This window comes from Mastigoproctus giganteus, chromosome 1, assembly GCF_048544385.1.
Source record: "Mastigoproctus giganteus isolate SK-2022 chromosome 1, ASM4854438v1, whole genome shotgun sequence".
NCBI lineage: Eukaryota > Metazoa > Arthropoda > Arachnida > Uropygi > Thelyphonidae > Mastigoproctus > Mastigoproctus giganteus.
Window position 1 is genome coordinate 231,481,359 of NC_143575.1, and position 288,358 is coordinate 231,769,716.

General features: G+C 37.1%; 3 protein-coding genes across 4 annotated transcripts; 1 reads left to right on the forward strand and 2 right to left on the reverse strand.

Moving 5' to 3' along the window:
* Window positions 1-35,483: 35,483 nt before the first annotated feature.
* LOC150091595 (cotranscriptional regulator ARB2A homolog) lies at window positions 35,484-185,407 on the reverse strand. Of its 2 annotated transcripts, none has more exons than XM_090384792.1 (11): window positions 185,287-185,407; window positions 173,485-173,548; window positions 165,836-165,940; window positions 159,914-160,014; window positions 157,757-157,822; window positions 149,910-150,037; window positions 140,167-140,305; window positions 134,543-134,662; window positions 123,319-123,435; window positions 45,454-45,544; window positions 35,484-36,032 (listed from the first exon to the last, which is right to left on the reverse strand). In XM_090384792.1, the coding sequence occupies exons 2-11, from the start codon at window positions 173,513-173,515 to the stop codon at window positions 35,896-35,898; spliced, it is 1,035 nt and encodes a 344-aa protein (XP_090240918.1). In that variant the 5' UTR covers window positions 173,516-173,548; window positions 185,287-185,407; the 3' UTR covers window positions 35,484-35,895. The 2 variants fall into 2 exon arrangements, with proteins under 2 accessions (XP_090240918.1, XP_090240928.1); XM_090384802.1 differs by lacking the exon at window positions 185,287-185,407 and adding an exon at window positions 185,184-185,281.
* Window positions 185,408-208,218: 22,811 nt separating this feature from the next.
* Window positions 208,219-261,607, reverse strand: Rchy1 (Ring finger and CHY zinc finger domain containing 1). Its single transcript, XM_090376251.1, has 11 exons — window positions 260,206-261,607; window positions 259,820-259,934; window positions 259,471-259,530; window positions 248,860-248,915; window positions 241,456-241,600; window positions 230,065-230,646; window positions 227,320-227,431; window positions 222,512-222,644; window positions 221,384-221,498; window positions 217,117-217,226; window positions 208,219-208,507 (listed from the first exon to the last, which is right to left on the reverse strand). The coding sequence occupies exons 1-11, from the start codon at window positions 261,486-261,488 to the stop codon at window positions 208,432-208,434; spliced, it is 2,787 nt and encodes a 928-aa protein (XP_090232377.1). The 5' UTR covers window positions 261,489-261,607; the 3' UTR covers window positions 208,219-208,431.
* Window positions 261,608-275,441: 13,834 nt separating this feature from the next.
* On the forward strand, window positions 275,442-276,143 carry LOC150091597 (tubulin polyglutamylase complex subunit 1-like). The gene has a single exon (XM_090369070.1). It carries the CDS (start codon window positions 275,442-275,444, stop codon window positions 276,141-276,143), a length of 702 nt encoding a protein of 233 aa, XP_090225196.1.
* Window positions 276,144-288,358: the final 12,215 nt, after the last annotated feature.

The following is a 288,358-nucleotide window of genomic DNA, read 5'->3' on the forward strand; positions in this document are numbered from 1 at the left end:
AGCAAATGGTCCAATTGTTGCAGGCGTGATTATTTGCAAATATTTTCCATCATGCTTTGGGTGCACCGATGGATACACTTCGACGTGTTTGTCATTTTTTAAGACCCACTAGTCCCCCACCTCTCCCCTTGACACAGGGGTGTCCTGTACTTTGTTACGTCGGAATCCCAATGTGCCCCTCAAACTGCCATAGCCGGCTGACTGCCTTGTCACTTGCGCCTTCCAGGCACCGGCTCTTAACAAATCGCCCACAGCCCCCAGGCAATCCTAACACACACGTAATCGTCTGCCTACAGAGAGAGAGAGAGAGAGAGAGAGGAACGAGTAAAAAGCTCGAACGGGCAAGGCGCCCCCGGCCAATGCTCGCACTAGCGATAAGCACAGCTGATAGGTCATCCATCTCGTCCAACGCGCACGCGGGTCCTGTGCATCGCCGTTCGCTTATACCAACGTCACGGGCAGCCCCGACAGCAGCCACAAGGGGTCGCTGGTGAGGAGAAGGAGATGGCAAAGCACGCCGCTTGATAAGTCGTGATTTATTGACAGACTGGGATGAATCAGACCACACTCATAATTGCCATGCCACTTGCTCCCAGCTAGCACGGAGGGAGGGGACATTATCTGACATCTCGAGTCCTCCTCATCCAAGGGAGAGGGTTGACAGAAGCAATGTACGATGACGTATATGAAAACGAAGGACAATGTTCTCTAGACATTTGCGAAGGAACTAAGCTGTCTTACAACGATGTCCAAGTCAGGCAACTAAAACAGATCGGAGAAGAGTTTGGGGAGGGAAGGGATACGACATCTACAAGGTCCACCGAGGGATTATTTAAAGATTTTCTAAATCAGGTACAAGCATCAAGGATTTTGTGCTGGGATTGGTGAATTAGAGTGGACAGTAGTTGACCAAACAGCTATTTTGAATGAATACCAACTGGCGTCATTCTTGCTAGTAGGACAATAAGGATTAATGATACCCCAAACATGCAAATGAACAAATCAAGATATAACTTTCAATCACGCCATCTGGTGAATAAAATTTTCAGGAAAAAATATTCCATCCGAAATAGCCGGCACAGTTCACTGATGATCCACCTGTCGTAGAGAAAATGTCGTTGCATTTCGGAACGTTGGCTGTCAGTCTTATTTCCCGTCTCGCCTGTGACAGGGATATTGCGTCGCGCGTGTCCGTAGATGTGGCCTGACCCTGATTTGCATGTTATTACAGTGGTGCGTGCCTAACCAGTTGAGGTGGCGTTCATAACCATCAACAACGGCTGTACCGTTGCGGTCTCGCGGGGTTGCCGGAAAATTTGGTGTCGACTATCGTTAAGGTGCGGTTATTGACAGCAGGTATACACTTGGTCACGTGCTTTGGTGTCAGTCAATCCTATAGAACATGACAGGGACAGAATAAAAATACGTGGTATAATCTAGTTAAATGCTTATCCCTATAAACCAGCACTTCATCATCAGCTGAATTACGTTAAATATATATATATATATATATATATATATATACAGGGTGTTCCAAAATAAAGTTCAAAACGGGAATTGTTGTTATTTTTTAATTTAAAAATTCGTATTTTATTTTTCAATCGCGTCTCCACTGCAGTTTAAGCACCTCCAATCTGTGCATCAGGTTTTCTATACCCTGCGTTCAAAAAAACTAATTTTACGGGTGGAAAAGGCCTGAGTTCAAATCCCCTCAATAACAACCAGGAACTTTTATGGACCCTTTTCACAACGTGGCCGAGTTAGTCAGTGTCATGATTTTATCTCATGAAACTCGCGTTTTTCATCCAACAAACCGCCGAAAAATAAAAGCGATCGCAGACACAGTATACTCACACCTCATATCCTCAGTTACTTTGGCTCTATCTGATAGGAATTAACAGGCTGTCACAATATTCCAGTAATATGTCTATACATCACAAGATGCCTCACACTAATCCTTCTTTACACTTCAAACATCTGTTCCACGTCAACAGCATGCCTTAAGAAACATTATATGGTATTGAATATTGGATTCCGAGATGACTAAATCAGTTGGTGGATTGGGGGAGCCGTTTAATCCTTTACTCTCTCCCAATCAATGCCATATGGACAAGACTCATTGTTCTTGGGAAAAAAAAGTCACTGTGGAGAAATTATTAACCAAACGGATGGATGGATGCCTTAGACCTAAATGGAATTCTTACAAGTTCCCAGAACCAGTCACAGAGATATCCAGCATCTTAAATCCACCTTCCCCCCTAAAGATCACATTCCCCAATCTTGTCTGTCGATGTCATGTTCCCAAGAAACATCATAAAATACCGAGTTCACCACTAGCGGTTCCAAATGATAGAGGCATAGCTGATGTTTGGTAGAACAGTTGCTTTATAGAGGACCCTTCATATGTGTAACCATTAAAGGAAAGTATTCCGCTGAATGAATCCAATAGTTTTCTGATAATGAAGATATGGTTGCTGAGGAGTTACTTAAGAAGATAAATCCTAAAGTCTCTGTGTGTATGGCTTGATTGGTCTTTTAAATAGGTGAAAGTACAATATGGCCAGGATGATCGAGAGTATTACGTGTTGCAGAAGTTGAGAAAGAGATAGTAGGACAGAGATCTAGTCTTTCCTAGAGCTGAAATTGGTTGGATGATTTTGAAGTGATTGAACAGAGTTTGGTATCGTCAACAGAATATTACAACAACTTGAAGTGAGGATCCTCAAAGTATATGTTGAAGGTAATTGAAGAAACAGGAAACAAGATCAATTGGGGATGGCACTACTTGGAAAATATAAAATTTGAACGAGCATTGTTGACGATAACATGTCGCCTCTGAAGAAGATAGTTATGGACCAAAAGAAGATGAGGAGCACGAATTCCATAAGTTTTCATATTCAGATTAGAAATTTGTGTACATTTTGTTAGTTGATTTCCCGTAAAGGTGGATAAAAGTTTATGGAGTTTTTTCGCACCATGGTTAAGTTATTCAGTTTCAGAGGAAGGTTAGTACTAGTACCAGAATTGCTTAACGAAGCAATGAATCAGATTTTTTCTATTTGCCTGCATTACCCAGAGGGACACTGACATCTTTCTCCCCACTTCCATATCATAGACAGGACACCACATGCTTTCCTAGCCCACCTTTTTACACCGAATGGTATATTTCGTGTCTGAGTAGATCAGAACCCTCTCTTTTTCATTGTCCTCGTGGGTAGCATAGTTGGTAGAATCGCCATCTCCCTACACCGGGTGGAAAAGACCTGAGTTTGAGTCCCATCGATGACGTGAGGAATTTTTATGGGCCTTTTTCACAAGGTGCTTGAGTTAGTCGATCTCAGGCGAGGGTAGCGTGGTTTTTTCTCCCGGAAACTCGATTTTTTTGTCCAGCAAACAGAAAATCGACCACAGAACAGACACAATTTACAGACAGTACACACGGAGCAATATGGCCTTAGTTGCTGATGCTCCAAAAACCTTACTCCAATAACAACAACGTCTTTTTCTTCTTGAACCAATTTTATCTTCCTTTCCAACTTATAAGTAACTCTATGATAACTTTACATTTAGAAGCATTAAATTTCACTTATCATTTTCATTTATCATTTTGTACTCCCGATTTTAATCGTTTTAAAGCAACAAGACCTGATTGTGGTCATTAAACACCCTTCCCACCTTTAAATCATCCGCAAACTTTGACAACTTCCCGTGAATTCCTTCATCAATGTCATTAAGGAAGATAAGAAGCAGAAGTGACCCCAACTGTGACCCCCTGAGGGACTCCACTTGCTACACTGATCCACTCTGAGGTAAGTCCATTTATAGCTATCCACTGTCCCCTATCTTTTAGTCAGTCCTTGATCCAACGAAGGATCTGGCAATTAAATCCCAATTTTCGCCAGTTTATATAATATACTTTCAAGGTGAAATATCCTTACAAAGGACATTTTACCTATTCAACTCGTCTTGCTGATTCTGCTGAGTTTTCACGATTTTTTCATTTCTGTCAAATAAGGAACTTATTTGATTCACTTTCTTCTGTTTTTCAGACTCGTTAAAAATGCATAAAACGTCTACTGGCTTCACCATGTCCGTCTGTCAGGCTGCATGTAATATTCAATAAACATCAATAATTTTTATATGACTTCAATTTACAGTCGGGAAAAAAAGTGCAGCTTATGGACATGAAGCATTATCACGATCCAAAATTCTTCACTGGTTTGGGCAGTTCTGTGAAGGGCGGGAAGACGTTCAGGATGATGCGCGGAGTGGTTCACATCCCAGTCTCGTAATTACTCGACCATGGAATGATAGCAGACCAGTTTTACATCAGCAAGGATGCCGTGCGTTCGATTGTCGTCAAAGGTTTAAAAAAAACGAAAGCGTGCTCGCACTCTGTACCACATGCATTGAAGGCGTTGCAGAAGGAGAAACGAGTTGCTGCATGTCGAGATGGCAGACAGTGATTCAGACTTTTTTTTAAAAAATTCATAACTGGTGATCAATCTTGGTGCTTTGCATATGAACCCGAAACAAAAAAAGAGAATAAGCTGCATGGGTTGGAGAAAATTTGCTGATACCCAAGAAACTCCAGTTACAAAGGTCTCAAACCAAAACGATGTTGGTGATATTTTTTGATTGGCAAGGCAAAAATTGGCAAAAATTTGTACCAGAAGGACAGACTGTTGAAAAAATTCGGTGTGTTAGGCCAGATGCGGCCGAGTCAGGTGAGTGGTTCTTGCTTCACGACAAATTGTTGTGAAGCAAGAACATACAAAGAACCGGCCAAAAAATGGACAAAAAGCATCCATCCGAATGACGGTTGTTTGCCATTGCACCTTCACACGACCATCGTGAAGAAGTTTCTTGCGCGGAAGGGCGTTACAGTGCTTCACCATCTCGTTTTCACCCGATTTGGCACCTCATTATCTTCTGTTCCCCGAAGTGAAATCTAATCTTAAGGAGGCACCATTTTGACAGCGTAGAAGAGATCCAAACCACCGTGACGAGGGAGTTAACAAGGTTCCACAAGATCAGTGCCACAGAGCCATCCAGAAGCTGTATGACCGTGCAAAGAGATGTATCTGGTTAAGCAGGATGTACTCTGAAGATTAAATGGTAATAAATTTTTTATCTTGCGAGTTTGAATTTTTATGAACGTAGTCCTAAAACTTTTCAGAAGACCTTGTACAGGTATAGGATTTTCGATTAGTCACTCCGAAATTTGATTTGTAGAAGTGGACTGGGGATTGATAACCGAACGAGCCTGAAACGTAAAGCAATGCGTACATTTACCTAACTTGTTGTGTTCATAAACAAGAAGAACTCCTTGTCTCCATTCTTTCCTCTCTTTTCTAATGATTTTTCGTGCTTTGTTTTCGCTTGTCATCACCATTTGCACCACTACACGTTTAGGCATTGACTCCACTAGATGCCCGTAGAAATCTGCAGTCATGCTGCTTGCAAGATTTCCCAGTGTTCGAATGACGGTTGTTTGTCCACATGCTTCACTTCACGTTCCAAAACATCTCACAGGTGTTCAATAGGATAGAGATCAAGGCGAAATTGAAAGCCAGTCAAGATGGGTGATATCTTCACTATGTTCCTCGAACCACTCGTGCACAGTGCAGATACGATGACACGGTGCATTATCGTATTGGAAGATCCCGTTTCTATCCGAAAAAAATGCAACGTGGCAGGGTGCACATGGTCTCCTAAGAGCTACCAGTAGACCTCACCAGTGAAACGTTGGTCCATACGTATAAGGAATCCTAGTTCTTGCAAGCAAAACATGACCCATATTAAGCAACCACCGCTACCTGCCTGGACAGTGGACCCCTGCACAACGGATCCACAGACTCGTGTTACTTGCACTACACACGAAGGCTTCCTTCGGAGTGTTGCACCAGATATTTGGACTCAATCAACCAACACACTTGTTTCCATTCCTCCAGAGTCCAGCCAGCGTGTCGTTGACACCACAGCATCCGCTGTCGACAATGATCAGCAGTGAGGAGAGGGTGTCTCTTGGATCGTCTGTTGTGGAACCCCATACATCTGAGTGTGTGGCGCATTGTCGTTTGGGATATTGTTCTTTCATTCCCCATATTGTATTGCGATATTAACTGTTGTACAGTGACCTGCCGTTGAGCCCGTATAACGCGCTGCACCCTTCACTCACCTTGAGTAATCCTTTACAGTTCTGTCGGCGGGAGACAGCTTGACCAAGATTAAGGTGTACAAAGGTTGGTTTTAGGATGGATGGTTTTATCTGGGAAACTCTGGTTTGTTCTCCAAAAATGAGAAATACCAAACAAGACTCTTCCCTTAAATTCAACACGGACAGTATATACACACAGCTATTTCTAGATGTATTCAAAGTTTTAGACTCCTACCATGGTCTCTTTTTACAGAAACTGGATAAGAGACCATATTTCCTTGGCTATTTTTCTTCTTGTTTATTAAAGAGAAGACAAATTCTTCTTCTTCTGAGTTGAGTGAATGAGGAAAGATGGACAAAATCAGGCACCATGCAGTCATCCAATGTTTGGTAAAAAAGAAACTACTCCCAAAGCAATTTATGAGGACATGTTTATAGCATTGGGGAGGATGTCCTTTCCTATTCCGTGGTTAAGAAGTGGGTAGCAGAATTTAAATGAGGAGAGTGAGCTTGGAAGATCTGCAACGTTCATTACTCCAGAAGCTGTTGACAGTGTGCATAATCTGGTGAAAAGTGATCGTCGAATGGCAGATCGGTACATTGCCAACGTCTTGGGCATCTCATCTGAACGTGTGTACAACATAATAGCAGAGGTTCTCGCTATGAACAAGGTGTCAGCACGATGGATGCCAAAGTTTTTGACAGAAGACCTAAAAACACACAAGAGTTGTCAAGTCAAGTGAACAACTGCATCATTTCAAGCATATCAAGCAAATTTTCTTGCAAGGGGTTTGACCATAAATGAGACATGGGGCGCAATATAGCCGAAGCAGTTTTTGTGCCACAAAACTACAAACAACAACAACAATGAGATATGGGTCTATCACTTTCAGCCAAGGGCAAAGGAGTAGTCCAAATATTGGAATAAAGTTCTTCTGCCCCTCCAGAGAAAGCCAAGTTTATTCTTTCTGCTGGCAAGGTGATGGCATCGGTTTTTTTGGGATGCTGATGGAGTGTTGCTATTGGATTACCTTCAAAAAAGCCCGAGAGTCACGGGGCATATTACGCAGAACTTGAGGCGTTTGCGTGAAAACATGAAAGGCAAAACGCCAAGGAAAACTAAGCAGTCTTGTTCCACCAGAACAACACGCCTACTCACAAGTCTGTCATTGCTATAGCTGCACTGCATGAGTGTGGCTTTGAAATCTTGGACCATCCTCCATATTCATCAGATATAGCACCAATAGACTTTTACCTATTTCCTAATTTTAAAAAAATACCTGGCTGGCATCCATTTCCCACCGACAGTGACATCACTGCTGCAGTGAATGCATTTTTGAAGACCCAAGAGTAACTTTCTTAGAACAACAGAGGCCTCTTTCTCCAAACAGGACTCTATTGAAAAGTAACATGTTACAAGACTCCTGAAATAAACCTCTTATACTGAGGACATGAACTTTTCAAACGACTCTCGTATACACCTACAACCATAAGTAAGAAATAATTTTTCAGTTTGGTCTGTTGGTTTTTTCGTAACAGCAAATTACAAGTGATTTACCTAAGTATTTGATCCCTGTGGTACTCCTCTCATATCCGGATAGGACAGGAGTACCACAGGGATCAATTTGGGTTCCATATTATTCTGTATTCATAAATGACTTTTGCAACTTGCAATTGAATGAGAATAAATTCCTTCATTGGTGTTACATAAACTACACAGAGTTAACATATATTAAAATTCAAAAGTTATTAATGAAATATGCAAATTAGCTCATGTGTATATGGGCAGTCAATGAGATTATACGAGTGGACCTATTTAAGATTGTGATTGTCCCTGCTAACATTATGGCTGCCCAGATCAGCTCAATTTCATTCAATTAATGTAAATTAATTTTTTTTAAACATATAAAATTAATATGGTCGATTATGTCCAATCAAAATGCTTAATCTCATTCAGTAGTGACGTCACAACTGAATGGTCCCAAAACTGATTTCTATACAAACCGTTGTTCATCTCTCTATATTCTCGAGACAAATGTCCTACACTCAAATAATCCAACCAAATTGTCTCTTAGGAATAAATGAGAAAAATAAAAAACAATGACGTGTTTTCTAATCATTCTATCCATAACAAACGCCGCTTGTCCAGTGACCAATCTCACGCAATTTTTTCCAGTGGAGAGATGGTTGGTTGTGATCAGTTACCATGGATACGGTTGTTATGCAAATGAGAAGTCAAAGTGTTGCTTCTACTTCCTTATTCGTAAGTCAGTTAGTAGCCAAAGGGAAGGGGGTGGGAGAGAAGATTACGGAGGTCATCTAGATGTAACTTTTCGCTTCGCAGTCATTGTACAAATTTCCGCAATCCAAAAGGCGCCATGAAGTCACCTCTTCATTCCTTGCATCCTCACATTCCAATTACCGGCGATCCGAAGTGGGCCAGGTGATGTGCTGAAAGATAAGGGACGTACTCATTTGTTATCCCCGGTGAATAAACGGCCTGCCTGGGGTCATCTTTTTAATGACAGTCCACGATGACCTCACATTCGAGATTTGCTGCCTGAGCAAGAGGAAAAGCCTTCTACACACGGTATGTGGGTGGACGTGTCATCGCAAGGCTCTTATGAACCCCCAGGCAATTAACTGTAGTGCCGCCGAGTGCAGGGTACAGTCTAGTGCTGATGTCACTGGCAGGAACGACAATGAGGTAAATCTGAGAGAGAGAGAGAGAGAGAAAAAAATGAGGGAGAGAGGAAAAATAAAGGGGTTCATTAAGGAAACTTACGGGCTCGATCTTACATGGTAATGTATGCTATGTGAGGAGTACAGTCATACACAAAAAAAAAATCTTAATAATTTGCTATTCAGATCTCCCTCTAGATGGCGCTCAATCCCAGCTTCCGTTATAGGTCAAATAATAGCAGTTTCTTTTTTCAGCTTTTAATCTACATTGCTATTTCCCTCCATTACGATTTCTCTTCTCATCTTTCGGTGTTCATCCTTTCTTACTATTTAATAATTTGCTATTCAGATCTCCCTCTAGATGGCGCTCAATGCCAGCTTCCGTTATACGTCAGATAATAGAAGTTTCTTTTTTTCAGCTTTTAATCTACATTGCTATTTCCCTCCATTATGATTTCTCTTCTCATCTTTCGGTGTTCATCCTTTCTTACTATTTAATAATTTGCTATTCAGATTCGCCTCTAGATGGCGCTCAATGTCAGCTTCCGTTATAAGTCAGATAATAGCAGTTTCTTTTTCCAGCTTTTAATCTACATTGCCATTTCCCTCCATTTAAATGTTCCATTATTTACCTCTTCTGATCTTTCAGTGTTCATCCTTTCTTAGTATTTAATAATTTGCTATTCAGATCTCCCTCTAGATGGCGCTCAATGCCAGCTTCCGTTATACGTCAGATAATAGGAGTTTCTTTTTTCAGCTTTTAATCTACATTACTATTTCCCTCCATTTAAATGCTCCATTATTTCCCTCTTCTTATCTTTCGGTGTTCATCCTTTCTTACTATTTAATAATTTGCTATTCAGATCTTCCTCTAGATGGCGCTCAATGTCAGAGACTGTTATACGTCACACAATCGCAGTATTTTTGAGCTTTTAATCTTACATGGATTTTTTTCCTCTCCATTACGATTTCTCTATCGGTCTTCATCTCTTCTTACTATTTCGTCTGTCACTTCATTTCTCTTTTCCGTTTTTTTTATCCACTCGGAGAATCTATGCGCAGTCCTTTGTTCAAGCCCGTCCCTTAGTTGACAGTCGATATATAAAAGCCTCGCATACAGCAATCCTCCAGTGTAGTAGCGCACAGAATACGTGAACAATAAATTCTCACAATAAAGCTGGGCCGAGACCTAAATGCGTTGTGTTCCCCATAACGGGAACTATCATATTACCTCCGTTGTGGAGAGGTAGAAGCAACCCACCCCCCCATCTTGTTCCCTTTTCTACTTGGCTATCAAGGGACCAAACGAATAGGGTACAACGGAAGAGGGCCACAGAACGTGTAACAAGAGAATGTTTGCCGCTGTGATCAGACCCCCCTCCCCACCCTTTCCCCCTAGTTTAAAACCCCTGGCGTTCCTTTCAACCTCCTAAAAAAAAAGAGACCGATCGTATTTCTGCTCCTTTTCAAAGACTTGAGGCTTTCCACAAAGCACGTCTATTTTCTTGCCCCCCCCATCCATTCCTCACCCCCCTTCCATCCGAAATAGCATTGAGTGCTACTTCGCGGAGTTATAAAAACCACTCGATTTGCTACTACACGGCCCTCTTCCAACCCTTGACCGCAACAATATACGGCAGCTTCTTCGAATCAGCGTTAGCGACAATGCCAGCGGACGCGTTTTTACGGATGTCTAGCTCACCTTAATGTTCCCCGCTATCGCCCAAGATAACCGCCACCCTCTACGTGGTCCATTTTTCGTATAATATAAATTTGGGCAATAATTTGGAGAAAGGTTCCACGTGCTCGTTACCACTCCGCATCGTGAAAATGTTACAACTGCGATACATCCGCGGACTATCGTAGCGTCCGTAGTAAAATTGTATCGAGGCTGGTTTGTGTGATAAAACAACCCTTAAAAGATATCCAGATTTTAATTAAGATGCGTTTAAAGCGTGATGCTGAAGAATATATTGCTTCCTTCAGTTCATTTGCATATTATTTGAATTAAAAAAAAAAAAGATGAACATGCGCAGAATCAGAATAAGTGTTGTCTGCTGCTTGTTGGATCATTGCAGTGAACTAAATATTCATTATTACCACAGAATGTAAATAATACGCATATACTTAAGGGTTTTAGGTGCAAAATCAAGGGGGTTAGCTTCCCATTCCAAACTTGTGCTGCTTTCGTAATGTCGCTTGGTGACGGTGGTGCCATCTACATTTCATTGTTGGCAGACAGCAGATATTAATTTTTGGTGATGTTCAAATAATAGTTCTAAATTCTCGAATTGGAAACTATTAAAGACTGGAATTCCAATATATGGAAACAAAAGAAAGGTTAAATATATTTTTGTCAAAAGTTATGGATCATGGAAACATTAGATAATAGTAACTTACTGGTTGTGAATAAATTTTAAAAAGAAAATTGATCAACCAGAAAGGAAGGAATTCTGGTCTGTCCGATTCCAGGAGTGGCTCTTAATATTTGAGTATACAGGGTGTACGTAAAATAACTTCTCAAGATGTATTTAAATTTTATAAACAGACGATTATTTTTACTTCAAGGGAATAATAATAAAAACAAATGTAAAATATGTTTAGGGCGAAAAATATCCTATAACTTTAATTCAAATGTTAAATATAGCAGCCTTGGAAAGTTTGGTTTTGTAAACGTGGTCTTTCACAAACCGCCATCTTTGCATTAGCAACCCCCCCCCCCTTTATGTATGGACTGGTCTTTGACGCTGGTGAAGGCTCAAAGTCGGAACGGTTGATTTTAAGATTGTAGTTCGCACACGTGGTGATCAGTTTTTCAGTGTATGCGAAGAAGAACGGGTGGGCGTCGAGACTTTCCGATTTCAAACGTGGAACGATTGTGGGGGCAAGACGTACAGGTGCCAGTATCTCGACAACAGTTTACATGGTTAAATGCTCCCGTCCTGTGGTGTTACGAGTTGACCATGACTGCTTCACCAGCGGTCAAAGCGGACAAATACATATCCTCATTTGGTTGGTTGGTTGATTTAGAGATTTTTTAGGCGCATCGGCAACTATGGCCATAGTGCGCCATCCTCATTTGGAGAAAGCAACATGAGGCCATAGCACTTGATGCACTGTTGGTGTTTGGTAGGCTAGAGGCAACACCTGGAACGTTAGTTCATCTCCACCTCGTTTCACTTTTAACAAACAGGATTCTGTAGAAATGGCCAGAAATGAACTGGCTGTTTGGCTACCCATTCTGGGTAGACAAACAGCCAGTTCATTTATGATCAGACGGCCCCATCTCCGCGTTGAAAAGTTGGGAATTGCATTCTGCAGAGTTACTCGAAATTCATTGTATGAGGGACAAGAGTACAACACGTGCTGCCAATCTTCCACACAGCCGCAATGACAGAGTTCCTTAAGAGACAAGCGAAATTTAAACAGTTTCTTATTTAATGATCCATGTCTTGATAACAAATAGGAGGTTTAATGCAAAACCAACTCGGTGTATAACGCGATGGTAAGACCACATTTGGAATATTGCATTTAGGTCCAGAGACCGCATCTAAAAAAAAAAAAAAATTAAAGCGTGTGTACGCACTAAAGATGTTTTATGTGAAAAATCCTTGGCTTGAAAGAGGTTAGCGAAATCCATTGGTAGAATAGCATGACGTCACAATCATACTTCCTGCAGTAGTAACTGCAAGAGGTATGATTGTGACATCGAGACTACATCGGCACAATCATAAGGAAGCATGATTGTGGCGTCACCACCATTAAAGTATGATAGTGGCGCCATCATTAAAATATGACTAATAGAAATGCTACAATTATTATTTCTTTGTCCGTCCGTCCGTCTGCATGTAATAACTCTTCCCAGTGGATGGATTTTAAGGAAACTTTCGCTCTGTAAGAAAGATTTGTGGACCCTTGCTGTTTCATTAAAATCCCACCAATAGAATTCCAGCAATTATTATTTTTCTTTTTATTTTTTTTGGAATATATATCACGTGGGCTATCCATACACTGTAGCTGAAGCATTGGATATTATGCTCGCTGACATGCGCAGAAACGAAATTTTCTTTGTTCGTGCATAAATAGTACTTTTTGCTGTAAATCGTAATTATTAACGTTTTTTAACGCGCCTGAAATGAAATGCTCTGCGCACATTAAATATCTTCTTTTGTAATGAACTTATATTTTGCAGAAGGTGCAAACCTCAAATGCTAAACCACTGGGAAAATTCCCATAAGAGTAGCAGGTAGTTCGTGAGTGAGATGCAAACCAGAGGACACAAATAAAAAAAGCCAGAGCAGAAGCCTGTCCAACCTTTGTAGGGCTTGACATAAATTTGGTGCTAGGAAACTAAGGCCATGAAGAACAAAAATATCATGTCTGTAAATTGCGCGTATTTATTTTCAGTTTGCGTTTCGCGAGATGAAAACGTTACACCCGTCAAGACAGAATTCGAACCCAGGCTTTGTACTCACAGTGTAAACTGTGAATGTGTTTTGGTGGGTAGCACACATAATCACCGTCCTCCCCACACTAGGTGGAAAAGACCCGAGTTTGAATCCCCTTCAATGATGCGAGGAATTTTTATGGGTCTTTTCAGTTAGTCGGTCTCAGGCAAGAGTGGCATGGTTTTTCTCCGGCAATATGGCCTAAGCTGCTGATGCGCCTAAATCCTACAACAGCCAACCAATAATGAATGTAGCCATTGTTCCAGCCAAGAGGTTTTATAACGCTGGAAAGTATTTTTCAGATCAAGCATAAATTATGAAAGCCAAATAAGATCATCCGGAAGGATTCAGTGTTAACTTATCTTCATTCTTCTTAACTTTGTATATTGCACTCAATGACCAAAATATTTTAAACCTTTACTCAATATCTGGTACGGCTACCTTTTGCCCAAATCATAGCCTGTACACGCCGTGGCATGAATTCCATTAGGTGTCTCACGGAATGTAGCTCCAGATTGGACCATTCTTCCATCAGGATATTTGTAAGCTGCTGTACTGTGATCAGTAGAGGACTGCGAAGTCGAACTGCTCTCTTCAACATATTTCGGACATTCTCAATTGGATCCACATCTGGAGAATTAGGCCATCTTCTTCGAACTATTCAGATACAATTTTTACAGGGTGGATAGTTGCGTTGTCGTCAAGAAACAATCCATCACAATCCGTAAAAATGAAGCACCGCAAAGTGAAGTTAGTCTGATACGAGAATGTTATTCATTGGAGGTAACAAGACCATCTAACGATATGAGCGGACTTGGTCCATGTCAATAGACCATACCCCATATCACGATATTACCTCCAGCTGCTTAAATGGACAGGAGACAGTCTGAATGCATGGCTTCATGAGGTTCACACTTTCACCCTACCATTGGGGAAAAAAGGTGTAAATCGAGACTAGTCAGGCCACACGATCTTTTACCACTGTTCCACAGTCTCGTCTTGGCGTTGGCAACAACAACACTCCAGTTGAATCTTTCGATTTTTTACACAAAGAAGTTGTTTTCGTATAGGCACACGGCTACTAAATCCAAGATTCTTTAACTCCAGCCGCATAGTTCAGTTGGAAATGGATCTTTTTTTTTTTTTTTTGCTAAATTGAATTTTTCAATAATTGGCTGCACACTGGACTTTCTATACTGAAGCACAATTCGATTTAAATTCCTGCGGCCTCGGTTTTTCTTTTTAGAGCTGCATTCTCCTTTCTTCTTCCACTCATTGTATACGTTTGAGATGGCAGATTTCGACAAACCAGTGATTTTTTTCAATTGGGGTTCCTGCTAAACGTGTTCTAACAATAACACCTTTATAAAAATCGGCAAGATTACCAATCTCCTCTCCATGACTGGATCGACTAAAAATCCCCAAGATGGCATACAGTATTTATCTGACACCAACAAATTGTGTTCAACGCTAATTGCAAAATCTAATTTTTTTTTGGCCAGTGACTGTGGTATAATAGTATTAACTGCCCTTGAAATTAAACTTCAAGATCATATTAATGAAATCCTTCCTCAACTTGGATTTCATTTCTCATGAAAAGAGAACTGTAAGTTCCACGGCTTAGAATGGACAGGAGCACTGTCCATTCTAAGGTAGATGAACAGCAATAGGTTCCCGATTGCTGCTCATCAACGTATCAGCAACGTCATAAACACACACAGGATATTCCAAAGAGTTTGATGACAATAAAAAATGAAGACCCAATAAAAGTATCTTGGGTAAATTCCACATCAGAATTATCCATGGATTTGTTTGAATAAGATTATTTAAGGGTAAAGTGATTCAACTATTTGATTTTCGATCTATCCACTCTTTCACTAATCCTATCGATATCAACTCAATGTTGTTCATCTTGAGTTACAGGTAGAGATTTATAAGAAACTCTTCCAACTACTGGTTGCACCACACTTCGACTGATAATCACCCATAGAGGCGCGCACAAATATTGATTTTGGAGTTTAACGTCTGCCATATCTTTAAAGGTCTGTGAACCCGTGAGTGTAATAAATTGTCCGGTCCCCTGTATACGTTCGTTAAATAGAACACGAGGAAGAGTTTATTTATGACGTGCCTATTTTAAAAGTTCGAAGACGCGGTCAAATGACCCGTGAAACCGTGCGGTTCATCCCGAGATCGTTGCCGAAACAAACACAATACCAAGAGTGACATATTGCTCATTATGAGGTGGCGGTTTCTGACAGGTCTAACAACGCATTCCTTCCCCAATGGCTCCTCTTTAGCATTCACGTGCCGCAGTTCCACCTAATCATACACTCCCGAGAGGTGCCATTTATCTCTGCAAGCTAAACGAATTAGAGCGGGACAGTTATTTCAAAGAGATACAATTTACCTAAAAGACTTCCTCTTAGCAGCAAATGCTAATGTTGCATTGAACGTCTTAAAGGAAAAGTAGAGCGAGCTCTGCACTCGGCGCTTACGTTGTGTTTGGGGTATAAATCACCGCTGTCATGGTGACCCACCCGCTAATACCTACACCGCCTTTTTGATACCGAACATTAGCTTTGGGGAGCATCAACAGCTTTGAACAAAAACACACGACCGCCTTCATTTGGAATGGAATGTGTTGGAGCATCGTCAACAGCGACTGACAAATGTTGGTTGACGGATTCGCTTCGCATCGTAATGTCTACACATCGATTTTGCTTCGCATACACCCTAATACAAGGATGAATATATACTCCTTACCAAAAGTATTTGGATACTACGTTTGGGAAAAATACCAGTTCCATCCAGATGGTTGCTTGTCTGGCTACACCAGTGGTGTTCGATTGGATTCGTTCTGGACTGGCAAGTTGTTAGACTTTGTTTACCTCAAACCAGTTTATACTGATTGCTGAATGTGATGACGCATTATCGTTCTGGAACATGAGGGCTCGTTTATATAGAAACTATCAATATGTTGGCACCATCTGAGATGTCGGAGTACAACTCGCCAATGATGGTTCCTGGCTCCATCAACCAACGTTCGAGGCATAAGCACGAAAAGTAACACCACACCACAACATGACTCCTATCAGCGCCAAACTTTACAGATGACACCTTCCAATTTTAATTTTCCACATGCACTTAATTCTTTGATCATAACATTGCATAACACTCAACAGGACCTGGTTCCACTGTTTCGTGGTCTAAGAATGTTGTTGTTGAAGCAGGGCTTTAAGGAGTATCAGCGACTAAAGCCATATTGCTCAGTGTATGTTGTCTGTAAATTACGAGTGTTCTGTGGTCGATTTTCTGCTTGCTGGACCAAAAACCAGAGTTTCCAGGAGAAAAAAACCATCCTACTCTCCTTGGACCAACTAACTCAACCACGTTGTGAAAAAGGCCCATAAAAATTCTTCCAGTCATCGATGGAATCGAACTCAGGTCTACAGGTGTGGGATGGACGATAATCCCACTGTGCTACCCACGAGGGTCCTTAGAATGATGTACTAGCCACCATGGGTACTTAGCATATTGGTGATATCTCTGCTATTTCGACAAATACTGAAACCTGTTCCTGCCTTGCCTCGTTCACTACACTGGGAAGGTGTCCTAATACTTTTGGTAAAGTAGTGTTTATATATATATATTGGATAAGTGCATATATACTCTAGTTAACAAGTATTTTTATTGAGTAATATTAATCAGTTATTACAATATATTTAAGAAAACATGAATGGAAAAAGGTGTCGCTACAATAAGATCCCGATTGTCTAGATGCGCCCTCTATTGTCACTAAGTAAAAGTATAATGAAGCAGGAAAAAACTTTGTTACGCCACACTTACATTAGTGTATATAAGTGTGCGGAGGGGGGCGGATGATAATCACACGCGGGGGTGGTCGATTTTCCTACTTCCTTGTGTCGTCTAACTGAACAATGGGGTGTTTACACAGCTGAAGTAATTAACTACTATTTCGAATCGCCCACGCTATTCTAACAGTATGCAAATGTCACATAATAACGGAGATACCGGATATGAATAATGGGGATTTCCTGGACTATCGCGCGGGCAAGTGATAATTGGCATAACAACTTGGCGTGGCATCAAGAAAGATCAACTCATTTTCTTCCTTACAACTCCTCCTCCGTATTCCATCTGTTGCTAACTGCTTCACGTCTTCTGTACGATGTTTCTCTCGGAACAGAGAAAACTGTAGAGTGACGCAATCAGTCTGTATGATCGAAAGTAAGAATGAATTAGAAACCAGTTTTGAACGAAAGAAAACTTGGGCGAATGTGAGAAAGTTCTAATTGCAAATGAGTAATTGTGAAAAACGTTCTGCAAGTTACTTGAGACAAGGTCAGGGCTATTCTGAAAAAAAAGAAAAAGACCTGCCCCGATATCACTAAAATGCACATCTCGTTAGTTTCATTATTGAGGCTACAGAACGTTTCAAATAGCGTCAAGAAAGACCCTCCAAGGGGGCCTCCGCTAAGTTAAATATGCCACTGCACATAATATTACAACTGCGTTGCAAGCACCCGTAGAAATCTTTGTAAAAAGTTCTATAATGCAAACATTGTATACAATCTAAAGAGTTTTAAAATCACATAAATTGCTTTTATATTCATTCACTTTCTTTTTATTTGTAGAAACAAAAAAGAGAAGGGAACGCACATAAAAATCAGCGCACTTAATGATCGTTGAAGGCCCAACATGCTGCTTGGTAAATCGTATTAAATTTTATAATAGCGCATAGAACAGAAAGAGAGATAGAGTCAAGGTGAAGAGTCACAACTGGCTTCATTAGACACCTGTGCAATTCCCATCGTTTAAAAAACTGGGAATTTCTACCGAATATTTGAGACAAATGGGGTGCTCGCTTAGTCCACACAAAAGAAGGGGAGGGAAGGAAAAAGAAAGAAAGAAAAAAGATTGTACACAAAAAAAAATCCATAACGTAAGCATTCCATAGATTTTTTAATCAATCTGAAAAGGATAGGCAGAAAAAGAAAAAATCTGTTGATTATTACTTAGTCAATTTCAACAATTATAAAACAAACAAAATTCTATTAATATTGCGTATTTAATTTAAACAATAAAAAACAAACAATTAAAATGTTGATTATTGCTTAGTCAATTTCAACAATAAAAAACAATTAAAATTCTGTTAATTTTGCGTAGTCAATTTCAACAATAAAAAAAACAATTAAAATTCTGTTGATTATTGCTTAGTCAATTTCAACAATAAAAACAATTAAAATTCTGTTAATTTTGCGTAGTCAATTTCAACAATAAAAAAACAAACAATTAAAATTCTGTTGATTATTGCCTAGTCAATTTCAACAATAAAAAACAAACAATTAAACAATCTCTTGAATTGTACCTTTCAAAAATTGAAATAAACAGTGGACAACCAGACGAATATTAACAATACAGCTAGGTGACGTCACTGCTACTGTTATTCGACGTCTGACCACAAGACACGCATGAAATCTACATGGTTTTTTCGTTGTTCCCACGTGGCACGCGGTGCAGAAGCTGTGAAGAATATAATTATGAAACATTCACGCCCATTTCGCAAACAGCAACAAAAGAACAAGCGTATTGAAATAGAACAAAAAAAAAAAAAAAAGAAAGAAAGAAAATGCATTTCAAAGCAACAGAAAACGAATGCACACCATGAAACGACACTAATTTAAGGGAGCTTGTTTTATACTTCCTGATGAATCAGTATTTTAATGTTTTTGTTTACAACTTCCATAAACAGAGTCCTACTTTAGGGTTAGTGACAGAATTAATTAAAGCACCGAAAAATCCTCATTGTGAACGCGCCTGGAACCTTAAGGCAAACGGGAAAAAAGGTAATAGCAGCAGAAAGAGTACTGGCTTTAATATTAACCACTTTTTTCTTTTTTTTCTGTTACTCTAAACTGCTTATTCGGGCGTAGGTGTCTGGTTCAATTACGTGCGTAGTGATCATTGTGGCGTGCCTGTGTAATCAGTCACCGGCGTTCTGCCCGACACAAGGAGAGGGCGATCCCCTACCCAACCACGACATCACCTACACCTCTGATTTGATGGATCGCCACAGCTTGCAAAGTCGCATGCAAATCAGATGGCAACAACTGGAACTGCTCGTGCTTGTAGAACTTACTTCTTACGACAGCAAGCTGATGAGGAGGTGGAGGAGAGGGTAGTAATGGGGGTGGCCAATGGTGGGACGGAAATAATCGTACAGTTGGAATGCGCGCATGGCAAACAATGGAACTTAATCGGGCAAGCTAAATGCCCAACCACGATTTTAATGAATTGCAAACCAAAGCACAACGTGCCCCGAATATTTACACATAGTAACCCCCGTCTGTCTCCCCCCCCCCTCGGTCATACATATAGATGCCCTCTTTCTTCCCTTCAGCACAGCCCAGCAAAAGTAATAAACGCGTTGGTGTCACTGAAATAAGGGGGAAGATGATTGTGGGTGCCACCTGTTCCCCAGCGAAGTGCAACATGGGAGTGTATGAAGCTCCATACAACTTGCCCTAGTCGTTTTTCAATTATAAATACTATATGAAAGGTCTAATATTACCATATTTCAGACGATGGGCAAAACATACACTCGCATCCAAAAGTTAAGTTATAATCACAAAATCTGAAGGTTCTTTCTTTCTCTGATAGAGAGAAAGATTAAGGCGCTCTTTTTTAACTGATAATAAAAGTCCAAAATTGGACGCCATTTCAAACACCCACACTTCTAGTCGTCCCTTGAAACCGGAGCTCGTTATAGCGATAAAGGATCCATTCACAGCCTGCTAACTCATATTGATACAGGTTAGTTCGACGGGTCACTGAAAATTATAAGAAAATGCCATTACGAATAACACCGCAGTTCAAACGACCTATGAACTCGGCGGCAAGTCACAAAATTGCCTTTCTCGTAAACAGACGAATTAGAAGAGGAGACAGGAAGGTAAAATAACCCAAGACTCATTAATTATGGCCCGATGCAGGTAAACAGGGCAGTCTATTGAGGGCTCTTGTCTCCTCCTCCCATGACGTCAGTGCAGCGGACATAGCGGGATTCTAAGCTGCCAACCAATCATTAAACCCCTTCACTGGAACGTAGCCACACAGGCGAGTAGGAGACAGAAAACTGGACATTGGAAACATTCAGGTAATATATACGAACCATAGGACCTAACCATTATTGAAAATATTCACCAAAATGTAGATTCTCACTGCAGTTAGTACACTGTATATTCAATTTCAACATTAAAAGTTCCTCTGATTGTTTCTAGGCAAGAAAGAAAGAAAAAGAGAGGAAAAAAACCCCATTCTTACAAAGATAGAAAAAATATTAGACAGCGCACTTTTAAATAGCAGAAGAATCTTCTAAAGAATGCATTAAAAATAAATCTATTGAAATGTAATTGTCGAAAGATGATTGTTTAACGTCAATTGGTACTTAGAAGAATAATTCCGCGAAGTAATTGTTGACTCAAATCCAATGTTCGGATAATTAATTGTTGGAAAGTAATTGTTGACAGAACTAATTGTTCGCGTGAATTCATCGTTAAAAGAATTGTTGAGAGCTAATTCTTGGGGGAATTGTTTACATAAATCAAATTTGAAAGAACTCACTCTCACGAAGCAAATCTAGAAACTCATTATTGAAACTAGCAAGCGATTTTAATAGGTAAAACGTTGAAAGCATATTAAGGGCCGGAGAAATTTTAATGGCGCTTAAAGTACCGTTACAAAACTGCCCAATATATGCACATCATTAACCAGTAATAACACTCGTGTATATTTTATCACTATTTTGCTCTCTTTCTTTCTCTCTCTCCCCTCCCACCAACCTCTCGCCTTTTCTTTGGCAAATTATGTTTTTTTTTCTGAGTTCGAAAACATCTGATCAATTATTAAGTCAATAAATTGGGCAGACGATAATATAGCGTCAGACGCGTTGTCAGCTTTTATTGTAAAACAGTAGCAAATTGCAGGGCCGGCCACGAGCGCATTTAACAGTTCTGTCGAACAGGGGCCCGCGCTCAAATAGTCTAAATAATAATATCATCCCCGTCTTTTCCGCATTTCTGTCAACGATTTTATGTTATAATCACTTTCAATAATATCTGTATTGTTTTTATCTTCTGGAGGTAAGAAAATAACAAACAGGGCCCCGAAAATTTTGGGGCTGGCCCTATTATAAATTGTAAAATGTTAATAAAACTTAAATATTACACATTAAAATACAAACAGAAATTACGTTTCGAAATAGACCAAAAGATGAAGTAAACAATGAAACCAATATGAGTGACGTCAACACTTTTGGCATTCTGAAAACGACAATGAAGTCAATAAATTGGGCAGACGATAATACAAATAGTGTCAGACGACAAATCCTTTTAACTACGTTCTTCACAAAAAAAAGGAATCTTAAAAGTACGATTAAAATTTAAGGGTTAAGGGAAAAAAAAAAAAAAATTTTTTTTTTCATAAATATTCAAAAAGCTTTCTTAAGTTAATTCCCGATACAATTTTAGTATACATTTGTCATCGCAAGTACGTAGATCAGAAAAGGAGGGGATGATGGAGAGGGAGGGGAGAGATGGGTAAAGCAAATTCCCAATTATTTTAAATGTTTCACAAGGGAAGAAAAAAAAAAAAATTGCAATTAATTTTCTGGGACCACAGGGGACCACCAACAAAACTTTCTTCAAGTCGTTTAGATTAAGAATGTAGCGTTGTATCATAAATTACTCTCCATTTGACTGCCGTGTAGTGCAGGTAGGATAGAGATAATAGCTCTGAGTAGATTCGTTTAACAGAAAAATCCAAGGAAAAAGTCTCATTGATTCAAGCCATTCCAACAACCTAAAAAAAAAAAATGCACCGTTAATTTACTCGAGCTTGGCGTACCGTTTATCTAACTCCACTTTTTTTTTTCTTCACTTTTTTTTTCTAAATAAATATCAATGTTATCACGCGTTTCATTTAGCTTCCTTTTAAATTAACTCCCGACCACCCGGGTCAGAGGTCATGATTTCGAAGGAAAATTAATTTCCCGTCTCAAGACGTACAGGAGTTAGAGGAGGGGGGTGAGAGGGGGCGATGGTTCTTCCGTCAGCAGAAGGAACTGAGATAGCCATCAGCAATTTAGTGAGTTTTTCTCTAAGCCACGTTTTACACAAGTCATTAATAAGCTCCATCTCTCGAGTAGCTTATGAATGTTAAGTAGGAGAGCCCCAAAATTAATCTGCTTAACCTTGAGCACGGGGCATTTCATTTGTTTAGCTCTTTATGAAGGTAAATTATTCGTCTGCTGCACTCAGGTGGGTAAAAGTGGCCATCCAGTGGAGTTAGCTCCGTCTCCTGACGCCCTGTGTTAGGCTGTAAATTCTCCTAACGATCAACACAAAGCTGGCCGCCTTGTTTTCCACATCCGAATTAAACAAACATTAACACGCGGACTGCGGATCAACGTACACCCGCGGACCAAGTAATTTCCGCTTTTATTGTCTGCAAGATATCAAGACTTATCTTTCACTTTTGGTCGCTACCGGACTGTCCAACTTCTTCAACGTGTAACGAGGAATTTTTCCCATTCTGTTTCCTGTTCGTTTACTTTTCTAGGAGATAGTGAAGCAAACTGGCATCGAATTTGTATAACAAGGAGAGAAGGCGCGTAATTGTACAACTTCCGGTAGGTTAGAGAACACCTTACGTTCTATGTAATATTTTCGGCTGCTTTCATCGGTGTGGAGTATTTATCCAACGTAGGAAAAGACGTAATCATCGAATAATCGGAAAGAATAAAAAAATGTAATCATTCCCTTAAAGCGTACTGTCAACAATTATGAAAAGAACATAAAAATAGTCCGAGAAAAATTCAATGTTTGTTGCAAGTTTAAATTTTATAATTGTTTTTAATGACGTAACAATCAAGTAGTGTTATGTCACTCAGTATGTAAACGATGTATATTTTATTGTGATTTTATGCTAGCTGAGATTAGTAAATAAATTATTAAATTTATTCTCATTTAACGCATTTTCGCTTTACGCGGTACTTTTTTTAGGAAGTTTGGGCCATGTTCCATAGCGCAAGAAACGTGGTTCAGACACTTTTTTTTTTTTTTAATGATTCTAAACTCGCTTTGGGCGTTCGGTACGAGATTGCGAAGGTTGGCTATGGTACATGCACAGTTATGACCCCTCGCCGTGAAGATGGACAATGGGCAGGCTTTCCAAGTGTCCAAAAACAACTCAACAATAACAAACACAACATTACACAGAGTATAGAATTCTGTATCATCACAATGTTCCATGGCGGGGTTGAACTGAAGTTCTGGAGCCGCCGTATATAAGATATACATGCTAGCAGTCTTACTCATGTTACAGTCTTCAGCTGGCAGATCGAGACTTGGTACGCAGAATGCCTGGAGAACACCATACACTGCGATGTGTCCATAATGAAAATCGGAGAAGACAAAATCATGGAGGGGTGTTACTTCTCCTAGTTCGGACTTGAGCTGTTAGTTGTAGTGTCAAAAATTATCAATGCCGAGTCGTACACTGAACTCTTGGACAACACCGTGGCGACCACACTCTGGTAGTTCAATGGATGGGCCTCCATGATCCAGCAAGATAATGCCCCATCCAATACAGAAGCTAGCCTTCCTTGCCAGCACAGAGTCAACACCCGAATCCGATCGGACACTCCTGGGCTGAAATGGAACGCCGGAAAAGAGGACTGCCCATACAACCCCCTTCTACAGTCGAATTATTGTTGCACTAAATAAAAAATGGACAAATTCTTTCTCCCTGCCACAATGAATTGGTCGAGTGTCTCACAAAGGATTGATGTTGTCATTGGGATTGAAGGAGGTGGACCTTATTAATTTGCTTATTAGTGTTTTTCCAAAGTGGTGGCTTCGTAATACTTTTGGTAGGGTAATGTATATATTTTTATGCACTTTCAAGCCTGCAGACTCAGATGCTTAATCCTGTTCCTCTACAATTGCCTCCTTCTTTCCCTCCCCCCGGTACATCATTTTCCTAGTGGGAAATCCGGCCCTTGATCCCAGATACCTCCTTCTCTTTACACAGAAACCATGACAAATTTGTTCCATATTTTCCCCAAGGTTTACTGGTCTATTTTTGAACGCGTAGCTTAAGAATTGCCTATGAATAAAGACAATAGAGATAATTCATTGATTTTTCCAGGACAAGTTTAACAGGTGTTCTATTTAGCGGGGGTAACCAATATTCACTTAAAAGAAAGAAAGATAACATGTCGAGAAGACAAGTTCGGCAAAAGGAGTTCATGTAGCGACCTGAAAGTTCTTTATCCTCTCAGCGAAGAGTTTTACACGGTTGCCGCCTGATGACCCATAACAGCCACAATGCTAGGGGTTTGTCTGGGGTTACACGAAAAATCAGTTTTTTTTTGTTCTGCAAGGAACAAGAGTGAAAAAAAGAGAGTTACTATTGGAAGATGTGGCCACCCAGATGCAGTCCGTCACCTGATTCGTAAACTATCATCAGTCAAAAGTTGGTCTACCCATCCAACGTGCTATTTTCCGTGCCCCTTAAGGTCATGATGAAAATTATGGGGATATTCGGAATTTGCGCCGAAGTAACTAAGGCTATGAGGGATCCGTGTATCGTTTATGTAAAGTGATGTATTCTGTGAGAAATCTACTTTTCCCACATGGTATCCAACAACAGCAATCCACTGAGCTAGATAAGAAAGGTGACCGCTTCAAGTCCCAGCTCTCGTCTACGACAGAATTAAGGAGGAAGGATCTTTGTGAACCTGAAATCAGAAATTGATTTTGCATGAAGTCTACAGGAACAATGAACAAATCTTAAAAGAGAAAGTTTTGTTGGTTTCAGAAATACAATTCAGAACTTCTTGGTGCAAGAAGAATCCGAATTTTAAAATGTTGTTGAAAACATGCTGGGTCAATTGGTTTTTTTTTTTTTTTTTTGATTTGGTAGTTGTTGGCGCATCGGCTTCTGTGGCCATATTGCACCTCCCAAGGTTTTTGCAGTACTTTGATCCAAGCCCGAGGCGGGAATCGAACCCGCGACCTTTGGGTTGCCGGGCAGGTACTTTACCCACTCGGCTCGGGTCAATTGGATTACTTTCCCGACTATCATGGTTGACACTCCTCAAGAAGAAGGAATTTTATTAGGACATCAAGACAATGGAAAGAAAGAAAGGAGGAGTGTCAAAAGTGATGACTGATTATTACTGGTCACTGAGTAGTGAAACTTCCAGCGAAGCACATGAAAACAAAACCAAAATATATCAATGTAAATTGCATATGAAATTATTCAACATAAAATAGAAAGAGCGATACTATCGCTTTTTTCAATTCTTCCAGACATTTCTTAATATAAAGTAGTCCAGTTAGTTTGTTAGTTAGGATGCAGGTGAAATTTTCAAAATATTTTCTCCCGGAAACTCTTAAGTTTTCCATTTAGAAAAAAAAAAAAAAAAACAACCAATTAATTATTTATAATACAAATAATTTTCACCCATATACCATACTAAGCGTTAGGAAAATCAAATTACTTTTTTTTTGTACAGAAGGGGTAAAAAGAAAAAGAAAAAAAAAATCGTTGATCAGTGCAAAGCAATTCAAGTCGCGTGTCAGAATGTGACTTTCACAGAGCACCTATTCTGAGAGCCCTTACCTGGACATTAGCTACGAATACAGTAAGAGTTGATGAAAGCTTTCTCCTCCTCCGCCCCCATGTGGCTTTTAATGACAGCTGTGAGTAATGATCTGTGCGCGCGCACATACAATACCTGGGCAACTAGGCACGTGAACATGGGGGGAAAAGGGGGTTGATTTGTTTCCCGTCGCAGAAATAATTAAGTAAACAGATGATGGGAAGGTTTGTGCAACGCACTACTTCAACTATGACAACATTAATCTTGTCCCTGTTTGATAGCAGCGTTATATACAGTAATCCCATAGGTCCAACGCTGGGATAATCTCCAGCAGCTAGTGGTTGGCACGGAACCACGTGATCACGATCTCATTCCGGTAGCCAGTTAAACTGTTTTTATATTCAAGACGGCAAACAGCACCCCTCTGGTAGCAACTAATGTGTTTCATCAGCCACTGTATTTATTGCTGGGTAATATTAGCACGAGCACTCCGGCTCTCTCTTTCAAATTCTCATGAGATTGGCGAATCTTGTTGAGCTTTACTTGTGATACATCAGACATTCCCCAAGATAAAAAGGGTGGTGCACGTTGAGTCCTTTACTATGGTTATTAGTATCAGGTATATTCAACAAGTTTGGGCTTCCGTTGATAAATTCGCGTGCATATTGTAATTCTAACATGAACCCTATCCATACATCCTACCACACTTGGATATTATCTATACACTGCCCTCGTGGGTAGCAAGCACACTTGGTAGAATCGCCACCATTCTTAGGCCGGGTGTAACAGACCTTGAGTTGAATCCCGTCAATAACGCGAGGAAATTTTAAAGTTATTCTTTTTTTTTTTTTAACCCCAATTGTGGCTGAGTTAGTCATTCTCAGCCGAAGGCAATAGGGTTTTTTCGCCCGGCAAATTGACCACAGAACAAGTTGCTAATGTGCCTAAAAATCCTACAACCAACCAACCTAAGCATACAGTATCCACACGGGAACCGGATTACAGTAATGCGTTTTCTTCCAAATGAAAAAACATTCCCATACATATGACAGTAAGGCCGGTTGATTAGCTTGCGACTACAGCCATGAACAGAACTTTGTACATGACGCGTGTTCTAAAGGTTGGTTTGCTTGTTATTGCTTCTTCAACAAACTCACTGAAGAGCGAGAAATCTCACCGACGACACTCGAATCCAGGACAAAGTTCTTTCATGGAGAAAATAATCAAACTATTATTTTTAAGGAAAGAAGACAGTGCACGTAAACAAATGCACATGGGTACTCAAAGAAGAACGATGGCTGCTAATCAAATTGAGCCAATCTCACTCATAATTCCTCACGCGTTGAAGTGCTTGTGTTAATCTTTCATTTAAACCTAGCCAATACTTGTCACCCGTCACGCAATATTGTTTGTTTAGAACTACTGTCTCCGTTCCGTGAATATATATATAATTGTGTATTTTTATACCATATAGGCTTCAAAACCGGATTCCAGTTCGAAGTCTAGAACGTGTCCAAGCTGCTATTGAAGTGGTCTCTTTCGCCAGAACAAGAGTTCTGGCAAAACACCACGTGATCTCTTGTTCTAAGATTAGAATTTTTTTCGTAACAAAGTTTTTCTGGAAAATTTTGTGGGTTCAAAACAAAGAAGTTTAATCAAATGAACCTAAGTTTGAAGCTCTCTTAGATCAAGCGCATTTCAGTTCTTACGGTCGACGTGAGGAAAAAAAGAAAGAAAATGGAAACATATGGTCTTTCGTACAAAAAATACAAACTTTTGAACCTTGTTATTGCTTCTTCTTGTTATTGCTTCTTCAACAAACAGTTCTTTCTGTTGTGAAATATACAGAAGTTCTTTCTGTTGTGAAATATACAGTTCTTTCTGTTGTGAAATGTACAACGTTTACACTATACAGTTCTTTATGTTGTGAAATGTACAACGTTTACACTATACAGTTCTTTATGTTGTGAAATCTACAACGTTTACAATATACAGTTCTTTATGTTGTGAAATGTACAACGTTTACAATATACAGTTCTTTATGTTGTGAAATGTACAACGTTTATAATATACAGTTCTTTATGTTGTGAAATGTACAACGTTTACAATATACAGTTCTTTATGTTGTGAAATGTACGTTTACAATATAGTTCTTTCTGTTGTGAAATCTAGAACGTTTACAATATACAGTTCTTTATGTTGTGAAATGTACGTTTACAATATACAGTTCTTTCTGTTGTGAAATGTACGTTTACAACAGGCAACAGATTGTGTTTGCGCGTTAAGTGCAAGGGGGTGTCAAACATGCAGCGCGTGCAGGATTTTGAAAATGCGTATAAAATTAAAGTTCATATTTAATGTTATATAATTATAATACATTTGTGAAAAAGTGTATTTAAAAGAGAAACTGTCATGTTAGGGCCACCAGAGAGCGAACTCATCCACGCATGCGTAATATGTCCATAAATTGGCTGTGGCCAATTTTCCTGTTTTGCTGGACGAAAAAGCCGAGTTTTCGGAGGAAAAAAGTCTTGTTATCCAAGCCTAAGACCAGCAAAAGTCAATAAAAGTTCTTCCCGTCATAACGGATTCGAACCCGGACACGGAGGACGGTGATTACAACCACAGTATTACCGCTAAGACTGTGAACATTTTATTGGAGCAGGTCTAAATTTTCCAACAATTTTTGAAATAAAATAAAACTAACTATATATTTTTTCTTTATCTTATCGAGTCCGCCATAGTTGCAACAGTACGAATTCGGTCCGATGCCGAAGTGAAAGCAGATACTAAAGAATGAGAATATGCAGGAAATTTTTGGATAATTTCAGAAATATGTTGCTAACACGAACCACAACATCGGGTGCTGTTTCTATGGTAAGCAAATTCAATACCATAAAAAAAAAAAAAAAAAAAAGCATAGTCGTATTTCTAGGTCATGGAAAGGTCACAAGTGGGCCAGACAAGTAGTCCGGAGGTAGCAGACAAGAAATCAGTAATCTAGTTAACTAGCAGTAGGTTAAGGGTTGTTTTCACAGATGTCTCATAAATCTCACGTCATCCTAACCACCTTCTTGAGACACCATTCTCCATTTCTTAACAGTATGAGGTACCGTTTATCTTCTTAGACTCTCAACCCTCCCAGCAGTCACGTCTCGCTGGGTAACGTGCGCTTACGGCCCACTTCCCTTCAGTCTCGTCTTTTGTTCAGCAAATTTTCAAAATTTTCTGTGCCCCGAAGGTGCATAAATCAGGGCCAGGGTGGTCATATGACGACCGGGCGTGCGCATAAGAAAATGAGAGAGGACATGCACCAATCTCGAGAGACTCCACCGTGGGCAGGCCAAGTGTATTATTCGAATCCGTGAGTATGCCGTCATAGCAGAAGCCCCATTCTCTTTCACTCTCTCCCCCCTCTTTTATCTCCCCTCCCAAATGTTGGTGCTGACCTTTAACGACCCCGTTTTTTTGTCCGATAAAAGAGACCAGAGTTCTCGACTGGGAAAGACAAAAGCGGAGAACCCTGCTGTTTCTATGGGAAAACTAATATTGATCGTTTATCACAGGAACTTGGAGGCAAGCAGCAATCGACAGACGGACGTGAAAATGAATGAGCTGGTAGTGAAGGTAGCCGGCGCAAAGGCCTGGGACGGTGAGGCTCGCCGCCCCGTTAGCGATGAAATGCAAATAAGAAACGCGCTTAACAAGAAGGTGCACCGACTCATAAATCAATGAGGCTTTATTGGCAGTAGAAGGACGCGCGTGCATGCACTCCACCTTCCTGTCTAGAAAACTGATTCTCTGCCTCTTTAAATCATTGCTCCGTCGTTTCCCCAGCAACGATATGTTGTTACCCTGCCCTCCCGTCATCCGTCACAGTCAATATCGGAGATGATACATTGATTATCTACTGGGTGATAACGCGATACGATCTATGTGAATTCTGTTGCTTCATTGATTGCGAATATCGAATTGGATTGGGGAACTTTAGTTTTCCGATTCGTTCTCTCTCTTTCTCTCTCTCCCTAGAAGTGTGCTTTGTTACTGTTAAGTCATCACTTAATGAACCGTGTGGATGCAGAACTACAAAATGTAGGAAGGTGGGTGGAAAATCTCCCGAGTGGTGCGATTTCCCTGTATCGTTTAACGTTAGGGGAAAATCACAAATTTCGTTAAGTAAATGAGTGAAAAATTGAACCAAAATTAGATGTAAAAGGGAGTTGAACAAACCTGATAATTCGAGACAGTAAGACAATTACGGGGACATGCGTTATAAATTGGAAAGAGGTGGTGATGGTATAGATCTGTTTTATATTTCTTTTTATGTTTGCAATGTTTACGAAATTATATCGAGTGAAAAACGAATAAAAATCCAAGTCCAGCATTGGTATATTCAAGAGTAAGATGCATATGACATTACGGTTTTGTTTTCTCGTTAACATCGATGTTATTGGAAATTAAAATGGCTTCCCTACCGTCCAGCTGAAGATAACTTTATCTGAAGATGGATATCAAAATCTTTTAAAAATTTGTATCTCTTGGCAATTGACAAAAGCGTTTCAATCATTGGGGTCTGCAAGGTAGCATAATGGTTAAAGTCACCTTCCTCCCGACACTGAGTGGAAAAAGCCCGGGTTTGAATCCCGTCAATGGCGCGACGAATTTTTATGGCCTTTTTTTCATTCGTGGCCCAGTTAGTCGGTCTCGGGTATGGACAGCATGATTTTTTATCCAGCAAGACAGACAAATTAACCAAAGAAAAGTTTAGACCAAAGTTCCTATGAAATACTTTCGTAGGAACTTTGGTCTAAACTTTTTTAATATTAACTAATTTGGTTCTAAACTTTTTTCAAAAATATTAGTTCAGGCGTTTTTATATTTGAAAATTGATTTGTTTTATGTTTCGAAGAGGTCTATAATTTTTAAAGTATTTCTGCATTTAAATTATTCTTCGACAACAGATGTATATTAGTCCTTTCCTATGCCTTCCAAACCTAGTTTTCTGTTAATAAATCCAGTGACCTTTGTGGTTATAATCGCTATCCTTCCACATCTTGTAAAAAAAGTATTGGATTCGAATCCTGCCACGATGAGTGCCTTGGCTGAATTAGTCGACATCGAAAGAAGGGTACACGGATTTCTTCCTGATACTCTGGTTTTTCATCCAGAAAAACACGTAAACTAACCATAGGACACACGAAATTTACAGGCACAATACACCGACAAGACAGCCTTAGCTGCATTTTCGCAAAAATAAGAAAAAAAAAAGTAAACACATGGCAAGTAACATCTTTTCAGGTTGTATATTTTGAATCTTAATGGCTAAATAGGAAACTTAAGTTACCAGCTATGCAGACACCATGTTGGTTTCAAATTTGGGCTTTACTCCAATACAAGAAACGCAACCCATTTTTTTTTTTTTTTTTTTTTTTAATTGATGCTGCTCTGAATTACACAGCTTTATGATTGATTACAACCTCTGATGCCTAACTGTGATACCAAAACAGGCAACAAGGAATGGCATGGTTACATTATCAAAGCCTTCCATATACACAAAATAGCATCAATAAGAGCAATGGTATCCATGGCTGTAGATTGATTTCGGTACCTTCTATTAAGGGACTACTGTATACGCTTACCACTTTCTTTACAGTTTACTGCGCAATATAATAAATGTCAACAGGTAAACTTTTGAATGAAAAAGCAGAAATAATTGAATTAAAAAGTACACAGCGGTTCTTAATGCAGATTTTATTATAATACACACAGTGGCGGATTAAGGATACTTGGGGCTCCTAGGCAAATTATATTTGCCCCCCCCCCCAAAAATAATAATAATAAAAAAAAAGAATAAAAAATAAATAAAAGTTAGGTGGCAAATAAATGAAATTTTGTACTTTTTAATTTTTTGCTTAAATTAATCAAGATTTTTATGATGTTTACTGAAAACATTAATCTATTTTAGAACACTATAGGAAAATGTCTTGGCTTGGGAGCTCCTCAAAGCCTGGGGCCCCTAAGCACGTGCCTCATTGCCTTAATGGGTAATCAGCCACTGAATACACAACTACGAGGGATGACAAAGATGGTTGTAAAAAAGGAGAATCCACTTCTACGGCGAATATATGATTAAGCACGAATTTTTCAAGGCAATTTTCAAATAATTTATAATTTGTAATAATTTGCTTTATTAAAAATCTAGAAAACCTCTGAAAAAGGATTTGATACGTTGCATTGAGCTTGGTAAATTAACAATTTTCCGAAGGCCAGTTCCATTACTTATCTGTACTCAAGAAAAGCACTGGTTGTTCTACAACTCCCAGCGACCCTTTTGGTCACACAGGGTTGCCCAAAACACACGCGCAAACGACTTAATGGTAATTGCTATGACTGGCGAAACAATAGGCACTTCTATAAAATCATTACACGCCCCCAAATCGGAACTCGACCCTAACAAAAATAAAGGCAACGATTTTAAACTTACACATATGACCTTTGGCTCTGAGAAACACAAAGCTTGCCAGAGCACACAACAACTGATAGTCTCAGAAGTGAACTTGGTGTCATGTTTAATGAAGATCGATGGTTTGCAAACCGTACCGCACACCATCACTTCTGAGGATGTAGGTGAGAAGAAACGTGCACTTTTAAACACTCACCTGTTCGCTACAAAGAAGCCGCCATGTAATTTTGGTGGCTCGCTGCGTGCTGCAATGCCAGCGACTGACCCGGGACTGCAGGAGGCCGGTCAATGGCGAGCTCTCTCGGTCATATGTATGGAAAAACCACAGTTGGAAGATAGCACGAAATACGTCAATTTGTGTCCATTGAATGGTTTTGTACAATGGAAACTGTACTGCACGACCTGGGAGAGTGATCAAGTCGTGAAGGAATGAGAGAGAGAGAGAGAGAGAGAGAGAGAGAGAGAGAGCACGTTCTGGGAAGGTCCAACAACTATGTAAAGTTAACACACACATCAAATGCCTCCTGCCTCCTGCCTCATCCTCAATTAGGTACTTACTTTTGTGGTGTACATTATAATCTATACTATTAAATTTCCCTAACCATTAACTCCAGAGTTTCAAAAGCAGGTAGGTGAGTGGTAAGTAGAGTTGCACACGCCACGTGTTTTCAAAAAGGCCTGAGTTCAAATCTCCCCTCACCGGAAGACTTTAATTTTTTTTTTTAACCATGATCCCCGAAAATTAGGGTTTTCCATCCCACAAACTAGTTGTCGTGGTGTGTGTGTGTGTGTGTGCATGTGTGTGTTAAGCGCCAAAGCAACTAAGGCTAGTTGCCATCAGTATGTTGTGTCCAGTTGTGTTTATTCTTCGGTAAGTTTGTCGGATAAAAAATCTGAGTTTCAGGGGATAAAACTGCACTTCTCGCTTGACTAAGTCAGCCATATTGCGAAAAATGCCATAAAAATAACTCGCGTCATTGACAGGACTGGAATCAGGCCTTTAATCTGGTGTGAGAGGACGGTAATTACAGCCACTGTGCTACCGTGAAGGCAAGTAGGCCAAACTGACCATAGGGGCCTCGGCTGCCTGGTCCCTTGCGGTTTAACCCACCCACACACTTTTGATATTTTTTGATGCAATTCTTCTTCTTCAAAGAAAACATTGAATTATATTATATTTGTAGAAGACCAACAATAAGAGATTATCGACGGCCATCTCTTATTATCCGTCGCTTGCATTGTGCACCATTTCACTCATGGACACAGACCAGCCCTAGCCCAGGACGTTCTAGTCTAGTCGTTGCGTTGCCCTTTCCTACTGATTTTTCTGCCTTCATCCATATATAGTGACCAACTCACAGCAGCTTCGAGTGCAAATTGCATTATTCGAACACATTCCTGCCTCATGGCAACCTAAAATAAAATTGCATTATCACAGTCAAAACTAAATTTCAGTTTTACTGAAACATACTGAAAGGTACAAAACCTTTGACCCAGCACTCTCAATTTACTAAAACTTTAATTATAGGATACGTTTCGGATTCTTTATGGAACCCATCTTCGGGCTAAGATTGCCACATTATATTTTACTTAGAATCATCAGCCTTCCCAGATTTGACCAGAAGAAGGGCTTCACTGAGAACCCGAAACGTCACCTATAAACTTTTAATAGAGCAGTGAGTAAAGGAATTTGTATAATTCCAGCATATTTCAATAAAACTAAAATTTGTTACCAGCATGTGGGTTAACTATTTTCCTAACTTAAAATACTTTGAATTTCTCATGCAATGTCCTTAAATCATTTCCCTAGTTTGTGAGGGGTACAGAACTTCAAACATTTTCTGAACAGGTGACAGGGTGGTGTATATATATTGAGTGGCCCCTTTATTAAATCATTTTCATAAAATGGAGCGCGCCTTAAGTAACAGCATCACGTGTTCGTACCATGCTACAGGAAGCAGGCAGATACCCAAGGATATGTATATATCCTTACGTATCTGCCCATTCTTTCAATCTGGTGCAAGAATGGGCAAGGCTTTAAGGACTTTGAACGTGGCATGATAGTCGGCGCCAGACACGCCGGGATATCTCACGTACGACTGTCTCTTGGGTGAATCGAGATTGTTCCAACAGCTAATAGGAAAGGCTAAGAGTCAGTCAAATAACAACCCAATACAACGGTAGTAACTAAATAGACATTTCAGAATGCGTATTTTGTCATACTTTATCATGGGCGGGGGAGGGGATTATCGCAGCCGACAATCGAACTCCACTGCTGTCAGCAATAAAAACAAGGACGGTTACAGCAGGCTCAGGACACCAACACTGGACAAAGTCGCCTGATGTGGCGAATTCCGGTTGCTGCTGTTTCACGTTGGCGGGAGAGCCAAATTATGGGAAAAACAGCATGAGTCCATAGAACCATCGTGCCAGGTGCCAGCGTTGGAGCAATATTTGGATGCCACAGATTATTTGGAAACTATTTCGAACAAGACGCATCTCTTTCCGGTTGCAGTTTATTATCTACTTATGGGTTCTCCTTGCGTCATATAACAAGGCCAGAACTGGTTCCGGGGAAATTAGAGTGAATTCAGCCTAAAAGTTTTTGGGCTAACACTGAACACGTGTGCAGTGTTAGTGTTCCTGTTACCAGATCTCATCTCAATGCAATTGAGCAACTGTGGGAAGAGGTGGAACAAGCCCTTCGGAATAAAGATCTGCAACCACCCAATTTGCAACAACTGCGGGAAGCAATTACGTCACCACGAATTAGCATCATACGACGAACACAAGGCTGTTGAGGACTAAAGAATGGAGCCGCCGCCAGGTAAGTGCACCTAATAAAAGGGCCACTCTGTGTACGCTGCGGTGGGATGGATACTAAGTCAACAACAGCTTATATGTTTTTTTTTTTTTTTTTTTTGTTGTTGTTGTACAGCTGTATGATGTGATGTAAACAGACCTACATAAAATGGACATAGAAGTCAATAACAAAGTGGATAAACATTTATTTCAAGTAAAAAGTAGTCAGCACATACACATAGTGTATGCTAGTTCAATTAACTACGAAACTTCGCATTAAGAAATAAAACATAAAACATTAAGAAATGGAAAGTTCAGTCTCTAAGGCATAATTTTAGGAAAGTATTACATGCGTGGCAATATTCTGTATAAAAATAAAGCTCACTTGTATCAATTTGCAACTACGGATGTTGCATAGAAAACAACAATAACAAAAAAAAAAAAAAATGCCTTCTTGAACTGATGAACAGATGGAATTAACGCGTTAATCAACAGAACTATCTACAACGCGATAAGGAATGACAATCCCAACTCCAGTTTAAAAAAATCAAGTCTTGATATGTGCACACCTCCACCTATCACAACCAATTGTGCATTTTTACTAACTGAATGGCTCAGTGGCTTGTAAAAGAAGTTCAAGCAATCATAGTCAAAGGTCATCCATCGTCCCTCCTCTATATCCAAGTACTCCAGTTCCAGCAGTAAGCACTTGTCTGTACTTGTAATCCAGGTACTCAAAGATGGATGCGAAACTGGACCACGATGTCATTTCGTGCCTCTGGTGCCCTACATAAAAGAAAAGTAATACTTTTACAATAAAAATAAGACTTGCAGATATATTTAGTTGCCCAAACCTTTCGATTTGGGAAAAAAAAATCTTTGAAATTAACAGATATATCAAGCATTTATTAATAAATCTTTCATTCAAACAGTGATTATTGTCAAAATTCAATGAGCATAACTGGACCCAATAAGCAAAAAAAGTATGACCATTAATAAGGCAAAAACCAATTCAGCTATATACGGTTCAAGGTTCTTACGAACCATTAACCAACATGAAGTTAAGGAAACACTAGAACAAAGTGACCTGCCATTAATGTTAACGATTCATATCAACATCATGTCCCTCATACAAATGGATCCTGAGTGTCTTAAGAAACAACGTCTAGAGGCAGTGTTAACAGCTCGGAAAAGGAATCATCAAAGCAACAAACAGGAACGCGGTTATGTTCACGTGCTAAGTGACGCAACAATCAATGTACTGTCAAAGCTCGCAACACGACTTGCAACAAAAGAAGAGGCGGATGGTGTCGGAAATCCAATACCGCCTAGCATGCTGGCGTCTCGTAAGGACACGCCAGGCAACGTAATGGTGAGACGAGAAGGGGTGGGGGATGGAGATGAGGGGGGAAGGGAGGGAATGCCGAAGAGTACAAGCTGGGACGCGGTCATTCAGTCGAGTGTCTCCATTTCAAAGGTAAGCCAGCTGTAAGTGTAAAGTTATACAATCCGCCTGATTACAGAGCAGCTGCTGACTTAAGGTGTTGGAAACGCTGCTCCAGTTGATGGAATGCCGAAAGAGAAGACGGCATGCTTCGGTAACGACAACCTCCCAATAAAGCAGCAGAAAGAGAGCATTAAGAGATGAAACGAAAATAAATACTTATTTATAAGACACAAAGATTAAGGCGTCACCCACTGTTTAAATAGTACTCCACCCCTCCTGACTTTTAGTACCAATACTTTATGTCACCGTCCACAAATGTAACTAGCGGCGATAAATTCAGTTCAATGGAGAAAAATAAACCTGGTACATTGACCCGACTATGTATTTTAATGTTATTAAACAAGCCACAACAGATACATAAAATAAGTGTGAATCAATACATGAGTCCGAAATGCATCGGGCAGACAAAAATGCACTTCACAAAGACAAGGACGCATCAGCCGAAACGTTTTACGCAACTTCGTCTTCATACATTACTGCAAATAAGTCTTTTACTAACGTAGAATGTTTTTTTCCATTGCGAGATAGAATAGAATGAAAACATGGGTTGATATTCTGCACTCTTTCACGTAATTCAGCATTGACTCAAACGGTTCTAAATGCAACCCGACATGACGACAAGGTGTCCTACAATCCTACCAGCAAGCCCCGACAGTGTTCTGTTTTGCCTGCAACTCCCGGCACGTGATGCGCCGAACAAGTCGTAGCTAGGCCAGCAAGTCTGCAAGTGCGCGGATCAACCACGGTCGACTGAATCCCGGTTTTACGCCTCATAAACCCGGGCTCGGTACGGCGCGCTCTCCACAGACACATTGATCTGGCCTGGGTAAACCAATAACGACGAAGGCAAGCAGGCTAGTAAGCTTGCGCATGATTTATGGCGGCCACCTCACGAGACCGATGTCTGAAAAACAGTCGGGCGTTAGTCTCTAAATCTTCGACAGTCGCCGTTTGGACAGAAAGGGGTGGCGAGTGGCTGCCCTAAGCTATCTTCCTACCCTCCCTTCTCCTTTTATCGGTTGTCTCTTCGGAAGCTGAACAGCTACAAATATTAAAGAGAGATTTAGTTTCGATGTTAGATGTAACTTAAGCAAGAAGTAACCACAGTTTCCTGTACTCCAACATATGGATCTCTTCTCCTGCTTATTCCCCTCCTCAATGACCTGGTGTTCCTTTAAAATAACGTACGTCCGGACACAATTTATGGCCCGCATTTTTACACCACGATAAAAACCAATCTACTACACCAAAAGAATGGTGTTTGCCAACTGGCACTGCGCCAAAAATACCAAAACGAAAGAACCCGGGTGACAAGACACATAATGACAGGTCTGGACAGCAGTACAAGAAGAAAAAAGGCCATTTGACATGGGCACGCATTCATATTCGGACTCATTTAAGTAATAACAGCACGTAATGTAGTGGAATTACTACCCAGAGAAGCCTTTTACAGATTAGAACTTGATAAAGGTAGCATAATTTTCATTTTATCCGCAAAAAAAAAAAAAAAAAAAAAAAAGTCAATTTTAAAGAACCTGTTGAAATAAATCTCCTACAATCAGTTTAGCAGTTTCTATTTATTTAACCATGCAAAAAATATTTATTTAAAATGAGAACGTGTAGGCATATTAACCTAATCATAAAAAGTTAGAGAAAATAAGTTTGGTTTTTTTTTAAGTTTTTGCACGAAGATGGTGCAGAGCAACCCTGAAAAACGTGATGGAAGTGACCCTCACTGAAGAATGCAAACGATGCTTCAAACCCAGAGTGTAATCATAAGACTTTTTTTTTTTACAACGATAGAGATCAAACCACCTTTATACAATCACCGGCGAACGGTTCTAACACTTACAGATGGTTGAGTACTTTTACTCTCAACCATTTTCTCAGCTGGGATCGCCATAAATTACGTATACATAACAAACGATTCTGATTTGAGTGGAAGTGTTTCCTACATTTGTTTGCAATGGATAAACACCTTAAAATAAATAAATAAAGCGTGGAAATTTCTTGCTATATGAAAGTTATTCCACGGGTTGTCTCCATAATACAATACCATCGTTGCAAAATATGCTTTTTAGTAGGTATTTTGAGATACCGATGTGTCAAACACCTAGAATTTATTCATTCATGTTATCTCCATCCCACAGCTTAACCAATTAGGGTCATACAATGAAATTAAAATTTAATAAAAAAAACTGACATTTATTAAATAAAAATAATCTTTTTGGTGTGGCGTGCAATTATAATCCCAAACTGGCTACGTCTACCCATATACATCGTAGTGGGTGTTGCAAAACCCACCGAAACTGACCTTTCCATATGAAGATCAAGGAAGAAGATTAAAGTGGTACACTACGCCAAAGGAGGAGGTTACGTTATCTATTAAAGTGGAGAAAGCATTCTTTGGTATGAATATCTACACCCATCGACGTTGTCACTGTCTGTCTTTCTGGTCTATTTGCGAACTACCGCTTTGTCACTTTGTAAAGTACTTAACGCCTAGCATAAAGCTCACAGGGACAGCGTGTTGCAGGAAAAAGAAAAAGAAGCAGACAAAAAAAAAAAAAAAAAAAAAAAGAAAAAGAAAAGTCCACGGATCGTCTCAGATTAGTGAGCTAGGTACCGCAGACAGAAATGGTGAGAGAAACCGCAAACCTCCGACTCTTGAAGGCAGCCCCATTCGCGAAATGGAATTAGATAAATAGTGAGTGAGTGAACTGTATATGAGAGACAAGGTTCAGCGATAAGCCTGCTAATGGGCATGTCAAACTCCGGTATAAAACATTCACGTGCCAGCCGACTTGCACGGAAAGAATCACCTCTGATGGCCGAAGGGAATACCTTCTCTTTCTCCGGAATCCTTCCAGTCATTAGAGCCGTTCAGGCTTTAGGCGGAGTCCCTGACTCTCTTTCATCGCTAATCACATTACGTGAGTGATGCAGCGGGGAGTCTCTCGGAAGAGAGGCGGAGGAGCAAAGAGAAAGACGGCAACACCGCCGTCAGTCGTACGGCTCCGTTAATGCAAGGTTACAAGAGGTCGCCGAATGCTCCGACTTCACCACTGCAACTCTTATAGTGTTCCGATATCGTAGGTAATGCAGTGGGTGTGCGCGTCACTGATGGAGACAGTGGACAGAATCATCGCAATGGAATGAGAAAGTAGCGCTCAAATATGTAAAATACTTTGCTGTGTGCACTGCACATGACGAAAAGTATAATGTACAATATATTATTAGACTTCAGACAGAGAGAATTAGTGATGAACAGTCTGCACACCTATAACAGAAAATTCAAAGGTGCAAAGGTAACTGTCGGAGAAAACTTGCACATAAAATCGAATAAATGGATGTTAGAAAAGAAAGGATGGACCAGACGTCTCTCTTCTAATTCTGGGGGTAAGGAGAAAAGTAACGTCCCCAAAACATCGTTGGCTTCATTTAATTCATCCGCATAATGAAATCAGGTGTTTTGGAATTTCCTCCAAGATGGCGGCCCAGATGCAGCATTTCATACAAATGAAATCTTATTAAAATTCCGATTTAAAGTTCTATGGCCAAAGTTTTCTATAATAAATAGTTCTCTGTAAAATAATAATAGAAATTAATATATTTAATTCGTACGCTCATTAGTCAAAACATTAGAAACCTTGCAATTGGCATCAACAGACAATTAAATGTACGATATGCAAATTTAATTTGTTGCATGGTGTGATCATAAGTTCCTTTTTGTGTCAAATAAATATTGTACGCTGTTCTGGAAATTTTTAGTCGATCCGGTCATGGAGAAGACTTCAGAAAGATGTTACTGTTGGAGCACGTTTAGTAGGAGCCATGACTGAGAAAACGAAGGAAACCACTGGTGTGCCGAAAGCAACTATTGCAAAAGAATATAATGTGTGTAAAGACGACGAAATGCGGTAGAAAGTTGGTACTCCTAGAACGAAACCGCAGGAATTTAAAGCGAATTGTGTTTCAGAATAGAAGATGAATCCAGTGAGTAGCAAATGACTGAAAAATTCAATTTAGGCAAAAAAAGATCCATTTAAACTATGCAGTGAGAATTGAAGAATCTGGGAGTCGTGTTCCTGTACAAAAGCCACTTCTTTCTGTAAAAAAATCGAAAGATTCGAGTGGGGTGGTGACGCCAACGCCAAGACTGGAATGTGGAATAATGGAAAAGATCATGTGGTCTAAGTCTCGATTTACACCCTTTTACACCAATGGTAGGGTGAAGGTTTGGCATGAACCTCATGAAGATGGGCATCCAGATTGTCTCATGTCCATCACTACAGCGAATGGAGGTAGTATTATGGTATGGTAAGGTATGAGGGAATGTTTTGTTGACACGGACTGAGTCTGCTCATACCATTAGAATGTTGTGTTACCTTCAATTTATATCATTCTGTCGTATCGGACCAACTTCGTCCCCAATTGCGATGGATCCTCTCAAGACAACAACGAAGCTATCCACCGTGCAAAAATTGTATAGATTTTTTTTTTTTTTTTTTTTAGTTCAGGGAACATTCCCAAGATTTTTGACTTCTACCTTGGCCACCTAATTCTCGAGATATGAATCCAACTGAGAACGTCTGGGATATGTCGGAAAGGGCAGTTCGGCTCGAAATTCTCTACCGACCACACTACAGCAGCTGACAAATATCCTAATGGAAGAATGGCCAACTCTGGAACTATATACTCACTCAGACACATGGTGGAAGCCATGCCACGAAGTGCACGGGTGTAATTTGGGCAAAAGATAGTCCTATTAGATATTGAATAAAGGCTTCTAATGTTTTGGCTAGTGAGTGTATTACCTGACATTACATAAATATACTGATAAAATAAATTTATATTTCTACCAAACCACATAACACATACAATATAAAATTATTTATGATTCAAAACAGGGTTTCCTTATCCTAACAGAAATATAAGAGTTACTTACATTAAAATTTTTATATTTACAAAGAATTTCAACTCTGAAATAAGAACAGCAAAAAAAAAAAACTAATCATCAACCAACATTAACTTTTTAATATTGATGTCATGGACTGATGTTTATATACCAACCAGTCTATGAAGATTGTGAAGAGAATATGATTGAAATAAATAATCGCAATTGCTGGCAAACAAATGAAAACACGTGAGTATATCATGGAAGACGAGAAGGAAGAAACACAAATACAAGAGAACTACAGAGTTAAAAGACATAAAATTAAATGAAAACAAAAGTACTTCCCAAGGGCACCAAGCAATGGAATTAGAAATGCAGAAAAAAAGGGGGAAGAGGAGGATTTTCATGGTTTAAAATTCGCTAAAAAGGGGTAATCGATTTAACGATTTTTAACCTCATAAACACTGATATCCCTAATTCTTCAATAAACCGTCATGACACTACATATAAAAAAAAAAAAAAAAAAAACATGACCAAGGCAAAAGGAATTCAATACATCCGTTAATACAGCTTTGAAAAAGAGTTCGGAAAACAGTAAGCTAATACGAAGTTGAGCCAAATGAAAACGAGATTTTGACTCTAAATTTAAATTATGCACTGGCTCCTGCATACGCGGTAGTAGAGCCTATATGATGTTCACAGTGACGAGTGCGTCAAAATTGGCACAATGCAGTTTCTTAGAGTGGAGGGAGTTGCTCCAACGTAAGGGGAAAAAAAAAAAAAAAAAAAAGAAACCCTGGAGAATGGATGACCCTCGTCAGTAACAAGTTCATACAGTTATCAAGGAGAAAAAGTTGTCTTGGCCGACATCAACATCGGGGAAGATCGAGGTACGATAGATCATGGTGTGGCGAGAGATCTAAATATTGAAAATTTTTCCACTGATGTAAAGTGATGACTAGGTGCCACATCACTTTCCCAATATCCACTTCTGGGAGTTGTTCAACAACTGTTTAACTGCGAAGAATTCTGTGAATATTCCCGTTCAGATATTGAAGGGAAATATTCCCGCAGCAGGAATACTCCAGCAGCTATTCTTGTAAAAAGTGTGCATATTGGGTCCACCGTCCTCAGTAAATATCTCCTGGGGTTGTGGTTACAAATTTGAGTTCTCTACTACTGGACCATACATATTTCGCCAAATGAAGTTGAGGGTTCCATGAGAATTTCAACTGCCCGAGAGTGCTGGGGATATCAGTGTGCAATATAATAAACGAAAATTTAACGTCATCTCAGAGGAGAAATTATAAAATCTGTTATCCTTCACTTGATCTAAAACAACAACATTTTATCAATAGTCAGACCATCAGACTCTTCGGGCCTTCCCACGGCGGCGGACCTGGAGGTATTTAGTTTCGCCACTACGTCATCTACCAACGCAATCACGTGTTGGTAGATGATGTAAAGCTACCAATTAACTGGCTAACCATCATCCCAAACGTGTAGTTAAATGGAAGGTGGAAAGGAGGAGGTTTTTTAAAAATATTTTTTATTTATTTTTTACCGAATGAACGGTATGGCCAATTTTGTTCTTCTGGACCTCAAAAACAATTTATAACAAAGGCGCTGCTCAGAAGGTACACGGGTTATACTCTAATGAAAATGGTAGTTTCATGGGCACTTTTATAAACACTACAGAAAACAGCGTGAAATGGTTCAAATAAAAATAAAAATCTAAGATAAGCTAATACAAACAAACTCTATACTCAGGATCAGCCGACGAAAAACTTTTTTGTTTTTTTTCAGCCAGCATCTACAGGTGAGATGCTGCCTGACAATCCTAGAACTGAAAGGAGAGTATGAAAAATAAGAGAATTCCGTCTTCCATCCCTAAAACAGCTGCCACTGAATTTAAGAAAACATGCTCGTTTCACTTATGTGAAATTTATCCTGCCTACAACAGCGGACCACGTTATTGCTTGTAACTTGGTCCGACCCAATGAGGATATTCAAACGCCATCTTGAATAATAATTTCCAGTAATATATAATTAGTCTCAGTAGCCTGCATGTTTGACAGCCGTATGTGCCACATGTACTGAATCTTCACTGAACGAAACCAACAAGTAGCAGGTTAAATCCATCGGAAAGTGGAGGAATTCTTATAGAAACTGTAGTCAACTGATCTCAGGCAGATGGAGCAGAGTTTTCCCGGAGTTATTGGAGGCATTTCAGCTGTACCGTATACAAATAGTTGAAGCGTCAAGACAACTAACCAATCAATGTGATTCGACAAGATTCAACAGTGAACTACAGACTGGCCACGAGTTATTAAATGTTAACATTTATCCTTTAATATCTCTTTCGCCAGGGTACATCATGCGCAATACGACTTCGGACTGATCATCTAACAGACAGCTAATTTTGTTTTACAAAAAAAAAAAAAAAAAATCAACAACGCTGCTATCTGCCCGTTTAGCGTTAATGGATTAAAATTACTACTTCTATTGGTACTTATAAAACGCTAGTGCGAATTTATTCATGGAGGGAGGCCATCAGGTGCATAACAAGATGGTGGTCCATCAAGATGTTTATACAAAAGTTGAGACCCAGTAGGCCAACAGGACTCAGAGCAGCAACTTCATCATTCGCACGGTCTCACGCCTTCGTTCACCTTGGATCGGATGATATGCGAATAGGGTGGACCTCCAAATGTCCACGTATGCAAGCGGCAATGGGTTTCGGCAAATTCTTGATGAACCTCACGTCTACACTTGACACGTAAATAGCTACGGCAAGTGTCAAGCTGTGCCGTCTCTGACAACACGTGTCGCCTCTATCGGCAGACGAAATCCACTTCGTGCATGCCCTTAGGTCAGCTGTACCGAGTATAACTTGTCACTTACCAGAACATAGCAGAGGCACGCGGACGGAATTTAATACGGCTAAGCCTCGCGTTCCGTGTGAGTGGACTTCGAGTGCTGCTACTTCACTAAACTGGCCATTACGCTCGAATGCAGGCGAACGACGGGAGGGTGGTCGCGCAGCATCCGGCGAACTAGTTTCGTGGAAGTGAGGAGGTGAAATACAGGGAATCGAACAAACACTCCTCCTACGGACTCGGCGGGCTTCCCTTCTTGAGTTTTATGGCGTAGTTAACGCTGTCCACCTCCCCAAAAACCACAGAGAGCACGCACTTCATAAACACCGCGACTCAACACCACTTCGCTTTACGATGGTCGCAGGCGTTGTCTTCTGCTCCCCCCAACTCCCCTCAAATGTGTGAAACAAGGGAGTCTTGCATTCTTTTCCAAAGGTACCGAGACTAGCAGCAACTCTGCACCTCTACAAAAGGCTGGTAAACATTTATCTGTAGGCCAAAGTTTACAGCGACGAACATTGGAAACAATGAATCTGTTTCAATAATCAAGAAGAGAACTGTGGAAAGATTTGAATTGATACTACAATCAAGCTGATAGATGACTTAATCATTTTTATTTTAAAATCAAAGATGTCTAAAGATTTATTGCAATCTATACTGGAATTACCAAGCTTGTGTTGGTAGATATCCCAATTTCAATAGGAGGAGGAGAATTCACTGGAACAACGAGTGTATCACTGAAGTCAACACCAATCCGAGTTCTTCTATTTGGACAAAATGTCACACTTACTGGCAGCATGTCACATCGTTCTATGTTGCATTTTGGAGTTTGTCTTTCTAAACTGTTACGCGGAAAGCCAATTCTGTTATTATAACTTATATATCCTGCATTTACTAAAATAGTTTTAAAACTAAAAAACTCACCCGCAGAAACACAATGAATTTCTTGGGATTCTCCATCAGATGTCAGTGAAGTGTCCAAGGGCAGTTGGCTAGACACCCAGTTGCGAGAGACCTACACAAAATAGACAGAAAACTGGTTATACTGTATTTTTATTTCGTACAGTTGGGAATGGAAGCCCATACCCACGTATTGGATACAATGTGGGATTAATGGAAATAACAGGTTCGATACATTGATTTACATTATCATTTACGGCAACATTACGCAAATATCTTTTAAGACAACATCATGGACTTTTTTTTAGTTGGTTACAAATAAATACGTTTTCTCCCTACCGGAGCGGGTGAGAAAGAAAGAAAGAGGAAGGTGTCAAAGGCATTGGTCAGAATATAACAAAACTACTTCTCGAAAAGCTTGAACCGGCAATTATTTATTAAACATTAGAGCCTCATTCGTAAGAGTATTGGTAGTTCCCCCTCCCCCATTTAAAGCACTGCTTCGACAACATAAAAATCGTTTTGACGCCTGTCTGCTGAACAAATATCTCTCTCTAAAATAAACAAAAGCTTCTTTATCTTCTATGCTACTAGAGATGCATTCCATGGCCCCCCTATTTGGCCCTCTGCTCTTTATTATAATTACTCGTATATGATCTGAAAGTATTGCCAGCTAACCACATTAAAGAGTAAACTGATGGAAGGTCTTTACGCCTCATGGGATGTTCCACAGGCTTTCTTCTCTTCATCCATGTATATTAACAATCTGGTTAATCTCATCACATTATCTTATGACAATAGCATGAAACTGTTACTTAAATTCTGTTTTCCACAGATTATATAAAATTGGACCTAAAATAAACCTAGAAACCTAAAATTGGTACTTACTGGCTAATATCAAGGAACAACTTTATTAATAATTCCAAATGTCGAGTCATTACTTTTGCACATGGGAATAAGCGGAAAATATTTATTAAATATATTTCAAATAATTGGATAATGCAGGAAATATCCAATCATGCTGATTTTTTCTGAAATCTTATCACACCATTTATACCTCATATTAAAAAAAATACTGGATCTTCAATCCTTTGACAAGCACGCTACCTAACGAAGTAATTCGGCAACCTGGATTCACACTTCAGATTAATTCTGACAGTTATCACTTTATGGAGATCAGAGATGCTGTATAACCTAATAAAATATTCGAAGATAATATTTTATGATTATTTAGTCAGCAAAAAATCATGTGACTGCATTAAATTTTACTATCGCTTCAACTGATAGCATAATTTTAATTCTGGCAAGAATCCTCGCCAGAACTCTCACCAATCCTTCAATTCTGAAACAATGTCCATAATCATGTCTCAACAAATTTTGGTTCATCTAAACTATCCAATCCTTTCGCGGAGATCTACGAATATTAGTCAAACAGGCCAGTAAAATTATGGGCATGATTATGGACTGTGTTGTATGTGGTTATGCATGATTATGTATGGGTATTCAGAGAATCAAAAAAAAAAAAAAAAAAAACATCTAAATGTTTCAGAACCATCCTAAAAATCAAAATCCCCCCTAAAAGCTAAATCATATTCACTCCAAGGAATTCACTTTTTTTATTTTATTTGAAAAGAAATCGGACGAACTTCAGACTTGTGGCGCATGCGCACAACAAATTACAACAAGAATTAAAAAAAAAAAAAAAAATCATAACGATACTGTTAACCCATATTGAAGGCGTAGGAGGGGTGTATATGCATCTGCATGGACAGCGTGCTGGTAGCGATATCCACACACCGCGCGTTAGATTCTACACGACGCCATGCAATAAATACGAGTTCTACTGCCAACGACCACTGCTGTAGTTAACAACTCCCCTGATCCAACTTTTTATAGAAAGCATTAAAAAAACTGTCTTTTATATTTACTTCAATTGTAAAAGATATTTATATGCTCCTAAATTAGAGTTTTTTTTTTTTTCTGTGGGGGGGGGGTGTACAAGTAGACAATTCTATCACGTGTTCGAACCAGCACGACACCATAAATAAGTATGACAAGAATTTATAACCAATTCCTTATCACGTTACTAAAGCATGTCTCTCAATCACCGACTAGTGAGATAAGACTCAAAGGCAAACTTGAACATCCACATCGAGAACTCGATTATCCGGATATTTTAAATAATTAGTCAGTAAATTAATTTTTTTTTTTTTTGACTGAAATTTCTACAAATCGAAATTTGTTTATTATCAGAGACACACACAAAGGTATAAATAAAACACATACTTTTCCAACTTATGAGATAATTTCGGTGATTTGGCACGTAGATAAACTCACTCTCAGCATTGCTAACGAACTTTATTTCTTGCAATTAATAACAGTAATAATTCCTGATTTATAACAAAAAGAAAAGAAAAGGAAAAAAAAAAAAAAAAAAAAGATTAAAAAGAAACGATTTTTATGCGCAAACCGGGAACATTTCGTTTCTGCGCATCCGCCACATTGTTCATTCATTCATTCTCCAACTAGCGCATGCAAACAAACATAATATAATATCCAGTATACAAAAAGCCAATTTGATATTATGAAAAAATAAATAATAATTATCGGATTTCTATTGGTTCGATTTTATTGATATTTGGAATGGCTCTTTAAAAACCATAAAAAATCCGTCCACTGGGAGTCTAGTTGTTACTTGCGTACTGACGGACGGGCGAAAACAGATAAACATTTATCCACTTCTTATGGATGAATTTTAATAAAATTTTATATTTGAGCTTTTCAGAAAGATTTGTCGAACAATTACAAATTTCATTAAAATCAAACCAATATAAATCCGGAAATTATTATTTTTTCGTTCGTCCACCTGCATGTAAAACTCGACCCAATAAATGGATTTTAATAAAAATCGAACCAATATCAATTCGCCCATTATCATTATTATTTTCATACATATCACAATAGGCTATCCATAAACCATATATTGTACTTGAACCACTAGATATTATGTCTGTTGCTATGCTGGTTGGAGGAATTAATGGGCAAGTGGCGGATGCGCAGAAACGAAATATTCTCGGTTAGCGAATGAAAGTCGTTGCTTTTCGCTCTTTTCCTTTTTTTTTTTTTTTTATAAATAATTACTTTTTGCTAATGCACCTGAATGTAACGCACTGCGTATAACTAACTTTAATATCACTGAGCACACTGTCGATATTATATGCTCACCGATACTGAATGCACTCCATATACGAGTATTTTGGTGGTGCTGAATCTTATTCAAATGCTTTCAATAATATTGAATTTTTGCTCTTGTTGCTTCGTTCTCTTTAATGAAAGCAACTCAGGATTAAGAATGAAGCAAGGCTATTTCTCTTCGGCAAAAATAAATAAATAAAAATAATCCCGTTTCTCCCTGCGTCACGTACCGCCATTTATCTAGTACTGCCAGAGGGAAAGGGGGTACGATGTGTGAAAAGATATGAACTGAAGCCTTCGGCACATGCATCAATCTCCTAAAATGTGCACACCAAAGATCTTTGGTCTGATCAACTGGCCTGGTTACGACTCGATCACACACGTACAGATGCCGGAATTTTATGCGACCACAAACTAATCAGAAGATTAACCAAAATGAATTAAAAACCACGGAAACTGCTCATTTTGGAGGTTTAAGTAGAGCAATTTGATTCATTTAACAGAGAACTTTTTCTCAATGACTTTTCTCATCAAACATGACATCCGCACTATTAACTGACACCTCGAATACCGTTCATAGTTGTAGAAACAAGATAAATCTGAAGAGATTCAGTTAAAAATATTTTAAATATTTCTCCTCCATCTGCCTTGAGTGTTTCATTGTCTTGTTAGCTTCAGTCCACTGTGAAATTGTATACGAAGTCAAACAGAGAGGCATAAGGATGCTCTGATACATACGATCAGATGTCACCAGTTTCCTCGACACAAACATATATATATTCCCTCTCCAGCCCACAGCATCCAACTCTAACGGCTGCTATTCCTTGTAAGGGGATGCTGGAAGAAATGACCACGTGGTTTTCCTGTCACCAACAGGAAGCGAACCCAATCAACGGCAGATTTACAGTGGCAGGCTCAGGAAACTAGCCACAACAAAAGGCCTTGTTGACGCAGCATCCTTTGGCGAGCTCGCAACGGGTAGGCTCGTTTTCACGCACTGAACTTTCTCCCTACTGACTTTGCGGTTCGTACTTGATAGGTCTAATTTTCGTCGTTTGGCCGCCCGTCTTCAGAAAGACGTCGTTTTGGCCAACCCTACTCCTGTGAAACAGCGCACTTTCCTCCCTGCGTGTGATCAGTTTTCTCGCTCAGCAGGGAAAAACCAAGACAACCCCCCACCCCCCAAAAAAGTATCCATCATTGTTCGCCTAACTCTCGTTGCCCACCGTACACCAGCAGCGATAGTCGATGAACTCTGTGCAGTAGAATGAACTGGGTAATTTAAGACGCACACAAATCACCGTATCCTATAACGTTCACTCTAAGAAATTAATACTTGTACCCTGCATTCCAGTATGGGTTGCCACCACTGTTAAATGGGTGGAAACAATTCAAAAAAAAAAAAAAAAAAAAAAACGAAGACATTTTACCACTGCAAACGTAATCCGAGAAAAGCGTAGTACTGTACTTTAAAAATTACTGTGAAAACTTATCCACTAGCTACACAACATTGGTTCCAACACAATGTTCCATCCTTTATATGGATCAATTGTAGCTCCACTGGATAGTTATATTCGTAAATTTGATTACCTCCAACAGGCAGATATACAGCAATCAATGTCTCTTATTCGTTTTTAATTCTTTTTGACTTGAATATTAATTGCACTGTAAATATTCCCACGTCTTGTAAGAATACAGAGTTTATATTTTGGTATTGGGAAGGGGAGAAAGCAGCCGGTATTCATTTGGAACTGATTGAGTTTAATGAAAATGACCCAGACGGCTCCAAGTAACTAATTCAAAATTAGCTTGGTGACGAAGTTCAGATGAACAGTCATCAGTTCTCACGTATTTTTTTTTTTTTTTTTCCTTACTGAAGGGAAGGGAAGAAGAGATTCTGAAACTCAGTGACAAATAGAAAAGAAAAATTTGCCAGATAACCATTCTATTTTATTGCCGCAAATAACAAAAGAATGGATCCGTTGCAACTGGTATTCCTCAGCTATGTGATTTTGAATTTAATAATGTGCTGTAATGGCATTTATACATCAATTTGTCTGCACTTTTACCTCTCAGGACATTTCAGATGAATATAACTGTCTCCTCAGATGACCTTTGGCATTTATTTATAGATAACACCTAAGTGGGTGATTAAAGTTCCACGATTGGTCTAAACACTCAAAATGTTATTCTGATGATAACTTTTCAATCTTTACCTTTTTTTTTTTTTATCAGCAAGTCGGATTTCATTTCAAAACAGTGCTGTTTTGAAATGAAATCCAAAATAAGTATTTTCTTTTGTTCTATACAAATGTTATCAACGGCTGCATAAAATAATCCTACATTTCATCCTGGGCGGGGGAAGAAAGAGAAGGAAAAAAAAAAGAAGAGAGACAAAAATCGTTGGTGATCTTGTTTCCATATCCGAATATTTAAACTTTGCTCCCAAGTTCGAAGCTATTACTTCACCAAGACAACCTTTGTGTCAACAAACATCGCAACCACTCGCCATAACTGCGTTGATGGACAATGGCATCTTCTGCTTTGCTGTTACAGCGGCAGAGAAGAGGGAGAAGATGAGAAGGGGAGAGGGGGGAGCGGCTGGGGGGAAGGAAAAAGAGGCTATCTAATTTGCTCGTGTGGACGGCCACGGAAAGGGCTATGAAGGTTAGTGTCATGAGTGATTTATAACCACTTGTGAAACTAATGCCCGCGTGCTGGATGCCCCTGCTCCCATGCCTAACATCGTTGATTGGCGCTTTATCTCGCAGAACTTGAGGTCAAAGGGCAGTTGGCGGCTGATGTGGCTGGAGAGTTATGTGTGCCCTTTGTACTATTGTAGATGACGTGGGGAACGAGAGTGGTAACTGAAAACTAATGAACCTTCGTTGTCTTCGACGTCTGCAAAGTAACGAGGAATATATGGTCATCGGAACTATCTTTTTATCGTGAATATGAATGACTAGTACACATTTCGGAGAGAACATAATGGTAAACACATCTGCAACACTGAAAACGTTGCTATTTATATTTAAGATACTTTTTTTCCTTATAACTCATGTTTAATGCATAGTTTGACAGTCAAAAGACTGTCAACTATGAACATTTTTTACCACTATGAATATTTTTATCACTTTTGAGTATGCAGGGTTTGTTTTTAAGTCACGTAGGCATATGCGATTAACCACTAATCAGTATTTATCGTACTATCCGAAGCTGGCAGCAGCCTGGTGCTACCGAATATAGAAATGACATTTGCGTAACGTACAACAACGGTTGACATGTTATTTACCATTGCAAAATAGGAACTTTTAAGCTCTGCATTGGAACTGAGATCTCCCGTGTGACCTTTTAATGTTCAAGTGATGTAACGTGCCAATGGAGAATACAGATACCTGCACCTATAAACAGACCTCAGACTAAATAAGTTTAGTAAAGGTCATACACAAATTAACCTACCCATATGTTTCACCGCAGCCCTTATAATCCTGTAGATCTTTACCGTTTCGTGAGTGGTATTTCACAATATGCACCATTAATATGAAATAAAGGCAGACAATAAATGTTTCGCATAATTTAAATGACATGTGCCATTTAAGTCTGTTTATCCAAGTTTTCGGCTTAGCACTGCAAAGGTATTAGTATATGACGGATTATTTTTCTCTCTCTCTTTTTTTTTTTTTTTTTTTAATGCCGCAAGAATTTGAGCAGTCACGTATCATCACGGGCCTGTGTCCTGATAAAAAGTTTTTCTTTATTGACCCTAAAGAGGCCACTTTTCCTCTTTTTCTTCTCATTGAAACTCATTTCAGGAAATAACATAATCTTCAGAGAGAGAGAATGAAAAGAAGTTATGTGAAAATGACAAAAGCATGAATTATAACCATAGCCGAGTGGTCACGTACGAGAGTGCATAAGTACAGGTGCTTTGAGTGACCGGAGCTCAAGCTCGTGGCTGCTAAATACGGTGCTGTTTCTCGTATTCTCTGTATATTGTGGTCTACTCACTCCGTGTGGTCGTCCCGGAGTATAAACAGAAATTTTATTTTATTATAATACACGATACACACACACGTGTATAAAATAGGCCACTCTATAGTGATATTTATCACGTATACCTGTAAAAGTGTGTATTCTTTGGACTATTTTTCAGCTTAAAGAACAATTCACATATTTTTCAGGCTGAAAAACAGAATAATTCACGGGCACACCTTAAATCGGCTAAATACAGTTCCGATTTAAGACAACTTTAAGAATTCCTCAGTGTCTGACGGAAATAAAAGAACAAGAAACACAAAATATACAATTACTAGACTGCTTTATGTTTAAATAAAAGATATGCTACGATGATTATTTTCTAAGTTTCTGGCCTAACACAGGAGTTATCTAACGTTGAATTTACATTATTTTTCGATGGAGCCTCATTGTAACTCAATGGGCTTGTTCCAGCGATGCCCCAAGTTTTGTAGTCTCTTTCTTGAAGGACCTGAAACAAGAAATGTCCACTGCTATCACCTCATTATCCAGCTGAAATTTAATTTCAAGAATTTGTAGAAATCAGATGGAGCTAGATCTGAAGAATATCGTGGGTGGAGCAAAGTCTTAGCCGGCCTGATGAATTATAGCCATGGAAAAAGTCGATGTATGAATAGGTGCATTTGTATCCTGGTGAAACTAAACACCTATAGTCAGATTTCCTGGCCTCTTTGACTTGACTGCATATCGTAATTTAGTTACTAAGTTAGCACAGCATTGTCCGTTTATTGTTTATCCCTTTGTAAAGGCGGAGACCCATAGTACAGAAACCTTTGTCATACCTAATTCATTTGACACCCATTCAAATGAGATATCAGTAGCCTCTACTATTTCTCCAACAGATATCACCAAGTCATGAACTTGTTTTCTAGAGTGGTTACTGTTGATGGACGCCCACTGTGCTATTCATCTTTGATGTTTATTCTGCTACGTTCAAATTCAGCTACCCAATTTTTTAAGGGGAAAGATAAGAATAGTCATTTTCAATTAGTGCTCATTTTTTATTCTTTTAGGACTCAATTTTACTATACCTACAGGAACCTCTACTTATGGCGTTTATTGCAATCAGCAGTTCGGTTTATGTTATCGTTTTTTTTTTTTTTTTTTTTCCTTTCTTTCTTCTCTTATCTCGGTTTACGCATGTGCAGTGGAAGTGATTATATAACATCGCGATTTATTCTGGAACTCTAACTCGTTGCATGTCTAGTTACTGCTGTTGCTTCGTACAGTTATCAAAATCGTTATTCTGTGGTAAAAAAAAGAATACTGTGTGCATACTCCTACCAATGTGACTGCGTTGCAGCAGAGCATTAACCATTTTATAATTCTTGATTTTAATATTTTCTTTATTTGTTTTTAATGGTTTGTATGGATCTCTAGGAAAGTGGCAGTTTCGTTTTTTATTGATGGCATTCTCGAAAATATTACGGACAGTAAGAGTGTGTTCGTCCCCAAGTAAAAACAGAAAATTTATTTATTTAAAGTATTTTATATTGCTTGATTTTTAATGTTTTTTTTTGCGTGCGTTGATAACAGTGTATTATGAGTGTTTTGCTGGCTGAAAAACTCTACATCTGCTGTATATGATCGGCTACCTACAGCTTAGAATGAACAGATATTAAGAAATTCTCCAGTTAACGATGGGAATCGAATCCAGACGTCTCCAAACTAGGCTGTCAGCAGGGACTATAATAGGAAGACCAGATTAAAATAGACACTATAATAGGAAGACCAGATTAAAAAAAAAAAAAAAAAATTAAAAAGGAGACACAGCTGTCACATCGGCAATGCGATGCATAAGATTGCGCATGCGCACGCATAGCAAAACACGTGACTACCACGTTATTTTCGAACTGCGGTGTCTATCGCTGATGGCTCTGCGTTGCAATGACTAAACTGTCCTCCACCCCTGCGAAATGCACGGGCGGGCTCCACGTGCACTTTAATAATCATGGCAAATAAACTACAGACCTCTTGATCCTTCTGGGGTGGGGATGACCAGCAGTGGCAGAAAGGTTCTGCCACTGCGGGTCTATGATATGTTCGCCACTGATGAGGACGTCTATTGAGGACAGACTCTCAATCAGTGGATCAGAAACGTTATCCATATAATTCATCTTAAAATCTGTAACCGAATGTTACAGATATAAAAGATTATAAGTGTCTTTGTTACAACTACTAACGATTATTCCACGTTGTACAGTGAACTTGACCAAAGTCTAATAAAGCAGAAAAAGTGCCATTTATGAAATGCGTTGTAACATAAATTTTTTATGTAACTGCTAATAAAATGACACTGATAGCAAAAACAGGGCTAACTGACATGGTCTAAAAGATATTTTAATTTCCCTAAATTTAAGGAAATTTCGAGTGGCTCAACAAATATTTTTAAAAGGCTCAAATATAAAATTTCATGAAAATCCGTTTATCCCAAGTCGGGTTTTTACTTGTGGACGGACGGACAGGGAGAAGACAATAGGCGCATATGCATATACAGTATATATGAGAATATGCCTAAAAAGCATTATTAATTAAATTTATTTATTACTTAAGAATTTTATTGGTAAAACCATTAAATTAAGTTATAAGAATGTTATACTTGAAATGGAACATAACTATCAGGGACTCTTGTAGGCGGGGTTAAAGATATTGATGAAGGCAGAATAGGCGAGGCCTGATGTCAGTTTGTTGATAATAAAAAAGTTGGCAAACGTTATTAACGTTATTAACCAAGGTATGCTGCTTCAACGAGATTTTGATAAATATTTCATTTTTATAAAATGGCCAGATGTCTGCATGATAACTTTATACAAGCATTTAAGGCTTTTGAAAGGCTTTAGTAAATTAAATATTAGAAATCTATTTTATTTTTTCAAGTTGCATAAATATATGCGAATATGGTCATATAAATATAAGAAAATTCTCTTTTACCCAAGGAGCTATTAACTAGAGGAATAAACTATCAAACTATCATCTAATCTTGCAAAATTGAAGAGCTCAGGAAGAGTTGGACAAATGCCTGGATGTCGTCAAAATTTCCAGACTTGAATCTCGCTGAGCATGTATGAGATGCTCTAAGGGGCTAAATTTCGATTTGCCAACAATTCAACCCTTCCCCACTTTTAGGAGGTAGTTGAAAATATTCTTCGTTACATATTTTCAACTACATTCTTACATTCTGGATCTTGTTCTCTAAGACGTTCTCAACAACAGACCTGAAAATAATCCATGCCTGTTTTTCTCTTTTAGTCATGGTTCCCTCAAAATCTCGGTCCCTCATCAGTTTACGAATTTGAGGTCCAGCAAAATTACCTTGTTTTAGCTTCTTTTGGGTAATCAATAAAAAGTCTCGACTGTGAAGGATTGTAACTAATGCCTAAATAGTCCATTAAGTCATTTATATTACTGCAAAAAAAAAAAAAAAAAAAAAAACCATAGAATCATCCTCAGAAAAGTAGGGGACTAGTTCTCTGTGTCCGTACGATGAGAAAAACGTCCCATGTGCTAGAATATTTTTTGACTTAAGTCTAGAACCAAGGAGTTCTGCAAATTGCTTTGGTAAATTTAAATCTTTTACCAGTCATTGAGTTCATGCTGTGAAAACAGTTGAGCGCTGGACTCAATGTCTCCAGGCATGTAGACTTTAGCTTCATCTTCAGAAGCTTCACTTTCAGCACCCTCTGCTGTTACATTCTCCAGTACAAGTGGAGGGCATGGAATCGGCAGGTTATCTCCCCGTGGGACTGGTCTAATAGCAGATTGAATATTAGGATACACAATGCCCTTACTCTTTGCACTGTATCCCTAAACATTAATTAAGCAAAAGTAACAGTCATTACAGTGGTTTGTTGGCTCCCGCCAAATCATGGGAATTGCAAATTGCATAGCCTCCTTTTTCATTTTTCCACAATCTTAATGCTTCAAAACAGGTTTGAGGTTCAAAACAATGGGCCCCATAACTTTATATGGGGCCCATTGTTTATCTTTGTCACCGAGTTTTACTCCAAAATAAACACAATACACATTTTTTTTTACAAATTCTGTAATATCTTGTCTTTGCTTGGGGACTACATAACTTCGGATTGTTCAAACACTTGCGTGAAGACATTTTGCTCACTTTTCAGCATAAGTTTGACACGATAACCTCAAAAATAAACTTAGCTCACCAGGTCAAGAAAAAATGACCGAAGGCAGCGTTGCCAATGTGTGAAAATTTAGTTTACAAATTCCCAGCATTTACTCCTAACTTAATACATTCAATAATACAACTCATGACATCAACTTAAGTGATCTGTGATAAAACAGTACATGATGGAAAAAACGAATAACATTTCTGAAATCAGCATAAAAAAGCTGAGTTAAAGATAGCTATTAGTTTATAAACATCGAAAACCACGGAGAGTGGTGTAATAGTACGAATTTTTTCTGTTAGGTGATGACAAACAATACTTGCGTGGTAGTTTTTGGCCAGTCTTATGGATTAATGACGTTTGTGAAATTGTTTAGTGGATATGTGTACAAATTACAAACTGTTTTGAAGAAGAGACTCCAAAAGTGCAAACTTTCAGGTCGTGCTTTATCAAAGGTCCAACTATCTGTCCAGTAGTTTCTGAAAAAGAGGCAATCACAACAGCACTCACCGAACGCTGATCCTTGAGATTTTCTGTTCCTGGAAACGAAATTAAAGATTACAGAAAAAATATATATAATGTTTTGCAGTTTATCAAAAATCGCAAGAGATACTTGACGCTATTATGAAAAAAGAATTTCAGACCTGCTTCCAAGGATGGCAGAATTTCTGGACTTGGCATATTAAGTCCCAGTACCTGGAAAGGAACATGACGCAATATTAGGTAAGTTAAACGAATCTTTGTTTTTAGGCACGTTAGCATAGAGTGGTGGTCAAAAAAAATTGCATCAAATGCACAATGACCGGATTTCTATGAAATTTGACGATATATCATGTTTTGTAACAGCATTAGCAAGCTCTCTTAGATGATGCCACGTGCCATACATGATTGCATCACCCTAGTGGTAGTATAAATACAGTGCATATGCCACGAGCCCAGATTTGTGCTATTGCAATGACTAAGTTTTCCCAGTTAACACCACATAGGAAAAGTACTGCTGCTGCTGCATTGAATGCAGAGAGACATTCTACGCATGAAATAGCTAAGAGGATCCACTGTAATCAGTCAACAGTGGCACGTTTATTACAAAAATTATCAGAAACTGGCAGTGTAAACAGAAATAAAGGAAGTGGACGTTCAGATATCTTCTGCAGCACACGACAAATTTCTGGTCTGTCTGTGTGTCCGAAACAAAAGATTCTCATCTCAAAACAGAATGGGAGGCGGAGGAGGATAGAGGAGTAATGGCAAACTACCGCTACAGTACGTAGACGCCTTTTCTCATCGGGATTAGTAGCACGTTGCTCAAGGGAGAAAAAAAAACTCTTTTCATGCAAAAAAATGAAAGCCCTACGTCTAAAGTGGTCAAAAGAGCATGCTAATTGTTATCTGAGGATCAGTGGAAATGTGTTATTTTCTCTGATGAATCAAAATTCAACTTGAGTGGTTGTGACGGCCAGCAGACTGTTAGGCGAAAAGTTTCATCCTGACTATATCATCTCCACAATGAAATATTCTGCATCTCAAATAATATGGGGTTGTATTTCACACAGAGAAGTTGTCCGTCTTGAACTTGTGAAGGGTACAATGAATTCTGAGGTGTACAATGACATTCTTGAGACAAAATTACTTCCCATAATTAGAGATCACTATGGGGATGTTGCCAATTGCATTTTTCAAAACGACTAGAGCCAAACAGTGGCTCTATGACAAAACCGTAAGTACTACTCCATAAAATTAGCAAAAGTTTTAAATTTATGAGATGTCGCACTCTTTCTTAAATAAATGTAATTTATTTCGCTGTCTTTATTGTTTGGTGCAAAAATAGTCGAAGGAAAAATTAATTCGCACAATAACATGGCCTGGGAACAGTTCAGATCCCAATCCAATTGAAAATTGTTGGAACAAAATGGTTTCAGTAATGCAAAATCCAAAAACACTTAGAGCTGGAAGACACATAAATCCGTGTTTGGTACCATTGATTTCCCAGGAATACATTCAAAACCTTATCCAGTGGATGCGACGACGATGTGGGGCAGTAATCAAAGCAAGGTGTGGGCCACCGAAATATTAGTGTGCATTTTGTTGTGTTTTTTGGTTATATAGCTGCCAGTCGTCCTAGCAGAGAAGAGTAATGAAAAAAAAAAAAAAAAAATCATTGCTTTCATGGAATTTTTTTTATTACATGAACCATAAGTAACATGCTGTTATTTTGGAGAAAAGCACTTATTTCATTGTATCATACCCATAAGGTATGAAAGTAAAATTTTCTGCAATTAATAGTTTCATATGTGTATTGTTATTACTTATTTTCTTTCAGCTATTTCTAAAAGATAAGCTGCCTGTATAAGGACAAAAACCCTAAAAATTGAGGTGATGCAATTTATTTTAGCACTACTATATATGCGTAATGCGCCTATTGTCTTCACCATGTCCGTCCGACCGCATGTAATAACTGGACTCCTAATGAATGGATTTTCATAAAATTTATATTTGGTTTTTTTTAGGAAAAATTTGTAACATGAAATTTGCACAAAAGTATAATATGAACTAAAAGTCAAGACAACCTAAAGGGTAATAAAACAATTCATTCACATTTATGTGAGTACAAATACGACGCACGGAACAAGTTACTAAACTGGCTGCAATGTTTTAAAGATTGCACCACTAAAGGAATACATGGTTGTTAAAGAAATTGTTCAACGCTGGCTGATCTAATAAATGTATTTGAGTTAAGAGTACAGAGTGGTCACTTGTTCAATTATTCCCAGAACCCCCGATGCAAAAGCGTGAATTAACATCGTCTTCAAACCCGCAGAGCAGTAACGCGCATCCGTGTGCCCATAGCACCTCTCTTCTGAATATAATGCTGAGATTATACATTTTAAAACAGGCATGAAATACGATTATGCCGATTTTCAAAGGATTATTTTTAAGCAATACAATCTGAAAATAAGAGCAGGAATTAATTAAATAACTAATTACACCAATATTAACAGCCTCGTATTAAATAATCAATCACAAGTGATGGGTTACTAACAACAGCTGTGTGCTTTATTACAAATTTAAATTTATTATATCATGCCAGTCGTTGCTGAACACAATCATTTTTTAAACTTAAACAATATCCCTTCGTTTCGACAATTTTTTTAGGTTAACTGAATGTTAAAAACGATCAGTTAGTGTGATATGCAGAATCAGGATTATTTTCATTAGATGATACTGTTGTTGTTGTTGTTATTTGGTTTTTAGGAGCATTAGCAACTAAGGCTATATTGCTCCGGGGATATGCGGTGGTTGACCTTTCCGCATCCTCCGTATTTGGTGGTCACGGGCTCGAACCCCGGTCTAATCAAGAAGCGTGTGCTACGCACTGCTGCTCCTGCCCACCTGGCTACGGAGGCGCCATTAGATGATACGTGCTTCTCATTTCCACAATTGGCTTTAGAGAGTGGGCCAAAAGCAATAGCGTCCAGACTTACAAGGTAAGTCCTGAAATTTCAGCAGGATGAAAATCCTTACTTCAACAGAGTTAAGAATAACCTCACTACACTCCAATTCCGTTTATGCCAAATATCATCAACGTGCAGTATAAGAGGTAGACGTCGAGCAGCTACAGGCAAGGCTTTTGTTCTATATTTACCTTCAGAGTACAAGCGGAAAGACCCTGAAGTACTCAATGTTGAACATTACTGCTGATAAGCTTGGATCCTGTAGTGTTTTGCTGAATTATTTAAAGAAACAAATCAGAGGACTGCGCATTTCATGTTTTGATGAAATATCCTCAACAACTGCTGTAGATTGAGTTGTATGAAGAAACTCAGTATTGGATTGAGCAATTTTGATAAGTGTTTTTCTTTCAGTGCTTGTAAAACACCAATCATGGAAATAAGTAAAAAGCTTACTATTATTATATCACTAATATTATAATAAACTCTATAATATTTCGTATATTTTAAATGTAAATGACAATGAAAACCAAAATTGCCAACTAAAGTGGTTGTGATTTTGGCTCATAGGCAGTGTCACAACTGTAAACAAGTGATGGGTTGTTATTATTATTATTTTTTTCCAGTTCTACCTCAACCTTAAAGAACTGTTTTAAAAGCATTGTCAGCTTTAGAAGCAACTAGGCTGACTGTTGTATCGATGGTATGTAATTACGAACCTACTAACCAAAGACGATTTTGCGATCTTCAAGGGGCAGAAGAAAAATCACACCTTTTCAGTGATGGGAGAGAAAAAAAAAAAAAAAAAAACCCGCCTTATATGAGGTATAGCATTTGTTGAAGAGTGTGTGAGAATCAAAAAGGCATGACACTAAATTTTCTGGTGATTGAAGGAAAATTCAGTGTTTAATAAGTTTTTTGTTTTTTTTCCCCACTGTTTGTAAAATCGGGCTACCATTATTATATAATAGTGAAAAAAAAAAAAAAAAAAACCTTGATTCTGCAGAATACCATATGTTATTTCTTTTCGTAATGATTGACACGATATATTTAACCACAACGTTGGGGGGGGGGGGGGTGAACACCCAACTCTGCAAAGTACTGCTTTTGTTATTTTCTTTTAGATTACGTTGAAATCAGTACAATCGCCACTTGACCCTGTTGCGAAATAAGCACTTTTCTATCCATACTTAAAATATAACTCGGCTCTAAAATTTAGTAGTAAACTGTAAATTTTCGAACTGGGGAAGTAAAACTGTCTAACCAACTTATCACTCGGCTATCAAAGTTGTTAAAAAAAAAATATTCCTAAATCTTATATTAAAATTTCGTTAATATGTCGTCTTTTATAGTGCTATTTTTCTTGTATAGTAATAATATTTTTTTTTGTGAATTTCATAGTTTCATTCAAAAAACTCCGAGAAAAGTTTTCCAATGTCGAAGGTTGTTTCTCCTCTCTCACACTGGTGGCTCCACTTTCTATACGATTTAAGGCTTAACCGGAATTATGTTGCTTTTGAGAGTTTTAGTCGAATCAGTAACTTAGGCCATATTGCACCATATATATATATATATATATATATATATATATATATATATATATATATATATATATGTCTGTAAATTGCGTTCTGTTCTGCGGTTGAGTTGCTGTTTGCTGAACGAAAAACCCAAGTTTCCGGGAGAAAAATCCATGCTAGCCTCGCCTGAGACGGACTAACTCTGGATTGAGTAAGCTGAATGTTAAATGGTATTCTACACACACACATGAGCTAATAAAATTAACTCATGTGTGTAGTCTTCCACTTGCTAAGCAAGTGAAAGACTTCTTTAAGCTTATTTTCTTGCATTATTTGCCATTACTACTACTAACTCAGCCACGTTCTGAAAAAGATCTATAAAAATTCCAAATTCCTAGCGTCATTGATGGGATTCGAACTTAGGTCTTTCCCACCCGGTGTGGGGAGGACGATGATTATACAACCTGGGCTACTCAGGAGAAGAACCAGCAATAACATTATCATCTATGGCAGTGTTTACTGCGTGCTTATGAGATAGTTAACATCTTTCCTCTTAAGTAGTCTCCTCACCCGCTGTGTTATCGTGAATGACCACTTTCACTCAAAATTAGGTTCATCTTCAACTCTCTCTCTCTCTCTCTCTCTCTCTCTCTCTCTCTCTCTCTCTCTCTTTACGTAAACTTCTTTTTCAGTGCGATTGTTAAGCGTAATCCCAACACAATGAATCTTGGTTTCACTTTCGGCCAGTTAAAATTTAACGTTCACTTATTGCTCATCAATTTTCGCAATCGACTGGCTGTGACATGCACAAAAGATAACAGTCCAATGACGAGAACGAACTAGTTAAAACTTGTTTGGCAGTTGGGAAACAAATCTGCAAAGCAGATTTGTTTTTAATACAATCTTTGCTAATTGATTTTAATACAAAAAAAAAAGAAAAAAAGAAAAGTGTTCGTGCGAAACCAAATGCTGTCACTTGTTTTTGAATTCTGCATATGGTAAATCTAATTTTTTTGGAATAGATCAGAAGAATCATCGGGAGCATGAATCTATTTCCTTCCACTATCTAGGAACTGAAGGACACAATACGATCTGCATTAATAAACCGGAGGAGCATGGAAAACTTTAGAGTGGTATTCTAATAAACTGTTTGCTGTGTTACAAATATAAAAATATTTGCAAAAAATTAATACACAAACTATAACAAATATACAGTTAAGTATCCAGACGAATAGGAGTGAGATCTAAACATTCTCTTTTCTAGTTTTTTTTTTTTTACTCCTCACATATAGCTGAAATCTTCAATAATGTATTAACAGCTCACAGGATTTATTAAAAGTTACACAGTAAAGTAATAAATTCTCTGTTTATACTCCAGTACGACCACAGGAGATCACAAGTTAAAGATACGAGAACATCACCGTATTTAATAGTCATGCGGGCTTGAAACTCGAATTAAAAGCACGTGTACTTCTGTTCGTGTTTGCTCACTCGGCTACAGCAACTTTCAATATATGATCATTTCGATTCAGTTCTTTCCGTACTTAAAAGGTCTCCTATATGTGGTTTTTGCTCCTTAACATATATAAAGATATAAAGTTAACATAGAAGATTCAAATTAAAAGAGGGAAATACATGACGCACTGCTTTATACAGCTTCATCAAAAAGATAAATATTTGGAATGTTATTAGTTATTTAATGATTATATAATTTCTGCATTTAACATGGTATGGACATGTAAAACGGATGCAAGAATTCAAGGTTATGCTGGAATGGATACCTCCAGACAAAAAAGGAGAAGAGGAAGACTTAGGAGGACATGGATGGATGGAGTACGGGAGTGCATGACAGCCCGAGGTTTAACTGACCAAGACACCTTGAACCGCACTTCATGGTGGGAAAAAATTCCCACCAAAAAATAACTTGTAGGCTGAGGTTTGTTTGTTTGTTCGTTTGTTTCGGGATTTATTAGGCGCATCGGCGACTATGGCCATAGTGCGCCAGTAGGCTGAGGAAACCCATTGTAAATGGAAACACTCCTCTTAAAGAAGGAGGTATAATTTCTGCAGTTAAGGAAAACAAAACACCTCTTGGTAATATGTTTTTATCGTTTTGAAACATATTTTGGATGAAAACTAGTCCAAAGAACTATTTATCTTCACAGAACCTAGAAATTAAAAAAAAATGGCAGGGAGGGGAGGAGTCTTTGGATGCCGACCATCCATCGGAACCCCCAACCCCTTTGAGAGAAAGCGAAAGCCATGCAAAGTTTGGTTGTATATGCTCTAATGAGAATCTAGTAGACCACGAACAAACAAAATTTGTTCACTTTAAGCAATATTTAATTTAATAAATTTATTTAATTAATTAAATAATTAATTTAATAAATAAGTAATATTTAATATTGAATTCCATTTATTATTATTATTCAAACGAAACTTCATAATTAGAAAACTTCAAACGAAACTTCATAATTAGAAAACTTCAAACTTCATTTTCATAATTTCATGCTTTCCTTTAAAAGTTAAATTTATGTAATTTATAAAATAACGCTGCCGAAACTCAAGATTAACGTGAAATTTTTCAGTCTTTGAGTTCTCAATTCTCCTATTTTGGTACTGTTTTAGAGCCTTTTTTTCTTTTGTATCGGAAAAATTGGGGCTCCAGTGGTCGGGCTAGACCACCACCACGAGCCGGTTGGACTGCGCGTTGTGGTTGCTTCCGCGATACTCTGGTGTTATTGTGGTTCTAGGGACTGTACGTGGAGACTGACTGAGGTATTCCCCGTTTACTGTTAATTGCTGTATTTTTGGGACTGTTCAGGTTTGAGGAAAAGTTGATTTCTTCATTATAACTACAACTCGTTTCATACTTCTACTCATTTTGAATCTTCATGGTGGACCTATAAGTGTCAACTGGATCCCTGGAGATAATCACAACCTTATATTGGGACTTTATAGTCAGATACCGTCATGGTATTGCATTGTGATATGGACATTACACTGAGAAGGAAAGGAATTGACCCTCTACGAGAGAATTTAAGATAATTGTACATCAACATCGTTCAGTGGTACAGTATTTTAATTAGGTTGCGGGGTTGCCAGGAAAGCTGGCTGGGGCTGCATAGCACAATAAATAAAATAATAATATTGTTCCGTTTCATTATTATTATTTTTTTTTCTCGCACTGCCAGAACTTCAAGTTTTGATTCAGTTTTAAAAAGCTGTTCAGCTTAAAATATAAAATAAATAAAATAAATTTTCTGTTTATACACCGGGACGACAACGGTCAGAGGAGTTACTAACTAAAATTACCATTTAGTTATCTTGAACATGAACAAAGTAATTTTATATCCAGTTCATAATCTGGTAAAAAAAAACCCAGATAAATCAAAAACACCCAGTAAATAATCTGTGTATTAATTGGATAAGAAAACTGAAAGAAACATAAATACAAAACATACTAATAATGTTTTAGGGCAGAAAGCCTCAAACTATGTAAAATTCAAATTATGGCATTTGTTAGTGTATTTGCACCATTATTACATAGCCGAATTTTTCAGACAAACTGAACTTTGTAGATTGGCATCATATTGTGAAATTCTCCACTACGAATTGCCCTCCTTATATTTCAATTAAGTAACGCTTCTCCATTAGAGAAGACTAACAAATAAGTAATAGTAGTCTTCTCTAATTGAGAAGCGTTACTTATTTGAAGTAATAAGGAGGGCAACTCGTTGTGAAAGATGATGCCAATGTACCACTTTCGGCTTGACCAAAAAATTCAACCATGTGGCAATGATGCAGATGCACTAACTAATGTCAGAATACGAAAATACTAATATAAAAGGCATTGAATATTCTATAAACTTGTTCTAGTTATCTAAAATGTATAGAGTTCAACTTAAATAATAATAAAAAAATGTAGTTTTTCTCTCTCTCTCTTTCTGTCTACTTTTGCCAATTGCTTTACTTTGACCGATAGTAAATTATGAGCTTCTTTAAAAGTAATAATTTACACATCTTTCAAGGAATAATTTTATGAGAATTCAGCTGAAAGAGGCCAGAAAGGTTGAAAGGAAATGTGATATTACATCGCCAGAAAGCAGATTTAGGGAAGCGCAAGTCTTCAGAACAACTGCATCCAATTCCACAAGGGTACAATAATAATAATGCTGAAATCAAAAGTGTGCAATTTCTTTGAATTCCACGATGTCGTAAACCTTTCAGGTAGTAAACGTGACGAAGGAATACATAGATCATCAAGTAGAACCTCAGATTGAACTGACGCTTATGGGTGGTAGGGGAAGGATAGAAAGGTTTAATTGTGAGAGCTAACCATCCTATTTCACCACTCATTTGATTAACTGTCCACTGTTATATGTAAAATACAATTATTTAAATCTGCACCATAAAATGTGACCGAAAAAGAGGCACTTAATAAAATTAAACGCATGTCCACGAAAATGAAAATGTTAACCCTAAGGGTGGGAAAACTGTAACCAAATACGGCAGTTTTGTTTAATAATTTTCAAATTTTAGAAAAGATTTTTATATGTGGAATTCTGGAAGTATATTAACTGAGTTAGAATTACTAGTGTTTACTTGTTAAATAACTGCACTGTTTTCTAAGGCAACGATCGCAAATATAGAAATTCTTAAAAAATGGAAACCAAAACACCAAAAAAATTATAATTGCAAAAAAATTTAAATTGTTCTTTGATCTTTTTTTTTTTTTCTTATCTTAATCTATTATACATCATCAAAGTCATTCTGGAATACATATTTTTCGAAAAGTCCCAGCTAGGAGCCGAGTTTATGATATTAACCACAATTTAATTTAATGAAATACGAAATTAAGTAACTGATCTGACTGAATTAATTGATGAATTAACTGATGTAAATCGGGATTTATAGGAACTACGCTGCCAGTTGAATAGTAAGATAATGGATAGCACAATTTCATATGCGTTTTTATTACTCAGTCATACGTGATCAAATTCAGATCACGTATACTCCAGATGTTTCGTACTCTCTACTGCGATAACGCTATCGGGTTATATTATTAGCAGGCTAGTTTGGTTAATCCCAATACTACCGAATTACTCATATTATTTCAGATATGAGTAGAAGGTTGGTTCGATTCTAATGGTGAAGAATATGTACATTTGATGGAGTAACCACGTACTGTACTTTAATCATATAGAGATACAGAGGCTTCCATAGGATGAACACACGCAATAATAATAATGATTATTATTTTTCTATATTATAATAGCGGACATATATAAATAACACAAGTTAAAAGAATGAGAAACTACTGGTGTGAATTCGTTCGAAATGAAACCACTCGAAATTCACCTACATAGGGAAAATATGCGACTGATTTAAACTCTTCATAATCTGGAGGGTGCTAAAGTTATGGTTCATATTACAGACAAATTTGATTAATTCAAGAAATTGTATCGGGATCTCCCCCCCCCCCTTCCCTGGCGCCAAAAAAAAAAAAAAAAAAAAAAAGGATTCAAACACAATGTACCTTCTTTACAGTGGAAGGAACTTCCACCACTTTTTCTTTTGGTGTTAAAAAAATGACTTTTGATCTTGTGTCAACGACTGCTTTCGTAAATTAAATTTATACACAGTCTCTCTCTCAAGAAACACGTTGAAAACAGAAAAATCAAGACTCACGTATTCAAGTGAAAAAGCATGAAATATTACCTAGTGTATTATGTAGGGGCGAGGAACCATTAAGTTCTGAAGAATTAGCTGGTTATGCATTGAATATCAAAGACAACACTCCACAAACTCTAAATTGTTAGTCGTTCACCCTAATGAGTGGACTCCAGTGCCAGTGGAGAATGTTAAAAATTTCGGGTGGGGGGATGGTGTACAGAAACCACCTGCTAATAATTTGGTAAAAAGACAGCGTGAGTCTTGAAGTGAACTTAGGTGGCTTCACAAAACCACGCTGATACAAGCAATCAGCCTGTATCAGCATGGAGAATTCTACCGAGATCAGGCACAATTTTCATCAGCAGAATGGGCTCAATTAGGTTTGTGTTGAGGCAATTAAGACCATGAGGAATTAACGTATTTTTTTTGTGAACGGCTTGCACGCTATGGCTGTTTTGTGCGATGAAATATCAACCTCCGAAGCCGACTAACTTGGCCATAGTAAAAAAAACAAGGAAAAAAAAAAAAAAAAAAAAAAAACACATAAAAGTCTTCCCCATCTCATAAGAAAGTATTTCTCAAATACAGTGATGAAATCGAACCCTGGCTTTTTTCATGGTGTGTGTGTGTGTGTGTGTGTGTGTGTGTGTGTGTGTGTGTGTGTGTGTGTGTGTGTGTGAGAGAGAGATACCTTGCAGGGATTTTCGTGCAGCACCGCAATCCCTGCAAGAGCTCTGGAAAACCTAACACCGCTGCTCTCAGTTAAAGGGCAGAGTAGCAAAGGAAAGCCATACGGAATCAAATCTGCCCCCCCCCCATTTTCTTCCTGTTTTTTTAAGGTTAAAAATGCTTCTTCCCTCACGAATAGTGTTACTACCTCTGTCACACTATGCAGAAAAGGCTTGGGCAGATTCCAGTCCGCTGAAATTCAGAAGGAACGTTTGGTCGCATTTTCCATGCAGTGGTGGAGTTAGCCAGTCTTGACGGTGTTATATATATATATATATATATATTTTTTTTTTTTTTTTCACCTCTCTAGAAACCTCAAAAATTTTTCATTCAGAAAATTAGACAAACCAACCATCCTGCCGTTTCAATGGTCTTAGTTGTCTTGGCAAAAAATCTAAACAATACAAACCAAAAGTACATTTCTAAAATACTAAACACTTCGGTTTATATTTTGACACATTATCTGATCTTTCATATACGTATATGGGAAAGCGTTTATTTTTTTTTAATACTGAATTTTACCCTCCCAGAACTAAATCTTGGCAGCAGACTTCGGCAAGTTTTATACACTTTTGTATTAACTCTGTGAACTACTTGAGGAGGTCGTGCGCATGCTATCTGCTACCACTTTATTACCAGTCTAGTCACAACAGGAAAATCGAGAAATGCAGCAACTCCCTCTTTCGTTTGTTTCACGGATTACTTGGTAAATGGGTAAATACAATTCAGTTATCACTGCCACATTTATAGAATTGCTATTCATTCGACAATCGTTTCGACGGTAATGATACTATCAGACAAGTCAAATTTCGATTAAAGCAAAGAACTGTGCCAAGGATAGACTGTCTCCGTCTGGTCACGAATTAACAAAACGTCCAAGCTGATGGTAAAATTGTTTCCGCTTTCGACTATTACTGTCGATCACGGTTATACAATTAACAACTTATGTGGTAAGATTAGACACGAGGATATTCCAAATGGTTATTAAATTATTTTAATTTTCTTGAAGGAAGTTCCCACGAATATATTGCAATTGTGTTTTTCAATACCGTGCTGCTGTTGAGATATAGATCCTTGGCCCTGATTCATTAGTTAAGCATGACAGTGCCTGGTTCTAGTGTCCTTTAGCCATTTGCATAAATTTTACAATTCCTGATGGGTAAGCTCTTGCAAGATACAGATAAAGAAATGAGTAATTTATCATGCTGACTATTCATTTGCTGATCTAAACACTTAACTGATTGTAATTGTTATTATCTAATATAACAAAGCTATATTTCTTTTTTTCCGTTCTTCCGAACCCTTTTCTCTCTTATCAGTATCACTTTGTCAAAAATGAAATACAGGGTGGACAAGAAATACTTGACCCATTTTAGCTCATGTAAGACACTTAAGAATAAAAGTTGTGTCCGCTTAATGCGGATTACTTTCTTAAAAGTCCATACGTCAAGCGGATGTCGTTGGCAGGAAAGAACTGCATGCAAAGATAATTCTGATATTGCATATTTACACTTCAGTACGGCTTTTGATACCGACTCACATGAACATATAAATCAGAACAAAATACCACTGGTAACAAAGCATTAAGATGAATAAAAGGTTGGTTAAATCAGTATTTCCTAACCTGTGGTCCGTGTAACGTATGAAAGTGGTCCGCTGGACTTGCCAATAAAACAGCTTTCTTTTGTAGGCAATAATCCCATTCAACAGAAACAGGAGATGCAGATACACCAATAACAACTTAACGTAAATACATATGTTAAATCGAGTACTTATCACTGCATTTAAAAAATAGCTAATATATTTACATAGTATGGCAGTTTCACCATTCTAAAGGACTATTACTATGAGTGGAGAAGGATCTCGAGTGGAATTCCAAAGGTTCCAGTACTAGTTCCCTTGTCGTTTCTTATATTTGTTAATGACATTGAAGAAGGCATAACAGATTTAATGCCAAAGTTTGCTGATGATATAAAGATTTAGAGTGTAGTAAACGATTGTAACCAAGATATGCTACTTCAACATTATCTAGATAAATCATGGAAATATTAGAAAATGTAAGGTTCTACATTCACTACTGGCCATATAGTGTCAAGAAGCCACAGGCTTTTTCTGCACCAGCCAAAAACAAACAAACAAAAAAGTAGATAAGAAAATAAGATAAGGAGCTTAATGACTTTTTTCAAATGATGTCTCCATACTTGGACACAATATTCCAAATGCGGCCTTACAATTGCCTTCTACCAAGGGATTATGACCTTCCTATCTCTACAGGATATTGTTCGATAAATCATCGATAGGACACCATGGACTTTCCTGGCCGCCTGTTTACACTCTCAGAAAACTTCATATCTGCCCGTATCCTAACTCCCAGTTCCCTTTCTTCCTCTACTACTGTATTTTCAATTCGACCCCACCAAGTCGTAAGTTATTTTGGGGTCGCTATTTGGGCAATAATCTCTTAGATTATTACTTTGAATAGTAACAAACTTGAGGCACTTGGCATTGAAAAACACTAAGGAACTACTGTGAAGGCCGACATGAAACTCTCTAAACGGTGTGTATCTATGATGTATAGGAATTTTGATAGTATGGAAAAGGAGGTAAATTTCATTGTGTGAAATTAAATTTACTTCCTGGTTATGCCATCATCAATACCGTACACATGTACAGGTTTTTTTCTTTTCAATAACAATGCAGATTTGTAGGAAAAGGTGAGGCAAAGGGTAACAAGTTTAGTTTTTGATATACAGAAGCATTCCTATTGCAAAGAATTTAAGCTTTTAAGAGAATCGAGTAAAACAATGAGTGTATTTTTTTTATTATTATTTCGCAGGCGATATAAACCAGAGGACATGCAACAGAGGCAAAACTACCATACTGCCTGAACACCGTAGGGGAGAGGGGTTTAAGGGTTTTTTGGTTTTTTTTTAGGAGCATTAGCAACTAAGGCCATATTGCTCCGGGATATGCGGTGGTCATTCCCTGACCTTTCCGCATCCTTCGTATTTGGTGGTGACGGGCTCGAACCCCGGTCTAATCAAGAAGCGTGTGCTACGCACTGCTGCTGCTCCTTCCCACCTGGTTACGGAGGCGTCTAGGGGAGAGGGGATATTCTGGGGAGTTAAGAGGACATATACTTAATATAGTTTGTAGACTGATATAAGAAAGTTTTCTTTTTCTTTTACCCAAAGGGTTAGAACAAATTTTGTGTAATTCAATCCAATGTTGGAAGAAATCTTGTGTAATTCAAGAGCGTATGTAAATGAAGATATTGGATGGAAGTTTTTTTTTTTTTTTGCTTTTTTTAAGCATCAGTGTGTTGTGTCTCTAACCTGCGTTTACTCTATGGTTGGTTTATTTATGAAAAAAAAAATAATAATAATAATAAACTAGAGAAAATGCAATATACGTAAAGCGGACGTTGCAGCCCTTCCCACACGTCTGAAAAAAGTTCAAGTTCCTCCCGTCTTGAAGGGATTCGAACCGGGACCTTTTCCACGTGACTTGGAAGGACTAAGATTGTAACCACTGTGCTACTGCTATGATATAAACAATACAAAAGTAATGAGAGAAGGGGAAAAAAAAGTGAGATCAACTAAAGAAAATCTAGCGTACGTATCCACATATCTACGTTAAGAGGACGCCGCAGTCCGTCCCTAAACCGACTAATTCAGACATGGTGTTAAAAAATCCTCATAAGATGAGATTCGAAGCTAGGTCTTTTCTCTATATGGTGTGGAAAGACAGTAATCACAGCCACTGTGTTAATTGCAAGGGTGATCCAGAAGCGTTTGCATGAGGCTATTCTGAGTAGCTCGTGTTGTTCAACAAGAAAACTGTTCCAGGTATTGAACATAAAGAAGATATCCTTTCAGACCAGGTTAAAGGGTGAGCTACATGTTTCCTTACAAAATTCAGGTGGGTCACTAGAGAAGGAAAAAACCGACTTGTTTATTAATGAATCTGAGGGAAAAAATAGCAAAAAATAAATAATAAACTGAAACTGAGTGATTTTTTTTAAATTTTATTATTATTTTATTTTTTATTTAATTAATTAACTTTTTTTAAGGGAGAGAGGAAAAACAACAGATCTACTACGACAAAATACTAGTACGTATAAAACATCTTTTTTTTTTTTTGAAAGATAAATTGACACTTTTCACCTGATATTACCTCGACTTAAGTGTTGTAAACTTAACACGCTTTACTGTTACATGTGAATAAATAAAAAATCTGCCAATTTAAAAAAGAATGCTTGGAAGTCAGGGACCAAATGGCAATAAAAGGCACCTTATAATGACAGGCAAGCGTAAATCTGTAAATAATTCAAAACGATAAATGTAAACCAACTTGACACAACGAACTTACCGTACCACACTATAACCATTTCGTCACCTCCCCACGCCCATTCCGAAACGCCCTCGACATTGGGTTGGAGCCGCCAGCCAGAGAAGCAGAACAACCAGGAGATGCAGTCCGACAATGCGAGAGAGCGAGGGAAAATGGTGACGTAATTCCCCTTGACGATACGTTGAGGGTGTGATGGGGAGAGCATCCGGCCCAACTGCCTGTCCCCATAGTTGGCCCAACCCTGATGACCTTAGTCTGCACGCAGAAAGGGAAGACGTCAATAGCTCGGTCGACCCTTTCACAACATGCCACTCCTTTACGGCAGCTCTCACTGCCCCTAAAAGTTTCCGCCCTTTCAGTGTGCCGTAAATTATTTTACGGATGTTGATGATGGTAGCTATGGCAGGGAGACCTTCCGTGTTCTAACGAAACTGTTACACTCGACCAATAGCAAAATGAACGGTGAAGCATTCGTGGATGTTACTTAACAAGCATTCCATTTATAAGAGGCCAAGTTTCTGCTAACTAATTCTGGGAAGATGATTTCATTTCCAACAGCATGAATAGATCAACAAATGTATCCCCATTTTTTTAATTATCACTTAAAGTTAGCATTATAAAATAGTGTGAAAATAGCAGCCTTTATTTTCTATTTTCCCTCTGATTTATCACAGAAAACATAACTATGTTCAGGGTTAAAATAATCAAATTTATGAACAAAAATGTTTACACAACCCCTTCCAGTTCCAGGTGGGGGGGGGGGGAAGTCATCACCACCACCACCAAAAAAATAGAAATACTGTAACTCAAATTTTGTTCAGAAGACGCACAGTCAGTGTCGTATCATCACGAGGTTTCAGCCCTACTGCGACATTCATTTTTATTATATTTTATGTAATTTAAATTTTCTGTTTATACTCCGGAGTGATCACATGGTAGAGAGAGAGAGAATAAAAGAAACAGTACTGTATTTAGCAGTCACGGGCTTGAACCTCGGTCACTCAAGGCACTTGTACTTATGCACCCTCGCACTGACCACTCTGCTACGAAGGAATTTTTCTTTTTTCTGGCCCCCTCACCTCAGTTTAGTCCTCTGGTGCGGCTGCACCACAGGATGATCGAAACACTCAATTCAAGTTTTATATTGCGCGTTGAATCTGTACCATTTTTCCTCAAGCTAAAACTGCCTCGGGGAATAAAAGCAACTTTTTTTTAAGGCGGTTTGGAATTCATTTATTACCTACAGTAATTCTAATAAAAAGCGTGTAAACAGTAATTTTAAAGTTTTTATTAAATAAAATACAGTATAGTAGTATGTGCCAAGTGTGCATTAACGTAGAATGACCTAAATTAATAAATTTATAATTTTAACCTCTCTCAGATCATTTCATAAAATCGGCCTGTGCTTGAAAAAAAAAAAAAAAAAAAAAAGCACAGGCCGATAAATTTGCAATTTGTATTAAGCTGTTGTTGCTTAGCAACTACTGAGCTGTTGTATTACACGTAAAGCGTTCGTTTCTTTCTTTCTTTCTAATGAACGCCACAAACACGAAATGTATTAGAACTATGCATGGGTTGTAACTTGAAAATACAGAAGATACTCGTTGAATTTCTGTAGATTGTAATTTTCGGAAATACATGAGAAGGCAGGTTGTTCCAGAAAACAGAAGTACAAGAGATAAATTATGAAGAGGGAAAGTTGGTTCTGTTTCGGAGTTTGAGAGTGAATGGATGATGACTGGTTGCGAAACTTGTTTGGAAGAGAGTGGGAGAATTACAGATGCCGATTTAGATGAGCAGTTTCCATAGAAATATCAACAGAAAAGGCATGCAGCAGAAACTAAATATCTGTCTGTTATACTTCGCAGAATTTTTTTTCAAAAGATTAAAACGGTCACTACTACATCTACTACAAATTTGAGCAGATACATAATTAATCTTGGTATCCGAATGTCAGAGTTTCTATTTTCCAGTAAGAGAATACAATACTGTAAGCCAGCTATCAGCAACCATTTTTCTTTGTTAGTACCATCTATCCATTACAACTATTAAAATCTGCAGGCATCCCAGTCGAATCAGATATGGTTAAGGAAATACGTACTGTATTCCAATTTAAGGCTATTTTGGCATTAAAGAATACAGAAATAAGCAAGTCAATATATTAATAAAGTAGCACTGTCTTTTTTTTTTTTTTTCTTATTTGTAAGTTAATTAATTTATAAATTATTATTATACACTGAGTAGCCATTTTATTATGTAGACCTACACATTTCCTGAAATGGAGCACTCCTTCAGTATCACGTAGTTCGTTTGTACCGTGCGATATAAAGCAGGTAGGCAGATACGTAATGTGTGGAATTCAGTGTAAGAATGGGCATGACAAAAGATTACAGTGACTTTTAACGTGGCATGGTAGTTGGAGCCGGACACGCCGATATGAGTCTCTGAAAAACGGCAACTCTGCTTGGGTTTCCATGTATGACTATGTCTCAGCTGTATCGAGATTGGTCCAACAGCAATCCTGTGGTCGGAAACAGTTCGCTGATGCGAGAGGCTGACAAGGTTTGTGCAGGGTAACAGGCTATAGTCAGTCAAGTAACAACCAGAACAACAGTGGTAGCCATTTCAGAACGAACAGTTAGTCTTACCGTGGCACGGATGGATATAGCAGCGATGACCGAACTGAATTCCACACCTGTCAGCAAAAAACAAGAAATTAAGATTACATTGGACTGAGGAACACAAGTACTGAACAGTGGCCCCCATCATGCAGGACCCATCCTGCCAGGTGTCAACAATGCAGGCTGGTGGCAGAAATTTAATGGTGTGTGTCTGTGCAGAGGGAAGTTTCGTGATACACAATGGACGTCTTGATAACGGCAGAACAAAATTTGGATGCCACAGGTTATCTAGAAATTCTTTCCAACCAGGCGCATCTCTTCGTGGCTGCAGTGTATCACCTGCAAGTGGGTTATTCCTTGCGCCATGTCACAAGGCCAGAACTGTACAGAACTGGTTCCAGGACCATGAGTGAATTCGGTCTACTATGGTGGTCTTTCCAGTCACCAGATCTCAATCCAACTGACACCTACGGGATAAGGTAGAAAGAGCACTTTCGAGTAGAGAACAATAACCACCCAATTTGCAGAAAATGTGGAAGCAACTGAGTCAACATAGACCAGAATCCACATGGCCCGCTTTCGATGCCTTGTTGAGCGCATGCCACGAAGAATTTAGGCTGCTCTAAAGGCTAGAAGAGAATGTACTCGCTATCAGGTAGTGTACCTAAATAAAGTAGCCCACAGTGAAAAACATAAAAATCTTATTTGACAAAACATTACAAACTATTACTTCAATATATTTAAACATATATTAAAAATGAGGTGGTAATAAATAATAGAAAGCATAATAGCACTGAAATGCATCAGAAAATCTTCCAGTATGACTAGGGATGCTGATGCTTGTTGTAGACCATGCAATTGGTTTTATACAGCCGGTACACTAAGAGTAATCATTTCCGATCACCTAATATGCTACTCACCCGAAGCAATAAACTTTTAATTTTTCAGAAAAAGAGTTTAAAAATAAAATATTTATTTCTGCTTAACATATGCTGGGAGGGGGAAGAATAGCAGGTGAGGTAATTGCTGCCTCAGCAGTGGGGGTAGTAATTACCTCATCTGCTACTTGATAGCGAATGGCTTCAGCCTAAGGATTTCTCAATTAAAACTTTTCAAGGTAAACTTTCTGCTTGAGTAAAATTAATACTGTACGAATATCTGTAATCAAGTTACAAAGGAGGTTAGGCAAGCGAAGGCAGGTTACGAGAAATCTTTGGTAAAGGATGCAAAGAAAAACAGCAAAGACTTCTTTACTTATGTAAACACTAGAAAGAAGGGGATGAATCAAATTGGTCCGCTTAATATCGATGGTTCAACCGTTGATGATCCTGCTCAGGTTGCTGACAAACTGAATGAGTATTTGCATTTACTTTTCGCACATGAGGAATTCTATAAAAGGGGAGGATGCCAGAAGTCTATCAAACTCTAAAAGGGAACTAAATGATTTTGTAATAACTGAGAGGAAAGTGGAAGAAAAATTGAAGTTAAACATAAGAAAGGCACCTGCTGGGCGGGGGGGGGATCTACCAATTATATTAAGGGAGGCAGCAACGGAAATAATATGCAAATCCTTAGCCATAATTATGAGAACATCCTTGAATTTATGGGAGGTCCCCGCGGACTGGAGATGTGCGAATATATCCCCAATTCACAAAGGGAGCCAAGAGTAATCACAGACTTGTTAGTTTAACTTCTTTCCGGGGAAAATAATGGAATCACTGGTTAAAGCAGTAACGCAGTTCTATTTAGACAAGACTGCAATTATATACTACAGCCACAGCATGGATTTGATTGGATACTGTGGTCACAAAGGAACAGGATGCAAAAAATAATTTTTATATCATATATTGGATTTCAGGACAGCTTTTGATACTGTTGCACATAAAAAAGACTGCTGTACAAATTAGAGCAGTGTGACATGAATGGCAAGCTGCTGCGGATAAAGGGATAGTTGAGTGGGAGAAGACAGTGGTAAAGAGTGACAAAAAAACTGCATCACCTTAAAAAAAAGTAACATTTGTAGTGAAACATAAGATATTGTTTGATTACAGTCATTTTGTTTGTCGCAAAGCAAAGGTATTGCGTCAGATAACGCTTCTATTGCATCAGACAGCAATTGCAAGGTATTGCATAAATACGGCGTTGGAAGGGTATACACGCTTTCTTATAATAATCTAATAACTGTGGTTATTAGATTATTATAAGAAATTTATTTTTGTGTATAGGCAACAAAACTTTCTCCGCTACCTCTTCATGTTCAGGGGCCACAAACTATTCAAACGTCCCTCGTAAAGAAGAGCGGGTTTTCCTACCCAGCATTCGAGATTCAAAGTTTTGTTGCCTGCCTACACATAAATAAAAATTTCTACTTAGACACCAAAACTGAGGGCGCCTCCGTAGCCAGGTGGGAAGGAGCAGCAGTGCGTAGCACACGCTTCTTGATTACACCGGGGTTCGAGCCCGTCACCACCAAATACGGAGGATGTGGAAAGGTCAAGGGAATGACCACCGCATATCCCCGAGCAATATGGCCTTAGTTGCTAATGCTCCTAAAAACCAAATAACAAACATCCAAAACTAAAAACATTGTAATGTTGTCTTATCCTGGTAACAAAATAGCTGTTGACTACAATTATTAATTTGATTATATGAATAGTATTAATCAAAATCTCAATTAGTAAAATTAATCCTATTTTTTGCAATAAAATTTATATCATCTCTCTTGCCAAGCTGGCTGTCCTGGGTTGCAGTAAATTTGTCTATATGATTCAGCTCCCAAGTAATCTGCTGGATAAAATCCATTAAATATCTAACACTGTCAAGTGTTAGATATTTAATGGATTTCAGCAAAAGTCGCAACAGTTTGAATGCCTGTATTTTTGATGTATTGGGCTGGTACTGTGAGTTTGTCGTTATTAAGCAGTAAGATATGGAAGTTTTTTTTATTGGTTAGTGATGCACCTTAACAGAAAATTCTGTAAAGCAAGTTGGCGTACCCTACTCAGCAGCGTGCTTTTGGTGCGAAACGTTTTTATCAAACTAGCGGAGTTTGAAGTGAGATTTAGTACAGAAAAGGTTTGGAAAAATTTCAGGCCAGTAAAGCTTGAACAGCCTGGTTCTGTAGCAGACAAAAGTGCGTTGCTGGTAGAAAGAAGAGAGTGTAGATATCTGAAAATATTGCAATACAGAAAGTGATAATTCTTATCCCAAACTGCAGATGCAACAACTCCACTTACCAAATCCATTTACCCTTTGGCAGTTAAGTCAATAAGCAGAATATGCTTGTATAAGGAGTGAAGAAGCCCATGCAACTCATGTTTTTTTCATAAGTTGGAATCGTCGGATGTCTGCAGAACATGGTTAATGCAGAATGCTGAGACTCTATAAAGACAATTTTGTTCCAACTGTTCGAGGCAAAGAAGTGAACACATAAGAAACATTTTCCAACAAATGAGAAAAGATTGCACACCACAAATCCATTCATTTCTGAAGGAAAATATCAGTGATAGAGTCATCTCTAATCCATATCCTGGACGATACGGGTTGGATGGTCTTGGTCACGGTATTATTCTCCGGATCTGAATCTTTGTAGTTATGATCTGAAGGACCTTTAGAAGAATTGAAAGGTTAAATCACAGCCGAATTGGATGGCATCTCTGAAGAAACACTGGCTATAGTTAAGGTACAATTAAATCGACGTTTGCCAATTATCTTGGATGCATAGAAATCACATACTAAATATACTTTTGCCTGAATAATAAACTCGCGTAATATGTTTTCAATCGTGCCAAACTCACAAAATGCTGGAGTAATACATAAAGAAATATAAACATTGAAAACTGTTGCATCTTTTCTTGATGTTCTGTATCTTTTAAATAACCTTAAACCTTTTCAATAAAAGATTACAGTATCTTTTAAATACCCTTAAACCTACCACTGAATTAATGATGATCAATGTGGATTCCACAATTGTCAATCTATAGAGATGCTGTAGATTCCATGCGACCTTTTCATATAAATGAACTTAAAAGTAAAAGTAACTTAAAATTTCGGGTGCGCTGCACCCTCTCAGTGAAGAGTGTGCAACGCACCCGAAGCACGGATTGAAATGGATCCCAAATCCAAACAATCCTGTCAAGGGCGATTGGGTAGGCCAAATATTAATTATTGCACCCGGCACCCTAAAACAGAACCAGCCCTGTTTGAGATGTTGCAAAAAAAAAAAAAAAAGTGTCACATTAAATACGTATAAAGTTTTCTTTTAACCATTTTATTTACATCGAATCAATAAAGCATTTAAAATGAATCAAGCAACTAGTGTGCACACAGTGTCAGGGCGAGAATTAAAAATTATGACCTTGAAGACAATAGCACCATCAGCGTCCAATCAAAATACTGTATACAACTGCAGCAATAAACACGAGATTACAGTACAAAAACGTCAAAAAAAAAAAAAAAAAAATTTAAAATGAAAGCAGGGGCGGCTCGTCCATAGACACTGTAGCACCCCCAGCTATTTAAATCTAGATATAGAGTGAACGGAGTTTTTTGAAATTTTGTGAAGAACAATGCAACACACTGAATATTTTTATTAACAGTGCCCGCATATAGTATGAGCACCCTCTACTTCCAGTAATCATTTCAATAATAAACGAATAAAAACACGAGAGCGTTTCCAACTTTGAAGTTTAATTAACCGTACGCCTCACTGTGCGCCAGGCAGTGACACATTTTGCATTCCAGTGAACATCTGGTAGTTGGTTGCCATTGGCAACTTGCCAATATACATTTTTTACAGGTGAAACGAATCAAAGTCACTGTAAAGTGCGCAGTGCAGATTTCATCGTTGACCATGATGGGTGTGTAGCCACAATGTTGCTGTCTTTTTTGTTATTCGCCCGAATTCCTATTAAGTAACTAAATAATATCAGTGTTAAGTCAATACTTAACATTCAACGGTGTAATTATGTGATTACAGCTTAATTGCAACTTGAACTTGGTAAGTTGAAGTTATATTATGAGGTGATGTGTATGTCTACGTGTATTTCATTATTTCTACGACACACCATTTTGTGAAATTTGATTGATCATGGCCTCCATGCTTCCCCACGAAGTAAATCGCGTGACAGCAAATAAACTTCATCAACTTAGTTTTTCACAATTATCTCTCCAAGAAAAAATGCAATTAAAAAAGGTCACATCAAAGATTCAAATTTCTCAGTGGGGAATAAGTAATAATAAGAAATATATTCGCAGTTTTAAAACTGAATAGTACCAAAGGAAAAGTTGGCTTTGTGGTTGTTTTTTTTTTTTTTTTTTTTTGATTTGGTAGTTGTTGGCACATCGGCTTCTGGGGCCATATTGCACCTCCCAAGGTTTTTTGCAGTACTTTGATCCAAGCCCGAGGCGGGAATCGAACCCGCGACCTTTGGGTTGCCGGGCAGGTACTTTACCCACTCGGCTAGCCCGGTCGGCTTTGTGGTTGTGAAGTTACAAATGCATTGTTTTGTTTTGTTTTACATGTTTACTGTTCGGAGGTGATGACCTCCGAACAGTAAACATGGACAAAAAGTGGGACAGTAACGTGGACAAAAAGTGGCTTTACAAATATAAACAGAATGAAATATCTAAAATAAAGATAATCCCTGTTGTTTCATAACAGAATGAAAGAAAAAACTAAAACATGAGAATTCGAAGAAACATATTGATAATGTGATTTCACTATCGCTTTTAGGAAGCGTAAATATTAAAGAACAGCTTAGTGAGGCCTACAGACATCTAAAATGATAGACTGCATTAAATTTTGTGGGCAGTTTGAAATTCCTTTACGTTGACATGACGAAAAGCGATTCTAAAAATCCAGTATTCAGAGGATTAATAAATTTCACCTGTTCATTAGATTCCAATTTAAAGAACCATTTAGAAAGTAATGCAGCATTTAAAGGCATTTCAAAAAATATCAGAATAATAATCTTGACTGTTTGCTGCAAATATGCCGGGATGAAATAAAGAGAGAAATTAAAAAGCTTCATTCTTAGCCGTCATGGCTGATGACACAACAGATGTTTTTCAGAACATATACAAATGGTAATTGTTCTGAGATATGAATTGAATGGAGACATTTTTGAGGTTTTTTTTCAATCCGGAAAACCAAACGGCAGACGGAATATCGATATCGAAGTGAATTCTAGATCAGTTAGACATAATCCTCGAAGGAAATACTCAAAAAACTGGTTGCTCAGACATTTGATGGCGCAAGTGTGATGAAAGGAAAGAAAGGGGGAGTTCAGGCTAAAATAAAAGAAGGGTACAAAAATGCACATTTTATTCACTGCTATGCACACCAACTGAATCTGATGATGAGAAATGCAGCAAGTAGTACCCGAGATTCAAGAATATTCTTTTCGAACCTCATGTGGATACCAACATTTTTCTCAAGATCACCACAGCGTCTCTCTGTTCTCAGAAAGCATATGGACAGCCGTGTTTTTTTTTTTTTTTTGTTTTTTTTTTGGTTAATTGTTGGCGCATCGGCTTCTGTGGCCATAATGCACCTCCCAAAGTTTTTGCATTTTACTCTGATCCAAGCCCGAGGCAGGATTCGAACCCGCGACCTTTGGGTTGGATCGCCAATATGGCCATCTTACCGTGCGGACGTGTTTTAGTCAACTCCGTAATTTTTGATTTTAAATGTGTTTTAAGTGTTATTTAACCCAAGAAAAGTATGCCCACAGGATTATAAAGAACAGAGGATCACGCTGATGAGAAATTTTTGTCATTTACTTGGGAACATCGTCTGGTTGAAGCGTTATTTATCTGTATCCTTTGTTGCCAGACCGCATGGTCACCATTTGGCTGCCGATATAACCCGGCAGCCACGTCTCAACCTGACACCTTGACTAGGGAGGTGCTATAGCGACTGTAACTTTGGACAGTGACTGGGTCCCAACCTTTCAACAAACTAAGTGATTTTATGAAGAAAGCTATGGAATATCGTGTATCCCCCCCCGCCATAAACTTTCCATGGTAAGGCGCGAACTATCTTCTCGACCACACTACTGTATTTTGAATGCCACCATTGTGCTCGCCGCCCCCTAGAAATCCCCTAGAGAAGTAGTTCCACTCTTCTAGGAGTATTTTTGCATTCGGCTGTTGTCCCCCCTCCAAAGTGAAGTGGGGGATAGACCATATCTTTGAAAACTGTTTGTGCAGCAACAGATAAACCTAACTTGTGGTAGGTAACAACTGCCATCTCTTTTAAAAGAACTACCAGAATATACTGAAGCATTCCCGATTATCCGAACTCTCCCGATTATTCGGAATACGTAACAATGGAAGGGAGACACGAAAAAATTAAGGACTCCCGGATGCAGACACAAAGCGACGAACTGGCCATAATAGATCAACCAGACGAGATGGAGGAGGCCCGTTCCGGAGCCACCTTAAGCAAGAGGAAAAACCGAAAGGAAGTGGACCCTAAATTCGAAAGGGAGACCCGCTCGCAGGCCGAAACAAGGGAACAACCTGAACCAACAGCATCACAAAGAGATGCAAACAATGAAAGACAGCAGGAGCCAAACCTGCACCATGCACTGCTGGAGGGCTCAGTCTATGAACAATCCCTCAGCCTGAAAACGGCCCTAGAGAATATTTTTAAAGAAAACCCAAATAGAATATCTACGGGTCTGAGGTCCCAAATAGTAACCATATTTTACAAAATGGAGACAATCCTCAATGACACATACCTAGAAAGCCAAAAACATACCTAGAAAGACCCCCCCCCTTTACCCTGGATGAACTCGGGGAGGCTGCACGTCGAATCAGAAACAAGAGATGCCTAGGCCTTGATCTCAATTGAGCCCGAAATATTGAAGAAAACAGTGGAATTTTAGCCACAATTACTCCTCACATTATACAATAGATGCTTAGAAACTGGCCTATTCCCAACTACATGGAAAATAGCTAACCTAAAATGAATACTAAAAAATCCAACAAAGAATCAAGAAAACCCCGAGGCCTATCGACCGACCGCACTGCTCCCAGTGGCCAGCAAGCTGTTTGAAAGATTGCTCCATAAAAGAAAAACAAATCACTATGAAACAGCAGGCCGCCAATCCACAAACCAGTAAGGTTCAGAGCGGGGACCTCAACTGTGGAATCTGCTCCAGATAGTGCAGGACTGCAGACAAAAGTACTTGCTGCTCATCTCCGTTGATTTTGCTGGGGTGTTTGACTCACTTTCGTGGCCAAGCGTCCTGGCGAGGCTGAGGGAGGCCCGAGTGCCGATAAACTTGTATAAAGTCATCGAAAGTTATCTAACCCAAAGAAGAGTGGAGATAAACGTGCATACCAGAAACTTACGAGAGAGGTGCACAGAGGATGTCCACAGGGGTTGGTTCTGGGGCCACTCCTGTGGAACATGGTCCTCGATGAGTACCTGGAAATAGACCTGGGACCCATGAGATTGCTGTTGTTGTTGTTTGGTTTTTAGGAGCATTAGCAACTAAGGTCATATTGCTCCAGGATATGCGGTGGTCATTCCTTAACCTTTCCGCAACCTCCGTATTTGGTGGTGACGGGCTCGAACCCCGGTCTAATCAAGAAGCGTGTGCTACGCACTGCTGCTCCTTCCCACCTGGCTAAGGAGGCGCCGCCCCATGAGAGGCATGCATTCGCAGATGACCTTACCTTGACAGTGGAGGCGGACTCCAGGGCCCAACTAGAGGCATTGGCAAACCGGGCACTACAGCAGCTACAACAATGGGCTTCCAAAAACCAATTAAGAATTTCACCAGAAAAGCCCTCATCAATCCTCCTCAAATGGAAACTACAATTGTGGTGGCCCCCGCAAATAAAAATTGAAAATGTCACCATAAAATTCGCGAGCGAGCTAAAGTACTTAGGCGTAATCCTGCATAATAACTTGTCTTTCCAGCAGCACCTGCTGAAATACATCCGGAGAAAAATCAGGGGCTACTCTGGGATCACAAAGGACTGGAGTCTCAAAAAGAGAACCCTGTCAATATACAGTACTACAAAACAACTTTCCTACCTGCAGTCACCCATGCAGCAGCGGTATGGTTTCCCAAAGCGGCACTGGTTGAGAACAGAACATTTGAAATAATCCAAAGAACCATATTACTCACAACAACGCCAGCTTGCAGCACAGTAAGCACCCCAGCACTGCAGATGCTTGCCGGAATGCTCCCCATGGATCTCGAGGTTATCCAGGCAGTGTTGCTGTTCCTGCTGTCCAGGGGAGTGGCTGCCACCCGCCAGGGCTACCACGTAATTTTGGTTTAAGTTACTTAAACTTATTATTTTTTAATTTATATGTTTATTTCATTATAAAAAGGCGTACAGTATCTTTTAAATTTGTGGTGATCTATAATTGATGTTTACTTAGTACCTCTATATAAAGAATAAAATTATTATATACCGTATATATATAATTTGTATTATGAAATGTAATTTTTATAATTATATTATTGTAATAAATATCATATAACATATATATTTTTTAATATTATATATATATATATATACACACATACGGATATATACAGAGAGAGAATCGGATCTAACAGGCAGAAAATTGAGTAGGGGTGCCATTATTAAAAAGAGGTTGAAAACCACTGGCCTAAAGAATGAAAAAGTCAGGTTACAGACCCACCTCCTAAACCTTTGGCAGAGAAGGTGGTCTCAGACCACCAAGGGAGAAGTGACAAAAAAATTCCTACCGGACATCTGCAAGATATATCCAAAGCAACCGGTGTGGTACTTCCCAGGGTACCACATGACAACGCTGTTAACAGGACATGGCCCCTACAATGAAAAGCTTTTCGGGCTGGGTCTCATCGATGATCCCAGCTGTACATGCGGGGAGAGCGAAAGCTGGAGCCACATAACTTATGAATGTCCACAATATGAGAACCTCAGAGGGATTCTCATAACAAGAATCAGATACCTTCCGAAGCAATTGGAGTCCCACTTCCTGGACTCAAAGGAAGAATACAGGGCGCTCTCCCTCTTCGTGCAGGATCTATTCGCCAGGAGGAAAATGCTAATTGCAATCTACAGCAATCAACAGAGACTGACAAGAAACGCTACCAGATGAAACAGAAAATCGAAATTCGCGGGACACCAGACTCGACCAAATGGAACGCTGACAACTGGACGGGAATTACTCCATGAGTAACATTGAAAACACAGAAGAGACAAAAAAGCAGCATAACTGCCAACAGACTAACGGCGACTTGAAGAGAGCACCCTAGGCCCCTTCACCTTTTATTCCCACATCCTTGGGGGGAGGGGAACGACCTTCATTCCCTCCCCTTCTCACCACCCTACATCTTCTACTCTGGCGCATGGGCATGCCTCACTGAAAACTGGGGCTACCTACCCTATTGGTCCCATATTTCTGTCTCCCCCACCTTTATCTTTACGCTAACGAAAGCCCCACAGAACAAAAATTAACGTGCCAAAAATCCTTTGAGCCCATAATTCAGCATAACAACCTTAGCAATCATACCCCCACACCAACGCATATGTAATTGTACATGTGTATATACAGTATATGTGTGTGTGCATCGTCACTAACCTAACCTAACGGATTTTTTATTTATTTATTTATTATTATATATTTTTTTAATATATTTTTTTTAGGTCCTAGCCGCCGAAATCTCAGGAAAGTAAGCGGCAGGACCTGCCAGAGTAAAACAGTCTACTAAGTTCCTGGTCTGCCTCCACGGGGCATATGTGGGGCAATGCTGGGCCTCAGCAGGGGTCTAGCGGCTAAATGACCAGATGAACAACGGTACACGACACTACACGTGAACAAGTCCCTCACACTTTTAAATCTCTGGCATTTCCCAGCGAACTGGTTCACCCACAATGAAAGCAACACGGAGATGGGGAAAACCCCTGGTGCCGTATGACAATAACACACTACACTGTACCTTTGAGTTGCCAGGCAGGCACTTTACCCACCTGACAGCCGTGTTGCCCGACCTTTCCCCCACAAGATGGAACTTCAATATACGCACTGAACAGCGTTTATGAAAATTTTTAATCTTTAAAAAAGGTGCATGGAGGTACTACAAGCAACAGAAAATGCAGATAAGACGATTTCAGAAGCAACTGGAATTTTGTACAGCTTGAGTAATGAAAAATTCGAGTTCTGGTTAGAACTTTTCCATCAGATAATGCCTCACATGGAAGTTATAATCAAATGCAATCTCGAGAAATTGAGGCAGTGAAAACACACGAATATATAGGAAACTTTAAGAATGCCATTCTAAAAATCAGGAATTCAATGTACTGTGAAAATCCTGCAAAAATACTCATGATTGAAGCGAAGGGGTTTGTTTTGTTTGTTTTTGTTATTTGTAGCATTAGCAACTAAGGCCATATTGCTCTGTGGATATGCGGTGGTCATTCCCTGACCTTTCCGCATCCTCCGTATTTGGTGGGAACGGGCTCGAACCCCGGTCTAATCAAGAAGCGTGTGCTACGACACTGCTGCTCCTGCCCACCTGGCTACGGAGGCGCCCTTGAAGCGAAGGAAATATGCGACTATATGTGTTGACATAGGTGAGAGATATTCTTTTACAAAGCAATTAAATCCTGCTAAATTGTTTAACAAGGAGAACTATTTTTCGTACGAAAATGCCCATGGAAGAGGTACTGAGGTATATCCCATGATTGAAAGAAAAGAACTTCTTACAAATTAAAAGTTTTCTATAGCAGACTGAAGTTCTTGGGGAACTTACAAAACTCATAAAAGTTCTTTTGACCATTCCGATGACTACTTCAGAACCCGAACGCTGCCATTTGACATTAAAAAGAATAAAAACATTTTTAAGGAGCATATGATTCAGTAAAGGCTAAATGCTCAAGCAATGCTTTCAACAGAGAAAAGTTTGATCAACAGTGCACCAAACTTGAATGAAAAAGTTATTAATCTATTTTCAACAAATAAAAACTGAAGAATTGATTTTGTTTTTAAATAAAAGTTCAAGTCTGTTAATGGTAAATGTCTAGTTAATGTAACTTTAAGACGCAGCACCCCCAAACATCAGAGTCACGAGCCGCCACTGGAAAGTAGTGCATTACATTTCAGTAACGTTCGATTATTTTTCGTAAATTGACTGCATTTTTCTTTTTGTGATTCACAGAAGTGAAAAATAAATAGTTTTTATTTTTTTTAAAAACCCATCTTGTAGTAGTAGGGTTTTAGGAGCATCAGCGACTAAGGCCATATTGCTCCGTATATACTGTCTGTAAATTGCGCGCATTCTGTGGTCGATTTTCTGTTTGCTGGACGAAAAATCTGAGTTTCCGGGAGAAAAAACAATGCTATCCTCGCTTGAGGCCGATTACTCAGCCACGTTGTGAAAAAGGCCCACAAAAATTCCTCACGTCATCGACGTGACTCGAACTCAGGTCTTTTCTACCCAGTGTGAAGAGAAAAGCAATTCTACCAACTGTGCTCTCCAAAGAGGGCTACAGTGCATGGGTTGTAAGGTAAAAAAAGACTGAACACCTCTTTTGAGGTTAAATGTAAATTCCTGTAGATCATAATTTTCAGAAAATACACGTAAAGGTTGTTCCAGAAAACAGAGGTTGGAGGAATGTGAGGAAGAAAAGTTGGTTCTGTAAAACTGAAGTTTAACAGTAAATGGTTGGTGACTGGTTGCGGAAAGTGTTCGGGACTGGTTTGGAAAAGAGTGGGGAAATTACAGATGGCAATTCAGAAGAACAGTGCCTATGGAAGAATCTACAGAAAAGACTTACAGCAGAAAAAGAACATCTAAGAGACAAAGTAGAGAGAGGGCATTAATTAACCTGACTGCTCTCTTTTGAATGGAATGTAGAAGCCTAAGAGAGGTTTTGGGGGTACCATCCCAGATGTGGGAACAATTTTCTATAGTAGGGCAGATTTAAGATTTTAGTGAGTAGTTATTTAGGGCTATGCAAAGGTACTTGGGGGACTCGGATGCAAGGGGGGGGGTTAAGGGACCTTGTTTATTATGTTGAGACTTTGATGGCTCCCTCAACTGGGGTCCCCTAGATCGGGGAGCGTGGTGTGACCCATATTGGATGCATCCCCGATTTGCACAGCCCTGTTTAGATGACAAGTAACACCAAGAGCAAAAGAGAAAACTTTTTTTTTTTTTTTAGATTCAGAGGAAACAATATTTGTGATGTGCTCATGTCAAGAGAGATATGTGACCTTGTACAGAAATATGAGTGTCAAGATTTTTTTTTGCGAGAAATAAGATAGTACTGAATTTTCAGGGGGGATGAATCAACTAAGTTATCTTTGTCCCATTGGAGAATGGAACGAAGATAATTTGTTGTCCGATGGGACAACATTTAAGGAATTTTTGGTAGATATTTGACAAGTTGAAGCTATTTGTGTAGGGCGAGGCTTCTCAAACTGGAATGCAATGTCCTTTCATCAGTAAAACAATAGATAGGATTTCCAGTCAGTGGAAGGTCATTAATATACAAGAGGAAAAGAGTGCGAGAAAGAACTAGACCATGGGGAAAACCAATATTTGTGAGAAGTTAGAAGAGAAAAAATTGTAAAAAAAAAAAAAAAAGTCACCAATCCATAAGATGGGATATAATTATCTTCTTATCAATTAATTACTAAGATTATAACTTTATATAGAAAAACTAAATAATAACTGCGGATTTCTATTTGTTCGATTTTAATGAAATGTGGGATGGCTCAATAAATCTTTCTAAAGGAACTAAATAAAAATTTCATGAAAACTCATCCACAGGGGCTCAGTACTTGCAGACAGACAGCCATTGTGAAAACAGGCACTTATGCATACAATATATACAGGGTGTTTCAAAAGTGATGGTCAATAATTTAAAGGTGAAATGTGCAGACTATAATATGCAAAAAAAGCCTAGTAAACATGGGTACTTAAGTGAATCGTTTTCAAGATACTGCACATTTCTTTTTGGGATCCACCACTGACAAGGCAAACTGTACAGAGTTGGGATCCACCGCTAACTTGTTTGTTTAGGTTAGGTTGTGCTCATTCTTTCTATTTCCCCTCTCTCAATGATCTGAGATGTAGCAGGAATACTAGTACTTGTCAAAGGATAGTCAACATGGAAAGAGGTTACAGCAAAGAAGAGTATGAGGACATGCACTTCACGTATGGTAAAGCCAATGGCAGTGCACTCGAGGCTGCATGTTTGTACCAAGAAGCATTTCCCCACCAAAGGCAACCCAACAGGCGCACATTCATCAGGGTACATCAACACCTTAGAAAGGGTGTTAGAAAGAACATCATGTAACGTGTAACATCTTTAAAATCCTGTGGTGTTGAAACCAAAAATTAAAAATGTATTATCTTATGTTTAATAAAACCACCCTTAGCAAAGAATTCACAGCTTTTTGCTAAACTAGTTCTCACATAGTTAGTGCCGGATCTTAACAGAAAATGTGCATTATCTCGAAAACGATTCATTTGCGGCCCGATGTTCCTTGGGACTTTTTTGCTTATTTTAGTTTGTACTTTTCACCTTTAAATTATTGACCATCATTTTTGATACACCCTGTATATATAAACTCCTGGCCAAAAGTATTGCAAGTTGCTATATACATAATAAAATTTCAGAATATTTCAGAAAAATGTAATTTTTGGTTAAAACATATTTTTCCAATTTAATTTTCAATTTTATCATATTACGCCATCAACATCAGCTTTACTTTTGAGCTATATAAATAGCAGGTTAGTCATCAGTGACAGTTAAGTGTTAATGATACAGGTGTTGCAATAATTCCTGTTCAAATGGCCCAGAAAAGTAAAGCTGTTATAATGATGCACAATGAGGGCATTACTAAAGCTAGAATAGCTAACCAATGCCAGTGTTCAGAAGCAGGGCCGGCCCAAGGTATATTGGTGCCCCGGGTAGGGAGACATTGCTGTGCCCCTTCCAGAGAGAAAAAATTTAAGAAAGTATTTTTATTGATTTAATATTTTTACTAGAGAAAAGTTAAAAAGACAAATGTAAACACAAAAAAACGACAACCAAACAGAATATTTATGTTTTAATTGTCATATTAAAATATTAACAATAAAAATTTTACAAGAGTCAATTTTTTATAAGGACATTTATCAAAATACTGGCAGCGGGTTGCAGTTACGCTTGCCCTCAACTTATATAATAATAATAGTTTCTTTAATTAAATTTCATCTGCTTATGTGAAAGAAATGGGATGCACATAGGATTGTAGCCTGGAAGAAGGCAATAAAAGCGCCCCTTTCAAGGGAGTTGCCATTGTTTCGCAAACTCAGTCCATCTCTGAGGGCTGTGAGAGAAAATTTTCAGTTAGTCTGGTATTCAAGTTCTCTATCCATTTTTGCTAAAATCTTTGAAATGTGGAGGAGGGCCTTTGCATTGGATGCATGCCATGTGGCTGATGCATTTGACTGTTTATTGAGCTATAGAGAAAGAAAGGGACAGAGAAAGGAGCCTCATATTTTCCCCCCTTCCACAAAGCATATGCACCCTCTCAAACCTTCGACACTCCATGTCATGCACCCAGTCAGTGCCCCGGGTGACTGCCCTGTCTGACCATAGTTCGGGCCGGCCCTGTTCAGAAGCTACCATTTCCAGACTGTTGAAACGATTTAGGGAAGAAAGAACTATAGAAAGGAAGGATAGAAGTGGCCATCCTAGGATTTCTTCTATTCGGGAGGACGGAATTCTAAAAAGGTTATGTCACAAGAATCATTTTGCTACCTCAACAGCACTTTCACAAGTGACTGTTTGTCGAAAACTGGTTTCAATGGGATATAAAGCCTGTAGACCCAAAAAAAAAAAGCCCTCTTTTTGTCTAAAGTTATTATGAAAAAACAATTATAATTTTGCCTGTTATTCTACTACAGCATCTAAAGAATACTTTCCTTTGGCTTCAATTGTGCCCAGTAAATGTGAACATGAGGACATTATACGAGGGACATTTGAAAAGTTTGTGGCCCAAGTATGAAGGGTTTATTTGAGGAGTCCGGTAACATGTTACTTTTCAACACTGTCTCCTTTGGAGTCAATACACTTTTTCCACCAACGCTGCAATGCACATTCCAGCTCCAAAGAAAGCTTTCTCTTGGGCCTCCAGGAATGAGTCTATTGCAGCAATGACATCACAGTCATTGAGAAAATGGATGCCAGCCAGGAATTTTTTCGAATTTGGAAATAGGTGAAAGTCCAATGATGATAAATCTGTTGAATATGGAGATTGTACAAAATTTCAAACTACACACTTGTACAGTGCAGCTATGGCAGAACAAGACTCCTTTTCTGAGTTTTCCTCAGTTTTTGTCTTTGACGTTTTCATGCAAATGCCTCACAAGAACTGGGTAATATGCCTCTGTGACTGTCTAGTCTTTCTGAAAGTAACATAGCAACACTCCATTAGCATCCCAAAAACTGATGTTATATTGCCAATAGAAGGAATTGGCAGAAACTTTGCAAAGAAATTTGCTGGATCTGCTTGAAAATTATGCAATTGTTCATGTGACTTGACAACTCTTGTGTGTTTTTTGATTGCTGTCAACTTTGATTGCTGACACCTTTTCCATAATGAGAACCTCTGTTATGTAGTACACATGTTCAGATGAGATGCCCAAGATGCCGGCAATCAACCAAACTGCCACTCACTGATCACTCATCGGCAGACAGATCAGGCATACATTTAAAAAACTTCTGGGGGGGGGAGAGAGAGAGAGAGAGAGAGAGAGAGAGAGAGAGAGAGAGAGAGAGAGAGAGAGAGATGTACACTGCAGGTCATCCACAGCATGGATCATCTTCCAGGCTCTCCCTCCCTTGTTTAAATTCTGCTAACCACTTCTTAACCATGGAATAGGAAGGGACATCTTCTCTCAATGCTGTAACCATATCCTCATGAATTGTCTTTGGCATTGGTCCATTTTTTCCCCAAATACTGGATGACAGCACGGTGACTGATTTTGTCCATCTTTCCTCATTCCCACAACTTTGACAACTTTATTAACCTGTAATTAAAAAAAAAAAGAAAAAAAAGTCATTACTGAAACTACACGAAAATTGGTGGGTATCTATCTGGATTGTTATGCATTAAGTACATGAATTTTTAACGCTGTACCACTACCCCTTCATATTCAGGTCATGAACTTTTCAAAATGCCTCTCATATATATATATATATATATAATTGTATCAGAAAGCAGCCTCTTATCTCTTACAACTTTATAATTTTAGCATTCCATAGAAGGAACCACAGGTTCCAACACATCTGGAATTTATAATTTACAGTTAAATTAAGAATTAAATAAAATATGATAATTCAATGCAGTGTAGCTGGGCGTCTACCTTAATTATTATTCCTGCATTACATAATAATGTCCTTCAACTTCACATTTGGAACTCTCCTTTAAATTCATTAAACCACCCACATTCAGACACCTGAGAGTTTATTCCAACAATCAATTAGCAGGTTTGAGGTATAAATAACCTCATTGAGGGATATAATCTACAATAACCAAGCCAGTTTCACAGTCCAAATTTTAATTTTTGTAAAATCATGTAGAGGTTGTTCTATGTACAAAGATCAATTTTGTAAATAGTCACACTATGACTGCTGACTAATTTTTGTGTATTAAATCCAGGTTGCGTGAAATTTTTAAATTAAACTTATCACGTTAATAAGCAAAACTAGGATGCTTTAAAAATGGGATAATTTTTAAATAATTCCTCGGGGCAAAATAAAACAAGAGACTCAAGTATCCAATCATATGCTAGGAGATGCATTCAACAGGCTGCTTTGGTTAAGAGAAGGTAGTTTTACTAGGGGGTTCAGTTATACAGGAACTCAGGAATATATTCTGCAATAAAGATTGGAATATGACTAATCATTTGTCAGGTCTCAAGGGAATTAATGTGGTTTAGTTGTACATGTGGACATTTAATAATGACTGAAAAAAATGCCATGAGTTGGAGCAAAATGTAATCATGGCTTTTTTTTATGCTTACCCCAAATGTAAAAGGTACTTTAACCTATATTTTAGTATCACATATAGGCTGAAAAGACAGGGATGACTGTCAAAACTACCTGAATAGATAATTTTAAGAAAATATATATGAAGAAAAATCTTATTCCAAATACATTAAAATATTAAAAAAAATTATAACAATATTTGTAAAAATTTGATCGATAAATGAGGAAAGGAAAAGTTTATATGATAAACCTGAAGATTAAATGTGAATGTATGTTGAATGATGCATATGCTTCTAATTTTGCTTTTTAATTAGTGTATCATTTGTTTGAATTAAATTAGGTGCAGACCTAACTATGGCTATGAGTATATAATAACAATAAATTGTGGGTAATCTGTGGTCCTGTATGTTTTTTTTTTTTAGGATGAAAATCCATTTTCCTGCAGGAAATTTGGTTTTGCAATGATGAGGGATCTTTGAGATGGGATTTAAAGCCAGGTTTTTTCCTCCAAACAAGATGGAAGAATGTCACTGATAGTCACAAAGACAATCACATAGCATAAAATCTACATTAATATTGTGAGAACTTTGACACTGACATTGATAGAGAATGAAAAGGACCTGGGGTTAATTGCACGGGCAGATATGAAGTTTTCTGAGCAGTGCAGACAGTCTGCAAGAGTAGCTCATGGTGTCTTGTCAATGATATTCAGGAATATTTCTAGCAGGGATAAGGAGGTGACTATCCCCTTGTATAAGGCAATGGTCAGGCCACACCTTGAGTACTGTATACAGGTCTAGAGGCCTAATTTCAAGAAGGATGTAGAGCTGCTGGAACGAGTACAGAGAAGGGCAACAAGATTAGTGAATGGAACAAAGGGTTGTTCTTAGGAAGAAAGGCTTAAGTTTTGCAGTTTACAGTGTCTGGAGACTAGGCACCTGTGAGGTGATCTGACTTGAGGTGTACAAAGACTTGAATGGTTTGAGCATACTCAATGCTGATGGGAGTCTTCCTTTTGCTCAGAATAATCACCTGAGAGAGCATACATTCAAATTGAGGAAAAACAGTTGTAGAATAGATGTGCGGAAGTTTCCCTTTAGCCAGCGAGTAGTTGGTTGGTGGAACAGACTTCCATCTTTTGTTGTGGAAGTTGATAGCCTAAATAAATTTAAGGCTGAGCTGGACGGGTATTTGGAACGAACGGAGGGGTGAAATGGGATCGGTTTTTTTTTTGGCTGATACTGCATAAGCTTGCTTTCTTGCATCATATGCCTCTACTAATGCTAATGACTATAAATTGTGGGTAATCTGTGGTCCTGTATGTTTTTTTTTTTTTTTTTAGGATGAAAATCCATTTCCTGCAGGAAATTTGGTTTTGCAATGATGGGGGAAGCCAGGTTTTTTCCTTCAAACAAGATGGAAGAATGTCACTGATAGTCACAAAGACAATCACATAGCATAAAATCTACATTAATACTGTGAGAACTGTTTTTTCACCCTTATGGATTACCTAGTCCCTTGAGGTTGTCTGTGACAACCTCAAGGGACAAGGACTGGGAGTCTAAATCGCTGATGGAACTGATATTAGGGTGACATTCAAGTCAAGTGGACCCAATTTTGGTGAAATCCGGACAGTCTGTAATAGCCAAATCCTCTGCTTGCACCTTCACAATGATGGGACTGTTAGTGCATGCACAAGCACATTGTGGAAACAACGTAAGCAGGGGGTCGAGGTGTGGCGCCCACACCACATGGAGGAATACCACCCCTCTGTGTTACCAGTCAATACTAGGTGGTAGATGACTCTCATCAACCGGTGCAATACCACCACTTTTACTTATTGGAGGCTTGAAGTGGTGGAACTCGTGTTTAATCTCCAGAGCTAAGTTCTGGTCAACCCATCCCCACCTCTTCCATCATGCAGTATGACTGATGACTTTTCAGGTTATGATGAACATCATGGCGAGATCCAGTCTTCCTTACATTTCGAAGGTACAGCCCTAAAACGGTGTTTGTAGGCAAGCCACTAGTTAGTACACTGGACCGAACTTATTGGTAACGCTTTAGGAAGCTTACGAATCAACTAGTGTATAATCTTGCTACTCTACTCTGCCAGATAGTGACTGGAGGGAGTCCGAATAGTGTGTATGCAGGGGGCATTGTCAAGGCCACGTTATGTCAAGGATCTCGGTATATTCTTACCACGTGTATGCCATATCCAAAAATTTCATTATTTCATACAGCATGTCCCCCCCAATTTTCTCTTACTATTGAATACACCATGAATTGTCAAACTAATAGAGTAAGCGTATCTGAAAAAAGATCTAAGCCTCCCAAACACTTCCTGGTTCATTTCACAAATATACGTGGTCTCAATTCTAATCTCAATGGCATCCATTTCCACTTGCAGTCTGCCAAACCCCATGTACTTTTTTGACAGAATCTCAGTTATCGGTTGATTCAACTACTGCCCATCTCAGTTGCCCAAATTATTCGCTGTATGATTCCTTTCGCCTCAAAGGTGGTACTTGTGCATATGTCTGTTCCGATATTCCCTGTCAGAGACTTGGTAATTTGGAATCTCCTCTTTTCGATCTTCTCTGGCTTAAAATCATCCTACCTCATTGTGTCAAATTCATCTGTTGTCTCTACCGTTCTCCCAATTCCACTAATCACTTGGAGCTCTTTGACTTCCTCTCTTTGCAACTTGACTTTCTCTAATCCAACTTTTCTAACAGTGAGGTAATTTTCCTTGGTGATTTTAATATTCACAACTCCAGCTGGCTTCCATTTTCTAGTCACACCGACCCAGCTGATCGAGATGCTGAGGCTTTTGCAATTACTAATGACCTTGCACAGATTGTTCATTTACCTACAAGGATACCGGACAATCCTTACCAGACAGCAAACACGCCTTATCTTTTTTTTCACAAACAACCCTTCTAAGCACACGATCGAATTGAGTGGTCCTTTAGGCAACTCAGATCACAACTTTGTGATTGTCTCTTCTCTGATGGAGCCATTATCTCATGGCTATTCCCAACCTCGTATTGTTTGGCATTTCAAGAATGCAAAATGGGATGACCTGCGAGATTTCTTTTCTTCTTTTCCTTGGTTAGATTACTGTTTCAAAACTTCTGATGTCAACGTTTGCTCAGATCATGTCAGTGAAATTATTCTTGCAGGAATGGAATCCTTTATTCCACACTCCACTTTAAAATCTCTTCCTTTATCTAAATTTTGATTTTCCAATAAATGTGCTAAGGCTGTTCAAGAGAAGAACGATGCATATCGTAATTGGTTCCAATTCTTCAGTTTTATTTTCTGCCTACACCAAAGCTTGCAACAACTGTAAAGCAGTTATTAATCAGTCCAAACTAGATTTTGAACAGGCTAAGAGTAGAAAACTTGCTTCTTGCCCTAATGGTAGCCGAGCATTCTGGTCTCTAGCGAAAGCTACTGGCCACAACTTTTGCCCATCTCTGCTCCCACCTCTGTCAAAACCAGATGGTTCTGTTGTCACTTCAGCCAAGGATAAAGCTGACCTACTAGCATCTCAATTTCCTTCCAAATCATGTATTAATGATCTTGGTAAAACACCTCCCATCATTCCCAACACGCTCCATTCAATGCCTCCTGTGGTCTTCCGTCAAAAGGATGTCAGAAGGATTTTGACGAATCTTGATGCAAAGAAAGCTCCAGGTCCTGATGGTATTTCTTCACTTGTTCTCAAAACCTGTGCTCTTGAACTTACTCCTGTTCTTTGCCACCTTTTTTCACTTTCTTATTCCAAAGGTGTTTTTCTTTCTGCTTGGAAATTTGCTCATATCCAGCCAGTTCCTAAAAAGGGTGACAAATCCCTCCCATCTGGTTATCGTCCTATTGCAATTACTTCTACTCTTTTTAAAGTAATGGAGAAATCAATTAACTGCCAACTCTTAAAACTACCTAGACACCTTCCGTCTGATCAATGATCAACAGTATGGATTCCGGCAGTGTCGATCCACTGGTGATATTCTGGCTTATGTTACTCATTTATGGACAAATTCAAATGAAAAGTCAGGGAAACACAAGCAGTTGCTCTTGACATCTCAAAGGCTTTTGATCGTGTTTGGCGTAAAGGTTTTCTAAACAATCTTCCATCTTATGGTTTGCCTGCCAACTGTTTTTTGTAATTGGTTATCCAGTTTTCTCTCTGATCGCTCACTGAGGTGGTAGATGGCTCTCTGTCTTCTAGCTTTTCCACTAATGCTCGTATCCCCCAAGGTTCAGTTCTTTCCCCCACTTTTTTCCTCTTGTATATTAATGACTTTCTTCCATTGACTGGAAATCTTATCCATAGTTTTGCCGATAATAGCACATTGCATTCCACTTTCCATTTTGAGAAACCTTGCCCTGCTTAATCAGCTTCAACTTCTCAAATATACGCTACCAATTCCTTAAATGCCGATCTCCAGGTAATTCTCCAGTGGGGCAAAGACAACTTAGTTGATTTCAATCGTTCCAAAACTCAGTCTTGTCTTATATTCTGCAAAAAGGATTCTTCTGCTCCTATGCTTATCTTTGGTAACACTCCGATTTCTAGGCAAAATGATATATCTCTTTTGGGGATTACTCTGACTTCTAATCTCTCTTGGCACAAGCACATTACAAATATTGCTGCTTCTGCATCTAAAAAAACTTGGTTTTCTCTTTCGTTCTCTGTGCTACTTTTCTTCCAAACAGCTGTTCACTCTGTACAAATCGCAAATCTGCCCTACCATGGAATATTGTTCCCACATCTGGGGCAGTGCCCCCAAAACCTGTCTCAGGCTTCTAGATTCCATTCAGAAGAGGGCAGTTAGGTTAATTAATGACTCCTCTCTAACAGAGTCTCTCCACTCACTGTTTCATAGACTACTATTTCTGTTGTATGCCTTTTCTATAGATACTTCCATGGGCACTGTTCTTCTGAATTGGCTTCTATAATTCACGTTCTCTCTTTCAAAACATTCCAAACGCATGCCGCCACCAACCAACATCCATTTACTGTCCAACTTCAAACTCACAGAACCAACTTTTCATTTTCCTCATTTATTCATTGAACTGCCTTTTTCTGGAACAACCTTCCTTCATACGTATTTCCTGAAAATTACAGTCTACAGAAGTTCAAATCAACAAATATCTTCTTTCATCTTCTCAACCTCCAACCCAAGCATGATACTAAGTACTATAGGTTCTAATACCTCTCGTGTTTGGGGTTTTTATTAAAAAAAAAAAACAAACCTAAGTAACATTTTTTAAATTTACATTCATGTTATTTAAATCTGTACCTTCTCCAGATCACAGGACAGAAAAATAACAATTATAGTCACTATATTAGTCCCAAAGACAATTATAGCATAAAATTTACATTAATACTATTAGAATTATTTTTAGTCCTTTATGAAGTACCTACATAAATTTACATCGTGTACAACTAATAGTACACACAATTTTAATAGCTGGCAGCACAAAAATAGCTATGTAGAATAGCCATATAACTATGGCAAAGTGGAAGATTTTTTTATTTTGATTAAAAAAAAAAAAAATCCAAAATTCTTTAGAATTCAGATCTAGATATTACTGCATTAAAAATAATAATAACCACAAGTTTTTTCACAATTGTTTTCAAAAATTGTAAAAAAATAAAAATATTTGTAAAAATTTGATTGATCCAAACAAGAATGAGATTTCACTCTAACCAAATCAAAAGAAGAACAAATAAATATTCAAAAAGCATTGTGACTACAAATTTTTCATTGTTTAAAGAAAATAAAGCATTCAAAACCTACATTGGTATTACAGGTGACCCCCGCTTAACGCTGATCATTCGTTCCGGAAAAACAGAGCGCTAAGTGAATCCGCGCTAAGCGAGCGCCGCTTTCCCATAAGGTAACATATGTATTTATGACCTGCGGTCAGTGCCATAGGATATTTCCTAATGAATAATAAACAGTAATGAAAAGATGCACAAATGTTGGTCAAAATATTTAATATTCAAATATTTGCACATATAAAATATTCTGCATTGCATATGTATAATTATGTGGTAACTAATTGCGTATCAAAAGTAAATTTAAAATTCCAATTAAAATAATGAATTTAATTTAATTGATGAATTTAATCATGAAAAATGTGTGGATTTTGAGTTGAACTTTGGCCCTCTTCCAAATAAACTAAAAGGGGTATTAATTTTAATCCCCCGCAGCGTTAAAACCAACAATAAATTCAACCGATCCTTCACCGCTTTGAAACCTGGCATGTTTTTTCTTCTTTCAATATGAAACTTCTTTTAGGCATTCGTTTCCACAAAAGTCCTGCTTCATCTATGTTAAAAACTTATTGAGAATTATAACACATAATACCCCTCTTCAATAATTTTAACAAAAGTTCATTTTTGAAAGTTTCGGCTCCTTGATCTGCACTTGCAGCTTCTCCCTGGATTTTAAATCTATTCAACCAGCCCTTACCAGTTTTAAATGGTTCCACATTTTTTTTTTTTTTTTTTTTTTTAGGCGAGTTTTCTTCAGATCATCATATTGGCTAATCTCTTTCTCTCTCTTTTTAATATTTAACTTTATTCTGCATTGGAATATTATCTTCAATAAAATTAAAGTCTTTCCATTTCAATCCTAATAGCCGGCCTAGTCCTAGTTGCTTGCAGTGGAACAGCTACCTTTCCCGCTGCAAAAATTAATTCTTTATTTTTTTATAATTGTTCTTACAGTTAAAGTTGCAAGTCCTAAATTATGGCACACATCCGTTTGTCATTGACCAGAATCGATTCGCTTCAAAACGTCTAATTTACTTTTCAAATTCAGTCTTTTTCTTACATTTATAGTCTTCGTACTGCGCCCAGACGTTGTTGCTTTTTCATTCCTGTCGGTCATTATTAGCTCTTCGAAAATGTAACCGCGTTGGTTGAATTAATTATGATACAATGTTCAAGTAAACTTTCTGTTACGCAAGATGTCTAATACTCTACTGAGTGATGACTAGACCGGATAAATGCATATAACGCAAATACATTACAAGCAATATACTTGATCATTTTTTAAAATGTTGATCGCGGAACTACGTTACAAGTCACTGTACTGAAACTAAATTAGCGTGCGAGAAAATTTTACTGAGCGTGGGAAAATTTCTCAAGTCGGCGTGGGAAACGTTTTAATACTGTTTTGCTATTCATTTTCAAGCTATCGACTCCATCAAATAAAACGATTTCGTTAATATGTCAAAAATGAAATCTGTAAAAGAGCGTTATAGTGATCTGTGACAGCGTTATAATCAGATACGGGTTATAATATAAGAACAGCGTTATAGCGAATCAGCGTAAAGCGAACCGCGTTATAACGGGGGTCTGCTGTATTATGTTTATTATCAAATTGGAAATATGTACATAATGGAATCACATGTTTTGTGGTATTTCCTTACCACTTTTTCAGTGACAGCTGTCTTTGCAATATGCAACTTCACTGAAGAACTGGTAAGAAAATACAATGAAATATTTGAAACCAATTAATACCAATGTATGTTTCGAGTGCTTTATTGTCTTCAAACAGTTTACCTATGCATCATGCCACTCAGGGAACACCTTAAAAGTTTTCGTTTTTATTTTTAAAAATTCCATGAAAAAATTCTCTCCACAGGGGTTAACTATTTATATTTTAATATTATTTTTTTATATTAAAAAAAAAAAAAGCACTAGTACGTTGTTGTAGTGATTATAAGAGTGCAAATGTTTAAGATATTTAAATGCTTCATTTAATAAGGTGCCAAAACTTCCTGGCAGCCAATAATTTTATCAGATATAATAATAAAAAAAAAAGAATCAAGATGATTTTTATAGGAATATCTTCCCTCCCTCCCAAAAAAAAAGAAGAAAAAAAAAAAAAAAATTCTACTGGGTTGTCAAATTTTGGTTGATTTTAATACCAGTGCATGTAGTAGCAAATATTATTACCAAGATACTATTAATACGTGAATAATAAAAAATATACATACATATATATATATATACATACACAGAGAATTCTGGACTGATATGTTTAATTAATATATTATTACTACAGTCTAGCTGAGAGTTGTTATAATCAACTTTCCTAATGGTGAGGAGTCTCAAATGTCACCTGACTGTGATCAGTGTTAGTGTGTTTGAAATAAATGCATAAAAAAAAATCAGCCGTGTGATTTTTGATTTTTTATGGAGAAACTGTTCTAATTCTAATGCAATCAGTGGTGTTTATTGAAAGTTGAAACCACAGTAAAGGAATACTGTGAAACTATTCTAGGAGATTACGAAGGCAGATTACGAGAAATCTTTGGAAAGGGATGAATCAGCTTGGACCACTTAACACAGATGGGTTGACTATTGATGATCATCCTCATAGAAGAAATAAGGAGAAACTGGTTGAAATTAACTGATGACATCCATTCAATCTCTCTCTCTCTCTCTCTCTCTCTCTCTCTCTCTCTCTCTCTCTCTTATGAGAAAAAAATGCAAAAATGATTTTTCACAAATAATACATACCAAATGAGTCATAATGCACAAAAGGTAAGTACAAAATTAAAATGTTCAAAACATATATATCAAGGGATATATATTTTCAGCAGTATTGTAATAAATAACTTTGTTCTCCTTGGAATAACCTGTTCACTTAAGCAGTTGTACTTTCAAAATCATATGATGCGATTGGCATACAAATATCAGCATAACACAGCTAAAAACATTCCATCAGAACTCAACTTCTCAAGCAACAACAAAATAAATCACTCTTCACTTAGTTGATAAATGCTATTGCAGCAAAGGAATCTTGGGGTCAACAGTTCACCTGCATGATAACAGGAGGATCAACTTACTTCCACCTTGGACTCTCCAGATAGCAGAGTAGGAAAGCTGATCATGTTGCATCCTAATCAAATGTGGCACATGGCTTCCTTTTCTTCAGCCTTCTAAGGCAGTAGCACAGTACAAACAAACTACAGATTCTCTGCATCAGCAGTGAGCACTTTATAGAAGAGTGATGAAAGATATACAGAAACATTTTTATGGGAAGTGAAATGTGTTTAATACTGACAGGGAATAATTTATCTTTTAACTGCCTGTGGTGACATTTTGGCATTGATTATGATAACACACATGCCATCTGCAAATAAGTAGAACCATCCACTCTTGAAATTAACCTTATGCATAGTGTAAACAAGTGAAATAGTCTAGTAATGCTTAAAAAAATTAAAAACAGAGCTAGGTGTCCTCCAAACAGCTACAATAACAAATACTGTATATACAACTAACAGTAATATCTATTTTATCAAAAAAAAGCAGGCCAATGATCTGGATGTTCTGTCAATTCTGTGCTAAAGTAACTCTAGTCTTAACATTACAACATTTACCTATACTAATTGATAAATGCATGCTCCTTTTGAACAGAAAAATAAAGCTGTAGGCAATGAATATCTCAGGATTGCTATTACATAACTGACCACCACCACCTAGACATTCCTACAGAACTTTAGATCATATCGGAAGGAATCACTAATGAAATAAACAATATACTCTATGTTTTAAATTAACACTATTTGAAATGCAGTAGATACTGTTTAATTCATCTACCCATTTCTTTTAAAATTGAATACAGAAATAACATAACTGGGACAAATGTTATCCCTATATTCAACTTTAAATACAGGAATATTATAAATGGGAAAAATGTGTTTTTTTTTTATCCTAGTGGTCTGCATCATAACAAAAAACTTTTTATTAATTCAATAGAACAGGTGGAATTTATTTATAAATAATATAATTTTTTAAAATATTTAAAAAAATTAAATATTTTGCAGTTGACTAAAAAATTATTTACAAAACTTATGGTATATATGAAAATGTCTTCTTATGAAGAACCATTTTCACATAAAATATTTTAAATAATTTTAAAATTCACTGTAAACATTTAATTTTTTTTAAATATTTAAAAATTATATTTATTATGAATATTATATTAAGAATAAGAATTCAACTTACATGATCAATTGATGAAGAAGACCACTGGATGAAATAAAGTGATAATTGCACTGTGACAGCAGTGGATTGCCACATTACAACTTCACTTCCAAAACACAGAATAATAAAAGTGCAAAATTGAAACCAAATATAAATGCAAATACTACAGATTGCTTGTTGTGCCTTTAGCCTAGCAGATATCTATTGTTATCCTCACAAGTGTGCTAAGATTAGCATGAATTGATAGGTTTTCTGCAATCAGCCGTGTGATTTTTGATTTTTTATGGAGAAACTGTTCTAATTCTAATGCAATCAGTGGTGTTTATTGAAAGTTGAAAACCACAGTAAAGGAATACTGTGAAACTATTCTAGAAGATTACGAAGGCAGATTATGAGAAATCTTTGGAAAGGGATGAATCAGATTGGACCACTTTAGCATTAGCATTAGTAGAGGCATTTGATGCAAGAAAGCAAGCTTATGCAGCATCAGCCAAAAAAAAAAAAAAAAAAACCACTTCCACTTCACCCCTCTGTTCGTTCAAAATACCTGTCCAGCTGAGCCTTAAACTTATTTAGGCTATCAACCTCCACCACAAGGGATGGAAGTCTGTTGCACCAACCAACCACCCGCTGGCTAAAGGCAAATTTCCGCACGTCTATCCTACATCTGTCTTTCCTCAATTTGAATTTATGCCCTCTCAGGTGATTATTCTGAGCTAGAGGAAGAATCCCATCAGCATTGAGCATGCTTAAACCATTCAAGGCTTTATACACCTCTATCAGATCACCTCGCTGGTGCCTAGTCTCCAGACACTGTAATTTGCAAAACTTAAGCCTTTCTTCGTAAGAGCACCCCTTTGTTCCATTCACTAATCTTGTTGCCCTTCTCTGTACTCGTTCCAGCAGCTCTACATCCTTCTTGAAATGAGGCCTCCAGACCTGTATACAGTACTCTAGGTGTGGCCTGACCATCGCCTTATACAATGGAATAATCACCTCCTTATCCCTGCTGGAAAAATTCCTGTATATCATTGACAATACTCCATGAGCTACTCTTGCAGCCCGTCTGCACTGCTCAGAGAACTTCATATCTGCCTGCACAACCACCCCCAAGTCCCTTTCATTCTCTACCACTGTCAGTGTTGTACCATAGAGTTGATACGTTGCTCTGGGGTTGCTGTTTCCCATGTGTAGTACTTTACATTTGTCAATGTTAAACTTCATTTGCCACCTCTCAGCCCATCTGCTCAACCTTTCCAGATCCTGTTGCAGAAGCATAGTGTCAGTAGTGTCCTTGACAACCCTGCCAACCTTTGTATCGTCTGCAAACTTGGACATTAATCCCGATATACCATCATCAATATCATTTATAAATACAGAAAACAATAATGGACCCAACACTGAGCCCTGAGGGACTCCACTAATAACATCAGTCCACGATGAGCAGTGTCCATTGATTACCACTCTCTGTCTTCTCCCCCTCAACCACCCCTTTATCCATAGCAGCAATTTGCCTCCAATGTCACACTGCTCCAATTTGTGTAGCAGTCTTCCATGTGCAACAGTATCAAAAGCCTTTCTAAGATCCAAGTATATAATATCAAAGTTATTCCCTGCATCCAGTTCTTTTGTGACTGCATCATAGTATCCAATCAAGTTGGTCAGGCAAGACTTCCCCTTAACAAAACCATGCTGTGTCTGAGCTATAACTGAAGTCTTGTCTAAATGATCCTGCAGTGCGTCTTTAACCAGTGCCTCCATTAATTTTCCTGGAACAGAAGTCAAGCTCACAGGTCTATAATTACTTGTGTCAGCCTTTGATCCTCCTTTGTGAATTGGGGTCACATTTGCACATTTCCAGTCTATGGGTACCTCCCCTGAGTCCAAGGAAGCTCTCATAATTATGGCTAAGGGTTTGCTTACTTCCTTTGCTGCCTCCTTTAATATAACTGGATAGATCCCATCCACCCCGGGTGCCTTTCTTGTGTTTATCTTCAACAGTTTCTCCTCCACTTTACTCCCAGTTATTTCAAGATTCTGTAACTTACTGCTAGAGTTGAATACACCTCTGGCATTCCCCTCGCTGAATAACTCCTCATGTGTGAATGTCGATGCAAAATATTCATTTAGTCTGTTAGCCACTTAACATAGATTGGTTGACTATTCATGATCATCCTCAGGTAGCTGATAAACTGAATGAGTATTTTGCATCTACATTCACACAGGAGTTATTCAATGAGGGAAGTGCCAGATGTTTATCAAACTCTAACAGGGAGCTAAGTGATTTTGCAATAACTGAGAGCATAGTGGAGGGGAAATTGTTGAAGTTAAACATAAAAAAGGCACCTGGGGTGGATGGAATCTATCCAGTTATATTAAAGGAAGCAGCAAAGGAAGTAAGAAAACCCTTAGCCATAATTACGAGAGCTTCCTTGGACTCAGGGAAGGTCCCCACGGACTGGAGGTGTGCAAATGTATCACCAATTCACAAAGGAGGTTCAAAAGGTGACACAAGTAACTATAGATCTGTTAGTTTAACTTGTGTGTGTTCTGGCAAAAATAATGGAATCACTGGTTAAAGAAGCATTGCAGGATCATCCAGACAAGACTGCAGTAATAGTTAAGACATAGCATGGGTTTGTTAAAGGGAGGTCTTGTCTGACCAATTTGATTGGATACTATGATGTGGTCACAAAGGAACTGAATGCCAAAAATAATTTTGATATCATATACTTAGATTTCAGGAAAGCTTTTGATAATGTTGTACATGGAAGACTGCTATACAAATTGGAGAGGTATGGCATTAAGGATAAGCTGCTGCAATGGATAAATGGATGGTTGAGTGGGAGATGACAGAGAGTGGTAATGAATGGCCACTGCTCTTTGTGGTCAAATGTTATTAGTGGAGTTCCCCAGTGTTCGGTGTTGAGCCCATAGTTGTTTTTGTATTCATCAATGATATTGATGAAGGTATATCAGGATTAATGTCCAAGTTTGCAGATGATACAAAGGTTGGTAGGGTTGTCAATGACAGTAAAGACAGTATGCTACTCCAACTGGATCTAGATAAGTTGGGCAAATGGGCTGAGAAGTGGCAACTGAAGTTTAACATTGACAAATGCAAAGTACTGCATATGGGTAGCTATAACCCAAGAGAAACGTGCCAACTGTGTGGTACTACACTCAGGGAAATGGAAAAAGACCTGGGGGTAGTTGTGCAATCAAATATGAAGTTCGCTGAGCAGTGCAGATGGGCTGCCAGGGTAAGTCATGGAGTCTTGTCAATATTTATATAGGAATTTTGCTGGCAGGGACGGAAGTGATTATCACGTTGTACAATGCAATGGTCAGGCCACACCTAGAGTATTATGTACAGGTCTAGAGGCCTCATTTTAGGAAGGATGTAGAGTTGCTAAAATGAGTACAAATAAGGGCAACAGGATTGGTGAGGGGAACAAAGGGGTGCTCTTAAGGGTGCTCTCAAGAAAGGCTTAAGTTCTGCAATTTGCAGTGCTTGGAGAGTAGGCACCTGCGAGGTGATCCGATTGAGGTATATAAGGCCTTGAATGGGTTGAGCAAGCTGAATGTTGATGGGATTCTTCCTCTTGCTCAGATTAAGAACTTGAGGGGGCATAGATTCAAATTGAGGAAAGACAATTGTAGAATAGATGTGCAGAAATTTGCCTTTAGCCATCAGGTAGTTGATTGGTGAGACAGACTTTCGTCTTTTGTTGTGGAAGTTGATAGCCTAAATAAATTTAAGGCTGAGCTGGACAGGCATTTGGAATGAATGGAGGGATGAAAATGGAAGAGTTTTTTTTTTTTTTTTTGGCTGATGCTGCATAAGCTTGCTTTCTTGCATCATATGCCTCTACTAATGCTAATACTAAACTTCACTGAAAGGTGTGAATAACATATTTTTTTAAAGTTTATATTTCTAATAGTAAAAGAGTTAAATAGTTAAAATAAAAAGTTGCTAAATTGACATGGGCAAGCTGCACATATATATACAGAATTTTAATTCTATTTTAAGAATTAAAATAGAATTAAACAATTAGTCTTATAATTCTTTGGAAAATATTGTGAAAATCAGAGCTCTGATTATTTATCAGTTCCCATTATATATGCTAAATGCACTGATCTGAAGAGTAAAGAAGCAACCACCACAAGGTACTAGTTGGCAACCAGTTGAAAAAATGGCAACAAGCTGCTGGCTGATTTCACAGGAAGGAATTGGTTAAAAATAAAATGATTGCAAGTATTCATACAGTGTGCATATGCATATTTTTGCTTAGTTAGTTCTTACTGTTAATTTAAGAAAATAAAAATTCTTCTTACGTTTTAAGTTTGTATAATGCAATTTAAACAAAAAAATGGGAATGAAGGATGAATTGTGAGTATGAGAAGTAAGTGGAGAAGTAATTTACTTTCTCAGAAATGGAAAAATTTAGAAACTCACTATCCAAATATTAAAAATATGCTTATTGTCAGATCAAAATTTCTTTATTTAATGCAGAAACCAACATACATCAGTACAAAGTAGACCCCCCCCCCCCCAAATACAATGCAAACTATTACACATCTTGGCACTGATCAAAAAAAGGTGGTTGATGTCAATTGAGTAATACTCCTCCATGCTGTTCTGTGGTTTCAGCTGGTTGAGGCATGGCTAAGTAGCTGTTCCACAATATCCTCCCAGATATGCTCAACAGGAGATAAATCAGGAGGACCTAGCAAGCCAGGGAAGCAAAACTGGCTTATAATGTTATAAGACAGTTTCTCTTGACATTGAAGAGAAACTGTCTTATAACATTAAAAGTAAGGGACTAAGCACTGTCTTGTTGGAATAAAGGGTTATGTAAATTTTGGATAAGTAGCAAAAGAACTAAGTATAGTTTCAATATAAATAGTGATCTGTCAGATTATTTCAAGCAACACCCAGCAGTGAATCCTAAGAGATGGCATTACATATCATTTCCTATGCCTCTGTTGAATACAGGCTGGTGGGCTTGATGATTCAGTGAAAAAGAATGCATATGCAGTGATACTCTTTCAACAAAGTATCACTGCACATGGATTCTTTTTTCACTGAATAATGCATGTCATTCTTCAGTCCAGCTTCATCTAGATGAGAAGCCACTGTACATGAGATGTGATGAAGTGGAGATGATAAAATGAAAAAAAGTGAATAAAATTTTACTCCTGCCAGTCAACTATTAGTTTGCTTCTTGAACTGAAAATCTCAGAGATGAATTAGCATCATCTCTAATTATTCTTAGAGAAGCAAATTATCAGCTACAGCCCAGTGAATTGTCTAGTAGCTGTAGAAGTATTCTACTATCAGCTGATACCAACGTTGAACAAATGTTCTAAGATGTCATCAAATATGAACAGTTATTTACTAGGTAGATGAATTACTTAGCTAGCACAGTAGATACTAGCTAGACTGTTGACCATCCAGCTATGTAACTCTTCATGTATTTTTTTTTTTTTTTTTAATGAAAAACCCAAATACAAAAGGTATTAGAACGTATAGTACTTATTATTATGTCTAAATTGTGGAGTTGAGAAGACAGAAGATACTTGCTGATAACAGACTTGAATTTCTGCAGCTTGTAATTTTCAGGAAACATGTGAAGGAAACCAGAAATCAGAGGCAGAAGAGATAAGTGAGGAAGAGGAAAAGTTAGTTCTGTGAGTTAGGGGTTGACAGTGAATGGATACTGACTGGTTGCAGCATGCATTTGCACTGGTTTGGAAGAGAGAGGGAGATTAGAGATGACAATTCAGAAGAACACTGCCCAAGGAAGTATCTGTAGAAAGGCATGCAACAGAAACTAAACATCTGTGAGACAGACAGTGGAGAGACTTTGTAAGAGATGAGCCATTAATTAATGTGACTGCCATCTTTTGAATGGAATGTAGAAGCTACTGGGGGAACACCACTCCAGATATTAGCATTAGCATTAGTACAGGCATTTGATGCAAGAAAGCAAGCTTATGCAGCATCAGCCAAAAAAAAAAAAAAAACCCACTTCACCCCTCTGTTCGTTCAAAATACCTGTCCAGCTGAGCCTTAAACTTATTTAGGCTATCAACCTCCACCACAAGGGATGGAAGTCTGTTCCACCAACCAACCACCCGCTGGCTAAAGGCAAATTTCCGCACGTCTATCCTACATCTGTCTTTCCTCAATTTGAATTTATGCCCTCTCAGGTGATTTTTCTGAGCTAGAGGAAGAATCCCATCAGCATTGAGCATGCTTAAACCATTCAAGGCTTTATACACCTCTATCAGATCACCTCGCTGGTGCCTAGTCTCCAGACACTGTAATTTGCAAAACTTAAGCCTTTCTTCGTAAGAGCACCCCTTTGTTCCATTCACTAATCTTGTTGCCCTTCTCTGTACTCGTTCCAGCAGCTCTACATCCTTCTTGAATTGAGGCCTCCAGACCTGTATACAGTACTCTAGGTGGGCCTGACCATTGCCTTATACAATGGAATAATCACCTCCTTATCCCTGCTGGAAAAATTCCTGTATATCATTGACAATACTCCATGAGCAACTCTTGCAGCCCGTCTGCACTGCTCAGAGAACTTCATATCTGCCTGCAGAACCACCCCCAAGTCCCTTTCATTCTCTACCACTGTCAGTGTAGTACCACAGAGTTGATACGTTGCTCTGGGGTTGCTGTTTCCCATGTGTAGTACTTTACATTTGTCAATGTTAAACTTCATTTGCCACCTCTCAGCCCATCTGCTCAACCTTTCCAGATCCTGTTGCAGCAGCATAGTGTCAGTAGTGTCCTTGACAACCCTGCCAACCTTTGTATCGTCTGCAAACTTGGACATTAAGCTTGATATACCATCATCAATATCATTTATAAATACAGAAAACAATAATGGACCCAACACTGAGCCCTGAGGGACTCCACTAATAACATTAGTCCACGATGAGCAGTGTCCATTGATTACCACTCTCTCTCTTCTCCCCTTCAACCACCCCTTTATCCATAGCAGCAATTTGCCTCCAATGTCACACTGCTCCAATTTGTGTAGCAGTCTTCCATGTGCAACAGTATCAAAAGCCTTTCTAAGATCCAAGTATATAATATCAAAGTTATTCCCTGCATCCAGTTCTTTTGTGACTGCATCATAGTATCCAATCAAGTTGGTCAGGCAAGACTTCCCCTTAACAAAACCATGCTGTGTCTGAGCTATAACTGAAGTCTTGTCTAAATGATCCTGCAGTGCTTCTTTAACCAGTGCCTCCATTAATTTTCCTGGAACAGAAGTTAAGCTCACAGGTCTATAATTACTTGTGTCAGCCTTTGATCCTCCTTTGTGAATTGGGGTCACATTTGCACATTTCCAGTCTATGGGTACCTCCCCTGAGTCCAAGGAAGCTCTCATAATTATGGCTAAGGGTTTGCTTACTTCCTTTGCTGCCTCCTTTAATATAACTGGATAGATCCCATCCACCCCGGGTGCCTTTATTGTGTTTATCTTCAACAGTTTCTCCTCCACTTTACTCCCAGTTATTTCAAGATTCTGTAGCTTACTGCTAGAGTTGAATACACCTCTGGCATTCCCCTTGCTGAATAACTCCTCATGTGTGAATGTCGATGCAAAATATTCATTTAGTTTGTTAGTACCTGAGCAGGATCATCAACAGTTGACCCATCAATATCAAGTGGACCAATCTGATTCATCCCCTTCCTTCTAGAGTTTACATAAGTAAAGAACTCTTTGCTGTTTTTCTTTGCATCCCTTGGGAAGGATTTCTCGTAATTTGCCTTCGCCTGCCTAACCTCCTTTGTAACTTGGTTGCATATCAACTTGTATCTATCATAGGCTTCTGTGTCATCTGTTAATTTGTAAGTATCCCATGCATTTTTCTTCTCTGCCATATGCCTCATTAGTTCATCTGACATCCATTTTGGCCTAAACCTTGAACAATATTTCTTAGTTGGTATGTAAAGCCTAGTAGCTTCCAAGATAAGTTCTTTGAATGCTTTCCATTTTGAATTTGCTGTTGGTAACATCATCAGTTGGTCCCACTGTATAGAATTTAAATACTGTCTCAGTCCATCGTAGTCGCCTTTACGGAAGCAATAACCCTTCCCTTTACCCCTAATGGTAGTTACCTCTTTGAGTAAATCCCACTTCAGCACACTGTGATCACTGCCACCTAGTGGTTCATTTATCTGCAGATTCTTAATGCATGAAGAATCACTGCTGATAATCAAATCAAGAGTATTACTCCCTCTAGTTGCCTCCCGAACATGCTGATGTAGAAAACAATCATCCAATAAATCCACAAAAGCCCTGCTAGTGTGTGAGTAACCAGCCCCCAAATTCCAGTCAATATCTGGGAAATTAAAATCCCCCATAATAAGACTCTCTGATTTACTGGCCCACTCTATTTCCCTGTACAGTTTCTTATTATACTCATCAGAGTCATTAGGCCTATAGCACACTCCTACTCTCAATTTTGATCTCCCAATGCTTATGTCACACCAAACTGACTCAACACTGCACTGTCCAGCGATGTCGACTGGCTTCACTTCCTTGGTTTTTATGTGTTTCTTAACTAATAGCATAACCCCTCCCCCCTTCCTATCCTGTCTATCCTTTCTGTAGACGTACTCCCCAAATTGCAGTTCTGCATCCTTTATATCTGTGTGACACCACGTCTTTGATATCCCAACAATATCTGCCTTTGATGTTTTGAGCAATACCTCAAATTCATCAAATTTATTTACTAAACTCCTAGCATTGGTGTACACGCAAGTATACCTGCACCTGTTTCTATTCTTAGCTACCCTAACACAACCCATGTGTTTACTTGTACGTGCCGCAATGGCTCCCAGCAGTCTCTGAAATACCATGCATCTTGTTTTTCAGGCTTCTGCTCATTCTAATAGAAGCAGTGCAAGAATCTCTTTCACCTCTGCCACAAAGACCAATAGATTGACAGTGGCTACTGTCAATCTATTGGTCTTTGTCTCCCCCCAAGCTAGCAGTTTTCCAACCCACCTAACACTGCCTCGATAGCATCAGCAAATATTCTTGCACCCTTTCTATTTAAGTGTATCCCATCCCTGTAGAAGCAATCTCTCCTGTTAACAAGTACAGTCCAGGCTGAAAAAAATTCTACCCCTTGAGCCTTGCACAATCTTTCCAGGGCCGAATTGATCGACAAGGCTTTCAGCATATACTCCCTCCTATCGTGTCTGGGCAGAATTGCAGACACTTTCAAATTCAACCCTAATTCTCGGCTTTTGTTCAACAGTGACCTGTACTTGTTAAGTAATTCTGCCGGTCTCCTACTCTTAATATTATTAGTGCCAACGTGTACAACTATATCACCTTTTGTGCCCTTAAAAGATGATATTCGCTCTACAACGTCATCAACCTTTGCCCCTGGCAGACATACCAGAAATGGGGCTCTGGTGGTTCGGTCGGCGGTGCCCACTGCAGCTAATGATCGCCTAATGATATGGGAACAATATTCTGTGGAAGGAGTTTAGCAAGAGCAAAAAAAAGAAAACCCAGTTTTTTGGATGCAGAAGAAGCAATATTTGTAATGCACTGCCAAGAGAAATTAGAAGTTAAGAGTAATTCCTAGTAGAGGTATGTGATCTTGTCTAGAAATGTGAGTGTCATCAAAGATGAGCAAAGGAGCAGTAGACTTTTGATGTGAAAACATCTATGGCCGCACATACTACATTTTTGGACTGGAGCAAAACCAATTGGTAACAAAATTTTCTTACGGAAATGACGTCACTTCCTTCACAGTCACTAATGTTGATTCAGTAGAGTAAGTAGCAGGTAGTAATATTATGCAAGAATGAAAGCTTCAAAGCCACCAAAGAAGCCTCTTGTGTTAACAAAAAACAAGTTCAAAAACATTGAGAATGGAAAAAAAAAATGCAGAGTTTAATGAAATCTGCTTCTCAAGATTTTGATCAACATCAACCTTCTAAGCAGCGTAAGTAAGCAGTGGGTGTGAGCATAAAATGTTACATTGTTCATAACTTCGGTTCTAGCTGTTAGATTTTAATAGCTGTTCAATTAAACCGTTTAAAACTTTAAACAGTTTTGAATTAGGAGTGCAACAATAAAACAATCACTTCAACAATCACTTCTTGCAGTAGTTTTTGGTTATGACATCATACTATTCTGCAAATCGATTTTGCTAACTACTGAATTATAAAAATATCAAATCTAATTTCAATTAACAACCTATAAAGGTATTTCTAAAATGGCTAAAACTCCAGCTGAGCGAAATCGAGAGAATTATGCAAGAATAAAAGCTAAGCTTCAAAGGCACCAAAGAAGCCTCCCATGTCGACAAAAGAAGGAGTTCAAAAACAAAGAGAACGAAAAAAAATGCAGTTAGTAACCAAGCGGCTCAAATGTTCCTGTAAATGTTAATTCAATGGTCAATCATTTGCCTCAGAGTACAGATGATGATTGCTGCATTCATTTTCATATCAAACATAAGAAAATTCACGAATAGAGTTATTTAATGGGCTTGATTTGTAAACAAGATGTAAGAGTTTGGTTAAAGTGATATTGAGATTGACGACTGAAATACTATTGAGATTGACGAAGCATTCTTCGATGAAGACATGGAACACGATGATGCTCCTACACGTGATGAAATGAGTGAAGCTATACCTACTGAAGAAAGTTTAGTTGCTCACCAACAAACTCTTTTGTGGGGCGATGAGAAATATTTACGAATAGCTCCTGGTGAACGCAATACTCCACAAAGTTTACTTTTTGATGAACATACTGAAGAATTTTCCTTTTCTAGCATTTACCTTGGTCAGTAACAAGAGTTCACAAGTAATTTAAAAGTTACACCGTTTATGATGGCATCAAGTGAACTTCATCACCATTCAGATCAGCGTGGAGTAACACCTTATTATCTTCTTTATATGGCCATGAAAATAATGAGACTAAGAACTCAGGATTCATTAACAGTTGCTTTTAAACGTGTCAGAAAGGACACTAAGCTCACCAAAGAACAAATCCAATCTCGAGAATATGTCAATAAATGTATTGAAAACAATTTAGCATTTCTGAAGTTGATTCCTAATTCAACTTATTACTGGACAGAATGTAAAAGAGGTCTTATCATGAAAGGGCCTGGCGTACTGGGGTCCATGGTTAAGAAAAATACAGTATAATCCAGTGAATGTATTTAATAACACAATAAATACAATAAGATACCTTAGAAGCTTTCGAGGCTGTTGAATCTCTTTATCAACTAATAGATTGAAATTTGAATTTATTCAAATTTCAATAATTTGAATAAGTTTGTTAGTTGATAAAGAGACTCGACAGCCTCGAAAGCTTCTAAGGTATCTTATTGTATTTATTGTGTTATTAAATACATTCACCGGATTATAATGTATTTTTCGTAAAAGAGGTCTGTTTGCGAGATCAGACAATTGGATAAACCTACGTTCTTCTTAACTTTGAGTGCAAACAAAATCGGTTGGCCTAAATTGCTAAAAATTTTATACAAATTAAAACACAACGGTTTGGATATCCCTGATGAGCAAGCAGCTCTTCATTTTATGAAAAAGGCAACATTAGTTAATGAAGATGTCGTAAAATGTGCAATTTATTTTAATAAACTTGTGGATCATATTTTAACTTTACTACAGTCTAAGCAGTTCACAGTCCATTTTGACAATATTACATCAGCTATTTTAAATGGATCGAATTTCAACATTGTAGCAGTCCACATGCTCACATTCTTTTGTGACTTATTAATGCCCCTAAAGAATCTATGGGAAACGGTATGAATGCAATAATAGCTATGATAAATGAGCTTGTCTGTTTCTACAGCAAAAGCCTCTGGTAATATCAAATTTAAATTTCAATCACAATCTCAAGTGTATGTATCATATTTTAGTTATCAAACCCATTGTAAGTAAATTACCTATTGAACATGTATTGCAACCTCAAATTGATGAAACTATCGAGAGGAAAAAAAAAAAGCTTTAAAATGTTAAACATGTTCGGATTCTTTTCATTCCTAAAACCCTTTAATCTTGTCCAAGCAAAGGATGTTTTTACATAAAATAAAACACCATTCGTGCGCACAGGATACACATGGTGCTTTTTTTTTTTTTTGCAAGAAATAAGGTGGGCTAAATTTTGGAGGGATTAAAGTTAATTATATTTTCCTTGTCTCACTGAAAAATTACCTGGAGAGCAGCATTTAAGGAACTGGAATTTGGCATTTAAGGATTTGGTGGAGGATATTTGAGCAGATGAACCATTTGTGCAGGATAAGGTATCTCAAATTGGAAGGTGGAAGGAATGTAGTATGCTATCATAAGCAAAACTATAGAGAGGATTTCCATTCAGCGGAAGAAGACCATTAACATACAAAAAGAAAGGAGTGAGCAAAAGAACTAAACCCTGGAACACATCAGCATCAGTGGAGAAGTTCGAAGACAAAGAGCCATCAACTATTACTTACAGTGGGCAGTCAGAGAGAAAACTGGATAGCCAATTGCAAAAAAAAAAAAAAAAAAGAGTCAGAAACCCATAAGATGGGAGTTTTTCAGAAGGCCTTTATGCCAAACACAATCAAAAGCCTTAGAAATGTCAAAAGCAACTGCATGGCACTAAATCTGTACAAAGATGAGTAACAAAAGCCAGTATACCGCCAACTGATCAACACTGACAAAATCCATATTGGCAATCATTGATCAGATGGAAGGTCGAGATAGTTTAAAAGTTGGCAGTTGATGGATTTCTCTATTACTTTGGAAAGAGTAGAGGTAAGAACATGCAATAGGGCATTAATAACTCACTCTTTTTGGGGACTGGCTGGACATGAACAAATTTCCAAGCAGAAAGAAAAAAAACACTGGTGGAGTAAGGAAGTGTAAAAAGGTAATACAGAATAGGAGCAAGCTTGGGAGCACAGGTTTTGAGAACATGTGGGGCAATGCCATCAGGACCTGGAGATTTACTTTCTTGGCATCAAAATTGTTTGGAATTCTTCCAACATCCTTCTGTAAGGAAGTCACAGGAGGCAAAAGTGGAGTGTACTATACAGTGAGGTTTACCAAAATCATCAATAATAGAGTTAGAAGAAAAGTAGGGTGTTAGTAAGTTGGCTTTATCTTTAGCTGAGGATGCAATAGAAACATCAGGTTTTATAGAAGTAGGAGACCAGAAGTTGCACGATAATAGCTTTGGCAAGAGAATAGAATGGTCACCAACCATTTGGACAAGAAGCAAGTTTTCTAATAATAGCCTGTTCAAGATAAAGTTTAGATTGATTAATAACTCTTTTACAACTATTGTGAACCTCAGTGTAGGCAGAAAACGAAGCTGGAGATTTGCATGCAAGCCATTAGTGATATATACTTGGAAGGCTGAGACCATGCATATTTGTGAAATGAATGAGAATTTTTGAGAGATTTAGATCTTTTCACAGATAAGTTTGCTCTAATAGTTTGACTATTCACAATGCATTTATTAGATAAAGTAACAGTAGAAAGGGGACATATTGTATGAATTAATGAAATTTTGGAAATGGCATACACATAGCAAGAATATATCCAGCTCTTTGACATAACATGGCCTTAACATTTCCCTCCCTCCATACACACTATTTGGACTCCCTCCACTCACTAGCCAGCAGAGTAGAGGCAGCAAGATAATCTGAATGCCTCCTAGACAGTTACCAACAGGTTCAGTTCAGTGGACTATCTAGTGGCTGACCTGTAAAAACTGTTTTACAGTTCTACTATCAAAATATGTAAGAAATACTAGGTGCCATCATTATGCCCATCATAACCTCAAAAAACACCACTCATACTGCACAAAGAAAGAGATGGGAATTGCCTGAGCTTTGCTGTAAAGATTAAACATGGGACTTGCACATGATGGTTACTAACAGGATGACATCATGTCTTCAAAAAGATCAAGCTAAAAAATCACATTTAACATCCTGATCCCTTTAATTTAAATTTGAAGACAATGTTTCAAATTTCCACTCTGTTCAATGGGAAACTGAACATCCTTTAGTTACAGATAAATAATAATTTGCTGACAAACTGTATGGGTTTGTAATCATTCCTACATAAAGTAAATGTAAATAATAAAGATTTAACTTTCTCACAGCAGTAAATACAATATGTCATATGCCATACTTGCACAGCTGCTTAAGTTACTTCAGATCAACACCACCTATAGTTTCATATGTTCTTGTTTGCACTCTCTCTCTCTCTCTCTCTCTCTCTCTCTCTCTCTCTCTCTCTCTCTCTCTCTCGCTCTCTCTGACTATTTCTTACTGTCTCACATGCACACAAGAGGTTAATTTTCCTTTGAAGGGTACAATTATTTGCCTTTCCTATCAAGGCAAAAATAAAGAATACTACAAGATTTTAAATTTGGTATATTACATTTAACATTTGGTATATTACACAGTCACCAAGTTAAATCCTATACATAAAAATCAAATCCCCTACAGTCATAAGTATTCAAAATATTTAACTGAAAAAACTGATTATTTTTAAAAAAAGAAAAACAAATTACGACGTATAACAAACATTTGATGCAATAAATTGTGCCGAACACAAAAGCATAAAATACTGAAGATATTTTTCATAAAAATGGGACAAAAGGGAAAAATAGAATTCAGTGTCAGTGAGGAAATTTTATTTCAATGAATTTCAGTAAGTTCATTTATCTTAAAGGCTGAATGAGATTTTTAAACATATTCTAAAGATTTCAAAAGCACTAGGTTTGATGACAGACCTTAAAGCTCAAGTCCAATTAATCCCTTTTCGGAAAATATGGTTCATAACAAAAGTTAATGCATTTGTTAAGTAAAGTTAGTTAATATGTGATGTGCATTACATTTCAAGAGCATTAGCAAATAGTACTAGTTCATGGTTTATAACAAAAAAAAAAAAAAAAATGAGCAAAATGCACTGACTTTTTTGCACAAACTGAATTTTGTTGGAATGCATCCATCACATTGCCCATTCATTCCTCCAACCAACACACAGCAACAAAATATGCAGAGCTTTAGCAATAACATACAGTGTATGGATAGCCTGTGCATGAAAAAAATAAATACTGGATATCTATTGGCCCGATTTTAATGAAATTTAGGAACAATTTATTTTTTGACAAATCATTCTAACAGAGAAAAATACAGGATAAATTTCACAAAAATCCATCCACTGGGTTGGTTTTTGGTTTTTTTTTTTTTTTTTTTGGAGCATTAGCAACTAAGGCCATATTGCTCCGGGATATGCGGTGGTCATTCCCTGACCTTTCCGCATCCTCCGTATTTGGTGGTGACGGACTCGAACCCCGGTCTAATCAAGAAGCGTGTGCTAAGCACTGCTGCTCCTTCCCACCTGGCTACGGAGGCGCCAATCATCCACTGGGAGTAGAGTTATTATATGCACATGGCCAAACAAAGAAACAATAATTGCCAGATTTCTATTGGTCTGATTCCAATGAAATTTGGAAAGGCACAATACATCAGTCTAAAACAGCAAAAGATAAAATTTTGTGAAAATCCAGCCACCAGGGGTAGAGTTATTGTGATGTGTGAATAGATAGGCAGACAGACAAAAGAAATAATAGTCACCAGATTTCTATTTATGTGATTTTAACAAAATCCAGGATGGCGCAACAAAAATTTCTAAAAGGCCCAAATTTCAAAAACATCCACCTTAACAAGTAAAAAAACAAATAAAAATAAAACTCACAATAGCCAAATTAGAAAATTTTGGCTGCTGTATGAGGAGGGAAAAAAAAACCATAAAAATTCTTCCTATCTCAACAGGATTTGAACCCAATTTGAAATCTGAACCCTTTTGCACATGATTTGAAGACTGTGATAATATCAAAACCATTGTGCAAACCACATATTTGTAGAAGATGACCTCTTATTATTAATCACCCATGTGCAATGCTCTCACAAACACCCCAAGCTGTGTGTGTGTGTGTGTGTGTGTGTGTGTGTGTGTGTGTGTGTGTGTGTGTGTGTGTGTGTGTGTGTGTGTGTGTGTGTGTGTGTGTGTGCACTCAGTGATCACTGAATTATGACCATCCCATTGGTAATGAACTATGCTGCATAGCTCACAGCATAAAAAGCCGAATAGCTTTACACACAAGAAGTGGTAATGGTAATTTGCATCTGGTTGTGCACTAGGACCTCCACAGTGCATATGGACCAACGTTTCACTGGTGAGGTTTATCAGCAGCTCTTAGGAGACCATGTGCACCCCACCACATTGCATTTTTTCCTCGGGAAAAAAACACAATTTTCCAAGATGATAATATGTGCCATGTCATCAGACCCACACTGTGCACAAGTGGTTCGAGGAACACAATGAAGATATCACCCATCTTGATTGGCCTCCACATTCGCCTGATCTCAATCCAATTGAACACCTGGGGATGATTTGGAACAGAAAGTGAGGCATATGGACATGCAACTGTCATCTATTCTGACACTGTGGAAAGCCTTGCAGGCAGCATGGCTGCAGATCCCTATGGATGTCTTCAGACATATAGCGGAGTTAATGCGTAGGCAAATAGCAGCTGTTATCCACGTGAACAGTGGCCCAACATGGTATTAAGTAGGTGGTCTTAATTCAGTGGTTACTCAGTGCGTGTGTGTAAAAGAATAAAATATATAAAAATATTCTTTTCTAAAACATTTGTATCATTATTTTTATATATGCTTCTGAATTTATAATTTTTTAAATTATACTTTGATTTACAGTTGATTTTGGTTATTTGGGACGCATCAGGACTAGTGCATTTTGGCCCTATTAAGCAGCCGCCCCAATTATGCAACATTTCACGTAAATAGTTAAAAATACAATGAACGCTTTACGATTGATTCTCTGTACAATCAAATCATGCTATGATGGACTTACCATAGTAAAGTACCGTTCACTATATGACATTAGAAGACTAAATGCACAAGGCATAGTTTCTTATGGGTTTAGGTAATTAATATCAGTGTAGATATACCATAGTTTACCCATAAATTTGAACTACGTATGTAGTGTAAAGGAATTGTTTTAATTGAATCTCATATTGTGGGTGCCTTCACAACGAGAGACTATATGATATGTAGTAAGCGCCGGTCACTGCAATCATGTTTGTGAATCGAATTTTAATTCTATTAAACAGCGATTCTAATAAGCTAATTCTAATATGGGAGGAATATTATCCACAGGCTATAAAAGTAAAGATATATTAAGTGCAAATTTACACTTTATTACTTTACCAATTAAAAAATTAAATGATACGTGAAAATCGGAAGAATATTTTCCACAGGTTAGCAAAATAAAAATAAATTTACGCTATATGCATAGCTTAATTAATATGTACTGTAATATGTACATATTAACTAGTTGATATTTCTGTTCACTGACATTTGGAGGAGAGGTTAAAATTTAAAACAGTAAAAAAGATAAGCAATCAATAACAAAGAACACAGCCCGCACAAATTGCAACTAACACGATATGCACAAGTGAGGATGGAGTAACAAACAAGTTACGAAGCTTAAAAAATAAGAACGAAGAGAAGATTCTGAAAATTTATTTATGTTTTTTATACAATTGAAGATTTCATGGAAGGGAAAACATTTCACCATAATAATGGTTATCAGAATTCCGGCTGTCAGTATTATCGCAAATTCAATAAGATCAAGTTTACTATCCATTTATAATAGATTGCACTAACAGAAAAGTCCAATAAACTGGAAACTGCTAATTGTTTTATGGCTGTGACCTCCAGAAATCCGACCGGACCATGTGGTATGGTTGGAGACAATCGTAGAGTAATCTCGAGTAATCTCTGCAGTCTCCTGCCCCAATTAAGTGGAGAGAACCCTGGCTATTTTCTCGATTAGGTTCTGTTCTTTAAGATTTGGCCCAAATAAACGGCTGCCCCAATTAACCAGTGGCCCAAATAATCGGAATCCACTGTATTTCATTTCCTTACTCCTTTTTTTATAATTTTGTCTTCGCTCTTCTATTCATCATTACTTTTATCTCTCTACAAGCTAATACCTATAACTTGTAATAAGAGTTCCTGAAAAAGAGCTAATAGTTCTAGTCAATTTGCTAGCTGAAGTAGCTAGCGAGCAGAGATCCTACTCTACAACTGAAAGTTTATGGGGACAATTGCCACTGTGCATGTGGATATTTATTAGAGTTTATAGAGACTGTCTCAGAAAAAAATTACTTTTTTTTAAAGGACAATCCTTATAAGTGCTACATCTGCTTTCTTGAAGAAAGCAAAAATAAATGAAGCCTTTCATTTTTAAAATCTGCAGGTGGCCAACATATGTAGGAGGTGCTGTATGTGTGCAATTCAGTGAAAGAATGGGCAAGATGAAAGATTTAAGTGACTTTGAATGTGGTATGATAGTTGGAGACAGATGCATAGGTATGAGTATCTCAGAGACTCTATACCCAAGACAAATGTACAACCATTTGTCTTGGGTATAGAGTCTGGTCCAATAACCAAATAACATCCAATCAATGGTGACCTTGTCAGAAACAAATTATTAATGCGAGAGCCAATGGAGGTTGACAAGACTTGTGTAGGATAACAGAAAGACTACTGAAATTAAAACATCACAGAGGGAGAGACTCAGATCCATTGATAAAGAAATGAGGCTTGCATTGTCAACAATTCTGCCACACATCAGCTGTCCGTGTTCAGCAAAGCAGGCACAAGTATCACATTGAAGGTATGCATAGTTATTTGGCTTAATACCAATAGAATTTTTATTATTATTATTTTATTTTTTTCGGTGTTGCTTTTGTACAGTGATTTAGGGTTCATAAAATGTTAATATATGCAGGAGCCAATTTCCATTGGATTGTAGGAACAATAATAATTGATTCTATTGTGACTTATAGCATATTCGTATTAACATTGCCATAAACTATGCTTTTTTGGGGGATTAAGATTTTGATGTGCCGTGTTGTGTCATGGATAACTTAAGGTGTGCCACAAAGAGAAAAAAGTTGCAGAACACTGGTCTAGTTGATGAGGTTTAGAAGCAGGCCAATAGTATGGGATTGTTTCAGCTGAATCATTGGTAGTAAAACACCTAAAATCATTTAAGCCCATGATCTACTTGGAGATTTCAACTACGTACTACCTACTTTGTGGCAGTATTTAAGGAAAAAGGCTCTACATCAGCATGGTAGTGCTCCATGTCATACAGTAAAGGTAATATGGGACTGATACATGGACAATGATGTGGAAAAGTTGAACTGGCTAGCTTGGAACATAATCCTACTGAATGCCTGTGGAATAAATTCAAATAGCCTTCTTCCCAACTCTGACAGCTAATTTGTGGGAGGAATGGATACAAATTCAAGCCAATGCTAACAAAGATTAAGAGGTCACACAGACAAAAGGTGGCCCTACTATATATATTTTTTTAATTGAAAGGCTTTTTTTTTTTTTTTTCAACAACTCATGTACATCTGAATACTTCTGATCATATAGTGTATTTATATAGAAATAACTTATTTTATAATCAGATAATTTTATTGATAAAGTACTACTCTTTGTTTATAACATTTGCTAAAACATATGAGGACCTCTACATAAAGAAATTTACTGAGAAGACAGCCTCTAAAGACATTATTTTTTGCTGTCTTTAATATTTACCTGTCAGCAACTGGCAATTTAAGTGATTATTCTGTACTTATAGTTATAAGTCACTAGTTAGTTCTTAAAAAATACAGGTGGATCATGGGGTAGGGATCCTTTGTAGATCACAGGCTGGGAATTGCAGGACCTAAGGTATTAACTTTGGTCACATGACTGCTTAATTTTTTTTTTTTGTTGATTACTTGGTTTGTATATAAAAGTATTATATATACAGTATTCAGAAATGGCTCCAACTCTTAATTCATAGTTTTGATAAATTTTCCTTCTTTCTCAATCTTAGAGACAATGTTTAAATCAAAAGGATACAAGAGTTGGAGGAAGGGGAAAGTCTAATGGGTACTAATAGGGCTCTCAACTTCTTTCCTTAAATATTCAGCTAACATATTGAGACAGAGATAGAAACATATATAAATTTAGGCATACACAAACAAAACTTACTTTTTGCAGCCAATGAACTAAAGATGATGGTACCATCTGATGACGAAGACTATGTACAGAATCCGTAAGAGCTATTGCAAAGATCTGATCTTGAAATGCTCTTTGGAAATAATTAGCCTACAATGAAAAGAGCAAACATTTTTATTTATCTCATTTAACATTCCAAATGAAATCAAGATCAAAGTACTGTAAAAACCTTGGGAGGTGCAATATGGCCACAGAAGCCGATGCGCCAACAACTACCAAATCAAAAAAAAAAAAAAAAAAAAATGAAATCAAACATATCTCACCATCAAATAAGTAATTCCAGAAATACTAATAAAAGTAGTCCCACAGACCCAAAAATACTTTCATGGAAGAAATGGAATGATAAAAAAATAATAATAAACAAATTATACACATATAGCAGGGAAAAAAGCATTAACCCTTTGCCAGGCACATTAAAAGTATGACATTAGCAAACACATTGGTGGACTCTTTCCACTATTGTCATGGAATAAAGGCATGAAATAATTGAAAATTGTTCACTTTTTGAAGCTATCTTTATTTTTAATCTATTAGGAACACAATTATGAAAATTTGATTTTTTTTATATTGAATTTGATTTTTTTTTATATTGAAAATGTATATTATTAATTAAATTTTTAAAATACTCCTCTGACAGGCTTTACCTTCCCTATCGGCGAGTGAAACTTGAAAGAAACAAAAATTGAAAAATCCGCACACCTCAGTGACTGGAGAAGTAAACAAACTAATGCCAGTGAGCATCTCTTTTTACTTGCTTCACATTAAAGATTATGCTGGTCTTTAATTGGATGCTACTGACATTACTAATTTTAAATTCCTGCTTTAGATGATTATATGCAAGAACTAGCCTCACAAAGCCTAATGATTTTAAGACCCCAAGGCCTTTTATTATTTTTTATGGCCAAACTTCTATAACAAAAGAATTAATGTTACTGACTGAAAGCCAAGCCAATAATGAAGGAATACTAAAATTCACACTGATATCACTGATAGATATTTTTATTTTTAAATTTAAGTCACTTTGGTAGACATTCACTACCAACATTCTTGGCAAAAGATTGAAATCAGATAATGTCTAATAAAATAAAATTAGAGGCCACTGAAGAAGACTGGACACAGTTCCAAGACCATGAAATTTCAAATGATAAACTATGTGTAGGAATGTACGTGAATCCAAAATAACAAAAACAGACATAAGAAAATTCTCAAGGAAAAGAAAAAGTAGGTATCATGGATAAAATAATTTTTATTTTATCCACGATAAAATAAAAATTAAGGAGAATAAAAATAAAATAAAATTAAGGAGAATATAAAAAGTCCATTAATTAAGCAATAAAAACCACCAAAATAAATAAATTTAGCCAAATACAATGATATATAAACCATGAAATATTGATACAAGCTGACAACCTAAACTGAAATATCACAATGAAATCTAACAATAAAAATGAACGAGTTAGTTAATGTATTGCAGTGTGTTATATTTCAGGCACATTGTTTTTTTTTTATTAAATTAATTTTTTTGTTCCATTTCTGTGATTAATAGAAATGAAAAGTAAACATAATTACTCCTTATCAAATAATTACTTTATAGAACACTTAATAAAACTCTATAGGTTTATATTCTCTAAATATATAGCAATTCATTTAGTTTAATTACAACTGTATAATATTTACATATTTCTCTCTCTCTTTTTTTTTTTTTCTCCTTAAGTCTCATATCTTTCTGTATATATCAGAGTTTCTCAATCTGTGCATCGCAACACCCTGGGGAGGTGCCATAATTTACCAGGGGCATTGCAGACGATGTAATAGTTTATGTAAGATTTCCATGGCAAATATTAAAAATGTATTAAGAATGATTTTTTTTTTACACTATTAGATATCTACTACTATTTGATCTGTATTATTAATGTAAATAATTATAGAAAATATTTGGAGTATTTTTGAAGAAGAGAATGCACTGTTCCCTGACCATATTCATGGGATCCGGTTACTACGAGCGATTGGTTGGGTATTTGTGCACATTATTTGACCTTGCATGAGTCTGAATGAGGTGACACCATAAATCTGCTCATGTTAACCACATGTTCAGAGTACAATCAGTCATTTGGTCTAAATGCATGTGTATTTCGAATCACATAACAACGTCAACATTTTACATACGGTGAGTTACTTATATTAGACTGGTGTTGCGCATATGTTAAAAGTAACTAAATTAAAAAAAAACAAATAAACCATAGTGTTACGTCGCATCATTGTTTGTGTTTTTCAATTTATTATTTTTTTTTATAACTGACCATGGCAAAAGAATTTTTCAATATGAATAAAAAAAAAAGCAAGCACAAACATCACATTAATGTTTTTTAAGAATAAAATAATATCCCGATTATTAGTTCATGTATTAATAATTATTGTATTAACATATTAAAAATAAGAAATTGCACAATTATGGATGTTTTACTTCAAGGGAGGCGTCAGGAAAATTTTACAGGTCAAGGGAGGCAAGGGTTCAGGAAGTTTGAGAACTTCTGGTACATATGCATTTCTTCAAACATCACATTCATGAGTCTTGAATAACAATACACACACAAAGTGTGTGCCGCCGCTGACTCTCTAAAGCTAACAATTTGTCTGATTTTAATGAAATCTGGAATGGCTTGACAAATATTTTTAAAAGACCCAATACATCAGAGGCAGCAAAAAGCATTTTCCTCTTCATGACGCTTGAGATATAAACTTAAGTGAAAATAACAATTAAAAAAAAAATAATAATAATAAAAATAAATTGCCAGCAGCATGACAAGACAGAAGAGCGAAAATTGTGAAATTATACATAACAATCAAACCAACAGGGAGGGAAGAGAATAAAATTATTGCAGCCAAAACTCTCAAAGATAATTTAGAAAGTGTAAATACAAAGATAATAAAATATAATCAATTAAATTTTGAATAGCCAATTAAATGAAATTTAATGGCGCCCCTCTGACGAGCACCCCTCTGAGGTCCAAATTTATGTGAAATATCACGAGCAGAGATGTGAACAACTACAATAAAATAAAATAGACTGACCATTATGCCCCATCTCAACAGAGGACCACAAGGCCAATAATGGTCAGGGAATCGCTCCATTTCGATCGCTAGACAAATTGCCGCAAAGGCGAATTGATCAAAAGATCAATCCGCCAATGCAGAGGATTTGAATAGCGGTGGTCCTGATGCAGCAAAAATTAAAAATAGGACAGATACAAGCAATCAAATGCAAAGCCACACCACTGACAAAAGTAATCTTAACCAGATTATATAGGCAAAACATGAACTATGGATGGCAGCACAGGTGCAGCGTTAGCAAATCAGCCCACTACTGTCATGTGATATACTTATATTTGAATAATGTTTGAAATAATTGAAAACTGAATCTTACATAAAAAAGGGGTAAGGCATACATCAGAGGCAGAAAAAAAGCATTTTTCTCTACATGATGCTTGAAATATAAACTTAAGTGAGAATAATAATTTAAAAAAAAAATAAAATAATAAAAATAAATTGCCAGCAGCATGGCAAGACAGAAGAGCGAAAATTGTGAAATTATACGTAACGATCAAACCAACAGAGAGGGAAGAGAATAAAATTATTGCAGCCGAGAGTTTTGACTGGCAATTTATTTTTATTATTTTTTTAAATTATTATTCTCACTTAAGTTTATATATACATATATATATGTGTGTGTGTGTGTGTGACTGCATCTAAAAATTAAAGGATGGATTGTCAGTCACTGATAATATTCTCAGAAAGCTGCCATAAACATAACTGACAAGCAGTATTTCCAAAAACAATCAAACAAGCACGTAAATAACTTGTGACTGGTTGCAGCTTTTATACTGCCCAAATAATAAAAAAAAGGAAAAACACCACATCTGAAACCAAACCAAGAACTCACTGCAACATAAGAATGAAAAGAACATTACTAATCTTATCTTATCTATTCTTATATCTTATCTTAGTCTCTCTCACTCAGCTCAATAAAAGCTAAGTAAAGCAGTATGCACTGAAAACATTTTTTCAGTTTATACTGTTTTAAAAGTTGTAGCCATTCAAACAAGTTACTTATGTGCACATTTGACTGGTTTCCATAACTCTTTGTCAGTTATGTTTATGGCTGCTTTCTGAGGAAAACATATCCATGGTTGATAATCCTTCATTTCATTTTTTCTAATGAATTGCATCATGATATTTCACACTGTTTAAGCATAAGTAAAATAATTTGGGATCCCTATAAAATTGTATCTGACTAAATTTATTAATTCTAGAAGTTTTTATTAAATAATTCAGCTTTTCAATAGTGTCCTTAATTTTCCACATTATTATTTAATCCACAGTACTTACTTTTTCTATGTCTGCTTTCATTACTTTGGTTTCCTATGGCCAGTCTCTTCAGTGGCTTCTAAATTCAATTTTATTATACTTTATTTGATTTTAATGGCCTTTGCCTCATTGTATTTTTAAATTTGAAATTTTTGACATTTCAAAGTATGTATTTTTTCATCTAGTTTTAGTAATTTTATTATTTGCTCACTGTATATTAATATTATATTACCTGGCGACATTAGTCTCTGAAGATTGGCACATACTGTGTCTCCTTATATGCACTTTTTTGCTGCAGTTTAGTTTTTATGGACTAATCTTATCTTAGTCTCTCTCTCTCTCTCTCTCTCTCTCTCTCTCTCACACACACACACACACACACACACACACACACACACACACACACACACACACACACACACACACACACACACACAATTTATGGGAAAAGAAGAATAGTTGGACAGAAATGATTAAGATTGTTGAATAAATACCACACCAGTTTGCGCATCTGCAGATGTCACTTGAGTGTTATGTAGATATCAAATAATTTGACAGGAAAGTGCACTTTTATTCTAAAAGTGTAATTTCATAAAAAAGCAGTCCTAAGGACATTAATCAGATAGGACAGTCCGGTAGCATCACAGTTAGTGCATCCAGTAGCATTAGTATACACTATTTTTTGTCTACCATTTATGCTAATACAGGAAAGATACAGTAGGTTACAGGGAAACAAAAACCTCTATTTCCCTTGTGAAGCTATAGTTCAGGAGATGAAAAGAAAGTGGTGTAATCCTCTGTAACAATTAGTAGACAGATATCAGATGTGAAAGGGAAGAAAGAGTCTGTTAACTGGGCCAAGTTTAACTAGATTTTCTGGGGGTCTTCATTCCTATCCCAATAGCCAGACTATGGATCCATGTATGTTGTTTTGGATATATGATTTAAATTTAATTTTAAATATAAATTTACCTTAAATTAATTCTAATTTTTAATTTTAATTAATGAATACCTGGATAAAACTAAATGGTTTGGTAATACAGCTAGAATAACTTCCAGTTAATGGCAATCTATTGCAATCACTCAATTTTCAGAAAGTTCAAGTTTGTAAACATGCCATAAAAGTTAAAAGATAGTTTATATGGATAGCAGACCCCTCCATTCCCCTTGGAAACCTAATATTCAAGAGGTGAAAAAGTAGTTGATAGTAGAAAGAAACTGGAGGTGAAGAGGCAATGGTATAATATTAAATAACTCGAGCAATCTGGCATATCAGTCCTGTCTCAATAGCTGGACCATGGATAGCAGTAAGTGTAATGTCTTGGAAATAACTGGTATACTGACAAAAAGATGAAAATTATTGAAATCACAAAATTACTAAATTATCATACTTACACAGCTAAAATCACTAAACTATATATGCAGCAAATTACTAGCTATCTTTTCAAAAAGCTATAACTGGCAGTTGCCCATGGAGGCACATAATATTTTGATTATCAAACTTTATAGATAATACCAATTGCATTGCCTAAAGAACTGCATGGCTTAAGATTTTTGCAACGAAACAGGATTTTTCAAGTAATTTAAGATTTAAGCAATTTCTCTAGAAAGAATGGCTGTAGTTTCGATACAATGTAGGTATTAAAAATAAGCTGAAATATAAAACTAGAATAATTTACTGAAACAAAAAAAATTATTACATCGATGGGTTGCATTTCTTTTTCAACACATTGTATTATCTGCTCAGCAACCAAAATATGCACATGCCTGCATGCATGCACACATACACTTTTTACACACTGCAGCCTTCCACTCTTAACATCTTCCTTGTTAATTTTATTGGGTCACATTTTATTTCATGTATGACCTCAGCCAAGTCTTTTTTTTTTTTTTTTTTTTTGATTTGGTAGTTGTTGGCGCATCGGCTTCTGTGGCCATATTGCACCTCCCAAGGTTTTTGCAGTACTTTTGATCCAAGCCCGAGGCGGGAATCGAACCCGCGACCTTTGGGTTGCTGGGCAGGTACTTAACCCACTCGGCTAGCCCGGTCGGCAGCCAAGTCTTCTAGCTATGGCTGCAATCAAATTTGTTTTTCTCCCAAACTCAAAAACTTGGTTTTCTCTTTCGCTCTCAGCATTACTTTTCTTCCAAACAGCTGTTCACTCTGTACAAATTGCAAATCTGCCCACCATGGAATATTGTTCCCACATCTGGGAACAATATTCCATGGTGCCCCCAAAACCTCTCTCAGGCTTCTAGATTCCATTCAGAAGAGGGCAGTTAGGTTAATTAATGACTCCTCTCTAACAGAGTCTCTCCACTCACTGTCTTATAGACGTACTATTTCTGCTGCATGCCTTTTCTACAGATACTTCCATGGGCATTGTTCTTCTGAATTGGTTTCTATAATTCCCACTCTCTGTTGTAAAACAGTCCGAACACGTGCCGCCACCAGCCAACATCCATTTACTGTCCAACTTCAAACTCACAGAACCAACTTTTCATCTTCCTCGTTTATTCATTCAACTGCTGTTTTCTGGAACAACCTTCCTTCGTATATCTTTCCTGAAAATTACAGTCTACAGAAGTTCAAGTCTAATGTCAACAAATATCTTCTTTCGTCTTCTCAACCTCCAACCCAAGCACAGTACTAAGTACTATAGGTTCTAATACCTCTCGTGTTTGGGGTGTTCATAAAAAAAAAAAAAAAAAAAAAAAGAATATAATAACTTTTCTGACCAAATATTTTGCACCTTATTTCTAATTAAGACCTTTTCTAAAATATTTAACTACAGTAGATAAAAATGAAAGTATGTGTTTTTGCAGAATTTAAAATCTTTAAACAAGGCAATGGTCATAATGCTTGCAGCTGAACAAACTTTGCTTTGCAACAATTTGTCCTTATACTGCACTATTTTCAAACAGATGGCTTCAATGAAAGGTTGGATCGCCATTTGTTTAAAAGAAAAGATACTGCTATACAAGCTGTTTCTTGGCTAACTGATTCCTCATCAGATAGCAGACTGTCTCTAGTAACAATGCTTGGACAAAACAGTTGTAAAGAAGTTGTTCAATGTGAGTTTTCATGTGTATATGAAGTCAAAGTTATAATACAGCTAATGCTATATGGCTTCAGAGAAATTATAATTCAAAGCAGCTTATATTGTGCTGGGCTATAAAAACACAAGAGAGAAAATTTCTTAAAATTTCTCTAAGACCATATAGCCTTAGCTGTATTATAGAGTAGAACCTGGATAAGAAGTTTTTCAAGGGACAGGAGGTTTAGAACTTATGCGGGAAAACTTCTTAGAAGGGAAAATGACCTAAGGGTATGAAATATTAACTACACAAATAAAAATGAAAAGATACACACGTAAGTTAAAGATGATTTTTAAGTACTATTTCAGAATTTATAAATATTTTACTCTGCCTATGGAAACATTTTTAAACTGAGGATTTCTAATTGCTTAACATTCTGTTCATCAAACTCATTACCAAGTTCCTTTGGAGTTTCAACATACCTTAAAAGGTCACAATTACAATAAGGCACAGCAACAATCTACTAAGTAATTCAGAACTGTTCCCAACCATCAGAACTTAACACTTAACGTGGTCTACGTATCCAATTTGGATATCAATGAAAACAACTGCAATATGTCACTTCCATTATATCAAAATGTTTCCACTCAAAATGGTTTAGCACTGAAAGCCTCACACTATGAAAAATTCACTATTCACTAATCGAACAAGTTAGTGCCAGGCATCATTTTAGTTCATAGTAAACCCCGGAAAAAGGTAAAATGGCATCGTTTTTGTTAAATCTCATATTGTGAATGCCTTCACGAGTTGCCCTTATATTGAACTACCTCAAATAAGCAATGCTTCAACAATGGATTCTCGAACAGGCAACACTTTGCCAATGGATTCTCGGCAGATACCATCACCCCACAACTCCTGGGTGATGGTATTCGCCGAGAATAAGTAACAGTTATCTTCTCCATTAGCGAAAAAGCGTTGTTTATTGGAGGTAGTGGAATATCAGGGCAACTCATTGTGAAGGCATTCACAATATGAGATGTAAAAAACAATGCCATTTTACCTACTTCGGTGGTTTACTACGAATTAAAATCATGCTTGGCACTAACTTGTTCGATTATCAAATGTTTATATTGTTTAATATTTTTTAATATTAAAAATAATTTCTATATTTAAAAAATGTATTAAGTGGGAGAACGTCATTATAATAATACACTGTGTATTCTTTATCACGAACTTTTTATGCAGGAAACTTCTTATGCGGAAAAATAATACATTACAACATACAGAGTTGAAATTGGGACTTAAAAAATCAAACCTAGTACAAGGGAAAACTTCTTATGCGGGAATTTCTTATCCAGGTTCTACTGTATATCTGAAACAATGCCTTCTTGTATTGCACGGCAGTTCACATCAAACACCTTCTTTATAACTGTTTTGTCTGGGTATGTCATTAGAAACCACCTATTATTTGATAAGGGACCAATTAGTACAGTCAGTCACAACAATGTCTCATCTTTTAGTATTATTAGTATTAGCAAAGGAAGTAAGAAAGCATGCTTACAAAACATCAGCCAAAAAAATAAAATAAAACTACCAACCTCATCTGTATATTCCCTTCTACTAATTTATCTAATTCTTCCTTAAATTTATTCAAACAACCTACTTCCATAACACCAGGTGGCCGAAAGCAATTTTTCATACATCTATCACTAAGCTTTCATTTTTCAGTTTATATTCCCATATATTTGAGCTATTAAGCTCTTATTGCTATTTACATTATTGTTCCCGTATATGTGTTGTCCGAGACAGTAAACTAAATGCCATCAGCATTTAGTTTATTCGATCTATTTAAAGCCTTAAACATTTCAATCAGATCTCCTCATAGGTGCCTAGTTTCCAAGCAATGCAATTTGCAGAGCTGAAGTTTTTCGTGATAAGAGCATCCTTCTGTGTCCTTGAATAATCTGGTTGCTCTTCTCTGTGCCCATTCCAAAAGATCCACATCCTTCTTAAAATAATGATTTCAGACATGTATGTAGTACTCAAGGTGTGGCCTAACCATTGCCTTATACAATGGAATAATCAACCTGCTGAAAAAATTTGAATATAATTTACAGAACCTCAATGAACTGTCCTTGCAGCTTGTCTTCACTGCTCAGAAAACTTCACATTCAACTATATATAATTATCCTTAGATCTCTGTTTTTCTCCAACACCCAGTGTAGTACCATGTAATTGGTATGCTATTCTGAGATTACTGCTGCCCACATGCATTTACCAATGTTAAATGCCAATTGCCACTTCTCAGCCCATCTGTCTAATTTTTCTAGGTCTTACTGCAGTAATATGCCTTGATATCTGTCAATAACCACCCCGTCAACCTTTGTATCATTTGCAGACTTGGACAATAAGCTTGGTATGCCTTCATCAATATCATTAATAAATATTGAAAATAGTAAGGGACCCAAGCACTGAACCGTGAAAGACTCTGCTAATAACATTAGTCTAAGAAGAGTACTGCACATATATAGCTACACGCTCAGTGCCAAAAGCTTTACTAAAATACTAAGTATATGATGTAAAAATTATTTTTTGCATTCAGTTCCTTTGTTACTATATCACATTATCTGACCAGATTGGTCAGACAAGATCTCCATGCTGTGATTTCTGTACAACTCCATTCCAGATGATCCTGTAAAACTTCTTTAACCACTCACTTCATTCTTCCTTGGAAGAGAATTTGAGTTTAGAGGTCTGTAATTATTCACTTTGCTTGCCCTTTGATTCCCCTTTGTGAATAGGAGAGACATTTACACATCTCCAATTAAGGAGACTTCCCTTGAATCCAAAAATGCTCTCATAAATATGGCCAAAGATTTGCTTATCTCTTTTTCTGATTCTTTCAATATAATTGGATCAATTCAGTCAGCTTCAGATGCCTTATTTACTCTTAGCTTCAACAATTTCTCTTGCACTTTCTTTTTAGTAATCATTTTAGTTTCCAGTTATGATGATTTGATATACTTCTGATATTCCCATCCCTAAAAGCTTCTTTGCATGTAATGTAGATGAAAAATATTTATTTAATTTGTCAGCAACCTGAACAGGATCATCATTGGTTGTGCTGTTCATATCTAGTGAGCCAATGAAGTTCATCTCTTACCTTCTAATGTTAACATAAGCAAAGAATTCTCATAATCTGCCTTAATTTTCCCTAAATCCCTTAGTAACTTGATTGCAGGCTAGTTTATACTTACTATAGGCTTCTGATAACTTAATGATCCCATACATTTTGATTCTCTGCTACTGGTCTTGGCAGTTCATCTCACATTCATTTAGGTCAAAATCTCGAATAATATCTCTTGATTGGTATAAAAATCATAGTAGCTTCTATGATTATTTCCCTGAATGTTTCCCATTTAGAATATGTAGCTGTTTATATCATCAGTTGGTTCAGCTGAACAAATGGTGATTAAACAAAAAAAAAGCAATTTTAATCAAATGGCCAATTAACCTTCCAGTGAGGCCATCTGTCTGAAATTAGTGCAATACTAGGGCAACTTGTTGAAAAGGAAAGTTTGTTATGCTGTGAACATTAAAACCATTTCATTTTCTAAGCAGTTTAAATCCTGCTATCCACAAAAAGATAGAAAAGAACAGGTAGAGCTACAAACTCATAAATTTTCTAAGGCCATAAAGTATTGGCTATATTATAACATTAAGCTATTCACTCATCTTTTTAAAAAGCATTTAGAAATTTCTAAATATGAGAAAGCATCCAGGAAACACTTACCAAATTAATAGTAACAACTCCTCCATAGCTATGGGCAATTATTGCAATATGTTTAGCTGCTGCTTTTTGGACAAAATTTTCCCACACATATATTGCATGTTTTTCAGGATTTTCACTACCCTGGAAAATATATTTACTATGTAATTGATGGCACAATATAATTACATATTTTTTTGTTTTTTTTTTATTATTACAGTAAATAATTCAATAGTGGATAGGTACTAGAATTTTTAAGGGTTGTATTATTGAAATCAGCTTAAAGGCAATGCAGATCTTAACACATTTATAAACTGTATGTGCTTTCTAGAAGTCAATATTTCTGCTTTACAAGATAAAAAAAACAAAAAAAAACCTGCAAGTTCACAATGAAAAAGTTCAATGAATAATTCCATATTATTGAATACTTTAATGCTACATGAAATTCCCAGAAAGAGTTCTTCCTATCATTGTGGGATTTGAACCCAGACTGTTTTGCTCATCAAGCAAAGCCATCAACAACAGAGTCATTGAGGCCATATGTAATAAGTTAATTATAAAATTGGACTCTATATGGTAATTTTACCATAAGTTCTTCCAAAAATCTGCTTTAAACATAACATAAGGCAGAACAGTAGAAACGTATGTACAACATGAGCTGAAAATTAGATTTTCTTATTTATTAGTTTCTGAATACCAAACCATACAAACAAAATACTTAGTGTTTTTTATATTTTTTCTGAAAACTCAGCAAAATATATATTATTTTCAGGAATTCTTTCTGGAAATATTTTCATGCCTATATTACCTATATTTTCCATAATTTTTATGTACAGTGGTACCTCGGGTCATGAACTTAATTCGTTCTTTGACTCCATTCACGAACCGAAACAATTTTTCCCATTGAAATTAATGCAAATCCAATTAATCCATTTGCCTGTCCCAGAAACATTGTTTTTTGACTTTTTTATGGATTTATGTGTGGCAAAAATATATAATATATATATAAAATATACAGTATAACTTTACCTTTGTGGTTGATAGTTGCTGGCACAGGTAGATGGCAGAGGAGGAGGAGGAGGAGGAGGAAGACTACTCCTTCAAAGGAGAGTCCCATTCCATAATAACGTCAGGCATTTCTGGTGTTTTTTTCTCTTGTTTGTATCCTGGGAAATGGTTCGATTGCTGGCTCGGTGGCTGGTGTTTTCACAAGATAATGATCCAGAGACATTTGTCTTTTTCTTTGTTGGATAATTTTCTGAAAATGGGACATCACATTGTCATTTAAAGTGTCCACTACTCTGCTGGTCACAGTTTTGTTAGGGTGATGCTTCTCAATGAAAACCTGCACTTCACTCCACTTGCTACAAATTTCTTTGATCTCAGCACTTGAAACATGTACCATCTCTTCCTCCTCCTCTCCTGAGTGCTCCTCCTGCATAACTTTCATCTGTTCACGTTGCAACTCAACAGGTTCTTCTGTGTTGGGTTCTTGTCTGTGGTCCTCGACCAGCTCCACCACATCCTCCTCGTTGACCTTCAAGCCCAAACTCTTGCCAATGGTCACAATCTCGTTTACTAGAGTTACATCTGTCTCCTCCAAGGAGTTACATCTGTGTCTCTATCAGGCACACAACCTGGCCAAAGTCTCCTCCAGGCAGATTGAAACGTGCGGTTAGAGACATTGTTCCATGCCTTGTCAATGAGGTTTAGGCAGTGGAGGATATGGAAGTGATCCTTCCAAAAATCACGCAGGGTCAAATCCGTGTCATTGGTTACCTGGAAACACCTGGAAAAAAGAGCCTTTGTATATAACTTCTTGAAGTTGGAAATTACTTGCTGGTCCATGGGCTGGATGAGAGGAGTGGTGTTAGGAGGCAGAAATCTGACTTTTATGAATTCGTATTCAACATCAAGGTCTTCTTCCGTACTTGGAGGATGGGCAGGAGTGTTGTCCATAACCAGCAGACACTTAATGGGCAAATTATTTTCCTCAAGGTATTTCTTGACAGTTGGGTAAAAACTTCAGTCAACCACTCCATAAAAAGTAATCTTGTTACCCAAGCCTTGCTATTCGCTCTCCACAATACCGGAAGTTTACTCTTTAGCACTTTATTGCGTTTAAAAGTGTGCAGATTTTCAGAGTGGTAAACTAAAAGAGGCTTAATCTTACAATCTCCACTTGCATTAGCACACAATAAAAGTGTAAGCCTGTCCTTCATTGGTTTGTGGCCAGGCAGTGACTTTTCCTCTTGGGTTATGTAGGTCCTTCTTGGCATTTTTTTCCAAAAAAAGTTCCATTTCATCACAATTAAAAACTTGATGTGGTACGTAACCTTCAGAGTTGATAAAGTTTGCAAATTCCTCCACATAGGCATCTGCTGCTTTTTTGTCCGAACTTGCTGCCTCTCCAAGCCTAACAACACTATGAATTCCAGTTCGTTGATGAAACTTCTCGAACCAGCCTCTACTTGCTTTAAATTCATCAATGCTAGCATCACTTGTATTCGGCGTTTTCGCCACTAAATCACCGTGCAAAAGTAACGCCTTCTCGCACATTAGGGCCTCGCTAACACTATCTCCAGCAAGCTGCTTTTCATTAATCCAAACTAACAATTTTTCTACTTCTTCTAACACTTGAGACGTTTGCTTCGTTAACATAATCACTCCTTTAGCCACATCAGCCGTCTTTAGCAAATCTTTGTTCTTTAAGATAGTACAGATCATAGATTTAGCCATGTCATACTGCTTGGCAAGATCAGAAACACAAACACCATTCCCATGTTTAGTTATTATTTCCTTCGTTTCTACTGTAATACACTTAGGCTTCTTTACACCACTGTCACTAACACTTTTCACTTTCTTGGGAGCCATAATGAGGGTTAATTTAATGAAAAAAGCAAAAAAAAATTGTATCAAGAACAACACAACGACAAACAATGTTCACAGCGTGCAAACCTGAGTACAACTGATGCTGTTTGCGAGCCGAAAACATGGCGCCAAAACCATGTTTGTGCGTTGGTGCGCCGAGGCATTGTTTGTGGGTCGAGTCAAAATTTGTTCGGAAATTGTGTTCGTGGGCCGATTTGTTCGTGACCCGAGGTACCACTGTACTAATATTTCACTAATCATCTAGATGAGCAGAGATTTCATCGAAAGGCAAATGAGGAATGAAATTATAAATGCCATGCTTATTCAGAATCCAATATCACAAAGCCCTACACGGTAGTGTATAAAGAAAGTTAGCAATAAAAATAAAGATTATTTCAGAAATTAATTTACAAAATTACTGAAAAATTACTAGAAATTATATCAAATATCTTATATATATTATATCAAAGATCCTACACTATGAAATTAAAATTCAAACCAAGAAACCAGCTTGGCTATCATAGATTATGACCCTTGCCAAGATTATTGTTATCTCAAACCATCTAAAACACATTATTTAAATAAGGAATGGGCAATATATGTTCCATGGCTAGCCTGTGGACCCTTTTCACAGGGTCCACAGCAATCTACAAAAATGTTGGTGTTCGGTCAATATTTCTCATTCTGGAATAAAATTTTAACCAACTGTGACTCAAGCAGTTGAAATCTATTTTTTGATTGTTTTTCTGTAGAAGCTGTTTTCCAAATGAAATATGTAAAATCAAAAACAAAATAAAGGCTCACAGACCTAAAAAAATAACTTACAAAATAGCCACATCAAGCATTTTGTGAAACACTGACACTCTCGTGAAAAATTTTGAAGTTCTAAAAATCACATTAATATATTTTATTTCTTCCATTATTATGTAGCAATTTCATATTTATATTCCACTTGTGTTAACTATCTGTTTCATTAATATTCTTAATAAATAGTTTAAATGATTACCATTGTTATTTTAAAAAAAAATCCATGTAAATGATATATAGATGAAAATATAATAAAATATACACTAACCTAACAAAACAGTGCAAACAAGATGTATAGAAGAACAAGCAGAGATATTCCAAACAAGCAGAATGAGTTGTGGCAAGAAGCTTATAGTTTCGAAGAGACTTAATTGTAAGATGTTATATAATTACCACTGCATGCAACAACAGTCACATATTTGAATCTCACAAAGTTAACCACAGCTGATCCCTGAACCAATTTTTGATCCCTGAAGAAAGCAGTGAAAATGAACAAAGCAAAGTCCATGGAAAAATCTTACACTGAAGATCCAGATGACCACGGCAGTATTTCTAAGTGCTCACAGGGATGCTGCATGGCATGGGTTTTCATGGCAGAGCTGCTGCTCATAAGTCCAACATGCCACATCTTAGATGCTCTCCAGATTAATCTGCATCAATGAATGGTCTGCAGGCAGTGTGAATTTATCTTTGAACAGTACAGTAGCCCCCAGTCCAATGTCCAATCCACATGCTCAGCCTTCTTTGGATAAACAAATATCCTCATCTTCTCGCACACAAGCCATACTCATCATGCAGCTGTTATGTATAGCAGTGGGAGATACATGCTTTTCTATAGCTTTGGCAAGCTACCAAAGTTTCAAGATGGGCCTCTGTAGCTTGTGGTCTACCAAGTGTTGCACATAAACAAGTATCAGCTATCTGGATTCACAATGAACTGGCTTAACATTTCCTGTAACCATTTAAAGATTTACAACAGTACAGAGTGGAATTGTTACTTAACTTGGCAGTAGCTGCACCCAATTGTTATAAACAGACATGAGGAACTTGACAGATGCCCAATTTTTTTCTGTTTCTGGAAAAAGTTTTTTAAATTTTTCTTGCTGTACACTAATATTTCTTCTTTTTTAATGGATTGAAGTACATGTTGTAGTACTTTTTAAAGTTTTAATAAAAAATTTTAATATTTAAAATACTATATTTCTAACATGATTTTTAAAAGAATAAAAATTATTAATATGTAGAAAAGAAAAAAAATTAACTCATGCAATATGAACACAAAACTAAGTCACTTCCATTTCAGTTCAGCCTTCAAGAGGGTGAAAGATTTAAATTTCACCCTTTAAGAGGGTGAAATTTAAATCTTGATTTGCATACATATTAACGTGCTTTTTTCAAGCAAATAAATGTATTAACAGATTAATAATAATCACAACAAAAAATGCATTTTGTGCAACAATTAAACATAAAAACAAAAAACTGCTTTCCATAGCAGATCCTTCTGCCCACGTAAGCTGATGTGTCAATTTAAAACTATATGTCAGCCACATGTTTATGGGATGCTAAAAGTAAAAATGGCATGTTAACTAAGAAAATGTTTTCTTTAGAAAGTGAGAGCATTACTAGTAGGTAACCTTGACCTAGAATAGCAAATGTTTGACACAAAACTGGAGTAGAACGTGTGAGGTTCTGCATGATTAGAGCACAAAATGTTATAAAAATGTTCTGACAGAATTTGTCAGATTCTTTGCATTTTTAATTCCATGTAAACAATAATTTTTCACATCAAAAATATGTTAAAAATACAAGTTTGATTATATTTAGGAAGGTTTGAAAAAAATTCTGATTTTAAATTATTAAAAATCACTTTAACCAGTGGTAGTCATGTAGGTCCTGCACACCTACCACTGGTTTAAACTGAAATATGTAATTTTATAAGAAAAAGATTTAAAGCAAGATATAATACTCACTCTTATAAATTTCTTTACACCATTTTCTTCCCTAGCATTATCATTAGTATTTAGAACTATTACTCCATATCCTAATCCCTGGGCTCTCTTGATGAAAGGTAGTTGTGTTCCACTATTCAGGCAATCATTGATGATAAGCCTAGAGAAAAAGGCATTTAAAGCCTTGAAACTTTTCTTAAAAGTGTTTTTAGGTTTTTAAACATAAAAGCATTGCATTCTTTTAAATTAATAAATACTGCTATTAATGGCTATCATATAACAAGGGGAAAAAAATACAATAACATAATGGTTGAATCATTTCCTGAAAGAGACTTTCAAGATTTTGTGGAAAAACATTAGCATGATAGGCTTTTGACATTTTTGTGTGCCAGCCATGGTTGGCTGGCACATAAAAATGTCAAAAAAACTCTACTGCAATAAAATGAAATATGATTAGGTGTTTATTAAAATTAAATTAAAAAGTTTAAAAATTTATAAAAAACACATTAAACATACTAAAATAGAAGGTTTTATCGACAGTAATAACATATCCATCTATCAAATATTCAAGTGATATGGTTAAGGTTTTCTTAAGAAAACAGTCAAGATTAACTGATACCAATTTCTCTTTCTCTTCCCTTCTTTAATTAAACAAACAAAAAAAAATTAACCCAGAATATAAACTACATTATTTGTACAGGAAATATATACTTGTCTGTTTACATAAAAAATTAACTTCTACACAGGAGACAACTTACACAAGAATTTGTGCCTACACAGAAAACACAACAGTACTTAATTTAAACTATAAAATGCAAATGAGGCAAGTGTTTGGCTAATGTTATTCTCTGACAACTGATAATTAAAATAGGTATATATAATAGTATATATATATATATATAAATAAAATAGATTGATAGGTATATAATTATTCACTGTGTTATAACCCACCACAAAAAAGAAAAGTACACCAAATAAAGAGAAATGGCTTATTTTATTTGAAAGAGCAGTTCAAAAAGTTTTCATATAAATATATATACATCAGCAATTTTTGTATTCTTAAAGATCCAGAAACAATATTCAATTTCACAAACTGTTGTCCAGCATCAGTTGTGTGTTAAAAAATGCACAATAATGGAGTTCATTCACACTTTTAACTTTAGTGCAAAACTCTTGCTCCTAAATGGCATGTTAACTAGGAAAATGTTTTCTTTAAAAAGTTAAGAGCATTACTAGTAGGTAACCTTGACCTAGCAGAACCTGTGAGGTTCTGTATGACTATAGAGCACTCCCAGAAGAACAAAATCCAGAGGAGTTATACTATGAGAAGGGGGGGGGGGGGGTGAGATTCCACCTCATCCAATCCACTAGCCTGGAAATGTGTTATCTATGAATTCGCTAACCATCAAGTTCTAATGTAGAAACAAGAGTTCAAAAACAAGAGTACGAGAGTAGCCTGTGCGGATGTACATTTTTGCCGCTCCTGGAACAGAGAAGTTTTTTCTGATTTATTTTCTGTTTTATTAGCTTAAATTGGCATATTAACTTATTTTCTAGAGTAGCTTTATATTCCTATTTACGATACTTAGATTAAAGTAACTTAGATAGAGATTTTGTAGGTATTACTTAGTATCGGAAAGGGTATCAAATCCACGTGTTTACCGTTCGTAAATTGCCGCCATTGTTACGTGATACAAAATATCTCGAAATAGATAGCATAAGCTTAATATAATATAGTATAATACTTAATATTGTCAATTAATCAGATAATTAATCTTGTTGAACTTCATTGTCAATTAAATTGTACTTTTAACTATACATATAACGACTTGGGTTACATAACATAAATAATTAGTAAAAAATAAATAATTAATACCTAACTTGATACGAAAGTTATATAAAGGGATTTCGTAGATAACACTCGATACTGAAACATAAATATAGCGTTATAACTGTGTTGGGATATAAATTTAGGGTTTTAATTTTGTACTGAAATTGAAATTTTATTGAAATTAAATCGAAATCATGACTCAGACCAGAGCAGCAAAGCAAAAGGCTCAAGCTAATGGGAGTGCTGTGGCTCAGGGGAGGACTGAGGAGGACAGTTGCCCTCTGAATCACAGCCTATTAAAATGCACTACTTGCTTGATGTTTATGGAGCAGTCAGGTACGGGACATGATACTGCCATGGGGGATGTCTTTGTGTGTGCGCGATGCAAAGAATGTAAGGAAATCAGGCGACAACTCAGCGTTGTTATGGCCCTATATGAGAGCTTGAAGGACAGGGTGGATGCCCTCGAAGGATTAAAAGTGAGGGGCCCATCAAGCTCTCAGCTGCCCACACCAATGCCAGAGCTTGCACTTGGTCATCACGCAACACAGCGGCAGCCCCCAAGGCAGAATGCGCTGGTCCCAAAGGAACTAGTAGTTGTTGGTGGCTCTATTGCCAGGGAAACGGGAAACATGCTTTGTAAAAAGGATAGGTGGTACAGGACCAGGGTATGTCTGCCAGGGGCAAAGGTTGATGAATTTGTAGAGCAGATATCATCTTTTAAGGGCACAAAAGGTGATATAGTTAAACACATTGGCACAAATGATATTAAGAGTAGGAGACCGGTAGAATTACTTAACAAGTACAAGTCACTGTTGAAAAAAAGCGCCGTGAATCAGGGTTGAATTTGAAAGTGTCTGCAATTCTGCCCAGACACGATAGGAGGGAGTATATGATGAGAGCCCTGTCAATCAATTCGGCCCTGGAAGGATTGTGCAAGGCTCAAGGGATAGAATTTTTTTCAGCCTGGTCTGTACTTGTTAACAGGAGAGACTGCTTCTACAGGGATGGGATACACTTAAATAGAAAGGGTGCACGAATGTTTGCTGATGCTATCGAGGAAGTGTTAGGTGGGTCGAAAAACTGCTAGATTGGGGGGATACGAGGACTAATAGATTAACAGTAGCCACTGGCAGAGGTGAAAGTGATTCTTGCACTGCTTCTATTGGAATGAGCTGCAGCCTGGAAAATAAGACGCAGGATATTTCAGACTGCTGGGAATCATTGGGGTACAAATAAACACATGGGTTGTGTTAGGGTAGCTAAGAATAGAAACAGGTGCATGTATACTTGCGTGTACACCAATGCTGGGAGTTTAGTAAATAAATTTGATGAATTTGAGGTATTGCTCAAAACGTCAAAGGCAGATATTGTGGGGATTTCAGAGACGTGGTGTCACACAGATATAAGGAATGCAGAACTGGAATTTGGGGAGTACAATGTCTACAGAAAGGATAGACAGGATAGGAAGGGAGGAGGGGTTATGCTATTAGTTAAGAAATACATAAAATCCAAGGAAGTGAAGCCAGTCGACATTGCTGGACAGTGCAGTGTTGAGTCAGTTTGGTGTGACATAAGCATTGGGAGATCAAAATTGAGAGTAGGATTGTGCTATAGGCCTAATGACTCTATGAGTATAATAAGAAACTGTACAGGGAAAAGGGCCAGTAAATCAGAGAGTCTTATAATAGGGGATTTTAATTTCCCAGATATTGACTGGAATTTGGGGCTGGTCACTCACACACTAGCAGGGCTTTTGTGGATTTATTGTGTTTTCTACATCAGCATGTTCGGGAGGCAACTAGAGGGAGTAATACTCTTGATTTGATTATCAGTAGTGATTCTTCATGCATTAAGAATCTGCAGGTAAATGAACCACTAGGTGGCAGTGATCACAGTGTGCTGAAGTGGGATTTACTCAAAGAGGTAACTACCATTAGGGGTAAAGGGAAGGGTTATTGCTTCCGTAAAGGCAACTACGATGGACTGAGACAGTATTTAAATTCTATACAGTGGGACCAACTGATGATGTTACCAACAGCAAATTCAAAATGGGAAGCATTCAAAGAACTTATCTTGGAAGCTACTAGGCTTTACATACCAACTAAGAAATATTGTTCAAGGTTTAGGCCAAAATGTATGTCAGATGAACTAATGAGGCATATGGCAGAGAAGAAAAATGCATGGGATACTTACAAATTAACACATGACACAGAAGCCTATGATAGATACAAGTTGATATGCAACCAAGTTACAAAGGAGGTTAGGCAGGCGAAGGCAGATTACGAGAAATCTTTGGCAAGGGATGCAAAGAAAAACAGCAAAGAATTCTTTACTTATGTAAACTCTAGAAGAAAGGGGATGAATCAGATTGGTCCACTTGATATCGATGGGTCAACTGTTAATGATCCTGCTCAGGTAGCTAACAAACTAAATGAATATTTTGCATCGACATTCACACATGAGGAGTTATTCAGTGAGGGGAATGCCAGAGGTGTATTCAACTCTGGCAGTAAGCTAGAGAATCTTGTAATAACTGAGAGTAAAGTGGAGGAGAAATTGTTGCAGATAAATACAAGAAAGGCACCTGGGGTGGATGGGATCTATCCAGTTATATTAAAGGAGGCAGCAAAGGAAGTAAGCAAACCCTTAGCCATAATTATGAGAGCTTCCTTGGATTCAGGGGAAGTACCCATGCACTGGAGATGTGACTCCAATTCACAAAGGAGGATCAAAGGGCAACACAAGTAATTATAGACCTGTTAGTTTAACTTCTGTTCCCGAAAAATTAATGGAGGCACTGGTTAAAGAAGCACTGCAGGATCATCTAGACAAGACTTCAGTTATAGCTCAGACACAGCATGGTTTTGTTAAGGGGAAGTCTTGCCTGACCAATTTGATTGGATACTATGATGCAGTCACAAAAGAACTGGATGCAGGGAATAACTTTGATATTATATACTTGGATCTTAGAAAGGCTTTTGATACTGTTGCACATGGAAGACTGCTGCACAAATTGGAGCAGTGTGGCATTGGAGGCAAATTGCTGCTATGGATAAAGGGGTGGTTGAGGGGGAGAAGACAGAGTGGCAATCAATGGACACTGCTCATCGTGGACTAATGTTATTAGTAGAGTCCCTCAGGGTTCAGTATTGGGTCCATTATTGTTTTCTGTATTTATAAATGATATTGATGATGGTATATCAAGCTTAATGTCCAAGTTTGCTGACGATACGAAGGTTGGCAGGGTTGTCAAGGACACTGCTGACACTATGCTACTGCAATAGGATCTGGAAAGGTTGAGCAGATGGGCTGAGAGGTGGCAAATGAAGTTTAACATTGACAAATGTAAAGTACTACACATGGGAAACAGCAACCCCAGAGCAACGTATCAACTCTGTGGTACTACACTGACAGTGGTAGAGAATGAAAGGGACTTGGGGGTGGTTGTGCAGGCAGATATGAAGTTCTCTGAGCAGTGCAGATGGGCTGCAAGAGTAGCTCATGGTGTATTGTCGATGATATATAGGAATTTTTCTAGCAGGGATAAGGAGGTGATTATTCCCTTGTATAAGGCAATGGTCAGGCCACACCTAGAGTACTGTATACAGGTCTGGAGGCCTCATTTTAAGAAGGATGTAGAGATGCTGGAACGAGTACAGAGAAGGGCAACAAGATTATTGAATGGAACAAAAGGGTGCTCTTACGAAGAAAGGCTTAAGTTTTGCAAATTACAGTGTCTGAGGACTAGGCACCAGCGAGGTGATCTGACAGAGGTGTATAAAGCCTTGAATAGTTTGAGCATGCTCAATGCTGATGGGATTCTTCCTCTTGCTCAGAATAATCACCTGAGAGGGCATAAATTCAAATTGAGGAAAGACAGAGGTAGGATAGACGTGAGGAAATTTGCCTTTTGCCAGCGGGTGGTTGGTTGGTGGAACAGACTTCCATCCCTTGTCGTGGAAGTTGATAGCCTAAATAAGTTTAAGGCTCAGCTGGACAGGTATTTCGAACGAACAGAGGTGTGAAGTGGAAGTGGTTATTTTTTATTTAATTATTATTTTTAAAAAAAAATTTTTTTTTTTGGCTGATGCTGCATAAGCTTGCTTTCTTGCATCAAATGCCTCTACTAATGCTAATGCTAGAGGAGCACCATCCAAATAGCCACTATCATTTTCAGTCTACCCAAGCAAGTTAATGGCAAAAGCCTTTCAACATGATTGATTGTTTGGTTTCAGAACTTGAACAATCTGAATTTTATATGCATATGGCTTAAAACAAGTGTGGAGAATCTACTATGACTAATTGAGCCAAATGAAGTTCTCTGCTGTCATGACCAATCAACTTCCTAAAAGATGCATGAACTCTATCGATTGTAACAGTCTCAACAGGTCTGCCTGGCTCTTTTTAGAGTAGAACACAATCAGTTATTTCTTGAAATTGTTTTTACCATTAGTGAACAGGCTGTCGTCTTCTCTTGGATGACTGTACAGAGAAATACAGTGGGCCAGTAAATCAGAGTGTCTTATAATATTGACTGAAATTTGTGGGTTGGTAACTTGCACATTAGCAAGACTTTTGTGGATTTATTGGATGCCTGATTTCCACAGCAGCATTTTAGAGAGGCAACCAGAGGGAATAATATGCTTGATCTGATTATCAGAAGTGATTATTCATGCATTAAGAATCTGCAGATAAAGGAACCACTAGGTACCAGTGATCAGCATATTGATGTAGAATTTACTTAAAGAAAAGTTTTTGCTTTTGTAAAGGTGACTACAGTGGTCTCAGTTTTTAAATTCTATATAGTGGGACCAACTGATGATGTTACCATCAGCGAATTCTAAATGGAGAGCATTCAAGGAATTAATCATGGAAGCTACTAGCCTTTTCAAATCAACTAAGAAATACTGCTTAAAGTTTAGGCCTAAATGGATGTCAGACCCTTAGCAAACCCTCAGCCATAATTATGAGAGCATCCTCAGATTCAAGGGAGATCCCCGCTGACTGGAGATGTGCAAATTTATCTCCATTACACAAAAGGGATCAAAAAGAAGTCTAATTACTCGTAACACGAGTAATTACAGACCTGATAGTTTAACTTCTGTCCCAGAGAAAATAATGGAGTTGCAGTTAAAGAAGCATTGCACGATTATCTAGATAAGACTGCAGTTATACTTCAGACACAGCATAGGTTTGTTATGGGGAAATCTTGTCTGACCAATCTGACTGAATACTAAGTTGTGGTCACAAAGGAACGAGATGCTAAAACTAATTTTGATATCATATACTTGGATTTCAGGAAATATTTTGATACTGTTGCACATAAAAGACTGCTGTACAAATTGGAGCAGTGTGGCATTAAGGGCAAGTTTCTGCTATGGATAAAGGGAAGGTAGAGTGGGAGAAGACAAAGATGGACAATTAATGAAAACTACACCTCGTGGACTAATGTTATTAGTGGATTGTCCCAGAATTTGGTGTTGGGTCCATTGTTATTTTATATATTTCTCAATGATATTGGTGAAGACATATCAGGCTACAATGTCCAAGTTTGTAGATGATACAAAGGATGGCAGGGTGGTTAATGATAGGAATTATAGTATGCTCCCGTAACAGAATCGAGCCAGGCAGATGGGCTCAGAAATGGCAATTAAAGTTTAACATTGACAAATGCAAAGTACTGCATACTGGTAGCAGTAACACCAGAGTAATGTACCAATTATGTGGTACTATACTCAGGGTAGTGAAAAATAAAAAAGATCTGGGGTAATTGAGCAGCCAGATATGAAGTTCTCTGACCAGTGCAGACAGGCTGCAAGGACATCTCATGTAGTTTTTCAATGATATACAGGAATTTTGCTAGCAGGGATAAGGAGGTGATTATACCATTGTATAAGGCAATGGTCAGGCCACATCTTGAGTACTGCATACACGTTCAGAGGCCTCATTTTAGGAAGGATGTAGAGCTGCTGGAACAAGTACAGAATAGAGAAATGAGTGTGGTCAGGGGAACAAAGGGGTGCTCTTACCAAGAAAGGCTACAGTTCTACAAACTGCAGTGTCTGGAGACTAGGCACCTGCGAGGTGATCGCACTGAGGTGTTTAAGGCTATAAATGGTTTGAGCAAGCTCAGTGCAAATGCGATTCTTCCTCTTGTTCAGATTATGCACATGAGGGGACATAAATTTAAGTTGAGGAAGGATGATTGCAGAATACATGTGCAAAAGTTTGCCTGTAGCTAGCGACTGCTGGTTGACTGCTGGAACAAACATCCATCTGGAATGGATGGGTGAAATGGAAAATGTGTTTTTTTTTGGCTGATGCTGATAAGCTGACTTTCTTGCATCATATGTCACTACTAGTGCTACCCTCGGTGGAGGGGCATCTGATTGAGGTGTATAAAGAGTGGGGCGGACGAATTACCGAATAATAGAATTTTCACAAAAACTAGGAAGCACAAATACTGGGGGAAACTAAAATTCTGAGCCTCAGAAAGTTTATATCTGGCCAACACGTTTTGAGCACCAATGGAATAAGCTAATTTCCCAGATGGCTGAGGCTGGCAATCTGCTAAGTTTTAAGGAGAAACTGGATCTGCATTTTATGGCAGCGGGAAAAGTATTATAAGAATGCAGGCTGTATAGAGGTGTTTGTTTTTTTTTTTTTTTTTTTTTGCTGATGCAATAAAAGCCTAGCTGCCTTGCAACTTTTGGCCATTGTTAATATCAATACTAAAGCATACACGAAGAGGCAAAGACTTCTAACCATTAGTGCAATGTAGCAAATTCTTTAAAGGCTCTTGCCACTTGCAACTAAATTCAAATAAGCTTTTGTATTTACTTCTTCCACTTACTCTCCTCTCCCCACCCTCTTCCATCGGCATTCAGTTGGTGGAGGGCAATAAATGGAAGAATTGCCTTTCCACTTCATTCCAATTAATAAATTGCCAGCTTGGTTAAAATATGCTAAACACTAAATTTTCCTTATTGTTACTTTCTCTCTCTCTCTCTCTCTCTCTCTCTCTCTCTCTCTCTCTCTCTCTCTCTCTCTCTCTCTCCCTCCCTCCCTCCCTCCCTCTCTGTGTTTTTGCATTTTTGGTTTAGTGGTCATATCCTCCACAGGTCACACAATAAAGACCTAGTGTCACATGTGGCCAATGGTTGCTTAACTTGATTTACACTTAAAAACCCAAGATTCTATTAAATATAATTCTTAGTAATTTAACAGAATCACGGAGAACTACAAATTAACAGTTATTTATTCTAAGGCTTTTTTAAATTTTATCCTACAAATGTAGAACAAAAATTTTCTTTTAGAAACACACATAAAAAATGCATATACAGACAGCAAACAGTAAATAACCAAGCAACTAAAAAATAACTGCATCCAAATAAGTGTAAATTATAAAATTTACAAAATTTCTAAAATAAATTATAAAATTGATGGGTGTCATTATCCACTTGGCATCTCTTGTATTGTGAAAATAAGTCACAACTGAGATTTCAGCTCTTACACCTTTTTGAGTACTTATCCACTGAGAATAACTAACAACAGACTTCTCTATTGGGGGACAATTTTTTAATTAATTGCTCATGTAATGAGATGGCTAAATGGAAATTATTATATCCTTAAAAATTTAAACATTATTAATTAATGTGCGGCTTAATTTTAAATTCAACAATATATTCAAAACACAGGGTCAGGCAAATCCACTTTCCCACAAAACTATTTATGCCGGTTATTTGGATATATTAGAATAGATGCAAAGTCCCTGACTACAATACTAAGATATCACAACAATTTGGTTATAGGATTTTTATAAATAACAATTAAGCTTACAGTTCTTTTACATATATAAAGCCATCTTCCTAACAACTATGTGATATAATTATAAGATACTGCATTATTATGAATACTGCATAATCCTCACCTACGTGCCCACTGACCAGCTCGGACAACTCCACTTCCATGTATGAGCAACAATAGCCTATCATGATTAGTAAGGGCATCTTCACTGAGGAAAATAAATGTCTGGGGTTCTGTTGGAGTGGCATCCACCTAGACAGTACAGTAACTATAATATTCTTTCTCCTAGAATATATAGATCTAAACTAAACTACATATCACAAAATACATATTAGTTACTTTGCAGTTTAATGGTCTGATATTCACCTCCAGTCAAGCAAAATTTTAACGTTATAACAGCTCTTGATTTTAATAATTTATTTTCTTGATCAAGGGTAACAAATTATTTTTTTCTGCAATTAAAAATAAAAAAATTGGGACTCTAGAGGATCAATTATCTTATTTTGGTGATTATGTACAAATTAGTGCAATGGCCTAATTTCTCTACATAGCCAACTACTTGAGTAGTTACAAATTGTCATCTTTTAAGTATATTATAATTTTTATTGCAATTAAAAAGAAAAAAACTGGGACAGTATATATCATCAGTATGGGCATCTTCAATCCAGAAGTAGATCAAAAGTATAACTTAAGTTGTGGGATATCCCCAAAAATCTGGGTGCTTATAGCAGTCATTTTTTTTTTAATCACCCCATTTTTATTTTTTAGAAAAATTCATTTATCATACACCCACAGAACTCATTCTGAAGGCAGGGTTTTCTTGACATAAATTAACAAATATAAACAGTTCCTGTGGTTTTTTTTATTATATACTCACTCTTTTTTGGAAGTGTAGAGCAAGAGATTCAAGTTTCTGTAACCAATGGTCACCGTCTATCATATGAACTGTACATCATAACAAGAACAAAGCAAGTCAATTGAAAAATCCAGTAGTTGTAAGCTGAGCACAGACAAATAACTGTATTGCTTTTAGCATTTGGCTTTGTCAGTTTCTTGTCACTAAATTATGACATAACAGCATCAAGGAAAAGTGTTATGCTTGGAAAGAAATTTTTTTTTTTTTAAATGCCATTTTACTTTTGATTGTATTTCTTTCATTGTGATATAGCAAGTCAAGAACTTCACTGAGGTAAGATTATTATTTCTACATGAGAAAAGGCTGTGAAATATGCAGAGTTACAGTAGTATCACATGCATGCCCTGAAGAGGTAATTCCATTAATTCAATGAAAATTAATAAGTAGCAGGTACTCTCAAGAATTATTCAAATATTAAAATAAAGAGCTAATATCCAGAATTACGTATGTACCATTTTTTTTTTTTTTCGAGTTTGAGAAAAATAAAAAAGCTTGAAACTATGGAACAAGCATAGGTAAAAATAATCTACTTTAAATTCATACCATGTTTAATATAAAGTATGTGGTATTTAACACAAAAATTACGTATGTACCATTCTTTTTTTTTTTCGAGTTTGAGAAAAATAAAAAAGCTTGAAACTATGGAACAAGCATAGGTAAAAATAATCTACTTTAAATTCATACCATGTTTAATATAAAGTATGTGGTATTTAACACAAAAATTTCAAAATAAATAAGAAATCAAAGATGACCCTAACTTACTTAGATTTTTTTTTTTTAATAACATAATACTTACTGAACAAAATACTGAAAAACTATATTGAAAATTTTTCTCATGGCCAATTAAATGTTAAACAAGTTAGTTAATATATGCAGCGTATTACACCACATTAGCAAATAGTAATAATTGATGACTGAGAGAGAGAGAGAGAGAGAGAGAGAGAGAGAGAGTTCATGCATAAAATTACTTTTGTGTGTGAAGTGAGAACATTTTGTTTCTGCTCTGCATATCTATTGTATTTACCATTTAGGGTCATCTGCAATAAATGCAGTGCTTCAGCTACAATATACAGTATGTGGATAGTCTATGTGATATGTATAAAAAAATAAAATAATAATAATAGCTGCCCAATTTCTATTGGTCTGATTTTAATGAAATTTGGAAAGTCAAGGGTAAATGACATATGTGCTCATTACAGTAACACTAATTAGACTTCTGATGGTCATGGATTACTCGCGGAGCAGAAGGCACAATATGTCATTAATCACACTTACTGCAGCTAGCAAAGAATATTTACAAACTTTGGGCTGTCCAATGCAGTTCCACGTTCATATCATTTATCAAGGCAATAAAATTGCCAAACTGAAATGCTGTTTCCAGAATAGAAAAAAAAAAAAAGACAGTACTGTAGCAAATTCATAATACAAGATTCAATTTGTGGTACGCAATGTAGTCGGTCGGAGAAAGTTTTAGCCAAAGCCCAGGGAAATCCATACATGAGCTTAGCATACTAAGGTCAATAGTGTGTAACATGGTTAGTTACCATCTGAGAACGGAACCATATAAGTCACAGACTGTACAAAAGTCACTGATTGACAACAAAACCAAGAGGATGAAATTTTGTTCGTAAATTTCTTCTTGAGTAGTTTTTCGATTATACTGCCACCTACTGTACCACTTACATTTTCCAACTGCTGATTTAAAACTTGAAGATATCCTCTATCACTTGGAACTAGTTTTAGATTTGTGTTATTTGTATTAATTACCCTAATTATGCAATAACGTTCAAGTTTTGTAGAGAAGGTTTATAGACACTCTGTACATTTGATAAAAATGTTATGTGAAGCTTCACATTACTTTCATAACTGCTATAGTAACAGTGGTGCCCAACTTTTTGACTGAAGGACAGACAATTTTTCCATGTCATCATGTACCACTTTCACTCAGTAGTGAGAAATGGTCATTTAGATAGTTACATATGAAGTTAGTTTGTTTGTGCAGATTTTCCTTTGGAATACTCTTCAAAATTTTCTTAGTTGCTACATTGATTGTATGCTAATTTTTTTAAGAAATTAAATTTTTCGCTGTTTGCGGTAGAGCTGTACACAGAAATTTAAAATGGAAGGAATTTTTGCACATTAAAGGGGAGAGTATTTATTAATATCCCTCTATACATTAAAAAAGTTTTCCTCCTGGTGATATTTATTAAAAGCCAATGGGAGAAGAGGTCAGGGCAATGACATCACTTATTCGAGCTATAACTGCCTCCATAACGTCCACTAATCTCATGCACGTGGTTCACTGTCTAATGCATCATTTGATGTTCCATTGTAATGTTAGCTGATGAAGGGACCCGACATAGTTTGTATATTTGTAATATTTTAGTATTTTGTAAATATTTTAAATATTTGTATAGTTTGTAAATATTTCAGTCCTGCCCTTTCGAATGCAATAATATTGCTCCTGCATTTCATAGGTTATTTCCTGATTAGATATCGATCAGTGCGTTTTGAGAGGTGTGTCTTATACAAGTCTTCACATGGGAAGAAGCTCCTAAGATCGTTCAGCAAGCATTGGAGACGATCAACCACACCACGAGAGACGTTTTCGATACTGACACTCCGTTCACAGGCAAGCTTTTTATATTGGGTGGAGATTTCAGGCAGGTGTTACCTGTGGTAAAAAAGGGAGGGAGGAGGCAAATATATGAAAGTTGTTTAAAGAACAGTTATTTATGGCTGTGTTTAGAAGCACAAACTGACCATAAACACGAGAAGCAGATTAGGATGAGGTTTCACGAGATGGCTGCTGGACATAGGCAAGAACAGGATCAAGGAATTGGTGATCACTGATGATTTTATTTGTGAAGACGTCATATAGACTTTATATCCATGCAGTCTCATTACAGAAGAGATCGGTAAACAGGCCATCCTTGCTTCTAGGAACAGACATGTGAGAAGACTCAACAATAAAGTGATCATAAGTCTTCCTGGTGAGGCCATACAATGTCTTTCAATCGACGAGGTGCTCTGTCTCGGTGGAGAAGAATCTGGAGACAACGAAAACGTTTCTCTGCAATATCCTCTGGAATATGTCAATGGTCTGACCCCTTCTGGACTTCCACCTCACAATCTACAGTTGAAAGAGGGCTGTGTGGTGATGCTCATCTGGAATCTCTGCACATCAGATAGGCTGTGTAACAGAACCTACTTAATCGTAAGGCAGATACAACAAACGATTCTCCATTGCGAGATCCTCATCAGTGACAAGAAAGGAGACATTGTTCATATTCCTAGGATCACCTTAGACACAAGAGGGGACACGGATATGCCTTTCATTCTGAAGAGACTCCAGTTATCAGGTGGAGTTGAACTGACATTCAGGTGACGTTCTATCGAGATCCACAAGCAAGGCTGGTATACACATACAATGGGTCAACAAAGGACCTAAACGTATAAAGAACATTGTATTTGAAGATGCATTATGAATTGAGATAAGATCTGTTTTGTAAAAATAACAACTCTCTTAGCTCTCAAGTTTTCTTCCTTAAATCCCTTGATTCCAACTTCCTTGAACTAAAGTGATGCATACAGAGTAAAAGATCTCGGCCTAAGGCCATGCAAAAGAAGTGAGTGCGGGGAATGGCAAGCGAAGTGAGCAGGGGGCATAGTCCCCTAGTCCTACATTAAAAAATTTTGTGAGCAAAAAATTATCAACATGAACTAAAATTAATAGTCTAATTATCCTAATGATAATGGAATTCTCTAAACAAAGCATTTATATTCATTTTTACTGAAAGTTAACGTGTTTATTAAAAGTTGCATTATTTATAAAAGCTAATTAATTGAAACACATGTACAACAATAATCAATTTAAAAAAACCTGAGTGAGCAACCAGTTACAGTGAATTTAATTTTTCTGAATCACTGAAACTTGCTGTGCTGATTGATCTCTGCAAAGTGAACAGAACACCTCTCCATAGCAGCCACTTTCTTCTGACTGCTTTAGAGAGGTTTCACTGTAATTTAAAATAATCAATCCTTTTATATATGAATTGTTTTGAAATTTTGTAGACATTGCCATCTCTTATCTGTGGTTACAGCTAATAGTAGACATGATTTTAATAGATGGCATCATGAAAAGTTTCCAAAAGCCAAAATTCTCTGGAATTCACATCAAGTTGACAGAATCAAACTAATACAGGTAGTCGTCGACTCACGACCTATGCGCTTTACGACTGCTACTGCATCTCGCACCGCGTTTCAGTCTGAACTGCGCATACATACAAGATTGTTGCTAGGAAGAATGCTATACGCACGTCAACCCCCTCTCTTAATGCAGCGCTCTCAGATTTTTCTACTACACTCACACGCCCTATCCGTGTGGTCCCCGTAGCCCCAAAGCCTAATGGGAACGGTTGTGCACATAGCATCAGCCCACTGCCCAGTAACGTGTGTTTGGCGTGAATAAGCTAGTCTTAATCCGTTTAGTCAGCTTTGCCATCACAGTCAAACAAAACATCTTACCGATGTATGTATGTCATGACTCATGCGTCTCGATCTCTGTTTGCATACCTATTACATTCACTATTTTTGGTTCAGTTGTATTTGTGTTACAATTAGTATTTTTTTAAAACCCCTAAACATGTCAACCAAGAGGAACGTGCCTTTGTCTACTCCTAGACCTGTCAAGAAAGAAAGAAAGAAAGGCCATTGATTTAGACACAAAATTAAAAGTGATCAAGGAGCATGAAGAAGGTGAACGCGATCGCACGTGATTTTAAGTTATCTCATTCTACAGTGTCGACGATTTTGAAAGACAAAGAAAGGATTCGTGAAGTTGTTAAAGGTTCGGCACCCATGCAAGCAACAGTGATAACGAAACAACGTACAGGGCCCATCCATGAAATGGAAAAAATATTGTTTCTTTGGATGGAAGATCAGATACAGAAGCGAACACCCTTAAGCCTTCTTACAGTGCAGTCGAAGGCTAGAAGTCTCTTTCAGATGCTGAAGAAACATGCCGAAAAAGATTACACTCAAACATTTGTAGCAAGTACAGGATGGTTCAAAAGATTCAAAAGAAGATTTAACCTTCATAGGGTTCGAGTCACTGGAGAATCAGCAAGTGCAGATGTGGAAGGAGCTCAAGAATTTGTAAAAAGTCTGGATGAAATAATTACGGAAGGAGGGTATCAACCAGAGCAGCTTTTCAACGTGGATGAGACTGGATTGTTGTCGAAAAGGATGCCAGAATGCACTTACATTCACCAAGAAGCCAAAAGCATGCCTGGTTTTAAAGCACTTAAAGATAGGCTGACTTTGCTCCTTGGCAGGAACATTGCAGGTTCCTGCGATGTTCAGTTTGCGATGCATCGCAAACTGAAGCCTTTTTTAATTTATCATTCTGAAAATCCCCGTGCATTCAAGAATGTAAACAAGCACACTCTGCCTGTAAACTTCCATTCAAACCGAAAAGCCTGGATGACTCAAACATTGTTTGAAGACTGGTTTCTAAATTGTTTTGTACCTCAAGTTCGTGAATATTGCTTCGAGAAAGAAATTCCTTTAAAAATTGTATTAATCTTAGATAATGCACCTGGCCATCCACCTCACCTAGACCACCTCCATCCAGATGTAAAAGTTGTTTATTTGTCGCCAAATACAACTCCACTCATTCAGCCTATGGACCAAGGGGCAACTGCCACATTTAAGGCACCTATCTTCAAACCACTTTTGCCCAAGCTATAGCCGCAACAGACGCCGACCCAGAACTATCTTTGCGAGAGTTTTGGAAACAGTACGATATTTATAAATGCATCAAAAATATTGCGGCCGCGTGGGAGGCTGTGACAAAGAAATGCATGAATGGAATCTGGAAAAACTGTGTCCAGCGTTTTGTTAATACTATTGATGAATTCGATAGTGAACATGAACTTGAAATGGTTATGGAAAATATTGTAACAATGGCAAATGGACTTTCTTTAGAGATTGAAGTGGAAGATGTTGAGGAGCTGCTAGAGCAAGAATCCGGAGAACTTACCACTTTGGAAGAAGAAAGAATGGCTGAAGAAGAAAGGATGGAAGAAGAGAAAAATGAAGATGAAGAACCAGAAAGAAAATTCACCACTAGAGGGTTATCTGAAGGTTTTTCTCTACTAAATAAACTTCTTACACATTTTGAAGAAATGGACCCAAACATTGAACGATTTGCAGGGATTGAATGAATGGTACAAGATGCTTTTCGGCCATACCGTGAAATTTACGAGCAAAAAAGGAAACAAACAATTCAGACAAAAATCAACATGTTTATGAAAAAACAACTCCCACTACATCAGGTGGCGGCACTGATGAACCGCAGCCAAGCACGAGTGGTCAGTAAAATATTTCTTATCTATTTTCTACATATGTTTTGTTTAGTTCTTTAAGATAAAATATTTTTTAGGTTTTATACAGTATTTGATATCTTTTTCATAATATTTTTTATTTTTGTAAATAGTAAACCAATTGTGTTGTACACAGTGTCTGATTTACCTAAACTGGTCCGCCTTATGTCCAGATCGCTTTACGACCAGTTGGTCAGAACCTAACGTGGTCACAAGTCGACGACTATCTGTACATAAATATTGAGGATATTACTGCTTCAAAAACAATAAATAAAATAATCATGTTTTTTAATGATTTTTAATAAAAATTTTTAAAAATTTTGGTCTAATTTTTGACAATAATTATATTTTATGAAGGGTAACCAAATCAAAATATGAAAAAATTAATATTCAAAAGTATTTAGGTACAAAGTTTATTTTCACAAATCTTCAAAATTTCATAATGAAATTAACTCTACAGTCCACCCCGAACAAACACTCACTAAAGTGTGCATGCATGCACGGACACACACACACACACACACACACAGAGAAAACTGACTCATGAAAGGATTAAAATTAACTGTGTACATATGTAAGCAATACACTATCAAATCAAAGGACTTATTTAAATGATTCCTATGATATAATATTAATAAACGTAACACAGGAGAGAAAAAAATAACTTACTGGAATAAAAACCTTCTTCAGTTTCCCTTCAGAAACAACCAAATCGTAGACATAGTCTGTAATTAACTAAACAAAATAATATGTCAGCAAATAATAGAGAAATGCATGGTATCTCAAATGTAGGCAAAAATATATTAGCTTCTTATTACTGTTTTAAAGTGTGGAGTGGGCTTATATTTAACTTCAAGAGGATAATAATAATAATAACTATTTAATAAACTGTAATCACTCATAATAAACCCCACCACAAGGTGAAATGTTGGATAGTTTTGGCAGTCTTTTTAATCAGTTCTTCAGTGGTACTAGGTTTCAGATCTATATACAACCATGCAAAATGTATCAATTTTTTGTTATTTGTTTTTTTTTTTTAGGAGCATTAGCAACTAAGGCCATATTGTTCTGGGATATGCGGTGGTCATCCCCTGACCTTTCTGCATCCTCCGTATTTAGTGGTGACGGGCTCAAATCCCGGTCTAATCAAGAAGCGTGTTGCTCCTTCTGCTGCTCCTTCCCACCTGGCTACAGAAGCGCCTACTGAATGTTGTGTATAGCTGCCATTAAAGATGAAACTGATAACATTCCTCTTGCCACATGGCTAACCCAGAGTATAAGCAAAAATTTTATAAGTAGATATAGCTGAACTGTTTCCGATTTTTACTTTTTTGTGTCTGTAAGTTACAGGTATTCTATCACAGTAAAAAACAAAAATACCAAAAATAAAAATCATGCAAATTGTGGGTGAGACAAACTAATTCAGCCATCACAAAAAAATTTCATAAAAGTTTCACTTAAGATGGGATTCAACCAAAGATCTTTTCTGCACTGCATGGAAGGACAGTGATTATAACCAAACAAAAACAAGGTCCAGAGAAAGTGGCAAAAAATTCTTCAGATCTACAGAATATAATTCAAATCTACAGAATATAATTCAAAAACCTGATCTTTCTCACTCATGCTTTGTTCAATAAATAGATAATGTGGTGGGTTGTTCATTAGTTTTACAGTGCAAGTGATAATTTTTATTATCACTGACAGTGTGTATATGCAATTATAAAAATAAAATGTAAATTTAATATATATTTTTAAATTTATCCTTTTGAATGGTTACTTTTATTACAGAAATACATTTTTAAAAATATATAAAGTGGAAATTAGTTTTTATCTATTTTTTCTCCACTTACTGCTAATTACACTGTTTTAAAAATTATTGCTCACAAAAAATGAATAAAATCAATAGAAACCATTCATATTTTGGGCTAAAACAATTTTTGCAACTACTCAGGTATGCTTAAATGATCTCTGATTCTCACCAGAGGGGTGGATGGTACTGTTAGCCAAATGTAATTGACTAATTGCCTTTTTTTGCAGTATGCCTGAAAGTCACACTTCACTAGATGCTTCATTTTTTGGTAGGAGAATTTCAAAAATCACTGGGGCATTTACAACCACCTCAAGCAACCACCTGATAGCTAATAAAATAAAGAAATTTTAATTTTGATAACTGGAATAAGTTGCCTCCATAGGTGATTAAGGCTGACAGACTGGGAGATTCAAAGGTCAACTGGATAGGTATCAAGATGAAGGAGTCAAATAGGTGGTTTGTTTTGTTTTATTTTACTATTTATTTATTTTTGGCTAGTGCACCAATAGCCTCTGGCTTCTTTGCATAATATAACTAATACTAAACGTTTTATCTTTAGTAACCTCATAAGTCATAGCCAAGAGGTTATTTTCATTCTCAGCTGACATGACACTATTCAAACTGGTGTAATTGAAGACCGACAATTCATTTCTTTCAAACTACATTTTAGCATCAGAGCTCATTTACATTTCCAGAATTTTTTAATGCAAATTCAGTAATGTTCTTTTTGATCAAAGTTTCAGTAGAAAAGAAAATATTTATGGTTTTTCCAATGTTAGGTACACTAACATAGCGAAATACCATGTGTTGCTATCTCTACATTTTAATCTTTCCATTATTTTATGGAAAGTGTTTATCCCTTAGGATTATTACCTTTAGTTTCATGGGTCTTCTAAGAGTTTTAAAATCAAATTTGGAGAGACAAGTTTTAATGGCAATATAAGTGTGAAATTCTATAGTGAATGAAACAGTTAATGCATTTCTAGACCACTATTTATAAATAAAGATCTTGTTACCTCTCCTAAAGCTTCATATTTTCTTTGGTTATAATCATGGTCATCTCTTCTCACCTGGTACTGATATGGTGTTCCATCTTCAAGATTTCTCAGTTGTCCAACTGAAAAGAATATAGGTAAACCCTACTATTTCACAATTTCAATTTCATATAGCACTAAGTAACAGTTAAATGTCAGATAATGAAAAATAAGAAAAGCAATATTGTACAAATAAAACTTCAACTTGTGGATCATTTATCATTACAGGTGCAAAGTCCCTAAACTGGCACCTTGTGACTTGACAACTCTTCATTTTTGGGATTTTTCTAGTTTTAAAACAATAAATCAGTCTAATGAGGCAAGAATTATCAAAAAAGTTCATATTAGCTTGACAAAAAAAGTATAAAATATGGTACAAAAATATAAATAAATGCACAGTTAAAATATTTTAACTATGCTTTTCTCTATTGTTACTATTGCAATTAAAGAGACTGTACTGTTACCAACAAAAAAAAAAAAAAAAAAAAAAAATCAGTTTTCCTTAAGGGCAGCCATGCTTTCAGTGAGTTAGAACTATTTTTTCTTTAGTAAAGAATCAGGGGGTTTTAACCTCACCTGCCCTAATTCATATGCCATAATCTCAGAAGCACTAATGGTCACTTGCCATAATGGTGACCTGCCCCAATCATGTCCCAATGGTAGGTGTGTTACAGTCAGTTGCCTTAAGCAGATATGTAATTGCATATCTGCAATCCCTTTCACTCTAATGACCCTTTACAGGAGGTAGATGACCAAGTGAGGTAATGCCCCCTGGTGTGTTTCCATCTGTGTTTGTCGACCTAAGAATTCGTTCAAATAGTAGCCAAACACCAGCATGACGCTGTTTGTCATTTGTGACAGACTTCATATAATCTTTGTAGGGATGGGGATGAGGTCCTTGCTCTTTACAGTGGGGATAATACCTACTTCCAATATAGTTAGGGAAGGACACGTGGTTGTTTTCCATTAAGGTTATTATTATATTAATACTGCTCATATACCACGCGAAATTAATAATATAGTTTATTAGGCTGTCCACCTAAATTACTATATATTAAGGTAACATTTCTGGCATTTTACCAATACCTATCATCAGATCATGCTTCTGGTTCAGGTGGACTGGAGGGAGCTGTATCTAGTCTATTTTATTTTCCTGATTTTTCATTATTTCTTCTGTTGTATTGGTATAATATTGGTAATTAGTAAAATTGGTAATGTTGATCTTTTGTTCATCTGGTCACTTAGCCCCTAGAAGCCCAGGGAACACCACCAGCCTGCACACCAACCCTGATGTCTGAACGTTATGAGAACAAAAATGGTGGAACAAATGAAGGAGAAAATCTTTACATGGCCAGAAGCAATGGTTACAACAGTTTATAGAGAAATATTAAACAAGCACTAGATTCTGATCTAGTGCTTTGTTTAATATCAATGCTTCATAAAGCTTCTGCTAAATATCATCCTTGTCTTCCAGATTCATTATCAGAATTGACATCCTGGATGAATATAAGAAATTGGAAGATAAGGAATTTTTGCTATTTGAAGATGGTATGAAAGAAAAGATTCTTGGTTTCGAAATTGCACAGTTCCGTCACATTTTCTGCAATTCTTCGTGCCATGCATAAAGGCCAAATGTTTCCATTTCTTTATATTCTTTTTCCAGATAAGTCAAAATCAACTTATAATCACATGTTCTAATTAATTCAACAGAAAGATTGCAAATCAGGACAACATTTCAACCAAGAAAATTCCATGTTGATTACGAAAGTGCTGTCATCAGATCCATAGAAGAAACATTTTCTGATGCTGATATTAAGGGCTTTTTATTTCATTTCAGTCAAGTAATTTCATTTCAGTCAAGGCAGAAAGTACAACATTTAGGATTACAATTGGCATATATCAAGGAACAAATTGTCAGGAAGTTAGTGAAGTCAATGGTGGAATTCCCATTTGTTATAAAATACTTTGAAACAAATTGGTTTGGATCCATTGCTTGCCTTCTGCATCATCGCAGAATCATCATGTTAATTTTGGTCTTCTGACAATAAATCATGTGGAAGGCATTATGCCTTAAATAAATCTGTGAAGATTTATTTAAGGTATACTCCTAGTATACTTTAAAAGTATACTAGGATTAGTAAATGTTGGAAATCTTCCACCTCGTAAAAACCGTAAATACAAGGGCATTAATAAGAAATGAATGAAGTTAACAGTAGACAGACAAAACGAACATCGATTTACACACTTTTGTGCAAGCAATTGGTTATTTTGTTCCACTAAATGATTAGTATAATTTAAACTTTAATAATTTGTATTTGTATTTTGCCATTTGTTATAAAATAATCATCATTTTGGTTTTAATCAAATATTATCACCAAGATGGTGATAATATTTGATTAAAAACAACACTAGTAACTTTAGCATGTCTCATGGATGATGGTGTTGTTTCTAAAGTGAACATAGCCCAAACTCTCTCACTGTCACTGGATAATACTAGTGTCCTCATAAACACCCAAGTAAGTTGTCTTTACAACTTCTTCTGATGATTGCAAACATTTTCCTCGCAGCACTTTCTTTAACTTTGGAAATAAAAAAAATAAATAAATAATAATAATAAAAAAAATCGCAAAGTGCAGGGTTGCAGTGCAGATGAGGAACACATCTGACATTAATACTGACTAAGTATTAGTATTAGTAACGGCCGCATGGTGCAAGAAAGCCTATGGCTTATGCTGCACCAGCCAAAAAAAAAAAATCCGAACAAAACAATGATAAAAACAAAAAATAAATAAATAAAATAAATAACTAAATAATAAATAAATAAAATAACTAAATCTAGTTATTTATTTTATTTAATTATAACTAAATCTAACTAAATCAACTAAATAACTAAAGTACTCAATGACAGTATGAGTAATGTGAAGTCTTGCATCGTCATAATGCAGCATCCATCCACCTGCATGCAGTTGTAGTCGCCTGCAACAAATGTGATCCTGCAAAGTGTGCAGTGCAGTTCTGCAGTGAGATCCCAAAACATTCATATGATGTGGAAAAACATGCTGGTAAACCATTCCTTGAACATCAAAAAAGATATGACTGTAACCTTTCCTACAGAAGCCAGAACTTTTGCTTGCTGATGTGAAAACATCTATGGCAGCACTGGAGTAAAACTGATTGGTAATGAAATTTTATTACGAAAATGACACAATTCAATTGCTAAAGAAATTTTCTTACAAAAATGATATCACTTCCTTGGCATTTAGATTTTAAATGACATCACTTCCTAAATGGTGCTAACTCAGTAATGTTGATTCTGTAGAATAAGTAGCGGGTGTGAGAATAAAACATTGCATCGTTCATACTAAGAGATGGAAATGATGTCATTTCCTAAATGATGCTAATTCAGTCACTAACGCTGATTCGGTCGAACTGAAATGCTGAAGAAGCCTCTTGTGTCGAAAAGTAACTAGTTCAAAAACATAGAAAATGAAAACAATGCAGACTTTAATAAAATCTGCTTCTCAAGATTTTGATCAACATCAACCTTCTAATTAGCGTAAGTTTCAATTAAACCATTTAAAAATTTAAAGAGTTGATTCAAGAATGCAACAATAAAACAATCACTTGAACAAACAACAATCACTTCTTGCAGTAGTTTTCATTTATGACATCATACTAGTCTACAGATGGATCACTAACTATTGAATTGTGAAAATACCATATCTAATTTCAGTTCACAACCTATAAGAGTATTTTGTAGATGGTTAAAACTCCAGCTGAGCAAAATCGAGAGACATATGCAAGAATAGAAGCTTCAAAGCCACCAAAGAAGCCTCTCATGTCGACAAAAGAATGTGTTCAAAAACATAGAATGAAAAAAAAAAAAAAATGCAGTTTAATAAAATCTTATTAATAAAGCAAATTTTAATAAACTCTGAAAAATATATTTGGAGGCCATTACTTCTAGAATTTCCAACTGCAGACATAATTACTTGAAGGCTTGTAATACTTGTCAAGCATCTCTCAAAAATTCCATTCCAATATTTTCGAAGAGCAACAGTTTCAGATGTTTTCACATAAAATATCTTTCGTGCGTACAGGGCACACACAGGCTTTTTTTGTTGTTGGCAATGACGTAAGCTTCCAAACAGAGCTTTATCGCTTATTCTCTGGGTCAAAATGATGAATCCATGTCCCATTCGCCGTTATCAGAACTTTACCATCTTCAGTAACCATCCGTTGCAGCTCCTGACAAACTTCCATGCAAACTTGCTGTTGCTCAGGTGTGAGCAGTCTTGGAACCCAGAATGCACAAAAACATATCATATGCAAATGGTTATGGAGAATACCATGTGTGCTTCCTACTGATATATGATGATCTTCTCTCATGATTACAGAAGCAGTGTTTATGGTTTCTGTAGTGACAGCAGAGGTTGGGACTCCAGGACAGCTGACTTTTGTGATTGAATCATATCCTTCTTTAAACATTCTAAATCACCCACAAGCTGTGCTATATGGAAGCATAAATTCACCACAGGCCTCTAACATTTCATACGTTTCAGTTGACGTTTTCTTGAGACAGAAACAAAATTTAAGAGCAGCATACTGTTCCTTGCATATTACGTCCGTTGTTACATAGGAAAAACTGAACAAGCATAAACTTAACTGACCGCTAAGGTCACACCATGCACACAAGTGAATTGCACAGTTGCTATGTGATGCAGCTTGGTTCGGTCTTAAATTCTGCAGCTCAGCCAGAAATAACAAACAATAAAGTTGTTCATGAAAAATTATGACCATTCTTTATTGAACAGACCTCGTATCTTGTAAAATCTGACCATGTGTGGCCACCCTAGAGAAAAAAAAGAGAGAGTAATAACAGTATAAGTGCTATGCACTGTTAAAAGAAAAACAGGGACTTGGTTAAAACTTGCAGTTAAAAAGCTTGCTTTTATTGAACAAGAAAAATGATGAGTTTTTTTTAACATGTCAGGTGTTAAAGGTATAAATTTGTTAAGGGAATTATTAGGAGCAATGGAGATTAATGGAAAATGTAGAGTTATTAAAGACAGCTGAACTTGTTTAATGGACCGAGAAATGTTGCAGGTTGTTGTTTGGTTTTTAGGAGCATTAGCAACTAAGGCCATATTGCTCCGGGATATGCGGTGGTCATTCCCTGACCTTTCCGCATTCTCCGTATTTGGTGGTGACGGGCTCGAACCCAAATGTTGCAGGGTATTATGACAATAGTATTATAACAGGAGTTGGAAGGTTTATATATCTTTCTGTCTTCGTGTATTCTAGCTTGAGACAGTGTGAAATAACTCCCTTTTTACACTGAAGAGCCTACAAAGAGCTATATCATTATCACAATTCTTTGTTGACAGAGGCTGCTTCCATGTACAGAATGCTTTCTGCATAAACTTCAATATTTCATTTTCACTGATCTGACCAAAAAACTTTGGCATGCAATGATGTTTTGATAACTTTGGAGGATACATTTGCAGAAAAGATTGAGTCACTGAGACTTACAGCCAGACCATGAGGCACTATCATCAAGACTTCCCAGAAGAAAAATGTTAATTGTATGGGCAAAATCATTTGATTGAGATATTTGAGTACAGCTCTATCAAAAAAATAAAGATCTATCACAATGCAGTGTGGAGAAACTTAAGCACCCATGCAATGATGTGGGGGGGGGGGACTGGTGTACCACACAATGCAATGTGCAAGTACATAAATTTACTATAGTAAGAAAATCATGCTTATTGAATCCACTTCTATGTTTAATTTCCAACTAAAGAATCTTTATCAGATATTTTAGTATAACTTTCAATAATTCTTAAAAATAATATACATAATTTGAATTAGCAAGCAATGATACAAACTAAGCTCGCAACTTACAATCATTAAATCTGTAGCCAAATCCCTCTAGTGTCTTAGGAAATTCATACTCATCTTCATCTTCCATATCCTTAAAATTATTGGATGAATCCCTCAATCTGCTGCCTGATGCAAAAGAAAAAGAACATTAACCAGCAAGAGAAAACAGTATTATTGAAATTTAGTAAAGCAAAATTTAAACCTTACAACATTTACAGGATATAAAAAAAGTATATGCTACAATAGCAGAACTTTATGAACTTTTAACATAAAACAGTTCTTTTTTCAATAAAGTAACTGGATGGACAGATGGCGCGCGCGCGCACACACACACACACACACACACACACACACACACACACACACTTCCATGGGTCACAAGTTAACTAATTAACAGTTGATAATATAGTCCAAGACTGTCAAACCCAGACGTGTTCATAGGCTAACATTAGTGTACATGCAGCACACGGGAGTAGCATTACTGAAAGAAATACAGTATATTAAAATATTTCCACATATTTCTCTTTGCACAAAAATATGATTTTTAGACCAGGAACATTTATGAGAGCTTCTATCATTTATCAATTTTATTTAAATTTTATATTAATGTATCACCTGTAAGTATTACCACTTACCATTAATTATCTTCATACAGGTTTAGCATTGTCAACCTGTAAAAGTTGCAACTTGGGAGCTGTATAATAAACATTTCAGGACTGTATATGCAACCCTCCAGTTTGACATGCCCGATATAAACAATTTTATAAGTTTTTTACATTTCATTGTCTGTTAACTACACTTATTTGCAAAAAAGTACATGTATTAACGATAATGTGTGCTGCACACTTGGAAGTTATTTAATACATAAAGGGTACTTCATATGCTCAATAATACAGTTATTGTCACTGCTCAAGATAGCCTCCTTCTTTACTGCCATAATTATGTTAACTTCTGAATGACTTTCCCAAAGAAGCTTTGTAGTTGTTGGTAGATCCACAAATTCAGTTTTGATGACTTACTCATTATTTTTAAACTTTTTCATCACCTAAGACCTCTTTTAATGGGCAAGTGATATTATATAGTTCAGAGCATGGGGATGGAGTGAGAAAGTAAAGGTATTAACTGGGTCCAACAAGAGGTAGTTAAGACTACCTCTTGTGGAACCAAATGATATATATTTCCAGATGACATATTTCTGGGGCTGGATATGGAAGCACATCATCCAACATAGCATCAGCCACATGACCCTCCAGACTGAAGTAGCTCTAGGGCATCAACTTGCTTCTTCAGTGACTCAATCATGCCTGATAGTATTCAAAGATCAATCATGCCTGATTGAGCTTTGAATTTAATTTGTCATCCTTCAGCATCTTGCACAAAGAAATCCCTCTCTCAGCTAGGAAAATTTTGGCATACATATGACAATGAGTATAAACAAAAAGGCCAAAATTCACAGGATACTTGCTGCTGGCAATTCCACCATTAGATAAAACATTGTTTGGCATGATACCATTCACTTTTCTAGATTAATCCATAATTTCTTCTAATTAAAATTTAAAATTACAAATTATCTTACTATGAATTCAGCAGCTATTTATTTATCACACTTTAGAGGCACTAAACTGACTATTATAGTTTGCTAAACTACAATTTACTAGTCTCAAATTACAAAGTTCTTGCCAAAATATCAATAAAAACAGCTATATGAATATTAAGCTGTAGCTTTCTAAACACTAAATACAAAAATAAGCTGGCCTATGTGACTACAACAATTTAGAATATTTATTAACTATAATTTATTACATTAATAAGTACAAAAAAAAAAACTCAAAAATTATTTCAAAACTAATCTGTTTATGAAGAGGTTCAAATTCGCAGCTACATAATATAGCCTCATTCCCAGAAATTTCTTATGATGTAATTAATTTGAAATATAGTAGAACCCGGTTAAGAAGTTTTCCAAGGGACTACAGGTTTAGAACTTCTTACTTGTGAAAATTACCTAAGGGTATGAAATATTAACTACACAAATAAAAATGAAAAGATTCAGATACATAAGTTAAAGATCATTTTTAAGTACTATTTCAGAATTTATAAATATTTTACTCTGCCTATTGGAAACATTAAACTGAGAATTTCAAATTTCTTAACATTCTGTTCATTAAACTCATTACCAAATACTCATACCTTAGAATGTAACTCACACCTCTCTAGCCAATGGCTGTCCCGGGGAGTGTTTCCTCAACAGAGAAATAAATTTATAATAATAATAATACAGTAAACCCTCGATAATCCGGAGTAACTGGGAGGAGAGGTAATAGGAGAGGTAAGATCCGGATTAAGCAATATGGATTAATGAAGCAAAAGATAAAAAAACTTAGAACACAAATAAATAGAAAATTTAATGATATAGGTAGTGCTGATGAAAATACAGCCACTCCCCGACTTACATAGGGTTGTGTTCCGCGGAGCTCTACATAAGTCAGAATTTCCCTAAATGCTTATGCAGCACTCACAAATGTGCAGGAAAAATTACAAAAGTTTACAAAATTACAAAAATTTTAAAATCATAAAATTACAAAAAGAGAGAGGAGACAGGCATAATGACAGCATGTTTTACCTTTCAAGCATCGTTGCCAGAATTAACTCTCCAGCTGATAAGCATGCCACTGCAGAAGTTGAGGGCTGTGGAGATTTAGAAGGGGTTTTTTCCAACACATCATAAAATTTCTCTGCAGCTGCAGAATCGGCACTGGCAACTTCACCGCATACTTTAATGTTTTGGAAACCAGCGCGATGCTTGAACCTATTAAACTTAAACCACCTCGAACTACCCTTTGCTTGTAACAAACTTGGCTTGGGGTTTGCCGTATTTATCCTTAATATCTTCATAAATACTTCTTGCTTTTGCTTGAATGGCCATTGAACTCAGGGACACTTGCTTCTGGATCTGATTTTCCATCTATACTATTAATAGCTTTTCCATCTTCGATATAGCACCTGAACGCTGTTTTGTGATCGCTGTTGATCTTAAATATGTTAATCCTTTAACATGTTCTTTTATATGCACACTGTCCCTTAAAATAGTATTTACTGTCAAAGCAGCAAGACCTAATTCCGTGCAATAGATGACAAACTTTGTCTTGCTTCGTACTTCTTAATTAATCATCTTCATTTCTAAATCAATTTCCTTTTGTTTCCTAGCACTGCCAGCACTTGCACTTGCCATTGGTCCCTTTCCCTTCACCATTGTAATAAGTAAATAGGAATGAAGAGAAGATTCTGAAAATTTATTTATGATTTTTTATATGATTGAAGATTTCAGTGAAGGGGAACTCATTTCACCATAATACCATAACGTAAAAACTCACAGAATTCCAGTTATCAGTATTATTGCAAATGCAATAAGATTAAGTTTACTACCCGTTTATAATAGATTTCGCTAACAGAAAAGCCCAATAAACCGGAAAGTGCAAATTGTTTTTATTGTTTTATGGTATTTACATCACATTACAATGAGACAGAGCAACAATCCACTAAGTAATTCAGAACTGTTCAGAAAAATCAGAACTTAAAGGCAAATGCTTCACTGTGCTTCACATGGTTGACACTATCCAATTATGGATATCAATGAAAACAACTGCAATATGGCACTTCCATTATATCAAAATGTTTACCCTAAAAAGGTTTTAGTGCCGAAAACCTCAGACTATGGAAAATTCACTAATCGAACAAGTTATCAGCAATCGAACAAGGCATCATTTTTGTGATATCTCATATTGTGAATGCCTTCATAATGAGTTGCCCTGATATTGAACTTCCCAGAATAAGCAAAGCTTCAACACTGCATTCTCAAATGGGCAATGCTTCACCAGTGGATTCTCGGCGAATACCACCACCACCCAGGGGTGGTATTTGCCGAGAATAAGTAACATTAGTCTTCTGCATTGGCAAAGCATTGCTTATTGGAGGTAGTGCAATATCAGAGTAACTCGTTGTGAAGGCATTCACAATATGAGATATATCAAAAACGATGCCATTTCACCTACTTTGGTGATTTACTATGAACTAAAATGATCCTATGCACTAACTTTTAGCATTAGCATTAGTTGAAGCATATGATGCAAAAAAGCAAGCTGAGAGGAACAAAGGGGTGCTCTTACCAAGAGAGGCTTAAATTCTGCAAGTTGCAGAATCTGAAGAGTAGGCACCTGTGAGATGATCTGATTGAGGTGTACAAGGCCTTGAATGGTTTGAGCCTGCTCAATGCTGATGGGATACTTCCGCTTGCTCAGATTAAGAACTTGAGGGGACATAGATTCAAATTGAAGAAAGACAATTGTGGAATAGATGTGTGGAAGTTTGCCTTTAGCCAGCAGGTAGTTGATTGCTGGAACAGACTTCCATCTGTTGTTGAGGAAGTTGATAGCTTAAATAAATTTAAGGCTGAACAAGACAAACATTTGGAGTGACTGGATGAGTGAAATAGGAAATTTTTTTTTTTTTTTTTTTTTTTGGTTGATGCTGTATAAGCTTGTTTTCTTGGATCATATGCCTCTACTAATGCTAGATGTGATGCTAAATTCTAATTAAACCAGTTTTGCTATGCCTACTACAGCTAATGATTACTCCTCCACTCAATAATTTCACCAGAGTGGCTTCATGCCCTGTGTTTCTTAACCCGACAGTGCTCTCACACTGCAAAAAAAAACAAAAAAACACACACACATTTACACAAAACTTTTTTGTTCACGGTCAATGACCAACTTTTTCTAAAATACACAGTTTTACTATTTTACTAGAGCAATTTTTGAAAAGTAATTGCATGAAAACACGAGGTGCAGTGCGTGATCATTAAACTTATGTTTATTGGTCCTGCTATACCTCACAGTAGGCATTACTCCATAAAAAGAAAAAGTCATATATATATATATATATAATTATCAATCAATAAGTCTGTTGCAAAAAGTTAATTTCATTCAGTGACTAATTTAATAATCTTATTCAGTTTATGCTTAATATTTATATACAAAAATATACAAGCTCCTTCTACAATTACAATATAATTATTGTGATTGCAAATTATTATGACTGCTTACACTGCAATTAATATAGCTCATTCTGTAATCACACACTTGTTCAATCATGCCTGCCACTGATCAAAAAATTTTTGGAAGTGTTCATATGTGAATGCCTTTAGACAGTCTGTTGTGTTTGGTTGGCGTTCTTGAATTTGTCTGAAATAATTTTCCTTTCTGTCCTGTTTTAATTTTGGGAATAGTCAAAATCAGCATAGTACCAAATCAGACTAATAAGGTGGGTGTGGCATAATGGGAATGTTTTTGTCAGTCAAAAATTGTCTAATAATGAATGATGTCTGATATGTCACATTTTCATGGTGAAGGATCCAACTACTGCACCACTTTTTTTTAATCATTTACTACAGATAACATCTCTTAACTGCTCTGTTGTAGCAGGCTGCATTAAGTGACACCTTGCAGAACAAATTCTGATAATGCCATCTAGGTAGTATCCAAAAATGCAATCAGCATAATCTCAATACACCCTGCATTTTGTTAAAAAAAATGCAAGCTATACACAGCTTGCTTGAACAACTCAGATGAAATGAGGTCTTGATGCTGTTATTGAACTCAAGTGAAAATGTGTGGAACACACTTGGCACTCACTTGCAGCATGCTCAAATCCTCAGTCAAAATGTCCTGAATTGAACCCAATGAAAGGATGATTCCTTGGAGAAATTTCTTGAATCCAGCTATCAATCCAATCAAATGATGTGAACTTCACTGATATTTTAGTCATTTCACATTTCAGAATGTTGGCAGGCAACCACATCTTTCTCCACTTTCAAGCAAAAAATTTTCCTCCTGAAACCTTTGAAACCACCCAAAAATGTGATTTTTTTTTTATAGCATGACCTTCATAAACTGTAATGGGAATTTCATATGTTTCATGGCTGACTTTCAAGTTCACAATAAAATTTGACATCTGTACATTACTGAAATTCATTTTCTGCACACGAAAATTAAGAAAAACATAGCTTTCTGCGAAACTGAAGAAGTGAATGTCTGCGTTTTAATATTTATATACAATAATATATAAGCAGAAAATGCAAGAATGGAAATTTGAAATATCTTGCACCTAACACTTTAAAAACGAAAATTCAAAAATAATAGTTCCATATTTATATTTTATGTTAATAATTTTTTTTTTTTAGTAAATTAAGAGAAGATTTGTTTTATTGAAAATTTCTTTTATTGAAATAACTTGTTTTTATTGAAAATAATGTTTCATCAAAAAAAATATTCCAATCCATTTGTAAAAGGTCAAACATTGGTATGACCTTTTATATGCTAGTGATATGCTATATACAACAATAGCCAAAGTGATTGCTAGAGGGCATATAAATTTTCTTTCATTAAGTATTCCCAAAAACAGTTTACAGAAATAAGAAAGAAAGCTAAGAACCTGTTTAATGCAGCACTACCAGGTTAACAAAGCCAATAATAAAAAAGTTCTCATTCTTATTCGAACCATTCTCACATAAATCAGATGAAGTTTAAATCAAACTAAGTAACCACACATGCAAATAAAGTATAACATCACATCACAACACTTTTCATATACAGTCAATCTTTCAAAGAAATTTAAGCAACACCAAATGATAATTTGGTGATAAAGTGGAAGGGACTGTATCTACAATTTTCACTGATTAAGTTTGGGCAAGCAAGCAAAGGGCCCTAAAATATAATTGGGTGGTGCTGGAGGTAATCAGAAGTTGATAATAATTGTTGGAGTAGGATTTTAGGAGCATCAGTGACTAAGCCCATACTGCTCCGGGTATATTGTCTGTAAATTGCATGCATTCTGAGATCAACGTTCTGTTTTCAGAACGAAAAACTCTGAGTTTCCTGGAGAAAAACCATGCTACCCTCGCCCGAGACCAAATAACTCAGCTGTTTTGTGAAAGGGGCCCATAAAAATTCCTCCTATCATCAAAGGGATTTGAACTCAAGCCTTTTCCACCCGGTGTAGGGAGGATCGCAATTCTATCAAATGTGCTACCCGTGAGGGCCTTGATAATAGTGCTTCTAGGAATAAAAGTGAAGGAAAGCTACTCTCACATTCAAAACTTTGAACATTACTAAAGATACATATGGAACTTGTGTAAAAAAGGGGGCCCCTCTCTCTCTCTCTCCCTCCCCATGCAAAATATTTTAATTAGTATTTAACCCACAAAACCTAGTTTAATCCAAATCTCACCTCCAAGAGACTAACTCGAGGGAAAAGGGTCTCCTGCGAATATCCCCAAATTAGACTGTTTGTAGACTAAAAATTAAGTTACTTAATTTTTTATTAAAATGTTGTTATTAAGGCAATATATCCAAATACTTTTACATTAATTCTTTTTTATATCACGGCTTTTTGGAAAATTAAAAAAAAAAAAAATTTCTAATGTCCTTATGATGTCAATAAAAGTGCTATTGCTATCATTACAATAGCCCAAAACAATTATCTTGCCTACAAATCCACTTAAAGTAAAAATTAGATAAATTTAAACTAATTCATCTTAAATTTACTGTTTTTATTGTGTGTATATAAACTACAAGTTTTTTTAAATTATACTTTGTTACACTGAAAAATAAACATACCTTCTATACTTTGTTTTGTTGTTTGATCCATACTGAAATTTGATATGGCTAAGAAGAGGATGAACTATAAAACAATAATGAAATTACAATTATAACAATAATCTCAGGATTTAATCACATAGGATTTAAAAAACAGTTATTTAATTTACACTTTTTTACATTAAACAATACCTAAGATGAATCTAAATTAAGTTAGAAATAAACACTTATCTCTACATAAATACCTGACTACTTTCAGTTAAGTAGAAGAGTTGAGCAGAGGAGAGAAAAGAAGATATTCTAATCAGAATGTGTAAGTAATTAGCATTAGTAAAGGCATATGATGCAAGAAAGCAAGCTTATACAGCATCATCCAAAAAAAAAACCTTCCCATTTCACCCATCCATTCACTCCAAAACTTGTCTAGTTCTTCCTTGACTTTATTTAAGCTATCAACTTTCACAATGACAGATAGAAATTTTCTCCAGCAATCAACTACCCACTGACTAAGGGCAAATTTTTGCACATCTATTCTACATCTATCTTTCCTTAAATCAAATGTGTGCCCCCTCAGGTTCATAATCTGAGCAAGAGGAACAATCCCATCAGCATTGAGACAGTTCAAACCATTCAAGGCCTTATACACCTCAATCAGATCGCCTCGCAAGTGCCTAGTCTCTAGATGCTGCAATTTGCAGAACTTAAGCCTTTTTTGGTAAGAGGACCCCTTTGTTCCCCTCACCAATCTTGTTGCTCGTTCTAGTAGCTCGCTCCGTACTCGTTCTAGCAACTCTACATCCTTCCTAAAGAGGCCTCCAGACCTGTACACTGTATTCAAGGTGTGGCCTGACCATTGCCTTATACAAAGAGATAATCACTTCCATTTCCCTACTAGTAAAATTCCTGTATATCATTGACAAGACCCCCATGACCTGCTCTGGCAGCCTGTCTGCACTGCTCTGAAAACTTCATATCTGACTGCACAATTACCCCCAGATCTTTTTCATTCTCTACCACCCTGAGTGCAGTACCACAGAGCTGGTACATTTCTCTGGAGTTATTGCTACCCATATGCAGTACTAATACAATCAGAATGTGTAAGTTTCCATGTACAAATATTGCAGGAAAATTTGGAGAGATAATTATGAAATAAATCTGATTAATTATTAGTAAGAATACAAATGTGTACAATATTAGTCAGATTTAAGGAAAGAGGAAAAGAATAATTTGATTTTCTTTCTTTTCCTCTTGGACTTGAAACTGAATTTCAAAGTGGGTTCAAAACATTTTCATAATTATGCAAGGCTGTTGAGTTAATTGGATCTTTTTGTAATTACTACTGAGAACCAATAAACTAAGAATTTTTCTCACTATTTACATGGAGATAAGTGCTTATTTTAAGCGAAAACTTAAGGTGAATTCCGAAGTATACTTTTATGTTAAGAATGTGATTTCTTGCCTTATTCTTCTAGTATTACTAATATTGCTGTACATTTTACCATATTATAAAATATGGTCACCATCAGTGATAACAACTATTTTCTGAAAATCTGGTTTAAAAAATTAGGAATTTTTATATGCAATTTTCATCATAAATCATATTATAAAAGAAATATTTTCATTATAAATAAAAGAAACAAGAACAATATTTTTTTCCAAACATTCGTAGTCTCTTCACTAACAAAATAAAACAAACTAAACAAAAAAAAAAATCATTAATATACATAAAGAAGAAAAGTGAAATAATATGTATATATATATTAATTTTAAAAAATATGTTTTTTTTTCTATCACTATACTGTTTACTATACTATTCTGTAAACTGCATGTTTATACCATCCTAAAATGCACCTTCAATGTTAAAACCTCATGCTTGACTGGCTCAATAATTAACAGTAAAGGTTAATCAAGAAAAATGTCAATTATATTTGGAACGAGAAGGCCATATCCGAATAGTTAACATTTTTGGATAACGGATTCACTGTCAATAAATACAAACAATCTAAATAGCTGATTATCAACTTTAGAGAAAAAAAGACAGAGAAAAAAACTGTGGAGATGAAGGTTCAAGTGTGAAGTAATGATTTAGTGCACATAAAAAAGCACAAATCAATTTAAGAAGTTTCCTAGTCATTACAGCCAGTTAAATGGAAGTCATAACAGTTAGGTATACAGGATTTACATGCTATTGAATATTATATTTTTATATTATGTTGATTTATATATAGGGTGTGCCAAAAGAATTGAAATTTCTATATTTTACTATATTTATTATTAGATAAATGAGAAAACCACTTCACTGATCATAATTTGGCAATGCCACCAAAATAAAACAAGGATAAATATATATAAAAACAAATAAATGAAATAAATTAACAAATCAACTAAATAATTCAATGTCAAAAAGATTTCAAGAAATTCCTAACTTTTGACCCAACTGGTATACATGAAAATTCAAAATCTCTGGTAATATGCTATATACAACAATAGCCAAAGTGCTATTTTTTGTATTGCTAGAGGGTATATAAATTGCTAGAGGACATATAAATTTTCTTTCATTAAGTATTCCCAAATAGATGAAATGATACTAAGCAATGAAAAGTAAAATGAATGACACAATAAAATTATTAAAAAAACTATACTATATAACCCCAGGGGCCAGTAGCGTAGCTATCCTTTTTCGGGCCAGGAGGCAAAGAACATGTTCGGCCCCCTACTTAATTAATGAAAATTGCAAAAACAGGAGACAGCCAGAGATGCCGGGCCCCTAAAGGGCCCAGGCCTGGAGGCAATTGCCTTGCTTTACTACATAGTAACTACGCCACTGCCGGGGGCTCGTATCTGGTGAGTATGGGCTTGGCACACCCAGGGTCTTGAACTGGATATCATCCTTCTCTTTCGTGGCGATTCCCTTCTGCTCTGACTGTTGTGTTCTCTCTCTCTCTCTCTCTCTCTCTCTCAAGGTAACTCAGAATTTTTTTTTTGACAGGTACAGCATAAGCCTCAGGCTTCCTTGCATCATATGGCTAATAATAATATAAGGAAATTATTAGAATGACGTAAAGCAGGCATGCAAGGAATGGAAAAGTGAAAGAGTTAGCAACTCACTTAAAAGAGATGATAGTGCTTTCCATTATATCCAAACTAAATACAATACTGAGAAAGCTTTTAATGAAAATTACTAGTTTCCATGTAACATTTGGAATTTTCAGTGTAAGAACTCTAAATAGATAAAGAATTTCAGTATAAGAAATGAACAAAATACACTCAACTTCAGTAATGGGAATAGAAAATAAGTTCAGTTTTCTCCAAAAATAGAAACAAAAAAGACAATCAAATAATGAGAACAAAAAATGTACTTCATTAATAAATTGCAACAAAACTAAAAATATACATTTTATTTTTAATTTTTCTGGAAATTAATTTTATTTCCTTGTTATATGCTTACTAAAGAAATATTCTCTTAATGGGCTGCTTTACTAGACCTTTTATATAAATTATATTAACTTCATGACTTCACCACCCACTATCATGTTTTTCTTTGTTATCTTTCTTTTTTTTTTTAGTTGATATAAAGGTCCCTAAGAAATTTTCTTCTTTTCCATCTACTAATTACTTCTGCATTTTAAAATTTGCAAATAATGTTACCAAAATCTGATTATTACTTTGTCTCTGGACCTCAATTCTGACAAAATGTAAAGATATTTGGTGTAGTATAGTTTTAATACAAAACAAGTGAATACATCTGTATTAAAGTTGTGTTGATTTAATTTTATCAAATAATTACTAGACAATTTACAGGAAATGGATTATCTACTGGGTAAACTATGTCAGTTTACCACAAAATAATTTGTACAATTTAATTCTCAAAGTCTCATGTCCATACTCTATTAGTATTAACATTAGATGATGCTATTTATGACATTTTAACAAATTGTGTTTTGTAATTTACTTCTGAGTAAGTTGTACCTCTCCTTGATAAACTGATATATGGCGCCCACTGTATATTTCTGACTGTTTTTAGATTTTCTATCAATTTAATAAATGCAGCCAAATGATCAGACCTAACTTACACTAAACATATGGTTAGGACAACTAATGTTAACATAATAGGGCTAACAGAAACATGGTGTTACCCCAGAAATTGTAGATGACGTTCCACTATTGTATGCAGGGGGGGTTCAAAAAAAGATTTGTATTCACTCAGAAGTAGCTGTGACAAAATGTTGAAACAAACAAACACCATGTATTAAACTTTTCAACATAGTCACCAGACAAAATGATACATTTTTGCCACTTCTCAATACACTTACACAGGCCAAGTTTGTTGAAATCCTCTGACTGTCCTTCAAACGATGACTCAACAGCAGAAACCACCTCATCATCAGCAGTAAAGCATTTTACACAAAAAAAAAGAACTTCAGGGCAGGAAAGAGGAAGAAATCTGAGGGTGCAAGGTTGGGGGAATAAGTAAGATGCAGCAATATTTCAAACCCACATTTGTGGGCACATCTCACTGCAGCATGCAAAGAATGTGTACATATGTATAAATAATGTATAAAGCATGTAAAGAAAGAATGCCTGCTCCACTATAATGCAAAGAGGAATTATGGTGGAGCAGGCATACACCTTTTAACAGCCTACCCTGTCTTTTTTTCTTTCATAGCAGTACTTTATGAGGAGGTTGGAATAATACTTTGCTGTCACAGTACAGCCCTTTTGAAGGTAATCTGTAGTAGGTGGTAGATGACTTTCATCAACCGGTGATGAAACCACCACTTTGCTTATTGGAGGCTTGAAGTGGTGAAACCCATGTTTAGTCTCTAGAGAAAAGTTTCCAGCACCCCCTCCCCCCCAAACTTCTCCTTCAACCCATGCACAGTACTAAGTACTAAAGGTTTTGATACCTTTCGTGTTTGGGGTTTTCATAAAAAAAAAAAAAAGTATTACACCATGCTGATCCAAAAAAAAAGCTGCTAGCATCACCTTTCCAACACTTTGTTGCCTTTTCTGGGGATGGTGATTCTACATGCTTCCATTGTTTTGACATTTGTTTAGTTTTGAGATCATAGTGATTGATCCAAGTTTCATTCATGGTGACCAGCTGTGAAAAAACTTATCTTGCTTTTCCTGGTACACTGACAACATTTCATGTGCACATTATGCTCTTTCCTTCTTCAGATTGGGGTCAGAAGTGTGGGAACCTATCTAGCAGACACTTTACTCATATGCAACTGTTGATGGATGATGTTTTCCCACAGCCCTACACAAATTTGAAGCTCTGCAGCTATTTATTTGATGCTAATATGGCAACCTTCCAGGATTAATGCCTCAATTCTTGCAACAATCTTCTGTTACAGCAGTTGCTGGGCATCCCAAGACTTTTTTTTATCATGCACCGAAGTTCTACCACATTTGAATTGTTTATACCAATGTGCAACAACACTGTAACCTGGGCAGTCTTCTCAATAAGCAGCAACCATTTCATGGATTGTTTTGGGTGTTTTCCCTTGCAGAAAAAGGAACCTAATCATGATCTGTATTCCACTTTATCCATTGTGAAACTTCATTTCATTCAGTGCCGCAAAGAAAAAAAAAATTAATTGTCAGATTGGAACCAATATTTCTGTTGTTGCCAGGAATGTGCAAATGGAGGGTGAATGGGATGTACTACACCAGGGCCCCTGATCTAGGGGGCCCAATCGAGGGAGCCATCAAAGTCTCAAACCATGATAAAAAAACAAGCCCCCTTATCCCCCATTTGCATCTGGGCCCCCAAGTATCTTTGCATGGCACTGGTGATTGCTATAAAGATTTCAATGTATCAAACAAAAAAAAATCATCTTTCCATCACAACTTTTGGGTGAATACAAATCTTTTTTGAACCCCCCCCCCCATATAATGTATTTAGAAAAGACAAGGAAAACAGAAGGGATAGTGGGGTAATGTATCTTATGAAAAGTAGCTAAAGCACAAAAAGAACTTTTGCTGAGTCAGAAGCAAGTATTTCTGTGTACCCATAGAATTTGTGTGGCATGAGTTAGATGGAAGCAAAGCTATAGCGAGAATCAGGTAATATACAGACCAGAAGACTGTGAAGAGTATGAAAAGAGTCTCTATATGCAATTGGAATAGGCAAGCAAGTCTTTATTATGAGTGATTTCAATTTGCCTCTAATTGACTGGAATAAGGGGGGAAGCTCACCATGGGGAACAAACTTTTTAAATAACAAGATTATTATTTGTACTGGCATGATAGAGAAAATACTAGGGTAAAAATATTCTAGACTTCATCATTACTCATGGATCAATGACCTCACACAGCTTACAGTACAGGAACCGCTGGCAAGTAGTGATCACATAGTCATTATTTGAATAATGCTGCAACATTTTTCTTTATCATGAAAGATGTTGCAGTAGTTAAAGGCACAGGTTCTAATTTCAGAAAAGCAGACTGACAGTTTAGGGCAGGGCAGAGCAGGGCAGGTCATAGAATTTATCAACTGGATGGATTGCAATAATCATAGAAGCCATGAATGCATATATACCATTAAGAAAATATAGCACAAAGTGAATGAATATGGAGCTGGCAGTCTAATAGAGCAGAAAAAAATAACATGGGGAATGTTACAGAGCAATGAAAAGTATTGAAGCCTACAACAGCTAAAGTTGATCTGTGATAGTACCAGATAAGGTTAGGAAGGCCAAGGTTGAATATGAGAAAACACTGGCTAAGAGAGCAAAGAACGAGGACAAGGAGTTTTTCATTATAAGAATACAAAGAAGATTTTTTTTTTTTTTTTGGTAGTTGTTGGCCCATCGACTTCTTCTTTGGCCATAATGCGCCTCCCAAGGTTTTTGCAGTACTTTGATCCAAGCCCGAGGCGGGATTCAAACCCGCGACCTTTGGGTTGCCAGGCAGGCACTTTACCCACCCGGCTAGCCCAGTCGGCCAAAGAAGAAGAAGAAAATCAGATTAGACTCTTGTGTACTAGGTGAGAGAAAGTCTTAGATAACCCAACTGAAGTTGCTGATGAATTGAATATGCACTTCGCATTGGTCACTATTGGCGAAAGACCCTTTGTACTGAGGAGAGGCCATGTGAGTAGGGCCGAGACGCAAAATTTGCGATTTCAAAATTACAGATGATTATTTATTAGAAAATGAACTTTCGAGCATAAAGGCAAGTAAAGCTCCTGGAGTTGATATATATATATAAAAGATTGTATTAAAGAATAAAAACAGAAAAATATCAGAAAGTTAAATAAACTGGATATTTGTCATATTAATTATAATATACACATATATATATACACACCCAGTAATTCTGAGATGGGTGTCCAGAGAGCGTACTGAACTACTGAGATCAATTATGAGGGCATTGCATCATTGGACTCAGGAAAGATTCCTTTGGATTAGAGAAGTGCCAACATATTGCCAATACATAAGGGGATTCTAAGAATAAAGTTGGTAACTACAAACCAGTTAGTCTGACTTTAGTGGTAGGTAAAATCTTGGAGGTAATGATTAAGAGTGCAATCCAGGGGCATTTAGATAGAAATGGACATTTAGATAGAAACAACATGGTTCTGTTAAGGGAAAATCCTGTTTAACTAACCTGGTAAACTATATGTACACAGTTACACTTGAGCTCAATGTATAGAACAATCTCTTGAAGGATGACTTGAACAGGCTTCAAGGATGGTCGGAAGAATGACAGCAATGTTTTAATATACAAAGTACGCAAAGTGTTACACTTGGGGAATGACCACCCCAAAATATCTTGTACAACTTATCCACCTGACTGGGTTGAATTAAAAACTGTACAGAACAAAAGGGATCTAGGAGTTACAATATGGGCAGATATGGTTTTCTGAGCAGTGTAAACAGGCTGCCAGGAAAGCACATGGTGTCCTATTGATGATTTTTCAAACAATACCCTGTAGAGATAGAGAGGTCATAATCCCACGCTATGAGGCAATTGTAAGATCACATCTGGAATATTGTATCCAAAGATGGAGATCTCCTCTGAAAAAAGAAATTGAGCTTCTTGAAAGAGTTCAAAGCTAGGCAACTTGCACATTGAGATTGGCAACTGCATGAGGAAAGATTGATTAGGTCAGCTTGACAACTTAGAGGAGATTTGATTAAGGTTAATAAGGCTTTGAGAGAGGTGAGTAAAATGAATGAATGATGCTGAACTATAAAGAATTCCAGAACTAGGAGGCCATAAATTAAAATTAAAGGAGAAGAAGTTTAGACTAGATCGTAGGAAGTTTTCTTTTAGCCAGCGAGTTGATTGATTGCAGAAACAAGTTGCCTCCACCAGTAATTGGGCTGACAGTTCAGATTACGTAACTATCCTGATCTAAATAGTTAACTACATGAGGAGGGAAGCACATAACTTGTATTTTCTTATCTACTTTTTTTTTTTTTGGCTGTTCAGCCAAAGCCTGGAGTTTTTTTACACTATATGGCTAATACTAATATCATAATTTCTGTTGAAATGCACTTGACACTTTTTTTTTTTTTTTTGCACTTTCTAGTTTCAAATCTCTTAAAGGCAGGTAGGTATGAATGAATAGTAGTGAATATTACTCACTCATACCTACAACTAACTTTCCTTGTTTATTTTAGCCTTTAATGATTAACTATTTTTCAAGCTTCTGTAAGAGCATATGATATTAATTTATACCCACTAGCAAGTTTATCACTTATTGATACTAATTCCATAATTTTATGAAGTTAAAAAATCCATTACCTTTATTCTTAACTCTATTAGTATTTAAATTACTCAGGGGCAAAAATACTCATTATTCCTTCCAGACTTACAAGTTTGTATGATTCAAATATCCAATACAACTTAGCTTTCAAGTTGATATTTTCAATCTTTACCACATCAACTAAATTACTGCTTGTATTTTGGCACATGTGAAACTAAAATTTAAATCATAAAGAAATTTCTAAATTCACATATCTGACTACAAAATTCTACGTTTAGGGTCATTCACAAATTGTGTAATACAAGGATGGTGCATGTGGAGGTGTGGGAGAAGAGTTGAGTAAAAAGTTTGCAATGTATTATAAATCGGGGGGGGGGGGGGTCACACAGATGTTATACAACAGGATTTCTCATAAAAAAATACCCCACATTGTTATTTATTTTATGAGAGAAATCAAAGCTGTTACTATGAAATCTTATGGGAAATTTAAAAAGGTGTTTAGCCCCCAACTGTTTTTAATACTTATTAATCATATTTCAAGTTTGAGGTTTAATTTTGCTGACAATTTGAAGGTGACTAGAGTGGTTGTTGACAGTAATTGGCATACCACTTAAACACTAATAAATGTAAGGTCCTCCCAAAATAACATGCTATGGGTAGTACCAAACTCAAAGTTAAGAAGGAAAAAAACAAGAGGGGTAACTACACAGTCTGATATTTTCTGAGCAGTGCAGATAGTCTTCTAGAACAGCTCATGGGATTCTATCAATGACATACAGGAATTGCCAATTGTTAGGCCATATCTTGAAAACTGAATAAAGGTTTGGAAGCCTCATTTTAGGAAGGCTGTAGATCTGTTGGAAAAGGTACAAAGAGCAAAAAAATTAGTGGGGGTACAAAACAGTACTCTTATCAAGAAAGGCCCAAGTGTTGTAAATTGCAGCACATGAAAACTAAGCATCTACACAGTGACCTAAATATTGAAAGAGTACACTTAATACTAGTAGTATCTGTACTCTTTCTCAATGAGATTTTAATTTGTCTCAAGAAAACAAATTAAAATTTAATTTGAAAAAGCATGATTGCAGAATAGACGTGAAGAAAGGAACTCACATGAAAATGTGGGATACATTTGGGGGGGAAGCACAGCTTTTTATTTCAATTTTATTTAATTTTTTCACCATTTTATTCCATTCATTTCATTTCATACTGATCATACTCCAGATTATGGGTACATCTCCAGAGGAAGTGCTTCTTTTGCTTGAATCTGTCCCAAAATACTGGTGTAAACTGACATAACCTTTTTTCGCTAGCCAAAACTGAAAGTCATTTTAAAACCCACTTCTTTTGCTTGAACCTGTCCCGAATTTGGCCATGCCCATAACATAGTGACAATACTATGATTTTTAGCGTTTCTCACCAACCATTGAAGTAAAAACGAAAACCAAAATCTTAAAAAGCTTTATATTTAAATTTACAATAAATTTACAGTAGATCAAACAAAACAAAATAAGTGTGATTATACAAATAAAATGTTACTGATAATAAAATACTGAATTAAGATAAGATAAAACAAATGTAGTTTACAGTAAATGTACAAATACAATGACAATAAAATACTGTTGAGGAAGAAGGCAGAAGCCTTTGAAAGCTTCAGTTATTTTAGCGCTTTTAATCTAGTATATTTTATTGTATTTTAATTCAGTATTTTATTATCGTTGTATTTGTACATTCACTGTAAACTACATTTGTTTTATCCTATCTTAATTCAGTATTTTATTATCATTGTATTTGTACATTCACTGTAAACTACATTTGTTTTATCCTATCTTAATTCAGTATTTTATTATCATTGTATTTGTACATTCACTGTAAACTACATTTGTTTTATCCTATCTTAATTCAGTATTTTATTATCAGTAACATTTTATTTGTATAATCACACTTATTTTGTTTTGTTTGATCTACTGTAAATTTATTGTAAATTTAAATCTTTTTAAGATTTTGGTTTTCGTTTTTATTTCAATGGTTGGTGAGAAACGCTAAAAATCATAGTATGAATATACCCAACCCCAGAGGCCTATTTGAAGAACATAGTGACAAGGTGAACCAATAATGTGTAGTTCAGCCTTTATTCCATTCATTTTATCAATTTTGTTTTAATCTTTAATCTGTTTGCACTTGTTCTGGAAGGGGGGGGGGGGAGAGGGCCATGGAATTTATGAAATATTTTTAAGGGAGTGCAAGGTATAAAAGTCTGGGAACCTCTGAGTAAGAGAGTAATCTGCTAAAATAAACTTCCACTTAGTGTTCTGAACATGTGCAGTTTGAATCAATTTAAAGGTTTGGTCAAGTTATTAGGGGCATAGGCAAGGATATGGTTATTTTTATTTATTTATTATTATTATTTTTTCTTTTTGGTTTATGCTGTATAAACACTGCTTCCTTCGATCATTGTTAATATTAATATCAATGTTAAAAGTTAAAAAAAATCGCATTACATAATTTGTGAATGACCCCATTCTAAAAATCTTGTGACCAGATCTTTAATTAATTAATTCTGTTTATTAGCTATTGATCTTGTATACATTACCCAGTTCATTATAAAACAAAATTGTAGGTTTATATTTCCTTTTTATATCAAATAAAGCTCTCCATTGAATATGTATATCTCATTTCAGCAACAAACTTTTGCATCAAGTAATTTTAATATTGTTTTATGCATTAAAATGAAATGGAAATGTTTTTGTTTTGCATATTTTATCAACTCAAAAGTGCACGCATTAAAAAAAAAAGAAAGAAAGAAAAGGGCAGGCGAAATACGAAAAATTTCTTTCTGCCTTTCCAATATAAACAGACAACTAACGAAAATTCGTCAAGTTTAGCTAACCAATTTGGAGACTGGATTTACAAACAGCCAATTACAAAATGCTCTACAAAAGTACCAGAAATACTAACGAAACGAATTCCTTTCCTACAAATATATTATTTTTCTTACCAACAAACCTCTGACAGAAAAGAAGCTGAAGGGAATCAAAATCAGCCACAGCCCACCAATAATATTCTTTAATAATATAAAATATATAAAATATGCCATTAACCTCATTCAAGCAGCTTATCTTGTCAGATGTGACAGTAACATAAAAACTAAAAAGAAAATATAGCCAATGCCGCAAAATTTTATAAAGATATTTCTCTCTCAACTTAAGGATTTTCTAATTCCTTGCAAACTAACAATAAATCACATCCTAAGAAAGTCGTAAGTTACCGCGAAAGCATAAAATCGTTTATTTTTCAACCAATAGATTTTTTTTTTTTTTCGTTCCACATGATTTTTTACATAAAAACGAAAATATCGCGCCACCTTTATTTAGCAACTAAAACAATTTCTATCACTTGAAGTTTTATAGGCCAAATTCTAAGCTACTGGCCAAAATATATTGGCACCATGGTAAGTCAAAGAGATCATTTAGCTCTTCCTTCCCCTGCCCTCAGTGGCAAAAGATTATCATTCATATCATCTCGGATATGAGAAATTACAAATTTTCCGATTTTAATATTATCATCTCTTCTCTCTATCATCGTTAAGACGACGCCCATGGCCCATGCTTGGCACCAAGCTTGAATCATACAGTGTTCTAAATGATAATAATACTTGAAACGCGTTTATACCATCTAGGGGTTTGTTGTTCAACGGCTCTATGGGATTTTGGGGCCTGTATACGGCTTACAAATTTTGTGCATTTAAATGTGTAATCTAACTTTTTTAGGCTACAAAATATTGAGGGCCGTGTATGTCTATTATGTCCATAAATTGGGCCTATCCTCTGGTCCGTTTGCCTGTTTTGCTGAACAAAATCCAGATTTTCCGGGATAAAAATCTTTGCTTCTTCACTCGAGCCAGAATAACTTAGCCGCTGAGTGAAAACAGACCATAAAAATTCCGTGCGCCATTGACGGCATTTGAACTTGGGCTTTTTCCGCCCGTATGGGATGGACAGTGATTGTAACCACTGTGTGCCCCAGGGAAAAGACTTTGTTGTTGATGTTTGTGTCCTTGTTGTAGGGTTTTAGAGGCATCAGTGACTAAGTCCATTTTGCTCTGTGTATACTGTTTTTTAATTACGTGTGTTCTGTGATCGATTTTCTGTTTGCTGGACAAAAAACCCGAATTTCTGGGAAAAAAAAAAAAAAAACTGCTGGCGTTGCCTGAGACCGACTAATTCAGCCACGTTGTGAAAAAGGTCCATAGAAATTCTCACGACAATGATGACACTCGAATTCAGGTCTTTGCAACTCTGTGTGTGAGGACAGCGATTCTACCAAATGTGCTACCCACGACGGCAGGGGAAAAGACAAAATGAATAGGTAGACATATACAGTTTCTTATGTAGGACTGCTCCTGAATAGGTCTGCGTGGTAGCACAGTGGTAATGTCACCGTCCTCCCTACACCAGGTGGAAGAGGCCCCGGTTCGAATCCCATCAATGATGCGAGTAACTTTAATGGGCTTTTTTTCACTCCGTGGCTGAGTTAGTCGGTCTCAGGCGTAAATAGCAAGGTTTTTCCCAAAACTGGGGTTTTTCGTCCAGCAAAACATACAAATCGATTATAGAACACACGCATTTAACAGACATAAGACACAGCACGGCAGATGAATTTAATTATTCGGGTGGCCTAAAATAATAATTGGCTCCTGAACCCAGAGTTCTGTATCACCACAGTGCACTAGTCCAACTCCACCATGGTGCACTGTGGTGAAACAACTCTGTAAACAGTTTGTAGTGCATGTAATGGGAGGAGGCGGCCACAATTGAGCAAGAACCATAGCAGACCTCAACTATCACTTACTGAATGTCCAAAACAAATTTGGAGCCATTCAGAAGATAGTAGAAAGGACAAAAGAAGATGAAAAAATAAGTAGAAAATAGTAGAAAGAAAAGTAAAAATCCGCGCTAGACACCAGCTCTGTCACACGCACTAACTCACTCACTCAATCACATGCAGGATAGGAGAGTAGAGACAGAAGAGGGTACGATGATAGAGTTTTAAAAAAAAAAATCCCACACCGACGAAACCCGAGTTCAGTGGAGCATGTTAAGAGATGCCACACAAGAGAGCAATTTAATTGACATAATTTTTAGCATGGATTAAAATGATAGTGATTACTTTCGCATTAAGGAACCAATCGCAGGTAGTGATCGTAGTGTAAAGGGAAGAGTTTTAAATTCCACAATGGAAATTATGATAGCTTCAAGAATTCTTTAAATTCTCTTCAATGGGAACATTTGGAGAATATTCTAGAACTACCTTTTGAATAACACGTAATTTTAGAAGTTACTAATCATTTCATATCTTTAAAGCGGGTCCACAACAATGCAATATAGCCTCAGTCTGAAAAGAACTCCAAATCATAAAAAGTGGGGATTCCTTCAAACCAGGTAAGGAGAATCCCACCTTGTTGCCGTCCTTTATCCAAAAATTAATTTAGATTATTTAAGGTTTCTGCATAAGAGCTGGATGAAAAGAATAATTCTGAAATAGTATATTTAAACTTTTGGAAAGTTTTAGATAAAATGGAACAATGTGCCATTGTGAAGACACTATGACGTTTAAAAGGTTCGTTAAGTGATAAGACATAAAGCGTGGTTCACAACAGAGTGTCAGTTATGCACAATATCGGGGAGTTATAAATTGGATTTCTTTTATTGGAACACAATCTCGAATGAGTTACATAGAAGCTGGATATCATCACTCTTCTCTTTCTTGGTGATGCCTTCTACTCTCTCTCTCTCTCTCTCTCTCTCTCTCTCTCTCTCTCTCTCTCTCTCTCTCTCTCTCTCTCACACACACACACACACACACACACAGGGGGGGTAACTCGGGAATTTTTTTTTTTTTTTTTGGCTGGTGCAGCATAAGCCTCAGGCTTCCTTGTACCATATGGCTAATAATAATAATAATAATGATAAATAAGACGATGGTAAACGATAGTAACCGAGGTGTGCTTCTTGAATGAGACATAAATATGGCGGCAGTTATCATTAGCATTAGTACAAAGGCATATGATGCACGAGAGGAAGCTTAAGTAGCATCAGCCACAAAAAAAAAAAAAAAAAAAAAAAAAATTCACACATCCGTTTCCTCTAAACATTTTTCCGGTTCCTCCTTGAATTTATTTAAGCTATCAACTTCCACAACGACAGATGGAAGTTTGTTCCAGCAATCAATAATCCGCTGGCTAAAGGCAAATTTCCCTACAAATCTCCGTCTAACTGTCTTTCCTCAATTTGAATTTATGCCCCCTCAAGTTCGTAATCTGAGCAAAAGGAAGAATCCCATCAAAATTCACCCTACTCAACCCATTCAAGGCCTTATACACCTGAATCAGATCACCTCGCAGGTGCCTAGTCTCCAGACGCTGCAATTTGCTGAACTTAAGCCTTTTTTTGGTAAGAGAACCCCTTCGTTCCCCTCACCAATCTTTTATTGCTCGTTCTAGTAGCTCGCTCCGTACTCGTTCTAGCAACTCTACATCCTTCCTAAAGTGAGGCATCCAGACCTGTATGCAGTATGTGGTCTGACTATTGCCTTATATAAAGGGATAATCACTTCCTTTTCCCTACTAGCAAAATTTCGGTATATCACTGACAATATCTCATGACCTACTCTGGCAGCCTGTCTGCACTGCTCAGAAAAATTCATATCTGACTGCACACTCCCAGGTCTTTTTTCATTTTCTACCACCCTAAGTGTAATACCACACAGTTGGTACATTACTCTGAGGTTATACTTCTACCCATAAGCAGTAATCTGCATTTATCAATGTTAAATTTGAGTTGCCATTTCTCAGCCCATCTGCCCAACTTTTCTAGATCCTGTGGCAGTAGCACACTGTCATTAACAACCCTGCCTACCTTTATATCGTCTACAAACTTCGACATTAATTACCATTCTCTGTCTTCTCCCACTCAACCACCCTTTTATCCATTGTGGCAACTTGCCCTTAATACCACACTGCGCCAATTTGTACAGTAGTCTTCCATGCACAACAGTGTCAAAAGCTTTCCTGAAACCAAGTATATGATATCAAAATTATTTTTTGCATCCAGTTCAAGTACAATATTGGAAATGGATTAGCAGAGAAATTATTCGATTTCCAATTGTCAACTATGTTTAGCAACAAACATTAGTTGTCAATGAAAGACTCAGGACTAATGTGGAATGTCCTGTCAGCATGTTTGCACTGTCAGAGAATTTCACGCCTGACTGCACATTTCCCCAGGTTTTTTTCTTTATCCACTACCTCAGTGTAGTACCACACAGTTGATAAGTTACTCTGGGGTTACTGCTACCCATGTGCAGTACATTACATTTGTCAATATTAAACTTAAATTGCCGTTCTTCAACTCATCCACCCAATTTTCCTATATCTTGTTGCAGTAGCTCAACCTGATGATTGTCGTTAATCACCCTGACAACCTTTGCATCATCTGCAAACTTAGAATTTAGCCTGATTACCTTTATCGGCATCACTGATAAATATTGAAAACAACAATGGACCCAGTACTGAAACCTAGGGAACTCCACTGATAATAACATTAATTCACGAAGAGTGCCCTATTAGCGCCCTATGATAACTACTCTCTGTCTTCTTCCACTTAACCATCCCTTTACTCATAACAGTAACTTGCCCTTATCGTGTCTTGCAGAATTGTAGACACAAATTCAATCCTAATTCGCGATTTTTTGCCAACATTGCTCGGTACTTGTTAAGTAAGTCCTCAGATCTCCTACTCTTAATATCATTAGTGCGAACGTGTACAACAATATCACCTTTTGCGCCCTTAAAAGATGACATCTGCTCTAAAATGTCATCTACTTTTGCCCCTGGTAGACATACCATGGTCCTGTCTGCGCGGGTAGCACAGTGGTATCGTCACCGTCCTCCCCACACCGGGTGGAAAAGGCCTGGGTTCGAATCCCGTCGATGACGCGAGGAACTTTAATGGGCTTTTTTCACTCCGTGGCTGAGTTAGTTGGTCTCAGGCGTAGATAGCAAGGTTTTTCTTCCCAGTAACTGGGGTTTTTTCGTCCAGCAAAACAGGCAAATCAACCATAGAACATACGCAATTTACAGACACAAATACGGGTTAATGTATTTAATTACGGGTAACCCTAAAATAATAATTTAATATTTATACCATGGTCCTATTCCACTTATCCTTCTTGTACAACATATTTCCCGTTTCACCGACAATAACCGCCTCCTGTGGGCCCAGCGCATTCTGCTTTGGAGATTACCGTTATGTTGTCTGATGCACAAGTATGAACTCTAGCATTGAGCTGGGCAGCTGAGAGCTTGATGGGCTCTATTTTAATTCCTTCAAGGACATCTACCTACTCTTCAAACTCTCATAAACGCCCATCAAAATGCTGAGTCGATGCCTAATTTCTTCCCATTGTCTGCACCTAGCACACACACACACACACACACACACACACACACACACACACACACACACACACACACACACACACACACACACACACACACACACACACACACACACACAAAGACATCCTCCTTGGTTAGATCATGTCCTGTTTCAAATTATCTGCAAACATTTCACAAGTTGCACATTTTGTTAGGCTATGATACCGTTGAGAATTGGCCCATTCGGTTCTCTCCCGAGCCACTGCACTCTTGCTACTTCGTGCCCGTGCTTTACTGCTTTAGTCTGTGGTATGATTTCCGTTTAAATACAATTTAATTGATTAACAATGAAAATTAAGAAATTAATAAATTTAATTGATTAATTGATAGTATTACACTAAGGTGACTAAGCTAAATATTCCTAAATACAGTAATATGTATTATTCTATCAAATTTTACGTTATACCTTTTGCCATCAAGTTCAAAATATACGTTACGCTATACAGTTACGATGCATTACGATGTGTTAAATTAATTAAATCCTTACTAAAAAGTAAAATTCTTTAGTTAAACACAGAAAGACATATGCCCAGTAAGATAGAACCTTCGGGCTGCTTATTACCACAAGTAAAACTCTACTATTCCACTGCACTACTGGTTGAATGCTACGATATTCACGCCAAAACTCCGTTACAATAGCGGTACGAATAGTAAGGCGTAATTTACAAAACCACTAGCTAAATTAAAAAAATAAGCTAACGAACGTGACTAAGACTATTAACCTATTTGCCAAATACAATTTAATATGTTAATTAATTAAAAAGGCGGTAAATATTTCCAAAAAAATTATCCATTCCCATAGCTCAAAATTCTCCACACTTTTACTCGCGTACCGTGTTGTTAAATAAAATTTCGAAAAATGTTTAGATTTCCACAATTCGGAACCACCTTCCGTTGTGTTGGTGACTGCCAGAATGTCATATGTACGTTTTTACCGACCTCATAGACCGCTTCATAGTTTAGACTCTAGAAAATTAATTCTGGCATCGTTTTTCTTTCAGATAATACAAATTAGAAGACATGCACTTAAATTAAGAAACGAGAGTTATAGATTGGCTATGTCAGCGCTGGTCGCATTGAGTTTGTAATCATTTTCCATGTGGAAAATATCTGGGTTCTAATCCAGTTAATGACGCTAGAAACTTTCAATGAGTTCATTTATGCTGTGGCCGAGTTAGTCTGTCGCAAGGGTGGGAACGATGGTTTTCATCACGCAATCCCGGATTTTTAATCGAGCAAGCAGGCCAGAAAACCAGAACCAGCGGAACACGGTTAGCCTGGCAAGCGGACAATAGGAGCACCAACATCTGAGGCTGCCCTTAAATAATAATATTTAATAAAAGTATCTCAAGGGCGCCAAACAAATTTCTGCCTAGGGGCACCAAAAACTCTAGCGCCGCGCCTTCAGAGCACATATATAATTTACAAAGATTTACAGAAATTTTCCATTCGAGCGCTGGTTTGGATACCTGCTCAGGGATGGTTCCAGGTGAAAGGACCTGTAACTGGCTCCTAATGATCAACTTAATATGGACATTTTTACTGCTACATGATCATGTGATGATTAAAGCATAATGATTCGTCGAAACACTGCTTGATCCTCCTCCTTTAACTAAGCAATTAAAGGAGGAGGATTGAGCGGTGGAACTGGCTTTGTGTATGCTATGTAAAACAAAATGTTCTACTAGAAATTGCATACATAATTTTTCGTAGTTCACCTTGTATGCGAATTATTTACTAGTTTGATAACCCTAAAGTTGAAAATATTTTAAAATGTTTGTAGGCTGTAGGCTGGTAGGATGAAAGTCCTGTTTTAGCGAAAAGGCTATTAATTATTGAAATAAAATACACCAATCTTTGTAACGCTGGTGGGCTATGTAAATTGTAGGAGAGGTTGAACAGATATATGTGTCCTTTACCATAATTTTTTAAGGCTGATGCTGCGTGGTCATAAATGGCATTGATTTGCTATATTTTTCAGTACCAGTTGCTGTCCACACTTGACAGCTCAAATCTGCGGTACCCACTTAGATGAACGAGATTTTCAATATGATTCATCTTCATCAGGGCCTGCACAAAGAATCTTTTATAAATTTAATATCTCATTTTTATAAGATATGATGTGCAGTTAATTCTGACATCATAGCCAGGGAATTCCATTTAAAAGTGACTTGATCATAATCACATTCGATTTGTCCACATATCTGCTGAAAAAATTGAACGTAATTACAATATTTATTGTATGGCTTCCTCAACAACTTACTCTTCTTTTTGTCGATTTACAAGTTTATTTTCAGTTCGTATCCGTTAAGCTTTGTTTTCCATGTAACAATTTTGTGATTACATTAACTTTAGTATAAAACAAACATAATTATGTCCCCAAGATTACTGTAGAAAAAGCAGAATTGCACCTTTCTGCGTAAAATCCTAATTGCAGCAGAATTTTTGCATTAGTTTTGTAGGATATCAAACGTTCCATTTTCGACAATAATTACATTAAACAAAATGCTTCTAGTACCCTCATACATATTGGCAAACAGACTAGATAAGTTAATGCTCTTCGCCCTTTATTGAAACTGAGCATATCTTCTGAAAAGATAATAAAAATATGCCTCTCTATTATTATTATTATTGCTCTTATATTATTTGTCCCTGATTGGGGGATTCCACTCCGTGACGGGTACTGCTACCACGTACACAGGGTGGTTGTAATGTCTGGTGTTACTGTTGGTCGAGGAAATCTCTGACTGTCCTACAGGTGCTCAGGATTGCGACTTTCTGGAGTTCCTTGTAGGTGTTCTCTGGGAGATCTGTTGCTGCTAGGCTGCTATGTAGAGTCTTTGGTACCATACCGGTGGTTGACACGATGATCGGGATGGTTGATACTTCTTGCATATGCCACATCTCCTTTTTTTTCTTTTTTTTTTATGAAAACCCCAAACACGAAGGTTATCAAAACCTATAGTACTTAGTACCGTGCATGGGTTGGAGGAGAAGTATGGGGGGAGGGGGAACTTTGCTCTAGAGACTAAACATGGGTTTCACCACTTCAAGCCTCCAATAAGCAAAGTGGTGGTATTTCACCGGTTGATGAAAGTCATCTACCACCTGTAAAATCTCATGTCTCAGGTTCGTGTACTTCCTAATTTTTTCCTCATGGGTTTTCTGGACATTGCTAGTATTGGGCACCGCTATGTCAATCAGGTAGGTAACCTTTTCCATAATGTCCACAAGAGTTATGTCTGGTCTGTTGTTATTATTATTACTAGCTATATAGTGCATGGAAGCCTGAGGCTTATGCTGCACCAGCTAAAAAAAAATTTCCGAGTTACCCTGAGAGAGAGAGAGTCAGAAGTAGAAGGGAAGAATGATGATATCCAGCTCAGGACCCTGGGTGTGCCAAGTCCATACTCACCAGATGTGAGCGCCTATAGTTCTTCCAAATACTTATCTAATCTCCCTCAGTGCCGAGTTGTTGCAATTTGAATCATTCCCATTGGTTCTAATCAAGTATTGGTTCTAATCAAGACACAAAAGTCTTGATTAGAACCAATACGTTTTCCACGTGCTGCAGAAAGAAAACGATCATAACTAGCGTGCTAACCCGAAAGATCAATTTAAAAAAAGAGGTAATTATCCCACTACAAATGAATGGTCACAATAAATCTTTAATATTTTATACAGGCTAAAGATGTCCAGAAAAGATACTTTCTTTCTTGAAAGGATACAATTGAAGAATACAAGATTAGTTGTAGAAAATACAAGATTAGTTGTTCAACCCTTTAACACCTGTCAAATAACCTTCAAATGCAGAATTTCTCAACTTTTGCAGCATACTCTTTCCATATGATTCTCTTTACAACAACTAATCTTGTATTCTTCAATTGTATCCTTTCAAGAAAGAAAATATCTTTTCTGGACAGCTTTAGCCTGTATAAAATATTCAAGATTTATTCTGACCATTCATTTGTAGTGGGATAATTACCTCTTTTTTTTGATTGCTTACATATATTATGTTTAATGGTCTCAATTATGCTGGGGGGGAGTTCCTGAAACTGGGGGATTAATAGTGTCCACACGAACCTCTCAGATTGGAGCAACATGGCATTAGAGGCAGTTACTGCTATGGATGGCTGAGTAGCAGAGTATGGTGGTTATAAACGGAAGTTGTTCTTACTGTTTTTTATATTTATTAGCGATATTGATGTTGTTATATAAAGTTTAATATATGTATGCTGAACTAAAGCTACTGAGGGTAGTTAACGATAGTAATTTTGAATACTACTTAAAAAAAAGAAATTAATAAATTATATAGATAGCTTTTACAAGGGTGAAAATGTGATAGTACAATTATATAATAAAAAACAAAATGTTCATGGGGAGGCGGCTTTATCCTCCTAATTCCCGCATGGGTAAACTTTGGTCGGTTTTGTCTGTTTGCTAGACTAAAAACTAATTTCTGGGAAGATAAAATTATGCAATCCTTGTCTAAGACCTCGTCCAAGTGAAAAAACGCTGATTAAAGTTTCTCTCGTTGAGTCTTGATTAGAACCAATACGTTTTCCACGTGCTGCAGAAGGAAAACGATCATAACTAGCGTGCTAACCCGAAAGATCAAAATATGAATTTAAAATTAGGGGAGTCTTTCTGTCCAATTCTGGTAGTGCTCTATCAGAATTGAAATTTAAGAGCTCAAATAGTTGATGCACACCAGCTCGCACAAACATTTTGAGCACCAATGATGAAAAACAAGGGAGTTTTGTTTTCTTAAATGAATAAGCAAATTGAACACCGATAATGAAGGAAAGTGGAAGTTTTGTTTATACAAGAGGCACAATACACTATATCAGAGATGCAAGCTTGCCAACAAAAAAGCAACATACCCAAAGAAGGAGGAAAGTTCAAACACGAACAAACATGCATGCCCCAACAGTTTTATTTCAGAAAAATATTTAAAAAACAAATTTAAAATACGAAACAAGTAGATGGTTCATAGGTATATTCATACTAGGTTGGAAACGTAGTGGCATTAAAAAGTGGAACAATTTTGAATTATTTCTTGCTGGGATGAGGATGGAAACACCCATTAGAGGATTAAAAGCTTTACTGAAATCAGCGTTTGTTAAAATTATTCGTTGCATCTAGTTTCTCTGTGACCTCATAGTAGTTAATTAGATCGGTCTGACAAGATCCCTTAAAAATCTATGCTAGTCGGATCATCTTGATAGAAAATTACTTTTCTATCAAGATGATCCGACATTACTGCTTTGACTACTTTGATGACTTCATAATTTTTGCTGCTGCAGAAGTCATGCTTACAGGTCTGTAATAGTCGGGGGGAGGGGTTATGCTATTAGTGGGGGAGGGGTTATGCTATTAGTTAAGAAACACATAAAAACCAAGGAAGTGAAGCCAGTCGACATCGCTGGACAGTGCAGTGTTGAGTCAGTTTGGTGTGACATAAGCATTGGGAGATCAAAATTGAGAGTAGGAGTGTGCTATAGACCTAATGACTCTGATGAGTATAATAAGAAACTGTACAGGGAAATAGAGTGGGTCAGGAAATCAGAGAGTCTTATAATGGGGGATTTTAATTTCCCAGATATTGACTGGAATTTGGGGGCTGGTCACTTACACACTAGCAGGGCTTTTGTGGATTTATTGGAAGATTGTTTTCTACATCAGCATGTTCGGGAGGCAACTAGAGGGAGTAATACTCTTGATTTAATTATCAGCAGTGATTCTTCATGCATTAAGAATCTGCAGATAAATGAACCACTAGGTGGCAGTGATCACAGTGTGCTGAAGTGGGATTTACTGAAAGAGGTAACTACCATTAGGGGTAAAGGGAAGGGTTATTGCTTCCGTAAAGGCGACTACGATGGACTGAGACAGTATTTAAATTCTATACAGTGGGACCAACTGATGATGTTACCAACAGCAAATTCAAAATGGGAAGCATTCAAAGAACTTATCTTGGAAGCTACTAGGCTTTACATACCAACTAAGAAATATTGTTCAAGGTTTAGGCCTAAATGGATGTCAGACGAACTAATGAGACATATGGCAGAGAAGAAAAATGCATGGGATACTTACAAATTAACACATGACACAGAAGCCTATGATAGATACAACCAAGTTGATATGCAACCAAGTTACAAAGGAGGTTAGGCAGGCGAAGTCAGATTACGAGAAATCCTTGGCAAGGGATGCAAAGAAAAACAGCAAAGAGTTCTTTACTTATGTAAACTCTAGAAGAAAGGGGATGAATCAGATTGGTCCACTTAATATTGATGGGTCAACTGTTGATGATCCTGCTCAGGTAGCTAACAAACTAAATGAATATTTTGCATCGACATTCACACATGAGGAGTTATTCAGCGAGGGGAATGCCAGAGGTGTGTTCAACTCTAACAGTAAGCTACAGAATCTTGAAATAACTGAGAGTAAAGTGGAGGAGAAATTGTTGAAGATAAACACAAGAAAGGCACCCGGGGTGGATGGGATCTGTCCAGTTATATTAAAGGAGGCAGCAAAGGAAGTAAGCAAACCCTTAGCCATAATTATGAGAGCTTCCTTGGACTCAGGGGAGGTACTCATAGACTGGAAATGTGCAAATGTGACCCCAATTCACAAAGGAGGATCAAAGGCTGACACAAGTAATTATAGACCTGTGAGTTTAACTTCTGTTCCAGGAAAATTAATGGAGGCACTGGTTAAAGAAGCACTGCAGGATCATTTAGACAAGACTTCAGTTATAACTCGGACACAGCATGGTTTTGTTAAGGGGAAGTCTTGCCTGACCAATTTGATTGGATACTATGATGCAGTCACAAAAGAACTGGATGCAGGGAATAGCTTTGATATTATATGCTTGGATCTTAGAAAGGCTTTTGATACTGTTGCACATGGAAGACTGCTACACAAATTGGAGCAGTGTGACATTGGAGGCAAATTGCTGCTATGGATAAAGGGGTGGTTGAGGGGGAGAAGACAGAGAGTGGTAATCAATGGACACTGCTCATCGTGGACTAATGTTATTAGTGGAGTCCCTCAGGGCTCAGTGTTGGGTCCATTATTGTTTTCTGTATTTATAAATGATATTGATGATGGTATATCAAGCTTAATATCCAAGTTTGCAGACGATACAAAGGTTGGCAGGGTTGTCAAGGACACTACTGACACTATGCTGCTGCAACAGGATCTGGAAAGGTTGAGCAGATGGGCTGAGAGGTGGCAAATGAAGTTTAACATTGACAAATGTAAAGTACTACACATGGGAAACAGCAACCCCAGAGCAACGTATCAACTCTGTGGTACTACACTGACAGTGGTAGAGAATGAAAGGGACTTAGGGATATCTCTGATCAGTGCAGACGGGCTGCAAGAGTAGCTCATGGCGTATTGTCAATGATATATAGGAATTTTTCCAGCAGGGATAAGGAGGTGATTATTCCCTTGTATAAGGCAATGGTCAGGCCACACCTAGAGTACTGTATACAGGTCTGGAGGCCTCATTTCAAGAAGGATGTAGAGCTGCTGGAACGAGTACAGAGAAGGGCAACAAGATTAGTGAATGGAACAAACGGTTGCTCTTACGAAGAAAGGCTTAAGTTTTGCAAATTACAGTGTCTGGAGACTAGGCACCAGCGAGGTGATCTGATAGAGGTGTATAAAGCCTTGAATGGTTTGAGCATGCTCAATGCTGATGGGATTCTTCCTCTAGCTCAGAATAATCACCTGAGAAGGCATAAATTCAAATTGAGGAAAGACAGATGTAGGATAGACGTGCGGAAATTTGCCTTTAGCCAGCGGGTGGTTGGTTGGTGGAACAGACTTCTATCCCTTGTCGTGGAGGTTGATAGCCTAAATAAGTTTAAGGCTCAGCTGGACAGGTATTTTGAACGAACAGAGGGGTGAAGTGGAAGTTTTTTTTTTTTTTTTTGGCTGATGCTGCATAAGCTTGCTTTCTTGCATCAAATGCCTCTACTAATGCTAATTTCATTCTTTAATCTTCATTTGTAAATAGGAAAGACATTTTCACACCTTCAGTTTACAGGGGCATGCTCTGAATCTAAGTACACTCTCATAATGATGGTATGTTAAAGGTATTATTCTATGTTATGGTATGGTAAAGGTATTTTACTTCTTAATGTTATTATTATTATTATTATTATTATCGTTAGCTATGTGGTGTAAGGAAGCCTGAGGCTTTTGCTGCACCAGCCAAAAAAAAAAAAAAAAATCCTGAGTTACCCAGAGAGAAGGAAATCACCAAGAAAGAGAAGAATGATGATATCCAGCTGAGGACCCTGGGTGTGCCAGACCCGTACTCACCAGATGTGAGACCCTGGAGTTTATATATAATTGGATAGACCACATAAGTACCGATTGTCTTATTTACTTTTCGCTTCAACAATTTCTTTTCCAACATGTTTTAATTATAAAATCACTTAGCTCTCACTTAGAATTTCATACACTTTGGTATCTTTGAAAACATCATATTAAAAGTAGATGTTAAATGTTAAATGTAGACGCAAAATATTTAATGAGTTTGTCCATCCCATTCCTTCAGTTAATTCTAAGCTGTCGAGATGTACATAGACATAATTAATTCATATATTGGTATATTACTCCAAGTATGATTCACAGTGGCAGACAAAAAAACTGCATCACTTTCGAATTTTGCAAATAATGTGTTTTGCGCTGCATTGTGGGTTGCAGAAATGTTCGAAAAGCATTTGTTCGATGAGAGATATGAGTGATCAATGAATTATGACCACCCCTATGAAAATGAATGTGACCCGTTGACCACGTGAGGTATGAGAGTGCGCAGTTAGTCGACTACGTAGCATAGATAAGGTGGTAGTGATTCAGTAGGCAGTAAAATTCTGAGCGTGATGGGTAAAAGGAAGGATTTATCGGATTTTGATAAAGAACAGATTGTGGGAACTCGACGAGCTGGTTCCTCGATTTCCCAAACGGCTGAACCGGTGTAGTGTTCGAGAGCCGCCGTTGTTAAAGTATAACAGAACTGGCGTCAAAATGGTCAGACAATGACCCAACGGCAAAACTGCAAAGGTCAGCGAAAGGTTGATGTTAAAGGTGAGCGCCTGCTCCGACAACTTGTACAGGCGAACAGGCACAGCACTGTTGAAGAGTTGACTACCCAATACAACATGGGCCAACCCGGAACAATATCTACCATGACCATGCATCGCACGCTCGCACGTATGGACTATACCAGCAGACGACCACTACGGCATCCTCTCTTAACCAAAGTTCATCGGCGTAAAAGACTCGCCTGGTGCAAAGAGCATGCCAGTTGGACGTTAGAAGAATGGAAGGTGTGCTGGTCGGATGAGTCACGTTATTTACTCCACACCGTGGATGGTCGTGTATGGATTTGACGTCAACAACGTGAGGCTCTTCATCCACCATGCATGGTATCAAAAGTGCAGGCCGGTGGAGGCGTTTGTATGGTGTGAGACATGTTTCACTGGCTGGAACTTGTACCCCTGGTGCATGTGGAACAACTTATCACTGGTGTCCGCTATCGTCAACTGCTTGCTGACTGTGTACACCCCGCTATGTTACACTTTTTCTCGAATGGCGATGGTGTCTTCCAAGATGACAATGCGCTGAGCCATCGGGCATTTGTTGTGCAGGAATGGTTTGAGGAACACAGGTCTGACTTCCACCATATCGATTGTATGATCGATTATTTATAGATTTTGAAGGAGCATTTGATACTGTATGGTATCAAAGTGTGCTTTTTTCATTAAGAGAATTAAATTGTCCCAATTTGTTATACCAAATTATTAAAAGTTATTTAATGGATAGACAGATTATTATAAGATCCCAACATTTAACTTTTAATAGAATTATTGATCGCGGTTGTCCACAAGGATCTGTGTTGGGTCCTATTTTATGGAATCTGGTCTTAAACCAGTGGTTAAGTAGAACAGTCCCTAATTGTTATAAGGTGGCTTATGCTGATGATTTGGTTTTGTGCGTGACAGGAAGATCTAGAGCAGTATTAGAAAGTAGAATGGAGGTTATTGTTCAGGATTTGACTGATTGGGCTACATTAAATAAACTAAAAATTTCATCTTCTAAAACTGTCATGATGTTATTAAAAGGAAAATTAGACTACAACAGACCACCTCGATTATTAGTAAACAAATTCCTCTTGTTTCCCAGGTAAAATATTTAGGGGTTATCTTGGATGATAAGTTATTATTTTCCCAACATTTGAATTATTTAAGTAGGAAAATAAAAAATTACACTGCTTCTATAGTTAGGGTTACCAGAAAAGATTGGGGATTAGGTAAACGCATTTTGTATCTATATTATAAAGCTATTTTTATTCCGATTGTGTCGTATGCTGCATCAATTTGGTATGTTCGTACTGTCAATGTAAAATTTAAACAAAAACTATTATCAATAAAAAAGAATAATGTTGTTAACTATTTTGCGTGTTTGTAAGACGGTTTCGACTAATGCTCTACAGGTGATTGCGGAGGTATTGCCTTTGGATTTAACAGTCGTGTATAGAGCTTTTTGTTATTTTATAAGAAAAGGAATACAAATTACATTTCTGGGGATTATGGGTATGTTCGTACTGTCAATGTAAAATTTAAACAAAAACTATTATCAATAAAAAAGAATAATGTTGTTAACTATTTTGCGTGTTTGTAAGACGGTTTCGACTAATGCTCTACAGGTGATTGCGGAAGTATTGCCTTTGGATTTAATAGTCGTGTATAGAGCTTTTTGTTATTTTATAAGAAAAGGAATACAAATTACATTTCTGGGGATTACTAATGAAGTTTCTTCTGCAGTCAGCAAACAGAAGAAAGAAATTTTGGTGAAATTAATTAAATTATGGCAGGACCGTTGGGATTCCAGTAGTACTGGTAGAGTAACTTATTTATTTATACCTAGTGTTGAATTTAATTTTAATAACAAATTGCATCGCTGGTTTTATCCAAGTATGGAATGCTCATATTTGATTACGGGGCATGGTTCCTTAAAAAGTAAGTTGCATCAGTTTAGTTTAGTGGAAGATCCTTACTGTGTTTGTGGAAGGTTGGAAACATGGGATCATATCTTATATGAATGCAATTTATATGATGAATTTAGATTAGACTTATTTAATTTGGTACCTAATTTTATTAGGGGTTCTGAATTAATTTGGCTGTCTAATGAAAGGAATTTTGTAGAATTTCAACGGTTTTGCAGGTTGACATTTAACAAAAGGAGGAGTATACATGTTGTTACTCATACTGACTAAAGACCTGCTTTTTTTTTCTCTCCCTTCCTCTGGATGGATAGGCATTCTGTCTTGGAGGCGGGGAGAATTTTTTTTTTTTTTTTTGGCTGGCCTTGTGGAATGACCATGAGGCGGGATTGTTGCACTCACTAGTAAGATGTATTCTCCTAGTTGGTGCATTTTTTTTTTTTTTTGCTGGCTCTTGGGTGTGGGCACCCCAGGAGCGGGATTGCTGGCACCCACCAGTCTTGCACCCTTACTGGTGGGTGTGGGATTTAGGTGCAATATGCACAGCCAGAGTTAATAGATCCAGGCATAGCTCCTCGTGCCAGGGATGGGCACCAGGTGGTAATTGCCTATTGGACTATCACCTGGTGGCAGAGTAGCCTGTTTCACTTATAACACATTACACACACTTACACTAACAGGCCATTATGAGAACATGCTATTATATGATAAATTGGTGGAGATGGATGTATGTCCAGGTGCCACCCTTCGACAGCTAAATACATACATACACCATATCGATTGGCCTCCGAACTCCCTCGATATCAATCCCATAGAGCACTTGTGGGACACTATGGAAAGGCATATCAGGTGACTGTATACACCAATCACCTCCATACCTGCATTGCTGACCGCATTACACACAGATTGGTTGGCCATACCTCCCGAACGTTTCCGACATCTTGTTGAATCAATGCCACATCGGATAGCTGCTATACTGGGGAAAAAGTATTAGATAGGTAGTCATAATTCAGTGATCACTCAGTGTATCTCTGTGAATGAAATCCAATAAAAAGACTCCACCTGATATACCTCAATATCTTCCGAAAGGGTAAAATGCGTAATTAAAGGAAATATGAAAAATCGCGCAAATGGCAATCATGACAACCAAACATATATTTTAATGCATTTATGTGTACAAACTGAAATGACAAGTTAACGTAAGAGTATTATGTACTGTAAATCAGCAAAAGAAGTCCTCAACATTTTGTTCCTCCTCAAGCTGCAATTACAGTCTTGCAATTATCTAGCATAGAGTTAATCAACTTGATTGATATCATTAGTTCAATTGTTGATGATCCTGCTCAGGTAGCTAACAAACTAAATGAGTATTTTGCATCTACATTCACACACGAGGAGTTATTCAGGAAGGGGAATGCCAGAGGTGAATTAAACTCTGGCAGTGAGCTAAATATTTTTGTAATAACTGAGATCAAAGTGGAGGAGAAATTGTTGAAGATAAACATAAGAAAGCACCTGGCGTAGATGGGATCGATAAAGTTATATTAAAGGAGACAGAAAGGAAGTAAGCAGACCCTTAACCATAATTATGAGAGCTTCCCAGGACTCAGGGGATGCACCCATGGACTGGAGATGTGCAAATGTGATCCCAATTCACAAAGGGTGACACAAGTAATTACAGACCTGTTAGTTTAGCTTCTGTTACAGGGAAATTAATGGAGGCACTGGTTAAAGAAGCATTGCAGAATCATCTAGACAAGATTTCAGTTATAGCTCAGACACAGCATGGGTTTGTTAAGGGGAAGTCTTGTCTGACCAATTTGATTGGATACTATGATGTGGTCACAAAGGTACTGGATGCAAAGAATAATTTTGTTATCATATATTTGGATCTTAGAAAGGCTTTTGATACTGTTGCACATGGAAGACTTTGTCCCAGAAAGCCCTTCCTGGGACAGAGCAACAGCTACACTTTTGTTTCCTTGTGCCAACTAAACATATGGAGCCATGCTTACACCTCTGCAAAACAGAATACTAATGAGTGTGTATATCCTTCCGCCGTATTTATAGAAACGGCTGATGAAACACCTTGCAATTACAGCCTGATGCAATAGAAGCATTACCTGATGCAATACCTCTGCTTTGCAACAAACAAAATGACTGTAATCAAACAATGTTACACCGATGAGCCAAAACATTATGACCAGCGAGTCATTATGCAAATCGAAGCAAATGCAGGTGAACTACGGTGAGTGTGTGGGTCGGGACACAGTATAATAAACACCTGATACTGAGCTCCGTTAATCAGTGTTACTCTTGTTCTTCAGATGGGAAAGGTAGCAGACTTAAGCGAGTTTGACAAAGGCCAAATTGTAATGGCCAGACAACTGGGTCAGAGCATATTCGAAATGGCACAGCTGGTGGGATGCTCATAATCTGCTGTAGTTAGTACCTACCAAAAGTGGTCCGAGGAGAGGAAACCCACAAACTGCCGGTGAGGTGTTGGACGACCACGGCTCATTGATGTTCAAAGGCTCTCCCGGATGGTATGTGACAACAGAAGGGCGACTGTGGTGCAACCCGCCTATAATTGGAATGCTGATGACAGGAGTAATACCTCACAACACACAGTACATTGAACCCTGCTGAAAATAGGGCCGAGTAGACGCAGGCCTCTCCAATTACCCATGCTAACCACGGTTCACGGGCAACAGTGCCTACAATGGATACACGAACATCGAAACTGGACCTTGAGTGATTGGAAGGTTGTCTGATCTGATGAATCACATTTCTTGTTGCACCATGTAGACGGCCGGGTATGCGTGCTTCGTTTACCTGGGGAAGTCATGCTGCCTGGATGCACGGTGCATCCAGTCATGCTGCCTGGATGCACCGTGGGACGAAAACAAGCCAGTGTCATGCTTTGGGTGATATTCTGCTGGGTCCAGTCATCGATGTGCCAGGCACTCTGATGTCTACCACCTACCTAAACATCATTGCTGACCAGATACACCGTTTCATGACAACGGTCTTCTTCTGGCAGTGTCATCTTTCAGCAGGATAGTGTGCCATGCCACACCACCCAGATTGTTTGAGACTGGTTTGCAGAACATGAGGAAGAGTTCCAGGTATTGTCCTGGCCTCCAAATTCCCCAGACATCAATCCCATCAGGCATCTGTGGTTTATGTTGGAACAGCAACTCCGATCTACAGCGCCTCAACCTTACAGAAGTTAAAGGATCTGCTGGTTACATGTTGGTACCAGATACCACAAGACATATTTAGAAATCTTGTAGCATCCATGCCTCGCCAGGTACGAGTTGTTTTGGCTGCACATGGAGGAGCAACATCATATTAGGTAGGTGGTCATGTTTTTGCTAATTGGTGTATACATTTCACTACAAATATTATTTTTTTTAAGGTGATGCTGTTTTTTTTTTGTCAGCCACTGTATATCATATACTTGGATTTCAAGACAGCTTTTGATACCGTTACCTATAAAAGACTGCTATACAAATTAGGCAATTTACTGCTCTGGATAAAGGGAAAGCTGAGTGGGAGATGGCAAAGAAGTTATTAAAACTGCCCTTTGTGGACTGTTATTAGTGGAGCTCCTCCCCCCCACTCCTTCCAGGGTTCAGTACTGGTCCCCATTGTCGTTTTCTATATTTGTTAATAATATTGGAGGTATATCAGGCTTAATGTTTGTTTGCAAATGATACAAAGGTTGGTAGTGTAGTTAATCATAGTATGCTATTGCAAAATTAGGCAGATGGGCTGGGAAGTGGTAATGGAATTGAAGTTCACAATTGCAAGATAATTCATATGGGGAGCTGCAATCGCAGATTAACAATGGTACCACACTCTGGTTAGTTGAGAATGAAAAAATATTTGGGGATAATTGTGTAGTTGGATGTTCTCTGAGCAGTGCAGACAGGCTGCCAAGACATCTCTTGGGTTTTGTCAATGATATATAGGAACCTTGCCAGCAGGGATGAGATGAGTATCCCATTGTACAAGGCAATGGTTAGGCCACATTTTGAGTTCTGCATACAGGTCTGGAGGCCTCATTTTAGGAAGGATTAGATCTGCTAGAATAGGTGCAGAGGATAACAAGATTAGTGAAGGAAACAAAAGTTACCTTACCAAGAAGGGCTTCAGTTCTGCAAATTGCAGCATCGGGAGACCAGGCACCTTCAAGGTGATGTGATTGCAGTATTTAAGTCCCTGAATGAATTTAACAAGGTGATTGCTGATGGCATGCTTCTTCTTTCTCAGACTACATATGGGGGAGGAATCAATTCAAATTAAAGATGTTTGAGTGATAGATGTGCAGGTAGTTGGTTGATTTCTAATGGTCTGAAAACGACAAAGTTACAAGTCACATGTGTGGACGCTAAAGCATTTGGTCGATTGTTGGAACAAACTTCCATCTGTTGTTGTGGAGGTGGGTAGTTTGAATAAATTCAAGAACTAGACAAATTATTGGAGGGGGATTGACAGGTGATGTGGGAGAGGTTTTTTTTTTTTTTTTGCTGATGCTTTATATAAGCTTTCTTGCATCACTTGCCACTACTTCTACTGCTAATAATAATTTGGTGACAGTTCATCTAAAGAATCTTAGCATTAGCATTAGTTGAGGCATATGATGCAAGAAAGCAAGCTTATACAGCATCAGACAAAAAAAAAAAAAAAATTTGCATTTCACATATGTTCTTTCCACTGGACAGACATGGGAAATTCCATGTTTCTGCATTCACAAAAGGTTAAGGAAAGGAACTGAATATTTGGAATTCCATTATAATAGTCAGAGCCATGCCGAGGGTGGTGCAGACGAGGCTCTTGTCCCAGATTAAAAGCTGAAAGGGGCACCAAAAGAAAGATTAAATAATTGGCAACATTGCCATGATTAATAGCAGGGTGCAATTTTTCATTCTTGCCTCATGTACTAAAATGGCTCGGCACAGTCCTCATAATAGTTTGGAAGAATGTTGACAGAAATGAACTTTACTATTTTACACACACACACTTAATACGATTGATTATTGATATTGAAATATGTAAATATTATTTACAAAATATGAAATAATATTTACATATTTTGTATCAATAATCTGAATCTGTTTTATTCTATTGGAAGTCTTATTTATAATATCTTAGCCAAAGCCAGGCTGGACAGTAGCAAAAGCAGATTGACACTTCATTTTATTTATTCAAATGTTTCTGTGGTGTACTTCAAAACAAAGCATATTAGTAATATAATTTTGGGAAAACCTTAGTATTACAATGCACTGAAAGATCAAAGTACAGGTTGAGTATCCCTAATCCAAAATGTTTGGGGGGCAGGAAATGTTTCGGATTTTGGAATGCATGACATAGTGGAGTTGAAGGTGGAAAAAATATTTAGACTTCATGCAAAAAATTAAATTTTATTTATTAAAAAAAAAAAACATGATAGTCTCTGCTTCCAAAAGAATATAAATGCAATAAACAAAAAATATAAATGAAACAAATACTAATTAAAAATTCATATTTAATGCAAAAAAATTTCCTTTCTATTTACCATCTTAAGAAGGAATATCACAAGCAGTTAAGGGACCAGGAACTGGGTCCTTCAGGGATGAGGAGACATGTTGAATGGCCTTTTTAAATGTTTCTTCCAGTCATGCCTCATTAATAAAGGTTTTTGTTGAAGAAGTCTCTCTTTTATTTTATAAACTGAGATTATTTCTTGTTCTGAGAGCAGAGAATAAACTAAATAAACGGTGAGTAATGGACATAGACATCTTGCGTTGATAATTGGCACTTTACTGATGTCAACACACCATGTCACGGCTCTTTCCCGCCAGGGCTCCCAGTTTCCAGAACTTTGAGTATTTTTCAAAAAGTTTCAGTTTTTGGAGCTTTTGGGTTTGGGGATACTCAACCTGTATTTCTCAATTTTTACTTAAAAATTTGAGTGGAATGGAGACGAACTGATGGATGCTCAATGACAAGAGCTGATTCATAAGTTCATCTCATCTTAAATTCACACATTCCTTCAGATGTTTTCATTAAACATCAAATGTAAAGTGTAATTTTTCATCCCAAAATAATGAAGAAATAAAAGACTGAATAGCACAAGAAATACTCTTAGTTTTTTCTGTTACAAGTTTTCACTGGAATACCATTAGAAATATCTTATGATATGTTTACACATTGAAGTGTTAAGCCAAGTGGTCAGGCATGAGGGTGCATAAGTACATGTGCCTTGAGTAACTGGAGTTCAAGCCTGTGACTGCTAAATATGGTGCTATTTCTTGTATTCTCTCTCTCTCTCTCTCTCTCTCTCTCTCTCTCTCTCTCTCTCTTGTGAATTCTTCTGACTGTGTGGTTGTCCCAGAGTATAAACAGAAAATTTATTTATTTATTTATTAATAAACAACTACATGATTTGTAAAAAACTAATTTATTTTCTTTGTCTTACATTAATGAAGTGCTTATATCAATATATCATGTCAGATATTTTAAAATTTGTAATATACTTAAGGCAGTAGTATAATTTTTGCTTAACAGTCATTCAGTTCCTAAATAATAACATGCTGAATGTGCTGTTTACATAATTTTTCTATATTGAAAACAAAATGAAAAGTACAAAAAACACACACAAAGAAAATGAAATCAAGTAAAATATTGTTCCTCAATTTTTCAAACCATTATAAGTTTGAAAAATTCATGAATGTTAATTCATGGTTCCTTTTTTGTTTCTTGCACTTTTTTTGCTATAGTTTTATTCATTCCTGCGTATTTCTGACGATCACCTCTGCAAAAACAGAAATCATGTTGTCAAAAACAGAAATTACTGTTTATATGACATTACATTGCTATCTCCACAATTTAAAAATTAAAATAATGCTAGAACAATGTTTCGGAGATTAAAGGAAGTAGCCCTCAAATTTTCAGTTTTATGCTTTTTTTTGTACAAATGATAGGCATAATTCTAAAACTTATTCAAAGAATTTACAAATATCCATACACTGGAACAAATGAAAAAAAAAAAAAAAAAAACCTTTGTTTTTGGAGATTACATATGTTTGCTATCAATAAGGGCTGCATAAAAGAAATGGTCTGCATCATGCTAATGGGGGGTGGGGGGTGGAATTGAGGATTCTTAAAAATACACTTGCAAGCACTGACATAATAATAAAATTTAATCTGGACTTTATGCAGCTTTTGTACACATAGGCTCATTTGTTACAATACTAATTATTGTATTATAACAAATGATCCTTGAAGATCACTTAATTGCCATTCTAATTTATGTCAGCATCATACAGGTCATTTTACAAAAAAAAAATAATGAAAAAAACTAACTACTTAGTTTCAATCTTAAAATATTACTCGCAAATATTTTTTAAAACTATTTTCCAGAATTAGCTACTCAGACAAGGTCTGTTTTGTAGAAACAGATGCAAAAAAATCTACAAAATAATCATGAAACCAATACTTGATTGTTAAAAGAAGGCTCATTTAATAAATTGACATTTCAGAACCTTCCTAGGGAAGGGGGGAATCTGCAGGATACAACAGTACATGCACATTGTTACATGGAATAAATGCCTGCAAATAACCAATATTTTTGTAGATAAAAAAAGATGTGCATACAGAAGACACAGAAATAGCTACTGTTGAATGGAACAGAGGTCATTAGGTAGTAGATGACCGGTGCTTTTTTTTTTTTTTTTGTCAGAATCTGCTCAGCGCATCTTCAGTATTAATATTAGCCATTAGGGTGCAAGAAAGCCCTGGGCATTTGCTGCACCAGCCAATAAAAAAATAAAAATAAAAAATTGATTCCTTCCTCATGCAGCTATATATCCAGCTGAGCTTTTAAATTCCTCAAGCCATCATGTATCAGCCTCAACCACCCACAAAGGCAACTTATTCCAATAATTAACTGGCTAGCTAAAAGAAACTTTTGTTCATCTGGATAAGACAGTAATAACCTGGAGAGCAGGAATCCTGTTTCTTTGAAAAAAATTAGACATACCTGTGCACGTAGGGGGGGGACCATGGGAGGGGATATCATCCACAGAATAATCTGTTGCACTGGTTGTACATAAACCAACACAGAATGGTTAGCAGAGGTAATGGCCCTGCATGTGAATGAAATGCTGCATTGCTGGAGGCAATTTCTCTTTGTATTGTCAGAATGGTTTCCTAGACAGGCAAATCACTTCTGGTAGGTCTAAATTAGATGTGATCTGTTACATTTATAGGAAATCTAGTAAATGGTACCTACTGGTGGGATGCAAGGGGGATATCAGCTTTAAGAAAGCCCATTTCTATATTTCTTCCTCATTTCTGGTTTCCTCTGAAAGATCCAGATGTTACAGAGAAATCTCAATTATCTGTGCTAATGACAGGGAAGGCTACACCAAATAATTTAAAAACAGTTAAGAGAATTACTTTAATTTTATTTGAATTGGGAGAGTACTGTGAATAGTTCTAAATTTTGGTAAAGTATATACATTTTTAAAGTGAATGTTAAAATCAATAATTCACTCTCACTATGAGAGTGAATTATTAATTTCCAAAGGAAAAAATTATATTTACTCAAGGTCTAGAAGCAACAAATGCTGTGCTGACATTTTAGAATAAGAAGAGGATACTGTTGACTTTCTTTTTTTTTCTGTATAATATGCATCTTTTGTTTACATATGGAGCTACAGTACAGAACAGTAAATTTGTAAATTAACTAGAGTACATCTGCATAGTAGTTTATAGGGTGTTTAAATGTTTTATTTAAAAACTTTTAAATGCCTAGCTGACAAGATCACAGAAAATAGAGGTTCCATCCCACCTCCTCCTGGAAATCCTCTTGAATTTTTTGATGTACAGTAGACTCTCGATTTTAAGGGATAGATGGTAAAAAAACAAATCCCGGATAATCGATTTCCCGGTTAATCCAAAAATACAAAAGTCCCCTGACATACGTTCCAGGACTTCTTACTTCGTCGAGTTTTACATAACTCGGGAATGACTAATAACATATTGCTACTATTTTATTATTGATAAATCGGAATTCCACGCGATACTTGTTAATTTTGGCCCATTTTCATACATCTTTATTAGTTTAATTTTCTGATCCAAATCGATGGCTTTCCTTTTATTGGTAGATTTACTAGTACCGCTGTCACTTATTCTCTTAGTCGGCGCCATGATAACTGTCAAAATGAAATTTTCTGAAAAGAACTTCAATGGGCTTTTCTGTTCGTGCATCTAATCATGAATGGGTAGTAAACTCGATCTTATTGCATTTGCGATAATACCAATAGCTGGAATTGTGTGGGTTTTTACGTTATTATGGTGAAATGTGTTCCCCTTCACTGAAATCTTCAGTCATATAAAAAAAAAAAAAAAAAAAAAAAAAAAAAAAACCATGAATTGTAAGAATCTTCTTTCCTATTTTTTTGCTTGTTACTCCGTATCTCACTTGTGCGTGCAGTGATCATCGTTATTGATTGTTTATTTTATTTATTTATTATTTTTGTTTGTTTTAAATTTTACAATCTAAAAAAAAAAAAAAAAAAAAAATCAGTGAAAAAAAATTTACGTTATTGTTTGGTTTTTAGGAGCATTACAACTAAGGCCATATTGCTCCGTGAAATGCGGTGGTCATTCCCTGACCTTTCCGCATCCTCTGTATTTGGTGATGACGGGCTCGAACCCTGGTCTAATCAAGAAGCGTGTGCTACACACTGCTACTCCTTCCCACCTGGCTACGGAGGCGCCAAAAATTTACGTAAATCCGTAGTTGCGTGAGTCGGGGTCTTACTGTATCGAAAAATGTTCAGCAACCTACGAAAAAAATATGGCAATAGATAAAAAACGAAAAAACTTACCACGCACTACTCGCATGTCCAATACGATGCTTCCCTTTATTTTTTGCGATGTCGCATATGGTTTGGTCACCAACATTATAATGGTTCCTTAGAGATTTAACAGATGCACCGTTTTCAAACTTTTGAATAATTTCAAGTTTTTGTTTAACTGAAAACAACTCTTTTGCGTTTACCCATCATTTCCGCAATTTCTAAACAAAAAATTTACTACAAAAAAAAAAAATTCTGACATCCCTGACATAAATAACGAAACAAAATTTCCTTTTGCGCTGCAACGGAACACAACAAAATCAACGCGACGCACTAAAACAAACTAAACATTTGGTCTCTCTTTTTTTCTTCTTTTTTTGAGTGGCAGGTATGAAGACAGCAGGGATTACAAGATAATAGGTACACTAATCTCCCAATGACGACTTATAATACCGCTTGTCACTTATTTATGACTTGCAAAATATGTTTATACCTATTCTAGTTATTACTTGAATTTTTTGATTTCTGGTCGATTTTTTTTTTTTTTTTTAATTTGGAGTCTAAGTGTTCCGGTTAATCCGTTTCCCGGTTTAATCTGCTTCTCGGTTAATCGAGAGTCTGCTGTATTTCGAATTTGTATATCTGAAGGGAGCAGCCACATTTTTCTCAGCTACTAGTCTTTAGTGGATAAGTTTTTGGTAATTTTTTTACTAACATTTCAATTTCTGTTTTATGTCTATGTTAAATTTACAATTTTTATTATTTAATTAGTCTTTAAATTGGATAGTTAGTTAAAATAGTACATTAAATCTTTCTAGCTATCAGAAGTGCAATAATCAGTGACAGAAACTGATAATATAACAAACAGGTTTAATTATTGTGCAATTAGATATTAAAAATGGTAGTGTAGAAGATTTTTAATAAGCATTTTCTTAATATCAATTACTGTTTTATTGAATATATTGTGATATTTTGTAATTTTTACCTTAATGATGGTTAATACCAGAGTAGAGGTGCTTTTACACAGGATTTCTGAGGGGAATGATTGCGGCAATTATATATGGGTTATGGGTTCATTACCTCTATTTCTTATGGCATATAATCCAAGGTCACTTGGAATTATGTACCGAGCTGAAACAAATTGATAATGCAACAAACAGTTATCTGTTTTTAAGGGCTCTAAAAACAGATTATCATTATTCATGTGAAATTGATGATGTTAATATCACTTGAACTGATTACCTTTGTAGGCATGTATAAGGTATTCATACGAAGTCAGAATGTATTTGTGCATGCAATTCTGTTCAAGATAATAGGAAGGACTATATGTTCAAAAGCCTAATAGCTTGACTAAAGACCTGAAAAAGCCACTAAAATATTTGGGGGGGGGGGGAATCAGTTTGGCCTGCTTCAGCAGGTGAAGTATTTTTTTTTTTTGCAAAGGTTGAATATATTTTTGAACAGAGGCAGGTGCAAGAGTATTTGCTGTCACTGAAGACGTCTTCAAAAAAATTGCTGGTCTTTGCTGCCTTTTCTATAGATACTTCCGTGGGCACTGTTCTGAATTAGCTTCTATAATTCTCTCTCTCTCTCTCTCTCTCTCTCTCTCTCTCTCTCTCTCTCTCTCTCAGCAGTCCAAATACATGCCACAACCTCCAACTTCAAACTGACAGAACCGACCTTTCTTCTTCCTCGTTTATCCATTCAACTTCCAATTTTCCTGAAAATTACAAGTCTAATGTCAACAAGTATCTTCTTTCATCTTCTCAACCTTCAGCCCATGCACTACTAAGCACTATAAGTTCTTACCTCTCGTGTTCGGGGTTTTCATTTAAAAAAAAGAATTGCTGGTTAAGAATGTATATGCATGCAGGGGGTAATCCAAATATGCATTTTGGTGATAACATGGATCAAAGTAATTTCATGCATTCTAGTATGAAGTCAGCCATACCAATAAGTTTTTTGATATTGTAAGGATATATGGAGGATTATGTCTGAACTGTGTTTACAGTTCAGACTAGTAATATCAGGAGTGCTGCTAACATAAACAATCAATTTGAACTTTTAGTTAGGACACACATCACTGGCATAATAGAGATAACAGAAACTTTTGTCACCCAGAAATTAGGCACGAGTTTCATTATGGTATGTTATTTATAAAGAATAATAAGGAGAGGAAAGGTGGAGGAGGTCATGTGTCTGGCCAAAAGCAGCCTGTGAACAACAATAACAGCATTCATCCCCATATTCCCAAATTTTAAAATCTGGCATGTTAATAACTTCCAAGGGTGCTGGATTTTAAAGCATATACGGTACATGATATTTACAATTCAACATTCTTGTCACTGTCCTTAAGTTACAGTTTACAAAACGGTTTTGCTAATGTTTGTACACGGTTATGGAAGTTTATTAATATAGTAGCACATGAAAAGTTTTTTTTAAACCACGAATACCTACAAAATCACAGATTATTTTGCCCCCCCCCCCTCAAGAAAATCATTCACTGGATTGGTTTTTCATATTCTTTAGTTGTCTGTCTATTTATCTGCTCAGTTTTTAAGTTGAAGTGGCTTTTCCTTCTTGTTTTATATTTCGGATAAACACAAACAAAAAATGTGATCCATGTTTTCACTTTCTGACAATTCATGTTGATATTTACAATACTACAGACATTAGTCAAATGACCACAGTATTTAGTTTTTTTTATCTAAAAGTAATGATATCAACAACAGCCAAATTAGTCAGAACATTAAAGGTAATATAATAACATTAAACAAAATACAAGTTACAAGTGATCTAAATGAATTAGTATTTCAATTATTTTAATACAATTTATCACTATGATTTTTAAATCTGCCATAAAAGCCTGACAAAGACTAACTCAACAAGTATATTCAAAATTTACAAATGACAGTTAGGAATTAAATTTCATTTTTATGAGCATGCAAAATAAACAGTGCAACCTCAATATAATGCAGGTGTCAGGAGACAACTTTAATATCTGTGTTATAAGTGAAGTACATTATAGACGAAAAAAAATCTATCATCATTTTTTCCCCAGTTTTTTAACATAAATATAATTTAGTTAAGTTTTAGTAAATACAATTTAGTTTAGTAAGTAAAGTATTTTTTACTAATGTTTTATGAATAAATAGACTAAAAAATAAAGTATTAAAGGTTATATCAATCCCTTTACATTCCACTAATACACAATACTGCTGCCATGGACTTACATTTTACACATCCGTTCTGAAATAGTCATGTAATTTAGTTTGCCAAAGCTGACTGACATTTTTTTAGTACATAATTCTTAATAGAGGTCAGATGCAATAAATGAAAATGTTCACTACTACTCTGACATCTGAACCATGGCATCACCTCATTAATGTTTCCAAACACTGTTAATTTCTAGTGCTTTTTCCTTACACGAGTCACACATATATCTTCTCAGTCACTCCCTATGTCACTGACATAGGGAGTGACTACATACATTTTTTCCGGCTCAGGTAATGTTCAACTGGAGCTTCTGCATCCACCTCAATCCAAGCAGCCAGGTCATTTGCTCAAAGACTGCCATCAAGTAGCCTTTGCTTTTTGTTCTGAAAATACTGCTCATTCAAGATTATCATTAGTGATCTCATCTTTACCAATACATTTTTTCCAGCAGTTGAGCTTACTTTCTCCCACGCCAATCCAATATTGCATGCAATGTCTTTCAGTGTTAATGTTTTCAGAAATTCTAGAACTTAAATTTCTGAGTTCACAACACCAGCAAGTAGCTCACCACAATAGCAAGCTTTGAAGGATCGAATAATGCCCTGATCCATGGGCTGAATTAGTAGTTATATTCTACGGCAGAAACAAGGCTCTGATCTTGCAATCTTTCAATTTAAGGACATCAACCGAAGGATGAACTGGGCAGTGATCCAACAGTAACAGAGCCTTTTCTTCAAGTTTTTTGGAAAGCAAATGACATCTCACTGATGATACAAACTAACTTCCAAAATGCAAAGCAAAAATATCACTCCTCATCCACGTGTTGGAGTTATCATTATAAATCATAGGTAGAAATTTCACACTGAGATGCTTAAAACACCACAGACTTTTACCAATGCACAGTGGCTTTAACTTGTAATTTTCAGTCTTGTTTGTACACAGTTAATATCCACTGGATATTAAACACATTTAATATCCAGTGGCTTGTCGGGAAGATGTTTATAGCACAGTGCTAATTGATCCGTTGCACAACTATTCATCTTTGAATTCACCATACTGAATCACATTATACAAAAATTCAGGAAAGACATATCTGCTGCTGTAATGTCACTAGATGCAGATTCATCTACAAGGCTAACCTGGGATATCCCAAGATGAGCCTTCCATCTCCAAAGCCACTCTTCAAAAGTTTTAAATATGTCATCATCTCCACCAAACAGCTTATGAAATTTAAGTGCTTCTGCTTCCAGAATTATCCCATTTATCGGTACTCCTTCACTACACTTCTGCAGAAACCACTTGTATAAGCATCAGTCCACATCAGTGTTCTCACAAAGTTTAGTTTTCTTTCTTTCTTTGGAGGCCTACTTCATCTTCTATGGAGTCTAAAAACAAGTGCAATTTTTCTTCCTCTTTCATCCAACAGAAGATTGTTCCATCTGGAATTCCATATTCATGAAATATACTGCATTTTGTTTTGCCTCTTAACTCTTTAACTTTTCTTCAACTGTATATATTTTTTCTTTTGGTGGCCATTACTTCAGTCCTACTGATTTACTAATTTTGCCATGTATTTATTTCTGATGCCCTAGAATTTATCATGTTTTGAGAAAACTAGATCAAAACCAAACTGCCCAGCATATCATAGTGCCGAAGTGAAGTTATGTGATTTCTTCATAAATCACTCGTCAGTTCATGTATATTTTTGTCTAATTTAGCCCTTATCAGTTTTTTGCTATCCTAAGTGTAATTTCTAGTCAAAGATAGGATGTCATGTGATGTTGTTTACAAAAACTTACTCTGTAACTAATGTAACATACTTGACAAATGGTAGCATATTCCCCTCCAGAGGTAGCTGTTTGTAATTGGTGTTCCACTGAAACACTCCTTAATTGCACCTCTAGATGAGGGGAGAAACTGGGTGTCTACAGTAATTAGTCTCTGACGAGTCTTGTTGTTTACAAAAATTACTCTGCAACTGAATACATGAAGCAAATATACAGTCAATTTTTAGCTAATTTCCCTTTAGAAATACGGTAGTAGAATGGATGTACAGTAGATATGAGTATATAACAATACAGTATTCACTTTATCCAGTTTCCAATCTGAAATTGCTAGTTCTTTGAACACTACTTTTTTTCATAATTTGTTTTGGGGAGACATGATCATACCTGCAGTATATCCAAAACGGCAGTATGAAGAGGAACATTGAGGTTGAACTGTATTTAAAAAAAAAAAAAATTATATATATATATATTTTAACATGCAATGTTATTCTTGCCATATATATATATATATATATAGAGCAAGAATAACATTTAAGAGTCAGATACAAACTTACCTATTCATTTTTAATTTATCTCTGCATCCTTTACCACCCTCCCAATGAGCACCAGATTTTTTGGTCAAATTGGAGTTACAAGCAATACACTGCTTATCTCTGGCATAAATCTAATAAAAAATTTAGAACTATTATTATCTGAATGGGAAACAGTGTGGTTTGTCATCTTATTAAGAATAAATTAAATTTATGCTGTTGCCATGTGGAACTGATTCATTATATTTAATGTAAAGCTTCCAAGCTCAATAGAGAAAACAGTTTGGCAACACTGAGGTACAACGAACCTCATCTTCAGGCCGGATCTGATTCTAACTGGAACTACAACACACTAATTTCTAAAATTTTCTTGCAAATGAAAGAGACATCTGGAAGAGACAACATCAGATAAAGAGGTCATAGCAGTGCACAAATGGCTCCAAAATGAGAAAAAAGGAATTTCTCAAGGATATGCTTGTTTGGTTCAGCAATGGAGATGTTGACAACAGGGACTGCATTTTACTTCCTGTGTGACAAATTCACTTTCTGAATATTGCCTAAGTTTACATGACATTCCGAAACAATATATATGGCATATTTACTGATGTGTGTGTGTTTAAAAATAAAAAGACAATTTTAATCATTGTGCAAAAAAGAGATTAAGCTTATAGCATAGTTTATACACAGATGTCACATCAGACAAAGAGGTCGTGGCAGTGCATGAATGGCTTCAAAACCAGACAAAAGGAATTTCTCAAGAATACACTTGTTTGTTCAGCAATGAAGATGTGGACTGATCATGTGTCAAAAATTCACTTTTTGGGCATTAACTCAGTTTACATGGCATTCTGATTCAATATAAATGACATATTCACTCACTCACTCACTCACACTCACTCACACACACACACACACACACACACACACACACACACACACACAGTTTCAAAAATTATGGTCAATAATTTAAAGGTGAACTGTACAGACCACAATATTCAAAAAAAAAAAGCCTAGTAAACATGGGTCCTTAAGTGAATTGTATTCGAGATATCACACATTTCTAGTTGAGATCCACCACTGACTTGTTTGTTTAGGTTAGGTTATGCTCATTCTCTCCGTTTCTCCTCTCTCAATGTTCTGAGATGTAGCAGGCATACTAGGCGTGCCTCCATAGCCAGGTGGGCAGGAGAGGCAGTGCGTAGCACAAGCTTCTTGATTAGACCAGGGTTCGAGCCCGTGACCACCAAATACAGAGGATGTGGAAAGGTCAGGGAATGACCACCGCATATCCTTGGAGAAATATGACCTTAGTTGCTAATGCTCCTAAAAACCAAATAACAACAGCATACTAGTACTTGTCAAAGGATAGTCAACATGGAAAGAGGTTACAGCAACGAAGAGTATGCGGACATGCACTTCATGTATGGTAAAGCCAACGGCAGTGTACTCAAGGCTGCACATTTGTACCAAGAAGCATTTCTCCGCCAAAGGCAGCCCAACAGGTGCACATTCATCAGGGTACATCAATGCCTTAGAGAATATTGGTGCTTCGCATGTGGAGTACGAGCAGATAGGCACAGAAGAATAACACCTGATGTTGAGGAAAGGGTGTTAGAAAGAACAGAACAATATCCAGGAATTTCAACAAGGAGGGTTGCTCTGCAAGAGCGTGTACTGAATCATAGCAGTGTGTGGTAAATTTTACATTGCCAATTACTGTACCCCTACCATAACCAGTGTGTACAAGGTCTCAGCAATACAGACTTCCCTCCCAGAGTGAACTTCTACCAGTGGATGCAACAACAGTGTGTCCTGAACCCACAATTTTTAAACGTTTTGTTCACTGATGAAGCTGAGTTTACTCGTGACGGTATTTTAAATTTACATAACTGTCACTTTTGGTCCGACGAAAATCCTAATGCAATTCACGAGTCATGACATCAGCAAAGTTTCTCGTTGAATGTCTGGGCATTCAACTAGGAGACCATCTAATCGAACCACACTTTCTACCAAACAGGCTAACAGGAGAGCTGTACCTTCAGTTGCTGCAGAATGTTCTTCCAGACCTCCTTGATGATGATAATGTTTCACTTTAGCAACGCCAGAACATGTGGTTTATGCATGATGGTGCACCGGCACATTTTGCTCGAGTTGTGACTCGGTATCTAACTAGAAGGCAGGGCCAACAGTGGATAGGGAGAGGTGGGCCTGTAATGAGGCCTCTCAGATCACCAGCCTTAAAATCCTATGAATTTTTGTATCTGGGGGTCATGTAAAAAGCTTGGTGTACACGTCTAACATTAACACAGTTGAGGAATTGCAACGTCGGGTTGAAGGAGCCTTACATCAAATCAGAAATGACCCAGGAATGCCTGAGAGGATTCGCAACTCAATGCAGAGAAGACTACAAAGCTGCGTATGGATGCAAGGACAGCATTTTGAACACCTTTTGTAACATCTGTAAAATCCTGTGGTGTTGAAACCAAAAATTAAAAATGTATTATCTTATGTTTAATAAAACCACCATTAGCAAAGGATTCACAGCATTTTGCTAAACTAGTGCTCCCACAGTCAGTGGCAGATCTTAACAGAAAATGTGCATCATCTCAAAAACGGTTCATTTGTGGCCTGATGTTCACTGGGACTTTTTTGCTTATTTTAGTTTCTGCTTTACACCTTTAAATTATTGACCATCGTTTTTGAAACGCCCCGTATATAAAAATGGGTATTCAATGTAACCCCTTAAAGGTAATGTTTAAAGAGTTACATATGAAAAGAGATATACAGTTGATGAAATGGTTTCAGTGAATGCAGGATTAATATATCATATATGACAAATGCACCTAAAAGTGCAAAGCAGCATTAAAGGATGCAAGAGTATATATAAGTTATATTAATATATTGAATTAAGTATGCATAAATGAATGTGAACGTCACACAAAGTGCCAGTAATTAGAAGGGTGAGGAAAGTATAAAAAGAAGTGTAGTAGATTTATGAAAGGTGAAAGAATGTTAATATCCTAGAGGTTATGATGAATTAAGAAAATTATGGGCTGAATTGCCAAGCCAATATAAAGTGGGGGAACTGTAAAGTAAAATTAATACATCAAAATACTAATAAAATGCAAATAAAATGAAAATAAAAAGGTATAGCTGTCATTAGATATGGGGGGAAACATTTTTAGTAAATGGTCTTTCTAATACAGTATGGACAAGGTAGTCCCTGAAGAAACACATAGGGACTACTTTGTTCATACTGTATTAGAAAGTGCTAATTTCATTTTTGTTCTTTTTTGGCCTTTCGCTTTCCTTCTACTACTACTATAGACAAGTATAGAAATGCAGTTCCTGATACATGGTCAGGTGTAGTCCCCTGATGAAATACCTGATCATGTATCAATATTTATTTCAGCTGACATCAGATCAAGCATTTTTGCATTACATATATTAGACCATTTACTAAAAATGTTTCCCCCATATCTAATGACAGCTACACAATTTTATTTTTATTTTATTAGTATTTTGATGTATTAATTTTACTTTACAGTCCCCCACTTTATATTGGCTTCGCAATTCAGCCCATAATTTTTTTAATTCATCATAACCTCTAGGATATTAACATTCTTTCACCTTTCATAAATCTACTACACTTCTTTTTCTACTTTCCTCACCTTTCTAGTTACTGGCACATTGTGTAACTTTCACATTCATTTATGCATACTTAATTCAATAGATTAATATAACTTATATGTAGGTGTGTCTAAAAATAAAAACACAATTTTAGGTCATTGTGCAAAAAAGAGATTAAGCTTATATTGTATAGATAAGGTCTCAGTAATGGGGAAATTGAGACTCTTTAGCTATTTATTATTTTAAATCTAAATTCGATTCAGATGTAACGTTGAGAACACAATAGGAGATTTCATATCTGATGACTTGACAGATTCCTTCATTTCCACACAAGTAAAGGAGTCTGAATGCAGTCAGTCTACCACTACGAGGTAATATGATCCTCCGTAAATATTTATAATTTTACATTTCAACCTTAATACAGCTGATGAATACTCATTAACCATATTTCATTTTTCATTAAATTTTTATAATAATGAACAAGAAATTTCAAAAAAATAAAAGGAAATTCTTTTAGACTTATCACACCACATGAGTGTTTAAAAAGATAAAAAATAAAGAAATAAGGAAAATAAAGTATTTCTAGATTATCTGCAATCAGATTATGGTTAATTTGAATTTAATGCAAAATATGATGCTATTATGATTAATAAACAATCACCTGTTCTTTTGCACAAAATCCACATATCATGAGGGTAGCATACTTCATTTTATGATCTACTTCTTTGTCATCATGACACAGATCACATGGATAGGTCTTTCCACAACACGGAAACCTGAGATCAAATAATACAAAAAAATTTCAGAATTATGTGGAATTTCTTAGTGCAATTGTGCAATAGGTTCTTTGCTCATAGTTTTAATGCCAACATTTATTTTTAACTACGTATGCATTTTCTGTGTAACATACACAATTTAAGAGAGAATGCCAATATCAGAAACTATATATCCATGCAATTTAAGAGCAAAGCTAGAAGCTGTGGAAGTGTTCTGTAACTAACATAATGTTAGTTACAAAACATTACCTGCTCATGAAAAGACAACAACCTCTGAAAAGGTACCATTTGGGTGGCAGTACTCAACTGAATATATACTTCTATACTCAAAAGAGTTACTTAGTTGTGCATGAGTAGGATAACTCATTGCCAAGGGAATAACAATGAAATGTTTAAATAATGATTCCTTTTATGCAAACTTCATTAGCTTTTACTTTTTAGCTATATAAGAAAATGATGCTATAGCACTAACTGTATATTAGCTCAGAAATTATTAAAATAAGAATTCTATAAAGTCAACATTAACCTTTTCTAGAGTGAGTTCCGTAAGCATATATAGGCCCTGAGTAGAGTTTTCTGATGGTTGCCAAATCTGTGGTATTAATTTGTTCTTATTTTGGCTTTGTTGTCCATTATCAGAATGAGATTTTCATCAAAAATCAGATCAGCAATAATTTAAAAAACATGCAAGAGAATTCATGTATTGCATAGAAACTAGTTGCTTCTTTTTTTTTTTTTTTTTTTTTTAATGGAATACTGTCTTCTAGATCTATTTGTTTATCACTTCCTGCAATTTCATCAATTTTGGGATCTGAATTTCAAAAGAATTTTGGCTTTTGTAATTCAGAATATAAATAAGAGATGGCAACACTTACTGGCTGATTTCAAACCATTTCATAGATAAACAGACATTACTTGAAACCATCTTAAAAAAAATAATATATACACACACACCACAGAAAATGTTAATATACCAGAATAACTGCACAAACTTGCAGTATTAATCAACTTACCGAAGCCAACGAAAGCTTTTCTTGTAATGTTTACAAGTTCCATTTTCTGGAAGTGGTTTCCCCTCCTGAACAGCAGGATCTTTAACTTTTTTATTCTTGTTTTCTAACTTTATCTGATGGACATGTTTTCCAGCTGATAAAAAATGAAGGAAAAACAATATTTACATGCAGAAAAACTATTTATCTTAAGTAACATCGGAAAATAAAAATAGCTTGTCTTTCTTTTTTTTCCTTTCTTTCAGAGAGTAAAAAAAAATATTACGTCCCACTTTCCATATCCACTTACTGTACATAAACGCACTTTCTGTCATGCATTACCAAATTTTGGCAAAGTATGGTTGTTTTGTGATAGCCAAGTTTCCTGCTTGTGCATTCACACTGTTGAACTATAGTAACCCTGGGTATAAACCCTATCTGTAACGTCCAAATCAAAAATATTATGAATTCCAAGTATACTGGAGGTAAATACTCGGGTGTGAGCCAACATAAGAAGGAGTATATGGTATCCACGCTATACAGAAGAATGGTTAACTGATTCAATGATATATGATTTTTAAGGTGTACTGGCAACTTAGGCCATCATGTGCACCATGTTAAAAAAAGAATTAAGTACTGCCAGTATCACATAGCCTCTGATACCCAGAAATATGAGGTGGCAACGACTCATCAACTTGGTGTAATACTACTAGTTTGTTTAGTAGAGGCTTAAAGTTTCCAAAACTTTGTCCAGACTGTGTAGCAAGACGTACTGTTTCTTCTGCATGCCTCTTCTACAGATACTTCCATGGGCACTGTTCTTCTGAATTGGCTTCTATAATTCCCGCTCTCTCTTTCAAAACAGTCTGAACATGTGCCACCACCAGCCAACATCCATTTACTGTCAAACTTCAAACTCACAGACCCAACCTTTCATCTTCCTCGTTTATTCATTCAACTGCCGTTTTCTGGAACAACCTTCCTTCATACATATTTCATGAAAATTACAATCTACAGAAGTTCAAGTACAATGTCAACAAATATCTTCTTTCGTCTTCTCAACCTCCAACCCAAGCACGGTACTAAGTACTATAGGTTCTAATACCTCTCGTGTTTGGGGTGTTCGTAAAAAAAAAAAAAAAAAAAGTACAAGTAGGCCCCGCTTTACGACACTTCAATTTATGGCATTTCACATTATCGCCCTTTTAAAATAATAATGAAAAAAAAAAAAAAAAAATATATATATATATATATATATATACACACGTGTGTGTGTGTGTGTGTGTGTGTGTGTGTGTGTGTGTGTGTGTGTGTGTGAAAAGAAAATTTGAAATCGCAAGCATAAATGCAGCACAGGAAGTGGGCACCTTTGATGGCACCAGTGTCGATATTAATTGCTTTCTCCTTGTCCGCCAGTGTGCACATGTTGTGAGTTGTGCCTTAAAGTTTAATAATTTCCTGTGTTCATTAGTGCAACCATGTCTTCTAAGCATAGTGGTGGATCTGTGCCTGCACATATTAAAAAAAGCAGCAAATCTCTAACAACTGAAGTGAAAATAGATATTATTTGTTGTATGGAATCTGGTAGGCGGCATCCGGCTGTTACGACCATTATGTTTGTTTGTTTGTTATTTGGTTTTTAGGAGCATTAGCAACTAAGGCCATATTGCTCCGGGGATATGCGGTGATCATTCCCTGACCTTTCCGCATCCTCCGTATTTGGTGGTCACGGGCTCGAACCCCGGTCTAATCAAAAAGCGTGTGCTATGCACTGCTGCTCCTGCCCACCTGACTATAGAGGTGCCACAACCATTATGAGATCAAGCAGTCACATACAGGAATTGTTAGTGTAAGCATTTCTAGAACAACCTATTCAAGGAGTGAGAAGATGGAGATGTTATTAGTGCTGTGGATAGATGATATGAACCAAAATAACATTCCTGTAACACAGGCAGTGGTTATGGACAAAGCTAGAAGCTTGTTCAATGAAATTAATGAGGAACTGAATCATTTTCGGCTAGCAGGGGGCTGGTTTTCCCAGTTCAAAACCTGGATCAGAATTCACAATGTAAAAATTACTGGTGAGGTGGCTAGCACCGACATTGCAGGTGCTGTGGAATATTCTCCTATATTCCAAAAGTTAATGGATGAAGACTGCTACACCCCAGACTTGGTCTTTAATGTGGATGAAATGGGGCTATACTGGAAGATTCCTCATAGGACATACATAGCCTGTGGAGAGAGGTGTGCCCCTAGTTATAAGGCTGGAAAAGATCGGCTTACATTACTTCTGGGCAGTAATGCATCAGGCACTTTTAAGTTAAAGCAGATGTTGGTGTACCATTCAGAGAACCCACATGTTATTAAGGGCATTGTGAAGACTCGACTTCCTGTTTTCTGGTGCTCTCATAAGAAGGCGTGGGTGACCCACACACTTTTTAGTGAATGGTACACTTCATACTTTTGTCCAGAGGTGGCTAAATTTTGTGCAGCAAACAACTTGCCCAAAAACGTTGTTTTAGTCCTCGACAATGCTCCAGGACATCCAGCAAATCTTGAAGTTATTCCTAACAATGTTCTGAATGTGAAGGTCGTTTATTTGCCACCCAACACCACCTCACTGTTGCAGCCAATGGATCAGGGCGTTATTGCGACTTTCAAGGCGTACTATTTACGTATGACCTTCAAAGGGATTGTCGAGGAAGTGCAGGCATCTAACTCAGCGACTCTGAAGGGCTACTGGAGGTCCTATGACATCCTTATGGCCATGAGTAATATTGCTGCAGCCTGGAAAGAAGTGTCACAATCATGCATGAATGGCATTTGGAGGAAATTGTGGCCTGACGCACTGTTTTACTTTGAGTTTGAGCCAGTTTCAGCAGTGGCTGAAGATGTCATTCGGACGGCTGAGGATGGTGGCCTTGACAAGGTCAACATTAATGTTGTCAGTGAATCGCTGAAAAGCCATTGTGAGCCTCTTTCAAAGGAGGACTTAGAAGAGCTGGCTGCACAACTGGCTAAACAGGATTCTGAGGAGGAAGAGCAGGAGATTGTGCCAATTAGGACCCTCAACACAAAGACACTTCAATCAGCTTTGGTACAAATACAAACAGGCTGTGAAACTCTATGTGATAATGACTCAGACTGGAAATGCAACTCTTCCATCCAAAGAGTTGTTACTAACATATTGAAGCCCTACTACAATATGTTAGAAGAAAGAAAGAGAAAGACTCAACAGATGTCATTGCTGCAGTTCTTTTCTAAGGCCAAAGAACCTGCAGAACCAGTCGATCCTCCATCAGGCCCATCCTATTAATGCCAGTCAGAGAACATCAATGGGGGGGGGGAGCAGACAGTGGCATTACTACATACTCCAAAGATGGCTCTACAGGAACAAAGTAGTAAGTTAAATTTTTATTTTATTACTCGTATTTTATCTATCTATATTATTTATATCTCATAATTATAAAATAATCACAAATATTTAATAAAAAAATCACTTATATTAACTCTTATGGTTCAATTTTTGTAGTGAAGGAACCTGTCTCTTTTAAAAATTTTGTGCCAGGTACATAATGTGTCCTGCCGCTAGCATATTTAACGTGTTTTAGATTTAAGAGTCATCGGCAGGCGTTAAAAATGTTTTAATTTTCAGATATTAATAAAATTTGTGGATAACAATGTTTTTATTTTATTAATAATAATTACATATCGGTTACTGAAAGTATTGGTCTGCAATGACTAAAGTAGGATATATAATTTTTACATTGAAGAGATTTTAGTTCATGAATAAATACACCATCTATAGTTGTTTCATTATGTGTAGTATTTATCAAAAGATCTGATGACATGTCCAAGTTGAAGATATTTTCATAAATGTGCAGAGCTCTTTTCCAGCCTCAGGAGTTTAATTGTAAAGAAAAAAATTACATACATTCAATCTGAAAACACCAGGCAACTTGAAACCAGATGTGTTTTCAAATTAATGCATTTCCCAGTTTCCAAAAGTTGTTTTGTATCTTAAAACCTTAATATTTCTGTTTCTAAATTCCTTAGCTTTCCAACGATATGCTATACATCCACATTATCCCATTTATTACATGAGAAAATTTCCTTGTTCACATGTTCACATTTTCCACTATCCTGGAAAAATTACTGCTTTTAGAGGTTTGAAAGTTTTCCCTCTAGTATAGAGCTAAGCTGAAGCTCCATGCAAAATTTCATTAAAATGGTCAAGTAGAAGATAAATTATTGTTGCCATCATACAAGTAAGATTTCAACAATACAAGTTACAATAATTTGCTTCTAGCGGAAGCTGAAGACTATGTCACTTCTGTAACGCTTCTCATGTGATGGTTTTTTTGTTACAAAATTTTTTGAATAATGCCAGTAAAAACGTTTTTAATATCAATACATTATAATTCTTTCTCAATTTACGGCGCTTCAGCTAACGACCCTGGGGAACTGGAACATAACTCCAACGTAAATCAAGGCCTACCTGTAATGACAAAGTACTGCTGCTTCTTTGTCTGGGTGCAGGTTTAAATAGGAGGGTATAAAATGAAAATTACATCAACAGAGGCATTGTAGGAAAATATGGAGAGAAGGTAAACCTAACAATAATGTTAAAATGCAACTAGAATTCTGAATTAGGGTTTTTTCTCATTGAGGCCAAGTTAGATTGAATATTAGCATAACATGGATTTCTCTCCACAAACAATTTTTGGGGCAATTTAGGCACTTCATTGTAGAAGAGTTTGGCTGAATATGACATTTGATTTATCATTAAAAATATATAAAAAGGAAAATTAAAAAAAAAAAAAAAAACTTACAAAGCAGTTCAGGAGGCTGCAGCTGATGAAATTTGACAGACTGTGCAAATACTGCCAGTTTGCTATTGCAAAACATGCACCATGTGACATGCTGTTGTCCATAATGAATTCCCTGCAAAATAAGGGCATTACAAACAGATTATTAATTTCTGTTACTTTTTAAATTGAAATTGTGCATAAAAATGTATATTTTTAGCCAGAACTTAAAGAAAAAGAAAGAACTGAACAAACTACCACATTTGTTTTTTGCTGTCATATAAACAATGACTGTAACTTTGCCCAGTCATATGAACACAAAAATTAAATATGATTCAAAAAATTGGTAGGTACAATTTGTCCTCAGGTGGGCAATAAATTTGTTTTGACTTGCATGGGAAAGTGTGCCTTTCTCAGATAACTAAACTGCATTATGTCCCTCAAGTCTTATATTGAATATTAAATAATATTCTTACTTTTATTTTTATATATCAATTTGTAATCCACTTTTTTTTGGCCTACATACTGATATATAAAAATAAAATAACATATCATCACACCAAAGTCATCTAATAGATTTCCTAGAGAAATTCAGATAAGGTTGTTGAAGGTTGTGCATCCCAGAACAAATATTTTGGTCAGTCTGCAGCAGGTGCATCATGTTTTAAGGTGTCATGAATGGCACATTACACCTTAGCATACTGCAGACCAAAATTATCCCCCCGAGGTTAATAAATGTGGAAGCATTCATTAATCTCAAGAAAGCATAATTTTTATGCAGGATGATTAATCTCAGAAAGCATAATTTTTATGCAGGATGGTACTATACCCCCATACTGACAATGCACCAGCTCATGCTTAATGGATGAACAAATAATCAGTGGCCACTTTCTGTAGCCTTGGCCTGCAATATTACCCAACCTAACTCCAGCAGACTTCAACTCTTTCAGATATGAAGGACACAATCCATTGGAAGATAGTGAACATTCCATTCAAAACTCTTAAGGCAGCTGCAGAAAATGGAAAACAGCATCTTGATTGCTTATTAGAAAATGGTGAACAAGTGGAGATTTGATCATCAATAAATATTAGCGAAAAATTTATCTTTGTATTTTTTTAAAATTAACCATTTTTGCATTCTCCCACCAGGTGGTACATGGGCATGCAAAGTGATTTATTTTTTTATTATTAAAAAAAAAAAAAAAAAAAAAGAAATCCCATACATACTGATTATAATACAAAAAAAAAAAAAAAAAGAAATCCCATACATACTGATTATAATACAAAAAAAAAAAAAAAAAACATTTTTCAATACACCCAATAGTCTGAATTATTAATTATTAAAAGTGGGAAGAACTTTATAACCAATTTGCATGTGTGTGTGTGTGTGTGTGTGTGTGTGTGTGTGTGTGTGTGGCATCAACAAGTGTAAACAGAAAAAAAAGAAAAAAAAAAGACTAACAAATAGCAAATACTGTTATTATTCACTCACTATTTATTGATTACGCCTTTCTATATTTATTTATCACCAGTACTGTTACACTTGGACTGTCATCTAACTTCATTAAAACTTTTAATCTTCAAGCACAACATGCACTTTATTCAATGTGTTGTGGTTTAGAAAAGTTAAAGAATTTTACTTGCACTTGCTTTGATAAAATTTATAAACAGATGAAAATGTCCAGTTTCACTGAACACTTCTGAACTTTATTCTGGTTTGTGTCATTAACATACACTTAGTTATTCAGTTTTCCTGTTCTCCAATTTGAAATTTTTTGATAAATATAACTTCCATCTGGTGTTGTAGAGGTGGGTAATTTGAATAAATTCAAGGAAGGACTAGCAGACTGTTAGAGAGCACGGGCAGATAATATAGGAATTTTTTTTTTTTTTTTTTTTGATAATGTAAAAACTTGTTTTCTTCATTAATAACATTTATCTTTGACTGTAAAACATACATCACCAAAAAAAATTAATTCCCTAATGATAACGAAACCATCTACAATTTCTCTGCTTCAAGACTGAGCAGGTTTGTTCAGTCAGTGTGGAATGAATCTAGCACAGATCTTTTGTTTGCCAAATTGTTGTACACCAGAGTATTTGTCATCTTTCAAATCCTCATGGTCATCCCGAAATCTCACAAACCAGTGAAAAACATTCACGTGAGACAGTGCATCATTACCACACACTTGTTTTTCCAATCTGCACTTTTCCCTAACTTGGAACAAAATTTAAGGTTCATTCTTTATTCCATCATTTAATACAATGAAATATCTTGAACAACACACAACAGCTGTAACAAGGCTGTGGTGAATGACTTAAATATGAAAATGGATCTTGTAGAGGGAAGTAGTAATGTGGGCTGGCTGCCTCAGACTGTTGCATCATGGTCCTATATGCTCTGAAATGTGCAATGGACTTAGATGCCAGACTACGTATAAAATAAAAGTTCTGAATTTGTAAATTAATTATATCTTTAAAAAAAACGTACCATTCAATAGAAAGGTCCCCTTGTGTTTGTAAATTAAATTGTCAACAAAATGTAAGTATTTCCCTATTAAATGGAAGCAAGATATTTTCCCCCCTTTACTATATTAATATTATAATCTGCCAACCTAAGGTTATCTACAGCCCTTATTTCAACAATTTGAATGTTAGCTAAGAATTAAGGAAGCAACTGAATTATTTTCATAAGTATATTTCAATTAATAAAATATTCAATAATTGTGTATTTAATTTAAATATAAAATAATTAAATTGAAAACTTACACTGACAGCTGTGTATTTGGAGCAATTCAAACAGGTTATAGAAAAGGTACAATTCATGAGAGGTACATCTACAGCCTGACAACCAATCAAATGTAAATATCCTAATACTCTAGAAAATTGGTGAATTATTGTTGGCTGGAAACTGATTTCTTGAACATAGTGACATTTGGTACACTGCAAACTATTATGGCGACGTGGAGGGGTGGTTATTTCATGCCTGGTTTTACATCTGATGCATTGAAGAGTTAAAGCAATCTTCTGACATTCAATAGTAGCAGCATCAAAGCCAAGCTGAAAATCAAGTAGTTTTACTTCTGTTCCACGTTTTGGAGTTGACATATTTAATGAGTATCCCTGATTAGCTTTCACCTCATTTTCTTGTTCACTATGTGTATAATGTGGACTACCACTACTGTTTCCCTCATTAACAGGATTTAAAGGTTGTGGGATTATGTCATTCTTTGCCAGAATGCTGGAATCAGACAGAGGTCTTTCTGATAAATCATCATTTGAGGAACCTGTTAGTTCTTCAAATGGAACAAATTCAATGCCAGCAGCCTTAGCTTCCAATTCCTTTTTTACCTATTAAAAAAAATAAAAAAATAAAAACCACATTACCACAAATGTATCTGATATCCTACCAAGAACCTCTAAATTTGTAAGTCATTGTAAATCTTATAAAAGCTACTTACAGCTTTATGAAGCAATCATTTCAGCAATGAATTTTGCTACTCTTCCTTGCACTACTACTATTTTATATTTACTGGTACTCAGCTTCACATAGGATGCAATAAGCAAAACTATTTTCAATTTACAGTAATTACCTTATTTTATCTGTGTGATACAGTTAAAACTCTGAAATCACAAACCACTGATAAAGTCAAAAGAATTATGAACAAAGTATATATTACAGTAAATTTTATTACTGTTGGGCAGTATTTCATTTATTAAAGTATTTGTTAATTTTTATTCATGTAGAGCTCTCGTGCATATTACACATTTTATTTATTGTGCTTCCAGGGCAATGAGCCCTCATGCACTTATTCATGTAGAGCTTTCACGCAGACAATACATTGTCTGCGTGAAAGCTCTACATGAATTGCATTTTGCAATTTTAGTGCTAAGATCAAAAGGTTTTTGTCATTATCAACTCAAGGGCATCTAACATGAAGTTGTCCATGAAAAAAATAAAGTGGGCTTTGCAGGGCAAGACAAACTGCATGCTGATCCCATTATCATGTTGATTCTTATTGAAAAACTGAAAAACCAAAATAAGTAAACAGCTGGTTAGACTGAAATGGCAGTTCTGCATGGCTATTCATGATGGTAACTTCAATTTCCAATGACAGATAGCATGACATGACTGACAACTGTGTTCCATTTCAGTGTTGGAAGGTCCAGATTCCTGAAAGGCATAATGGGAGCACCACAGTCTCCATTAACTTTTTTTTTTTAATTATAAAATCTACTTTTTAGCATTTTATTGTCATATCGAAAGTCTTATTTTATTTAGTATAATTTATAAAATTTATCCCATTCCTCATCACTTAATTTGTTTCTCTACTTATTTTATATCTTCAATTGCACTAATTTGCTTTCTTTTTTCTTTTTTTTTTATGAAACCCCCAAACAGGAGAGTTATTAGAATCTATAGTACTTAGTATCATGCTTGGGTTGGAGGTTGAGAAGACAAAAGAAGATAATTGTTGACACTACACTTGAACTTCTGTAGACCGTAATTAAGGAAGGCTGTTCCAGAAAATGGCAGTTGAATGAGTAAACAAGGAAGATGAAAAGTTGGTGCTGTGAGTTTGAAGTTGGACAGTAAATGGATGTTGGCTGGTAGCAGCATGTGTTCGGACTATTTTGAAAGAGAGAGTGGGAATTATAGAAGCCAATTCAGAAGAACAGTGCCCATAGAAGTATCTGTAGAAAAGGCATGCAGCAGAAACAGAACGTCTATGAGACAGAGAGTGAAGGAAGTTGGAGATGAGTCATTAATTAGCCTAACTGCCCTCTTCTGAATGGAGTCGAGAAGTCTGAGAGAGATTTTCGGGGCACCCCCCAGATGTGGGAACAATATTCCATGGTAGGGTGGATTTGCAATTTGTACAGAGTGCACAGCTGTTTGGAAGAAAAGTAATGCCGAGTGAAAGAGAAAACCAAGTTTTCTAGATGCAGAGGAAGCGATATCTGCAATGTGCTTGTGCCAAGAGAGATTAGAAGTCAGGGTAATACCCAAAAGAGATATATCATTTTGCCTAGAAATCGGAGTGTCACCAAAGATAAGCATAGGAGCAGAAGAATTCTTTTTGCGAGATATAAGACAAGACTTCAGTTTTAGAAGGATGAAATCAACTAAGTTGTCTTTGCCCCACTGGAGAATTACCTGGAGATCGGCATTTAAAGAATTGGTAAGTTGAAGCTGATTGAGAAGGGCAAGCTTTCTCAAAATGGAAACTGGAATGCAATGTGCTATCATCCGCAAAACTATGGATAGTATTTCAAGATTACAATTTTACAAGATTCTCTAGCTTACTGCCAGAGTTGAATACACCTCTGGCATTCCCCTCGCTGAATAACTCCTCGTGTGAGAATGTCGATGCAAAATGTTCATTTAGTTTGTTAGCTACCTGAGCAGGATCATCAACAGTTGAACCATCAATATCAAGTGGACCAATCTGATTCATCCCCTTCCTTCTAGAGTTTATACAGGTAAAGAACTCTTTGCTGTTTTTCTTTGCATCCCTTGCCAAAGATTTCTCGTAATCTGCCTTCGCCTGCCTAACCTCCTTTGTAACTTGGTTACAGATCAACTTATATCTATCATAGGCTTCCATGTCATGCATTAATTTATATGTATCCCATGCATTTTTCTTCTCTGCCATATGTCTGATTAGTTCATCTGACATCCATTTAGGCCTAAACCTTGAACAATATTTCTTAGTTGGTATGTAAAGCCTAGTAAGCTTCCAAGATAAGTTCTTTGAATGCTTCCCATTTTGAATTTGCTGTTGGTAACATCATCAGTTGGTCCCACTGAATAGAATTTAAATACTGTCTCAGACCATTGTAGTCGGCTTTATGAAAGCAATAACCCTTCCCTTTACTCCTGATGGTAGTTACCTCTTTGAGTAAATCCCACTTCAGCACACTGTGACCACTGCCACCTAGTGGTTCCTTTATCTGCAGATTCTTAATGCATGAAGAATCACTACTGATAATCAAATCAAGAATATTACTCCCTCTAGTTGCTTCCTGAACATGCTGATGTAGAAAACAATCATCCAATAAATCCTTAAAAGCCTTGCTAGTGTGTGAGTGACCAACCCACAAATTCCAGTCAATATCTGGGAAATTAAAATCCCCATTATAAGACTCTCACTCCTACTCTCAATTTTGATCTCCCAATGCTTATGTCACACCAAACTGACTTGACACTGCACTGTCCAGCGATGTCGACTGGCTTCACTTCCTTGGATTTTATGTGTTTCTTAACTAATAGCATAACCCCTCCTCCCTTCCTATCCTATCTATCCTTTCTGTAGACGTTGTACTCTCCAAATTCTAGTTCTGCATTCCTTATATCTGTGTGACACCACAGATATAATTGATACTGGGATATCACTTCTCTGATATCCCAAGAATATCCGCCTTTGATGCTTTGAGCAATACCTCAAATTCATCAAATTTATTTACCAAACTCCAACATTGGTGTATACACACAAGTATACATGCACCTGTTCTTTTTCTTAGCTACCCTAACACAGCCCATGTGTTTACTTGTACCGCAATGACTCCCAGCAGTCTAAAATATCCTGCATCTTGTTTTCCAGGCTTCTGCTCATTCCAATAGAAGCAGTGCAAGAATCACTTTCACCTCTGCCAGTCGCTACTGTTAATCTATTAGTCCTTGTATCCCCCCCAAGCTAGCAGTTTTGAAACATTAAAATCACCAAGAAAAATTACCTCACCGTTAGGAAAGTTGGACTAGAGAAAGTAAAGTTGCAAAGAGAGGAAGTCAAAATGCTCCAAGTGATTAGTTCAGTTGGGAGAATGGTAGAGACAACAGATGAATTTGACACAATGAGGTAGAGAGATTTTAAGCCAGAGAAGATCGAAAAGAGGAGATTCTAAATTAAGCACTCCAAGTGATTAGTTCAGTTGGGAGAATGGTAGAGACAACAGATGAATTTGACACAATGAGGTAGAGAGATTTTAAGCCAGAGAAGATCGAAAAGAGGAGATTCCAAATTACCAAGTCTCTGACAAGGAATATCGGAATGGACATATGCACAAGTACCACCTTTGAGGCGAAAGGAATCATACAGCAAATAATTTGGGCAACTGAGATGAGCAGTAGTTGAATCAACTGATAACTGAGATTCTGTCAGAAAAAGTACATGGGGTTTGGAAGACTGCAAGTGGAAATGGACATCGTTGAGATTAGAATTGAGACCATGTATATTTGTGAAATGAACCAGGAAGTGTTTGGGAGGTTTAGATCTTTTCGCAGATATGTTTACTTTATTAGTTTGACAATTCATGGTGTATTCATTAGTAATAGAAAATTGGTGGGGACATGCTGTATGAAGTAATGAAATTTTTGGATATGGCATACACGTGGTAAGAATATACCCAGATCCTTGACATAACGTGGCCTCGACAATGACCCCCCCCCCTGCATACACACTACTCAGATTCCCTCCAGTCTCTACCTGGCAGAGTAGAGGTAGCAAGATTATACACTAGCTATTCTGGAAACCTCCTAAAGAGTTACCAATAGGTTTGGTCTGGTGTACTAACTGGCAGCCACTCTGCAAACACCGTTTTAGAGCTGTACCCTCGAAATGTAAGGAAGAGTGGATCTCACCATGATGTCCATCATAACCTCAAAAGTTATCAGTCATACTGCATGATGGAAGAGATGGAGAAGGGTTGACCGGAACTTAGCTCTGGAAACAAAACATGGGTTTCTCCACTTCAAGCCTCCAATAAGCAAAGTGGTGGTATTGCACCAGTTGATGAGAGTCACTTACCACCTGGTAACACAAAGTGGCGGCATTCCTCCATGTGGTGTGGTGTGGTGTGGGTGCCACACCTCGACCGCTGCTTAAGTTGGTTCACACCTGAGTGGTCACACACACACACAGTGTGCTTATGGATGGAGGTTATACCCAGGATTACTAACAGTCCCACCATCGTGAAGGTGCAAGCAGAGGATCTGGCTGTTAGAAATCGTCCGGCCTTCGCTGAAATGGTTCAGTTGACTCGAGCGTCACCCAAATATCAGTTCCATCAGCGTTTTAGACTCCCAGGTAGCAAGCACAGCTTGTCTGGCATATCTGAGAGAATATCTGTGACAACCTCAAGGACCAAATTAGTTTTTCATCCTGTAAACTGGTGGAAACTTGTTTGTAAAATGAAAATTGCAAGCTGCAGGTCTACAATTGCAATGGATGCAATTATAAGCGAGGGTATCCATTATTCACATATCTCCCACACACCAGAAACATTCAGTTATTAGCTTATATATTACACACACTAACAATTACAAAAAATCTAGGTGGGAATACTCAATGTGGTGCCTATTATTAAAAATAAACAAAACATAGACTAAACAATCAGTCAGCAAGAAAATGAAAGAACAAAAATACTACATTTGGAGATAATAAGTTGGCAGGAAAGGCACAAAATTCCACTCCCAAATTCAGAGGAATAATAAATCAAGTAGACTGTCAAATGACACACAAATGGAGAATTTACCATTTCCATGTACAAGGCCAACAATGCGGTTGCTTTAATATAAAGTAATGGAGATAAAGCTTTTGATCCACATTTAGATAGCTTATAATAATTTATGGTGAGAATTAAGAATAAATGACAGGATTAGACTGCTACTTCAATAAATATATCAAAGAGGATTTCAACAGTTTCAGATATTACTGCATCATTCACTTACAAAGCGATAAAATTTTCTGCATAAATAAACATTTGCTGTCTTGTTTCTACGTCAGAGGATAAAATCACAGATGTTTAAAATTATACTTGAATTTCAATTACATGCTATAGAAATGCTCATCTTTGTGAAATGATGACTTCAAATTAACAAGTTGTTCATGAATAAAAATTTAGGGCTAAAAGCCTCAGACTATGGAAAACTTACTAGACATTGCATAGTCTATACGTAGTAAGCCAACCAAAGTTAATTATGTGGTATCGTTTTATTTATATCTCTCCAAACAGGCCTACGAGGTTGGGAAAATTCATGTTGAAAAATTATGCTACACACCAACCAACAATTGTAATTTTTACTGCAAACTAAAATACATGCAATAAATAAAACTGGTAAAAACAGATGTATTTACAATAAATGACAGTTATAATAAAATGAAATGGTGGTAAAATATGACTAAAATGGAAGTTAAAATAATATTAAAATATAATAGTGATAAAAGCGCTAAAAACTAGCTTTCGGAGACAGACTCCTTTCCCAACAGTGCGCTTCTGTTCTGTGACAGTATCCTTAAATAGCAGGCCCACGGCACTCGTCACATGGTTCCACAGGAATATGGTTGGAATTTCCCACCTGCGTACTGGAACTGGCTCGTGAGTGCGCCAATAAAAACCGATCATCACCTTCAAGAACGACGGCTTCAAGGAAGGAGGGGATGCATATGGACACCCCTATCCCTGTTGATGGTATTACCATTAGCCGCCAAGATGCACAGGCTCTCAAGCCATTTACGGTTTCAGAACCCATGAGCCCGGTCAGTGATGACCGCAGCTTCAGGGGAGATCTGGTGCTGCTGCTTTGCAAATTATGCAAAGTCTGCCACAGCAGACTTTGCATAATTTGCCATTCTTATAGCACTCATGTGCTCACTCAGACGTTCTTTGAGTTGTCGCCCCGTCTCACCAACACATAACAAACCCCGCAATCCGGGCACTTAATTTCATATACCACCCCACTGTTAACTTCTTTTGATATGGGGTCTTTAACTTGTGATATCACTGTGTGCAACCTTCATCCCGGAAGCTGCACACAGCGTATCTGGCACCCACGGACTGTACGTGTGATGTGTTCAGTAAGGCCCGGATAGTAAGGAATGTATATAGTGATCACAGGGGCAGGCGACTCGCTACGCGTGGACTCTACCCCTCTAATGAATTTATCCAAAATCCTCTGGGGATAGCCACATTTCTTGAGGTCTGCGGTGACTAATAATTTCTCTCTCTCTTTATCCTCGGGGGGAGTACTGCAGTTGGACCCAACCCTATCTATTAGGGCCTTAACTACACTGTTCTTGTGTTGGCTAGTTTGTGCAGAGCTATAATGGGTATATTGTCCCCGGCACATGGGTTTACTACTCAGGTTACAAATGAAATTATTGGAAGAGGCAGTGATTACACATAATGACAATGATAGTGCTAATTTCATTTGTAACCCGAGTAGTAAGCGGCTTTCTAAGGAGCAGGAGGGGGTACTAAGCTTAGGTACTGGGTTTGCTTTGATGCCTAGTAAACCACCTATTGCTGAAATAGCCATGGGCATTGAGAGAGCCATTAGCAAGCTGTCAGAGACCCAGGCTAATGAAATACGTATCAGGACTTCGGCTATCTTGAGTCATGCCAGGGTGGCCCCCTCAAACCTTAGTGTCAACTATAGACGTGCCTTGCGTGAACTCAAACAGGATGATAAAATCGTAGCCTTACCGGCGGATAAAGGGAGATCCACAGTTATTTTGGATAAAGAGGAGTATTGTAAAAAAGCCTTAGAACTTCTACAGGACACCACCATGTATAAAGTTATTCGGAGAAATCCGTTAGTCAGCTTGGAGCGGCAGGTGAATAGTATTATTCAGCGCTGGCATAAGTTAGGTAGGATAACTAGGGAGGTTTTTTGGTCCCTACATGCCGCAGGCTGTTGTTTACCCAGGTTTTATGGACTTAAAACATAAATACTTTGTGTATCCGAAGATACACAAAGTGGACATCCCACTTAGAACAATCGTATCATTCATAGGTAGTCCTATGCTTTATCAGGATATCTTGCCAGACTAATTGCACCTATAGTGGGATGTTCTAGTTTTGTCATTAAAGATAGTAAGGACTTTGTAGGTTTTATAAAAGAACAGTCTATAAGTGAAAATGAGATTATGATTTCTTTTGATGTTACTTCCCTGTTCACATGTATTCCTATTAAGTTTGGAGTTCAATGTGTTAGAAGGGCTTTGGAAAAGGATGCAGCTTTAAATACCAGGTCTTTGTTAAGTATTAATGATATTTGTGAAGGTGTGGAGTTATGCCTGTCCAGTACCAGCTTGGTCTTCCAAGACATTATGTATAGGCAGGTTCATGGCACGGCCATGGGTTCCCCCATTAGCGCTATTGTGGCTAATTTAGCCATGGAAGAATTGGAAGTTAGGATCTTTGACGGTTTGGAATTTCCCATACATAAATGGAAAAGATACAGGGATGATACTTTTACCATCATACAGAAGGGGAAGGAAGATCAAATACTTAATGTGCTTAACAGCTTCTCCCCTTTCATTTAATTTACCTCGGAGGTGGTGGCAGAGGAATCCCTCCCGTTTCTTTATGTGTTGGTGATCAGAGAAGGTTGTAGGCTTAAGACTATGTTTTCAGGAAACCCATGTGCCGGGGACAATATACCCATTATAGCTCGGCACAAACTAGCCAACACAAGAACAGTGTAGTTAAGGCCCTAATAGATAGGGTTGAGTCCCACTGCAGTACTCCTGAGGATAAAGAGAGAGAAATTATTAGAGTCACAACAGACCTCAAGAAATGTGGCTATCCCCAGAGGATTTTGGATAAATTCATTAGAGGGGTAGAGTCCACGCGTAGTAAGTCGCCCACCCCTGTGATCACTGTATACATTTCTTACTATCCGGGTCTTACTGAACGCATCGCACGTACAGTCTGTGGGTTCCAGATACACTGTGTGCAGCTTCCGGGATGGAGTGATATCACAAGTTAAACTGATATCACTTGCACACAGTAATATCACAAGTTAAAGACCCCCATATCAAAAGAAGTTAACAGTGGGGTGGTATATGAAATTAAGTGCCTGGATTGTGGGGTTTGTTATGTTGGTGAGATGGGGTGACGACAGAATGTCTGGGTGAGCACGTGAGTTCTATAAGAATGGCAAATTATGCAAAGTCTGCTGTGGCAGAGCATTTTTGGGAGAAGCAGCACCAGATCTCCCCTGAAGCTGCGGTCATCACTGACCGGGCTCATGGGTTCTGGAAGCGTAAATGGCTCGAGAGCCTGCACATCGGGGCGGCTAGCGGTAACACCATCAACAGGGATAGGGGTGTCCATATGCATCCACTCCTTGAAGCCGTCGTTCTTGAATATGATGATCGGTTTTTATTGGTGCACTCCCGAGCCATTTCCGGTTCCAGTATGCAGGTGGGAAATTCCAACCATATTCCTGTGGAACCATGTGACAAGTGCCGTGGGCCTGCTATTTAAGGATATTGTCGTAGAACAGAAGCACACTGTGGAGAAAGGAGTCTGTCGTCTCTGAAAGCTACAGTTTTTAGCGCTTTTATCACTATTATATTTTAATATTATTTTAACTTCCATTTTAGTCATATTTTACCATCATTTCATTTTATTTATTGTAAATACATCTGTTTTTACCAGTTTTATTTATTTCATGTATTTTAGTTTTCAGTAAAAATTACAATTGTTGGTTGGTGTGAAGCATAATTTTTCAACATTTATATCTCATATCGTAAATGTCTTCACAACTAGTTGCCTATTTATTATACTTCGAATAAGTAATGCTTCCACAATAGAGAAGATTACTGTTACTTATTCTCAGTGGATACCTCCAGTTGTTTCACAAATGGGTTGTCAGTCGTTATACTACTGTGTACTTACCTACCCACTGATAAAGGGCCAATAGCCCAGAAACAGCCGTATGGGTGGTGGTATCCACCGAGAACAACAATAGTCTTCTCTGTTGAGGAAGCATTACTTATCTGAAGTATAACGAATAGGCAACTTGTGAAGGCATTCACAATATGAGATGTAAATGAAATGATGCCACGTAATTAACTTCAGTTGACTTACTACATACAGACTTCATGCAATGCTGTAACTTGTATGTCTAGCAAGTTCTATATATTAATTTAACAGTATATTGAATGACACTATACACTATTTTACCACATCATAACAAAATTTGTTATACATTCTTATAACACTTGCTACAGACATGATAACTACAGAATTATAAAAAAACAAAACAAAAAAAACTGCCATATTAGGGCCACCCAAGAACTAACTTATAAGCCCATGTGTATTATGTCCATAAATCGCATGTGTAGTCAATTTGTGTTTTGCTGAATGAAAAAAACCAGTGTTTTCAAGGATGGGGGGGGGCATTGCTATCTATACATGAGACTAATCAACTCAGCCAATGAGAGAAAAAGACCATAAAAGTTCCAGGGTGGGAGGACAGAAATTATAATCACTGTACTACTCACTAAGCACTATGGAACATTTTCCATTTTTTCCATTTATTTGTACACACAGTTATTACATTTATATACAAAACTTACAAAATATATATACAATTTTATATGCATTAGCATTCTCGTTATACATATATAAAATACTATATTATATATGACCTCCTGATGCATTGCATACGTGTATCCCAGAATCAAGGGTGGCTCCTAGGCAAAAGCCCATCTCCACCTAGTTTATCTGCACAGCCGTAGAACCTCTACGAAGTTGGCCTAAAAACACGTGTGCAGTATTATACCACCGCTAATACAAGGCAGCTGCTACCTGGTGCCCTTTTCTAGGCCTAGGTTTACATTATCTGTTTGTGCCGAATGCACAAGTCCTGCACTCACCGGAGGTAATGCAATACAAGTGGTGCCTATCTCGCTTCCAGATTAGCCTGACCTTGAAGCGAGCAATTAAATAAAATGAAATAAGAAATGAATTAAAAGTGAATCACTAGTGGAGAAAATTCCACAAATTATCATCAGTACCACCAAGAAACAGTAATTATTATATAAACAGATATATATATACAACACCTGTTTTAAATGTGCTCAGAGTCTCAGAATTCCTGAGAATCCAGAAAACAATATATAATTAGTTTACATACAATGGACTAAGTTTAACTACAGAAATACTCTTCAAAGAAAGACCACCTCCACATTCAATTAACAGCACTATTTGCTAGAACTTCCAAACCTGCTGACATCTTGTCAATAGCAATTGACCTAAATCACCATTGATTAACATAAATCAACACAATAACAATTGACAAAAATCAACACACTATGGAATTACAGATGGTTACCTACAAAATATGCAAATATAATTTTAACTCACCATTCTTAATCCACTGGTAAATAGTTCTTGCAAATTTTGATCCAACCAAAGAAGAAAAGGTCGAAAAAGTAATTCAACCATTCCTTTAGCCATATTGGCTTCATGCTTCTCTGCAAACCAGAACTTTATCTTCTTATTCAGATGTCTGTTAAAAAAAAGTAATGACATGCAATGCTAATTATTTTCATTTTGTAATGGGCTGCTCAATTTCTAGTACTGACACAATAAGCTCTTTAATTTTTTTTTGGCTACAGATATTTCTGTACTTAAAGCAGAGAAATACCTACAAAAGAATCTATAAAGGACTTGTATCACTATCAGAAATTCACATCATTTACACTTTTATAAATTTGATATAATTTTACTTATATTTATATATGTGAAAAATTTGGGATAATATAAAATTCTGATGCATGATGACTAATATATTTCTACATTTCAAACAGTGTCACTTTCTGTTTGGGAAGTTCAGTTTGTAACAAAACTGACAAGTTGCCTTCTTTTCATTATAAAGAATCTTACAGTAAATGATGCCATCACGAAGGGATTAGAATCTTCTATGACTCCTATTATCTCTTCTACTTTCATCATGATTTCTCTTAAAATCATTTGAGGTTCAGGCTCTTTGATGGGGTACTGGAGGTTATCATCATCATCCCTTTCTTCAATTTGCATTTGTTCCTATAACTCAATGAAATCATTGGTCATGGGATCTCTATGAGACTCCAACAATTAATTGGCACGTTCAAGTTAAGAATTTTTAGCCACATCTGAAATTTCCTTTGTGACATTTTTTTTTTTTTTACATTTTTCAGAAATCTCCATTGTGATGTGGCCAAAATTTTCTTGAACAACTCTTCATAAAGGATTGCTTAATATCTTTCCAGCTTGCAGCAATGTTTCCCACTGCCATAAGGATGTTATATCCCCTTCCAAAACTGCATGTGATTTGTTGCTTCCTTCCTTTTGATAGGAAATTAGGTACGTATAATACTGATTAAAGGTAAAATGATGCCTTGATCTATAGAATTCTTTTTCACCTCACTGACTCCAGAGGCACTCTCAATTTGTTTTCTCTTTTTGGCTCATCTGAACCACAGTAGAAAGCACTTAGTTTTTGTAATTTTAGTGGAACCAATAACTTCTACAAGTTATTGGTTCCACTAAAACTATGGAAACTGAAAACATTTAACCAGAGCAGCAGCATGCTTAAGACTCTGGAAACGATACTGAAAGGTGGACCATTTTTTACAGGATGTTCTGTTTTCAGATTTAAGGCACAGTTGTAATCTTCATAAATAAGTAAATTTTCTGTTCATACTCCAGATGATCATAAGAATCAGAAGCATATGAAATTACTGCAGTCATTTACTAGGATAACATCATAGCATGCAAAAAATGCAAAACTGTACAAAACTATGGATGCATCATCAAATGTACAGGGTTGTTAAAATTAAAGTATCCCTATGTAGATGGCGGGCCTCCGTAGCCGAGTGGGCAGGAGCGGGAGTGCAGTAGCACACGCTCTTTGAATAGACCGGGGTTCAAGCCCCTGACTGCTGAATACGGTCGATCTGCCAACCCGCACTGGACCAGCGTGGCAGATTATGGTCCATTTCCCTCAGCATGAATTGTTGAGGAGGCTTCCATCCTGCAGTGGGTTGATAATGGCTGCACTTTACTTTTTTTTTTATGTAGATGGCTTTGGAGCAAGTTCTAAGGCTCATACTGAAGAGAAATTTGGACAACAGGTACAATAAAGAATGTGCTCGCCATTTATTGGGAAAAAAAAAATATTAGTTTACAAAAGTTGTCACTGTATGGCATGTAACTATCTTAGTTACGATTATGCAAATAACTTACGCCATTTGCATAATTGTAGATTATAGCCACTACTACTGATCTACTGTATTGTATAAAAGCAAAGCAGTCTTGTCAAAATCATACAGTAGATGTTTGCCTGCACTACAGCTGCAATGCCAACAACATTGCAGGAAAAGGCGCTATTAGTGAAGCTGTACTATCAGAACAGCAACAATGCAGCTACAACTATCAGAGAATTCCAGCGTCAGAAGCACATAAGATGCGGACCTATGACTGTTTGTGCTATCTGCAAAATGATTGCGAAATTTGAAGCAACAGGACATCTTGGTGTTCAACCGGTTAGAGGTCGAAAACGAGTGGACTCCTCTCATGTTGAAGATGTGGTAATGGCTGTCGTGGATTTATCAAGTCAATCTTCATGTGGTAGCGCAAGTATGCCAGTTGTTTCTCGTGAAGTGGACATGCTGTATTTCATTGTAAGGCTAGTAATGCGTCAGGTGTTGCGGTACTATCCTTACAAGATGCACCTGCTACAGCAGATATTCGTTTCACATACACACTTCAGTTTCTGGCGCGAATGACAGTGGATATCACTTGGTCATGGAACTTACTTTGGAGTGATGAAGCCCATTTCTGCTTAAATGGACAAGTGAATACACACAACTGTCGCATTTGGGCAACATAAAAGCCTCGAGTTATCCAAGAAGTCCCATTGCAGTCTCCAAAAGTGATGGTGTGTTGTGGATTTATGGCCACATTCAGGCCATATTTTTTTGAACAGTAGACTGGTAACACCGACTGGACCCCCACACCTGTTTCCATCACTGGACGGCGATATTATGAAATTCTGGCAAATTTTGCAATACCAGAGCTGCAACAACATGGGCGCCTTCAGGATACCATATTCATGCAAGATGGTGTGTCACCCCACATCCACCGTTGTGTCCAAAGATTGCTAAGACAACACTTTACAGATGAAAGGGTCATCAGCCGTTGTTTCCACACATCTTGGCCACCCCAATCACCGGACCTCACCCCATGCGACTTCTGGTTGTAGGGTTTTTTTGAAGAACCAGGTGTATCGGGAAGGATGTCAAACTTTGGCAGATCTGAAGGACAGCATTAGACGTTACGTGCTGGGCTATTCCAGTTGACATGTTACGTTCTGCTGTAGAAAATGCCATTCTTCGAATGGAAAGTGTTGTTGACCAAAATGGAGGACACATTGAACAATTTTTTTTTTTTTTTTTTTTATGTGAACCCCAAACACAAGAGGTATTAGAACCTATAGTACTTAGTACCGTGCTTGGGTTGGAGGTTGAGAAGACGAAAGAAGATATTTGTTGACATTGGACTTGAACTTCTGTAGATTGTAATTTTCAGGAAATACGTATGAAGGAAGGTTGTTCCAGAAAACGGCAGTTGAATGAATAAATGAGGAAGATGAAAAGTTGGTTCTGTGAGTTTGAAGTTGGACAGTAAATGGATGTTGGCTGGCGGCGGCACGTGTTCGGACTGTTTTGAAAGAGCGAGCAGGAATTATAGAAGCCAATTCAGAAGAACAGTGCCCATGGAAGTATCTGTAAAAGAGGTATGCAGCAGAAACAGTGCGTCTATGAGAAAGCGAGTGGAGAGACTCTGTTAGAGATGAGTCATTAATTAACCTAACTGCCCTCTTCTGAATGGAATCAAGAAGCCTGAGAGAGGTTTTGGGGGCACCACCCCAAATGTGGGAACAATATTCCATGGCAGGGCGGATTTGCGATTTATACAGAGTGAGCAGCTGTTTGAAAGAAAAGTAACGCCGAGAGCGAAAGAGAAAACCAAGTTTTTTAGATGCAGAGGAAGCAATATTTGTAATGTGCTTGTGCCAAGAGAGATTAGAAGTCAGGGTAATCCCCAAAAGAGATATATCCTTTTGCCTAGAAAATGGAGTGTCACTAAAGATAAGCATAGGAGCAGAAGAATCCTTTTTGCGAGATATAAGACAAGACTGAGTTTTAGAAGGGTTGAAATCAACTAAGTTGTCTTTGCCCCACTGGAGAATTACCTGAAGATCGGCATTTAAGGAATTGGTAGCAGATTTTCGAGAAATTGAAGCTGATTGAGCAGGACAAGATTTCTCAAAACGGAAAGTTGAATGCAATGTGCTATCATCGGCAAAACTATGGATAGGATTTCCAGTCAACGGAAGAAGGTCATTGATATACAAGAGGAAAAGAGTGGGGAAAAGAACTGAACCTTGGGGGACACTGGCATTAGTGGAGAAGTTAGAAGACAGAGAGCCATCTACCATCACCCTCAGTGAGCGATCAGAGAGAAAACTGGATAACCAATTACTAAAAACAGTTGGCAAACCATAAGATGGAAGCTTGTTTAGAAGACCTTTATGCCAAACACGATCAAAAGCCTTTGAGATGTCAAGAGCAACTACTTGTGTTTCACAGAACCTTTCCATTGAAGTAGTCCATAAATGGGTAACATAAGCCAGGATATCACCAGTGGATCGACACATGACGGAATTGTAGCGCTGTTCAAGCTCAGTTCAATTTGTATTGTCACAGTGCCATATAGTGACAAATTTTGTAACTAATTTTTTTTCAATAAATGGCGAGCACATTCTTTATTGTATCTGTTGTCCAAATTTCTTCTCAGTATGAGCCTTAGAACTTGCTCCAGAGCCCTCCACATAGGAATACTTTAATTTTAAGAACCCTGTACTTTAACCAGATGTATGGTAATGTTAACCCAACTTTAGGTACATACACAATTAAAAAAAAAAAAACTGATAACTATTACATTGCAAATTTTAAATTACTAAATAGTATCAGCCTACTGGCTGTTGTGCAAGGAATTATGAATGCTAACACCCTATTGTGACACCTGGCCAATTTTATTACCTGTAACATGGGAAGTCCCTTGCATCAGGACATTGCCAGGTAATATGGAAATATCCTGATTCATACAGCTTGGTAGTCAAGAGTCTTAATCTAATTGAAGATCTCTGGGATATTTTTGAGCAAATAAAACTCAGCTTACTTCTGCAACTTGTCTAAATACTGCCTAAATTTAAGGATGGATGGGGAGAACTAGTTGAGAACAACCTGCAGGACTGCTGCAGTCTTTATAAAGCCCATGACCAGATTTAAATTTTGCTTTTCTCAAACCGCAGTCTTTGAGTCTTGATACATGTTGAAGGGTAATATATATTTTAAAAACCCATTAACTTTTTACAAAAATTAAAACATTTAATATTAAAATGAGGCCTCTGTGACTTATCTACTGCTTAGCACAAGCAGTACAGGCTAACCTCGATTTATTCGTCCCACAAGCACATCGTGCAAAACGGAAACGCGTTAATTGAATATAATAATCAATAGGAAAAATTAAAATTGGTCCTTGACCTTCTCGAATATCCATAAAAAATTTTAAAAATATATCTTTTAAATAACTTTTTAACTGTATACAATGTAAAAGATAATGAAAATAATTATGGAATTAAATGTTTATTGCATAAAACAGCGGTTCCCAAACTGTGCGCCGTGGAATATTTTAAATTTTCGAGGGGAAACACAGCAATACTCGACATCTGTCAGACACTGCGCGAACTACTAGCTCGAGGTAGTTCACAGTTTCAACATTTCTTATTAAGTTGTTTGGACCTAACTACTAAACGGAACTGTTAGGTATTTCTTTTGGTCTGGGTGCACCTTGAAAAAATTCCTGAGACACTGAGGGCGCCGTGAACCGAGAAAGTTTGGGAACCTCTGACATAAAATACACAATGAAGAAATGGCTGTTGCAGAAATATTTGAACAGTGCCGACTTTCTCTTTTCATCAATCAATTTCCGACAGCCGACAACAATCTTCTCTGGGCCCTGGCGAAATAAATATTGCAGAGAACCTCAAACCTTTTGTTTGAGGTTCTCTGCGATATGAAAGATTTCATCTAATTCTTTTACCGTTATCTCCTTCGCGGTAACATTTTCATCTAGCTCATTTAAAAATTTGAATTTTTATGCAAGTGTGCATTGACTTTATTAGCAGGAGACAAGTAACACGTCTTCTTCCGATGGTTGATGAAACACACCGAGGCGGGCAGCAGGCAAACGTTTGTTAATTGACCGTTCGACTCACGATAAGCTTAACGCACGATCCAAATCTTTTTCAACTAGCGCATAAAAAAAAAGATCATGTTAACTGGAAATTTGCATCGTGTAAAATGAAAAGTGGTATAATTTTTCATATAGCATTAACTGAAATTCGCATTAATTGAACTCGCGTTATGCGAGGCCTGGCTGTATATCATCAATCTAAACATGTGCAAATGCATTTGAGTATAAATCACATTCTTCTGCAAATTTCAGAAGATATGCTCTCCAATAATTCCTAGGAAATCCAAGTGAAGTTCCTCGTTATTCATCTAAGCAGGCCACAAAGTCCTAGGAGGCCATAGAGGAGTGTGGCACACCCCATATTAACATAAAAGCACTGTCTACATAAACGCTGCTTGCATGTGCACATTGTGGTTATTAAAAACAACCATTTCTTGTAAATGTTATATCATCTGTGAACAAAACAATGTTAATGAAATCAGCATGAACTATATTGTTGATGAAGCCAGTGGCAAAAATCCCTCTGTTGCAAGTAATCAGCTAGCCTCAACCCTTGTTTCCTTTGCATGTGGAATGGATGTAGTTACTGCTCATGCATGACACGTGCAGTGTGTACTAGCTGAAGACTGGTCTTTGACAATCTACAATGTCTTTCTTCACAGGCACATGGTCCTTGGGCATCATCCATCCACTTCATTATAAGAGTTTTTCAAAGTGTACCAGGAACATTTTCCTTCATTGTCACAAAGGTATATGTTCCTGGTACAGTTGTTGAGCTGTTCTAATGTTGTCATTTGCTGCACCATATGTGATGTGCACATCAGCCAATTCTTTGAAAGTGATTCTCCATTTCACAGTGATAAATCTATCAGTCACAAATTGTAAACACTGGAATGCATGACTCCAATGCATGCTTGCATTGGAGTCATGCATTCAAGGCCCACTGTGCTTAACCTTGCTGTTTGGATAATGCTTATTCATCAGTAGGGTGCCTCCGTAGCCAGGTGGGCAGGAGCAGCAGTGCATAGCACAAGCTTCTTGATTAGACCGGGGTTTGAGCCTGTGACCACCAAATATGGAAGATGCAGAAAGGTCAGGGAATGACCATCGCATATCTCCAGAGCAATATGGGCTTAGTTGCTAATGCTCCTAAAAACCAAATAACAACAACAACGAAATTCATCAGTAGGGTATTTGTATGTAAAGCACCCTGACATGGAAACTACACAAGAGATGACAAAAGTTCACAGACTCTTTTCATGTTTTGAAGAGTGAAGATTCACATCTTTGTGAAGCTGTGAAATTTGTCAGCAGAGCTTTGAGACACCCTGTATTTCAAAATTCATAATAAAAAGCATATCAAAAGTCTTAATAACAAGGTATAACTTGTATATAAGAATGATAATTGTTTCACTCAATTCTTATATGCCACAGGGAAAAAAAAAAAAAAAAAAAAAAACTTACCTAACAAGTAGGGGAGGCATGTTTCCTTCCTCGTCAGTTACTGTAACTTTACACAGCTGAGAAAAAAAATTAATGCTAATTAAAATTAATATCCATTTTCAGATATAGTTTTTAACAAATGAATAATAAAATTAAAGCTACAATTTCAGATGTTCCAAAATGCAATTTGAATTGCGAATTAGTTAAGTTACTACAAGTCCACATGCCGACCGGGCTAGCCGAGTGGGTAAAGTACCTGCCCGGCAACCCAAAGGTCGCGGGTTCGATTCCCGCCTCGGGCTTGGATCAAAGTACTGCAAAAACCTTGGGAGGTGCAATATGGCCACAGAAGCCGATGCGCCAACAACTACCAAATCAAAAAAAAAAAAAAAACAAGTCCACACAAAATAGTATCACTTTCCTTTACGACTGCAGTCCAATAACAGATTGTATTTTTATAAGAGAAATAGTCTTCTTATAGAGCAGGAATTTCTAATTATTTTTAATATAATTAGCAATTCAGTACATGTCTAACACATTTGCTTCCACATATATTTGAGAGGGTGCATCCGATGTGCCATAATTTTTGGAATGTTGAGAAATTACAATGTTCTGAAAATTCATAAATAATGGTTGAAAAGTAAGTCTGAAAATCACACCTAAAAGCAAATGCTTACTTTTGGGTTGAGCAATCAGAACAAAACTCATAATTTTATCTAAAGTTTATTCCATGTACATAAACTAACCTCAATACAAGCAGAAAGAAATGTTTACCAAGCTATAAAAAAAAAAAAAAAAAAAAAATGAAGCATTATTCACTTCTGTAAGTTGAATTTTTTAGGTAATACACATGGGGGGGTGGGAAGTTGTTCTAGAGACCAAAAGTAGAATGTGCTTTAAAAAATGAAGGTGGATAGTAGGTTGCAAACCGAACATCTTCTGATGTTCAGTTTACAACCTGCACTATAGTTTTTATTGAGAAAAGTTAGTAGTAGACTAGTACCATGGATGGGTAAAGGTAGGCGGATAAACTTCTCTGGATTTTGTGTAGGAGTCAGAATTGAAGTCTAAATTCATAACATTGAAAAGTGCACTGGTCCAGTGACACATTTCACCAGGACCCATGGCAGTTCTTGAAGCTCCTGACTAATGGATGGTATGCTGCCAAAAGACACTTAGTTAGAAAGAGGACAGTAGTTAAAAGGGTGTTTATTTTTGCACCAAACAAGGTCATGAGGTCTGTATATAATGCCTGTGAATTGCATATATATTGTATTGTCTGCCTTGTTTGCTTCATAAAAAACCCCAAGTTACCAAGTGAGGGAAAGAACCAAGCACCCATCCATAAAAATTCCTCCTTTGTGATGAGATTCAAACCACTTCATTTTCCACACAGCATGGATCTTAACTGCAAAGCTACCTGATCTTCATTTCTGTTCCCTACACCTGGTGTCTGCACCCATCATTTTTTGTTTTCTAGCTTCCCAACCCTCAACCAATTCATGCTCCTGGAAAAGCATAGGATTCAACTGAGTAGGCATATTAAAAAAAATAATAATAATAAATAATCTTATCTGGATTTAAAGCGTTACAAAATGGATGGAGTCACACTGAAATAGGCACATACTTCCAACCTGTCTCTGAGAAGGATCGGCATGAATCCTTTTATACAAAAATATGGATAACAAATATATTTTATTTTTTCTAAATTTTTGCATTCCTCCTTTCTAAGTCACCAAACTTTCTCGTTTCCTAAACCTTTACTTTTACTCAATGATTTTAACTTCTGATCTCTGTGAGTGTGATACACCAAACTGTCATAGCTGCCAATTGTCTTTCACCAAATTGTCACATACAATTTTATGTGGTTGGAACTTGGTTTATTGGTGGTCACCAATGAAACCACAAACACAATTTTAACAATTCTGAACAATCTGAAACCTATTGCAATATTCTGAACAATTCTGCTTTACCTGCATTGTGGCAATTCTTTAAAGAGGGATCATATTTTTATAAGCATGGTAACGCTCCATGTTGCAAAGCAAAATCAGTATAAAGAATTTTGAGAAGGATAATGCAGCAAACCTGCCATTTCCAGCTCCAATCCGAATCCAACTAAACCTAAACACCTTTGAAACAACAACTGGGAACAAAACAAGATATTCTAGTTCACGCATAAAACTAGCAGCATCTTTGTGGGAAGAGTAGAGCAAGATTTAAGGGGAGAGAGAGAGAGAGAGAGAGAGAGAGAGAGAGAGAGAGAGAGAGAGAGAGAGAGAGAGAGAGAGAGAGAGAGAGAGCGCACTTACATGATACCAAACTAGTTGAAAAATATTGCCATAAGTTTTAAAATGTTAAAACTCTTAGAAGTACAGATTTTGATACCGACCATGAACTGCTAGCAGCAACAATTAAATGGAAATTTAAAAATACGAAGCCAAAGAACAACAGAGCAACATTAAATATATCATGATTTAAAGAAGACACAAAATAAAGGAAATTTATGGGAAAACACTACTAGAAAAATTAAAAGATATAAACTATTCGTCATCTGTGGAAAATATATGGGAGAAAACTAAACAAATGACTAAAGATGCAGCCTTAGAAATCTTTGGAACAAAACCAAAATCAAATAATCCTTGGATTACAAGGATTATTTGATTTTGGACGTATATATGGAAAAAAGACAAACAAAAAACCTCCTAAACAAAGAAAATAGTCAAGAAAAAGGGAAAAATATAAAACCCTAAAAAACAAAACAGACAACCTATGTAAAGCTGCTAAAAGGAAATGGTTGGAACATAAAGCAAACCTGTGCGAAGAGGCAAATAAACGCCACAACTCTAAAACAACTTGCCAGGTTATAAAGGAACTCTCTAAAACATATATCCCAAAAACACTGACGATAAAAAATAAAAAATATATAAAAACAGGAAACACATAAGGAATTAAAAAAAATATATGGAAAGAATATTACCAAACCGTGTTCAAAGGGGAAAGAAAAACAACTCTTGTCTTAGAGAATAGAAGAGATAAAGAACCCTCAATAACAAAAGAAGTTCAGAAAGCAATTAGCCAAATGAAGAATGACAAGGCACCTGGAAATGATGGTATCCAAGCGGAACTATGGAAATTTGGAGGCAATGCAATGTTAAAACAACTCGCACAATTCTTCAATCTAATTTTATTTACAGGTGATATATCAAAATACTGGAAAAGTGGAATAATAGTACCTATACACAAAAAAGGAGATAAAGAAAACTGTCAGAATTATAGACCCACTGTCAGAATTATTACCCTTTTAAACCATATATATAAAATATTTATAAGGATCTTACAAAATAGGATACTTAAAACATATAAAGAAACAATAGCAGAAGAACAAGCACGATTTAGAAAAGACAGATCAATAATAAGACCAAATATTCACACTAAACATCACTGCAGAAAAATATTGGAATAAGAAGAAACCTCTATCTGTGCTTTGAGTTCAAGCAGGCATTTGACTCCATAAACAGAGAAAATTTAATGAAGCAACTACAAAAAAATCCCACTTGATCAAGAAATCATGTTTGTAAACAATTTCTACAAAAATACAAGAGAAAAATACAACAGAGAAATTTGAAATAGAGAAAGGAGTCGTGCAGGGATGCCCTTTATCTCCATAACTATTTAATATCTAAATAAAAGAACTAATGAAATCAATTAAAATAAAAAGAGGCACAATAATAAATGGAAAAAATATAAACCACAAAATATGCGGTTGATATTATGATTTTAACAGAAACCAAAGAACAACTAAAAGAAATATTAACAAACATCGATAAAGCAATTATGGAATTAATATTAATAAAACCAAAGTAATGCAAATCGGAAAAAATATAGAAAAAATAAACATATTTGTTCTATTTGTTGATTTCAACAAACAGAACAAGTACAAAAATTTGTATACCTGGGCTCTTAATAACCAGAAACCTAAGTAATATTGACCAAATTAATCGAAGACGGAACATTGGATGGACATACATGAAAAAACTCAAAAACATATGGAAGAGCAATAAAATCTCAAATAGTCTAAAAATTAAGCTATATGAAACTCATTATATCCACAGCAACTTATGGATCAGAGAATTGGAGAATAAGAAAGGAAGGCAAAAAATAATGGCATTTGAAATGAGATGTCTAAGGAAAATCAATAAAACTAATGAACAAGTAAGAAAAGATCTAAATTTTGAACAGAGAATAATAGAGCAGATCTACAAAAAACAACTTCAGTGGTTTGGACATGTGAACCGGATGAAACAACACAGGCTACCTGATGTAGTACTGACAGGAAGAATTGGAGATAAGAAACCACAGGAAGACCCAAAAGAGAATGGCTCCAATACCTAAAGGAAAACACAGGCTTTCAGAGTTATCAACAAATGATGCAAGATTCAAGAGACCGACAACAACGGAGGTCAATATCTAAATAAGAACTCATCATCAGCTATTTTCAATCCACTGCAGGATGAAGGCCTCTCCAGCAACTTTCCAGTTCCTTCTGTTTTGTGCAATGGCCATCCATTTACTACCCACAAACTCATGAATTTCATCCATCCATCTCCATCATTGTCTTCCAGGTTTTCTTCTGGCTCCTCTTGGGTACCATTCTGTTATTTTCTTAGTCCATCTGTCATCATATCTTCGAACTGTGTCATGCCCAAGACCATTTTAGTTCTTTAGTTTTGATAAGAATGTCTTTTAGCATTAGCAGAGGCATATGATGCAAGAAAGCAAGCTTATGCAGCATCAGCCAAATTAAAAAAAAAAAAAAAAAAAAACCACTCCCATTTCACCCCTCAGTTTGTTCGAAATACCTGTCCAGCTGAGCCTTAAATTTATTTAGGCTATCAACTTCCACAACAAAGGATAGAAGTCTGTTCTACCAACCAACTACCCGCTGGCTAAAGGCAAATTTCTGCACATCTATCCTGTATCTGTCTTTCCTCAATTTGAATTTATGCCCTCTCAGGTGATTATTCTGAGCAAGAGGAAGCCTCCCATCAGCATTGAGCATGCTCAAACCATTCAAGGCTTTAGACACCTCTATCAGATACCTCGCCGGTGCCTAGTCTCCAGACACTGTAATTTGCAAAACTTAAGCCTTTCTTCGTAAGAGCAACCCTTTGTTCTATTCACTAATCTTGTTCACCTTCTCTGTACTCATTCCAGCAGCTCTACATCCTTCTTGAAATGAGGCCTCCAGACCTGTATACAGAACTCAAAGTGTAGCCTGACCATTGCCTTATACAAGGGAATAATCACCTCCTTATCCCTGTTAGAAAAATTCCTGTATATCATTGACAAGACACCATGAGCTACTCTTGCAGCCAGTCTGCACTGCTCAGAAAACTTCATATCTGCCTGCACAATTACCCCAGGTCCTTTTCATTCTTTACCACTGTCAGTGTAGTACCACAGAGTTGATACGTTGCTCTGGAGTTGCTGTTTTCCGTATGTAGTACTTTACATTTGTCAATGTTAAACTTCATTTGCCACATCTCAGCCCATCTGCTCAACCTTTCCAGATCCTGTTGCAGCAGCATACTGTCAGTAGTGTCCGTAACAACCCTGCCAAACTTTGTATTGTCTGCAAACTTGGACATTAAGCTTGATATACCATCATCAATATCATTTATAAATACAGAAAACAACAATGGACCCAACACTGAAACTTGACGGACTCCACTAATAACATTAGTCCACGAGGAGCAGTGTCCATTAATTACCACTCCTGTCTTCTCCCCCTCAACCATTCCTTTATCCATAGCAGCAATTTGCCTCCAATGCCACACTGCTCCAATTTGTGCAGCAGTCTTCCTTGTGCAACAGTATCAAAAGCCTTTCTAAGATCCAAGTATATAATATCGAAGTTATTCCCTGCATCCAGTTCTTTTGTGACTGCATCATAGTATCCAATCAAATTGGTCAGGTAAGACTTTCCCTTATCAAAACCATGCTGTGTCCAAGCTATAACTGAAGTCTTGTCTAGATGATCCTGCAGTGCTTCTTTAAGCAGTGCCTCCATTAATTTTCCTGGAACAAAGTTAAACTCACAAGTCTATAATCACTTGTGTCAGCCTTTGATCCTCCTTTGTGAATTGGGGTCACATTTGCACCTCTCCAGTCTATGGGTACCTCCCCTGAGTCCAAAGAATCTCTCATCATAATTATGGCTAAGGGTTTGCTTACTTCCTTTGCTGCCTCCTTTAATATAACTGGATAGATCCCATCCACCGCAGGTGCCTTTTTTATGTTTATCCTCAACAATTTCTCCTCCACTTTCCTCTCAGTTATTACAAAATCATCTAGCTCACTGCCAGAGTTTACTTCACCTCTGGCATTCCCCTTCCTGAATAATGCCGTATCTATGCCTCATGTGCGAATGCAGATGCAAAATACTCATTTGGTTTGTTAGCCACCTGAGCAGGATCAACAACAGTTGAACCATCAATAGTCAGTGGACCAATCTGATTCATCCCTTTCCTTCTAGAGTTTACATAGGTAAAGAACTCTTTTCTGTTTTTCTTTGCATTCTTTGCCAAGGATTTCTCATAATTTGCCTTTGCCTGCCTAATCTCCTTTGTGACTTGGTTACAGACCAGCTTATATCTATCACAGACTTACATATCACCCATTAATTTATATGTATCCCATGCATTTTTCTTCTCTGCCATATGTCACATTAGTTCATCTGACATCCATTTAGGCCTAAACCTTGAACAATATTTCTTAGTTGGTATGTAAAGCCTAGTAGCTTCCAAAATAAATTCTTTGAATGCTTCCCATTTTGAATTTGCTGTTGGTAACATCATCAGTTGGTCCCACTGTATAGAATTTAAATACTGTCTCAGATCATCGTAGTCACCTTTACAAAAGTAAAAACCCTTCCCTTTACCCCTGATGGTAGTTACCTCTTTGAGTAAATCCCACTTCGGCACACTGTGATCACTGCTACCTAGTGGTTCCTTTATCTGCAGATTCTTAAAATGCATGAAGAATCACTACTGATAATCAGATCAAGTGTATTACTCCCTCTAGTTGCCTCCCGAACATGCTGATGTAGAAAACAATCATCCAATAAATCCACAAAAGCCTTGATAGTGTGTGAGTGACCAACCCACAAATTCCAGTCAATATCTGGGAAATTAAAATATCCCATTATAAGACTCTCTGATTTCCTGACCCACTCTATTTCCCTGTACAGTTTCTTATTATACTCATCAGAGTCATTAGGCCTTGGTGTGACTTGACTTTACTTGAGTTTTCCGCCTAATCCATGTGTTTCTCTTCTTATCTAACAGTCTGATTCCCAATATAATTCGTTCCATTCTTCGCTGTGTAGTTCTCAGCTTCTCTTCCATTCGTTTGGTGAGTGCCCAAGTTCCACTTCCATAAGTCATGGCGGGGAGTATATATTGGTTCATTATTTTACGTTTCAGACAAATTGGGATATTGCTCTTCAGTATGTGACTAAATTTCGTGAATGCTATCCATCAAAATTTATTCTTCTCTTGACTTCCAGCCATTTATCATTATTACAGCTACTGACTTATCCCAGATAAGTATATGATTCCACCTTTTCATTTACTGCTCATTCAATGGTTATATCCCTTTTTGTGGCATACTTGTTCACCATTACTTTTGTTTTAGCCATATTCATCTTTAGTCCAAAATCCTTACTAACTCTGCATAACTGATTAAGATTTTCCTCTAATTCTTTGGGATCGTGGCTTATAACCACAATGTCATCTGCAAATCGTAAATGGTTTAGGTACTCTCCGTTCACATTGACTCCTTTCTGTGACCAGTCTAATCTTCTGAAAGCTTCCTCAAAGGCAGCTGTAAACAACTTCGGGAATATTGTGCCTCCTCGTCAAACTCCTTTCTCAATTTTAAATTTCCTACTGTCTTTGTCTAGTCTAATAAAGGAGGAAGCGTTCTCATATATTTTCTTCAAAATCATAATATATGGGGTATTTATGCCTTGTCTTTACAGTGCCCAAAACATTGCCTTATGCTGTATGGAGTCAAATGCCTTTTCATAATCCACATATGCCAGGCATAATGGTGTTTTATATTCATTTCCTTTCTCCATTAGCTGTGATATTACGTGAAGGTGATCCATAATTGAGAATACTATCCTAAAGCCAGCTTGCTCTTTCGGTTGATTCTCATCAAGTATTCTTTCCAATCTGTTAGTAATGACCCTTGTGAACAACTTGTAGATGTGGGATAACGAGCTAATTGGTCTATAATTTCCAATTTCTGATTTATCTCCTTTCTTATGCAGCAAAACTATGATTGCATTATTCCACTGCTTAGACATCACACCTTTTCTAATGCATTTTGTGAAGAGTCTTGCCATTTTTTGTGTCATGTCTCTTCCTCCCAATTTTAACAACCCTACACTAACTTCATCTTCCCCTGGGGCTTTCTGATTCTTCATTTTCTTCAATGCATGTTCTACCTCATCAGGAAGGATATCGGGTATGTCATATGAGTTACTAATTTGTGATCCATTTTCCCCACTGCTGGCATCATTCCCTTGCTCCTTGTATAATTCTCTATAGTAGTCTTCTGCTATTTGAATTATGCCTTCTCTACTATTTAGAAGTATACCATCGGTATTCTTCAATTTCATTATCATTTGTCTTTCTGTATTACTGCTCATGGCTGTTGATTTAAGTCCTTTGTTTTTCCTTAATGCTTGTTCTACTTTTCTTGTGTTGAATCTTCCTATGTCCTCTCTGAGTCTCTTTCTAATGGCTTTGTATAACTCAGTATACTCAATTTTCTTCTTATCAGTGTTTATCTTGCTCTTCATTTGTCATCTTCAGTTCATCATGACAAGTGTTTCTTGACTAATTTTTTCTTCTTTGGATTTCTTTTTACCTATAAGTTTCTTGGGCTTTATCACTTTCAGAAAGTTGTAATATTCCTCATTGATATCTTGGTCCTGGGCAGTCTGCAGAAGCTCAAACTTGTTCTTAAGTTCCAGTACATACTGCTTTTTCTCCTCTTCTGTTATCTCAAAGACCTTCGTATTATTTACTAGAGTCAGTTTTTTCCTTTCTTTTCTTACATCTATGTCAAGTGTACATCTTACCATTCTGTGATTACTTCCAACACTTACCTTGTTCAGGACAGTAACATCATTCACGATATATCTTCTGTTAACGAGGATGAAGTAGATTTCATTAGTTATTAATCCAATTGGGCTCTTCCATGTCCACTTTCTGTTCACCCTTTTCTTGAAAAAAAAGTGTTCATTACTGACATTCCTCGAGATTCTGCAAATTCCACAAGTCTTTCATTTCTTTCAGCAATTCCAAAATTTCGTATAGTTCCCCTTTCTGTGCTGTTTTGTCTCTTTCCAACCTTAGCACTGAAGTCCCCCATAATAATAGTGTAGTGGGTTTTCTGCTCATCTAGAAGACTCTCAATTTCGGTGTACATTTCTTCAACCTCTTCATCATCATGGCTCGATGTTGGTGCATAAATAATTATAACCTTTAGCTTGTACCTCTTAGACATCCTGAGTAGTAGTAGTAGTAGTCTTGACACCCTTGGTGATGTACTTTTGAATTCCAAAATGTTGTTTTTTTATATCTTTATGGACCAGAAAACCAATTCCACCTTCACTCCTTTCACTGTTTCCATTAGTGTACAGATTTCCACTTGATAAATTTATAAGTGCTTCATTTCTTCTTCTTGCTTCAGCCAAACCGATGATATTCCAATTCACATTTTTGAATTTCTTTTAAAGCTCTAATATCCTGTCTTTAACGATGAGAGATCTTATGTTGTAACAGGCCAAGTTCAGTTTCCGTGCATGGCAGCCTGGTCGTACCCAGAGATTCTTAGCATCCTCTGCTTCTACTCTGATCCTCTCGCTGCTGTAAAAGGAGGAATGAAAGCCGCTGGGGACTGAGGGCCATTTGTTTCGTCGTGCTGTCATATGCTGGAGGGTTTGGTCTTTTCCTCTTCACGCTGACCAGGCATCTTGAAGAGAACCACTCTATATGTTTGTTGCCACCTAAGTGACGTAACAGGGCTTACCATCAAGGTGAGCATGAATGGATATTGGGGAGGCAGGCCAATCGGACTCCTCCTAAATCTTCTGAAATAGAAAGATATTGGATCCATCAGTGTTTTAGACTGAGTTTCTGATAACACGCAGAATGCCTGTTCCCCCCCCCCCTCGTAAGTCCCAAATAGGGACTCATCCCGTGCCAAACGGAAGAGTAGAATGATGAAGTTTTAAAAATAAGATGAAATTCCTACCATTTTTCTGACAATTAGCTGAAACATGTTGAGGTGGTAGATGCAGCCAGGTATGCCATATAAAATATTATTTTAATATAAGCATGTTTATCAAAAGGTCTTTTACTTTTACAATAATTAGTAGACCACTAAGGGGTACAAGGTAAATTATAAATAATGAATATTATTTCATATTTATAATTATTGTACATCAATTCTGTACTTAATAAAAGGTTACAACTTTTTAATAAACATTTATTAAAAATTAAACTTAACTTTTTAATAATTATTGTTATTTATAATATCATACATTGAAAAACTTACATCTTTTGGATATCCATTTGGAAATACAACTTGAAGAATAATTACAGATACTTCGAAAGGCTGAAATACAAAGAAAATATAAATTTATCACACAAGAAATTTACCGAAACTGCATCTAAAGAAAAGATTCTGAACATCAACACTTGTCTATGCCATAAATAAACTATAAACAGAAACTGCTGCAAACATGATTTGCATATCAAAAATGTTACAAGTCAGAGAATCACAGTATTCAGCACATCAATTGCAAATTACTACCCAGGCCACCAACTTTAAATATAGTTGATTCCTGGACGTGAGAAAATTTTTCCAAATGCTTCCTGTTACGCATTAATACTTTTGCACTTACCCAGTCAGGATCAGATGGAGTAAATTCCACTTGGTACATATCAGAGTTATCCTCATCTGTCTGTATAACTTCATGGTGCGGAAATCTTTTCTTTAACTGCAAAGTCTCTCTTCCTCTATTAAAAAAAAAATCCTAATTATATAAAAAAAGTCGCATAACGAATTGTCTTGTAATTAAGATGTTAAAATGATAAATATTATCATACAGTTATAGCACATTGCGGGCTAATTACAATTTTTGTTTTACATAATCAAGATGTATTTGACACAAACTCTGACCCTGACAATATATGAAAGCAAAAATTTATTTCTGCACTAAAACAGAGCTCTTGTTTCTAATTTCTGCGGGCTTACTATGTATATTTTTAAAATTACATCTGGACTTACCTTAATTTCTCCAAGCCATCTTCATTCAAGTCACAAACAGATACCTTTCGCATCACATTTGGATTAGACGTTTCAAGGGACTTCAGAGCACGTAATTTAAGACCTTTCTGTTGTGCTTCCAATTTAAGACTTGTTTCTCCTTCTTCAACTGGTGCATTAGTCTGGAATGTACATTCTACAGACTTCAATTCGTCTGTACTTGCATTCCTAAAATCTACTGCATGAAAAAACTTGCATCTATCGCCCCAAGAACAATAACCTTCTTTAAAATATTTGCACATGCGACGTGAACTGGCATTTCGTTTACTATGTTCAGAGCTGTTCAAATCACCTCTAAAGGCATGTGAATCAGCCTTCACACTTTTATTTTCTTTGCTTTCTTCATTTAATTTTACGGTGGTTTCGTTAAAACCACCTTCACATAAACCTGATGGCATATCCCCTTCAACTGCATATTTATGTTTTGCTCTCTGGTACTGATTACTTCTCCCATATGTTTTTCGAGTAAATGATAACCCTCTAATTCTAAATCCGCCATATGCCCTCCTGCTGTTATTTTCATATCTTCTATTTGATTGCAAATATCCACTACTTTCTCTATCTCTGTAATCAGCATCTTGCGGAAACTCAACTGTTGGCCATGGTGCAATGGAAACATCGTGACTGCAATCATTAATATTTAAGGGGGCTTTCCACCTTGTTTCTACCTTGGGTGCTGTTCTATTTATATGTCGAAACTTGCAATACTGCCCAAAACGGCAAAAACCATTTTTTATGTAAAATTTACAAATGTCAGAAGGCTGTCTCCTCTTTCCTTTAGATTGTACTGCTTCATTTTTGATTTTCTGTTTTTCGTCTGATCCATTGAAAAGTTGCAGCAATGAATCGTTAGAGCAGTCCTGATTTTGACTCGAACTACTACTACGAGAAGGCGAATAGCATATATCACTCCTTTTCGCGTGAACTAAAACATCTTCATATTCGCAATCTTTAAAATTTGAATGAACCTCTACTTTGCTATTAGCTGAAACTGACTCACTTAATTTTTCATCTTGAAAATTTTCTCTATCACTTATTATTGACGTGTTGGCTGACCCTACTGGCCCTTCTCCGGTGGACAAATCAAAATGCCTTTTACTTAATTTTCCATGTTGATGTATCTTGCTGGCGTATTTTGCTGACGTGTTTGCTACTTCGATCGAGCCGGAAACGTCGGGAATAACTTCTATTAAATTCTTTTCCACACCACGCAATTGTGAGCAATTAAGAGAGGCTGTGCTCATATGCAGGGATACGCGTAAGAAGCAAATATAAAATCTGCAGAGGATCGCCCTCGCTTTTGAATTACTAACTAGGATTGCACAATACAAACCCAATTCAGTTGCACCACACCAACGCAATATCAGTTGCACCACACCAACGCAATATCAGTTGCACCACAATAACACTTAACCTAAATATAACAAAAAAAAAAAAAAGAAGGAAAAAAAATTATAAGAAGCGCCACCTGTTAACTAAAATTGCATTTCAATAATAACGATTTGCAGGATAATAACTGTTGAATTATAATAACAATTATAACGACTTGAAGGAACAAAAACAGTGAAGAAACCTCTAATTAACTGTATTCCTTACACAAGAAATCCCACAAGGTATTTATTTATGAAAACCCCAAGACGGACTCAAGACGGACTTTGATATGGATTTGGCCACTCATCCAAGCTTAACCTAGAGCCCGTCTTGCTGTTATTTCTTCCAGTCGCAGAATGGTAAAGAAAAAATAACTTCATATTCCATTTTGAGGAGAATACGATATTATTGCATGATATTACATGCATTTTAAAATGTATACAAGGTGATTCAGGAGGAACAGTAAATATTTTGGGAGGTTATATTATCGATTATTCTGAGTAAAAATGTCCATATATTTAACCCCAGGGGCTCACATCTGGTGAGTATGGGCTTGGCACACCCAGGGTCTTCAGCTGGATATCATCATTCTTCTCTCTCTCTCTCTCTCTCTCTCTCTCTCTCTCTCTCTCTCTCTCTCTCTCTCTCTCTCTCTCTCTCTCTCAGGAATTTTTTTTTTTTTTTGGCTGGTGCAGCATAAGCCTTCAGGCTTCCTTTTTTTTTATTTATGAAGACCCCAAACACGAAAGGTATTAAAACCTATAGTACTTAGTACCGTGCATGGGTTGAAGGAGAAGTATGGGTGGGAGGGGGTGCCGGAAACTTTGCTCTAGAGACTAGACATGGGTTTCACCACTTCAAGCCTCCAATAAGCAAAGTGGTGGTATTTCACCGGTTGATGAAAGTCATCTCCTTGCACCATATGGCTGATAATAATAATAAACATGTGTCCAATTCTCAATGGACAGGAAGAGATACAGCTGTTTGAAACTGGTGCACACAGCTCCCTGAATCAGATGTGACCAACAAGCAGTTATAACCTGACTCTGTTTAATGTTAGAAGTGTTGTTAAGAATGCCGCACACCTTCACACATGTTGAATATGCCGATATGGTGTTTGACTACGGTCGGTTTTTGTGCTGTAAGTGCTACTGCTGCTTGTGAAGAATACCGTCGACGGTTTTCTAACCGCAGAATAATGGATTCGAGAGCGTTTACACCAAACTGCGTGAGACTGGTAGAGTTCCTAGCACTCATATTTCTTCTGAACGTTCAAATGAACAAAACGTAGATGAAATAGAACACATTCTTCAGTCGGTAGAACGTTTATTACTATTAATTAGCACACGAAGAAGAATTTCTACACGTATCGGTGTTCCACAGACAAGAATATATGGTGAATATTACGTGAGCAAGGCTTGTATCCATTTCACATACAGCCGGTGCAGCACCTTCAACCAGGAGACGATGCCCAGCGATTGGAATTTTATCGATCTGTAAATACTGATCTCCAATTAATTCCATTAATACTGTTCGGCGATGAAGCTAATTTCACCCGTGACGGTATCAACAACACCGGTAACTCTCACCAGACGAAAATCCACTGCAAAAATCAACATCACTTCTGGTGTTTCCTGGTCTGCCTCCACGGAGCGAAGGTGGGACAACGCTGGGCTCCAGCAGGGGTCCAGCGGCTAAATGACCAGATGAACAACGGTACACGACATTACACAGGTACAATACCCACACACTTTTAAACCTCTGGCATTCCCAGGAAACTGGTACACCCACAAAGAAAGCAACGCGGAGATGGGGGAAACCCCTGGTGCCGCATGACAACAATATACCTTACACCTTACACCTTCTCTGTGGTGCCAATAGGGAGCAACATTCTCTAAATTTTTTAAAATTATTATTTTATATTATTTTATTTTATTTATATATTATTATTATTTATTTATTATTATTATTATTTATTTATTATTATTTATTATTACAGTATTATTATTATTATTATTTATTTATTTATTTTATTATTATTATTTATTTATTTTATTATTATTATTTATTTATTTATTTTATTATTTATTTTTTTTCTCTCTCTCTCCTCTGGAGTGGGCTCCCAGAGGAATCTCGCCCATCTTTTGCCAACATCAGATGGGTCAGAGTCTCGAATTGAGGCAATGCGAGCTCCATTGAGACTGGCCCACCTTCCCGTGACGTGGACGAGTACCACACCCCATCATCTGTCCAGGTGACTGATGATTCTGGGTAGCCAAGCGGTCAGACACAACAACAGAACACACACATAATACACACAAACATGCACTACTTATTTCTGGCCCTTCTACAGTGGTACTGTTCTTCACAGAGATACGAGGCGCAGACGAACTGACGTTCTAGGTGTCGCCCATTACAAAAACACATGTCCACATTCTCTGTGGTGCGTTATCATCGACAATAAGTTGCTTTGGTCTGTAGTGTTACAAAAATCGTCTTACAGTGCCCATTTACTTCCAATATCATTGGAGGTTGTTCCCTTGGCTACAAGGATTGGTATGTACTACTAAACTATTATTATTTTAAGGCCACCTGAATAATTAAATTCATCTGCTATGCATTGCGTATTATATCTGTAAAGTGATTGTGTTCTCTGATCAATTTGCCTGTTTTGCTGGACGAAAAACCTAAGTTTCCGGGGGGGGGGAAATCTTGATATCTACGCCTGAGACCGACTAACCCAGCCACGGAGTGAAAAAAGCCCATTAAAGTTCCTCGCGTCATCGACGGGATTCGAACCCACGCTTTTTCCACCCGGTGTGGGGAGGACGGTGACGATACCACTGTGCTACCGCGCAGACTGTGGCTGCTTGGATATGTGGACATGTGTATATGTAAAGGGCGGCACCTGGAACATTCGGTCAACTCCGCCTCGTATCTCTGTGAAGAACAGTATCACTACAAATGGGTCAGATATGTGTGTATTATGTGTGTATTCTGTTCTGGCCTCTTGGCTACCCAGAAGCTTCAGTCACTTGGACAGATGATTCTGGGTACTCATCCACACCACGGGAAGGTGGGCCAGTCCCAGTATATCACGTAACGTCTCAAAAGAGACTCTGATCCACCTGGTTTTGCCAGCAAGTTGGCCAGAATCCTCTGGGGGCCCATTCCAGAGGGACTTTAGCAAAAAAAAAAAAAAAAAAAAACATTCACCCGTGGTGCAGGTTGCGGGAAAAGAAAGAAAAATAAAAATTAAAAAAAATAATAATAATAAAAGGGAAAAAAACAAAAAGAAGGGAAAAAAAGAAAAGAAGGAAGATGAAAAAAATAATAAAAAAGAGAGAGGTGAGGAAAGGAAAAAATATAAATAAAAAATAAAATAGAATAATAATATGCCTGAAAAGGTCAATAGGTTGATCTTTGATTGGTGCTTGAGGTTATGTTGCTACCGCATTAGTTGTAAGCATAACTTTCCTTCTTTCAAAGGCAGCAGCTGCAAAAGCCTGGAGTGCAGACAAGTAATGCGGGGTCAGAACAAGTTGGTCAACTTGATTTATGCTGAAGGATGGGACTTCATTTCGCAGTTTATTCCTAATGTCTTCATAGCAGGCACATTCGTGGAGAAGAAGTTGCCACTTTTCTTTTGCTCCACAGAAACAGAGGTCAGTGTTTAACAGGCCTAGCTGGTGGAGTTTTTCGTTAAAGGGATCCATGCCCAGTAATAGGATACGACGTTTCCAGACTAATTGTAAACCATGAGTTTCTTCGCCATCACAAAGGAGACATCCGGTAGGAAATTTCTGGTTACTGTGCCAACAGTTGAATTGTCCCACCTTGTTTGCCACACATTTATTAGCTCTTTGAAGCATCGAGCTTTTTCCATTTTATTGTCATCATTCAGCGATAGGTCTATATCCATGATGAAGGTAGGTATTCCTTTTTTGAACCTGAAGCATAATCCTCTAAATATTACATACAAGTCTAATGGCAGAGTCCCAACAATAACCTGAATTGCCGCAGTGGACATCGTTCGGCAGATGCGATGTGTTGCTAGTAGCATAGCCCTCTGGATTGAGTTGAGTTTTTGATTCATTTTGACGATTACCACTCTGTGGAACCAACTCCGGCCGCGAATGAGACTATGGGAAAGAATACCACTTTATAGTAGAGGAGCAGGGTCCTCCTGGACAGGCCCCACTCATTTCTTGAAATTCTAATGATGGAGACTGTAAACTTCCTGGTTTTTTCACGAAGGTGTTGTAGGTGAGGTAGGAATAATAGCCTGTGGTCTATGATCATGCCCAAGATCCTGGCCAGCACGACCAGGGGTAGCTGGCTACCATTAATTTTAATTTTGACCTGGGAGAGGCCGTCTTATGTCAAGTTTGGTTTTGAAAATCATCATCTTTGTTTTGGTGGGATTAATCTGAAGTTTGTTGGTTCCATCCAGGAGGTGAGACTATCAAGGACATTCTGCGCTCTCAGTTCAAGGACCGATCTTGAATGACCTGAGATGATGACAGTCAAATCATCGGCAAATGCAATGACTTTAGTATGTTCAAATGATTTGTGTAGCCAGTTTTGAAGCACCATATTCCAGACCAGGGGTCCCAGAACCGACCCCTGTGGACACCCCCGGTAAACAGGCCTGTGGATCTGTTGGTATTTAGATGTTACGATGATCGATAGCTTTGAAAAATAGTTTTGGATTAGCCAATAGAGATTGTGAGGGCATTCTGCCGATCTGAGGCGTTCCAGGGCGCTTTCCCACCACACGTTGTCGAAGGCCTCCCTCTCAAAATCAATGAACAAGGCCATTTCGTACTTGTAATTGGACGTCTCCAGATGCAGGACCAGGTCTGAGAGGGCCTCCTCACAGGACCTACGTAGGGTAAATCCATATTGTGCAGGCGAGATCAGATTCCGAGAAAGAAACAGATTTGTAATGCGGGGAGCTATTAACCGTTCTAGGATTTTTCCCATGTTGGCCAGAAGTGCTATGGGTCTGAAGGATCTTGGCTGTGTAATTGGTTTATTGGACTTGGCGATAAGATGGAGTAGTGCAGTCTTCCAGAATCGTGGGAAACAAGAGTGAGAGAGATATTTGTTGTATAACAGTAGCATGAGCTCAGATTTAATTTTATGTAGTGTGATGATGAAAGCATATTCCACCATGTCCAGTCCTGGGCATTTTTTGATGTCAATCTTCTTAAGAACTGCTTCAAGTTACAAGTTTTGTAACTTGAATGGGTCAGTTTGCACTGACGTTTGGTATTTTTCATTCTCTTCTGATTGTACTGTGTTCTGAAAGGTCTTCCAGGGGGTTATCATCAGGAAAGAATTTGTTGAGAATGGCGTTGATTGAGTCAGCCCAGTTAGAGGATTCCTGCTGACCAGATTTGATTGTTCCAAAGATGTCATTTGCGAGAGTCTTGTCTCGGCTAACTTGTATAGTAATCCCCATGGGTTCGTTTTACCTGATTCATTTACAAAGTTGGACCAGGTCTCTTTCTTTCTTTTTGCTATTTCCCTGGTATATGTATTTTTCTTATTTATGTAGTCTCTATAGAGCCGGGTGACATCAGGAGCTGGCCAGTCTCTGTGGGTCTGATATTGTTATCGCGCTCTGTGGACGTTTTGCTATTTCCCTGGTATATGTATTTTTCTTATTTATGTAGTCTCTATAGAGCCGGGTGACATCAGGAGCTGGCCAGTCTCTGTGGTTCTAATATTGTTATCGCGCTCTGTGGACATCGCTCCTTAGACTGGTCAATTCTGTTGCCCACCAAGCACAGAGTCTGGTTCAAACTCTCTTCTTACTTGCCGACCTATAAGATGCCTTGGTTACGGCGATTTGGATGGTTTCTGTCAGTTCTTCAGGCGAAACCGCTGTGAGATGGAAGGAGTCTGATTCTGGAAAGTCCTGTTTAATGGCTTCTTCAAATGTTGCCCAATCTACCTTTTTCATGGAGAATCGGACAAAGCCAGGTTGTTGTTCATGGAGAGGGACTGGCGATTGGTTTATGTGGAAATATATAACCCTGTGGTCACTAAGCGTCCAGTCTGGGATGGTTGTCCAGTTCTGTATGTGTGTTCGGAGATCATTGGTAGTAATTGTTACATCAATATTTGACTGTCCTATTGAACTGCAATATGTAGGTAGTTGATTTGGTAGATTCTGGATGGTTATGTTCCTGGTTGTGGGTTGGATAAAAGACGCAGTATACAAAGAAAGGGTGAATACAAGAGACGAATTGCTCGCTCGCATTTTAGATACTGCTGCCCTCATAAAGAAATGCCAAGTAGACCTCAGAAAAATTAAACATTATATTACCACATGAGTTTCAAAGCGCATTGAGGTTGGCGGTGGGATTTTCGAACATTTATTGTGAACTGTAAAACAATTTTCAATTGTTTTTTTTTATCATTATATTTCCTTTCAATGAGGAGTGTGGAGTGTGGCTGCAGAGTTCAATATCGCCCATAACATAGTCTCACGTGCGTGGTCGGCCTTCAGAACGAAAGGTACAGCTGTTGGAAGGACCAGTGGGGTCGTCCACGAAAAACAACGCCCAATGGTACCCCTATATACTACTACAACCAGACAGTGGGATCCATTGCAAACCAGCTGCTGAGGAGCACAGGACGCAGGATATCGCGGTTTACTGTGGCCAGGCGACTCCACAAAGGTGGACTGTTTGCCCGACGGCCAGTATGCTGTGTCCCTTTAACACCTGCCCATCGTTTACAGTGGTGCATCGAACACAAGGAATGGACAGCAGCGCAATGGGGTAAGGTACTCTTTACTGAAGAGAGTAGATTCAGTCACAGCAGGGATTCTAGACGTCAGCTGATCTGGCGAGAAGTTGGCACACGGTATCACCACACAAACATCACTGAAAGAGATTGATATGGCGGTCGAGGTGTTCTCGTCTGGGAAGGCGTTATCTTGGATGGACGTACACAACTCCAGATACTGGAAGGAGGTACTGTAACCGGTGCACGCTACTGTACTGAGGTAATCCTTCCCCATGCGCGTCTGTTCCGAGGTGCCATTGGCCCCAAGTTCGTGTTTATGGATGATAAACACGAAGTTGGGGTTCGTGTTTATCATCCATAAACACGAACGCCACACTCCATTGCACTGTAGCTGTTGATATGCTTTTAGAAAGTGAGGACATTGTTCGTATGGATTCGGCTGCCTGTTCCATCGATCGAAATCCCATCGAACACATATGGGACTCTCTGGGGAGACGCCTAGCGGCATGTCCACATCCACCAAAAAATGTTCACCAGCTGAACATGGCGCTGACAGAGGAATGGACGATGTTACCGCAAGAACTTATCAACAACATTGTTCTAAGTATGGACAGGCAGTGCAAAGCCTGCATCGACATTAGGGGTGGCCATATCTCCTACTGGGGACCACCTCTTCCCTTTGTTCCATCTTTGGCAGTGATGCATCTGTATCGTGGCAGCCAGTGCTGTGTTGCCATTTTTGAATAAAGTCCCTCTGTACCGTTTTGTTACCGTTGTTGTGTCGTTGTTGTTTCTTTCATCATTTCTGTACCTCACGAACTTCCTTTGGTATGCTTTTCCCATATCCAGGCCACTCCTATAAGAAGCTACAGGTGAAAACCTGACTGGTCCTTAAGTTTTGCACACCAGTGTAGCTTTAACGCCTGGTGACTGACGAGAGCCACCAAGAGAATCGGAGAAAAGCGCACCAAGTGTAAAGTGTAAAGCGTTCGATGTCTAACGGCCCCAGGGGTTTTCCCCCATCTCCGAGTTGTGTACTCTGTTTGTATATCACAGAACTCTGTGAAGGCCAGAGGTTTAAAACGTGTAATGTGCGTGTTAGCGTTGTGTAGTGTCGTGTTATGTTATGTTGTTCTCCTGACGTTTAGTCTTTGGGGCCCCTATTGGAACACCTCCTTTACCCACACTTAGCCCCTAGGAGGCAGATCAGGCAGTGTAGGAATCGCTTAAGTACTCCAGGCCCTGCCACCTAATTTCCGAAGATCGTATCAGTGGCAACAGCCTAAAAAAAATTTTAAAAATAAATAAATAAAAAATAATAGTAAAATAAATAAAAAAATTTTTTAAATGTGACAAATTAGAGTAGGGATAAAGTCTGAAGGAGGGGGAGGACAGGTAGAAACATGAGGATGATAGGGAAGACAACCCCAAACTGGTCAGTGGGGCACCAGGGGAAAAAAGAGGGGAGCAGAGAGAGGGCAGAAATCCGTCCACTCCCCCTGCCCAAGGGGTGGGGATTAAAAGTGAACAGAGCTAGAGCGCCCCGTTCAGGTCGCCAATGGCAACATTCATTGTCAAGTAATGGATCCATTATTACAGACAAGAAATACATTCAGGAGGCTGGCATTTTACTGTTATTTTGACTCCTCCGGTTGTTTCTTGGGTCTTCCTTGCCTTATCAATGTCTCGAGAGGTAGCTGTCCAGTAAGTGTTATTTTCAAAATGCAGAGTTGTCAAGTCGGTCATTTCTCATTTTTCGGTTGCCTCTCATTAGAAGTATTTATTTTGTTGGTCATTAATGTTAGGTCAGTTTGTCTAGGTAGTTTGTCCATTTCCAATAAGTTTAGTCATATAGTCAATTCTATGGCATGCATCAGTAAGGTCCATGCTAGTGTTTTCTGCGGATGGCAATTAATGTCCTGCGTTGGGCAAAAAGATTCTGTGGAAACTTAGTAAAAGCCTTGTACTCTTCTGGTGAGTCGAGTGGATGTGATTCCAGATTCCGCGGGAAGTAAGTGATTGTTGTCATTAACTGGCAGCGATGGTCCTCATAATGGGTACAGTCAAACATAATGTGGTGCCAGGTCTCTGCCTCCCCGCATATGCAGCGTGGGTCTCGATGATCCCTAAGTTGGTTAATTTTGTGTTGAATGATCCATGGCCGGTCAGTAGGTAAGTTGTGAATAGTATGGAATGGAACCAGGTTCCATTCCATACTATTATTCCATTCATTCCATTCTATACTATGGAACTGGACAAGAACTTTTTTGTGATTTCGCCTTTTGTTAATGTAGTCCACCGATCCTGCCATGCCTGCTGTAGGTGCCTTTGGAGTCTAGTTTTCTCTGCCTTCTGATTCGCTGTCGGGTTATAGTTAAATTCAAAAAGGTGCAGGGCAATCTTTTGGCAATGTAATATGCCATACCGCAGGAGATTATCTCAAAGTCCAGAGGGAGGCTCCAGCAAGGACGTGCAGGGCGTGTGTACTGGTTGTACGGGAGGCACGTGTGATGGTGAGTAGTATCGACAGTTGAACTGTGTCCAATATTCTTCTGTTTACTGCAGTTGCAGCTTTACAGAACCAAACAGAAGCGTACGTTAATGCAGGTAGGAATGTAGTCGTATAGAAACCTATTCCTTTGCCTTCAGGTCTGTGATTCCTGAGCAAGAGGCTGTGGGATTGTTACTTAGTGACGTCATCAGAGAAGTCATTGGGTGACTTATCACCCAGGGTACAAGGGAGCCTGTATCCTGGCTCCCTTGTACCACTTTCTTCTACCAGCAGTGGTTATAGACGTTATCCATTCCTGGGGTGCGCCAGTTATGGGACTTCTGATCGACAAACTGGGAGATTCTTCTTCCTGAATCCCCCAGTTTGTCACCTTTTATATGTCCTTAGTTTTCTTCCGTTATAGTTTTATCTTGGGAGCTTGGCTGTTAAGTCTTAATTCACTGCTCGATGTGTTGAGCCAGAACTCTTCGATTGTCTTCTGCTTCAATTGGGGTTGTGGCTAGCCTACATCCAGTGGAAACTATAGGGGTTTTCAGCCCGCACAACGTAGAAACCGACTAGAGAACATACATGTGTGATTATGTTACACGGCTGCGATGTGGACAATGAGGACAATGGTCCGCAAAAAGAATATTGGAGCAGCACAGGAGCATACCCAGAAATTTTGTTTAGAGAGAGGGAGCGGCTCGTACTCCATATTCACAACTTTTACGAGCATCTTTTACGAGTATTATATAACATAGACAATATGTTCTTGGAGGGTTTATCCATCTCTTCTCATTTCGTGTTCATGGGTTTGCTTGTGCAGCAACAATAACATTAATCTTGGAAGCTACAAAACTTTTCATACCGACTAAGAAATACTGTTCAAAGGGTTTAGGCCTAATGGATGTCAAACGAAGTAATGAGGCTCGTGTCAGACAAGAAAATGCATGGGATTCATATAAATTATCAGGCAACACAGAAACCTATGTTAGATAAAAGCTAGTCTGTAATCAAGTCACAAATGGGGTTAGTCAAATGAAGGCAGATTACGAGAAATCTTTGGCAAAGGATTCTAAAAAAAAAAAAAAAAAAACAGCAAAAACTTCTTTACTTATATAAACTTTAGAACGAAGGGGTTGAATAAGATTCGTCGACTTGACAATGATGCCTCGACTGTTGATGATCCGGCTCAGATAGCTGACAAACGGAACCAGTATTTTGCATCTACGTTCACGCATGAGGAATTCTGTAGGGAAGTGGAGGACAGAGGCTTATTAAACTCGAACAGGGAGCTAAATAATTTTGTAATAACTGAGAGCAAAGTAGAGGAGAAATTTTTGCAGTTAAACATAAGAAAGGCACCTGAGGTGGACCGGATATATCCAGTTATATTAAAGGAGGCGGAAAAGCAATTAAGCAAACCCTTAGCCATAATTATGAGAGCATCCTTGGACTCAGGGGAGGTCCCCAAGGACTGGAGATGTGCAAATGTATCCCCAATTCACAAAGGGGGATCGAAGGGTAAAAACGAGTAATTATAGACCAGTTAGTTTAACTTCTGTTCCGGGTAAAATAATGGAGTCACTGGTTAAAGATGCATTGCAGGATCATCTAGACAAGACTGCAGCAATAATTCAGACACAGCATGGGTTTGTTAAGGGAAAGTCTTGTCTGACAAATTTGATAGGATATTATGATGTGGTTACAAAGGAACTGGATGCAAAAAAATATTTTGATATCATATATTTGGATGTCAGGAAAGCTTTTGACACTGTTGCGCATGGAAGACTACTATACAAATTGGAGCAGAATGGTATTAAGGGTAAGTTGCTACAATGGATAAAAGGATGGTTGTATTTTGCATCTACATTCACACATGAGGAGTTATTAAGGATTGAAAATGCCAGAATGTTATCAAATTGTAGCAGGGTGCTTAAGGATTTTGCAATAACTGAGAGCAAAGTGGAGGAGAAATTGTTGAAATTAAACATAAGAAAGGCACCTGGAGTGGATGGGATCTATCAGTGGCGTAGCTACCATGTAGGCAGGCTAGACAATTGTCTCCGGACCCTTTAGGGACCCGGCGTCTTAGGCTGTCTCCTCCTTATGCAATTTTCATTAATTAATCAGGGGCCCGAACATGTTCTTTGCCTCCAGGCCCGAAAAAATCTAGCAACGCTACTGGGATCTATCCAGTTATATTAAAGGAGGCGGCGAAGGAAGCAAGCGCACCCTCAACCATAATTATGACAGCATCCTTGGACAGGGGAGGTCTCCACAGACATTAGTAATATTAGTAACATTAGCCATATGGCACAAGGAAGCCTCAGGCTTATGCTACACCAGCCAAAAAAAAAAATTTCCGAGTTACCCTGAGAGAGAGAGAGAGAGAGAGAGAGAGAGAGAGACAGAGAGAGAGAGAGAGAGAGAGAGAGAGAGAGGAATCACCAAGAAAGAAAAGAATGATGATATCCAGCTCAGGACCCTGGGTTTGCCAAGCCCATACTCGCCAGATATGAGCCCTCGGACATGTTAGTTTAATTTCTGCTCTGGGAAAAATGATGGAGTCACTGGTTAAAGAAATAACGCACGGTCATGTACATTATACTTCAAACACAGCATGTGTGTGAAGTATAAGGGAAAGTCTTGTCTGACCAATTTGATTGGATACTATGATATGGTCACAAAGGAACTGGATGAGAAAAATACATTTGATATCGTATACATAGATTTCAGGAAAGCTTTTAATACTGTTTGCACATTGAAGAATACTATACAAAACGGAGCAGCATGGGATTTAGGGCAAGTTGCTACAATGGATAAAAGAATGGTTGAGTGGGAGAAGACAGAGAACAGTAATCAATGAAAACTGCTCTTCGTGGACTAATGTTATTAATGGAGTCCCCCAGGGACTCCATTAATAACATTCGTTGTTGAGCCCATTGTTGTTTTTTTATATTTATCAATGATATTGATGAAGGTATATCATGCTTAATGTTCAAGTTTGCAAACTATATAGAGGTTGGCAGAGTTTTTAATGATAATAATGATAGTGTGCTACTGCAACAGGATCTTCAAAATGTCACTTCTCAGTAGATGGGCTGAGAAGTGGCAACTGAAGTTTAAATTGACAATTGCAAAGTACTGCACATGGATAGTAATAACCCGAGAGAAACATAGTAGAAAATGAAAAAGATCTGGGAGTGATTGTGCAGTCAGACATAAAGTTTTCTAAGCAGTGCAGACAGGTGCCAGAGCAGGTCATGGGACATTGTCAATGATATAGAAGAATTTTCTGGTAGGGAAAGTGATTATCCCTTTGTATAAGGCAATGATCTTAGGCCACACCTTGAGTACTGAATACAGGTCTGGAAACTTATTTTAGGAAGGATGTAGAGTACAGAGAACGGCAACAGGATTGGTGAGGGAACGAAGGGGTACGCTTACCGAGAAAGGCTTAAGTTCTGCAAATTGCAGGGTCTGGAGACTAGGCAACTGCGAGCTGATCTGATTGAGGTGTATAAGGCCTTGAATGGGTTGAGCAGGCTGAATTCTGATGGGATTCTTCCTCTTTCTCAGATTGCGAACCTGAGGGGGCATAAATTCAAATTGAGGAAAGGCAGTTGTAGAATAGATGTGCGGAAATTTGCCTTTATCCAGCGGGTAGTTGATTGGTGGAACAAACTTCCATCAGTCGTTGTGGAAGTTGATAGTTTAAATAAATTCAAGGAAGAACTCGTCAAAGTTTTGGAGCAAATGGATGGTTGAAATGGGAAGTTTTTTTTTTTTTTTTGGCTGATGCTGCATAAGCTTGCTTTTTGGCATCATATGCCTCTACTAATGGTAATAACATGATTATTGGCTAAAAGTACACGGCGACGTTTTCGTATCGCGGTTCATTCTCGGAAATTTCTTCTTTTTCTTATTATTATTATCATCATCAGCTATATGGTGCAAGGAACCCTTTTGCTGCACCAGCCAAAAAAAATTCCCGACTTACCCTGAGAACGAGAGAGAGAGAAAGAAAGAAAGAAAGAAGTAAGTAAGTAGAAAGGCTCACCAAGAAAGAGAAGAATAATGATATTCAGCTCAGAACTCTGGGTGTGCCAAGCCCATACTCACCAGATGTGAGTTCCTGGGGTTACGAGAACTTATATAGATGAAGCGTGGTTTGTTATAGCACCCCCCTCCCCCCGTTTTCAGCAGGTTACGAACTTATCTATACAAGTAGTTTAAAAATTTTAATAAAGGGTTAGTGTTTTTCGTTACTGAAAAAAAGAAAAATATTATCTTTGAAATGTGTATAAAATTATATAGAAATCTGTAATTTGTGATATAGAGCGGTTTGTTTGTTTGTTTTAATAGTTTCATCTTAGTTGATCCGATTGTGAACAATTATCGATTCAAGAGTTAAAAAAAAAAAAAAAAAAAAAACAGCTTAATAGACTGCTAGGAAGAAATTTTTCGAAGACTAAGGAATTTGTATGCGAGTTCATGTGCTGATAATAAATATATCGAAATAAGTTTACATTTATTGTGATTTCAAATTATTTGTCGAAGTGGAATAATGGAAGAAGATCAGATTGAGACTGTTTTACAACAAGCGCTTTTGGCATTGTTGGATATCAAACCACCTGATCCTATCCATTTTTTAGCAACTTATTTTCAACGTGAATGTGAAAAGAGTAATCGCGTAGCTCAAGCGGCTTATCTGCTTGAAAATATGACCATCCCGCATCCTGCAATGCAGGAAAGGTTACTGAAAGCATATACTACAATTAGTCAGTATAAAGTTCAGCAAGAAGTTCATGGCCTAACTGGTGACATCTATACAGATCTGTTATCCCAGTTAATTATCTGGTTGCCAGCACACCAGAAAGATAAGGTAATACAGAAATTACAGTGTCATAGTACAGAATATATATCCTTTTCTGTATTTAGATCTGGTGTACTGACATGCACACTTTTAAAAGAATTTGTTAAAGAAGTCAAAGAGTTGTATAGTTCTCTTTGTGAAGAAGCAACTGGAAAAGTACCAAAGCCATTGTGCGATACAGCACTCAATAATTTGTGTTTTGCTCTTAGTTCAACAAAAAGTGAGCCTGCCACTGTTTTGGAGGTGGGTATCAAACTAGGTGTTTTAGATCTTGCTTCTACTTTGAAGAGAGAAGCAGCAAATTCTCAGACTATGAGTGAGGTTGTAAAAGAAGAAGATTTTCTCACAGAAGCTATAGAAATATTTTTAGGTCAAATTCCTCATGTCAAGTAAACCAACTACAAGCACTTCCTTTCTGTTATTTTTATCCTGTATAATATGATTAAATTTCCCAGCAGCTTTTTATTTCAGTATATTAACCCAATCAAGGCCACACAAAAGGGTGCATTGGATATGACACACACATGCCCAGACACAGAAGAGAAGGAGGTCTTCATAAATGTTTCTTAAATGGTTATAACAGTTATAACAAAAGAAATTAGGCCCCCCAACCAAACCATGCACCTGGGTCCCACTGCTCAGTCCTGAACCCCAAGTGATAGATTCTTGTTGAAAGTTTTGCTTTAATTTTATAGAAACCAAAGTCCAAGGCTTAACTGAGTATATTGGAAGATGAATATTTAAATTGTATAATTATCAGTGGATAGCTAGTGATATAATGTGATGAATATTGAAATTATAGAAAGTTATACTAGATCCATTAAACCACTGGCACCTGTGGTTGACGCATTTTGACAACTCCCTAACTTTTTCTTCCTTTTTATGGAACTTGCTGCACCCTAAAACACTCTCACCAAAAATTCTCTCTCTCATCCCCCCCCAAACGAATTTCCAATTGAATAGGGTCAAAATGATCCACTTCTATCATAATTTAGTGTACGCTCTACTAAATTAACAAAGCTGATAACCAATCTAAAAATATAACTTTTGTTTTCTATTATATTTATTTATTTATTTATTTATTGCAGTTTTGTATGATACCATATATTAACTAACTATAGTTGAATTTGTTGATGAATAAATAAAAATAATGAAAACCAACTTTAAACAGTTTATTTACAGTGGTTTGGAGATATGAATTTGTTTTTCCTTTTAGCTTTGTTACTGTTTATATATTAATTTGTTGTTTAATGCCATTCTGTTTATCTTTCAGCATATTTATAATATTATAGAATATGCTAATTGTGCCATTCAGAATTTGTTAGGTGATTGATGTATTGTTTTTGTTTCTCTGAGCTACTTATATAAATAAATTATCAAATGTTCTGAAAGTGCTGATTGAGTTGAGATAATTATTAGGAAAGAGTTATTTGTGATTGGAGATATAAAGTGTCCAAAACATAAGTGCTATAGAAAAGAAAACTAATTTTTATAGGGCTGTGATTTGTAAAATTTGTGAATGGGACTCTTGTATGTTCTCTGTTCTGTTCAGATCATGCCATTTATCTTTTGAAGATTATCTCTAATATTGTAGTGTATGTTGCAAAATCACACGATTTTTGTTTTATTTATGTTTTTAAAGATAAGTTATCAAAACGTGTGACTTGGATTGTACAAAGTTCAACAAGTTATGCATTCTATGTGACATACAAAATTTATCTGCTTTGATGATAAGTTTTAAGCAAAGTGCATCCAAGAAATGAATGATTTTTTTTTTGCATATGTGTACACTGCTTAGACAAAATATTGATAACACCTTGGTATGAATGTATTATACATTAATGTAAATAGGATAATCTGTGGGATGTGTGATTTTTCATATCTGTGGGATAGGTGGATCAAGCTGAATTTCTCTCATAAAAATACATGAATTTCGTAAGCTTTGTAATAATTATCCATTCATCTAGTTTTGCAAATCATACATACCGTGGCCCAATTAATGAGAATTATATGCTGTTGATATTACACATACTTGACAGAAAACAGATGTGCTCAAAAAAAAAAAGTAATAAAAAATTAGCCAAAAGAAGAAATGTAAAAGTATTTGAATGACCCATAGATACAAATGCAAAATTATGACTTTATTCAGCAGCCTTGATTTGTAAATTTATATAAAAAACTAAGGATGAAAATTTGAATTTTACATTAACCTGCCATCACTTGCCCCCTCAATTTAACAAAGATGCTTGCATGGCATCTGTCAGACACCCCTTTTTGTTTTAATTATAAAAAAAATAATTTTTAGCTTTTTTTTACTGAATTGAAAATGGTGATCTATTAATTATTACCTGCTAAACTCAATTAAAAATATCAAATGAAAATAAATGAGAGAAACCAGTAATAATAAATGTTTTTATCAAATTTTAAAGAATTGTCAAGACCACTCATCCCCTGGGTTGAAACAAACACTTGTGCGGTGTCTGGCAGATGCAACATGAACATCTGTATTTTTGTTCAACTATTCATGTTTAGCCAGTGAAACCAAAACTTTATGGCAAGATTAGATATCTGTTATTGGCATCTCATAGATGTCACATAGGAATGGGTGTTGCCTAGAAAAAAGATGCTTTTGCTCATCTGGCATCTGCTAAATGCCAAATGCTCTATAACCAGTTAGAGAGCATTGATGAGCAAAGGTACATGGGAGGATTTGATTTCATTTCATTTACAAATTTAAAAAAATAACAAACATTTAAAAAAAAAAAAAAAGGTAGCATTTGTCAGATGTACTAGGAGTGAATGGTTAAGAAAGGATATATATTGTATATAAGCTAAGCTTTGTATGATTTAATCAAGGATATTGCATGATTGAATCTGGTCCACAGTGATTGATTTTGTGATGTATTTCTCTGCTGTTTATTCCAAATAACATATCTATAGAAAGATCATCTTCCTAAATAGGATAAAAAATTTTAAAAACAATATTAAAATAATGACATTCTTAAAAATTATTATGAATGAAATTATAAGGAATGTGATTATCATTACTATCAAGATAATCACATTTTGAACAAACTTCAGTCCTTATCAGTGCTTTTGTTCATTTGAAGTGTTAAATAAAAATACAAATGGTTTAGTTATAGATCAGATTATTGTTGTTAAATTTTGAATTATGCATCGATGTATTCAGCTTACCCTCTCAAGTATTTATGAAAAATAAATTAGCAAATTTGATAATTGATCTTTATTCAATTAGTTATTAAATACTGTATTAAATAAATATTAAAATATGAGTATTTAATATTAAATTAGATATAAAATATTCACTGATATTTAATAAAGGAAATTTGTGAAATATTCAATTATTTTATTAAGCAGCCAGATTATCATAATACTGTAAATGATCAAGAGCTCTCTACCAGTTGTTCCCAGTCTTATCCAAAGCTGCATCAAGATGCAAGCCTAGAAGCAGTTGCATTCAAGTGCTTATGGATGCCAAAATAAATACTATCAGTAGGACCTGTCAGGTAGTGGGGTGACAGAAAAATGAATACAAAATATTACCGGGACCTTTTCATGTAATATGGAGGGGCAGCATATCGTTTGCATCTGACTGTTTAAAATTCTTCATATAGCCCTGGTCTTATCGTCTGTGGACCTTTTTCCAGTATACATTTATTTGTGATAAACTGAGAGGGACAGTCTTACTGTAATGTGTGAAAAAATTTTTTATTCCTGTTGATCTGTCAATGTGGCTCTTGGCATTCCATATATCGTTTCACACAATGTGTTTTATGGGATACAAACTACTATACAAATACCCTGAGAATCGATAGTAATATGACTTCTGTTATTATAACAAACACTGATGGAAAGACAGCAAGAAAAAAATCAGTCACGAAGTTAAAGTGCATATTGACTTAGGAAACAGTTTTTCAGCTGGAAAATCAGGCTACAGGTTTGAAAGAGATAAGGATAACAGGTCATAAGTACACATTTTATAGGCTATGTTACAAACCATAGGCTTGTATATTTGTTAGTATGTTTATGTCAGCAGTGGTTGTCTTGCATTCCACTGATTATGGTATTGGGCAACAACTTGGGATTTTAATTCCAGAGGGAAAATGCTGTTAGCTAGACAAACTGCTATTAGATCAGGTGATTAGGCAGCTACTCATTAGTCCATCATGTACTGATGTGAAAAATACTGTACTGATATTATCAAAAAAAAAAAAAAAAAACCTTTAAATAGAGTGACCAAGTTAGCCTGTCTTTTGGAGTGGAAAAACAGAGCCTCAACCTAAGACAGACTAACTTGGTCAAGGATAAATATGGATGTTTATTACAGGCCATGTTTATTTGCAGAGCATTTCTAAATTTAGCACGTATTTTGGAATATTACCTCAAACAACAAATCATTAATTCAGAATGGTTGCTACTACTGCATTTATACTCCACTACAGCCTCAAGGGATCAGAGGAATTCCCAACTTCATTGTAGCTGCTTTATTGTTGCATATGGGTAACAATAACCAAAGAGAAACATACCAACTGTGTGGTACTACACTCAGGGAAGTGGAAAGTGAAAAAGACCTGGGGGTAATTGTTCAGTCAAATATGAAGTTTGCTGAGCACTGCAGACGGGCTGCTAGCTCAGGTCATGGAGTCTTGTCAATGATATATAGGAATTTTGCTAGCAGCGACAGGGAGGTGATTATCCCGTTATACAAGGCAATAGTCAGGCCACACCTAGAGTACTGTACAGGTCTGGAGGCCTCATTTTAGGAAGGATGTATAATTGCTAGAATGAGTACAAAGAAGGGCAACAAGCTTGGTGAGGGGAACAAAGGGGTGCTTTTACCGAGAAAGGCTTAAGTTCTGCAAATTGCAGCACCTGGAGAGTAGGCACCTGCGAGGTGATCTGATTGAGGTGTATAAGGCCTTGAATGGGTTGAGCAAGCTGAATGCTGATGGGATTCTTCCTCTTGCTCAGATTAAGAACCTGAGGGGGCAGTTTCAAATTGAGGAAAGATAGTTGTAGAATAGAGGTGCGGAAATTTGCCTTTAGCCAGCAGGTAGTTGATTGGTGGAACAGGCTTTCATCTTTTGTTGTGGAAGCTAATAGCCTAAATAAATTTAAGGCTGACAGGCATTTGGAACAAATGGAGAAGTGAAATGGGAGGGTTTTTTTTTTTTTTTTTTGGTTGATGCTGCATAAGCTTGCTTTCTTGCATCGTATGCCTCTACTACTACTACTACTAATAATAATAATGTTGCAACTGATATACCAGCACAATGATAACAGTGGGCTGTTTGAATCCTATAAATATTTTTGATGGAATTCAAATCTGGGCCTAGGAGGAAATTTATATTGGCTGGAGGAAATAAATAATTGTGCTGGCCTTGCCAGCACAATTATTTTCCCTGGGAACTGGTTGTTCATTCAGCATAACTTGCAGAACAGGTAAAACAACTACAGAATGCATGCAATTTACAGACATATACAATAATGCCCGATAGCTTCAGTTGCTGTCACACAAACAAAACAGATATGCCACACATTGTAATCATCCAGTACAACAATCAGATCTTGAAAAGCATATAGTTTAAAATTCTAAGAGTATTCTGATGTAGCATGTATGCACAGGTAACTGAATGTGTGTGCCAAATGACACAATGCTTAGCGTGAATTATCAGTTGTGCAAGAAGGAAATGGTTAACAAAACTCTTAAAATTACAAGGAACAAGCAGCACAAAGACCTTTACTAGTCTCTCAACATAATATGTTAGTAAAGGAATTCAAACAGGTGATGACAAATCTTAATAGTAAGCTTTATCTTGTGTTTTTATATAAAATAAAGCATTTTGTTAATCAATGTGTTACCCCAAGTAATTTCTAAATAGTTTTAGTTATTCATAAACAGCCCTGCCTTTAAAAAGAAAGGCAAAATGCAAATAAATGCTGCATAGTATGGCTTGTTAAATGTTTTGGGTTCTAGAGATTACTGAAGCTGTCCAACAACACTGTAGAGGTGTACATAAATCAACAAGACAACTTTATTCTGAAACAGGAATCTGCTGCATATCAGAACAAAAACTGAAGGAAGACAGCCTTTTCCTTTACAAAAATTCAGCCATGGCACTTAATGAAAGTGAACGGTGAAGCAGTTATTAATTCTGGAGCCATTTCTCTGAAACATGAAGAACCCCATTTGACATTTTCTCTAATGAATGGCAATGTTTACTTTAATGGGATGGCAAATGGAAGATTTAATTAGAAAATCACAGGAACAAAAAACAAAACACTTCAAAATGTGTACTTATTACAGATCTAATTTTCCAAATCATTTCATTTTTGTATAGTGATTTTTAACATGGTAAAATAAACATTCTGGTTTTATACTACCTTAGGCTTAGTTACTATAATAAAGAATTTTTTGCCAGATTTCAAGCAAGGGTTTTTTGAAACTAAAAAATACTAAAATAGCTCTAACAAAATGTTATAGCATTACTTCATATGCTGGAACTTTATTTATGGAACAAGAATAGAAATGAAAAAAATATTATGGTTTCTATACAGTGAAGAAATGCATTCCAATCCAAATAAATGTCTCATTTCAGCAGGAAACTATGTTCACTTTACAGAACTGAATTTCTGTGTATCCCTGTCAGGTATTCAGAGAAAGTGTAACCTTCCGTTACTCACACCCTCAGTTTTAACACACACTTTTGCAACTGGTCTGTGTGATACCCCATTTTGTTTTAATTATATAAAAAAAATAATAATTTTTTGCATTTTTACTGAATTGAAAACGATCTACTAATTAAAATTTGCTAAACCCAATTTAAAAAAGATCAGACAAAAATAAATGAGAGAACTGATAATAATAAAGAACGTTTTTATCATATTTTTTAGAATTTTCAAGGTTACTGAACCCCAGATGCTTGCATGGTGTCTGGCAGATGCAACATGAACATCTGTATTTTTGCAGCTGTTTATGTTGCTGGTGAAATCAAAACTTTACAGCAAGATTAACAACCTGTTGTCTTCACAGATACCATTGTGGGAATGAGAATTGCCTAGAAGAAAAGTAGATGCTTTTGCTCATCTGGAATTTGTTATATGCAGAACAAAAATTTAATGTTTCATAACTCATAATATATCAAAATAAAAACAGAAAATAGGGTACAACCAGTTAGAGAATATCAGTGGGGGAAAGGTACATGGGAGGATTTGATTTCATTTACAAATTAAAAAAATAAAATCTTAAAAAGTGGTACCTGTCAGCTACCACATCAGCAATATAAAAGGTTAAGTTGATTATAAAAGGTAAGTTTGGGAAAAAAAAACTTAAGTTATATGTGGAGAGGTCCCTTTGATTATGAAGTCCTTTTTCATGTCTATTCACATGTATATGCTAAGTTCCTTTTGTCTTCACCATGTCCATCTGTCTGGCACAATGTTACCTAAGTAGCCCTTGCACCAGAAATTCACATAACACCAGCTGTCTGTACGTAATATTGAGACTCTCAGTGAATGACTTTTCATTAAAATATATATATGGGCCTTTTAAAAATATTTATTCAGCCATTTCAAATTTCATTAAAACCAAACAACAAATAAAAATCTGGCAATTATGATTTTTTTTTTTTTTCCCCCATACAAATTGTACAGAAAAAAAAAAAATCATACATTAAATGTAGATTTAATGCAGTATTTTTAGCTTTAGGCAGTCCACGTATGCTTAATGCGTACTGTTATGCAAGACTTGTGAACAATGGTGATGCTTGTGAATAGATACCTGTGTAGAGAGAGAAAAGAAACTTAAAAATAAAGAGTATACAATTACAACTGTATAATAAATATTATGCAGTTGTAATTAACTGAATGGCTAAGTTTAGAGAATGTAACCCTGTAATTTTATTAAATGTTCTGTAAAGTTATAATCTTAGTAATTAATTGATAAGGAGATAACTATATTTACTTTTCACTTCTATTCATTACTAAAGAGAAAAAAAAATCAATTAATTTAAGGGGAAAAAAATCAAAATTTCCTGAAATTTAAAGCACCATGTACATTAACTAACTTTCCCCTTCCCCATATTTTCAAGAAAACATTGCTGTTCACTTAGGAATGTACTTGTAATATTTTCAAGGAAATGGTTTTGCCACAGTTTCTGTATTAAAGTTTTTAAAAGTGTATTGAATAGGATAAGAATGACCTCAAAGAAGCAATATCTTGTATATGATTTCATGTGTGTGGTCCTATCGGTTGACTAGGAATCACATAACACATCTTTTGGAAGGTGATATCAATTAGAGGAAATACTATATCAAATCCTGCAATTACAGTATTTCCCAAGAAGATCCTGCAATTATTTCACATTTAAAGATATCTTTTATATATAACTGGTACAAATGGGGGTCCAAAAAAACCCAACAACAAATGTGAAGATGGTAACCAGAAGTAGATAAACAACCTTAAATTTTTTTTTTTTTTTTAATTGTAGGAAAAGTTTTGTCAATTGATGCTTATGTTTGTTTACTGATATAGTATATCCTGTTTATATTAGGTGACTATTGAGAACTGCTAATGCAGCAGTTCACTGACTCTAGAACTAGGTTAAATGTGATCTAATTGCTGAACATCATACACCGATGAGCCAAAACATTATGACCAGCAAATCGTTATGCAAATCGAACCAACTGCAGGTGAACTACAGCATGTGTGAGGGTCGGGACACGGTATAAAAAACACCTCATACTGAGCTCCATTAATCAGTGTTATTCTTGTTCTTCAGATGGGAAAGGCAGCGGACTTAAGCGACTGACAAAGGCCAAATTGTAATGGCCAGACGACTGGGTCAGAGCATATCTGAAATGGCATGGCATGGCTGGTGGGGTGCTTCCCCCTCCGGCAATGCCACCTTTCAGCAGGATAATGCACAATGCATTATCCTGCCCGGATTGTTCGAGGCTGGTTCGCAGAACATGAGGAAGACTTCCAGGTATTGCCCTGGCCTCCAAATTCCGCAGACATCAATCCCATCGAGCATCTGTGGTTTGTGTTGGAAGAGCAACTCCGTTTACGGCATCTCAACCATGGACCTTACAGAAGTTAAAAGGATCTGCTGGTTACATGTTGGCACCAGATACCACAAGGTACATTTAGAAATCTCTTAGCATCCATGCCTCACCGAGTACGAGCTGTTTTGGCTGCACGTGGAGGACCAACATCATATTAGGTAGGTGGTCATAATGTTTTGGCTCATCGGTGTATTTTTGGAATGTAGACATTAGCATTAGTTGAGGCATATGATGCAAGCTTATATTGCATCAGCCAAAAAAAAAAATAATCCCATTCAGTCACTCCAAATGTTTGTCTAGTTCAACCTTAAATTCATTTAAGCTATCAACTTCCACTACAACAACAAATGGAAGTCTGTTCCAGCAATCAACTATCCGCTTGCTAAAGGCAAACTTCCACACATATATTCTACAACTGTCTTTAGATATAGTCAATTTGAATCTGTGTCCCCTCGGGTTCTTAAGCAGAAGTATCCCATCAGCATTGAGCCTGCTCAAACCATTCAAGGTCTTATATACCTCGATCAGGTCACCTCGCATGTGCCTAGTCTCCAGATGCTGCAACTTGCAGAACTTAAGCCTTTTTTCATAAGCGCACCCCCTTTGTTCCTCCTACCAATCGTGTTGCCTTTCTCTGTACTCATTCTAGCAACTCTACATCCTTCCTAAAATTAGGCCTCCAGACCTGTACCTAGTACTCAAGGTGTGGCCTGACCATTGCCTTATACAAAGGGATAATCATCACCTTGTCTCTGCTAGCAAAATTCCTATATATCATTGACAAAACTCCATAACCTGCTCAGGCAGCCCATCTGCACTGCTCAGAGAACTTCATATCTGACTGCACAATTACCCCCAGGTATTTTTCATTCTCCACTTACCTGAGTGTAGTACCACACAGTTGGTACATTTCTCTTGGGTTACTGCTACCCATATGCAGTACTCTGCATTTGTTAATGTTAAACTTCAGTTGCCAGTTCTGAGCCCATCTGCTAACTTTTCTAGATCCTGTTGCAGTAGCATACTGTCTTGACCGTCATTAACAACCCTGCCAACATTAAGCCTTATATACCTTCATCGATATCATTGATAAATACACAAAACAACAATAGGCCCAGCACGGAACCCTTGGGCACTCCATTAATAACATTAGTCCATGTAGAGTAGTGTCCATTTATTACCACTCGCTGCTTTCTTCCACTCAACCTTCCCTTTGTCCATTGCAGCAACTTGTCCTTAATTCCATACTGCTCCAATTTGTAAAGCAGTCTTCCTTGTGCAACAGTATCAAAAGCTTTCCTGAAACTGAAGTATATGATATCAAAATTGTTTTTTTGCATCAAGTTCCTTTGTAACCACATCGTAGTATCCAATCAAACTGGTCAGACAAGACTTCCCCTGTTTGTTGTTTATTTGGTTTTTAGGAGCATTAGCAACTAAGGCCATATTTCTCCGGGGATATGCAGTGGTCATTCCCTGACCTTTCCGCACCCTTCGTATTTTGTGGTCACAGGCTCGAACCCCGGTCTAATCAAGAAGCGTGCGCTACACACTGCTGCTCCTGCCCACCTGGCTACAGAGGCACCAAGACTTCCCCTTAACAAACCCACACTGTATCTGAACTATTACTGCAGTCTTGTCTTGATGATCCTGCAATGCTTCTTTAACCAGTGACTCCATTATGTTCCCCGGAACCGAAGTTAAACTAACAGATCTATAATTATTTGTGTCATCCTTTGAACCCCCTTTGTGAATTGGGGATACATCTGCATATCTCCAGTCTCCATGGGTACCCAAGTGTAAGACCTTGTATTTTGCTACCCTAAAACATAGCTGCCACTTTTCTGACCATTCTTGCAGCCTGTTCAAGTCATCCTGAAGAAGTGCTTGTACTTATCATTAACTACTCTACCAATCTTTACATCACCTGCATATTTTGAAATCAAGCCTTCTGTCTAGTCGTTGATGTCATTTATGAAAATCAGAAACAACAGTGGTCCAGGAACCAATCCTTGGGGACCCCTCTTCTGACTTTACACCATCTGAAAAATATCCATTAATCACAACTCTGTCCTGTGGCCACACGGCAATCCATGTTAAAATGTTTCCAGTAATCTCAACATGTTCCTTATACAGTAATCCCTAATAGGAGATTGAGTCAAATGGTTTGCTAAAATCGAAATAAACTATGTCAAAATTGTTTTTGACATATTTTTTATTAGAAATTATTTTACTGTTACTTTAATTTATTAATCACCTTCTGCATAAGCCCCTATAGCTATACCATGACTGCTTTTCTTGTCATTAGTTCGTTGTATCCATGCTTGGTCTCTGCTCTGGAGTGCATTTTGACCAACCTGTTTTAGCCAAACCTGTATTTCTTAGCTTTCTTTGTATGGACATGGCTTCTTCCTTGTACTTCTGACTGATAGCAAATAAATGGATATTATTATTTCATTGTACAAAGTGTGGCAATAAAGTTCCCAGACTAGTGCAATAAAAAGAACAGAAAGCAAAGGAACTCAAAAATGGTTTTATTTTTATTCAAAATAATCACCACCTGGTGAAGGTAAAGAAAGCCAACACGATAACCACAGGAAACTTTTAGTGGTCAAAAGTGTTTTCCCGGTACCACAGCTTCTCCCTGCATTCTCGGTAAACAGGTGGTGTGTGTTATCGGTAGTGGCAGTAGAAGTCGATAACAATGTATTGATTAGTTTTTTCTCATTATTAAAAGCAGATTATTAGAGTTCATGAGTGTAATGCTTTCACTGCTGAAATTTACTTATGGGTACACCCTCCAAGACTGCCTCAGTCTTAGGGTGTTTATCCCCACTTCCTGCTGTTTTAACAGCACTCTGTTTAAAACAACTTTTACTGCAACTACCAATAACACGTACCGTCTGTAGAAGTTGTTTTCCTATCGGGTTAAAACAGCGGGAAGTGGGGATAAACACCCTAAGACTGAGGCAGTCTGGTGGGTGTACCCGTAAGTAAATTTCAGCCCACTCATGAACTCTGATAATCTGTTTTAATCATAATTAAAAACTAATCAATACACTGTTATCGACTTCTACTGCCACCACTGATAACATGCACCATCTTTTTACCGAGAATGCAGGGAGCTGTGGTATCGGGAAATGCTTTTGACCGCTAAGTTTCCCGTGGTTCTCGTTGTTGGCTTTCTCTACCTTAGCCCACCACCTGATTGAATGCACTTATTATACCATTCTAAAAGTTTCTGAGAAGAGTCAGCAAAGGCATCCAGAGAGATGTGTTCAATTCAACAATTATGTTTTTTCTTTCTATGTCCTCAAACATCCTGAGATCGCTATCCTTTTGAGGGCAGTTTTCACTTTAGGAAAGAGGGAAGTCTGCTGGTGCTAGATTGGGAGAGTAGGGTGGATGGTTGATCTGTACAATGCCATGTTTCATGAGAAATGTCTTCACAATTACAGAATGAGCAGGGGCATTGTTGTGCAATAAGAACCAGCCACCTTTCTCTTGAAACTGCAGCCTCA

Excerpts from the sequence above, each read along its gene's own strand:
- LOC150091595 (XM_090384792.1), bottom strand. The coding sequence starts at position 173,515 with ATGGATCAAACAACAAAACAAAGTATAGAAG. Across the intron at positions 157,823-159,913 it reads AATATGAAGCTTTAGGAGAG|TTAATTACAGACTATGTCTA; the intron begins GTAACAAGATCT and ends TATTTTGTTTAG. Across the intron at positions 123,436-134,542 it reads GAGTTGTTACTATTAATTTG|GCTAATTATTTCCAAAGAGC; the intron begins GTAAGTGTTTCC and ends TTTTCATTGTAG.
- Rchy1 (XM_090376251.1), bottom strand. The coding sequence starts at position 261,488 with ATGAGCACAGCCTCTCTTAATTGCTCACAATTGCGTGGTGTGGAAAAG. Across the intron at positions 259,935-260,205 it reads GATGGCTTGGAGAAATTAAG|AGGAAGAGAGACTTTGCAGT; the intron begins GTAAGTCCAGAT and ends TTTTTTTAATAG. Across the intron at positions 221,499-222,511 it reads AAAAGCTTTCGTTGGCTTCG|GTTTCCGTGTTGTGGAAAGA; the intron begins GTAAGTTGATTA and ends ATTTGATCTCAG.
- LOC150091597 (XM_090369070.1), top strand. The coding sequence starts at position 275,442 with ATGGAAGAAGATCAGATTGAGACTGTTTTACAACAAGCGCTTTTGGCA.